Source organism: Periplaneta americana, chromosome 3 (assembly GCF_040183065.1).
Source record: "Periplaneta americana isolate PAMFEO1 chromosome 3, P.americana_PAMFEO1_priV1, whole genome shotgun sequence".
In the NCBI taxonomy this organism is placed as follows: domain Eukaryota; kingdom Metazoa; phylum Arthropoda; class Insecta; order Blattodea; family Blattidae; genus Periplaneta; species Periplaneta americana.
Genome location: NC_091119.1, coordinates 3,580,774 through 3,821,588, shown reverse-complemented (window position 1 = coordinate 3,821,588; position 240,815 = coordinate 3,580,774). Strand labels below are relative to the sequence as shown.

Genomic DNA, 240,815 nt, shown 5'->3' with positions numbered 1-240,815 from the left:
TTCTATAGAAGATCTTAGCTACATAGGAGAGCTGGTTAAAAATGTGACTAGAGATCAGAATAGGTATGTTAAAATTTTCCAGTCCTAGTCACTGTTTACATGGAGGACCTGTTTGTTCTGTCCATTTCTATACAATTGAAAGATAACACCTATCACCAGTACAAGAAAGTCGATATATATCCAGTTTGAACATGACTTCTCCATGTCATGTGCCTTATGTAATCAGGTATTTTACATTAACTCATTAGAGAATTTTATACGCGAAATACTGTTTGTTGAGACAGGAACTTGTATCATCTGTATGAATGGTATTATAGTTCGGTTATTGCAAAAGTTGAAGTTCCTGTGTTATAGGGACATGGTCCATGATACAGTGGAATAAATGTTATGTACTGGTAGCTTTCCTGGGTATATTGAGCATTTATTTGTGCGTGCTATTCCCTCATTACATTTTTTATATATGGGTGAATATTCTGAAATGGGTAAATGTATGTCCTGGCTGATTTAAGGAGTTTCTTGAAAATGTTAACTGATTACTTTTGCGTTTAATTAACTAACTCTCTCATGTTTTAGTTGGAAACAAAATATAAAAGGATTAATTTTAAAATTTATAATTAAAAAATAATTTATAATTAAAAATGTTTCGATTTGATTTTATTTCCTCAGCTAAGATTATAAAAATAAATAGTTCAAATACTTATGAAAGACAGGAATTGTTGTTTGTTTAATTCTGAAAGGATACAACTTTAACATAAAGTTTGTCCCCAAAAATTTCGTAACGCCGGTCCCTCGAAATAAAAGAGCTACACAAAAGACAGTTTTGCTTCATGTGGTAAATTTTAACGGTTGGTAGTGATGAGAGGTTAACATGGCGCCAGTTGAAAAACTTTTCGTCCATTATCGTAATTTATTTTATTGGAAAATACAAAAATCATCACTGATGACTGAATGTTATGTTTTCTATTGGTAACACTGGTCCCAGGTGGCATTAAATATAGTTTGTATATACAAAACTTTCGTAGTATATGCAAAACATTACAATGTTTGTCGACTAAAAAATCTAACCTCCATGATATTTTTAACGATTTATTTTGTCAGAACTGTTGCGGAAATTATACTAATTTGTTACAACCGTCCCTGTAACATCGGTCCCTTTATTGTGGGATGAGGTTTCATTTAACATAAAATTATTAAATACTAGTGTATAAAGGAACTTCGAATATTATTTCATGTGATTGTTTATAGGAAAGAAAAAGAAGTCTGATGATGAAAGTAGGAAATATGAAAGGGAGAAGATACATAGGCAGAGGGCAAATGAAGGGTACACGGGAATAACGATCAAGGTCCACTTTAGAAAGTTTCGAGAAAAATGAATTTTAAAGTTTAAGCACCTAATACTTTGTTATGTGTATATTTAATAGAAACTGACGTAGTGGAATGTCAAGAACGATTATTTCTTATTACTAGCTAGACCACATGATAGTACTTCCTTTCCACTATAAGATGGCATTATTAACTCAATTTCGATTTTTGATGGACCTTGATCGTTTTTCCCGTGTACCCTTCAAATATGACTGAAGAGGAGTTGCAGAAAAAAAGGGACCATGGCAAAGAATATAAAAAAAAAGAAAGAAAATAGCAGATATGACTGATCGTGAAAATAGAAATATTCGAAGACAAGTGAAATCTGAAGTACAGAAGTTTAGAAGATACCTTAAACAATGGGCTGTAAGGGAAAGATAACAACAATCCCTTGGCTTCTTTTAAAATTAGAAAATCTCACATAAAATTTTTTTAAAGCTTAACTGATACCAGAATCTTCAATAATAGGAGGAAATGTAACCAATGTGAGGAAAAAAGTACACAATTTAATATAATATATTTTTTCCAGTTTTGTTATTCATATTTGCCCATTTCAGAATATTCACCCATATAGCATGCGCTATTGCTATTGTTTTGTAATGAAATCCTGGGTTCCCCCCTCTTGGCCCACGTCTGTGGTAACTGTAACATGTCATGAATACAGCACACTGATTATTCTTACAGAAAACCTATTTTTTTCTTTATGCTTTACCCAAATTATTGTATGCATGAAAACATATGAACATTTGTGATATAATAATAAGATATCCTTTTAAACTTAGGAAAATTATATATTCCTTAAAATGTTATATTTGAGTTTTCTGGAAATGTTCTTTTAAATATGTTGGTTGTGTATATTATTTTATCTCACACACTAATGTGAAATGTGTGTTTAAATTACTATTTCTATTTACTAAAAGTTATCTAAGAAATGACTGATTAGAATTTTAATTAAACCTAATTATTAATGTTTTATATAAGCAATGTACCTTCGGTTTATTATAAATTGATTTCCACTGTTTCAGTCTGGTGCTGCTGTTACAATAATTCGTAGAATGAATATTGTTCATTTCCGATCTAATAAGATAAAAATTATTATTTGAAAACGAAACTCTTTCCTCTTTCCAACGAAATAACGAATATAATAATCCATTTTGAATCTTGCGTACACTACTTTTAACACTTGAATAAAATTAATTGATTAACTAGTGGACTTACTCGTGTTAATTATGTAAGATTTGTCCGGCTTACAAACGCAAAAACACGCAAAACACAATAAATACATCACACTAACATATGAAAACAAAAGCACACATAAGATCGCATCTTCCTTCAGAAAGCAGAAATATAACATAGCATACAGAACAGAAAACACACTACAAAGACATCTCAACACCCAAAAAACAAAAAAATAAATACGACCACACAGGTGTATACAAACTCTCACATGTAATAGTTGCGATAAGTTCTACATAGGACAGACAGGCAGATCATTCCAAACACGCTACAAAGAACACATTAAAGCAATAACCAGAGGACACAATACATCTACATATGCCGATCACATAACCAATGCTAACTATACATACAATAACATAAATGCGGACATAGAAATCCTACACATACAACCCAAGAACCAAAAACTCAATACACTAGAACAATACGAAATATACAGACACACTAAAACACACCCCGATCAATTTCAGTACACACACACTATTTGACTCCACTCTTCAACACCTTTCAACACTCAAACGTACCCACATAACAGGCAGAGAAGTTCGAGATGATGCTGTGATCTAGTAGGCTCTGAAGATGGTGCGTGAAGCACTGAAACAGCTGTAAGCCGCACAAATCTTACATAATTAACACGAGTAAGTCCACTAGTTAATCAATTAAGAATATAATAAATTGAAGGTCTTGCGATGTGAGAAGAAAATATTGCTGTTAATTCCTCAGGTCGAAATTACAGCTGCCTATTAACTTTTGTGTAAGACTGCATTATTACAATATATAAACGGTAGGTTCGTTGTAAACAAACCCAGCTTGGGAATTTAATAATTACATTGTACGAGGGAGGAAATCTCAAAAGAATTAAATGCTTGGCAATATTGCGAGAAAAAACATGAATTATGCATGATAAATTGAAATGTCTTTTATGATTTAAAAGTTACAAGAGTTGAAATGTCCTGCGGACATATTCTTGTTTTGAAAGGACGACTGTGACACTGATACAAAGACATACTAAGTGGACTGTCGTCATTTTGGTGAGTTGGAACTATTGTACAATTTCATGATGTATCTCAGAAGCTTTAGACAAAAGCTACTTTTTGAATGTACAATAAGATGTTAAGTGCTCGTTGAAATGTGGAGCATAATGCAACAATTGCTTTAGTCATTAACAATGCAAGGAGTTTATAACTATGTATATAATATATTGTTTTGCTATGTATTAAGGTTTTAAGTTTCTTTTTATAATACATTATAAGTTCAAGATTAAATTTTAAAATATCAGAATGAGATGAGAGTATTTTCCAAGTATTTGCAAATTTTAAGAGAAGTATTAATGTAATATGTATGTTTGTGTCGTTAACAACAATTGCCATGTTTCGTTTATATATGAATCAACGTATGTGTACAGTGATTCATTGTTCAGCGTTTTTATTTTCTTCAAGATGAAGCTTTATCATCAATTTGTGTGTTTGTATGCATGAACATGCAAAACAACAATGGTGTGTTCATGTTCTGCCCTGAAAGATGACATTAAAATGACATTTTAATAGCATATAACTCAATCCTGTTGTTTATTGAACTAATTTTACTTTCTTCAGATATACATCCCTTACAAGGCCAGCCTTACGAGAACAGTGTTATTGTTTAGAAAGTATTCAAGATTAAGTTACGCAGACTATCAGTAGCACCTGACAGAAAGGAGTAAATGACGAAATATGAGGAAGGGGTTCATTTGTATCAGCGTTTTTCAGCATGTGGCACATTAAAGGTGAAATTTAAAATCTTGCAGCACACTCATAAAATCTAAGCCAGTAGTTCCCAACCAGGGTTTTAGATAAATGTTGTTGTTGTTTTCTAATGCCAGGCGTTTGACAATAAAGTCATTTGACCTCTTGCAATCCAATATTTTTCAAAGATATTATCATGGCCAGCCACTGAAGCACAGATTTTGAGGTGTTCTGAATCCATTTCTTGGTTTGAGTTGCACAATGGGCAGTTAGGGGACTGATATATCCCAATTCTAAGTGAAAATGGCAAGTTGTAGTCGATTTAAGTGAACACCATATTTTAACGTTTTGGTGGCTACTTCATTCACACACAACCCCCAGAATGTCTGGAGGACCACACCTGCTGTTGGTCGACAGGTCCATTGGACCTAGCTGGGAGATCTTGTTGATCACCAGCTTTCCCTCCTTAAGCCACTGGAGGACGATTTTAGTGCCTTAGCAGGTCAGCACTAGGAACAGAAAAGTAGAAAGAGGAGGAAGGAAAGGGGTCGAAGAAAGTAAGAGTTCAGTCAGAGGACTGGATAGGAAAGGGTAAAGAGGGAATTAGGTATTGAATAGAGGAAAATTATACCAAATTCAGTCGATAACTCATCAAGCTGACCAGTGCTAATTGATGAGTAGCCCCTCCCTTTAGTTCAGCTCGTAAAATCATGCTTACTAACAGCTGCACCACGGGAAGGTAGGGATGGGACATTGGGTATTTGTCCAGGTTGGTTCCTTAAAGCCTTCAATGGGAAGGATTAATGGCTCTCCCCCCTGTATCCGACAGATACCCTTTTGCAGCCAATGATAAATGTATATGCATTAATATATATAAAAAATTAAATATTTTCAATTTTATGTGCATTATATTTTAATCAACAAAGAAGGGAAGTGATATTGCGATGAATGGTGAAAGGGCAGCTGGGCGAAAAGGGTTGAGAAGCAGCAAAACAAAATTCACATTATTCACAAATAGAACTAACACACTTTTTCTTATTTTATTTGATATTATTGATAGGAATCTTAAGTTTAAAAATGCAAAATTATTACAATGCAATATTTATGCAGTCCCACGCCATGGCGTCGCGGTCTAAGGCATCCCGCCTAGGACTCGCGTTACAGAATGCGCGCTGGTTCGAGTCCTCATGGGGGAAGAAATTTTCTCATGAAATTTCGGCCAGTGTATGGGACTGGTGCCCACTCAGCATCGTGATGCACTTGGGGAGCTACGATAGGTAGCGAAATCCAGTTGCGAAAGCCAGCTGTAACGGCTGGGGGGATCATCATGCTAACCACACGATACCTCCATTCTGGTTGGATGATCGTCCACCTTTGCTTCGGCATGTGGGCGTGAGGCCAGCAGCCGGCTAGCCGGTCTAGGCCCTTCACGGGCTGTAGCACCACGGATTAATATTTATGCATGTTTTCTTAATTTGTTATTTATGAAATATGAAAACATACAATATTACTACATATTTTGCCGAAGTATTTAATGTACGATATATATATATATTTTTTTCCATGAAGATAAGTAAAATACGATATTTTTAAGTTTGGTAACATTACTGATCTGACAACCCTAGCTGTGAGTCAGTTATTCTCTTCTCTGCTGCTCGCACACCTACACTGTTTTCACTGAATGCTGACTTGTGCTGCGTTCGCTGAAAGTTGCTTTTTTACCTCTCTTTCCAGTTTTACTTTTCCAATTTTCCTATGAAACCTTTACTATTTTCTCGGATCATTCACGGCACACCGGTTGAAAATGGCTGTTATATAATGAAATTATGAATAAAATCTTCATTGTTTGGTACACTTTTTTAACACTTGTATAATCACTGATTAACAATGACTTCATTACTGTGTTAATGTTATAAAAATTCTGGCTGACTAGTTTCGAGGTGGTGTCCTTCATTGTCTGAAGCCTAGTGAGGTCTAGTGCTATCTTCTAGTTTTTTTTTTTTCCCCCAGAAAATAGCGCTAGACCTCACTAGGTGGCTTTGGACAGTGAAGGACACCACCTCGAAACTAGTCGGCCAGTATTTTTATAACATTAACACAGTAAAGGCTTCACAATGAAAATTAAACATAACCGTAACGTAAACACAGAAGTTTACGCCCAGGCTACCAAATGGGATCATTCACAATGATTCACATAAACATTACCGTAAGACGTTAACATGAATGTTTGCAAACTCCAAACTTTCATGCTTATCCTTACGTGATTTGCAAACAGAACACAATCGTGGAGCGCTGAAGTATACGACAGAATATGAGGAAATGGTGTCGTTATGTTTCCATGGTTACCAAGTATGTTTGCTGTTATGTTTATGTCCCTATTGTGAATGATGTATGACTTCTTGATTTTACCGTAACGTTAAATTCGCAATGAAAATTGAACATAACATAAGCGTTAACTTAAAAATGTAAACGTTATGGTAAAATTACGAACATTCACGATGGGAACATAAACATAACAGCAAAGATACTTGGTAACCATGGAAACATAACAACGACGCCATTTCCTCATATTCTGTTGTATACATCAGCGCTCCACGATTGTGTTCTGTTTGCAAATCACGTAAGCGTTGGTTTACTTAGCCATTTGCTTTTCAGATGCAGCAGAGTTGGATAGTTATTCCAGTTATATTGGCAGAGTTGGTTGAATTTGTGAGACATCTGCTCCTTCGTAAAATGGACGAACAACTATAACTGATCATGAAAGAGCCCAGCAGTATTCCATTGAGCGACTCTATGCTTCAGATGCTAAGACAGTTTATTGTAAATACTGTAGGTGCCGCATTGGAGAATAAAGTATTTTCAGAATGTTGTTTGCAAGTATTGTGGACACCAACAAACAATGTTGACAGTGTACGTGTTTTATCACAGTATGGTGGTGTTGTTTCAGGAGACTACTTAATTTGAAGGAGGAAAACGCTGAACTGTTGACAATGTTATCTTTTGAGAAATGAAAAGTAGAATGCACAAAGTTTCCTTTGGAAAAAATAGATGCTAATTTTGATGAAAATAGATGCTAATTTCAGAAGAAATAGATGTTAATTTTGAGAAAAATAGATGCTAATTTTGATGAAAATAGATGCTAAAAATTCAGGTCCCTAGTTATTAGTCATGTAAACAATTGAAATATAAAATAATACTGTACATATATTAAACATCTTCCTCGAAAATACTTACTCCTACTTGAAAAAAAATAAAGTCCATTCTACATTCTTTGCTCAATAACTTTCTGGTTAAAATTGAAAATGTTCATGATAAAGCCTTTTTTCACCGAAAGAATTGCTAATACCAAAAACTTTCTTGTTCCATGGTATTGTATAGATTGCTTTATGTTTAAATTTGGAGTGGATCGTCGTAAAGTTTTGATTTCCAAATTCTCTGTTAAATGCAAACTGAAGGCTTTAAAAGCAAACTGGACACTAAATTCATGTTGAAAATGTATTAGTTAAGTCACTATCGACTTTATATACACAGCACTGGCTAACAGCACTGTTCACCCGTCATCATCATCAGAATTGCAAGCACACTGCAACTAGCATTCGCAATATAGATTTTAACTGTTCGAGTAGCCACAGCACAAAACATACAAGGTACAGTTTGCATTACAATGTTTTATTATCTGTAGTCTTTAAATTAAGGAAAAGTTTAATACATGGGTTGGATAAAAAGTAATGGCAACAGTTCGATATTTCTGACATGGCTTTATTCACAGGGGTACAACATTTACGTACCTTCTATATAGTCACCGCCCTTATTTATCACCTTTTTCCAAATGTTTGGAAGGCGTCGTACACCATCAGCGCGTCCATCTTTGTTGATGTTCCGTATTGACCGCCCTATAGCACGGATAAGTTCATCTCTGGTATTGTACCGGGTCCCTCGCAGTGGTTCTTTCACTTTGGTGAAAAGATCGTAATCGCATGGATCATATCGGGTGAGTACGGAGGATGTTCCAGAATCTCCCATTGCCAGCGCCGCAAGAGGTCCTTGACAGCAGCAGCGGTGTGAGTCCTTGCATTGTCATGAAGAATGATGGGGTTCTGTACCCCCAAGTGTCGTCGTTTTCTCCTGAGGGCTGGACGAAGGTGGTGCTGCAGGAACCTGCAGTAGTAGTCTGCATTTACCGTCTGCCTTGGAGGTACAGCGTGGTGCAGTATTACCCCATCAATGTCATACGCCACAGTGAACATCACCTTCACAGCACTTCCAACAAGGCCTTCCCGAAACACTTTAACCCATCGTGCAACTGTGCGATATGGCAACGCTGCATCGCCACATGCTTCACGCAGTCCCTGAAAACATTCTTGTGCACTAAGACCTCGTGCCACTTCAATTTTGATCCAGGAACGTTGCTCTAGTTTTGTAAGGATGGTGTTAGGGCGCTCGCACTATCCCTATGAAAGTGAACGTTCTACACACTGCAGTAGATTGACAGAGTACTGTCGCCGCTGGCTGCACTAACTCATCTAACAGTCCTTGTTCATGTCCACACAGCTGGCAGCTCTCGAACGCACCATCGTCACGTGACAGCAGTGTTGCCATTACTTTTTATCCAACCTATGTATTTTATTAGCAATCAATATTTCATCAGCATTTTTCATGAGCAGTTGTTTTAATATGGGCACCATGTTTGGCAGTTCTATCACCCACCTGTCTATGGTTAATGAATCCACTGTAACTAGCCAGGAGAACTATCATGGCAGATTCATGGACCATTCTCCAATCCATCAACTGCCGTGATAGTCTAGCTACAGATGATGGATTCAGCATTTCTTCTACATCTGATGAAATGGGTATAGAGCCATTATTCGATCTGCAGAGCTTTTTTATAAAAGCAGGTGAAGGGTTAGAATTTAGTAGGAGAAGTTAAATATGAACATCGCTACTGTACTGTGGCTTTAACCTAGAAAATCGAATGCTAATGCACTGGAGTGCAATTACTGTGTTGCCACGTCTGGTGAAATCATCATTAAGGATGGTGAAAACTATGTTATGTCGACCACTAATCGAAAGTAAGTGACAACACTGGAGACACCGGAGAGAAATTCAGCAATCTGATAATGACGAGTTGGGACTTAGCGGCTGGGTGAAAGGTCGGCCAGATGATGCCAGTAATGGTTCGCATATTTTCCACGTCGTCAGAAGTTTTGGTGCATCAGTGCCTCTTGCAACCAGATATCACCTCTAAATATTGGAAAGCAAGGAGGAAAATTACTTTATTGTTAAACACAGAGCATTACATACTTTCTCAGCTAATTCTGAAAATTAACTTGCAAGGTACTTCAGTTTGTATAAAAATGAGTAGAAAGATTTTCATATCTACCTAATCTAACTAATCTATACACACACATACCCATAAAAGATCAGTGGCGTATACTGGTTAAAGGGTTTGGGCTACCGCTGACCCTATTATTACACAAAATATATCTAACAATTACTTTAATTTTAATTACTATGGTAAAACTAATAATACAAAATTATTACATTATGTTATATTATAAACTTTTTCTTTTGTAATTTCCTTGGGCTACCGCCGGTAGCCCGCAAAATACGCCCCTGTAAAAGATACACTACAGATACTAGAACAAATGCTCAAAAACAACAACACACCACAAGAACGAACCAAAGAAATCATCCACACCACAGACATCATCACAAAACAAAACTACTTCACATACAATAACAAATATTACACACAAACCGAAGGCCTACCCATGGGATCACCGATTTCCAGCATACTAGCAGAAATATTCTTACACCACATAGAACAGACATACATACTAAACAAAGACAACAACAAACACGCGGACATCATATATTGGCACAGATACGTAGATGACATACTAATACTATACAAAAGAAACAAAAGACAGATCCAAAACCTGCATCAACACATAAACAAAATACACCCAAAGCTTACATATTAGAAATTGAAAACAACAAATCCATAAATTTTCTAGACATCACAATAACAAAAGTAGACAACAAACGCACATTCAAAGTCTACAGAAAACCAACAACAACAACAACACACATACACAACACAAACAAGCTGCATTCCGAACAATGGTACACAGACTACTCAACATACCAATGAACCAACAGGATTACAACGAAGAACTAGACACAATCAAATACATAGCACAAGAAAACGGATACAACCCTAACATAGTAGACAACATAATACGTAAGACAAAACAAAACCACAAAAAACAGAATACAACACAAACACAAGAACACAAAAAATACATCACACTAACATACGAAAACAAAAACACACACAAAATTGCAACTGCATTCAAGAAATTAAACTACAACATCGCATACAGACCAAATAACACTCTACAAAAACATCTCAACACACAACACAAACAAACAAATACAACCACACAGACGTATACAAACTCAAATGTAACACCTGCAATAACTTCTACATAGGACAAACAGGCAGATCACTTCAAACATGTTACAAAGAACACATCACAGCCATAACAAAATTACAAAACACCTCCACATATGCAGAACACATCACAAATGCCAACCACACCTACAGAGACATCAACACAGACATGGAAATACTGCACATCCAACCAAAAAGCCAGAAACTCAACACACTAGAACAATATGAAATATACAGACACACGAAAACACACCCCAACGAAATTCTCAACACACAACTCAATTTCAAAACACATACACTCTTTGACTCTACACTACGAACGCACCCACACAGGAAACAAGAGGCGCCAAGACCAACAACGACCAGTTCCGAAGATGACCGAAAATAGGTCGAAACATGTTAACAAGGTACGTTAAAATTTAACACAAGAAAGTTCATATCATACATATTCCGAAGTGATACAGTGTTAAAAGTTGTGTGATCAAGTTGTATAAATAATTATGGTAATTGCAATAAATTCATTGTTAAAGTATCCTTTTCGAGAGGGAAAGATATTGAAATACAGGCACACTAAAACACACCCTAATCAAATTCTCAACACACAGATCAATTTCAGAACACACACACTATTTGAGATGACGCCGAGACACAGAAGGCTGTGAGGATGGTGTCAAGTAACACCGAAACAGCTGTAAGCCGCACATGCTTACATAATTTACACGAGTAAGATCGCCATTTAATCAATTATTTATATTGAAAGGAATGAATTAAGACAGACCTACGCCATCACTGACAATTTTTCAGAAAGATAATCTTAAAACGCGCACTTTCAATGCATCCTGGTGTGAGCAACATAAATGAGTCATGCTTGTTGCTGTCAAAAAAAAAAGAGAGAGAGAGAGAGACGGAGAAAGAGAACAGTGTTGCCTAATGACAGCTTCAGCAATCTGAAAAATATTTCCAGGGAAATTTCAACACATGCTTCTTCAGCTGAGCATAATATGCGTTGCTTTATAAAAATTAAACAGTTACTGAAACAACTATTCATTTGGTGAGTGACATATTATTTTTCATTAATAATAATAATAATAATAATAATAATAATAATAATAATAATGTCAATCATACTAAAATATCATCAATAATAAACATTTTGCATGGAAGGTAGCCTACTTACACTAGTTACAACAGGCCTGCACAAACGGTGCTCATTGAGCATGGCCGTTCCTTCGGAGCGGAAGAGTCGTCTAACAGCTCACCGGAGAGGTACGTCAGAATGATGTAGGCCTGCTATAGGTAAAAGATAGTCCACGCAGCTTTCTTGTATAGTGTGTATTATCATTACAGTAGCTATATCACTTTACCTATCTACGGCTACATAATGGAGGAATCTAAAAGACGGAAAAGTGATCATCAGGCAAATTCTTTCAATATTGCATGAGAAAATGCTTATTTTTTCATAGCAGCTGGAGTCAATACTTATCTGCCACAAGAGTTTGAAAGAAAGAGGAAAACATAATATAATGCGTCATTACTAGTCCACACATACAGATACGGTGGTTTTGTTGGTGAAGATCGCAGTAAAAAGGTTCAGGAGTTCAAAGTTGCATTATTAGGCCTACATGAGGTAGGGTACATTAGAATTTATTAATCTTCAACAATTTAAATATCTCTCTTCAGGGAAAAGACCAGCTCATTGTTGATATGTTGAATAAATTACGGGATTTCAGTCGTAAACTTACACTTTTCGTAAGTCAGTTTCGGGAAAGTAATATGGTTCATTTTCCAACGATAAAAGCTGCTCGTTATGAAGCCATGTTAAACGATTATGTGCAAATATTAATTGAAATTCAAAATGAATTTAATTCTAGGTTCCAAGATCTTATCTTAGTTGGAAAGAAGTTTAAAGTTATCATAATAAATTTCTTCAACACCAGTTGAAACAGTGTCATATGATTTACAGCTTGAACTTATTGATCTTCAATGTGACCTAAGGGCTAAGACTGTTTGAATAATACTGCTAGCCTGGTTGAGTTTTACAAGACTACACCTCAGCAATAATATCCACGACTACACAGGCTGGCTGTAAAAATGATTGCTATGTTTGGCTCAACATTTATATTTTGAGTAACTGTTTTCTATTATCAACTTTAATAAAGGCAGGCATCGAAACATCTGTAACTGATGTTTCATTGCGATCAATACTGTTCCTTTCAGCTGCCAATAGCATAAAACTCCGTTTTGATGTACTGATAAATAAAAATATAACAGAATGATATTGTATATTCAAGTAGCTATAGAATTTCTATTATTTCTGTAAAATAAATCTTTTCGGAAAACGTATTATGTGTCCTTTCTCGTATTAAATTTTACATTACTTCATTAACATGTTTCAGCCTGTTATTGGCCATCTTCAGAACCTCTACAGGAAACACAAACAAAAGGCGCCAAGACCAGCAACAACCAGTTCTGAAGATGGCCAATAACAGGCTGAAACATGTTAATGAGGTAATGTAAAATTTAACACGAGGAAGGACACATAATACGTTTTCCGAAGTGATATAGTGTTAAAAGTTGTGTAATCAAGATGTATAAATCTTATGTGTATATTTTGTACGAGATCACCCCTTCTCCCAGAGCATAGCCAATATCTGCATTCCACTCGCCAGCTGTGAGCCAACTGGGAGGGAGCAAACCTTGTGCAGGCCTGATCTAGTTCAAGCAGTGTCCAATAAATTACTAAATATGTGGTAGAAATTCTCTTCATGTTATATCTACGTTACATCTTTAGTTTATTTATTTATTTATTCACGAACATTTGAGAAGTAAGAATAAGTTTGAGTTATATGTTTTTGGAGGAGGCACCGAATGACTAGTGTGTGCTTTCCGAGCTAGAAAACCTCATTGGAAATTCATATAGTGGTTAATGATTGTATTGGAATAGATTTTAGTGAGCTACCCCTGCTTTCTCTGTCATCATTTTACCAATCCTCATCATCCCTCTCATCTTGGGCTTAAAGCTACACATTTTGTATACAGGTACCAGTATATGTAGGTACCTAGTTGATAAGAGAGATCACATTTTATTATAACTGTGGGAATAAGTAATAGTACGGTATCTAATGCCAAGGCACTTTAATATTCTCAATTCGCCTTCTATAGGAATAGGTAAGATTACTGAAATGTACTGTAAATTAAATGAAGCACCAGTAGGTATGTTACTAAGAATAGGATTTATTTCCATTACCGGTATTCTCTGTACGCGCCAGAAAATTGTATAAGTATTGTTACTTGGAGTATGTACCAGTATCCTCAGGCTGTGGCACAAGCCTTCGAGCCTCTCCTCCATAAAAAAAAATGTACGAGTAGTATAAGCTAACAATAATTAGCTTCATGTGCATTAGAAATTGTTTTTCAGTTTCATTATAACATTCTTCCAATTTTACAATGAAAAGACAGCAAGATTTGACACTTCTGTGCATGTCGACTACTCTATAGGTACATTGTAATTATTATAATTTGTGAATGTTTAATAGTTTTATATGCAAACTTTAAAAAACCTGTGTTTAATCGCAGATACATTTCTTCTCCTACTCCGTTTTGAAAGTGAAAACCTCTTTATAGAAACATTAACACCCATTCTTTTCAACTTTACAAAGAGCACTGCTTTTCATCCTAAACTTCAGGGGTTTTGTGTAGGGCCTAATAATTATTGTATTCTTTAGCAACTCTGCTTGTCGCACCGCAGTTTATTTTGAATTCGTTTTTCCTTATCCCGAATTTATTTTTGATTTCATTAGCTTGAATACAGTGAAATCTTGGTCCATATTCATGGCGTACATTATAATTACAGAATCTTGTTAAACTTGACAAGATATAATTCCCGGGTTATTGTTTGTACGGTTAAATAGCATTGAAATGGGACACAGCATAATTCTACCAGAGTGTACGTTGATCCTGATGGTTCTAGTATGGCGGCTTATTGTTTGAGTGTACAATTTTTATAGAACGATTTCGCTGATAGAATAGGACAATTTATACTTCAATGTTTTTGTTCCTGTCGTTTTATACAATTTTATTTGTGTTTCTACATTTTAATGAAAATGTTAACTCTTTATACAACTTCTTACTGAAATCTTTCGCTTTCTTTTTGTGTGCACAGCGATCGTCATAAACCTCCATAAAGTGCATTATGGGAGTGAAATTCTACTAATTTCTAACATGGCAGCGTTGTAAGTGGAATTACGGCGCTTGAAATTAAAACAATAATACAGTTCTTTTACAACAATTACCGGCTTGGAAGTACATAATGCATGAATTTGAATGAAACAGTAATTTATTAAATCGTGTCTATCAATGCTGAAACGATATCTTTGTTTAACCAAGACGAATCAGACAGTCCGCTGTTGCGCGAACGTATGGCAGACTCCGATTGAGATAACGACGATCATGGGAAAGTGTCGAAAGTCGAAAGTGCTGTTTTTACATTGTGGCTCCCGGAAATGGGAACACGCTTATGTATGTATTGATGCAATAAAACATACGTAAGTTTGCATAATTGAGAGGGAACACTTTGTATATGGTCGTATGTGTAGCCTAGATTCTACGCCTAAACGTACCAATAGCAAACGGGTCGATGTTTTTTCACGAACACGCCTAAAATACCGTACTTATCCATTATTTCGATAAAAACCGCATACTTTTCGTTTCCGTTTGTCAATAGAAAATTCAGTTATTGTTGCATTGTGTTGTAGCCAAGTAGAATCTCGTTACAGAATGTGCTTACAAGTGACAATGGAAAGAAGATTGCAGTTATTAACACATTTCAGGTAATTGCTTTTGTTTCGGTTATACATCTATATAAACAGACGATGCGAGAACTAAAGACACAATGTCAAAGTGTTAAGTAATGTACATCAAGAAAGAACCAGGGAGCATGGAAGCAACATTCCAACCTCCACCTGTATCCTCCAGTGCTAGTTTGGATGGACCGCAAAGTCCACGTTCCGTGTGTTTTGTGTGTGGTAATGTGGGACATCCCGAACAGTATTGGTTACGGGTTAAGCCCAGTTCAAGCCCAACTGGGGGACCGAGTGAAGCATATTTCCCGTTTTTGGAATCCCACGAACCTCCAGCTGGATACAGACTTGAAACAAATTCCACACCTGCAGCTGTGCGGGCGTGCTACCTGTGTTACTCCCTCCTGATGCAGCAATGGGACTGCTATGAACGAGATGCAACTCCACATCCTAGGTATGAATACATGACATTTTGTGTGGATTCAGAGTTGCTGCACGTTAGGTAAACTAAAGAATATCCATCATATCTATACTACTGTTAAGTCAAGAATTCTGTCAAATAGGGGACTCATAAAGGCGTTCCAAATCTGTAAATATAAATGCGAAATAGCCTTAGCGATTGTACATGTTAACATCTCTTACCGGTAGCCTGTTTACTTTTATGACATCTATTGTTGCATCCTTTAGAATGTAAGAAATGTATTTACAGACTCATTAAACTCAAATTTTATGACACTGTAAACTAGAGCGCCGAATTTTTGGACGAGAAAAAAAGTAATAAGGAGTTTCTCTGTGGCTGTTATAGGCCAGGCTAATTCTTATTTAGGCCTAAGTAAGTACTAATGTTTCATTGATCATATTTAAGTGAGACTGTATCTATCTTCTGGGGGAACAATTCAATACCTAAACTCTGTGACTTAACTGAATATGTGAAGATACCAAACTGGAGACATTGAAATGACATTTCCAAATAAAAAATCAGTTTATGTACGTCGCTGTGAAGCCACAAAAATACGCCTTGTTAGATTTTTTTTAATTGACTTGAGAAATCCAATACTGCTTATTGACTTTGGACATTTGTTAATATGTGCTGCTCAAGTATGCCGAGCAGCATCTTAATGATGCTATGACTGTACTATGCGACTGTCGAAATGTTATGTGATTCGTGTTCATGTCACAGTGTTGTCACTTCTTACTACATAACTTCAAATCTAGCATTAGTATACAAAATCGCCATCATATTTTGAGATGAGTCGCCGATTATGGTTTGATAATGGAATCTGTGAAGCTAATTATGTAGGCTATTAACTCCTGAAAAAGATTACCGTAATATAATATAGCATTTGTAGGCCTATACCTGTAGGTGTTATGATCGTTTGCTTTCGTTAGGTAACTTATATGGACTTACGTACAGTGATTAGGCTAATATAAATCGCGACCTTCAACGTGTTCATTAGTCTATGGTCATTATTTTTTATATTTTTGTGTGTCACATTAGTTTGCCGTTTGTTTTTACAAATAATTAAAATAGTGCAAATCTAATCTTTCAGGTAAAGCTTTCTGTAAAGCAGATTTGAATAATTACAAGGGAAAAATTGTTCCGGGGCCGGGTATCGATCCCGGGACCTCTGGTTGAACGTACCAGCGCTCTGCCAACTGAGCTACCTGGGAACTCCACCCGACACCGTCTCAACTTTTCCCTTTATATCCACACAACTCGCGTGGGCTGACGAAATGCCAGAGACCCACATCGAGTGCACACAAACTCTGTGTGACTTGAAATTGTGGTTTTCTGTTAACGTACGTGAAATTATTCAAATCTGCTTTACAGGAAGCTTCACCTGAAAGATTAGATTTGCATAATATATACGCCACTGTGTACGTTAACAGAAAACCACAATTCCAAGTCACACAGATTTTGTGTGCACTCGATGTGGGTCTCTGGCGTTTTGTCAGCCCACGCGAGTTGTGTGGATATAAAGGGAAAAGTTGAGACGGTGTCGGGTGGAGTTCCCGGGTAGCTCAGTTGGCAGAGCGCTGGCGTTCAACCAGAGGTCCCGGGATCGATACCCGGCCCCAGAACAATTTTTCCCTTGAAATTATTCAATTAAAATAGTAATTCTACAACTGGGCCTAAGTAGCCTTTGTCTGTTCGGTACCGTATTCTAATTAGCATCGTTATTATGCTTTCTTGGTATGGTAAGAGTTGCTCTCTCAACCTAATTTAAGATTGTTCATTTTCATACGATTACTTACTTACCGGGTACTGACTGGCTTTTAAGGAACCCGGAGGTTCATTGCCGCCCTCACATAAGCCCACCATTGGTCCCTATCCTGAGCAAGATTAATCCATTCTCTATCATCATATCCCACCTCCCTCAAATCCATTTTAATATTATCTTCCCATCTATGTCTCGGCCTCCCTAAAGGTCTTTTTCCCTCCGGCCTCCCAACTAACACTCTATATGCATTTCTGGATTCGCCCATACGTACTACATGCCCTGCCCATCTCATACGTCTGGATTTAATGTTCCTAATTATGTCAGGTGAAGAATAAAATGCGTGCAGTTCTGTGTTTGTAACTTTCTCCATTCTCCTGTAACTTCATCCCTCTTAGCCCCAAATATTTTCCTAAGCACCTTATTCTCAAACACCCTTAATCTCTGTTCCTCTCTCAAAGTGAGAGTCCAAGTTTCACAACCATAAAGAAGAACCGGTAATATAACTGTTTTATAAATTCTAACTTTCAGATTTTTTGACAGCAGACTGGATGATAAAAGCTTCTCAACCGAATAATAACAGGCATTTCCCATGTTTATTCTGTGTTTAATTTCCTCCCGAGTATCATTTATATTTGTTACTGTTGCTCACAGATATTTGAACTTCTCCACCTCTCCAAAAGATAAATTTCCAATTTTTATATTTCCATTTCGTACAATATTCTCGTCACGAGACATAATCATGTAACTTACTTTGTCTTTTCGGGATTTACTTCCAAACCTATCTCTTTACTTCCTTACAGTAAAATTCCCGTGTTTTCCCTAATCGTTTGTAGATTTTCTCCTAACATATTCACGTCATCTGCATAGACAAGCAGCTGATGTAATCCATTCAATTCCAAACCCTCTTTGTTATCCTGGACTTTCCTAATGGCTTACGATTAGTTTTCATAAACTGTAGGCTAGCCTGCATTAAACCTAAACCTTCATTATTTCTGTCTTGTTAACAACCCTCTTTGTAATTTTTTGTGTGTGTTAGACATACGCGCTTACGCATGGTGTGCACTACTTGTTACTTGCTTTGTAGTAAGCTAATTACAAGCTTTATAAGGTTTGCACAGAGGTTGCCACGCATTGAGCCACTTGTGTCACTTCGGGAAGTAACTTTAAGTTTACTCTCTTTATAATGGAAACTAGAGACTAGAATATAATTAGTAGCTGCTACAAATCTGGCCCCAATTTTTCGTAGTTTCTGTCAGTATTTAGATTTCTCTCTGCTTCTAAGACTTCTAAGAGGTGTAGAATTTTTTGCACGCATTGATTATAAGAATTATTACCAAATAACTTTAATGAAGAGAGTTTCTTTCACCACTTCTTACTGAAGTCGTTTTGAAAACATTCTTGAGGGACACTAGTTACCTATCGTCCATTTAGCTTGAGGTTGTTCCTTATCATCTCATGCAGTAAGTTATGATTGCCAAGATTTTGGTTTTAAATAGTAAATAATATAGGCTATATTCAAATAGCTGATGTTCTGCATAGTCCTTATGGTAGCTGGGCTGTTTCGTTATATTCATTCATAGTTTCCTTCTGCCCAAGGGCAGGTCTTTCGCTGCAAACCCAGCATTCTCCAATGTTTCCTATTTTCTGCCTTCTTCTTAGTCTCTGCATACGATCCACATATCTTAATGTCGTTTCTGATCTGATACCTATCTTCTTCTGCCGAAATCTGTTCACCATTCCTTCCAGTTCGTTTATACAGAGGGGTCCAAAAATGTACTCACTGTTTGCAAGTCCATATCTCGTGACATACCGTAAACTGGGGTTACTTTGAACACAGAGGAAACTTTGAACATTTTTTCAGAAAATCATATTTAGGTTTCTGCATGCTGCACTCGTTATAGATGGAGGTAAATCATCATAAAATCATTCTCATACCAAATTTACCTCCATCTATAACAAGTGCAGCATGTAGAAACCTAAATATGATTTTCTGAAAAAATGTTCAAAGTTTCCTCTGTGTTCAAAGTAACCCCAGTTTACGGTATTTGACTTGACGTGATCATTTTTGGCACAGACAGGGTTATGTTCGAAATGACCACCACAACTTTATACAATGCCCATGACACCGAACTGTGGCTGTTAGTGTATCTGGCATAATGGCAGCACATGACTCTTCTATTGTTGCTGGTCTTTGTTGATACACGTCATTCTTGATGGTCCCCCAGAGGTAGAAGTCCAGAGGTGTCAAATCAGGGAACCAAGGTGGATACTCAACAGCACCTCTTCGGTCCACCCACCGTCCGGGTAGAGTTCTGTTGAGGTACGACCTCACATCTCGATGGTAGTGAGGCGGTGCTCCGTCTTGTTGCATGTAAACGAGTTCATCACCATACAGGTGTTAGATGAAAGGCAAAATCCTTGTCTGAAGCATATCAAGATATGCCTGACCAGTTACGGTACTCTCGAAGAAGAAGAAAGCACCAATCAAACCTCGCACTGATGCACCATACCACACAGAAACCCCCAGTAGATTCACTGCTCTGTCCACATGAGCATGAGGATTTTCAGGAGCCCAGTAGACACAATTGTGGTGGTCCACAGTAGGCTTACCGTTAAGTTTGAAGATGTAAATTATGTTTTCAAAATGTGTACACTTTCATACACTGAATATGTATGTATGTATGTATGTATTTATTTACACTGCAAGTGGGCAAGCACCGGTGGCAGTGGTATACACAATATAAACAATACACAATAAAATGATAAACAATACACAATACAGTTATACAATACACAATACAATTATGCAATACACAATACAATTATGCAATACACAATACAATCAGAATATACAATACAGTTTAACACAATAATTACAATTAATAATAAAACATAAAATAACCTAATTTTACAATACAACCTACATATGTATAATAATAATAATAATAATAATAATAATAATAATAATAATAATAATAATGTTTTATTTTCGCTGGCAGAGTTAAGGCCATAAGGCCTTCTCTTCCACTCAACCAGCCTTAATCAATACAATACATATTTATATTAAAAATATTTACACTACACTTAAAAGGTTCTCCAGGAATATTCTTCAGTTTTAACGACTAGTAGACTACATACTTATTTAAATTTAGATAAACCTATAAGGTAAAGTAGTAACTTAATTTATGAGCTAATTTAATTCAATTATAATTAATTTAATATTTGAGATAGCTAGTAAAATGATAAAAATTAATTTAATATAAGCTTACTAGGACTATGTTACAGGGAGAATAAAAATATATATATATATATAAATCTAAAATATATTTCTATAATGAGAATATTAATGTAATTGCCATTAGAGGTTTTGTAAATCTATTTAGAGAAATTAATGATGATAATAATAAGAATGGACAGATGTTAGTTTCATTATAAGCAACAAATATTAATCAGCATTTAATCTGTTAAGTAAGAATTTATGTAATTTTGACCTAAATGAAGTTATTGTCCAACAACCCCTTACATCACTCAGTAGCAAGTTCCAATTTCTAGCAACTGTAACTGTATAAGATGAAGAATATAAAGATTTCTCGTGGTGAGGTATAATGAGTAAATTGTTCTGATGAGATCTTGTACTTAGCTGATGATATGCGGATAAATTTTGGAAACGAGAAGCCAAATAGATTGGGGTAGCGGTGCGCAGAATTTGAAATAAGAGAACAAGAGAATGCAGGGCTCGTCGATCGCTTAGCCTTAGCCAAGACAGAGTTTGGAAAGACGGGGAAACATGATCATACTTACGAATATTACAAATGTAACGGACGCACGCATTATGCACACGCTGTAGCCTGCTGCTCAAATTTGCATTGAGGTTACTTAATATAATATCGCAGTAGTCAAAGTGTGGCATCACGAGTGTTTGTACAAGGATTAATTTTAATTTATCGGGAAGAAAGTGCTTCAGTCGCTTTAATGAGTGAATAATAGAAATTTCTTTTCTTTTTTTTCTTTTTTTTCTTTTTTTTTATAGGCCCTACATAAGTTTCAATAGTCTTTCACTTTACTCTCATCTCACTCACTGTAGTGGCACTATGACGCATTTCACTGACACGTTAGGACACATTTCACTGACACTCTATAACACGTTTCACTGACACTATAGAACACATTTCATTGACACTATAAAATATCACTGATCGGAACTATTCACTGCACTGTAAAACCATAACTTCACTGACTCACCTCGCTTCACTGATACAACAGTTCAAATAAGACAAATAATTACACCCTTATGCATACTTATAAACAGAACTACATTTAAGCTAAACATTTCTAGCCTAAGGCCCTCTTACACGCTATTTTTAAATAATTTACAATTCAAACCAAGGGAGTAACTCGTCAGGCTAAATAAAATACATGTCACCTTAAAAAAATTAAATGTTAAATGTCACCTTAATTTTAATTTGCACTTTATACACAACTTTTTAAGTTCTTCTTGAATCTCCTTAAGGAAGGACAGCCCTCAACCATTGCACAATACAACTGCATTTATTCTTAGCTGACTCACTGTTTAGTATTTTTTTTTTCTGTATGGAACTGGGCGACCAGGAAATTTATGTCTAAGTTTTCCCATGTTCTGTGACATGATTTCTTTTTCCGTCTGTACGTTTTCAAAATATATACATGTCCACGCACTGAATATTTAACCATAGCAAAACACAACGTAACGGAAGAGAAGGAACTCAACTTGTTCTTAGCTAACACATGAAGCGATTGCAGGCCCCTGCAGATGCAAGCAATGAGGATCTGCTGCTGATCGGCCGACAGAAACATTGGAAATGTTTGCTGGGATTCATTGTACTTATCAACCACAATTTGAGGGAGGAACATCAGCAACTCATCTACAAAAAATTTCTGTTCTTCAAAACTCAGCCTTAAGATTATGCCTAGGAGTGCCAAAAACCACATCAACTGTTGCCCTAGAAATTGAATGTAATATTCAACCAATCAAACACTATATATATTACAAAAGGATCTAAAAATACATTTAAAATTGCAAGCCTCATCCTGATCTCAGATGTTCTTCAAGCTGTCAGATGATATCCTGTGTAATTTCTATAAAATAAAAAAAGAAGAAATACCAATCTATATCCCAAACACACTCATTGCTAAAACTCCAGTTGTGAACGAAATTCCTCCATGGAAATGGGAGATTCCAGAACATAGCATACAAATTCCAGGAAATCATTCCAAAAATGATTCTCCATACATTCTTAAGTTAGATGCCATGGAACTACTCTGCAGCACATATAAGGATGACATTCAAATTTATACAGATGGATTTCTAAATCCTAATAATGGGACATCAGGAGCAGGATATTATATTCCAAAATATCAAGAAAGTTATTTCATACCATGTTCATCCTCCAGTTTTGACACTGAATTGCTAGCTATTGATGCTGCTCTTCAGTGTGTTACTCAAATTTCTGAAAAATCTATTTGCATACTTACCGACTCCATAATTAAATATGTACCAAACCTATATGGACATAGAATTATTCCAATTCAGAAACAACTAAGTAAACTAAAAGAACTCCAAAAGGAAATAACATTTCAATGGATACCTAGTCATTGTGGTATACCTGGAAACGAGAAAGTCGATAATATTGCAAAACAGGCAACATATTTGCAACCAAGACCTCTTCAAGTGATATCTCTGTCCAGTGCTTTTGCTTCAGTAAAGTCTCATTTTACAAACCTATGGATCAACAATTGGCTCTGACAAAGGAAAAATTTTACAGTCTGTACAAAAGAAACCAAATGACCTGGAAATGTACAAAAACTCGCCCAGACATGTTCAAACATTTTTAACAAGAGCCAGAACAGGTCACATTGTCACTCAATTGTACCTACACCGATTTCACATTTCTGATAATCCTACTTGTCTGTGGTGTAATAATCATGATGAAGATCTGGAACACATTCTTCTATACTGTCCATCCATAAACCACAAAAGAAGTAAATTAAAATCATCAGTACCAGTTGCAGAAGACACAGCCCTGCAGTATATATTGACTACACCCCAACTCTGGCTACTAGCAACAGGCATCTATAATGAACACCGATCAAAATACCCCTCATTTCTCGTGAAAAACAACAACTGAATAGACTACAGTGGACTTTGTTGTCAGCAAACAGCTGGATACATTAAGAAGATTGGTTGATCAATCAATCTTCTTAATGTATCCAGCTGTTTGCTGACAACAAAGTCCACTGTAGTCTATTCAGTTGTTGTTTTTCACGAGAAATGAGGGGTATTTTGATCGGTGTTCATTATAGATGCCTGTTGCTAGTAGCCAGAGTTGGGGTGTAGTCAATATATTGATTGATCAACCACAATTTGTGTAATGTCCCATTAGATTACGTTGTTAGGCCAGGCGAACTGTCACTTGTTTTGTTGTGTGTGAATTGCCTTAGGAGGTAGGCTACTTTATTATCATCAGGAATAAGTTACTTTTACTATACTTTGGGCAATGTGTGTTCAGTTTGATTGAGTGAATGCATTTGTGACGTCTTCAGATCAATATAATTTTTAAAGTTCTCCCTTACTGTAAGTCATACTAGCCTATATCCATTGTAAAAGTTAACAGCATGCTTGTAAATACAAGAAGTACGGAATGGAGTGTTCTTTCCAGCTGCATGTCTCTGGCATATAACCTCCAACTTAAGCCGATCAATTTTGAAAACTTCATGTTCGAAGATAACATCTTCAACTATATGAATTTTGGTTGTACTTTTCCTTGCAGCATGAAGTTTCTGATAGTCTCCAAGAGTTTGAGATGTAGGCTATCTATATTTTATACATTTGTTCAAGTTGTTATTGAAATTCCCTTGGAGTGGTATCCAGCTTTGCAGCTTCTTCCTGTGTCACATTTTGTAGTGCTTTCGATCATCATAAATTGTATTTTGTTTGTTGTGTCTGCAGTTATTGTTTGGATTTAGACTCTGAGTTCATTATAGCAGAGAAGTTATTCTTTTTAAATCTAATTTTAAGTTCATAAAATGTATTCATGCTTTTCTTTTTGTGGTTGGGGCTTTGACCATGATCAGAAGTTCCTTCGTGACATAATATCTTTCTTTATCTTGCAAGGAGCTCTCATATCTCCTGTATTCTTCTGTATAGCTAACTCCTGAGATCATTTTGCAGCTTCATTACTTTGGTTTCATACATTGAGTTGACGTGTTTAATATTTGCATTTTGAATCTCGGTCCTAACTAGAATTTTGCTTTCTCTTTTTCTCCCAATGATTGGAATATTGTTTAGTCAACTGTCCGCAGACAGGTTTGAAATTCACAAGTGATACCAACTACTTATGAGGCAACTAAGCCAGAGATAATGGGATAGAGTGGCCAGTTTCTTTCCCCCTCCATTGTAAATATTGCTGAATAGCTACATATATCGTCGCCCTGGTTGGCAAGTTGGTATAGCGCTGGCCTTCTATGCCCAAGGTTGCGGGTTCGATCCCGGGCCAGGTCGATGGCATTTAAGTGTGCTTAAATGTGACAGGCTCATGTCAGTAGATTTACTGGCATGTAAAAGAACTCCTGCGGGACAAAATTCCGGCACATCCGGCGACGCTGATATAACCTCTGCAGTTGCGAGCGTCGTTAAATAAAGCATAACATTTCGCTACATATATCAGACTTCAAATGTGTACAAACAATTGTTCTTCCTCTGACTCATATCGTCAAGTGAGATGTACTGCCTGATAATAGATGTACGTATCAGCCAGAACCTCAAGCAGAGATATGACTGGAATACCAGTAACTAATTTGAGAGATAATTCAATATAAAGTTCACTTAGCAATTGTAGTTCAAATATTTCTGATCTTTGTGTCATCATTTTTATTCATAAAATATATATAAAAATTTGTTGCGCAACAGCCATAGAGGAGCAAGACCAGCAGCTGACTGCTGACCTCTGCCTCAGCAGAGGTGATCATCCAACCAATATGGGGGTATGTTTGGTTGGCATGATGATCCCCAGCTGTCATAGCTGGCTTTTGAAACTGGGCTTCACTACTTATTATAATTCTACAAATTCATGGCGATATTGGGTGGACACCTATCCCATACATTGACCGAAATTTAATGAGAAAAATTTTTTCCCTCTCGAGGTCTTGAACCATTGCTTATTCTGTATCACTAGCCTAAGATATGTCGCTTTTACCATGGAACTCATCTTCGATATACTGTGTGCAGTTCTGCAGCTTCTGAAGATTGATCCTTGTTAGAGATGTATGTATGTATGTATTTATTAACACTACAATTGGGTATACACCCGGTGGCAGTGATACATAATATACAATAATTACAATTATATGAAATAAAATAAAATAAACCTAAATGAAATAAAATAAAATAAACGTAAATCTATAAATAGCAGATGCAATAAACCTAGGACTATAATTAAAAACTACTCTATAATAACGCCTACGATAAGCAAAAGTAAATCTAACTTATAAGTACTTCTATTTCACCCATCTATTACCAATTTAAGTAATTACAATTCACCTTAATTAATTACATACCAACTTAATTACATATCATCTTATTTAATTACATATCACCCTAATTTATTTACATATCAACTAAATTACATATCATCTTAATTAATTACATATCAACTTAATTAATTATATATCAACTCAGTTACATGACACAACTTAATTACACTGCACCTCCAATTACATTTTCAATCTAATCTTCTCAACCTTTCCTTAAGTGTATTGATTTTAAGAGGACCACCCTGAAAGATTGCCGCAGGTAAGCTGTTCCAGTCTACTATTGTGCAGTTAACAAAGGAAAATTTTGCCACGTCCGTTCTTTGTTTTCTACATTTAAACTTCCTAATATGATCAGCCCATATCGGTCCATGCTTTGTGTCCCATTTGTGCCTTAAACAATGCGGTGAGTCTGGTTTTTCGTCACCTTGATTTGAGAAGTTCCCACCCTAAGTCTTTTACTGTCTCCTCACCATGTCCCTTCCCATTTTGACATATTTTGCTGCCTTGCATTGGACCTTTTCTATTGAATCGATGCTGCCATATACACAATCTTCATGTATAATTTTTGAGCGTGGATTGTGTCCAAACTTGTAGGAACATAGCACAGCACTTAGCATGTGATGCAAATGTTAACTTACGAAATAAAATGCACGTCTAATTAATAAGTCGAATTAATACATACTTGTTCACCATATAAACTACTGCAGCCATCTTCTGTATTGTGATACATTAGGTTTGTTTCAGCAGCAGTTTCCAACTGTCATGGGACTGTCACATCGACTTTAGTATTAGTAGTATTAGTATTTATTTATTTAACCTGGTAGAGATAAGGCCGTCAGGCCTTCTCTGCCCCTCTACCAGGAGATTCCAACTGTACTATTCATGCAGCGATAACTTCAAACTCTTTACTACTTGTTTGTGTCAGGCATTTTTGCAGCATATCAAACCATCACCAAACCATTTCCTGATGGTCAGAAAAGTTTGCGGATCACATGCAACCCAATCTTAAATCACATTGACGCATGTGCATTAAGATACTTGTGCTTTACTTTTATTCATTGGACTTGCACACATGTACTTTTTGCATTAATATTTTATGTTTCCATGCTTATCTATATTTGGATGTTAAAATATACCCTGAAATTTAATCTATGTCTTTAATATACGAAATTAGTAAATTATTTTACATCAGATGAGTGTTGGTGCAGGGATGGTTTGAAATTAATTTCAAACCATTCATTGCTGATCATGCACAATAGTTGAGGTTGGAGCAGTTTTCAAACAGTTGTCAAACAATAATAAAATCGCTGCAGAAACAAACCTATTTGCATAAAGTTTGAGTTGACATGTTGAAGTACTTTCAAAATTCGAATAATTTCGCATTGGATGCAGTATTTAAATTATGAGGCTTGGGGATTTAAAAAATAAGCTCTCTTCTTTTCAGTGCACCCATGGGGATGTAAGGTAATCTGGCTGATTGAAAATTTTTGCTCACTATCATGTCCTAAAAACATATTTCTGAGTTGTCATAGATGAAAGGTCACATGAGCAATTACTCAATCCTATAAAAGCCATGCCGATTTGCTTCTAAGTTTGTCATTCATTAAATGTATCAGTCAAAATTTTTGATTTCAGAAAAGGAGAATGACCCTGCAATTTGTGTTTTATGAACAGTAGATCAAAATTCTGTCGTTATATTGTAACTACATTGGAATTTTATGAGTCAAAAATGGGGTTTTCAAGCTCCAAATTCCATATTTTGTGTACCTATTCACTCAACCACATACTGCCAATTAGATTTCATCAGCAAAGAATAGCCTGTTAAATTACAGCTTGAGTTTACTATCATGAACTGACTGCAAAATATCCACTCTTAGAACCTATATTGTTGATCTGGATTGTCTGGTGTAATTTGCTGCGTGGAATTTTGTATGGCTTGAGGTCACATTATTGAGCTGGCTTACCTGGTATATATTGTTGCATTGATTTTATGACTTGATAACCAACTGTACTGAATGTTATATGGTTTAGTTAGTTTGAGATTGCATTATTGATCTGGGATGACTGGTGTATGTTGTTGCACTGAATGTTATATGGTTTAGTTAGTTTGAGATTGCATTATTGATCTGGGATGACTGGTGTATGTTGTTGCACTGAATGTTATATGGTTTAGTTAGTTTGAGATTGCATTATTGATCTGGGATGACTGGTGTATGTTGTTGCACTGAATGTTATATGGTTTAGTTAGTTTGAGATTGCATTATTGATCTGGGTTGCACTGAATGTTATATGGTTTAGTTAGTTTGAGATTGCATTATTGATCTGGGTTGCACTGAATGTTATATGGTTTAGTTAGTTTGAGATTGCATTATTGATCTGGGTTGCACTGAATGTTATATGGTTTAAGTTTAGTTAGTTTGAGATTGCATTATTGATCTGGGTTGCACTGAATGTTATATGGTTTAGTTAGTTTGAGATTGCATTATTGATCTGGGTTGCACTGAATGTTATATGGTTTAAGTTTAGTTAGTTTGAGATTGCATTATTGATCTGGGTTGCACTGAATGTTACAAACACAGCTCATCATTATCCTATTCACATTAGGCTATTAATAATATTTACTAAATTACAAATTTTACACAGTATTCCTTAAATAGAAATTTTCTAGAGCTTTTTTAGAATAAAAGTAAGTGAATTCAATCTTTTATGTATTTTAGATGAATGGAAGGAGCAAACTGCACTTAATGAACGACTTTCACAAAACTTCAAAGGTTATTACTAATGTTATATGATGACAAAGTAGATGTGAAGTTGCAATTTAAAATGTCCATGGTGTTTAATGTGGTGCGACATTTTTGGGTGTCACAAATGCAGAATCATTAATTATTTCAGAGCTGTATATCCTCAGGAGAGGGAAGAAAAGGTAAACACATAAGTTGGATCCGTTACCAAGAAGTTAATTTCCTTGATTGTAGAACTGATGTAGCTCTGAAATATTGAATTTTTTATATATCTGTGACACACATCTCTATAAGTTACCATAAGGACTATGCTTGCCATCAAATATCTAGTTGTGCTTTATTTAGTACTGTCAATTATGATTTATTATTGAGACAATACAACAGGGTTGCAGATAAAGGAAATGCAACTGTCGTACCAACTTATGAAAAAGTCGTACTTCAGCATAAAGTTGTCATAGATTCATAATTTTACTATTTTTATAGATAATGCGCACAAATATTATTTCACTTAACACCCAAAAAAATGGTTCATAAGCAAATAAATATATAATAATATATGTCCACAATAACTTTAGCATTCAAATTACCATTTCTTCATCGACACTGTCATCCTGGTAAAGCACGTACGATGACGCTTGGTCAGAAACAACATTATTTTATTGAAAGCCAGCAGAAACTCTGTTTAGCTGGTGTGATGGTAGATATTTAATATCAATCAATGCGGCAGCTGATGATTACATCAAATTAATCCGCCTGCAGTCGATTCAAACCTGACACCGCTATAATGTCGGCGTGTTTAGACTTCTTAATCCTACTGCGGTACTATTTCATTGATAAAATACTTTAATTTTTGAACATACAGTGTAGTTAGCAGATCTCTGAAGTCTTATTAGTTTGATATAACCGCACCACAGTCTACTATATACAGTCACGAAGCTTGAGTTTTGAGGGTGCTAGAAACAATAGACTGTGCGGGCAATATTTTGCATTGCCTGTAATGAGGCGATATTAGCGATCCTAACGGTGAGCAACTATCTAATGTATGCATATTTAATACGTATTGAGCTTCGTGACTGTATATACTAGACTGTGACCGTACCGTACATGAAACCTGAGTTACTTGCATGTCAAGTATAATCACCATATTCATTTTCAAAGCTTATTTTATCCCTTTAAAGCATGTTTCTTTCATATTTATCAGTGACATACTGAATGAAGAAAAGTTGTCTAGAAAAGGGAGGAGTTAACCGTTAATTTTATTTTAATTATAGACCAACATTTTAACTTCCAAAATAATTTTTTCCCTTCAGTGAAATAGTCGTACAAAATTGCGTACGACATAGAGTTCGGTCGTACCTCGTACAATTAGTTAAAATAATCGAATGCATACGACTATAGTCGTATGTATGGCAACCCTGCAATACAAATACCTTCAATAATGTGAAAGTGACATAAGTTACTTACTTGAAAATAGCACTCTAAACACATATTCATAACTTCAGTCAGAAGATAGGCCTATTGTACTGCTAATGCATCTTGTTAACTTAGTGTGCACAAAAATATATTGCATTTCTGAGAAGCAAAGAGAAATGAAATATGAATTGCTTTCTACATGGAAAATTGGGACTAGTGATATATTTGAGATTCAATTCCTGCAACATTTTGAATCCTTATGAGAAGACTTTCGAAATGTTATACCACAGTCTGCTATATACAGTCACGAAGCTTGAGTTTTGAGGGTGCTAGAAACAATAGACTGTGACGGTACTATTTTGCATTGCCTGCAGTGAGGCGATATTAGCGATCCTAGTGGTGAGAAACTATCTAATGTTTGCATATTTACTACGTATTAAGCTTCGCAACTGTATATACTAGACTGTGGTTATACTTCATTATTGAAAGTGTTTTCCTTCCTTTCTTCTACCCTTAATTTTTAATTTCACTCAAAAAAAATTTTATTTTTTTTTTTATTTTTATGTCATCCGAAAGTTTGAACTTTCTAGTTTTAAAAAAATATATCAGTTGTGTCTCTATGATGTTTAGTTAATTAATTAGTTAAGTTTTTATTGATCGGAAACACCCTTTCTTTAAACCAGAAATGCAGTTCTGCAAGTGCCAATCCATCACATTCTGTCACTTTTATATATTTTTCGTGTAGTAATTCAAATTTGGCGATAGGATTTGACTGCATTATTTTTCATAGTCAGAAAGCTGTGTGTTTGGTTTTACAATTTTTCATACCCTCAGGATGTAGATGATTTTTCTCCAGATTCAATTTTACAGCAGTTTACAACACTAATGTTAACACAAAGGGCATTTAGAATTCGGATACTTTCATCATTTTTCCACCAAAATGTAGCTAACTGGCAAACTACAAACAGTGTCCTACTGCTTAGGAAACTTAATTTAAAACTTCAACATCTTAAATTTTTATGTTTGAAATAAAAAAAAAATACATTTTTTTCTTAATGGGATAAGATAGAGAAAGATTGTTTTCACAGTTTATTCTGTGAATTTTTAGGAAGAAGGCAGTGAAATAAGTTTTGTTGTAAAATGAAAACTTTGGGCCAAGAACTAAAACAATTTTCAGTTTTCACTTTAAAAAATTACCCCCTAACCCCCCAAAATATTTGAGAGACTTATTTTGTGTGAAAATTCTTAATTTTGTGTCAAGTAATCAGAGAAAAAAAAGTTTAAAAAAATTGGAAAAAAAAAAAATTGCAAATTTTTCTCGTACCTTAACATGATTCTTGGGTTGTGTTCTGATTAATTTCACAGAAATTAAGGAAAAAGTGTTGGAACCCAAGAATCTGTGGCAGAACATCCATGAAAATATATTTATAACAACTGTCATTTTCTGAGTTAAAAGCAATTTTGTTAAAAACAATTGCGAAACTTATAAAACCTGTCAATTTGTAAATATATGCATATGTCTTGGCTCCTTTCCAAATTTGCAAAGACTTCTGTTCGTCTGTTATGTCAGTGTTAGTATATGCCAGAATTTGAACTTACCTGCAGAAGATAGTCTTTTCGTTTTAATGCCAGATCTCTGTTTATGTTCTGTGGGGCTGTATTGAGCAGACCGAATGCCCAAGAATCCCCATGACTAGACTCTGGATGTCCATATATTTATTTTGCTTGAGAAATAGGCAGGAAAAATACAGTTATTGTGCTTGAAATAGACATTAAAATAGGTATTTAAAATAAGGAATCTAATAAAATATTGTAGCCTATTTTTAAAGTAGTATTTGTTATATTTATATACATTACAAATTCATTCCTTACCTCACTGATTGCACGTCACTACAAGTTTCTTCAAGTTTCCTGCACTTTAATTTAGATTCTGTCAGCATGATTATTTTCAACACTAAAATGATTGAAAATGTTCCTACCAAGTCCACAGAGCTGGAGGAGTATTTAGAGAAACTATTATGGAAGGACTTAAATGTCGGTCACAGTTGAACTCTCCCCTTGCGTTGTCATGATGTGCACATATATCGCCTTTTCGTCTCATATTTCAGACATTGTTTCTTCAACTATGTTCATAGTTGCAGTCAATGTTTTCCCCTTCTCCTCCCCCACCACCTTTTCAAGTTTTGTGGTTACTTTTGGCAAAGTAGCATATTTGCTGCTACGAATGAAAGATTTTTACTAAGGTTTTGTTAATGTGAGTTTTTTTTCACTTCGCAAAATTGAAGCTGTTTCATTCTTCAACAAAACAATCCATCAATTCGCATATTTGTTTAAAATGTGGGCATAATACTCTGTGCAGCTTCCCAGAATATTTAAATTCTTGAAAAAAAAAAAAACTTTCATATTCTAGATTAAGCTTTCAATATCATAAAACAAGCTACGAACTTCTCTGCAATCCACGTGCATTTCAGCAATAGAAGCATTCTTGGAAAAATAATTTGTCTTCTTCGTGCATACTGTGTTGGTAACAAAAAGCAAGACATTGTCATGTTGTGTACCATTGGGACAAAACAGTTTTAGTGTTTATAAACAACTACAAAATTGTTAGACCATTTGGTCTTCTTTTAACAGACCGATAATATGATGTAGTAGTCATTGCACATTTCCATTGTTCCCATGACAACATTAGAAATGTAATGCTGCACGACATGTGGTTTGATCATTAGAAACCCACATTATTTTTCAACTAAGCTCATAAAAGATCTTGTGAATAATTTCTTTATAGCTCATATTAACACAGTTATCACATCACTTTGCTCTCTTTCAAGGAATAGGCTATCACTACTATTTAGTAAGATTTGAAACTCGATAACATTCTGAAAAATGTTGACAATACTTCTTTGCTTCGTGGCTCGATATGCAGAGGAGCACTTTAAGAAAAATAGAGAGGATGGAGGGGGGGGGGGGTTGCGTGTTTTTTTTTTTTTTTTTTTTTTTTTTTTTTTTTTTTTTTTGGCTGTGTGGTTGAGAGTGACATGAACTCTGATCTCTGCACATCGTACAGTATTGGCTAAAATCATGTGAGGTAATAAAGAGTGAAGAAAGAAAATAATGTCTGAATTTCAAAATTTTCTATTAAATTTTTTGTTAAGTTGAATATCTCTTCAAGTAAAAAAAGACTACTACCTTTGAGATCTGGGTAGTGATGGTGTAAATTTGATGGTTAACAGTAGGCTTCATGATGACATGTAGCCTGTCGTGAAGACTAGCCTTGTTGAAAACATTTCTGACTAATCACTTCAATGTGGAGTTGCAAAACTTCACTGATATGATGGACAACTCATTACAAAGGTCGAATAATTGAAGAAGTACGTTGCTGATAGTATTTGTGAATTTGTGATGATAAATTAATGTATGTATGTGAAATGTTATTTTATCCATTTACATCAAATACCAATCAGCTAAAGATTCTGAACATACCTTGTAACAGTGTTAATTCATAAGCGAGAATTTTGTATTTTGAAGCCTGTTTTCACAGCAGCGTCATATGGTGGAGAGTAAGAATCTGGACTAGTTTTTGTATACATATTTGTTGCAAATTCTTCTGTATGCAGACTTAATGATTTTCAATGTTTGTTTGCAGGCGCCTTTATTGGCTGAAGCGCTGTGACAATGGTCCGTTCACAGGTGCAGAAATGGTTCTTCAGGGCGAATATGCTGCCCAAGTTCTCGGTTTAAATGCTGCAGACAACACTCACAGGTCAGACTGCTAAACTATTTTAATTATAGTGTGCGAGTTTTTATAGCAAAAATAATTTTTCATTACTGTATTATTAGCTCTTTCCATGAACTTTCTTTGAGGGTGCCAACCTGTATGGGTAACATTTTAAAACATAAGAACATAAAATCTCATTACAGAGCCTATTTAGAAAATTTGAGTATTTAATTTTATTGAATGGAATGAAAATATTGTTATTTTTTAACGTCATGTTCTTAAAATTTATCGTCACTAACCCAGTAATTTCTCAATGAAAGTACACTAAAGCTCTACATTATTCTCTTTCTCAAGACATTGCCCATAATAACACACTTAGCACCAAAATTATTCGACGAAAGAGTAATGGAACGGAGAAAAATTCTCTCCAGCACCGGGATTTGAACCTGGGTTTTCAGCTCTACGTGCTGATGCTTTATCCACTAAGCCATACCGGATACCCATCCCGGTGTCGGACAGAATCATCTCAGTTTAAGTTCCAACTCTTGGGTTCCCTCTCATGGCCGCCCTCTGCACTACGTCATTGGAACTTAAACTGAGACGATTCTGTCCGACACCGGGTTGGGTATCCGGTGTGGCTTAGTGGATAAAGCATCAGCACGTAGAGCTGAAAACCCAGGTTCAAATCCCGGTGCTGGAGAGAATTTTTCTCCGTTCCATTACTCTTTCATTGTATAATTACGCAGAATATGTGCATGGAAATATCATATGTACTTCAGTACATTAAAATAATATATAAAATATATACCAAAATTATTATCACTAGGCTTACCATGTCATGACGACGATTATTATTATTATTATTATTATTATTATTATTATTATCATCATCATCATCATTATTATTATTATTATTAATATTATTGTTAATATTATTATTATTATTATTATTATTATTATTATTATTATTGTTAATGGTAGTAAGCATGTAAACCTGCCCCATCACAGTTCAAGTGTGTAATAACAAATTCCAATTTTATCGATCGTAGTAAATGTGTGAAGACCCACTCCCATTTACAAGGAGACCATCCCACTTTGATGTCAAGAAGATTCGGGTTGGGAAAATTTTGGGTGAAAGTAATGCCAAATCCATAATACGTGTCTCGGCTTTTTTCCATATGGGCCTGGGTTCAAGAGAAAAAAAATGGAAAAACAACAAAATTAACACAAGTCAAGGGACATGCACGTAGAAATAATCCCCACTTCTTTTCAGGAATGATATTGGATTAGAAGAGTTTGTTAAACACTCAGGTGTTGTATCTATATGTAATATTACATTCTGGGAGAGATTATATTTTGTTATATACGATTTATTCTGAAATTCTTTTTCTTTTTTTGGTTTTAATTCTATGAGTAGGCCTAGTAACAGGAATAATATTACGTCATGCATTGAAGGGAACCTGTGGCCAGACCTTTGTCACGTGAAGATGCTGTCAGTCGACCAGGTGTGTCTCCTCGGCTGCTCACATCTGCTCCTGCACCTGCTCCTCCACCGTCTACTGTTGCTATGAGCATTGAAGATTCCCGAGGCTCAGAAGCAGCGCTAGATCTACGTCATGGAGGTGCGAGGGAGTCCCCAGCACCCACGTCAACAGGTATAGACTGAGACTATTGCTTAAAATTTTACACATTTTACAGCATCAGCAGCATTTAAATACATCCCAAAAACACATCTGAGAGATGTATGTGATTGACGCTGCATGGGCGAACTCACATTTTGAAGGGTCGGCATTATCTTGCTCAGTAAAGGTACGGTCACACGTCGCTACTTTTGCTGCGCAACTTTTGTACTGCAGCTGCAAAAGTTGCGTGTCGTGTTCACACGTAAGCCAGAAGTAGCGCGCTGCACGCTACTTTTCGTGCTGCGCAATCCGAGTGCAGCAAAAGTTGCAACTGGAGGTTGCGAGTCTGTTCACACACAAGGTGCTACTTTTGCAGCCGCAGTTATGCTGCAGGTTTCCATCTCCGTGTTGACTTCTCAATATACATTTTGTGGTTATGTTCGCATTATTAAGAAACTCATGCGAAAGCTTACTTATCTATTATTTGCTTTTCTGTCGTATCTAGTATTCAGAAATTGACATTATTTTTACTATAAAGCTTTTAAAAACGCCTATATACTTAAATGATAACCAACAGTATATTCACGTAATCAATGTTGGCAACCCTCCTGTTTGGAACTATACTACAGAAAATTTAGAAAATGAATTATATCGTCAGCAATTATGCTCAGACTGTGTTGTGTATTTAATAACTGTTACAAATAATTTATTTTCATCACATTTAACATTAAAACATATCCAAACAATAAAAGTATCATTGGCACATTTGAGTGGCAACACTGGTTGCAACCGCAGCATAAGTTTCAACAAAACTGATATCAAAAATGCTGTGGCTGCAACCCCGAGAACCCTGTTCACACGTCGCTACTTGTAAGCTGAGCGCAGCATGGAAAAGTAGCGGGCAGCAGGTTCGGCAGCTGCTACTTTTCGGGTTGCACCGTTGTTCACACGTCGTAGTACAAGAGTTGCGCAGTTTTTTGTACTGCAGTGCTGCAAAAGTAGCGACGTGTGACCGTACCTTAACACTTCATGTACCATGCTTCCATACATGTGAGTGTGTAAATTACATTACCTGCAAGTAGACTTGTGTGACAGTCAGTGTATGCAAGTCGTAAAACGAGAACATTGTGTCCCTCTGTCATCATTGAGGTGGAGAGAGGACAAGTAGATCGAAGCTTAAGATGAGGTGATGTGAGATTGTGATGAAGAAAACTGTATTTATTTATTTACAAAAAGCTACATGTTTTCCACTGGTTCTGTGGATAGGGGAAACATGATTGTCTGATATAAATTTGTAATTTTGAAACTTGTGGAGAGAAGTTACACTATAGTGAGGTAGGATTTGTGTGAATGGGAATGCCTGAATAGTTTAGCATTAAGTTTGTCTTGAGGGTACTGCATGTGGATAGGAGAACAAGGAGAACCTGGGTTTGAAGTTCTCGCAATCAAGGAATCGAACAAACCTAGATTTGAACAAGCTCCATGGGCATCAAGGGATCGAACTAGTGTACTGTAGCTTTGCGACTTTTCGATGCCAGGAGTGGGGAAATGGGTAAACTCTGTTGTCAAGAGATCAACATATTTAGTTCATGGCTTTTCGACAGCATAGGGGTTCGAAGGAAGAACTGGGGCGAACAAGCCGGGTTGAATGTGGGGAGTTGAAATCAGGAGTGCTACGGGGTGCATGGTATTGCATAAAGGCTGACATTGTGAGGTGATGTATAGTCCAGGTCAGCTTACTTCATACCCTAAGGGTGAAACCTAACCATTTTTCCCCCATTACTACATATGCTAGTGGATTGTGGTGATTTTCTAGTTTGTAGGGTGAATTTTCTTTTGCCAACTTCGTTTCGAGTTTCGATACTGACAAATACTACAAATGGTAGTGATTTTGTAACTGGTATGTTGGCAGCTAAGACAAATATCGACAATATTTGTCGGTACTGGAGTTCCATGAAATTAAAATTGTACTAGATTTCTGAGCCTGTTTCTGGAAGCTAGTGAAATACTAATAATTAATTAATACCAGTATTAATATTAATAGACTACATAATATTTATTTTATGTGTTGTGTTGTGATTATAATTCAAGACTATAAGTCAGGTAACTTTTCGGAGTTAGTACTAATAATTTCATGTGGTCAAACAAAATACATTTTTAGGTTAAGTTTCGTGAGTCAATTGTTTAGTCAAACCAATGAATTTCGTAATGCCAGACAAAATACTTGAAATGTTGATCCCTTTCTCGTATAGTTTGCCTACGAAAATACGTTACAAATTATTTAATTATTTAGAATAACCTTCCAACATAAAGTACGGTAAATAAATAAGTAATTTAGTGCTAAGGATCGTGTGATATCTGGTAACAGTTGGCAACACTGACAAGACGCCAATATTTGCTGTTTGGGAACTGTTCTTATGTGACCCTCAGTATAAGTGCTTTCAGAGGGTGGACGACATTGAATTTTCGGTCTGGTGGCCAGCCTTTTATTTGCCCCAGCTGGGCTGCATCACTACGTGAGTAGTGATGTTACTCGGATGCAAAGATTGAGGGTGACGCTTCCAAGCATGAGAAAGCTGGTCGCCTTCATTGCCTTGGCCATTGAGGGAGCCAAAATGTGATCCAGATGGCAATGAAGTTAAGGTGGTAGAGGGGGAAACAGCTGACTGCTGCCATTCTTGAACCAAATGAGTTTTATAACGTGATTATTAGGGAATTCAAGGAACACAACAATATCAAATATAGAGTTGTCAGCTAATGCTTAGTAATAAAGCCATTAACTGTCTTGCTTTCCAAAATTATTTCACTGAAGATGATTCTGATCCATTTCTTCTTCAAGATGCACAATTGACAAAGTGGTGAAGAAATGATTCCAGTTTTGTTAAAGTGTTTTGACAACAGCCATGCCTTGTGAGTAATCGAAAGGATGCTACTGCAGTTTTCCATGGATACTCAGGAATTTTATTTTATTATACATTGAGACACTTCCATCTTTTATTATTTGAACTTTTGTGGAAATGGTATGATACTATATCTTCATATTTGTAGTAAAAAATATAACCATTTTAATGTAGGCACCATATTTTTATCACTTACACGCAACCCCCACACCTGCCATTGGTTAGTGTGTCAATGTATCTGACTGGGGGGATTGTCAGACAACTTCCCCTCTTTGCCACTTAGAGCATGCTTATGCATGCCATGGCAGGTCAGTTTTCTTCTATCTTTGATGGAACAGTTATACTGTACTGCTGTGAGTTGCACCATGGGAAGGAGAGAATGAGAATTGAGTAGGGGAGGTTATGGAAAGCACTTCACTACTCCTTGCACTACTTAGACTTCAACAAACAAAATTTGATAACATAATCCCAAGGAAAAAAATGGAACTCTCTGCATCAAAATCCACAGTTGATTCCTGATTTACCACGAAAATCGTCTGTAGCTGCATTTAGATTGGCAACAGGCCATGATTGTTTGGCCAAACACCTGCATAGAATTAGAATATATCAGTCCCCTAACTGCCCATTGTGCAACTCAAACCAAGAAATGGATTTGGAACATCTCAAAATCTGTGCTTCAGTGGCTAGTCATGATAATATCTTTGAAAAATATTGGAGTGCAAGAGGTCAAACGACTTTATTGTCAAATGCCTGGCATTAGAAAACAACAACAACTCCTTGCAACCCACACCGAGAGATATGAACACTACCAACTGGCATAAAAATTGACTATCACAACAGCCCGCAATATGCAACCATTTCTGAATGGAAGTTTTAAACAAAACATCTAGGGAGGGAGTAAAGTGTAATAAAAACAAGGACTGCACTGAATCACGTTTTCTTGGTGGTATAGTTTGTAATTTTCGTGATAAAGGGGTTTTATTTTGCTGCAATTGGCGTATTTTTTGCAATCCAACATATTTCGTGACTTTAGTCACCGAATTATGATAAATATAAGTGCCTAAAATGCAGAATACTGCTGAAAATGACGTTCAGAATGTTTTTGCGTTTATCATTCTTACAAAAAAATCACACCCCTAGTTATTGCCATATCTGAAAAATCAGTTACGGTGCCTATGGCATCTGAGTAACATTTAGGGAAGCTCACAAGTTTCTACTTTTAAATACCTGATAGCAGAGCCATCTGCACTCATGGAACATTGGCTGTTTCGATAATGCTGCTTGTGGTACTGTTTGGTTTAATGTTAAAGTTTTTTTATATGCTGTAAACTTAGTGTGACGTAGAACTCTATGTTGCATTTTAGAAAAGATGTACTTTTTTGTTGTTTTTCATTCAAGAAACATATCGTCCTCAGCTAGTGAGTGGCGTAGCGTCATTGTAAGCTAAAAAGCTTAGCTTCCCTAGTTAATAATAATTTCATAATAAACCTGCAGTTTATGGAGGAAATGATTTATTAATTTTAATAGAATTTATATTTACGTGTTAAATATTGTGATGCGGCAGCTCAGGATGATTTGTGATGCAGCAGTAAACAAGAAGCCTGCACACACCAGCTTCCAAGCAGTCTGGTTTCTTCTGTGTAATCCACCCCGCAGATTTTTCATCCCTTTCTAACTAAACTACCCTAGTCGCAAGGCTCGCAAGAAGCTAGCTTTAACATTTAAAATAAGTAGTTTCCGAGTTATCCCTTTTCGTCAGTTGTGTTCAGTTGAAGTGTTAGTGTGCATTGTGGCTGATATAATAAATAATGAGCGAAATAACAGTTCCTGACACTAATTTACTTGAATTTTTTAGGACAATTGTATTATCAAGACTGACTTACGAACAAAAGTGTGATCTAAAAACAAATGACCGACTCCCTTGCTGTCAATGAAGGACACAACCAAAAGACAGACGCATACTTACGTAATGATACTAATATTGTGATTTCAGGGAGTGAGCTAATGTTATATGTATACGTGTCTATTTGTTAAGAGATATGTGTAAACGGTGAAATCATTTTATTACGTATCATTTGAGTTCATGCCTTATTGGTGTTACTTACGAGGTTCCAACCAATCTTCGACTGCTGACTTGAAATTGACTACTATTTATTTTAAGACTGTATTTTTGTAATACGTTTTCTCATATTGCATGAAAGACAACTTGAGTTAGCTTCCCCTGCCTAAATTTCATGCTACGCCACTGCAGCTAGTTTTCATTCGCAATACTTGGGTTAGAGCCAAGCACAGCAACCATTAGACCACCAAATAGCGAGTTGACATTGTTAATCACACTTCTGATGATTAACATTACGAAACCTTATCTGAAATCTATTCACATGAGGCAATTGTAAAATTTGGATGTTTCAATTTTTATCAACGAACTTCAAATTATCACATACACAGTAGATAAGTAGATAACGTAGATTAATTGTAAGATTTTTTATATGGTTGTGTCTGTGATAAAATAACTAGTAATTTCTAGTGAAGCTAATCAATATTTTTACGAGAATTTCCTTTTATTGAATTATTCTTCTGCTTATGTTAAACACAAAAAATAAGCTTCTAATATGTAAGCAATAAAACGTGTAACAGGACATGTTCCCATTGTAGTGAAGTGCTGCTTTCATTATGGAGCTTGGGTGCTGGTTCGATTCCTGCTTGAGCTGATTACCTGTTTTTTTCCCGAGGTTTTCCTCAGTAAAGAAAATGTCAGGTAATCACATAGTGAATCTTCGACTTGATCTTGCCAAATACCATTTCGCTATCATCAATTCTATTGATGCTAAAAATAACCAAATAGTTGATACAGCATCATTATATAACCAACTAAAAATCAGTTTGGAATGATTTTTTAAATTTTTTCTCTGATTACAGTAAAGTGCTGTATCTTGGCTAGTGTGTAGTGTGTAACTTGGATATACATGATGTTGCTTTCTTTTTGTTTGTACTTTCTCGTGGGATTTATTCTAATCCCGTATTAGCTTTTTTTATGGCACTAGATAGGCAATGGGACAATTCATGGTTTTGAAGTCCAGTACTGTGCCATACCTCTGCCTAAGAAATTGCAAGAATATATAATAAAAATAAGTCAGAGGAACAATGCTTGATTATTTTAGTATTACACGATCATTATCAAGTCTGCAAAGTGGATTAGTGCAGCTGTAATGCAGTGGACATATGTTCCTTTTCAAAAATTAGTCTACTCATACTCTTGTGTATGTCGTCAAAAGTTTTGAATTATTCTGTATACATCCTGTAGCCAAGTAATATGTGTTATATATTCTGTTATCCATGTAGAAAGCTCAGACTTATTAATGTTATTATTTGTATATATTTTTTTAATAACACAATTATGAATGAGAAGTATTATTTGTTAGTAATTGATTAACTAGCGGATTTACTCGTGTTAATTATGTAAGTCTGTGCGGCTTACAGCTGTTTCGGTGCTTCATCACACCATCCTCAGAGCCTACTAGATCTCAGCGTCATCTCTAACTTCTGTGCCTGTTGTGTGGGTGCGTTTGGTTGTTGAAAAGTGTTGGAAAGTGGAGTCAAATAGTGTGTGTACTGAAATTGATCTGTGTGTTGAGAATTTGATCGGGGTGTGTTTTAGTGTGTTTGTATATTTCGTATTGTTCTAGTGTGTTGAGTTTTTGGTTCTTGGGTTGTATGTGTAGGATTTCCATGTCCGCATTTATGTTATTGTATGTGTGGTTAGCATTGGTTATGTGATCGGCGTATGTAGATGTATTGTGTCCTCTGGTTATTGCTTTAATGTGTTCTTTGTAGCGTGTTTGGAATGATCTGCCTGTCTGTCCAATGTAGAACTTGTCACAACTATTACATGTGAGTTTGTATACACCTGTGTGGTTGTATTTATTTGTTTGTGTTGTTTGTGTGTTGAGATGTCTTTGTAGTGTGTTTTCTGTTCTGTATGCTATGTTATATTTCTGCTTTCTGAAGGAAGATGCGATCTTATGTGTGCTTTTGTTTTCATATGTTAGTGTGATGTATTTCTTGTGTTTGTGTTTTGTTTTGCGTGTTTTTGTGTTTGTTAAGTTTCTGTTTTGTCTTCCTTATGATGTTGTCTATTATGTTTGGATTGTAACCATTTTCTTGTGCTATGTATTTGATTGTGTTCACTTCTTCATTGTAGTGTTGTTGGCTCATGGGTATGTTGAGTAATCTGTGTACCATTGTCCTGAATGCAGCATGTTTGTGTTGTGTGGGGTGATTAGATGTGTTGTGTATGTGTGTGATGGTGGTGGTTGGTATTCTGTATATTTTGAAGGTGTGTTTGTTGTCAGTTTTTGTTATGGTGATGTCTAGGAAATTTATGGAGTTGTTGTGAAGCACCGAAACAGCTGTAAGCCTCACAGACTTACAAAATTAACACGAGTAAGTCCGCTAGTTAATCAATTACTTATATTCAAGTGTTAAAAGTAGTGTACGCAAGATTCAAAATGTATTATTTGTTATTGAAAAATATTAATATGATATGACAATTAATAATTAGATTTTAAAATACTGATAATGTGGAGGCATGAAAGGAAGTTATTCTCTTTTTGTCGAGCTTATTTTTGAAAAGGAAGCAAGTCTGTTTAGACCGTCCATATGCGGAATTACTTAATGTTGTATTATTTTCAGGTGGCTATCCTGCAAGTGGTAGTGGCAGCAGTGTGACAGGAGCCGATATCTTGGATCTGAGCATGCCAGACAAGAACTCTGTGACTGAAGTGTGCTACGTATGCGGCGATGAATACAAGCGTGGCTCTCTAAGTCACATCGCAGCTAAACCCCTTCCTACCCCTCAGTCATCTACATCCCCACCCCCTTTCTTCCCTTCTCTTATGCTTCATCCACGACCTGGACGATCGCGTCCCATGGATTCAGCTGGACGGGTTAGTTAATACTTTATTTAACGAATTTGGAACTAAAACTACTTTGAGACGATCAGTCGAATGACCAATCATAAAAAAAGGTTACTAAGCACGATGATCTCTAATGATAATATATAGGTCATTCGAAAATCAGTGTAAGCTTGTAGCATGAGATGGAGTGGTGTCTGATATGTAAGTTGTTTATCTCTGTATGCAGTGATTGTAATAATAATAATATTTAACTGCAACTCCCTAAGGAAATACGACCAAAGATGCTTCATGGAAGTCAAAAGGAGGATAGCAATTCAAAGGAACCTTTTAATAGAAAAAGGAGTATCTTCCGCGACCTCTGGAAAAAGAACTAAGGAAGAGACTAGTGAAGTGCTTTGTATGGAGTGTGGGATTTTTTTTTTCTTGCTGTTATTTATACTCGCTTTAACATCGCGAGTTAATCTTTGGTTGAAATCCGAAGGCCTGTGTACTATTGTTGAGACTGGTTCTATTGTTGTGAACTAGATGGCAGCTGTATATGTATTACTGATTTGTTATGAATATTATAAATAAAATAGCATGCCAGAGCCATACTGTAAAAAGAGGTCAGTTGCCAGGGAATGTGTCTTGCTAGCTTTTGAATGTAAGCAACACATGTCCTAAATTTCTCCTCACCTTAGCTGAAGAAACTACTTCCTGAAATTTATTGGTTTAGGTTGCCATGGTAATTACTGTGGTGCCAAATTTCGACTATCTCTACATTTTGTGTTTCATAGCCCATGAGAAACCAGTAACATTGTAATTTCTGTGCAATAGAACCCCTATTTAACGTTTTTCTGGAGACAAAATAATTAACCTTAAATGTGGGCTGAAACTAAGTAGGGGTTTCCTATTTTTGTTTCAAACATTTTGAATACTTATGCAAAACTTCACTTTACTTGCAAGAAAGCTATAATTAGTAAGTTATGGATAATACAATACAAGAAATGGAAAACATTAAAGGGAAGCTGGGTGCCAATCAAGTCATCTTCTCGCCATCTTGGATGTCTTCACATTTGGATTTTTTTTTCCCGGTTGCAAATTATATTAACTTTTTTCGCGAAAGAAAGCATTTTCCTTTTCGCGATTGTTGTTTTCTACTAATATGTATTGTAATGGTGAAAATAATTCAATACTGTAGTCTACTGTTTGGGATGAATTACATGGATTTACTGTTTTCATATCGATATATGTTTTATTACAGGTCCAGGCATGCAAAGCTTGTCAGCGTCACTTGCTGCAGCAGTGGAATAACTACACAGCCCAAGGAGTACCTCACGGAGAACGTAATTATGTTCTAAGAAAGAGACCTGCTCCCGCTCTTGACACTTCGACATTCATCTGCTATACATGTGCTCTTGAATATCCTTCATCATCAATTCGACTGCTGTACTGTTGTCCAAACCCAGAGAAGGAACCGTATTTTCCTAATATTGGCACACTACAACGACCTCCAGGAGCTGCTCCTATTTCTGCACAGGGATATGTTCAGGTATGAGTTACCTTAAGTACAATGGGTATCATAAAATTGCCAGCAAATATTGATAGCCAAGTTGCAAGTATAAAATAAACTAGCAGCATTAAGAAAAATATTAATAAAATAAACTAGCAGCATTTCTCACAAAATAAATGCATAGAAACATGCAGCTACCTCATAAATACTTGCAGTAAAAATTTCATCCAGATTGATTAATATTTGGCATAAGAAAGTTGTGTTGAATCAACAAAAATGAACACAGAAAAATAGATTTGAAAATAAAATGAATATTTATGTAAATTAATATTCTCCTCCGCTACATTCATCTAGTAACTTCAGGGAGCCAACAAAAAGTTACTAGATTTGTAATCAGAAATTTTAAAAAAGAATTCTTCGATGAAAAACAATTTTGACAGCTCTTTAAATTCCACGCCTCCTTCCAGCCTTAATTTAAAAAGTGTAAACATACGAGTATTTGTAATCAGAATTGAGCTGAATCCTTTTGGGGTATGGAAATATAAATTTTGAAGTGAAATAGGTAAAAAAATTTGGAAAAATTTTCATGATTTTCAGTGGAGTCTTCCTTTAAGGGTAGCATTACAATTAACAACACATTGTTTTTTTTGAAACATAATGAAGTAATCAGCATAGAAAAGTGTTGCAGAAACTTCTATGAAATATTACCGAATTCTTCATTTAGTGACAGAATTACAATTTACGAATTAATGAAGAACTTGAGTTTAGTTAGGAAACCAAAATGACGTGACGTAACTGAGGAAAAGTTGCATGAAGTTGGTGCTCAGAGATGAGATAGGCCTGTTAAATCTTAAACTTTCACTGTTTCCTGGACAATAGGACATTGTGTCCCCAATATGGTTCGAAAGGGATGTACTGTAGTAGACAGTATTTTTAACACAAAGATTGCAAGAATGCATGGTTCGCCCACAATTTGTTTTTGTCCCTCATCTCGACGGTCTGGTAACAAAAGTGAAGAGTGGAAGGAGGAGGAGGAGGCGGAGAATGAGGGCACTGACATGGACCACCCCTGATTGAAACAGATTGTTGTTGTTGTTTTCTAATGCCAGGCATTTGACAGTGAAGTCATTTGACCTCTTGCACTCCAATATTTTTCAAAGATATTATCATGGTCAGCCACTGAAGCACAGATTTTGAGGTGTTCCGAATCCATTTCTTGGTTTGAGTTGCACAATGGGCAGTTAGGGGACATATATTCCAATTCTATGCAGGTGTTAGGCCAAACAATCATGGCCTGTTGCCAATCTAAATGCAGCTACAGACGATTTACGTGGTAAATCGGGAATCAACTGTAGATTTTTATGCAGAGAGTTCCATTTTTTCCCTTGAGATTGTGTTATCAAATTTTGTTTGTTGAAGTCTAAGTATGTAGATTTAATAAATCTCTTCACAGAGTAATACGTAGATTTAGTAACAGGTCTGTAAGTAGCAGTGCTGCCCTTCTTTGCTAAAGCATCCGCATTCTCGTTTCCCAGGATTCCACAATGGGATGGTATCCATTGGAATACAATTCTTTTATTGAGTGATATTAATTGAGAGAGCATTTTAGTTATTTCTGCTGTTTGAGATGAAGGTGTGTGTTTAGAGACTATTGATAGAATAGCTGCTTTGGAGTCTGACAATATAACTGCATTCCTAAATTTATTGATGTGGCATAGAAGATTCCTGAGACTTTCCCTTATTGCAATGATTTCTCCATGAAAACTTGTTGTTCCATACCCAAGAGATCTATAAAGTGAGAAGAGACAGCACGTAACACCTGCACCGGCACCTTGTTCTCTGGAGATCAAGGATCCGTCAGTGTATAAATGAAGCCAGTTTTGTGGAGGGTACCTAATATTAATCGTCTCTAAAGAGAATTGTTTCAGTATTTCAGTATTTACTTCTGATTTCAGTATTTCTTCTGTTAAATTTAGATTATATTCTATATTTAATAGAGTTAAAGGGTTTGGTTTAATTTGTAAGTTTTCTTTTAAATTGTAAACTCTCATTATAATCTATAGTTTTCCCTTAAAACCTTCATTTTTTATCTTAGCCAAATTCCAGGAAGTTGCCTCCTCTCTCTGAGATTTGCAGGGAGTCATTGAAACTAGGTGACAAATTTTCAAAAAGTTGTGGTGCGAGTACTATTTAAATGTCATTTTCTTTTAATTTTATGTCATTTTCCCATTATTTTAAGAGGATTTTATTGATCATCAACATCTACCCCTACTCATAATTGTATCTGTTTGTTGAAGGTTTGTTCAATCTGCTTCAAGACGATACCTCAGAAACATCAAGTATTCAGTGGAGGTGGGAGTTACAACCATCACGGAGACGACGGCGATGCAGCTCGGAGACAAGGTCTCTCCCCTCGTCCCGCTACTGTGAAGTCGCCAGCTAGTGCAAGTGGTAGTGACATACGTTTCAGGCCTTACGAATTAGGGGGCAGCAATAAAAATTCAAGTGCTGGTGGAGCTCCTCCCATAACAGCAAAGCGGAAGTTTTCCATTGGAGGTACAGGAGACGCAGGATCAGTACGTAGCAGCAGTGTGGGGAATATAACGTCTGTGTCTCCTGGACCAATTATGTTGGAGCAAAACGGTAGCGGGCAGACATCTAGCAACTCAGGTGGTGGCAGCCAGCAGAATTATCGTTGCTACATTTGTGCAGGTAAGATTTGTTGAAGGTATCTGTGTATTTTTTGAGAGACATGTTAACAGCTTAGAATTTTTGGTAAAAAAGTAGTCACATCTCTTTATAACAGTACTAGTGGTTTGTGCAGCAAATGTTGCAAACTAAGTTCATTAGACGTTCAAATAAACATTTTTCAGATTTATTTTCAATGAAGAATACCAGACATTCTGAAAGTTATTAGCTTCCATAATAATGAAAGATACTCTCTCTCGAGCCAATACTGAAGAGAATCACGCATATAAATATCTACACCACACCACCATTAAATATATGAAAAAGACCCAACCCCACTTGATTAATAACTATAAAAATATTTAATTTTTAATAATATTATTATCTTACGTAAGTTTTATAGCTTTCAGTAACATATACTATACAGTATATAGCCGCCACTCAGTAAAATATACAAATCAAAATCTAATTTAAGTTATTCTCTACGTCTACTTATATAACCCCAAAACGTTTCACTTTCATATCATCAATATAGCATTAATATGACGTATAATTAATGAAAAAAGTCACATCATGGCATTAACTACAATAATATTTCATTTCTAATGGTAATAATGTCATCAAACCATCTCAAGTTTTGTAGTTTTTAATATCCAATACACAGCTGTACCCAGAAAATGACACACCACAGAATCGAACCTGTAAATTATTTTTAGTAAGTTAATTTTTTAATAACCAATTTAATTTGAGCTCTAAATATGTCAGCATTCTTGCAGATCATGGCCTTCGTGTAATATTGTTTACTGTAGTGTGTGTTTTGTTTTATTCTGAAATGCAATTAGCTAGTTCTCAAAACTGACGACAGATGGATTTTGGAAAATAGGAAAATTATATTGAAAAATTGACATTTCACTGAAAACTACTATTTTTCTGAAAAACTTTGAGTTCCAAGCTTCAAAATGAGGGGTCATTTATTAAAATGCGGTCAGCCGTTTTCCCGTAATTTCCATTACCAATTCAAATTATTATTTATTTTTTTTTTTTTATCCAATGCCACCAGGTGGTCTTTTCGACATTTCTGGTCTTCTCTCCTGGCCGTGGCTTAATTGTAACCCACTTCTGAGGTTGGGGCGCCTGGAAGGCGGAGTTACATTATCCCGATGAAGTGATAGGATGATTATGATAATGTGGTGCCAGGAGAGGTCTTAAATCTAAACTTAACCTAAATTCCAGACCATGGACGAACACAGGAATAATCCCCTTTAAGGAAAAATTCCTGTGCTCTAACCGGGAATCGAACCCGGGACCTCATGAACTATAGCCAGAAGCTCTGACCACTAGACCATGAGGCTGGTCAGTTCAAATTATAGATTCACGAGGATACTATGCTGGAGACTTGGATTCATACAGGGTGTATCAGAAATACGGCTATGCGTTTGATTGCATTGTATGATGACAGTATTGTTGTTACAGGAAATATGACATTACTGTTGGAAAGGCAATTCTTCAAATTAAACAAGTCACTTTATTGCCTCAAGCTGTTCACCATTCACATACAAACATATTTGACAACGGTTTGAGAAGTCAGTAATTGATTTATGATACATGTCCATTAGAATAGCATGAATTTCTTCCTGAATTGCTATTTTCAGCATGTCAGCGTCTTGTGATTTCCGGACATAAACCTTCTCCTTCAAATAACCCCACAACACAACCAATAGTCGCAGGCTCTGAGATCAAGGGAACGTGGCTGGCCATTCTGTTGGTCCCCTTCTTCCCACCCGCTTTACGTCACTGGCACAGCAGTTTTATTAAGGATATCACAATACTGATCAGCATTAACAGTCTCATCCAAGATTCACATTCCTAACAATCCTTCCCATCCAATCATAGCCCAAACTGTGACTAAGTTTTTCGCATCTTAAATGTGTCTCTTCATTAATTCTGTGGCCGGGGGAAAAAGGTCTTTAGTAAAAATTTTATACTTTTCAGGAAAGCAGTAGAAAGATTGAAATTGGTGTCAATTATAGAGTTCTTTTACTTGAGAGGTTTTTCTTGGATATTATTTGTTTACATTTCTTCTAAAATAGGTAATGTTGCTCATTTAACAATTTCCTTGATTATTTCCAAAAATAGCCGCACTTAAGCCCTTTAAAGACTACAAGCCAAGCTGAGTAGAAGGGACTATTTAAACATAAGACCTTTTTCATGTCAAAATAAATGAGAAATGTAAATTATTAGGAATGCAAAATGGGTCTTAAACAATATAGGATTGTTTACCTGGTGCTTAAAGTTTTAAAAGGAAAGGGCATCAGTATGTGATAAAATGGCTAAAATACAAGTTAGACCTTTTTAATAGGGAAGCATGGAAAGTAAACATGTGATGTTTGTAAGGAATAAAGTATTAAATATTCTTAAGTCCTTTATTCTGTGTGTGCTCGATTCAAAAAGTACTTAGGACATTTGGTAACGCTCTATAAATCCAGTCAGGAGTCTTATTTGACTTTAGCCGTTTTACCAGATTGTAGAGAATTGATTCCGCTCTCAGAATGTATAAAAACCTCATTTTCACAAAAAATTGACTTAAGACCTTTTTCATCCCGGCCACAGAATTTGAGGAGTCTCTCTAGCATAATAATAACAATTGTGTCGATTAACGTGTCCATTCACAGCTTCATCAGAAAAGTGCCATTTTCTTAACCTATGTTAGTCGTTGGCACATTCCCTAACAACAAATTCACACAATTCCATCCACCTATCAGGATCCTTGTTAAGTTAATGGACACGAATTGGTTTGAAGGGAGAGCACTTCTCACGAAACACACTGGCATGTCTGATACCAGCTCACGTGCAGTTTGGCAGGTCGATTTTTGTGGGCTAGCATCGAACGCTTCCACAATCCTTCCCGTTGTTGTTGCATCCGTGCTACTGCGAGGCCTTACAGGAGTTTCTCCTTTCTGGATACTTCCCGTCTCCACTTAACCCACAGTCGACGACTGCAATGCTACGTTAAAATCACATCTCGCCAGTCTTGTGACCTCACGATCATTACTGTACGTTGTTGTCCATGCTGCAACTGTAATTTGTTGTTTAGCACTGAGCTCAGCATTGTTGTGCTGCGGTATTGTTGTTATTTGAAGAATTGCCTTTCCAACAGTAATGTCATATTTCCTGCAACGATAATACCACAGTCTAATATATACAGTCACGAAGCTTTAGTTTGTGAGGGTACTAGAAACAATAGTTCGTATAGATCAGTTTCTGTCATATGCGTTTCCAATTCACTGCGGGCTAAAGCAGGGAGATGCACTATCACCTTTACTTTTTAACTTCGCTCTAGAGTATGCCATTAGGAAAGTCCAGGATAACAGGGAGGGTTTGGAATTGAACGGGTTACATCAGCTGCTTGTCTATATGGATGACGTGAATATGTTAGGAGAAAATCCTCAAACGATTAGGGAAAACACGGGAATTTTACTGGAAGCAAGTAAAGAAATAGGTTTGGAAGTAAATCCCGAAAAGACAAAGTATATGATTATGTCTCGTGACCAGAATATTGTACTAAATGGAAATATAAAAATTGGAAATTTATCTTTTAAAGAGATGGAGAAGTTCAGATATCTTGGAGCAACAGTAACAAATATAAATGAAACAGAATAAATATGGGAAATGCGTGTTATTATTCGGTTGAGAAGTTTTTATCATCCAGTCTGCTGTCAAAAAATCTGAAAGTTAGAATTTATAAAACAGTTATATTACCGGTTGTTCTGTATGGTTGTGAAACTTGGACTCTCACTTTGAGAGAGGAACATACATTAAGGGTGTTTGAGAATAAGGTGCTTAGGAAAATATTTGGGGCTAAGAGGGATGAAGTTACAGGAGAATGGAGAAAGTTACACAACACAGAACTGCACGCATTGTATTCTTCACCTGACATAATTAGGAACATTAAATCCAGACGTTTGAGATGGGCAGGGCATGTAGCACGTATGGGCGAATCCAGAAATGTGTGTAGAGTGTTAGTTGAGAGGCCGGAGGGAAAAAGACCTTTAGGGAGGCCGAGAGGTAGATGGGAAGATAATATTAAAATGGATTTGAGGGAGGTGGGGTATGATGATAGAGACTGGATTAATCTTTGTCAGGATAGGGACCAATGGCGGGCTTATGTGAGGGCGGCAATGAACCTCCAGATTCCTTAAAAGCCAGTAAGTAAGTACTAGAAACAATAGACTGTGCAGGTACTATTTCGCATTGTCTGTAATGAGGCGATAGTAGCGATCCTAGTGGTTAGCAACTATCTATGGATGCATATTTAGTACATATTGAGCTTCGTGACTGTATATACTAGACTGTGACAGTACTGTCATCACACATGCAATCAAACATATAGCCGTATTTGTGATACACCCCATATATGCGAGTCCAAGTGAAATCTCATTGGACAAAAGGTCATGGGTACTGCTCCCTTCATGGTTCTGGTTTGATAAATGTAAACTTCGTCCATGTCAATTTTCATAGAAAACTATACAAAAATTAATGAGTCATCATTTGAAAACAAAAGCACAAAAATGGTTGTTTTACTCGAAACTAGCTCTGGTTTTGTGTATCACATTACCTTCAGTTGAAAACTTTTCAAATAAAGATATCTAAATGATTCTTTTTTAAACTTACCATAACCCTAGCTATTACAGAAATGGAGTGGGTGGGGGGAGACCTTAAATTGCACAAGTTTACACTTCGAATTCAAGAGATTGGTCAGAACTCCTTATTTTGAGAAAATATACTCTTACACACTTTCTTTTTCGTGGACATAAATACTTTAATATCTAAGTGCTTGCTTTCTATACAGAATAGTATTCATCCAAGAGGACTGTAAAATCGTCTGAAGAGGTTCCATCTACATTTACACAATAGCATTCATTAACAGTGTGTTATTTACGACATCAATTGTGAAGAGAATTATACTCTTCAGAAAAAATCATTGTAAGTGTTCCAATAGGCAATATAACATGTTCCTTGCATTAATAATTGTGTTGCACTTTGTCGCCACCGTTACGATCATGATCTTATCTTTCCTGGAGGCAACGAAAAGACATTTGAATATTTTTTGGAAGGACCAGCCTCATGGTCTAGTGGTCAGAGCTTCTGGCTATAGTTCATGAGGTCCCAGGTTCGATTCCCGGTTAGAGCACAGGAATTTTTCCTTAAAGGGGATTATTCCTGTGTTCGTCCATGGTCTGGAATTTAGGTTAAGTTTAGATTTAAGACCTCTCCTGGCACCACATTATCATAATCATCCTATCACATCATCGGGGTAATGTAACTCCGCCTTCCAGGCGCCCCAACCTCAGAAGTGGGTTACAACTAAGCCACAGCCAGGAGAGAAGACCAGAAATGTCGAAAGACAACCTGGTGGCATTGGATTAAAAAAAAAAATATTTTTTGGAAGTAAACCAACAATAATTGTTCGCTGTTTTACTTTCACTAACTGATAAAAGACACATTTACTATTTGTTGAAGTGGGGGATCATATGTTTGTATTTGTTTTAGTGTGCATGCAGATATGAGAACAATGATGTAAATTTTCTATGCAGGAAGATTTTCCTCATACGCTTTATATGAATAATTTTAGAGAATAAGAAGATCGTTGTTTACAGTATTTGTGTAAATATTGAATGATAAAACACACATGTTAGGTCAATATTAATGTATTTGTGTAAACATTGAATTATACATTTTTTCACATAATTAAGTAGAAGTGAAGAATAATTTGATGAATCATCAATTGAGGGGTTTGCCGGAAAAAGGGCGTATACGTCAATATGGTGAATTGAGATACAGGCAATCTAAGATTTTAAAACGCACTTGAATAAAATGTTGTACAGATAGTGAACAAAATTATACGTTAAATTAAAAATCTTAGCATGTATAAATGTTTTGTAGCATTTAGGCAATTTATATTATTAAATTTCCTTATATTTGTACCATATAAAACTTCGGTCTACACGCCCTTTATCCATATAATGATTTGCTTAGGGGATTTAATGTAGATTTCAGATTTAAATTTCACACGGAATTGAAACAAAGATACATTTTATGACATTTATTATCTACTTCTAAAGTAATTTACATTATTTCAGATATACTGAGTAGACATTAAGTACGCAAAGCAAAATCTCTGAATATAACAGAAAAAGAAAATCTCCATTTTGTGTGAACATAAATAAATAAAATGTATTCTTTGTATAATCCTGATAACAATAAGCCCAAAAATCTGAATATTGTAACAAATCTCTTCATAGAACATAAAATATTTCCGTCTGAATCTACGAGTTTCATAAGTTTGTTTACTCTTAAAGTAAGGACAGTAATGATCATAAAAAGCAGTCAAAGGAAACAACTGGACTCACTAAATTGAACTATATATTTGCTTAATCTCTACCGAGAGAAAACTCACACAGTACAGTATGCGGTAACGCGCAACTCTAGCTCTACTTGTAGACTGGCTGACTAAATCGCGCACGCACACAGCCCTGTCCTGCAGGTATGTACAGTACAATCAAAACTAAATTTCGCTACTATAATTATTCACTACATTTTAAACTGTTTTCCCGAAGAAAGGCGTAGAGGTCTATCCGCCTTTCTTCCGGCAAACCCCTCAATTATTGTTTAGTGATCATTCAGAATACAGCAGACTTCCGTTTAGAAGTCATCTGTCATATTCATCACTATTTCTCATTCCAACAGGAAATCATTATACGAGTAGAGGATTTGCAATTTTTTTTTATTTACTTAACTGAAATGATCATTTCTGTAACTGTGTTGAAGTTATTAAACACTTGTGAATTTGCAAAGGGAAGGACATCTGTTAGATCAGTGGTCTTCACCTGTGGGTTGCAACTCAGTAGTACAGCAGGTCAGCAAAGGTTTTTTTAATCGGATCATGGCATCTTTATCTATAAAAAATAAAGTGTTGTACAATAGACGTATACAAGGATGATGACTAACATATAATTCACTACTCAAAAAAAGTTATACTGAGGAGAGATATAACAGACTATTGTATTAATAAATTTGTTACTTCAGCAGTAGTCAGAAAAATAGTTCCATGATAGGCCTATTGCTTTGCTGTGATAGCAAATATCTCTTGATTTAAAGAAAAGTAAATCTTGACATCGTGGATGTCACTGTAACCTCTTTGCTTACCAAGACCTCTTCAAGTGCTTTTGCTTCAGTGAAGTCTCATTTTACAAACCTATGGATCAACAATTGGCTCTCTTCTGACAAAGGAAAAATTTTACAGTCTGTACAAAAGAAACCAAAATGACCTGGAAATGTACAAAAACTTGCCCAGACATGTTCAAACATTTTTAACAAGAACCAGAACAGGTCACATTGTCACTCAATTGTACCTACACCGATTTCACATTTCTGATAATCCTACTTGTCTGTGGTGTAATAATCATGATGAAGATCTGGAACACATTCTTCTACACTGTCCATCCATAACCACAAAAGAAGTAAATTAAAATCATCAGTACCAGTTGCAGAAGACACAGCCCTGCAGTATATATTGACTACACCCCAACTCTGGCTACTAGCAACAGGCATCTATAATGAACACCGATCAAAATACCCCTCATTTCTCGTGAAAAACAACAACTGAATAGACTACAGTGGACTTTATGTTGTCAGCAAACAGCTGGATACATTAAGAAGATTGATTGTAACCTCTTTGCTTGTTGCATCAGAACATCAGTTGGCTTGTAGAAAAGGGACGATGGTATGTTTTCACTTTAATTGGAAATTCAGTTAGAAACCTGGTTCTAGTGACACTAGTCGTAAATTTAATGTGATCTCGTGTTTTCATCCTGTGTACTTATTATTTCTTACAAATTATAAATCTATGTAATTTTAATGACATGAAATAACATAGCAAACAACATAAAACTTCAGTTGTGAGAAAATGTGATGAAATAATTTCTCAAGACCTAAAACCCAGAAAGGAAGCCATAGCTATTTTCAGGTTGAACACAGGATGTGATTGCCTTGCATCACATACTTGCAAGATTGAAATTTACAACACAGAAGAATGTCCACTGTGCAAGATAGCAGGATCGTCAATGACAAAGAACATTGCTTCAGTGCACTAAACTTAAGAAAGAAGCGCAGGAGTGCAGAAATCTGAGTCTCTTTGACTTCCAGTGTTGAATATGCCGATACGTCACATGTTTTCTGGGAATGAGATGTCTCCATTATCATGCTTGTAGACTGTTCTGTAGCATAAAAATGGCACTGTAAAATGATTGGTCTATGTTTATTCGAACTAAATTAATATTTTAACATAGTAACTCGTGAATTTATGTCAATTTATATCTTGCTTTGCAGTAAACTTGGTTTTAATTTTGTTGTTTTGCAGGTCTTTTCTCAAGAGCACACATGAAATGGCTATCAACAAGTCCAGAAGGAATGAATTCCCATGCAATGCACTTTCCCTGCTTACGCAACATTGCCTGTACATCAGAAAATGCGTGTATGGATTCCCATGGACGTGTCTTAGCATGTTCGCGGTGTGTTAGTCACCTTGCCCAGCAATGGGATAGCCTTGAAGCTGAACGAGTTCCTCTAGAGCGCAGAAGGTAATAAATAGACATCAGAGTAACTGTTCATAATGTGATATTCTCTATTAACCCCGTACCGCATGGGACACCCCGGTTTAATATTCAAATAACTTAAGTAGTTCTTTCTTTCTCAACTGATGTCACATATGGTTAAATCCAATTCTTGACCGTGTGCCATATCTGTCCCAGTATGCAATTTGAAATTTTTTTTTTTTATTCAATGCAGTGGCACTTGACTAGAGTCATTGGCTGAATTTGAAATATTATATGCTTATATTTATAAACTAGCCATACCCGTGCGCTCCGCTGCACCCATTAGTAATTACATAATTGATCCAGGGAACATTCGTGCTTGATAGAAGGATAAATCGTTTAATATGTTACTTAATTTAAATTGTATTTAAATAATTAAAATGCGATCATTTTGGTCCAGATACCACTCGTTTGGTGCAGTGACAATTCCTTTAACATGTTTCTTAATTGTTATTACATGCAACCATAGTTTAATGAAGATTGACATCATTTAGATTTAATGTGTACATAAACATTATTTTAAGAAATACAGGAAACGAATATTCAGAATAGCCTATCAAGTTTTCTGTGCATAAGAAGCTATTTTAATCGTACCTGTTCTCGATTCACTCAGAAGTTACTGTAATAACATTATAGCATTATGTCCATTTAGAGAAACTACACTTTCCAATGGTGAAATAATAATTAATTATATAAATCGGTTAATTTAGCTTTTGATATTCATACAAACACAGAAACATTCTCGGTAGGCTATATTTCATAGCTTTCGATTGTTGTTGTCCAAGGCCCCTTATAGACGAAGTCATTTGTGTTTTATTTCATTACACGGCCTTAGATGGCAGTTAAATTATAAATATCAGCCCTATCAAAATTATTCAAAGAATAAAACTTATTGGAAATCATTTTTAAAGAAACTTTTGTTATGTAACATTTTTGACAAAAGTCAATAATAAGCGAGATATTTCGATTTATTTAATTCAGGCCCCCTTATAACCCCCCTTTTAAATAACGTATTTTGAATGTCATATAGCCTAAAATCTAAGTTACAACGAACTTAATTTATATTCCAATTTTCATCGAAATCAGTTCACCCATTATCATGTGAAAAGGTAACAAACTTACAGACAGACAGACAGACAGACAGACATACAAACAAAAATTTCAAAACAGCGATTTTCGGTTTCAGGATGGTTAATTATACATGTTAACACCAGTTATTTTTGGAAAATCGAAAATTACCAGAAAAATTTTGGCTACAGATTTATTATTAGTATAGATTATATGAATATAAAACTGGTATGTGCCATATCTGTCCCAGAATGCGGTAAGGGGTTAAGTATGTTGTTGTTTTCTAATGCCAGGCATTTGACGAAGTAATTTGACCTCTTGCACTCCAGTATTTTTCAAAGATATTATTATGGTCAGCCACTGAAGCACAGATTTTGAGGTGTTCCCTTCCGTGAAACATTTTAGAAATCCACCAAAATGAACTAATAAGCAACGGATACTACATTTTATTACACAAATGTAGGTGATTGAGTAGTTCTAAATTTGCCACTTACACCTAGATTTCTAAGGGGAAAATAAGTCTTAACGTGGTTTTCTCAAAAAGGAAGTAAATCTGGAAGTATGCAACTTGTAAATGAACTGTTACTGAGAATTTATGGATAATCATTTCTATTCCGTCACAGAATTCAATTCAGCTCTGCTAGTTATTGTTCTCACTTATCGGCTGATGATGGGTGAAGAATTCTATCCTATATGTGGCCCTTTCAGAAATGAAATTTCAACTCTGTCAGACTAGTAGAATTTCAGGAAGTTCTTCCTTGACCTGTCTGGAGGCCTTGAAAACCAACTATAGTGAGGGTCACATAAGAACAGTTCCTAAACAGCAAATATTGCTGTCTTGTCAGTGTTGCCAACTGTTACCAGATATCACACGATCCTACATACTAAATGACGTATTTACTTACCGTACTTTATGTTGGAACGTTATTCTAAATAATTCAATAATTTGTAACATATTTTCATAGGCAAACTATATGGAAAAGGGATCAACATGTCAAGTATTTTGTCTGACAATATGAAATTCATTGGTTTGACTAAACAATTGATTCACGAGACCTAACCTAAAAATGTATTTTGTTTGACCACGTGAAATCATTAGTACCAACTCCGAAAACTTACCTGACCTATAGTCTTGAATTATAACCACAACGCAACACATAAAATAACTATTATGTATTAATATTAATACTGATATTAATTATTATTAGTATGTTCAAATTTCACTAGCTTCCAGTAACAGGCTCAGAAATCTAGTACAGTTTTAATTTCATGGAACTCCATTACCGACAAATATTGTCGATAATTGCCTCAGCTGCCAACATACCAATTACAAAATCACTACCATTTGTAGTATTTGTTAGTATCGCAATTCAAAACGAAGTTGGCAAAAGAAAATTCAACCTGCAAACTAGAAAATCACCACAATCCACTAGCAATATGTAGTAGTGGGGGAAAAATGGTTAGGTTTCACCCTTGTGGTATGAAGTAAGCTGACCCGGACTATACATTTCAGTTCGTTCTTTTATTCACCCCTCTTTCTCCTTCCCAAAAGCCAAAAACACAAGAATGAACAGTTACGTTTGATATTCAGGCTATGTGTGGCTACATTATTAGCTAAATGACTCCAGTTACGATCTTAGCAAATTCATGTTGAATTTATGCTGGGTGAAAATAATGATGATGATGGGAAAAAACATTTCCCTATGGTACATTTACTTTCTCATCATTGTATTAATTATAATTATATAATGAATAATTGCTCATTGTTAGCTCATTGCTAAACTATGAACTAGTAAATCTTGTTTCCCCAGCACCTAGTGATTGCAAGATTTCTAAGAGGTTTGTGTTGTTATTAGGTATGATGTTCCGAGTCCGAGTGTTGGTGGTTCTTCTGTAGCAATATCCTGTTGGAATGGAGATGCAGCACAGCCAGGAATAGCGAGATCGATAACTCCACCAAATGTGGGACTTGCTGCAGTACCTGAACGCTCTGCAACAGGCAGTTCTATCTACTGTTTCCTTTGTGGACTTCATTCTGACTTGACGTTAGCTCGCGTTCTCTATGGGAGGCCACAGGTAAGATATATGTATACAGTGCATAAGAATGTCTGAAAAATGCTACACGAACTATACATGTTCATCAGAAAAAGAATTCAATTGAAAAGGGGTGTTTCACTATGTACTGTATTGCTTCTAATCCTATACCTTACGATTTTGGATATGTATTTATATTAACTTTTTTCATTATGTTTATATGAAGAACCTCTGCCATATTTTTGGAGCAGTTTGTGGACACTCATATATGATTGAAAACGAGGGATTTGGTTGTCCCTCCACTCCCAATGCTGATGAGTTTTGATTCATTTGCGCCATTTTTTCGAATAGAGACCTAGTATGTCTTACTGATTAAATTTCCAACTTCTTTACCGTGTTAATATTTAAGATTTACCTTACTTGGCTAGTTTCGAAGTGAACACACCCCACACAACAATAAACCAGAAGATAGGGCGGGATCTCACACTAGGTTTCGGACAAGGAAGCACAAGGCTTCGAAACTAGTCAAGCAAGGTAAATACTAAATATTAGCATGTAAAGAAGTTGGAAATTTAATCAGTGATATATAAGTGTCAACAATGTATATAGTATATCTTAGCTTTAATCCGAATCACGCAAGTGAAGTGGGTGGGCATTGGATACACATATCTTAGCTTTGCTGCTTTTTTCTGTCTAGTTTTTGAAACTGTAGGAGATGGTCTTTGTTTTTAACTTTTGGTGTATCTAGCTGTTGATTTCTGTGGGGTTTGCTTAGTATTTGGCAAGTCTATATACCATTGGACAGGAATCCAGTGTAGCAGTGTTGTAGTGTTGTAAGGAGCTTGATGATTGATTGTCATGTATTTATGATGTTTAGGCCTACTTAGAATGGCTTCGATTGAGGCTACGGAATCTGTTAATAAGACAAGTTGTTTTTTAATATTTGGCTTGCAGAAAATATTTTGCTGTAATTTCTCCGTCAAAAATATTTGCGTATGTTCGTAAGGCTATGTATTGGAGGACAGTTGTTGGTATACTCCTGCATCTGCTTTTTGTTTGGTACTTAATAGCGAGCCATTCATTGTGTGGGTAACATTAAGATTTGCTGATTGGTTCCAGTAAAAGTATGTGGTTCTCAATTGATTGGAATTGTAAGGACTTCGTTAATTAACACGCAAATTGTGCTCTTTCTCTTGTGTTGTACGAAGTTTTTTCTGCCGATTGCTTGAATCCAATATGGGTTTTCAGGGAGTTTTCACGTGTTGTTGTATAAAACCGTTTTAAGTTAAACTAGTTACAAATAACTAAACTAAATCAGTTCTGATATATCTGAGGTCCCAGAGGGAGAAAGGAAGATGGAGCTTAGTGAAGGTTTTATGAGTAGTGTGGATAACCTGTATTTAATTATTAAAAAAAAAATAATTGCGAAATGTATGAATTCCTGTTGTACGTAAAAGCAGATATGTTATTAGTCTCTTATGAATGTCCACAACTGTTATGTTCTGTTTTACACTTTCATTTCATTGTATAGATTGATTTAATTTGATAGCACATAAATAATATTTTTATTTATTTGTTTATTCTGGTAAGGCGATGAGGCCTTCTCTTCCACACTACCAGAAGTGAAATACAAAATTTTTACTCACATGTATGAAATATTGTATTGTGGTATTACAGCTTACACATTTAGGAAACCAAAATCCTTGAATCATGTCATGGACTGTGTTGAAATTGTGATATAAATTTTTGTTTTATTAAATGTTGTGCAATGCTTATAAGGTTTGTTTCTATTTTATTTTCTCCAGGGCCGGAATGCACCTTTTTTCCCCGCATTGTTGCGACATGTGTCACCCCCCAATGCAGAGCAGCTACGCGAAGATGGCTCGGCCTTGGTCTGCACGTTCTGCTACCATTCTTTGCTCGCTCAGTGGCGTCATTACGAGCAGCTGCAAGGCAGTGGAGCTGGGACGCCAGCAGATAAACGGAAATATAACACACACGACTACTGTTGCTATGTGTGTGGTATTACAACTTACCGGATACGTGTTCGTGCACTTCCTGTCAAGGTAACAACTTTGTTTTTGTATGTAATTCCATACCATAGTTGAGTTTGATTATTGCTTATAAATAGGTATGTAGGAAAGAAGGATTTAAGGGGAATTATTTTAAATACATTTTACTTGGCCGACAAAGTAGTTGTTGTTGTTGTTTTCTAATCCCAGGCGTTTGACAATAAAGTCATTTGACCTCTTGCACTCCAATATTTTTCAAAGATATTATCATGGCCAGCCACTGAAGCACAGATTTTGAGGTGTTCCGAATCCATTTCTTGGTTTGAGCTGCACAATGGGCAGTTAGGGGACAAAATGGCAAGTTGTAGCCGATTTAAGTGAACACCATATTTTAAAGTTTTGGTGGCTACTTCATTCACACACAACTCCCAGAATGTCTGGAGGACCACACCTGCTGTTGGTCGACGGGTCCATTGGACCTAGCTGGGAGATCTTGTTGATCACCAGCTTTCCCTCCTTAAGCCACTGGAGGACGATTTTAGTGCCATAGCAGGTCAGCACTAGGAACAGAAAAGTAGAAAGAGGAGGAAGGAAAGGGAAATGAACCCCTAGGCCTCGAATGCTCTAATGCCGTCGGGGTCGAAGAAAGTAAGAGTTCAGTCAGAGGAATGGATAGGAAAGGGTAAAGAGTGAATTAGGTATTGGATAGAGGAAAATTATACCAAATTCAGTTGATAACTCATCAAGCTGACCAGTGCTAATTGATGAGTAGCCCCTCCCTTTAGTTCAGCTTGTAAAATTATGCTTACTAACAGCTGCACCACGGGAAGGTAGGGATGGGACATTGGGTATTTGTCCAGGTTGGTTCCTTAAAGCCTTCAATGGGAAGGATTAATGTCTCTCCCCCCTGTATCCGACAGATACTCTTTTGCAGCCTGGCCGACAAAGTATGAACATTATTTTATAGGGTATAAAAAAATATTTCCAGCAATAGTTCAAAGATTACTTGACTGCCGTTTAGTATAAGTAGGGCTAGGATTTTGCTGAAATTGCATCTTTTTTCTAGTAAGCCAGAAATATTGCTGCTTCAGTATTTATATGTTATGTGACAAACTGAGTGTTTTAAAACATATTTGTTAGGACATTTTTTTTTGCATTTTTTACCTCGTACAACTCATAAGAGCATTTTTTGTTTTAATCAGCCATTTTTGGGGTATTTTCTTTTAATTTTGGCCATAAATGTTAATGTAAAATTTTATTTATTTCCTTTGATATTTTCTCTACATATTGTTTAATTATTACCCATTATTTTGTATAATATTTTAATCGTTTTTCTATACAAATATTGTCATTTTAACGTAGTACACCCCAAGTAATGGATCAGCCAACCACCCCTTCAATATAGACTCCTCTACACCTGCTAGTTCCGATAAGAGTGGCCTTGTGGTGGACTATATGGAATTACATCAGGTAAAATAATTAATTAAAGTGTACTACTTAGAAAAATTATGTAAAATTAAATAAACTTAAATGTTGGTACATAACACATAACAGAAAGAGCCACACAAGCAATAAGAGTGATGCATGACGTAAAAAATATCAAATCTCTGACCCCAGAAACAGCAATGGCACTGTTTAAAACCAAAATATTGCCAATACTAACATATGGCATTGAAATAATTGGAGAGCATCTAACAATGGGTAACCTAGAAACACTAGAAGGAGTAAAGGCAACCTACTTAAAGAAGGCGATGGGAGTCTCCAAGTACACACGCTCGAGATTTGTATATTTACTCGCAAGGGAGACCTTCCTTACTGAAGACCTAAGGACAAACATGATGCTGCCCAAGACGAACGCTTCGGAACGACTATTGTCGACACTAAGAGAGAAAAGAGAAGCCAGCCCAATAGGAGCCATTATAGACCGAGAATGGACGAAGGAAAACTTTGAACTCAGGCATAAGACTGGCAGGCCACGGATTCCATCACCTTATCTGCAAGACAAGAACATACCACGACCGAGTGACTCATGCGTGTGTGTATTGTGTGGCAAGAAATGTGAACGCTGTCATATTGAACTATGCGCCAAAAGAACAGAATCAATAAGCGAGTACGCAAAAACAAGAGTAAATTAAATGCAATCTAAATGGCCATTTGGCTGCAATAAATATATTATTAAATGTTGGTACTAGAATTTAATTTAATTACTAGTCTAAATATTAATATTCCTACTAAGCCAATTATGTAAGATCAATTTTTAGGGCATTTTAAGGACATTTTTGAAAGATTTTTAGTTCGTAAATGCATTGTTTTTAGGACATTTTTTCATGATTTATAGGTCATCAAAATCCTAGCCCTAATTATAAGTTTCTGTGGAAACTGTTTTTATTTAAGATAGGTTAATGCAGTATTTAATTTAGAATTTCGTCAACAAAGCAATTAAAGATACTGCCTCATAAGTTTTTTTATTGGGTTATTTTACGACGCTGTATCAACATCTAGGTTATTTAGCGTCTGAATGATATGAAGGTGACAATGCCGGTGAAGTGAGTTCGGGGTCCAGCACCGAAAGTTACCCAGCATTTGCTCGTATTGGGTTGAGGGAAAACCCCGGAAAAAACCTCAACCAGGTAACTTGCCACAACCGGGATTCGAACCCGGGCCACCTGGTTTCGCAGCCAGACGCGCTGACCATTACTCCACAGGTGTGGACGCCTCATAAGTAGTGTCGGGTTTGTTGTAGCGTATTGTGACAAGAAATGAATCCAATCTTCAAAGTAAATTCTATTACGTTCTGTTGTCTTGAGCCACCTTTCAAAGGGGTTTGTTATCCTGTGACAGTACCAGTTTCTGGTTTTTGATGCAAAACATTCTGTGATATCTATTTCAGTAGCTTCCAAGTTTTGGAAATTTCTTCCACGCAAGAAGTAATCTCAGGGCTATTAGCAGTTCGATTCCTCCCAGTTCTTGGATTTTTTCCGTTGTGGTTCAAGTGGTATGGGATCTCACATTGTTCTGTTACCGGAGAACTCTATTTCACTTAATAATACCGGAACTTCATGAACTTGTTCTAGCTGTTGAGAATAAAGATACATATAGATTGCATGTTCGTGAGTTACATCTTCAAAATTCCATCAGACACACAACATTACTTTGGGGTCGAACCAGGTTTGATTGTTTGGCGGACTGACAGGGATCAAGTCACTGTTTTGAGGTGTCAGGCTTGCGATAACATTTTTCATCACATGTGACAATTCTCCTGATAAATCTATCGTCCATGGGATTAGCGATAAGCTGATGACAATACCTACTCTGTATTGAGCCTGTTCAGGTGTCAATACATGAGGTTCAGATCTACAACTTCTGTCTTAATGTGGCAAAGTATTGTATAATTTTCCCATACTTAAATCATTGTGTGAAAGACAAGTTCGGGGATAAGTATTTAAGACAAATTCGTCAGTCCTCCAAAATCATGTGGTACATGGCATTGATATTTTTAGAGTGGTCCCAGAAATAGGCCTTTCAACACAGTGTTGTTCTTTGATCTCCATTCTTCCTCTCTTAAATTCTGCAACCCAATTTTTATAGTGATATAGAAAGGACAAATCCATGATATCCACATAAATTTTCTTTTCAGACATTCTATAGAAATATTGTTGTAAAATTGTACTAGAATTTGTGCTGCAGTTTATAATATTGACTTAATTCTTAATGTATCTCTCTGCAACAGGTAAAAATAAAGCTGTCTCATTAACATCTAACGAAATTAATGGAATGCCACAAAAGTCACTTGAAATGAAAATTATGTCTGATTTTGATATAGTAAAATGAACTGCTGCTGTTCAATAATATATTATGCATTGAGTTTCAGAATCTGAAAATTCCTGTCATCGTAGTTAATACCAGGTACTGATAAATTCAGGATACTACAGGGTATCCACGTGAAACCTTTAGAACTTCAGATGTAAATAAATTATTGAGACACGATATTTGGATGCGATTTTCTGCATGTTAAACAGAAACTGTCAAAGTTTTTATGAGAATTTTGTTGGATTGCCAAAGTGCGTTTTTTGATTGCAGGTGTGAATTTTGGTGAAATCTGACAGTGAAGGAGGTGTAGACACCTCAGGAGATGGCACAGTATGTATCCTGGTTTATCGAGACACAATCAGTAAGTTCATTCGCAGTGCCGCCAGGGAATTGAACTTGCCACGTTGGACTGTCCACAAAGTCCTTTACAGCAATCTGAGGCTGTACGCATACAAAGTTCAGCTAGTGCAAGCTCTTCAGCCAGATAATCGTCGACATGCTGGCTAGAATTGACGCCGAGGAAAGATTCCTTCAGGGACAAATGCACCTTGAACACATAAAATGTTCTCCACACTTGTGCTTTGCCGCCCACTGCCCTTTTGCCAGAGCACACTCCCAGTCTCTTTAAATTTTCGGTGGCACTCCCGGATTGTTGGCCGTGATGGCAGTTCTCTTCCATATTGGGTCTGGATGTGATGTTGCACCTGTGTATCTGATCGTGTCTCGATAAATCAGGATACACATTGGGGCATTTCCTGAGGTGTCCACACTCCTTCACTGTCAGATTGTACCAAAATTCACACCTGCAACCAAAAAACTCGTTTCAACAATTCAACAAAATTCCCATATAAACTTGGACAGTTTCTGATTAACATACAGAAAACCGCATCCAGATATGGTCCCTCAATAATTTGTTATTTACATCTGAAGTTCTAAAGTTTTCATGTAAACACCTTGTATATTGAGTATTTAAACATCATTACTGTGCTCCAACCACGAGAAAGTCTCTGCCGGCTGAGACGAAAGGGAGTAATGCTGTGAATGAATGTTGATGTCATAAGATATCATAAGGTCACACACGTGGGTACTCATATCTCTATTGGCTCGCTGTCACAGCACAAACAATAACATTGATACACACATGTTTATACTACCCTAGATACAAAATTAAATCACTGTTAATCTCCTGGTCGTTTAATCTCTCCATACAGGAAATAACAAATGCAGGAGAGCGCATGGTTTTTAAACGGACGTTATAACGATAATATTATCTATCTACTTTGCTCCAATACATGTCGCAATAGTAAGCACATTCCTTTCTCAGTTGATCTCCTGGTTGGAGAACAGTATATATTTTGTGTGGTGTACACATCAGTTAAGTGAACTGTATTAAGAGTAATTATATTGTGAAATTTGTGACACTGTTACATAGATTTCTTCCAATAAAATTAACTTTTAGTATGTCATGTGAAGTATGTCAGTTGATAAAATTATAAATAAATATATAAATAAACGAATAAATAAATAAATAAAGAAACAAACCAATGGACGGATAGACATATATCTGTATATGCGTGCGTGCAAGCGTGAAACCATTTCAGAAATGGACACCAGATCTAATTTCACCAGAACAGATGATGGTCCGAATCCCTGGTCGTAGTGATGATGATATAGATATATTCTTAGTGTTAAAAGGTCCTTTTTTTGGGGTAAACCATTACGAATACATTTTACTTTTAGATGAGTTGTGGCATTATTTGAAACAGTTCGTGAGAGTAAACTGTTTGCACTTATTTACAGGACTTCCCATTTTTAAAATATCATCGCCAACCCGAAAGTAGTTTATTGTTGGAGAATGGAGACTTTGCAGTAGTTTGTTTGGATTGTTATGAAACCTTACGTACACAATCCTTAGAGTATGAACGATGGGGCCTTCCTGTTGAGAAACGGGAATATAACTGGATCACTCAACCTCCTCCTCCAGAAGACTCACCTGATGCAACAGTGGCAAGATTGCCATCTGGAGAACGGTCAGAGAAACTAGTAAGATCATTTTTCTTCTTGCTTAAAATTGTAGTAGATGTTTGGCATTTTCGAAGTAAGTTACCAGTGCAGTTAAATTTCTAAGAGCAGTTAAGTAACTGACAGTTAACAGAAATCGGATATAAGTACAAGTAACATAAATACATATATCGAAAAAAACATAAAACCACTTATACATCGTGTAAGTAAAGAGTGGTGCAAATTAGTTTTTGTAATTTTACTCTTGATTATCCAGACTAATCATCGGACAAATAATGCACATAGATAACTGAAGATACAGATAATGCTGTTTTCGTTTTTACTGAAGGGCAAACCTTTTTATGTACAGGGTATACAGTATTGTGTTTGAAAATGCAATATGTCAAACATCTAACACATTCAGTTATCATTTCTAACAATACACTATGCTATATAAAATGATAAAATTCTTATACTGGGTGTTCAGATCAAATGTGTGTCATGGCTCGCTGTATGCCATCATGTGGCTAGCCGATGAGCCTACAGAATTCAATCTTCCTACACTTCTGCAGAAGTGTATTACTTATGTGCCAGAGAAGTTGCCTAGCAAGTATGGCGTTCATTCAGAAGAGTACTTACTGATACGTACGGTAACGCCGGTAGTGGTAGGAATGTGAACTGTTTCGAAACATGTACTGAGATGAGTTTTTTTCTTACTGTCGGGATATGGCGAGAGGGTTAAGACGATTACTAACGTATTTGTTGACATTAACTTCGGCGGTCAACATGGACACGGAGCATTTGATTTGTATTGTGGAATGTTGCCGTACGCAACCGATGATAACAAATACCCTGCGTACGACTTGCCGGCGCAAAACACAGTTCGAAAGAGGTTATGGTAGCACACAGACCGTACAGACTGCCATCTGTTGCTACGACATTCAAGTTATACCGTACACGTTCTCAAGTTCAGATTGAAGAACGCCTTGATTAAAAGACAACTTCTCTGACACAAAAGCTGAAACTCACTTCAAATCACTGACTCATCAACAGTGATGTCATGACACATTTTGAAATGAACACCCAGTACAAGTATGAATGTTGTTGTTGTTGTTGTGAAATTCAAGTACAACCCAACTTTGTTTTCAGTTGAATCTAGATCTCAGTATACTGTGTGGCACATAATTTTAACGGAGATCTTTAATGACATTCATGTATAAAAAATTAGCACTATTTAAGTGTAACATGCTATTTTATGTGGTATGGGCTTGTAGAAATATTTAAGCAATACCAGTTTTACTCATGAAAAATATCTGCAGTGAACCCTTCATATTTTGAGACATTTTAACAATATTTTTCTTTTAACATTGTTCTTCCCTTTAACAATTTAGGTACCACCAGTTATACCAGCCCGTCCTACACGAAAGACTGGCTCCCCAAAAATTCCTGATGCCAAGAAGCAAACACCTCCTGTCAGCAAAACACAGTCGCCACGGAACAATGTTGGGGAGAAGCCAGAGCAAGGTAGGAAGTTCTATTTCGTAATTGTCGGCTATCACTGGAGTTAATTTGTCAATACAAATTTCATAGAGGAAAGCAGGTGAAAAGATGTCAGCTTTTTTTTTTTCAAGAAATGACTTCTAAAAGGAAACATGAATGTTGTTTGTTTGCAAAGAACACAGTTTCATTTCCTGTTACCATGTTTTAATGTACATGATGATTTGTTTTTTTCCATTTCTTCCAGCAAATGGTGAAAATTAGGCATTACCAGTTACATTAAAACATCCTTATTCTTATATTTTACCCATATTTGATTAGTTACTGATTATTAGGGCTGAAAAAAGTATTGGTTATAGGTTACGCTGCATCACACACACAGCTCTGTGTTTGTCTGCACACACAACTACTTACTGTAGCGGCTGTTTGTACAGTGCGCTCTGTATGAATGAACTTGTAATAGAATCACAGTCTACTATATACAGTCACGATGTTTGGGATGATTTTTTGCAAATCTCGCAATAGTTGCTAGCTGCTTGGAGCGCTGTGAGTACTAGGAACAATAGACTGTGCCACAGCCATCGTGATCTAATACAGGCCGTAAGGCAGACCATGTAACTCACTTAACCCAATCACGAAGGGCGGCGTTTCAACCATATAAATTAGTTGGAATGCATAAACAGTAACATATGTTTCTCTAAAATGTAGTGTAATTCCATTAATAAAATTTAAAACAATGATTATGAGACACTTCAGACATAATTCCTTGCGAGTTAAGGTGTAATATTATTTTTGCTGTGAAAATTACGTTGTTCGTATGTGTAATACCTGCCTTTATTTCGATTAAATATTGCGAAATTCTTGTACGGTACATTCATTTATGCACGATTCAATAATTTTCAGTTGCACCGCACGAATATTTAGATATGTTGAAATTATAGGTTATGTTTACTGTACCAGTTGCCCCTTTCTGACTAAATTTAGTGATCTCCAATGCCTTGCCATTCATATGGAAATTATAGGTTATGTTTACTATATTTAACTTAAATTCCTAAATTCGCAATCATACATTATAATTAAGCATAATGTTATGTATGATACCCCGGACATTCAATTTGTCTGTATTTTAATACTACAATTGAGTACTGAATTATTGTATTTATCTACCACCTAAGAGATGAAGTAACACAATTGTACGTACACTAATTTCATAGCAGTGGTATGGTAAATGTTTTGTCTAAAATTAAGGAAGGTAGATGTGCTAAATTAAAATCACAATATAAATTCGTTTTTATTGAACCTCAAAATAGCTTCCATTCTAAACTTGAAATGTTGACGCGAACAGATTATGTTAACATGTAAAATTCTCTTCACATTAAAATAACACAGTTTCGTAATTATTTCTGCAACATATTATGCAACAAGAAGTAAACGGAACTTATGGACACATTACACTAAATAAAACTTAGCAATGATAAGCAATAAAGTTATAATATAATATTTCACTGAGCTCCATACACTGAAATAGAAAACCCGAACAAACATTACGGTCTGGTCTAGATCGAAAAGGCATTGACTGTGCCGTATTTCGCATTTTTGTGAAAAGCTATGTAAACTGTGAAATGTTCGTTATCGGTTGTAATAACTGTAAATGGCTAAAATACAATAATTTGAATAATAATATGGGAAAGGAGACGTTTGTAGTACTGTAAATTGTAAGAAAAATAGGTTAGCGTTATCCTTCTTCCGAAAGATCCAGGAAGGTGAGTTTATAGAATATAATATATATTTTATGAAAATAATATATAAACCGTATGTATTTCACATTTCAATAGTGGAAGGAAGGTGTTAATTTTTCAAAAGAACACGATATCGAAAGTACAATACATTTTATGGTCTGCTAGGGAAAGAGTCTGTGATGAGGTGATAGTAGCGATCCTGGTGGTAAGCAACTATCTATTGATGTATATTTCAACTGTTTATGTTTGCATATTTAGTAAGTATTGAGCTTCGTGACTGTACATACTAGACTGTGATAGAATTTCCATTTGCAGGATTATTTATGTTTCAAATTAATTAACTCGGAACAAATATTACATTTAATATCATTGTCAATTAAGTCAAACACAATTTTTCCAAGTTCTGAATTCAGTCCTCTTATTGTCTGTTCTTTGTTGGATTTTTGTTTCGGCGTTCTGATACAATCTCACGTCATTCAAGCAAGTCTACTATTGAGGAGAGTCGGATGTTCACTCTCTCTGCTCCTTCAGACAGTAGAGACACCCGGCAACGCGATGCATTTTGTGAACAATGTATATAGAAATTATTTACTACCCTGATACCAGTACTTTTCTTCAGTCCTACTGATTATGAATAAGAGTGAAATTTAGGCAACAGATGCATGTGTTATACAGAATATTGTTGGTATTATTCCATAACTGTTGCTGCGTTGTCAAACTTGAAAGTTTTAAGATTAAACTTTTTTTTTTCTGTTTTCTTCTGCATATAATTTTTTCTAAACATTTTATTCATTTTTCACCATTGCTGTTACTTAAAAATAAAAATAAATATAAGAAGGAAGTAGTGAAGTAAACATTATTCTTAGCTTTATATATTTGTGTCAGAATGCATATTAATTTAATGAACACAGTTGGAAATTTTTTTTTTTTATTTTTTAATTTTTTAATTTTTTTTTTTTTTTTGAAGGGGAAAGAGATAAATACTTAGGAAGTGTCATTGCAACATGATATGCTATGGAAGCAGACGCTCATTCATTTATTTTATTCCATAGATTTTACATGACCAATGAAGCTTTGAGATGTGGAACAAGTCAAAATTTTGCAATATTACAATTACCATTTTTAGAGATTTTTACAGTTTTACAATTTAGTAATTTTCTACAATTTTGTGCAATTTTTTATAATATTTTGGCGAGATGTAGTGAGATGAGGTGAGGTCCGAGGATTCGCCAAAAGATTACCCGGCATTTGCCTTTTGGTTGGGGAAAACCTCGGAAAAACCCAACCAGGTAATCAAATCAAAGGGGTTGATGCCGAGGACTCGCCATAGACCATCCGGCTGCAGTCCCACGGCTGGGGAAAACCTCAGAAGAAACCATTAAATGAGATCAAAGGGGGATCCAACCCAAGCCCGAACGCAGCTCCGGATCAGCAGTTCCTAATTTGAACCCTTAAATGATGCTATTGTTTGTAACAAACATGTTGTGACACATGAAATTGCATTATGATTAATGTGTGATGCATATCGTGCATTCTGTGATGATGGAAGTAGAATCAGAAGGTGTTCTGATGTCTTCATATTTTTCCTGTAGAAGATTTATTAGCCTAATAATAATTCGTTAAGAAAGTTTGCTACTTTTGTGTTAGGATTGCAGGTACTACAAATTCAATTTTGTATGATAAACAAGAACCCATTATGCTGTCATCGATGGGTTAACTTTTGAATTTGTTATGTTTATACAAAATACTGTGCCCAGTAAATTAGTGAACATTCGATGAACATGATGGTGGTTGTTAGGGCCACATATTTTAACTGATAGAGTGCATTGTGACTATCAGAAAGGTTTTATTTAGTGTCTTAAAAACAGATGAGAGTAGCTGCAGATTTTTATCTTTTGTTTTTGTTGATGTTAACGCAAGTGGAAATACATAGGTAGTTTCTTCTGTTTAGAGAACTTACTTTCTTAGAACAGGCTTATAAACGGAACAAGAATTTACAAAGTAATGTTTTTCTGTATTCTTGACATCTTTTTCTGAAAGAACTGTTCTGTAGAAGATTCATTCCTTCTGAATACAACACTTATGAACAGTTGAAGTCTGTGAAGTTTCTTTTTCTCGAATAAGACGTAAAGATTAAGAATTTTGCATAAAACAGGAATCAGTATTATAATAATTCGCTCCAAAAGCTAGAAATAAAATAGCTACTACATAGACAGTTTAAAGAGAAAAAAATGAAATTATGTTATATTTAATGATGTTCACAACTACCGAGGTTATACGAGAATTGCAGTGTGCCAGAATTTTGTTCCACAGGAGTTCTTTTACATGCCAGTAAATCTACTGACATGAGCCTGTCGCATTTAAGCACACTTAAATCCCATTGACCTTGGCCAGAATTGGACCCTTAACCTTGAGCACAGAAGGCCAGCACTCTACTGACTGCGCCACCCATGCTGACGACAGACAATTTAAAGACTATATACAAAATAGCACTTCTGATTGAGGTTCTGGCTGATATGTACATCTACTATCAGGCAGTACATCTCACTTGACGATATGTGTCAGAGGAAGAACAATTGTTGGTATACATCTGAAGTCTGATTAGTGTAATAAGTAGCTAGCCAGTGTTGTATGCAATGGAGGGGGAAAGAAACTGGCCACCCTATCCCATTATCCCCTGGCTTAGTTGCCTCATGACTGATGCTTTATTAGTGTCACGAGGTTCAGACCTGTCTTTGGACAGTTGATTGACAACAATAAACACATACAAAATAGAAACTCTAACAATGGAATAACGTAAATAGAAGCAGAAGGCAAGAACTTCCTTCCTTTTATTAAATGAAAAAAGCAATAACAGAATTTAGAATGTAAACAGGCCACATCTGTTTGCCACACCATTTGCCTAATAAATTACAGCAAATGTAAGACTCAAACTTTTGTCATGAATGCAGACCATCTATTGGAAGTTTAACTAAGGAAAAAACAAACATTAAAGGACATCACAAGTTTAGACTTGGAAGCAAGAAGGAAAATGATGTGAAAGTCAAGATATGAATAATAATATGGGTTATGTCTGTGTCTGTGTGGCCTGTTAATATGACAGCTGACAACCTTCTCACAATCCGCGTAATATTTTTTTCACTTTTGTTCTTAATAAGTATTTCTTTTATGCATGAGTATTTGAAATCCATTTCCTGGGAAGCAACAGAAATGGATAAATTGAGGTTAAGGAACATAGTGTGTATAATGTATTTGGTCCTTTTTTTCTGTTAGTTCCAGTGCTTTGTCCTTGTCCTTAAAAGTATGTGCTCATTTCAGGAATTCCTCTCTAAAGAGGAGAGTTATATAACTAATATATTCCATTTTGAATCTTGCGTACATTACTTTTAACGCTTGAATATAATTAATTGATTAACTAGTGGACTTGTGTTAATTATGTAAGATTTGTGCGGCTTACAGCTGTTTCAGTGCTTCACGCACCATCCTCAGAGCCTACTAGATCACGGCGTCATCTCGAACTTCTCTTCCTGTTATGTGGGTGTGTTTGATTTTTGAAAGGTGTTGAAGAGTGGAGTCAAATAGTGTGTGTGTACTGACCACCCCATACAACACAAACATGCTGCATTCAGGACAATGGTACACAGATTACTCAACATACCCATGAGCCAACAACACTACAATGAAGAAGTGAACACAATCAAATACATAGCACAAGAAAACGGTTACAATCCAAACATAATAGACAACATCATAAGGACGACAAAACAAAAACTTAACAAACACAAAAACACGCAAAACAAAACACAAACACAAGAAATACATCACACTAACATATGAAAAAAAAAGCACACATAAGATCGCATATTCATTCAGAAAACAGAAATACAACATAGCATACAGAACAGAAAACACACTACAAAGATATTTCAACACACAAACAACACAAACAAATAAATACGACCACACAGGTGTATACAAACTCACATGCAATAGTTGCGATAAGTTCTACATAGGACAGACAGGCAGATCATTCCAAACACGCTACAAAGAACACATTAAAGCAATAACCAGAGGACACAATACATCTACATACGCCGATCACATAACCAATACTAACCATACATACAATAACATAAATACAGACATGGAAATCCTACACATACAACCCAAGAACCAAAAACTCAACACACTAGAACAATATGAAATATACAAACACACTAAAACACACCCTGATCAAATTCTCAACACACAGATCAATTTCAGTACATACACACTATTTGACTCCACTCTTCAACACCTTTCAACAATCAAACACACCCACATAACAGGCAGAGAAGTTCGAGATGACACCATGATCTAGTAGGCTCTGAGGATGGTGTGTGAAGCACTGAAACAGCTGTAAGCCGCACAAATCTTACATAATTAACACGAGTAAGTCCGCTAGTTAATCAATTAACTAATATATGTGTTATTTGTACTGGAGATTTATTTTTTTCTTAATTTGATGTATTTTAGAGAGAGCTTTCCTGAGATTTAAAATCAACTCTGACGTTTCTTAGGCCCTAATTGCTAAATAGAAGTCTGATAAATTTTTCATAATGAATAATAACATCCTTTTTTAGTTCATATTCAAACTACTGAAAAGTGGAAAGACTGTAAAAAAATATTTAATGAGTCATCCTCAGTGCTTTCAAAGTATGAGGGTTCATTACTGGCTGATGACTATGGATTTTGAGGCCCCATGAAGCATAGATTCGATCATCCAACGGTACATAAATGTTGATTCCTGGCCATCCAAGTCATTTAATATATATCAGTGGCGTAGCATGAAATTTTGAGCAGGGGAAGCTAACTCAAGTTGTCTTTCATGCAATATGAGAAAACGTATTACAAAAATACAGTCTTAAAATAAATAGTAGTCAATTTCAAGTCAGCAGTCAAAGATTGGTTGGAACATCGTAAGTAACACCAATAAGGCATGATCTCAAATGATACATAGTAAAATATGATTTCACGGTTTACACATATCTCTAACAAATAGATACGTATACGCATAACATTAGCTCACTCCCTGTCATACTTAGAGAAATCACAATATTAGTATCATTACGTCTGTCTTTTGGTTGTGTCCTTCATTGACAGCAAGGGAGTCGGTCATTTGTTTTTTAAATCACACTTTTGTTCGTAAGTCAGTCTTGATAATACAAATTGTCCTAAAAATTCAAGTAAATTAGTGTCAGGAACTGTTATTTCACTCATTATTTATTATATCAGCCACAATGCACACTAACACTTCAACTGAACACAACTGACGAATAGGGATAACTCGGAAACTACTTATTTTAAATGTTAAAGCTAGCTTCTTGCGAGCCTTGCGACTAGGGTAGTTTAAAAGGGCTGGAAAATCTGCGGGGTGGATTACACAGAAGAAACCGGTCTGCTTGGAAGCTGCTGTGTGCAGGCTTCTTGTTTGCTGCTGCATCACAAATCATGCTGAGCTGCCGCATCACAATATTTAACGCGTAAATATAAGTTCTATTAAAATTAATAAATAATTTTCTCCATAAACTGCAGGTTTATTATGAAATTATTATTAACTGGGGACGCTAAGCTTTTTAGCTTACATTGACGCTACGCCACTGATATATATACAGGGTGGAAGTGAAATAACCTTGCAGTTGGAAAGGGACAGTAGGATACACGTAAATGAATAGAAAACCTATATTACATTTTATGATTAAATGCACGGTTAATTAGAAAATTAAGTTGGAAGTTTCAGTAGCCCGGCAACATCGCCGCTAACACACACTACTCGTGATACAGATGTAAGAAGATAACGAACTCGGTGAGTCTTGTGGGTGAGCTGCTCTCTGCCAAGACGTTGCCACTTGCTCGCATCGTCCAGTGGCTTGAATTTAGAGGTTTTTAAAATTAAATTTACACAAAAACCGTGCACGCTATTCAAATGCACCAGAAGAATAAATTATTCTTTATTAGATTTCGTATCGGTATGGATAAGAATCACGACCCGGCTCGCAATAGCTACCGAATAAGAGGTTGTTAAACATTTTGGAAAAAACATTTTTTCTGAAAAAAAAAAAACTGTGAACTTTCCACCAATATGATATTTTTTTTTTTTTGTTACATACCTCACTCTGGAAATCTGCAAGGCTATATCACTTCCATCCTGTATGTACAGACGTGGACAAATTATTAACAAAATGGACGATTTTTATGATAATTCTGTTTACAAAATTTGACTTTTCAATTGAGACTACATTTGACAATTTTGGATATTTCCATCATTACAGTAGACAGAAATATGCAAAAATGTCAACTGTAGTTTAAATTGAAGAGTCAAGTTTTGTAAAAATATATAATAAGTCTTCAATTTTGCTAATAATTTGTAAATTAGCAAAATTGTCAACTGCATTGAAGAGTCAAATTTTGTTAAAATATAAAACAAAAATCTTCAGTTTTGCTAATAATTTCGAAATATCCAAAATGTCAATTGTAGTACAAATTGAAGAATCGAATTTTGTAAAAATATACAACATAAACCTTCAGTTTTGCTAATAATTTGTAAATATGCAAAAATATCAACTGTAGTCCAAATTGAGGAGTTAAATTTTGAAAAATATACAATACAAATCTTCAATTTTGCTAATAATTTGGAAATACACAAAAATGTGAACTGTAGTCTAAATTGAAGAATCATATTTTGTAAAAATATATAATAAAAATCTTCAATTTTGCTAATAATTTGTCCACGTCTGTACATATAATGATGTAACACCGAAACATGGAGTAGGCCATAAGGAGAAACCAAGGAGAGAAGTTCGATCTGGTGTTATGGATGGAGCCTCGGCATAGCTCAGTGGTAGAGCATTCAGTGCGTGGAGTTGAAAGTCCTGGGTTCGAGTCTCGGTGCCAGCGTGAATTTTTCCCTGTTAATAAATCTGAGTAACAGGTTTCACCCCAGTGCAATAATGATTTGGAAATATCAAGTGGAGAAGAGTGATGTCTCTCTCAGCCAGGGCAGATATTCAGCTGATTACTGTAGTGCAAATTGAAGAGCTAGTGATACAGTTGTCAAGTGCTTGGTGTTGAAAGCCAGTTAATATTAATTTTAGTTATAGAGATGTACCTTTAACACTTCGTTAATAATTTTGTTACTTCAGTTTGTTTGTATTTTTGCCTTATAAAGACTTGTTGTTGTTACATCATACTTCTATCCAAAATATTGAGGTTCACATTTCCAGAAGGATGATGTGAAATTTATGAGAGAGCTCTTCTTGTAGTTTCGTTCCTTCTGCTATCATTCCATTAATTATTGTCTTACTATCACTGCCACTGACCTTGTTTGCCAGTGGTCATATCTGACCACCTACTTAGCCTAACGCAGATAATTTTATACTGCAAGGTGTCTAATCAAAACAACTCCAATAGATTCTATGAGATTCCTCACTAATATTAACAGCATCAAAAGACAATAGAAGAAAAAGCACTGATTCAATATGACAAACTTATCAGATTACCAGGAAACAATTGGCATTCATACAGTCCTCTCTGTAGATTGAAAACTCAAAAAAGTTTCATATCCATGGTTCAAGAATTAAAACAGAAAATCAATGTCCCTAATTTAAAAGAAAGCCTACAAATTAAACCAAACCCTTTAACTGTATTAAATATAGAATATAATCTAAATTTAACAGAAGAAATACTGAAATCAGAAGTAAACACTGAAATAATGAAACAATTGTCTTTAGAGACAATTAATATTAGGTACCCTCCACAAAACTGGCTTCATTTATACACCGGCGGATCCTTGATCTCCAGAGAACAAGGTGCCGGTGCAGGTGTTACGTGCTGTCTCTTCTCACTTTATAGATCTCTTGGGTATGGAACAACAAGTTTTGATGGAGAAATCATTGCAATAAGTGAAAGTCTCAGGAATCTTCTATGCCACATCAATAAATTTAAGAATGCAGTTATATTGTTAGACTCCAAAGCAGCTATTCTATCAATAGTCTCTAAATACACACCTTCATCTCAAACAGCAGAAATACTGTAACTAAAATGCTCTCTCAATTAATATAACTCAATAAAAGAATTGTATTCCAATGCATACCATCCCATTGTGGAATCTTGGGAAACGAGAATGCGGATTCTTTAGCAAAGAAGGGCAGCACTGCTACTTACAGACCTGTTACGAAATCTACGTATTACTCTGTGAAGAGATTTATTAAATCTACATACTTAGACTTCAACAAACAAAATTTGATAACACAATCTCAAGGGGAAAAAATGGAACTCTCTGCATCATAATCCACAGTTAATTCCCGATTTACCACGAAAATCGTCTGTAGCTGCATTTAGATTGGCAACAGGCCATGATTGTTTGGCCAAACACCTGCATAGAATTAGAATATATCAGTCCCCTAACTGCCCATTGTGCAACTCAGACCAAGAAATGGATTCGGAACACCTCAAAATCTGTGCTTCAGTGGCTGACCATGATAATATCTTTGAAAAATATTGGAGTGCAAGAGGTCAAATGACTTTATTGTCAAACGCCTGGCATTAGAAAACAACAACAACACCTGCAAGGTGTCTACTGGTAACGAAAGTAACGGAAAAGTAACTAATTTCAAGCTATTGATAACTAAAGTAACGAATTTAAAGGACTCGAATGGTCATGGGTACGAAGTGTAATGTTGGTGCCACTGCCTGAGCTGTGGTGCTTAGTAGTAAGCGATCACATGTGAGTGTCATCCAATCTAGAAGGCTATGTGTCCATTGAGCTGAAGATCAGAGAACGTAAGACGCAAGTTGATGACAGATCGTAAGGTGACTGAAATGTGACTAATGTTTTTTTCTTTGTGCTTATGCGTGCGTAATTATTAAGTTGTAACTAAAAAGTAACTAATTATTAATTTACGTTTTCGCTGGACTCTCTGTACTGCCTCAACTGTTGAACTTAAGTATATTTATTGTTTAATCCATCTTTTCTTTGTCAGTATTATATTTCATGATTTATGGTAAATATTTATAACTAGTCCCTTGTATCTCTTTCTTAATTTGGTTATGTGTAAACTGTTTTCTAACGAATTTTATCTTAACCTGAATATAAATTATAATCAGGGAACGGATTTATATGGACTAAAAATATATGAAATATGTAAATATATATGTAGTTATTTTTACCAAAATATGGAATTAAATATGGATTTTTACCAAAATATGGAATTAAATATGGACTTAAAATTATAAAAAAATGACTATGTACGTTAAATATTGGTACATTTTAATCAAACTAAACAAAAAATATAATGGACGTACCTTATCTTCCAATGTAGTTTCAACAAAACACAATTTTTATTGTCTGTTACCATAACAATAGGTTACAAACATTTCTTTCAAGTGCTGAAAAGTGAATCTTCTTCTATTGTCTCTGAGGATAGATTTATACTGACTAAAAGAGCGTTCGACGTCACAAGAAGTAACTGGTACATAATTCAATTTCACAATGTCTGCTGGGGATAAGTCCAAGTTAATCTTCACTGTTGATTCACCACTCATCACAGCAACAACCTTTTGTAGTTCTTCATATCCAGGGTTTTTTGAAAGTACAGTGTCCACCTTAGCTCTTACTGCATCTGCAACTTTACCTCTACCACGATTCAGTTGTTCCACAGTACTATTTATAATTTCAAAACTTTCAGATAGTGAAAGGTGCCTATTTTGGAGACTTTTGAGCGTTTTTATGATGCATGAAAATGTATGCTGAATGTGAGCTAAGTCATTCTTCACACTTATGTCACAGGTAACTGTTTTCGCAGTATCAATTGAGACTGCATCTTCAGAGTCCAATGCAAGGAGAACATTGTTAATAGAGTCTATATGTTCGGCATAATATTCAACTGCTTCTAGCCATGTACCCCATCTAGTTAAAATTGGCTTTGGTGGCAATGGAATTTCAGGGTACATTTCTTTCAACACGTTAACTCTACTGGGAGCTTTGAGAAATACTTTTTTCACTGATGAAATCAACAAATCTACTTTAGGGAAATTGTCTCTGACCACTTCTGCCACACGATGAAATGCATGCGCCACACAAGTAAAATGAGTCAATTTAGGATATACAACAGATAATGCTTGTCCAGCTTTGACCATATAAGGGGCAGCATCGCTAATAAAGAATAACACATTATCGTACATAATACCCTTTGGCCACAGGATACCCATAGCTTCGTTGAACAGTTTAACTATAGTTTTGTTATTGCACTTTTCTAGAACATCACAATGTAAAAGAATTCGTTCAGAATATTGTTCACTTAACAAACCGATAACTACATTACCAACAAGTCTACCTTCTTTGTCGGGAGTCTCATCAATGGAAACCCAAATTGAACTATCTTTAATTTCATCTCTTATCTTCTGTATTGTCTCATCGTAGATGGATGGAGCATACGTCTTCCTAAGTGTTGACTCATCCGGGATTGTATGTTGAGTATATTTTTCAAGGAATTCCCTGAAGACCTTATTCTTTAGTTTGTAGAGAGGAATATCAGCAGAGATGAGAGAACGGCACAGGTCGATGTTAAACTCAGATCTTACATTCGATGTTGTTGGTTGTGTTAAAAACAATTGTCTCTGCTTGGAATTTAGTTGTTTGTTGGCCTGATGTTTACTAGTTGTAATGTGTTGTTGCACCAGGAACTTTTGTGTAGATGATACTGCACACTGACACAAATTACAAAATAATATTTTATTGTCAGTTGATAAACCATCTTCTTTAAATTCTGAAATGTAACTTGTTAGTTTTGATTTTAAATTGACTGAATGACGTACTTTTGGCATATTTACCGTCTTTATAGTATGATTTACAAAACTGAACCTATGTGTACTCTGACTGGCATTTAACTGTTGAGCTGCACAACTGAAGTCTGTTAAAAATTTTAAATTAAATTAATACAGTTTTGTAACTTACTTTCCCATTGTTGATAGGACTGCTAATTTTCAAATAACTCTGATGTTAAAGGGATTACTGAACATGTGTTTAAATCTCTATTGTTGAAATGTATTTTTAAAAGTTAATGGAATTTTGTTTTGTTTTATTGTTAAACCTAATAAAATATGGACTGTTTTATATGAAATATGGAAAATATATGGAAATTAACGAAAATATGTACTAAACTCTAAAATATGGAAAAATATGGAAAATAAAAGTAGGATTTTTCAACCCTACACATTGTGAAACATAAAGATAATGCAAAATATAAATTATATTAGCTTTATAAGTAAATATGTATTTACATATAAATCCTTTCCCTGATTATAATATATATTATACATAGGCCTACCTCTGACTGATATTATCAGGCAGTACATCTCACTTGACGCTATGTCAGGGGAAGAACAATAATTGTTTGTATACATCTGAAATCTGATTAATGTAGTATGTAGCTAGTCAGCGATGTATGCAATGGAGGGGGAAAGGGAACTGGCCACCCTACCCATTATCTCCTGACCTAGTTGCCTCATAAGTGGTGCGATATTGGTATCACTTGTGAGGTTCGGACCTGTCTTCGGAGAGTTGATTAAACAACAATATATATTACGTTATATATCTCAAATGGGGGCAAAGGCTAATTGGGATTTCCTGGTGTCTGATCGGGTAAAAAAACCTGATAGAACTGATTTTAATCCTTGCGGCGAATTTCGGTGAAGTCTGGAGGATAGGAATGGCAAAGGAAGCTTTTAATAGGAAAAGGAGCTGCATCTGCGGACCTCTGGAAAAATAAGGAAGAGACTAGTGGAGTTCTTTGTGTGGAGTGTGCCATTGTATGGGGGCAGAAACATGGGCATTACGACAAAGTGAAGAGAAACAAATAGAAGCATTTGAAATGTGGATATGGAGAAGAATGGAGCATGTGAAGTGGACAGACAGAATAAGAAATGAAGCTGTGTTGAAAAGAGTGGGTGAAGAAAGAATAATGCTGAAACTGATTAGGAAGAGGAAAAGGAATTGGTTGGGTCTCTGGCTGAGAAGAAACTGCATACTGAAGGATGCACTGGAAGGAATGGTGAACTGGAGAAGAGTTTGGGTCAGAAGAAGATATCAGATGATAGATGACATTAAGATATGTGGATCATATGCGGAGACTAAGAGAAGGCAGAAAATAGGAAAGATTGGAGGAAGATGGGTTTGCAGTGAAGGACCTGCTCATGGACAGAACATTTACGTATGTATGTATGTCTCAAATATTAATCAAGTTTAAATAAATTAATAATTGCTTGGCTAGAGACATAATTAGTATTAATTTCTGAATATTGCATTTATTTTGACAATTCTTTCATCAAAATTTGATTTGCTGGCTAAGGATGTTCGGAAGAGAGGAATATGTTCTCTGTCAAGGAATTAAAAGAAATGAACTTGAACACTAAGTGTGAGCTTCCAGTTTTCTTTGGGAATTATTGTTTGAACACATTAACTTTACATTTTAAGAAATTCCTTTATTGAAACAGTTGTGTGAGTAATATTAATAATACTGTATTTTGTTCATTGCGCGGTGTATTTGTACATGCAAATGTAGGACTTCTGCAAAATAGCACTTTCCAGTTTCGAATTGTGTAGATGTGATATTTGTAAATCAAAGTCGTAACAATTTTTTTGGACATTGAACTGTACCAATGATTAACATGCTCGTGGAGTCATCTGTGCCAAAGTTACTAGAAAACATGCAGGCATACACAAATGATTACTTCTGAAGTTGTTTCTTTCACAAACCTTAAAATCTATTTCATGTACTTTCTGCAAGTGAACATCATGTGTGAAAATGCATTTTCTTCGTATCACAATTGCTTCATAATGGTGAATGTGTCTTGTTTGAAAATGCAGATAAGACACATCAGTTTTTTTTTAGCTAAATGTAAATTTACTTGTGTCAGTACCCAATCTTCGGATTTATTATTTCATTATATTACCGGAGTAAATAGTACATTATTCAACGAGCCTATAATGATAGTAATTAAGAAGCGAGTATGGATGTATATGAAACGAGTGCAAGCGAGTTTCATAATTTTCATACGAGCTTCTTAATTACCATTATAGGCGAGTTTCATATGACTTTTTATGCTCGACCATATTTCTAACTTGAAATTATTCAGATGTATACATTTTATTTGTATCTGACAAGATCGGAAGTGACCTTGTTCTAGGTCGTGAATTGTGAGATGTGCGCAGATGCGAAAGTATTGATTTTTTCCGAGGAACAATAATGTCATTGACCTTGATGTAATCCTGTTAAACTTGATATAACCTTGATTATTGAATTCGACATTGAAAAACGAGATGATAAATTGAATTTATTTGAATATTATTTACAATTAACGCTAATTATTATAGTAACAGAACATAACCTTCTGCGACAGTATTGGATTTCCAGCCTCCGTGACTTTTCACTAATTCTCTTTCGATTGCATATCCGAGAATAATCGATACTTGCGATTTTATAACGGTACAAAGCTGACTTGTCATTGGCTGAACACCTGTAAGCTGAGTTGTCATTGGCTGAAAACCTGTACTTTAATGAGTAAGTGTACTTTAATGACGTGCATTAAAGGACTGCTACCAGGTGTGTAATTACTACATTTCGGCATGGTCGAGCATAAAATAAATTAGTGCATACTGTGAAGGTAATAGTTATACTGTTGTCAGTCTGGCTGGCAGTAATATTTCGAAGATCTTAAGAATTTCGTGATTATTTTGTTCAGAAGAGTGATATTATTTCTTTAGGACTAATAAATTGTGAGTAATGCTGCATTTCTGTAAAACTGTCAGATTGTATCTCCTGTGAAGCAGAAACAGGTCAAGAGGCCTAATCCTGACAGTACGTGATGTTAAATTGTGATCAGCATGTTCATTCTTTATTTACCCAGCCCTAACTTCCAAAATGAAACCCACTGCAATAATATTTTGAATATTTTACACTGTTCAAAATGGCATTGAAAATGAAAATATATTACAATGTAATGAACTACTGAGAAACATTCTTGCTTCAAATTTGTAGAACCCTGAAATTTAACCTGTGCATTATCAATGTGTGGTGTGCACATAAATGCTCCAGTGGCATAGTATACATTCTTTTCATTCAGTAGAATTGTTCCGATATGTTACTCATAAATATGACAGATAAGTGCCTTGCCATTGACACTGCCCAATCACATGTGCACATTTTATTGAATGTTTCTGCTGGTCAGAATGACTAAGTGTAGTCTTTTGTTGATTAGATAATTTTATTTTGAAGTTATAGTTGACATGAAAGAACTACAATTAGTAAGTTGTCTTCTTATCTTTAGGGTATCTACCTCATTTGGTTTGAGCCTTAAGTTTCACGTTTCAGCACCCCATCCTTAACCTCCAGCTATTACTATACATATAGATCATCATCATCATCCTTCACGAATTAGGCCTCTGTAGCCCCATCTAGCAGTCTTCTTAAAGGTCTTCCTGGTCGACGATGTCCTCTAGGTTTATACTGCATCATAATTTTTGAGATTCTTGAATTTTCCATTCTTCTTACATGATCTAGCCAATTGAATTTGTATCTGTTGATTTTTTCTTCTACTCACTCTACTTCTAATTGTTCTAAAATTTCTTTGTTCCTTTTTCGGTCTAAAAGAGTATATCTTGCTGTCCTCCTAAAAAATTTCATTTCCGTTGCTTTGATTCTGTTCATGTCTTTTTTCTTTAATGACCAAATCTCGCTTCCGTATAAAAGGGAAGGTAATGCTAGTGTATTATATATTTTTATTCTTGTAGATTTTTGTACTAATTTAGCTTTTAATGTATTGTTTATTATTCCTAGAATTTGTGTAAATTTGGTAATTTTCTTGTTCACATTTTTTTCATTTTGATAAGATATTTCAAAACCCAGATAATTGAAATTTTGTACTTGTTCGAAGCATTGGTTATTGTGTATTATCTTACTTCTGACTGGGTCTTGTCCTAAAAATGCCATTACTTTTGATTTTTGTGCTGAAATTTCCATCCCAAAATCTTTTAATATTTTATTTAATGTATATAATCCTCTTTGTAAATTATCCTCTGAATTGGAAATTATGGCTTGATCATCGGCATAGAGTAAGGTATTTAATGTTAGAGCACTGGTTATTTTGATTCCTGATGTGTAGATTTGGTTCCATTTTAAAATAATTTCATTTATATAAATATTAAATAAAGTTGGTGATAGTTATACATATAGATGCATTGATCAAAACTGTACATATGAATCACTTCACTAGCAAGAAGAATTCCTGAATGTTGTTAGACTAATGAGAAATGTAACATTAAGTTTCACAGACCTATAACACAATTAATTTATGCCATAATTTTTAAACATATGCATTTTTTTTAATTATATTTTCATGTATCCTGGTCATTCTTCATAATTTGTACTGTATGTTTGGGATCTTTAATTTTTCTAGCATTAATCATTGAAAACATGGAAGTGTAGAGGTTGTTTTATTTTTGCATCACATTTTAACACTCTTCTTCAAGATTAAGTTCAATTAAGCAGTGGTTACAAATCGTCTTTGACAATACAGATTTGTTGTATGGATTTAATTTCTTTTATTATCGTCTCCTTTGAGTTCAGGAATTCGAAGAGTAAAATAAATTCATGCATATTTTTTTATATTATTTACGTTAAATTCAGATTTAAATGTTTTGGTGGGAATATGTCTTTGTTCGAGATGCATTTTATAATAAAATCTAATGTTTTTGTGTAACACGAAGTTAGAGACGTCTCTGCTAGAACTACACATGCGAAAACAAGAAAAATAAAAAAAAGCACTCTTGCATTATAGTGCCACTCAGATCACTAGAAATCGTGGTCGGAGGCACATAGTTCAGTAATATTAATACTTGCAAATGGCTTTTAGAGAACCCGGAGGTTCATTGCCGCCCTCACAAAAACCCACCATCGTTTCCTATCCTGAGCAAGATTAATCCAGTCCCTAGCATCATATCCCACCTTGCTTAAATCAATTTTAATATTATCCTTCCAACTAACACTATACACATTTCTGGATTCACCAGTAATATTAATGTAATACGAATTTTGTAATAACTGTAACAAAAACTTAGGCTAATGTGCAACAATTAATAACAAATGAAATTAACAAAATAAACATGACTTGGGAAGAAGTGTGTTAAATATTAACTTTTTCTTTTAAATATTTTATTATTGAAACTTGTTACTTCAGGGTTCTTTTTAACAAGAGAATGAAATAGTTCAGTACCGAAACTTAAGCTGTGTTTTAGACCAGCTATAGTAAAACATTTGGGTTCAATTAATGGATTTGTCCGATTTCTTCTTGTGCCATATATGTGTATATTTAACTTTGAAGCTGGAGTAGTGATTTTTGTAAATATATCCTAATAAAAAATATTTATAAATTTAGTAAAAATTGAATATCTTAAATATTGAAAAAATTAAATTACATGGATATTCAGTAGGTTTTGAAGGAGATTCGAGTGTTGAATAATTTCCACTATCATTTTTATCTTTGTTAACAAAAGTCTGTTGTATGTAAAAATATGCTATAATCGAGGAATTGTTATTCTGTGTGACTTTTTGAAGTTGCATTACATGCTTACCAAACCAGTGACAGTAGGCAATACCATTGTGTGCTGCAAAGGACTCGAAATTACAGAAAACGTAATTTAAGATAGTGTTGTTACCAGGAAAAATATTGTGTATGAATACATGATAAAAGAAGGTTTCCAGAATTTTAGACATGATGGTTTTAAGAATCTCTACAATTTTTTTTAATAAGGAAATGGAGACACGATGTGTTCCACCTAGCACTTAAATGGTCACCATAAGAAACATTATACAATTATTTAATTTTAATTATAGTGTTAACCATTTATCTTCATTTCTTTTGCTTCTCAGGTTAATTTTTATTTTTTCTTTATATGAAGTGGAGTGTGAGAAAACATTGTGTTGCTGTAAAAAAATCGACTTTGAGAAATGTTCATGTAAATACACATAATCAGAATCACAGGTATTGAAATAATCTATACTAATAATAAATCTGTAGCCGAAATTTTTCTGGTAATTTTCGATTTTCCAAAAATAATTGGTCCTAACATTTATATAATTAACCATCCTGAAACCGAAAATCGCTTTTTTGAAATTTTTGTTTGTATGTCTGTTTGTCTGGATGTTTGTTACCTTTTCACGTGATAATGGTTGAACCGATTTATATGAAAATTGGAATATAAATTAAGTTCGTTGTAACTTAGATTTTAGGCTATATGGCATTCAAAATACTTTATTTAAAAGGGTGGTTATAAGGGGGCCTGAATTAAATAAATCGAAATATCTCGCTAATTATTGACTTTTGTGAAAAATGTTACATAACAAAAGTTTCTTTAAAAATGATTTCTGATAAGTTTTATTCTTGGAATAATTTTGATAGAGCTTATATTTAATGAGATAAATGAGTTTTAAAATTACAATAACGCCATCTAAGGCACTGTACTGAAATAAAAACAAATGACTTCGTCGATAAGGGGCTCTTGGAGAACAACAATCGAAAGCTATTAAACATAGCCTAAGAGAATTTTTCAGTGTTTGTATGAAGTAATATCGGAAGCTAATTAATTGTTTAATTATTATTTCACCGTTGGAAAGTGTAGTTTCTCTAGATGGACATAATTCTACAATGTTATTACAGTAACTTCTGAAACATACAGCAAGTAATATAAAGTATACACATTAAATTAAATAATATGTCAATATTCATTAAACTATGGTTGCATGTAATAACAATTAAGAAACATGTTAAAGGAATTGTCATTGCACCAAATGAGTGCTCTCTGGGCCAAAATGACCGCAATTTAATTATTTAATACAATTTAAATTAATTAACATATTAAACGATTTATCCTTCTATCAAACACGAATGTTCCCTGGATCAAACGTCCTATTTTAATTATGTAATTACTTTATATTTATTTCTAACAGGTGCAGTGGAGCGCACGGGTACGGCTAGTACAGTATATTACGATACAAGGTTGGGAAATGCTTTTTACAAAATCGAGGAGAAGTTTCAAAAACGAGTAGAGCGAGTTTTTCAGTTTCCGAGATTTTGTAACGCACTTCACAAACGTTTAGGCCTATTGTACAACATTTTTTGCACGATCATATTTTTCAAATTACAAATACAATAATATATTTTGCATTGAAAATTTAGAGCAATATTATTCCAAAGCCTTCGCAAAACTGCACTGTAATGGTAACTAAGTAACAATAAGTGCACTGTAATGGGTCTATTTCATTATAGTTTTATGTTATGAAGAATTGTTTCCCTAGCAACAAGTTTCTGTGTGGGAATTCTAACTTTCAAGGCCTAACAACAATAGCTTTGTTAATTACGTAAAGAAAATACACGTACACTACTTTCAACAGAGAACAAATCCAGATCATCTTCCATGTCGTCAGAGCAATCACAGACGTTTTTCATTATAGAAGGGTTGAACAATAATCTTCGGTTTCCCATCCTTATTTTTTCGATACTTGGAATCTCCACGAAATACTCTCTTGAAGGGAAAAGGAGTGCCCTAGTTTAATATAAGAAGGGGAAATCACACGAGGAAAATAAATTTTGAAAAAAATGTTCTAGAAGTCTTGGCAGAGAGAAATTACGAGGTAAATTGGTAAGACAAGATGGTATTTTTGCGAGGAGAGCTGAGTGTTACGTCATGAGCTTACTTCTGTGTTACCGTTGAACAAACCCAAGCAGAATTTGAACCAACGGTAGAGCAAAATTATATGTGATTGATTACTAGATATCAGATGTTCAGGCAAATGCCTATTTTTTGTCCTGGGCCTAAAAACTTAAAAAATATTTATATGCAACATGTAATTTGGAGAAGTTGTATACTGCCTAAAAAATCAGGGTTACCAGATTTTAAATATACCGAAGAGGGACATCTTTTATCCATCATATAATCCAGCACTTACTTTTGTCTTAAAAAAAAAAACAGAATACAAATTATCCCTCTACGTATGTGCAGTCAGTGACTAATATGAATAGCAGTTTTAATAAAAGTCACATTGTAGGTACAGGTTTTCAAGTACAAACAATATTTATCTTGCTGTAAGTTACATCACATTTCTCTGGCGTCTTTCTGAAGGGCTTGTGGCAATAATATGTTTATGCAAAATTATGAACTTAATGGTTTAATAGCAGTTCTGTCTCATAGTTTTCCCCAGCTGTTTACTATTAACAATAAAGCACAAATTCCAAAAGATGGATCGCATGTGACAAAATATTTAATTTTCCGTGTTTATTAATTGATTACAATGACATAAAATTTATTGATATCTAAATTGACATTTTATTTTTTGCCTTGGCATACTACTGCTCAAAACCCATCATTTAACATACAGTACACATTTACAGAGTTTATATAGGCCCTATATATTTATCACTGGGGTTTAGCATTTTCAACAAGCTTTTTTCCATTCTCTATGCCAAGCATTTCTGATGAACGTTTAGAAATATCATATTCACCACTGAATTCCCTGCTACAAACCTTACACTTGCCAATATATTCGTTTTTTCCAGTGTTAAAAAACAAAAATTTTAAATGTAATTTAATTATTTAGGCCTAGAAGAAAATAGTTACTAGGCAACCATAAGATCATAAAAAGTGATGTTAATTTTCTAAAGGAGGGACTTTTTGTGTCCCGCCTCGAATCGAAGCGGGACTCGGGATTTTATGAAAATAGGGACATGTCCCGCCAAATCGGTACAGCTGGCAAACCTGCTAAAAATACCTATTTGACCGTTAGTGCCTATTTCTGTACTACTTTGCTTTAAAGTGCCTGTTTTAGATATTTTTCTGCTTTATATTTAATTGTTATTTAATTTTCTCTCAGTTTATGGTCAATTTGTGCTAAATTTCTCGCATAGAGGAAACATAGACGCAGCACCACAAGATGTGAAACTTTGCAATATTTCAAGTTAAAATATGCACCTGTGTATCAGTGGATGTCGAATGTTATTTTTTTTGCATATAAAATGGTTTTAAACAGCGAGAGGCATGGCTCATTTTGAAATATTATTATTCTTGTAATTCATTGCCATGTCAATTATAACAGACAGAACGAACAGAATGAATCTATTCAACAGAAAGTGGAGTTGATTTTATCTCATTGTCGTGTTAATATTTGCAGTTTCTTATATTTTTAGTCATGAAGGTAACTGATCCAAAGGTTTAACAATGTTTATTTTGATTCTTCAGTGCCCATTTTGTTACTATAAATGCCTATTTTGTAAGTGCCTATTTTTGACGCCTAAAATACACAGTTGTAGTGCCTAAACATGCAAAGTCCTAGTGATTACAATATACAAAGTGCTTATGTGAAAATTTTTATATCTGCTGAAATCATACAGTTTATAATCAAAAGCCAGGCACCATTTGATGACAAAAATGCCTTGCGCGTGCAGTTCAAAAAGTTATTTTGTCCTGGGATGCACTGTAAATGATTAATTTCATTCAAAAAGTTATTTTATTTTGTCCTGGGATGCACAGTAAATGATTAGGGATGCACTGTAAATGATTAATTTGATTCAAAAAGTTATTTTATTTTGTCCTGGGATGCACTGTAAATGATTAATTTGATTCAAAAAGTTATTTTATTTTGTCCTGGGATGCACTGTAAATGATTAATTTGATTCAAAAAGTTATTTTGACCTGGGATGCACTGTAAATGATTAATTTGATTCAAAAAGTTATTTTATTTTGTCCTGGGATGCACTGTAAATGATTAATTTGATTCAAAAAGTTATTTTGACCTGGGATGCACTGTAAATGATTAATTTGATTCAAAAAGTTATTTTATTTTGTCCTGGGATGCACTGTAAATGATTAATTTGATTCAAAAAGTTATTTTGACCTGGGATGCACTGTAAATGATTAATTTGATTCAAAAAGTTATTTTATTTTGTCCAGGGATGCACTGTAAATGATTAGGGATGCACTGTAAATGATTAATTTGATTCAAAAAGTTATTTTGACCTGGGATGCACTGTAAATGATTAATTTCATTCAAAAAGTTTGATTAATTTCATTCAAAAAATTATTTTGACCTGGGATGCACTGTAAATGATTAATTTCATTCAAAAAGTTATTTTATTTTGTCCTGGGATGCACAGTAAATGATTAGGGATGCACTGTAAATGATTAATTTGATTCAAAAAGTTATTTTATTTTGTCCTGGGATGCACTGTAAATGATTAATTTCATTCAAAAAGTTATTTTATTTTGTCCTGGGATGCACTGTAAATGATTAATTTCATTCAAAAAGTTATTTTATTTTGTCCTGGGATGCACTGTAAATGATTAATTTGATTCAAAAAGTTATTTTGATTTGGGATGCACTGTAAATGATTAATTTGATTCAAAAAGTTATTTTATTTTGTCCTGAGATGCACTGTAAACAGTGACGTCGCCAGGATCAGAGCAAGGGGGGTGCGGATGGGGTGCGAGCTGTAAAAATGTGGTACATAAAAATCCAAAATGTTCCCTCATGCACTTGCGTGCATACTATACATCTGTTTAATAATAATAATAATAATAATAATAATAATAATAATAATAATAATTTATTAAAACAAACAATTTCTTGGATGTGAAAAAACTACGTCCCTTAGTGTATCGTAATGGATGTGATGAACAATAATAATAATAATAATAATAATAATAATAATAATAATAATAATAATAATAATAATAATACCAATAATAATAATATTATTATTATTATTATTGGTATTATTATTATTATTATTATTATTATTATTATTATTATTATTATTATTATTGTTCATCACATCTATTACGATACACTAAGGGACGTAGTTTTTTCACATCCAAGAAATTGTTTGTTTTTGTTCTTCAAAATAATTTATGCCTAGTATTTTTTTTAATAAATTGCCCTTTGGGGTGCGGAAAGGGGTGCTCCGATTTTTTATGGGGTCCCTTTCGCACCCCCCTAGCGATGTCCCAGACTGTAAATGATTAATTTGATTTCCGTGTGACATAAATGATGGTTAAAGGAAAACTACAAATAGGAACATAGCGATAGCAAGGTAAAAAAATGGACTGTTACGAAGCTTGTAAAATATATATGCAGTATTATTGCGAGTGTCGCCGATGTTTTACGTAACATTTGTGATTTTCAGATTTTGAATATGGTATGTTTTCTACAGAGGTGTGAAAATTATTAAAATAATCTTAATTTTAAAGGTTTTTTTAATAGTTCCTTCACAAATATTCATTGAATTGATGAATATTGGTATATAATATTACTATACTGATGTAGGATATATTTACTACTAACAATGCCGGAAAGCATTGTTGTACATTGGTATTTTTCTTATTTTACAATTGTTATGGGAATTCAGAAATTATTATATTATGTTGGCGGAATTGGAAACATCAAAAATTAATTTAGAAATGCTTTAAACAAATTGTTCTTTGCGTTTACATTGTTGTGAAGTTCAAATGAACGTATACATCTGTTTTGTGCATATAATTTTTTATGTTTCCAATTCCGCCAACATAATATAATAATTTCTGAATTCCCATAACAATTGTAAAATAAGAAAAATACCAATGTACAACAATGCTTTCCGGCATTGTTAGTAGTAAATATATCCTACATCAGTATAGTAATATTATATACCAATATTCATCAATTCAATTAATATTTGTGAAGGAACTATTAAAAAACCTTTAAAATTAAGATTTCTAATAATTTTCACACCTCTGTAGTTCTCGTTATCTATTCACGCAACGAGAGTTTGCCGTTACGATACAGCTGCCCCTTGTGTTCAAGAGCAGTTAATCCAGTGTTTACTTTGCCTTATTTATACATTGAGGACATTTTGCCACCCTCCCTCTTCCGCTCAGGGAGGGAGCATTGCTGTTTTACAGTTGCTGTTATTCCCACGAGCATCAATTCTTTCTTTCATGATGGGAGTTGGTATAATTTCACTTGAGTTGGTAGGATTGTTTTGTGGTGACGCGCGTGAGCGATGATCGATATCAGGGTAGGTGGAGAAAGAGCGAATAGTGGGTGGGTCAAGTAACCCCCTCCACCCTTCACTTGACCTGACCACAACGCGCCGCAGCCTCCTGAAATCCGCTTTCGTAGAGTCAAACCCCGAACGTGACCGAAGTCCGTTTGTTGTGCTCTTTGAAAACGCCGTTTGCTGATCGAACATATCGGTTGTTGTCAATAGCAGAATTTTTCTTTTAACGTATTTCAGTAATATTATGAAACATGATGATTAAACATAGTAATAAAACAGTATTGTTTGCCTTCGGATCTGACCTTTATAATGAAAATGACCATCGAACATTACACTGTGGTAATTCAATTTAGATTAACCTCTCTAAAGAACATGTAGAATAAGATGAAGAGGTAGGCAGATTGATTGCTTGGTAGTTTCGAATGGTTTTATTGCTATCCATTTGAAGATTTACTTATCGTCATATTTAAAATCGCTTGCCTTCATTGTTTTCATACAATCATTTATCATTAAAAATACGGGTAGCATTATTGTACTTAACTGTAGAATTGCAATACAGATGTGGACAAATTATTAACAAAATGGACGATTTTTATGATAATTCTGTTTACAAAATTTGACTTTTCAATTTAGACTACATTTGACAATTTTGGATATTTCCATCATTACAGTAGACAGAAATATGCAAAAATGTCAACTGTAGTTTAAATTGAAGAGTCAAGTTTTGTAAAAATATATAATAAAAGTCTTCAATTTTGCTAATAATTTGTAAATTAGCAAAATTGTCAACTGCATTGAAGAGTCAAATTTTGTAAAAATATGAAACAAAAATCTTCAGTTTTGCTAATAATTTTGAAATATCCAAAATGTCAACTGTAGTACAAATTGAAGAATCGAATTTTGTAAAAATATACAACAAAAACCTTCAGTTTTGCTAATAATTTGTAAATATGCAAAAATATCAACTGTAGTCCAAATTGAGGAGTTAAATTTTGAAAAATATTCAATACAAATCTTCAATTTTGCTAATAATTTGGAAATACACAAAAATATCAACTGTAGTCTAAATTGAAGAATCATATTTTGTAAAAATATATAATAAAAATCTTAAATTTTGCTAATAATTTGTCCACGTCTGTAGATTAGAACGGTAGCTTTTTGTGCGTGTACATAATGGAAGTAAAATTTAGGCGGTAAATGCAAATGTACAGTATTTCATTCTACAAGTTTTATAACAATTCATATTTAACCTTTGATAATTCATGAAAGTATTGTTCGTGGTATGTACTATATCCGTTCAATTAGTGTAGGGTATTTATATTGAGAAATTTATATTTATCTAAATGAGGGATTGGAAAGCAATGGTGGATCATTAATGTTTAGGTGAGGGGTTTGGACTTTTTCCATTGTTGGTTGTCACAATCAAAAATTAAGACACAACGTTTCGAAGGATGGTTCTCCCTTCGTCTTCAGTGGAAGGAAGGCTTTTTCTTTTCTCTCCTTCCTTCCACCTGAGGAAGAAGGGAGAACCACCCTTCGAAACGTTGTGTCTTAATTTTTTATTGTGACAACCAGCAATGGAAAAAGTCCAAACCCCTCACCTAAACAAATTTATATTTAGTTGTAGAAACATGTGGCTATCCTCGAGTCTTATAAATTAATACCATGCATCGAAACTACCTGTGGCTTGATACGTTATATTTTAAAGTAAATTGTTCTGCTACACCGTACAGAAAACGTGATTGACAAACGACTCGTTTTAAAATAATAACGTAGGTAGTAAAATGGAAGCCGCCGTCTAGATATCATACAGCTCGGCCTATAAGGGAATTTACTTCCAATTCGAAGTGCACACAGTAGCTGCGATATTGCCCGCCTACCTCTTGAATACGAATTTCCACCCCTCTGACACTTTTCCCCACCAGTCTTCATTCTCTACTCGTTCTCCTTTCTCGATTACACTTGACTTCACACAGCCAAGCAAAGCCCAAGGATACTGTGTTGCTTAGCAACTCCTGCACAACCCCCAATGGATAATGCGATTTGAAGGAAGCTGCTGTTTCAGATATAGAACATTGCTAGTAGAAAATATTTGTTTGTATTGAATTATTTTATAGTCTGAAGCTAAATTAATGCAGTTAATCCTGAAAAAACTACTCGCTGTTCATAGTTTCCCTTCAGTCGTTTGTCGGTAGAGATGGCCGATATTTTTTCACAGATAAACCTGTGACTGATGACGCGAAATATCTGTGACAAAATATCGCCATCGAAATCTGCTCCGTATTTAGTACTCTGTGACTGATATTTTCTCCTCTACTTCGTAGGTTTGCGCGTGCACATGATACAATAACAGCAATCTGACTTTAGTTTCTCCATCTTATTATAAATGATGTAGTTATTACACGATTTAAATAACAACACCATTGGTTACCAGTACTTAATCTTGTGTAAAATCCTGTCTGAACAACTGTTTTTGTTTGTAATTATTTTCCAATGTTTTTCCGAATACTTATGTTTCATTCATTTTTATTCTCTGACTCAATATTATAATGTTAATGCACGACTTAAAATAATTTATCCATTATATTATATACAATAAAAAGGATCAATTTTTAAAACTAGGATAATCATATAACCTCAATTTCTCCATACCCAACTACATTTAAAAATGATCAACTGGTTCAATATTTATAATATAACCTCTTGGTACATGAGGTTAACTTTTGACATGTTACTGTTCAGTTAGGTGAGTATTTATTTATTAATGGTACATGTACGTAATTTCTTTGTTGCATTTTCCCCATATAAATCACTGATGAGTGGTGTGTATAGAGAAATCGTATTCATATTTCACTGCTCTTCAATATTTCCTGCTAATTTTTTATCGTTGTAATTCATGCTACCTATCGATAAAAAAATATCGGTGTGACAAAATCACCGATAAAAGTCACAGATATTTAATTGTCACAGTCACAGTTGTCACAGATACTTGAAAATATCGTTTAAGCTCATCTCTATTTGTCGGTTCGGCCGACTTGGGCGCCAGCCTCACGGCAATTGTCGACCGCAGATCGCTTTTCGCTTGTTAATGTCTCAGCTTGTGTTGGTGTCTGTACGAGTAGGAAGGAAGATGCTGTGTTGTGGAAATATTACTTTCTTGAATAAACGAATTTTTAGGTAGCACTACCTCCCCTCCAATACCTGCGCGGCGGATACTATAAATTAAATGAAATAATGAATGACGGCATCCAAATGCAATATGCTGTGCTTGGAAGGTAATCAAGCCTTCCCCCCTCCATGCCAGACAAGGACAGGAAGAAACAAGCACGGGCCAGTTATCCCCTCTTCCCCCCCGACCCGTTGCTATTCCTCTTTCCGTCTTAGGCCTCCACATCCCTTCCTTCCTCACTCGCTACCCTCTTTTAATTTCCCGTCCTCCTCTGGCAATGCTCTCTCAGTCCTTGTCTCGGCATTGATTTTCCTGGCGAATGTGGCAACAGCGCTGACTGGAAGCTGCAACACAGACTAATAGGGAAGATATCGGTATTTACAACCCAACTTACACTTCCCCAGGTTTTTTTTTAATGTACCATATTTACTGCCGCTTCCTGCAGTATCCATGCAGGCAGAGGAGTTACGTATGTGCCATAAAAATCTCAATTGTTTGGGTGTAGTGGCAAGTCTCATTACGTGCTTAATCCCACTTTGTAACTTTATTAGATTGCATAGCTCTCATGAAGTCAACGTTTCTTCTGGAATTCCAGTCTCCATAGCACTACGGATGCAGTGCGGTATCGTGGCTAGTTATTTTGATTTCGTAATGTTGGCATTATGAGTCGTACCGCGTTGACAAATCGACAAACTTCTTTCAACTGCAGTCAGCGAGAGACCGTCAGGGTAGGTGGAAGTGTTGCGTGATTTTTTTGCGCCTAGCTCGATGGTATTGTTTATTTACGTGGGCAGGGAGTGGTCGTTATAATATGTCACTGTAAACAAAGAACTACTCGAACAGCCCGTGTGTTATTACTAGTGTGAAAATAGATACGCCACCGGAAGAGATCTGTAATAATGGAGTTATATTTATGAAAGAACGAAGTGGAAACCGTGCGATGCGAAGTGTATTTGCTGCTGTTTCTGCCGGAAAAAGCAACTCTCCGGCGTAGAGGTGTCTTTTTAGTAGCTCATCGATCCGTCCGAACCAGCGACCTGCCAACCGTGACGCATAATAAGCGAAGCGCCCGCTGGTGGTGGGGGTCGTGACTGAAAAAGCATGAAGTCAGCCTATAATCGCCTGTAATCTAGCTCATGCGTTCAGCGTTCACTTGCGGTTAGCATAATGGAGATAATTTTTATTTAAACGTGTGTTACGTTCTTGAAACAAATATCGAACATATACTGCAGTGACCGATAGCTTCGTTTTGTTGATATAAGTGGCTGAGTTAATTCGCTATTATAAGCCATAAACTGTAGAATTGTGCAGGAAGAGTTTATTGATATGTGGTGTCCAAAGACTAGTGAACAATAGCAATAGAAATCACCTCGGTATACGAGGAAAGGTTGGACATATCAGAAACCTGTTTGCGTTTTGACATTTGTCAGATAAAATGTTGGCTATACGTGTTCGCTTGTCAGTGAGAGGCGGGGATATCTCAAGGAACTCGTACTGTGTTGGCGAGTGATATTAATGGTGTGAACTAAACCACGGCGAGGGCACGGGCTCGAAGCTCTCCGGGGATGGAGTACCGGGGTCCTGCACCTCCTCACCCCTTGCTCCAGCATCCCCCTTCACATGCGACAATGTTCTTTTATCCAGGTGAGTTAATTGACCTTGTAATATTGCGAGGTGAAATGTGCGTAGTGCTTACCCCGCATTACTGTAACGTGATATCGTTCAAATGGTATCTTTTTCGAGTTGTGTGATGATACGAAATGTTCCATAAACCGTGTTACGTGAAAATATGTTACTTACGTATTTACAAGAGAACGATATGCATTTTATTGCCTGCATATATTGCCATTATGTTTTCCAAGGAAATCAATTTCAATAGTTGTGATTGTCTAATACGTCATCCATTCTTCTTAGTAACTGTTTGAATGCATTTAGTTGTCATATATTTATTTTGCTGTAATAGTATTGATGCATGATGTTAGGGCCTAGTAGTTGAATGTGATAGATACCTGTACCCTAAAGTTGACATTTTGGTTATTCATAGAACTTAATTTTTAATGTAGGCTATAGTCGGGAAATTAGTGAGTGTGTGTGTGTGTGTGTGTGTGAGAGAGAGAGAGAGAGAGATAGTGTGTACTCCCCCCCCCCCCCAACATGTGGAAGGTGAAACTAGCGCTGAGGTAGTTCCGGTGATTTCGGAAGTAAAAATCATTAAATTTATAAGGATTTTTTTGTGGAATGCAGTTAACCGTATATGCACGGGATAACAAGAGTCTAAACTAATCAAACCTAATCTGTCTCAAATTCGTATATGCAAGGTATATAAACGGAGTACGAAGGGAACTACCTCAGCGCTAGTTTAGCCTAAAGAAGAAAAATGTTAAGATTAGTATTTGGAATTAAGTCCTCTAACCCAATTATTGTATCTAATTATTGTCTTTGAAATTAAATTATGAGAGTGAGAAAATTAAATTATGTAAGAATATGTAAATGTTAAAATAAAAAAAAAAAGCAGTGAAGACACATACGTTGCTTTATATAAATGTAGGCCTATATTGTATCGGTATCATGATACTTTTATTTGGGTTACAAAAACATCTTCAGGTATGAGAAACCTGTTTTACACCACATATCAAATTTTAAAACATAGCGTGGGCCTAACATATTATAAACCACTTTCTTGTATGTTCGTTCGTTTTATTCCAAAATCCTGGCAATGTATATGTAAATATGGTTAGTACTTCATAAGTTTCAGAAGTATAAAAAAAATTGAATAGAAATGATAAATTCCAATGATGGGATCATGTATGTATATATATATATATATATATATATATATATATATATATATATATATATGGTTATTACTTCATATGTTTCAGAAGTATAAAAAAATTGAATAGAAAATATAAATTCCAATGATGGGATCATTGATCTGTTACGTCCTCACTTATGTGAGAATTATTAACAAACATTAGACATTCATAAGTACCGGGATTCTATGACTGACATTTGAGACAACAGGACAAACACAAGTTACACACACACACACACACACACACACACACACACACACACACACACACACATTGATCCAGTGGGAGGGAGATAAAATAGGCTAAAATTTTCTTTCCAGTATCAAACCCGAGTACGTTGAAGGTGTAGCTTGAAACGCTATCATTCTGCACGACGAAGGATTTGAACAGAGATATTCTCTTTTAATTTAACACGTAGGCTAGAACATAATTTTGTGAAAGAATATGACATTGTGAACTTTAAGAAATTGTTTCTGCTGGCTTGAGCAAAAGTGATTTACCTGTGTATATGGAATAGGAGATTTGCTCATTATTTTATTTTGATAATGTACTCTTAAACTATAGATAATTCTTTACGAAGAGTAGGCCTAACCTATTCACAACATCATGTTAAAAGCACTTTCCTCCACGTAATGTTAAAATTAAGAACATGATGCTTACTTACTGTAAATAGTTCTAACGTAATCTATTTGAACCTGTTGAAGCCTTCATGTTTTTACCCCAGTAGTACACCGTTGTATACAAACTGAGCTTCATATCTTACAAAGATCTTTTTACCACGTACGTCAGCAGCCATCTGGGTTTTCTCGTCTCCACTGACTCGTCCAGTGTTCTATGAAATCTGCCCCCCCCCCCCTCTTTTAAACATACACGATACACACCTTTACTGAAGTAATTTCGAAAGATTTATAAGAGGATTCCAGATTAAGAAAAATGCATTGGGCATATGCGGCTATTTCATCAAATGACCAGTTGCCATGGAAACGCCTACCTACCATAAAGCTAAACATTATAGGCTACATACTAGGCAAGGCCTATAAAACCAATGCTTTTTTCTTAACTTGAATCCTCTATATAGCCATCTTACAGTCCATAGGTTATTTTATAACATTTGCTTAGACACATAAATGGATTGTAGACCTATTTGCTAGAAGTCAAAGTTGCAGTTACCGCTGCAAATGCTGAAGCTGTGAATGGTAGCTCGTCGTGATATTTTGTTTTTACCAAAAAATACTTACTTACTGGCTTTTAAGGAACCCGGAGGTTCATTGCCGCCATCACTTAAGCCCGCCATTGGTCCCTATCCTGAGCAAGAAAAAAAAATGTAATATATTTATTTATCTCTTTGCTTCACGAGAAAATGCATTAATACAAGATAACGAAATTATTTGACTTTCTCATGTTACACGGCGAAAGTGTTGTGTTGCTAAAATAATATTTTTTTTTTAGATTTCTGCGGAATACATCATATTATATTCCTAGCCCTTCTACTTTTTTTTCTCCTCACCCCGTAACTGTTGGATGGCTGTTCATATTCAGTAGTCAATTTATCCTGCGAGTTTACTGTATATGTAAATTAGGATGTTAGAATTTTGAATTGAAAATCAGTAATTAAATTGCTTTATTTGAAGGAGTAAGCTGAATAGAGCTTAGAGTGATTAATTTGATCAGGGTTTACCGTAACTATTTTCTTCTCTACATACTCGCGCATAAAAGGTTCCCAAAAGTTTTCTAGTTCATTTAGGCTATTTATTTATTTTTATTTTATTTTATTTTATTTTATTGAGCTTCCTCAAATTAGAGGCTGCCATTAGACAAAGCATACAAAACAATACAAGAACAAATAGGTGATGAAAGATAACAGAGTAAGAAAAAAGTAAACAAGTACGCAAACAAAGAAACAATGGGAATTTACAGAATAAAAAAAAGTTACAAGTAAAGAAGCAATGAAAGCTAAGAGGAAGAAAAATGATAATGTTGCGTTGGTTTTTTCAGTACACTGAATTAGAGTCCATATAGGTGGTTTCGTAAAAGTTTGACTGACTCTCTAATTATGAGGAGGGCCAGTTCATTCAGAAACGATTTGTGCAGTCCTAGGGTCTTACAGAATTGAGAAGAGAAGTTAGGTATCGTTCCTCTTGCTCCAAACATCAATCCCGTAACACTGATATCGTGAAGCTGGTATTTATCTTTATAATACGGGATGGTTGGAACGTAGATTGCTCGTTTCTCCTCATGTACGTCTTCTGGCTGTCCTTTATACGTTTCAAACCTGATGGTGGGGTCGATTATCATACCCTTAGACAGGGATTTGCTAATGGCGATCATGTCAATTCGTCTGTTATTGCCATGTTGGCAGTTCCGTGGACTTCATAGACGGTGTATTTTAGTTTTCTAAGGGCATTTGCCAATTTAGTTCTAATTGCATGGTGCCTATGTATACGCAATGTTTCGCCATAAGGGCAGGCTCCCAGGACATGTCCAAGGGTTTCTATCTCACTGAGGCATCGCCTGCAGTGGTTGTCCTGAGACGTACCGGGTATGGCTCTTACAGCTCTTACGTTGGCAGTCGTCTTGATAGCCTCCTTCCATTCACCGCTAGTCATTCCATCGGGCTTAGTTATCCATTTGTTAGAGGTAGTGAATTCACTGTACAGAATAACGCCTTTTCCCTTTTGAGGTAAGTTGCACCATGCGTTGTACTCTCGCTGACGTAATTCGGTCCTAATTTTTCTGGTGTTCATTACTCCTCTCGTAGAAGTTAGGTGTGCAGTCCATCGATTTGAAGGTTGTTCAAACAATGTTTAGCTTTCTCCATTAGATATCTAGTGTAGAAATGTATAGGCTACCTCAAATTGATATCTTACATCATTAGTTGTAGAGTACCTATACTTCGTTCCATAATGTCTGACAGGTGACGTAAATTGTGCCGGCAGAGAGACAGAGAAGTGTAATTACTAATTGCTGTTGAACCAATGACAGGGGTCTCATTACGCGCTTACCTTGAAGTTAGGCGGTATGAAGCGTTCTACGTCCTCCCACCTCCAAGACAAGTGTGGAATAAGACTTCTGCCATTGGTTGAATAGCAGTGTATTATTCGTTTCCCTCCCTCCCTCTGCCTGCACTATTTTCATTGCGTGTCAGACATTATGGAACGAAGTACATACAACTTACGTTTTAATAATTTTATTATTGAAAGTTTGTCATTTACATAAGAGTATGGTGATAACTTCAAGAATAGTTCGTTACATTCCTTATGTGCTGTCATTTCACGTATTGGTAAAATAACAAGGCAATAGTTATTACGTAAATAGTACAAAGAGAACGTGTGCAATTTATGTGGCACTGTTACTATAAAAGTTACATGCAGTGTACATGTGACTATTTCTAATCTCATTTCAGCTCAAGTGGATGGTAAGATGTGAAGCTGACAAGCAAACGTTCTGATGGGGGCAGATAGAAAAGTTAAATAGGTATGTTTCTTCCACCATGTTAATAACGTCAAAAGAAGTGCTTGTACAAATTTTGGCCACTCGACCGCAATTACGAGGGCCGTAAAAAATAAGTTTGCCAGGAGACGTTAACGGAAAAAAAACACAATTTCATAGGACAAATTTATTGGAATAGACACAGCAATTATTGAGCTATTTTTCAAGATATTTTCCATCGGAATTGAGACATTTCTCATATCATGGGATCGACAGAGAGAGGTGCAGACGCAGTCAAACGCTGGTTCCGATCTGAGGCGGCTGACTTCTACGACACAAAAATTGATCCCATGGTATGACAAATGTCTCAATTCCAGTGGGGGATATGTTGACAAATAGCGCAACAATTCCTGTAGGCCTATCTCTTTCAATAAATATTTCTATGCAATTGTGCTTTTTTTCTATAAACGGTCCCAGGGAAAATCACTTTCTGGACGGCCTTGTAATTGGGGTCGAGTGGCCAAAATTTGTATAAACACTTCTTGTGGCATTATTAACATGGTGGAAGAAAAATATTTAACTTTTTTTCTGCCCCCATCAGAACGTTTGCTTGTGAGTTGTTGTGTGTCGATGATGGGAAATTAGTGGGATGGTGTCGAGGAAAACGGGAGTGCCTCCAAAAAAACCTTAGTTATTTTTTTCTCTTCCCCCCTCCCCCCCATCATTACGTTTATTCAAGATTTGAACCGTGTTTATTGGCATGGAAAGTTTATGCTCTTGTTCTTAGCTCAACAATTTGAAATTCACAAACACGTGTCATTTTTACTGTGATTTGCCTATCAGATTAGCAGTAGTAGTTGCCCTTCCTTCCCAAACTTACTCTCACCCCCCCCCCCCCTACCAATCTCCACACACTGCTGCTGCTAGAAATTGCTAATGCAGTGAAATAATATACATTAGTTTGTTCTTTCAGCACTTCCATTTGCGAATGGAGCAGATAATAGTTTTGTGCTTACTATTATCTTCCGTTTAACCAATTCTGCAGAATTTCAGAAACATAATGGGCCCTATATACTCACTTATGGCTTTTAAGGAATCCGGAGGTTCATTGCCGCTCTCACATAAGTCCGCCATTGGTCCCTAGCCTGTGCAAGATTAAGGTATATGTATACCCACAAAACGCAAAAGATGAAAAATTAGAATTTTCAAAATATAACTATTTTAATAGAGAATTTTCTCCTCTTTAATTTCATATAAGAATTTTCGATTTATGCCTTATGGTTTTTCAGATAAGTTACATTTTCCAAAATGCTGCGTCATCAGCCACGGTCACTTACTTTTCGAGTGCATTACTTTTGGAGTGATCTTCGTCGCAGTCAATCCCCTCGTCCAGCATTGCTTGTAAAATAAACTTCTTTCTAGTCCCGAAATAGATGCATAGATATCTGGGCATGATCATTAGATTGAAAAAACTTTTTTACATAAAGAAGTAATTTATAATCTTTTACTGTTAGTCATAAAACTGTAAATTTGTGTGTCAGTGATGTTGTACGTCATTTTAATAAGAGTCCAAAAGTAGAAATTACAATTCTGAGGAGAATGAGCATAAACCCTGTGACAAGCACCATCGCAGGATTTGTTGCATCAATGGAAATAGGGACAAAAATGCCAAAAAAAACATTCAACACCTGAAGTTAAAACAAGGCGGAGTTATTTGAGAGGCAGAAAGAAGCTGAAACAGGACCGACATGAAGCTGCTTAAGGGGTGACATATGATGATGGAGTCTTCTAGGCTCTGAAAGTTTGTGGTTCATTTCCTGTAAATAGTAATTTTAGAATATTTAATTCTTTTAAACATAATATCTCAGCCAAATATGGCGATACCAAGAAGATATTGGTGTCATTTTGAAGCTTGAAATGTCCCCCAGTGGCTGACAATGAGTAAAATAACATTAATGTAGTTAATAATTATCTATGGATTGTTGCATGATTTATGCAACATAAAACATTATTGTAAGTTACATATATGATAATATTTAATTAATGTAAATAAAAATAAAAAATAGCTCTATGTCAGGCACTAAAGAATAGTTTTAGCTATGAAACAGTGAAAAAAAACTGTGGCTCTATCTTAAAAACTGCATGAGCTACCATGTTTCAAGTTGCATGTCAAAATTATAAACAAAACAATTTTTATAAACAATTTAGACATAATTTCAAGGGATCTGTTCACTTCATTCTCTTTCTGGTACCATTCCCAATTGTATAAAATTTTTACAGCAAAATTATGCAAAACAAAATTTTTTGTATGTAAAGATATACATATACCTTAATCCAGTCTCTATCATAATATTCCTCAAATCCATTTTAATATCCTCCCATCTACGTTTTAGTCTCCCACAAATGTAATGGGCCCTATATACACATATACAGAAAAATAATTATGCTAGGAAATTGAAGTAAAAATGTTTAATTTGTGCCTTCGGATTGTGAAATGGAAGAACAAATAATCTGCATGTAAGAAAATAGAACAGATATTACCACACTCACTACTGTGGGAAATTGTATTCATTCACAGAACTAAATGCCAGAATTTATGTACCGTAGCATATTTTGCTATCATTGCTTATGGTTTAAATTTAATATCCATATGAATTGCCATTAACTGAAACTCGATAACGTTGCTGTTGCATAACAGATTAATTACGATTGAAGCAATCAGTAATATTAGACTATTGATTGTGTTTTTAAATTATTCAAGTACATACACTAGTCATAATGGAAGCTCTTGTTAGTAAAATAACTAAATGGCGTGCTACTGATTAATACTGTGAACTTGAATAGGACATAATACTGCCGATTATAAGTTTGAGACATTTTTAGTAATTTAAATTCGAAGATGTTTCAGAGAGTAGGTAGCCTGCAGTTTTACCAGAATCTGAAAATGCAAATGAAATATTTTGTCTGATTATCAAAATTTCGTATGTATCAAGTACGCCATTGTAGGGAGGAGAGGAGGTTTAATGTACTGTACATTTCATACATCAGCACGTGAAATCGGATAACATATAGAAAGGAATTTACCTGCACAGTTTTGTAATAAAAAGGTTGTTAATCTTCAGTTTCAATAAAAATTATGAAATAATGTTCATAGTTATATCAAACTCATAAAATTAACCCAGTTCTTTAAATGAAAGCGAGTTCAAAATATAGAATGAATATAGGAAAACAAATTTAGGTGGTTAACTTTGTTTTATTAACTTTAATGAATTCTTCCTAGTCTTATATTTGCACTGAACTCCTAGGCTTGACCAAAAACGAATAAAAATAAAAACATAGGCTGTACGAGATCACTCTCTAGAATTTTGTATATTTATAATTGCATTGTATTATATTTTTGTGGCAATAAAAAATACATAAATTTGGAAGTATGTATGAAGGCAGGAATACAGAACTATACACCAAACAGATAGTTGAATAATTGCCATAGAAAGAAGAACAAGTCTCACATACATTGTATCGAAAAATCTGATTAAATGTCATTGAGAAAAGACAAAATATATGTAACAATAGAGTTTAAATACGTTAAATTTGTGAAGTATAATTACTTAAAAATTTAAATTATGTTTTATGTAACGACGCTCGCAACTACCGAGGTTATGCCGGAATTTTGTCCCTCAGGAGTTCTTTTACATGCCAGTAAATCTGCTGACATGAGCCCGTCGCATTTAAGCACACTTAAATGCCATTGACCTGGGCTGGAATCGAACCCTCAACCTCGGGCACAGAAGACCAGCGCTATACTAGCTACGCCACATCATAATGATAATTTAATATATTTTTGTTCGTATGAGTGAATTTTAAGGCGGCCGGGTAGCTCAGTTGGTAGAGCAGCTGGCTACGGACTGGAAGGTCCGGGGTTCGATCCCAGGTGGTGACAGGATTTTTTCTCGTTGCCAAACTTTCAGAACGGCCCCGAGGTTCACTCAGCCTCCTATAAAATTGAGAACCTGGTCTTTCCCGGGGGTAAAAGGCGGCCAGAGCGTGGTGCCGACCACACCACCTCATTCTAGTGGCAAGGTCATGGAAAGCATGGGGCTCTACCTCCATGTCCCCCAAGTGCCTTCATGGCATGTTACGGGGATACCTTTACTTTACCTTTTATGAGTGAATTTTAAAGCACTTCTTTTTCTTTTCCCCATTTGCATCTGCTCTATATCTTTGCTTTTGTGCATTAAGATAATCGTAAACAGCCTGAACTTGGTGTTGATTCATTTGTGTGACAATCACAGAAACATTTTTCGCCAGCCTTTGACCTGCGATATTTGCTAAAATACATCAAGAATTTGCACAGACACACTTCCTTTAGAAGTACGAACATGGCTATGCTGTATGATACCATTCCCTGAAGTTAAGTTGTGGTCATACAGAACAGAACTGAGGGCTGCAATTGAGCAATTGCTGTTGATACAAATGTAATAAAATGGTAACAATGATGTGATAGAAAAGATTTCGTAGTACGACCATAATTTGCCCGAGGGAGATCATGAAAACCACAACAACTTCTGTTAAGTATAGTCTTTGTCAGAACAAGACATAAAGTGGTTGTTTCTCAAGTGCAGGTAGGAACATTTTACTGCTGGCCTCCATATTTGGTGCCAACCTTGTTGGTGTATGTTAATGTTGCTAACATGCTTATGTAAGTGGTTTTAACAAGTGAAGACAGACTCTCTTAAACCATCATGGACAAAAATCCACGTACAAACGATCAAACGAAAGGAATTGAATCAGTTGGCCTTAAGTTTTGTTGTGAAATACTAATACCAAGGCCTAGTATGTACAGTCACGAAGCTCAATACGTAATAAATATGCATCCATAGACAGTTGCTAACCACTAGGATCGCTAATATCGCCTCATTACGGACAATGCGAAATAGTACCGGCACAGTCTAGTGTTTCTAGCACCCTCACAACTCAAGCTTCGTGACTGCATATACTAGACTGTGCTAATATTTTACAGCTGCATCTTCAGTTGTTTGTAAACAAGACAGAACGCACATTAGTCCTACATTAACCTTTGAGACACTCTATGTATCCGTATTCTCTATTATTTCAATTATACAACAATTTATAACTGTACTATGTACGCATATAAGCCATGTTTTAAAGCAGTTAAACTAGCCCTAATCGAAGCATCCCATATATGAAAATAATTCACCATTAGAATTGCGTGGCAGCTGAAAAGAGTAAAGGCCCATTCACAATGAAAATTAAACATAACCGCAACATAAACACAGAAGTTTGCGCCCAGGCTACCAAATGGGATCATTCGCAATGATTCACATAAGCATTGACATAAACATTACCGTAAGACGTTAACATGAAAGTTTGCAAACTCCAAACTTTCATGCTTATGCTTACGTGATTTGCAAACAGAACACAATCGTGGAGTGCTGAAGTATACGACAGAATATGAGGAAATGGCGTCGTTGTTATGTTTCCACGGTTACCAAGTATCTTTGCGGTTATGTTCCCATCGTGAATGCTCTTGATTTTACCGTAGCGTTTACATTTTTAAGTTAACGCTTACGTTATGTTTAATTTTCATTGTGAACGAGCCTTAATGTGTAATGTGTTATTATTTCGTGCGTCGACATACTTCAGTTCAGCCCTTGTCATAACATGGTAGCGTACAAAATGAAGTCCACACCTGTGGAGTAACGGTTAGCGCGTCTGGCCGCGAAACCAGGTGGCCCGGGTTCGATTCCCGGTCGGGGCAAGTTACCTGGTTGAGTTTTTTTTTTTTTTTTTTTTTTTTTTTTTTTTTTTTTTTTTTTCCCCCCTCAACCCAATGTGAGCAAATGCTGGGTGCTGGACCCTGGACTCATTTCACCGGCATTATCACCTTCACCTCATTCAGACGCTAAATAACGTACGATGTTGATAAAGCGTCGTAAAATAACCTACTAAAAATACAAAATAAGCCACCGTAGTACATACTCGTATAAGAGGTGAAGGAGTGTTTGTTATTTTGAGTGAAATTGAATAAAGAGTGTACTTCTGTCACTTGCGACAGTGATGTGTTTCACCAATTGTTATTGGTAGTAATAAGGCAATTTCCACGTCAAAGATTAGAAAGATTACTGCAATCAAAAAGAATCGTAGTTTTATGTAATGTTTGTAGATACTTACTTACTTTTAAGGAACCCGGAGGTTCATTGCCGCCCTCACATAAGCCTGCCATCGGTCCCTATCCTGAGCAAGACTAATCCAGTCTCTATCATCATATCCCACCTCTCTCAAATCCATTTTAATATTATCTTCCCATCTACATCTCGGCCTCCCCAAAGGTCCTTTTCCCTCCGGCCTCCCAACTAACACTCTATATGCATTTCTGGATTCGCCCATACGTGCTACATGCCCTGCCCATCTCAAACGTGTGGATTTAATGTTCCTAATTATGTCAGCTGAAGAATACAATGCATGCAGTTCTGCGTTGTGTAACTTTCTCCATTCTCCTGTAACTTCATCCCTCTTAGCCCCAAATATTTTCCTAAGCATCTTATTCTCAAACACCCTTAACCTATGTTCCTTTTTCAAAGTGAGAGTCCAAGTTTCACAACCATACAGAACAACCGGTAATATAACTGTTTTATAAATTCTAACTTTCAGATTTTTTGACAGCAGACTGGATGATAAAAGCTTCTCAACCGAATAATAACAGGCATTTCCCATATTTATTCTGTGTTTAATTTCCTCCCGAGTATCATTTATATTTGTTGCTCTCAGATATTTGAACTTCTCCACATCTTCAAAGGATAAATTTCCAATTTTTATATTTCCATTTCGTACAATATTCTGGTCACGAGACATAATCATATATTTTGTCTTTTCGGGGTTTACTTTCAAACCTAGCTCTTTACTTGCTTCCAGTAAAATTCCCGTGTTTGTAGATAAGTTGATTAAACAAAATAATGTGGAAGTAATTTCATAGATACGTTAGCCCTCATTGTCCACTTTGATAAGAATTCACAGGTCAGCAGTCTATGAAGACTCGAATCGGCTCTCATTCTGTAAGTTTGTCGAAGACATGACTCCTTAGACTACGCAGATACGGCGCGTGAAGTACAGTTAGTATCACCAGTTAGTTTTAAATCCCATTTCACACATTCCATCTTCTACCGACATCAAAATACAGCATCTCTGTTCATTAATTTGTGACTAGTCCGTGATTACCATGGACGTAATTCTTCACTGAAAATTACGCAAAACGTTCTCTTCCTTGGCCAGGAAATCTCAATTTCCGTTGACAGAAATTATATTCTTGATTGGTTCCTTGACACAATATGCTTATCTGATATCATCGTTTCATAATGATAAATCTATATTAATAATAAACCTGTAGCCAAAATTTTTCTGATAATTTTCGATTTTCCAAAAATAATTGGCGTTAACATATATAATTAACCACCCTGAAACCGAAAACAGCTTTTTTGAAATTTTTGTTTGTATGTATGCCTGTCGTGAAACTTGGACTCTCACTCTGAGAGAGGAACATAGGTTAAGGGTGTTTGAGAATAAGGTGCTTAGGAAAATATTTGGGGCTAAGCGGAATGAAGTTACAGGAGAATGGAGAAAGTTACACAACGCAGAGCTGCACGCATTGTATTCTTCACCTGACATAATTAGGAACTTGAAATCCAGACGTTTGAGATGGGCAGGGCATGTAGCACGTATGGGCGAATCCAGAAATGCATATAGAGTGTTAGTTGGGAGACCGGAGGGAAAAAGACCTTTAGGGAGGCCGAGACGTAGATGGGAGGATAACATTAAAATGGATTTGAGGGAGGTGGGGTATGATGATAGAGACTGGCTTAATCTTGCACAGGATAGGGACCGATGGCGGGCTTATGTGAGGGCGGCAATGAACCTTCGGGTTCCTTAAAAGCCATTTGTAAGTAAGTAAGTATGTATGCCTGTCTGTCTGTCTGTATGTTTGTTACCTTTTCACGCGATAATGGCTGAACCGATTTGTATGAAAATTGGAATAGAAATTAAGTTCGTTGTAAGTTAGATCTTAGGCTATATGGCATTCAAAATACTTTATTTAAAAGGGGCGTTATAAGGGGGCTTGAATTAAATAAATCGAAATATCTCCCTTATTATCAATTTTCATGAAAAATGTTACATAACAAAAGTTTCTTTAAAAATAATTTCCGGTAAGTTTTATTCTATACAAAATTTTGATAGGACTGATATTTAATGAGATAAATGAGTTAGTCCACACCTGTGGAGTAGCGGTTAGCGCGTCTCGCCGCGAAACCAGGTGGCCCGGGTTCGATTCCCGGTCGGGGCAAGTTACCTGGTTGAGGTTTTTTCCGGGGTTTTCTCTCAACCCAATATGAGCAAATGCTGGGTAACTTTCGGTGCTGGATCCCGGACTCATTTCACCGGCATTATCACCATCATCTCATTCAGACGCTAAATAACCTAAGATGTTGATAAAGCGTCGTAAAATAATCTAGTAAAAAAAAAAAAAAAAAAAGATAAATGGGTTAAGATTACACTAACAACGCCATCTAAGGCGCTGTGCTGAAATAAAAACAAATGACTTCATCTATAAGGGGCCTTGGACAACAACAATCGAAAGCTATGAAACATAGCCTACAGAGAATTTTTCTGTGTTTGTATGAAGTAATATCGGAAGCTAATTGTTTAATTATTATTTCACCATTGGAAAGTGTAGTTTCTCTAGATGGACATAATTCTACAATGTTATTACAGTAACTTCTGAAACATATAGCAAGTAATATAAAGTATATACACATTAAAACTAAATGGATATCTCAATCTTCATTAAACTATGGTTGCATGTAATAACAATTAAGAAACATGTTAAAGGAATTGTCATTGCACCAAACGATTGCTCTCTGGACCAAAATGACCGCAATTTAATTATTTAAATACAATTTAAATTAAGTAACATATTAAACGATTTATCCTTCTATCAAACACGAATGTTCCCTGGATCAAACATCCTATTTTAATTATGTAATTACTTTATATTTATTTCTAACGGGTGCAGCGGAGCGCACGGGTACGGCTAGTAAGGAAAATAAATCAGTATGTATTGTATTTGAAGATGTCTGAATTTTGTAGCGGTGGAGGAAGAAAACTAAATTAAACTGGGCATATAACTGTTATGCTTTTGACATGTATAATATACCTACCATTTGACTGTAGTCTCTGTCATGGTAGAGGTAGACAGTAGTATATAGAATTGCTTGCTATGGAACGAAATCTGGAATTGCGACCTAGAAGAAATACGCAGTTAAGAACTCACTCTGTAATAGACGATATGAATTTGTGTGAACAGTTTTCCGTAGTTATTGCATAATTGTCTAAAAGATTTTTTTTTCTTCGCGACGAGTTTTACCTCAGATATATTTAGAAAACTGATACGAAATTATCTTGCAGAAAACCCTTTAAAATGGTGCGATAATTACAATCGTTCCTCAACCGACACCTTTATAATCAGCATTTTAAAGCCACAAACTCGCTTTTCCTTTGGTATGTGTAGTTACGGATATAACCAACTAGTGGCTTCTGCAGCAAATGCTGCAAATCAAGTTCATTAGACGTTCAAATATAAATTCGTCGGATTTATTTTCAATGAAAAATACCAGATATTTTGAAAGTCATTTGCTTCCATAATAATGAAACATACTCCCTCTGAATGGTTTTTATACCAAATACTTTTTCTTGAACTTATGTAACCTATGTACCTTGAGTTTCAACGCCAAAACGCAAGTAACAATGTCAGGGCGATCAATGGGATTATCATATGGGAGCAAAGCAGTAGCTATTTCAGGTCATTGTGGACTGTTAAAGTCAGATTTGCTATGCTTTCGAACAATAGACATAGCATTTTGGTATAGCTGCTGCAGGTAGAGCTTGAAATGTAGAGGGTAAAATCATTTTATCCTGCTAAGAGATCTTGCTGAAATGATCGAGAGACTACAAAATTTTGTAGGCCTCTTATTTTATCAGTAATACCGTATTTCCTTAGGAACTCTAATTTTTGCGCTCTCTCGAGCCAATACTGAAGAGAATGACGCATATAAGTATCTACACCACACCGCCATTAAGTGTATGAAAATGAAAAAGACCCAACCCCACTTGATTAATAACTATAAAATATTTGATTTTTAATAACAATATTATCATCATACGCAAGTTTTGTAGTTATATATATATATATATATATATATATATATATATATATATATATATATATATAGCTGCCACTCAGTAAATTATAGAAATGAAGATCTAATTTAACACATTCTCTATATCTACTTATATAACCCCACAACGTTTCACTTTCATATCATCAGTATAGCATTAATATGTATAATTAATGAAAAATAGTCACATCATGGCATTAACTATAATGAAATTTCAATTCTAATGGTAATAATGTCATCAAACCACCTCAAGTTTTGTAGATTTCAATATCCAATACACAGCTGTATTCAGAAAATTGCATACCGCAGAATCAAGCCTGTAAATTAATTTGTAAGCCTTGACGTTTTTAATAACCAATTGAATTTGAACTCTAAATATGTCAGCAATCCTGCAGGTCATGGCCTTCGTGTAATAGCTGTTGTTTATTGTAGTGCGTGTTTGTTTTATTCTGAAATCACGGCCGTGCTGAAATGCAATGAGTTCTCAAAACTGAAGAAAGATGGATTTTGGAAAATAGGAAAATAATGTAGGAAAAAAGATTTTTTCATTGAAAACTACTATTTTTCTGAAAAACTTTGGGTTCCGAGCTTCAAAATGAGGGGTCATTTATTAAAATCCGTTCAGCCGTTTTCCCGTAATTTCTATTACCAATTCAAATTATCTATATATATAATTTGAACTGGTAATGGAAATTACGGGGAAACGGCTGAACGAATTTTAATAAATGGCCCTTCATTTTGAAGCTTGGAACCCAAAGTTTTTCGGAAAAATAGTAGTTTTCAGTGAAATGTCGATTTTCCTACATAATTTTCCTGTTTTCCAAAATCCATCTTTTGTCAGTTTTGAGAACTAGCTAATTGCATTCACGGCCGACTTGATGTTCCCTTCGCTTTAGCGAAGCTAGCATCAAGTCGGCCGTGTAGCATTTCAGAATAAAACAAAACACACACTACAGTAAACAATATTACACGAAGGCCATGATCTGCAAGAATGCTGATATGTTTAGAGCTCAAATTAAATTGGTTATTAAAAACTTAACTTACTAAAAATAATTTACAGGTTCGATTCTGTGGTGTGTAATTTTATAGGTACAGCTGTATATTGGATATTAAAAACTACAAAACTTGAGGTGGTTTGATGACATTATTACCATTAGAAATGAAATATTATTGTAGTTAATGCCATGATGTCACTATTTTTCATTAATTATACATATTAATGCTATATTGATAATATGAAAGTGAAACATTTTGGAGTTATATAAGTAGATGTAGAGAATAACTTAAATTAGATTTTGATTTCTATATTTTACTGAGTGGCGGCTATATAGTATATGTTACTGAAAGCTATAAAACTTACGTAAGATAATATTATTAAAAATCAAATATTTTTATAGTTATTAATCAAGTGGGGTTGGGTCTTTTCCATATATTTATTGGCGGTGTGGTGTAGATATTTATATGCGTGGTTCTCTTCAGTATTGGCTCGAGAGAGAGTATCTTTCATTATTATGGAAGCAAATAAGTTTCAGAATGTCTGGTATTCTTCATTGAAAATAAATCTGAAAAATGTTTATTTGAACGTCTAAGGAACTTAGTTTGCAGCATTTGCTGCACAAGTCACTAGTATATATAGATTTGTGAATTATAGAAATGTTGTTGATGCTAGATTCTTACACCATGTTCATTTATTGTGAAGTAAGTCGGTTTTCATTGCTACAGTAGATAAAGACACAATGCAGGCATTAACCAGAACTTCTGTCCGTTTTGCAGGCTTGTTATTGTAACAACTGGAGTGAAAGTGCAGTATCTAGGCCTACTCTTATCTAAGAAATTCGCAGTGTAAAGATACAGAGCTGAATAATTGTGAGCTTAATTTACTAGTCCGATAATATCACTATCAGATAGATACTAGCGTGTATGTTTATGCAATATAGCTTGAAATAATTTCTTATCAACGGTCGTTTTTCATTCGTCACGACAAACTTAACATAAAATTATTGTGGTTACATGATTTACATTTCCTCATAGTATTGATTTATAGATAGGCTAATGAAGGTGATATTCTGAACACGGAAACTTTTGAACGCGTTCAGTGTTACGTAGTGAAGAACATAAAGGTGATGGTACTTAATAAGCTTCAATATTTACATTTTGAAACTGAGATAGAGTATGCATTTTGTGTAGTTTAGAAAGATTTCATGTCTACTGCTTATTTACAAAAGCGTATGAAAATGACAGATGGACCATACAACTGTACTGTTTTGCTGGTCGTCAAGCTGTAATATGAACAAAATATGAAGTCCAGGATGCAGTTTATGTACTGGATAATCTACAGAAAAATCCAAAGTAATGACCATCTTAACCACAAAGCCCATGGAATCAAATTATGCTGTAATAAATAAAATAACGAATAAACTAATAGTTGTAGAGACTTGGAATATTTAGGACCCACAAGAAAAAAATATAGAAGAGAAATTGACCACAGTTATCTCCTGCACATTGCAGTGAAATGTAAGCAAGAACGCGGAAGCATATCAGAAATAGTAATATGCGTTACAAGAGCGGTATGTTGAAGTTTTCATGTTCGAGGAAAAGTTTGAAAAAGCGAAACGTAGTTGAGCCTTTTTAATTTCCGAGAATTGAAAACATACCGCTCGTGTATCGTACATTATTTTGTGCGAAGATCGTTTATTACATACCTGAAAGAGGAATTTCTAATTAGTTGCAATGAAATCTCCATCTTGGTTTCTGTTCAATGACGGCAATTTTGGAAAACAAAAATACCTATCTTCAACATTGTTGCTTTAAAATGTTTTCTGTGTTTACTATACTCCAGCAGGCCGTGATATACGTCTGTCTTTTTTTCCCCCCAGTCTATAAATGCGAACTTAAAACAAACGGTAAGGTTATGTAATGATTTATTTTTCATTTTAATATTTTAACAATATTATTTATATAACATATTGCAGTAATAACATCGGCAAGTTTAGTTTTACCGGTCAAGGAGATGTTTAGAAATGGAAAATATCTTTGACATCTAATTCTGCACGGCTTCCTTAATGTTACTTGCATCACGAATGTAGTAACTTTAGTGGAGTTGTAGAGTTTACTTAAGTTTTGCAAATAATTAAAAACAATAATTAACAGTGCAATTTAGGTGAAATTGCAGTGGTAAGTTTCCAATTTATAATTATTACTATATTGAACGTCTCTAAAAATAATATGTTAAAAGCCTAAAGCAGTAAAAGCAATAGGTCACTTAAGCGGTAAGAAGAGGGAAATTGTTATGTGTGTTAGGTTGGGAATACTGAATGTGGAATTTTAGACTTTCCGCGGTTTGTTTTTGTGCGGAAACCAAGCAAATACGCACGATCTCGCACAAAAATATTTTGTTTCCATAAAAAGATTGCTTTGTAAATAAAGGGTTGACGTATCTGAACTTGTCAGTCTATCTTAATTGCAATTACGGGTTAAGTTTTGTTGCGTATCTACAGCAACAGACCAAAAGTAATGTCCATAAATTGAATGTTTAATGTTATGCAACAGAACTATTAACTCCAATTATTTTAATGTGGTTGAGAATTTTCTTAGTTCAAATAACTCGATTAAATTGCAGTTGAAGTTACAGGTCTAGAAATTAGACGAATAGCAAATGTTTACGAAGAAAGTGATCGTGGCTACTTGTGCTAATGATTTGATTTTCTTCACATTTAGGAACGATAAGTTGACGTTTGTGGCCCTCTACTTAAGCTTACAATTTGAGAGACGTTCTTTTCCTTCTTATCGTTGCCTACAAAACAGTCCTGGTGTAAACTTGACCTATCATACGGGTACTGAAGGTTAAAAGGTTCTGATATAACGGAAACATTTGACACTACATAATTGTGTTAAATACGGAGATACACTTCCATACTCCCAGTGGATTTCTATGACCCCATAAAAAATTGGAAATACGGACTCGTAACTTATGCGATGCCCTCCGTGGCTACATAATCGTAAGCTCTGAAGTTTTCCATATCAATTTACAACTTCGTAGGAGTTTGGAGGACTTGTCTTGTCGTTCTTTTTGTTCCTGGATTGAGAAACTTATCTTAAATGTTCTCGTCTAAGAAGCTACTGTGTTCCTCATGTGGTCTACTGCAGTACTGTAGTATTTCGTAGTACTTCGTTTCCGTAGCATGCTTAAAAACGAACGTCGTTAGTTGATGCTTTTCGGTGTCATGTCGCCCGAATTATCGTCATACTTGCTGATGTAGAACATTGTCTGCATTTTAATATTGTGAATTTTATTAGTTACAACAATGTAATTTATTCGTCACAACAATAATTCCTTTCTACAATTCACCTTAAACGCTCTCGTCAACAATTGGATCTTCACTCACACAGTATTCGTTATAGCACTCCACCGACGACAATGACAATTGACTTGGACTATTACGCACAACAATGAACTGTTAATCTTAACTAATATTTACAAAGCACTATTTGCAAATCAGAACTACCAGTTCTCAGTTCACAGTTCTTGTATCTCAGTCACTCGAGTTCACGTTATCTCGAACCACAGACCTTCAGAGACAGTTCACTGTACTCGAACTCGGGTCCCTCCAACTGCGGTCCACTGCACTCGAACTCAGGTCCCTCCAACTGCGGTCCACTGCACTCGAACTCAGGCCTTCGGATGCTGACGCAGATGCGGACGCACACTCGAGTCGAACTCCGGCTGGCTTGCTTGCTCTGGCTTTCTCACTGACTGAATAACTGAAAACTCTAAAACTCTAGTTCGCTGGCGCCTGCTCTTTTATAGCAAAATCATAGTTGCGAGAACCTTCTACAGGTGTGTAGAGAATTATCTCGATATCTCTACATCGACAGACGTCTGGAATAGTCGAGAAGGTCGTTCCACATTCACTGCGTTAAGTAGCAGCTGCGCGCGCAGACTCGCTCCACTCTCTCGCCGTGTTGGCCCTTGCCGCGCGCCATTACAAAGTGCTTCGCGCGATCTTCTCTCTTGCGGGACGCCGGTCGCGAGCCCGAATCCCACGTCGCTGTCACAATATTTTGAAGGAACTGTTTTTTGTTTTTAATTAATAGTCATCATCATCATCATCATCATCTTCAAACAAGTATTAGGCCTCTCAAATGGCCTGTTGCGTCTCCTCACAATTGATCTCGCCATCTCTTTCTAGGTCTTCCCAGTGATCTTCCTCTAGGCATATACTGTAGAGCAGCTTTTGTTATGCGTGTTTCAGGCATTCGGTCTACATGTTGTATCCAGTTAGTTCTATAATTGTTAATTGTCTCGATTAAACTTTCCATTTTTAACTCCTTCCTTATATCTTCATTTCTCTTCTTATCTATCAAGGTGTAACCTGCCACATATCTTAAGAACTTAATTTCGCTGGCTACAATTCTGCGTTCTTGATCTTTTCTTAATGTCCAACTCTCACTGCCATAAAGGAATGCTGGTAGAACCATAATTTTGTAAAATTGTAATAAAGTTTCCTTCCTCACTGTTCTGCCCAATGTTCGTCGTAGAGTTCCGCAAAAATGATTAAAAACATTGATTTTAGTTTCAATCTCTGAGTTTGCCTTGTAAGTCACATTGCAGCCTAAATATTTAAATGTATTTACTTGTTGTACAATTATATTATTTAATTCAATTTTCACCCGCAATGGTTGTGATCCTACAAATGCCATAGTTTTTGTTTTTCTGCTGAGATTTTCATATTAAAATCACTGGCTACTTTATTCAATATGAAAATAGCTTTCTGTAGTTCATTTTCACTGCCACTAATTATCACTTGATCGTCTGCATAAAATAATGTTGTAAAATTTAGCTTATTAATGGTAAAATGTTCAATCTTCGTCATCCATATTTGTATGATTTCGTCCAGGTATATATTAAACATAGTGGGTGAGAGGGGACACCCTTGTCGCACTCCCTGATTTATTTCTACCATTTCGCTTGTACCGTTCGGTATTCTAATCATTATTTTATTGTTTTTGTAAAGGCTCTGTGTAGCACTAATTAGTTGAGATGGGATTCCACGATTCATCAGTACTTTCCATAGTATGTTACGATCAACTTTATCAAAAGCCTTTTCGTAGTCTATAAAGGCAAAATATGTAGGGAGATTGAATTCTCGTCGCTTTTCAATTAGTTGTGTGATGATAAATATACAATCTGCACATGACCTTCCTTTCCTGAATCCATGTCGATTCTCCGAGAATTTATTAATAGTAATAAATTTATTTGCAAAATTTTGGGTGCAAATTGAGCAGTTATTATGTACTTCTCTGGTATTTTTCACGAATCTATGAATTTTAATATTATCTTTACTTTGAAATATTTGTACGAACGGCATAAATAATATAAATTGAGAATTTTCACTTGTTTCTTGAAATAAATACATACATACATACATACATACATACATACATACATACATACATACATACATACAGGGTGTTTCCGAGGTGGTGTTACAAACTTTCAGGGATGATGGCGAAGGGCACATGTATCAATTTGAGATAAGGAACCATGGTCCGGAAATGACTCAGTCGAAAGTTATAAGCAAAAATAGTTGTGTGGAAATGGAATTATTGTAATTTGGCAACACGTGCCCTCCTTCCCTTAACCTTTGGAACAGTCGTGGGAAGATGGTATGGGCCGGATGTCTCCTACGTGGGTACTTGTACCGATACAATAAGTAGACAACGTAAACAACGTCAGATGAATACAGTATGTGTAAGATGTACAGATATACATAAATAAGGTGTACAGAGGAATAAAATTATTTCATTTCCACACAACTATTTTTGCTTGTAACTTTCGACTCGGTCATTTCCGGACCAGGGGTCCTTATCTCAAATTGATACATGTGCCCTTCGCCATCATCCCTGAAAGTTTGTAATACCACCTCGGAAACACCCTGTGTGTGTGTGTGTGTGTGTGTGTGTGTGTGTGTATACACACATTGTTTTTTATTTTTATGGAATATATTATTTTGACATTTTCATGGTCCATATTATTTTTAAAATATAAATAACTATAATGGTGGAGCGAAGATTATATTTTATGTAAAGATGTGAAAAACACAAGGATGCAAATTTTCTTATATACGAGTATGTATACTTTTTGATTTATCACGAAGAATAAATTTAAATTCCGATCTTTCGGAAAACGAGCGACAAAGAGTAAATTCAAAGGACAGTGAAGTGACGTGTGCAAAAGTTTAAAAAATGGTATTTTTTTTTTTTTACTCATAAAGACAAGACGTTCCTCCCCCTCCCCCTTTTTCTCTTGGACGGAGGAGGGACCCGAAGGCTTGCACCGCAGCCTGAGGCTTATTGTGCTTACCACTCCTATTCTGTGAATGATTGGGTAGCCGAACGACCGCTCTCTTGTACAAGTACAGCACGCCGCACCGTGAACTGAACCTGGGCTATGGTATGGATGATGATGATGATGATGATGATGATGATGATGATGATGATGATGATGATATGTAAATTAATGATGGCGAAACGAGTCCGAGGTCCAACGCCGAAAGTTACTCAGCAATTCTACTTCAGTTGGTTGAGAAGAGAACCCCAACCAAGTAACTTGTTCCAACCAGGATTTGAACCCGGGCCCGCTCGTTTTGGCCAGACGTGCTAACCATTACACCACAGCGGTGGACTCGCGCTTCCCTTAAGTGCAGATTGGCACGCGGAGAAACTTTTGTGACTAGGGTACAGAGTGACGCTGTGGCTACACCTACGACGCAACTATAACAGTGGACAAACGTCCATGCCCCAGAGGCCCATTCACAATGAAAATTAAACATAACCGTAACATAAACACAGAAGTTTGCGCCCAGGCTACCAAATGGGATCATTCACAATGATTCACATAAGCATTGACATAAACATTACTGTAAGACGTTAACATGAAAGTTTGCAAACTCCAAACTTTCATGCTTATGCTTACGTGATTTGCAAACAGAACACAATCGTGGAGCGCTGAAGTATACGCACAGTTTAGTATATACAGTCGCGAAGCTCAATACGTAGTAAATATGCAAACATTAGATAGTTGCTCACCACTAGGATCGCTAATATCGCCTCATTACAGGCAATGCACAATAGTACCGTCAGTCTATTGTTTCTAGCACCCTCAAAACTCAAGCTTCGTGACATTATATAGTAGACTGTGGGAAATGGCGTCGTTGTTATGTTTCCATGGTTACCAAGTATGTTTGCTGTTATGTTTATGTTCCCATCGTGAATGTTGGTATGACTTCTTGATTTTACCGCAACGTTTATATTCTTAAGTTAACGCTTACGTTATGTTTAGTTTTCATTGTGAATGAGAAGACTATTGCATTCCAGATTTATTTATAACAGAGTTAGCAATGATTAGGATTTCTTGTATGGAAACTTTCGAAGATGTCTCTTCGACTTTGTTGGGATTCTAAAGTAGGAGCATCACGTAACAGCTGTGGTGATGCAATGATAGCATTACCTTTCAGCCAATGGATGTCTTTAGGTTTTTCGTCCCTCTGTCGATTACGCATCAGCGTTAAACATTTGCAGTGTAATTGCCTGAAGTTTCCGGTAATGTGAATGTGAGCACGTGTGAAGGCCATTTTTTGGAGTAAGACAAGCTGTGTATGAGCAGGTCTAGCAAAGGGACACTTCGTGTGAATAATCGAATTCAGGTGTGCTGGATTGGTGATCATAAGTGTCACACCAAGCCACAACATGACAGTGGCGCCACACAAATATATGACATTCATGAAACAAAGCTGCTTGTAATGGCGATATAAGAATATAGTCAATAAAACGCATATAAATATCCACGAAAGTTTATTTAAATGTAAGTTATAAATATGAAATTGCAGTGAATAGCATAGACATTATGGCAATGGATTTAATTCATACTTTGTGTTCTTTCTACCGAGTTTTTATATTTAAAACATATTGTCATCTTGTTAAAAAAACTCTTCTGAATTTCTTTGAAATTTGCCTAGAACTAAAGAACATGGTGAATATATAATGGTACTACTTCAAAATTAAATTACGGCCAAGAGGTGGATATTAATTACGTAATTTTACGTTGAACTTATTACATTACTAGCTATACCCGTGCGCTCCGCTGCACTTGTTAGAAATAAATATAAAGTAATTATATAATTAAAATAGGACATCTGGTCCAGGGAACTTCCGTCTTTGATAGAAGGATAAATCGTTTAATATGTCACTTAATTTAAATTGTATTTAAATAATTAAAATGCGATCATTTTGGTCCAGAGATCACTCATTTAGTGCAATGATAATTCCTTTAACATATTTCTTAGTTGTTATTACATGCAAATAATTAAAATATGATCATTTGGTTCAGAGAACATCCGTTTTTGGTGCAATTTGATCCCATCAAAATTTTGCTTGGAATGAAACGTATCGGAAATTATTTTTAAAGAAACTTTTGTTATGCAACAATTTTCACAAAAATCAATAATAGGCGACATATTTCGGTTTATTTAATTCAGACCCCCTTATAACCCCCCTTTTAAATAAAGTATTTTGAATGCCATATAGCCTAAAATCAAACTTACAACGAACTTAATTTATATTCCAATTTTTATCGAAATCCGTTCAGCCATTATCGCGTGAAAAGATAACAAACATCCAGACAGATAGACAGACAGACATACAAACAAAAATTAAAAAAAAAAAGCGATTTTCCTTTTCAGGATGGTTAATTATACATGTTAACACCAATTTTTTTGGAAAATCGAAAATTACCGAAAAAATTTTGGCTACAGATTTATTATTAGTATAACTTAGATATTATTTCTTTTGTCAGTAGCTACAAAGTGATTCACATTATGCAAGCTATCCATTTGAGTATGATGTGTGTCTTGTGAATTGAGGTCATGTTACATGTTAATGAACACCGGTTTACAGAACTCATGCTAATTGTATGGATACAAGTTTTGTCTTCTGCTCACATATTGCAGAGATGAAAAATAGCAGGGTTATTAAATTCATGTGTGCACAGTTACGAATTTTCTTTCCATAATTATTACCTTGAAAATAATTTTGCATTTGTAACAAATCTTAGGTTAGGTTAGGTTAGGACAAATATAAATGATACTCGGGAGGAAATTAAACACAGAATAAATATGGGAAATGCCTGTTATTATTTGGTTGAGAAGTTTTTATCATCCAGTCTGCTGTCAAAGAATCTGAAAGTTAGAATTTATAAAACAGTTATATTACCGGTTGTTCTTTATGGTTGTGAGACTTGGACTCTCACTTTGAGAGAGGAACATAGGTTAAAGTTGTTTGAGAATAAGGTTCTTAGGAAAATATTTGGGGCTAAGAGGGATGAAGTTACAGGAGAATGGAGAAAGTTACACAACACAGAACTGCACGCATTGTAACCTTCACCTGACATAATTAGGAACATTAAATCCAAACGTTTGAGATGGGCAGGGCATGTAGCACGTATGGGCGAATCCAGAAATGCATATAGAGTGTTAGTTGGGAGACCGGAGGGAAAAAGACCTGTAGGGAGGCGGAGACGTAGATGGGAAGACAATATTAAAATGGATTTGAGGGAGGTGAGATATGATGATAGAGAATGGATTAATCTTGCTCAGGATAGGGATCAATGGCGGGCTTATTGAGGGCGGCAATGAACCTCCGGGTTCCTTAAAAGCCAGTAAGTAAGCAAATCTTAGAGCTTCGAGGTATAAAATTACGCCTTTTATTTTTGAAATTGGGAATTTTTTTTAGCAAGCAATTAAGTAGCTACAGAATCAAACAAAATATGAATACATGTAAAAGATTAGACCATGTATGACTTGAGGCTTTCCCGGCGTTTGATGTAGAATAACTCTTCTCGGGTTCTCAGCCAGGTGAGTTGGAGATTAGCTTCCAAGCTTTCGACGGCTAGCTCTGCCATCTTCTTCGTCCCTGAAGAAGATGGCAGAGCTATCCGTCGAAAGCTTGGAAGCTAATCTCCAACTCACCTGGCTGAGAACCCGAGAAGAGTTATTCTAAGATTAGACCACGTCGTAATTTTAAACGAAAATAACTTCTACATGTATATTGCATATTGATATGCAACTGGCATTGTGTTATTTATATATGGCCTGTCACTGATTATTACTATATTCTTAGTGGTACTGAAATCAGGAAGTTACAGTTTTTTGACGTCCGAGAAGAGCATGAGAATACCGCATCATATACCAAGAAATGGTTGTGCTTTAAGAAAATAAAACTTGGAGTGTGATGTTGGCTAGATTAATACATACCTAGGCCTACATATATCATGCTGTAGATGTAGAGTCTTAACATTGAAGAGCAGTTCTTTTTTAAATCTTGCGTACACTACTTTTAACACTTAAATATAAGTAATCGATTAATTAGCGGACTTACTCGTGTTAATTATGTAAGTCTGTGCGGCTTACAGCTGTTTCGGTGCTTCATCACACCATCCTCAGAGCCTACTAGATCTCGGCGTCATCTCTAACTTCTGTGCCTGTTGTGTGGGTGCGTTTGATTGTTGAAAAGTGGAGTCAAATAGTGTGTGTGTACTGAAATTGATCTGTGTGTTGAGAATTTGATCGGGGTGTGTTTTAGTGTGTTTGTATATTTCGTATTGTTCTAGTGTGTTGAGTTTTTGGTTCTTGGGTTGTATGTGTAGGATTTCCATGTCCGCATTTATGTTATTGTATGTATGGTTAGCATTGGTTATGTGATCGGCGTGTATACAAACTCACATGTAATAGTTGCGACACGTTCTACATTGGACAGACAGGCAGATCATTCCAAATACGCTACAAAGAACACATTAAAGCAATAACCAGAACACAATACATCTACACATGCCGATCACATAACCAATGCTAACCATACATACAATAACATAAATACGGACATGGAAATCCTACACATACAACCCAAGAACCAAAAACTCAACACACTAAAACACACCCCGATCAAATTCTTAACACACAGATCAATTTCAGTACACACACACTATTTGACTCCACTTTTCAACAATCAAACGCACCCACACAACAAGCAGAGAAGTACGAGATGACGCCGAGATCTAGTAGGCTCTGAGGATGGTGTAATGAAGCACCGAAACAGCTGTAAGCCGCACAGACTTACATAATTAACACGAGTAAGTCCGCTAGTTAATCAAGCAATTCTTTATGTGTCCATCTGGATTAACTGGGATAAGATACGCTACACTTAACTTGAGTGATTAGCAGTGTGTTTTGAGTAATTTGCCCATTATCAGGATTAGTATGAAGCCATTTTATTAGATTTGAAGCTTTCACGGTGATTGTGTTCAGGAAAAGAGTTTTGGGTTTTCCACTGTGAGTTAAGATTAATAGCCTACGGCTGGATTCTTTATACCTAGACAATTCGTACTGGACTCAAGGCCCTCCGAAAAACCTTTATGTTAGGACAACTGACGTAGATTTTCGTCATTTGTATTACAGAGGTAAAATGTATTAGGTAACATAGTTGGATACTGTTCAAGCTCTTTATGTACACATCACACGAATTGAATGTCTGAAGTGACGCGTGCACACACACACACACATACGTTGGCTGGTGTGAGATCCGTACGGTCAAGGTTGGCGGTTCTCATACCAAAAACTTCATTTGCTGTGAAGCAGCAGCTACTCCACTGAAGAACAGATGGCCACCGAATACAAACGGGGGAAACTCAAGTGGCACACTGCACTGAATGGGTTGCGGCATGAACATACAATGTGAAGTACTTCGAAGTGGAGTAAGCAGAGATTAAAGTGAACCCATGGGAGTAAGTGCTGGCTGGCTGACTTTTAATGCATACGGTAAACTTATTGTCTTCAGTCAGTTTTCAAATGTTAGGTAGCCTATCTGTTGCAGGTAGTAGTGTACATAAGTGAAAGTCTCAGGAATTTTCTATTTCACATCAATAAATTTAAGAATGCAGTTATATTGTCAGACTCCAAAGCAGCTATTCTATCAATAGTCTCTAGACACACACCTTCATCTCAAACAGCAGAAATAACTAAAATGCTCTCTCAACTAATAACACTCAATAAAAGAATTGTATTTCAATGGATACCATCCCATTGTGGAATCCTGGGAAAGGAGAATGCGGATGCTTTAGCAAAGAAGGGCAGCACTGCTACTTACAGACCTGTTACTAAGTCTACATATTTACTCTGTGAAAAGATTTATTAAATCTACATACTGTGCTCCAACCACGAGAAAGTCTCTGCCGGATGAGACGAAGAGGGGTAATGCTGTGAATGAATGTTTATGTCGTAAGATGAAATAAGGTCACACACGTGGGTACCCTTATCTCTATTGGCTAGCTCTCACAGCACAAACCATAACATTGATACAGAAATATTGATATTACCCTAGTTACAAAATTAGATCACAGTTAATCTCCTGGTCTTTTAATCTCTTCATACAGGAAACAACATATGCAAGAGAGCGCATGGTTTTTAAACTGGCGTTATAACGGTAATATTATTTATCTACTTCGTTCCAATAGATGACGCAATAGTAAGCACATTCCTTTCACGGTTAATATCCTGGTTGGAGAACAGTACTTAGACTTCAACAAACAAAATTTGATAACAAAATCTCAAGGGAAAAAAATGGAACTCTCTGCATCAAAATCTACAGTTAATTCCCGATTTACCACGAAAATCGTCTGTAGCTGCATTTCGATTGGCAACAGGCCATGATTGGCCAAACACCTGCAAAGAATTGGAATATATCAGTCCCCTAACTGCCATTGTGCAACTCAAACCAAGAAATGGATTCGGAACACCTCAAAATCTGTGCTTCAGTGGCTGACCATGATAATATCTTTGAAAAATATTGGAGTGCAAGAGGTCAAATGACTTCATTGTCAAACGCCTGGCATTAGAAAACAACAACATATTTTGTTTAGTTTAGGCGTCTTGTGTTTATTCTAGCAATTGGTTCATACTTACAGCTTATATGTAGTTTCTTTGGTTGTTGAGAGAACCTCGTTACTTACATTCTCTATTATACGTGAGATATTAAAGTACTTCAAACAGTGTTCTTTTATGCTACCATGCAAGTTAAAAATGATTAGTTCTGCAGAGTTGTCGGTAGAGTACCATGATCTAGTGGTTACCATATAATTATGCTACTGGGTCCTGGATTCGTCTGTTCAGACTCCGCCGAGAGCGATGGATTTTTAAAGTGGGTGCTATTCATAGACATTTCGCTAGCCCACGCTACGAGCGTGCTATACTAGCCCCGGCTATCGACTGGTTAATTGTACAGGATTCATATCATATCATATCGCTAACACTGGTTTATGAATACGAAAAACGTTAGTTCGCTGATCATCCACCGGAAGCCCGCGCTAAGAATGTCTATGAATATAATAATAATAATAATAATAATAATAATAATAATAATGATTTATTTTAGCTGGCAGAGTTACGGCCGTAAGGCCTTCTCTTCCACTCAACCAGCAAAAAGTGTATATAAATATGCATGAACTTACAAAAAATTCAACAATTTGATTAAGTGAGAGTTACATGTATACAAGAGTTATTTACGAATTAAACAACAAAATACTATGAACTATTAATTAGACACCGAAATAAACTGTATAGCAGAATTAAGCTAAAATACATAGAATGTTAATATAGTTCAAATAATATTAGATAATAGAAAGAGATTATTATGAGACAATTTTGAAAATACAGCACTGTCAGGATGATGTCTAAAGAATGAAGTAACACTGTAGTCATTGATAGTTTAAATCAGTAAGATTGGAGTGAAATGCTAATAAGGTTATCTTTTAAGCTGTTTTTAAAGGTGTTTATTGTCTTGCAGCCCCTAATACTTTGTGACAAGGAATTCCATTGATACTGTAAAAGATGATGAATAACAAGATGTTCTATGAAGAGGTATACTTAGCGTGCCACAGATAAGTGATCTGGTATTTACGTCGTGGTTAGAATACGGTCCTATATCTTTACCGCGACTTCATTGGAAAGGAAAATCAAGCTGAAGACCTGTGTTTATATTGAAACCACATAAAACAACTATGTCCCTGAACAAGATGGCTACATACAAAATAACCGGTCATTCCCATTGTATGTTCGTGCCCACGTCAGAATTAAATTCTCGAAGTAGCATGGTTTCTATGTGTGTGGGTTTGTATCATTTTTTCACGTGTAATTTGTCCATTCATCCATCTGTTCTGGAATGAATAAATGAATGAATAAATAAATAAATAAATACTGTAAATAGTATTCTGCCCAAGGGCAGATCTTTCACTGCAAACTCAGCTTTCCTATTTTATACCTTCCTCTTTGTTTCCTTATAGTGGAGGTATAATCTCGCGATAATATTGGTCATAATTATCGCACGAATATGACTCTTTCCACTCACTTCTTATATTATCCTACAATATTTAAAAACGTAAATGTTAGTTTTCATTTACATAAGATCCACGATTGCGAAATTGTGTTGCAGGAAAAGACGAACTTTATATTGTCGTCCAGTCCACCTTTCAGCACGACGTCACAAAAGAAACAAATAATATTAATTGTTACCGTAACAGACGTATTCTGTAGGACCAACAAATTAATCTTTACGTAAATAAATAGTCACCAAAATTATTCCCAAAATCAGAGTGAAAAAGTAGTTACACATCTCTTTATTGTAAAGAAAGCTGATTCTAGAACGACATTATAGCGGAGTCAAAACACTACTTAAACTGAATCGGAGACAGGGTTGCCAGATAAAGGAAACATAACCGTCGTACCAACTTATGAAAAATGTCGTACTTCAGCATAAAATTGTCGTACATTTATCACCTTACTATTTTTATAGCTAGAGTGTACAAACATATTTCACAATACATTAAAAAAAGTGATTCATAGGCCTATTTATAATTATAGCAGCAAATTTTTGTTCAAATGAATATTACTAATTATTTTTCACATCCACAATGACATTATTTTAACATTCAAACAAATCACTATTTCTTTATCAACACTGTCAACTCCGTAAAGCATGCACGATGACGCTTGGTCAGAAACAACATCATTATACTGAAAGTCAGCAGAAACTTGTCTTTGGCCAGCGCGACGGAGATATTTAGGCTAATATTAATCAATGCTTCAGCTGTTAATAATTACACCAAATTAATCCACTTCCAGTCCACTCAAATCCGACACCGCTATAATATCGGTGCGTTTGGACTTCTTAATCCCACTGCGGTACTATTCCATTGATAAAAGACGTCCGTACCGAATATATAAGGAAGATAGCAGATCTCTGAACCTCTCAGTACAATGAAACCTAGAGCTGAATATGACCAATTATGACTAGCATGGCAAGCGTAGTCATTATATCGATTTAACATCTTTTATACCTTTAAAGCGTGTTTTTTTTTTTCATGTTAGTCAAAGACATATTGAATGAAGAAAATTTGTCGGAAAAGTGACGAATTAACCTTTGATTTTATTTTAATTACAGATCAACAAAATTCCAAGATAATTTTGTTCCTTCATTAAAATAGTCGTACGACATACAGTTCGGTCGTACCTCGTAGAATTAGTCAAAATAGTCGTGTGCGTACGACTATAGTCGTACGTCTGGCAACCCTGATCGGAGAAAACCTTAAGAATCAGTGGTGACATTGATGATAAAATGATACATTATGCAATGTTTTTACATAAATTATTGCAGAAATTATCTCTGATCGAGGTTCTAGCTGATAAGTATATCTGTTATCAGGCGGTACATCTCACTTGACGATGTGAGAGGAAGAATAATAATTATTGTATGTTAACATCTGCAGTCTGATTAGTGTGACATGTAGCTAGTCAGCGATGTATGCAATGGAGGGGGAAAGGAACTGGCCACTCTACCCCATTATCTCCTGGCTTAATTGTCTTGGTGTCACGAGGTCCAAACCTGTCTTCGGACGGTTGATGAACAATACAAAAGTGCCCCGTTTCTCACGTTAATGCGCGAATAATTTTGTAAAGGTAAAACCATTACCAGAGGGTGTCAGGAGGTTAAGAGTCCCGCCTTTATCAGCATTGATAGCAGTATGGATGTTGATCCTACGTGCCCGTCTACTTTACCTCCAAGGCCATAGAGCGGCCGGAGCTATTAGATTAATCGAGAAAATTCATGACCCAATCGGGAATCGAACCCATGACTTTCCGGCTTTGCAGACATAACGTGGCACTACTTGACATCCGTAAATAAATTATCGCGTTATCGTAATAAGAAAGATAGATGTCAACTAGCATTCTAGACATGTAATATAATTTTATGGCCGGTCGTGTTTTTTAACAGCCTTGCCGATGTTGTTGGTAGGCCTTGTAAGTTAAACTTAAAACACATGTAAATAAATCAAATCAACTTTTATTTATTTACTTAAAAGTAACGAAATATCAGCGTCGCGCACCAAGAAAATAGCAATGTCTTATTATACCTGTATTATTCCTCAATTAATTTATTGAAGTGGAGATTTGTAAGAAAACAGGAATTAATGTAGATAGACGACTTCCGGTTGTTGCTCTGAGCGCCATTCGTGGAGTCGTGGCTGAACGCGAAAACATCCATGGAGTAAAATACGTATTTAAGCATATCGATATGCAATTTATTTACTCTAATGTATAATTAATGTGTCACCTACAAATATTTTCTGTATACTATTTATATTGTTGTATGGCTAATTTATTTCATTACAACATTTTCACAATCGCCGCTGAATAATAACAAATGAATAACACCTATCGACAAATAACAAACTAAAATGTTAGCGTCAAAAAACAAACTGTTTATTTAAATTCAAAATGATTAATAATAATTTGTTTTTTTTTTATTAAGATCGCCCAAAAATAGTATGCAATACAAGTATTAGGTGCATAACAGAATCTCGGAAATAGAGAAGACGAGACGAATTTTCCTAGATTCTGTTATAATGCACTGACCACGCTTGTATCGCAAATTTGTCCGTTGATACCTTTTCCTACTATTTTCAATTTTAAACATTTTGTAAGAGAAGAAGCAAAACAAGCCATGGGCATAAACTAAACGTTATTTCTAATGTAAGATGTTTAATTTTTGTTTTCACAGAATAGGATATACATCGTTTGGGGTAAATATATATGCCAATATTGGATCAGTGGTAGAATGTGAATGCAAAAGAGGGAGTAAATGGAAATATATCCTACAACTATTTAGTTCAATATAAATTTAAGACTGGAGTGTCCTAATCTTTTTGTTTTTCGTTTATTCTTTACTTTAAAATCGTAAAATTGCAGATAGTTGCTGTATGTATTTCGAGTTCCGATTAGAGATGAGCTTAAACGATATTTTAAAGTATCTGTGACAACTGTGACTGTGACAATTAAATATCTGTGACTTTTATCGGTGATTTTGTCACACCGATATTTTATATCGATACGTAGCATGAATTACACCGATATTTTGTCACACCGATAAAAATTAGCAGGAAATATTGAAGAGCAGTGAAATATGAATACGATTTCTCTATACACACCACTCATCAGTGATTTATATGGGAAAATCCAACAAAGAAATTATGTACATGTACCATTAACAAATAAATTCTTACCTAACTGAACAGTAACATGTCAAAAGTTAACCTCATGTACCAAGAGGTTATGTTATAGATATTGAACCAGTTGATCATTTTTAAATGTAGTTGGGTATGGAGAAATTGAGGTTATATGATTATTATCCTAATCGTTTTAAAAATTGATTCTTTTTATTGTATATAATATAATGGATAAAATATTTTAAGTCGTGCATTAAAATTATAATATTTAGTCATAGAATAATGAAACGTAAATATTCGGAAAAACATTGGAAAATAATTACAAAACAAAACAGTTGTTCAGACAGGATTTTACACAAGATTAAGTACTGGTAACCAATGGTGTTGTTATTTAAATCGTGTAATAACTACGTCATTTATAATAAGATGGAGAAACTAAAGCCAGATTGCTGTTATTGTATCATGCGCACGCGCAAACCTACGACGTAGAGGAGAAAATATCAGTCACAGAGTACTGAATACGGAGCAGATTTCGATGGCGATATTTTGTCACATATTTCGCTTCATCAGTCACAGGTTTATCTGTGACAAAATATCGGTTTGTGAAATATCGGCCATCTCTAGTTCCGATGTTCCTGGCGGGATTTATTCCAAATTCATATTTGAATGTGAACTTTTATATGCGTTCCTAATTTGATACATTGTTCTCCTTTGACGTAGAGTCAGCACAACGGACAAACATCAATGCCATAGGCGGGATTCGAATTCACGATAGTTGCTTAACATGCAGCAGTCCAGTTGCGCCTTAGCCATTGCGTAAACCCGTCTGACGTCACTGGTGTATAAAGTGAAGTATGTGGATTTAGATTACTCTTCATTTTTTACCTTAATCTGTGTACATGACGCAAGTCCTTGAGGCGTAGGAACAAGGTGTGATCAATACTCTGTGTGTTTTAATTGCTGGACAATGGCGTGGGAATTGTGATGTTCCGCAGCCTTGACTTGTGTGAAGCTGGCAGCCAGGCTGGAGCGTGCGGCAGCGGCAGCTGTGAATTGATCAGCTAGGGTCAGATCTCGGGTCAGGTCGGGGTTAGCGGGTAGCCACGGGTCACCCGCACAATCAATCAGTTACAAGCAAAGCGTATACTGAAGGAGGAGATATTGCGGGATCATTTGTCAGGAAGTCTCGAGTCACGCTCTGATGAACCGGCACTTTGTTAAAGGAAAGCATGAGGAATATGTTACACTGCGTCATGCTGCAGAATAATGCCGTTGAAATTCTGTTTCTGTATTATTTTGTAAACTTCTGACTTTGACTGTGAATTGATTTAGAATATTTTGTTTGCCTCAGTTTCTAACCCTAGCTACTTAGCTTCTCGTTTTCAACATTTGTCCTCATATCACGAAATAGATACTCGCTCACACCGTATCACACTCTCCATTCCTAAACACAGAACATCCTTCTACTCTTCATCTTTCACCGTCTCTGCAGCTCATCTCTGGAACTCTCTACCACAACATGTCAGAGACTGTCGGACATTGCCTAGTTTAAAAAATAAACTAAAATTGCACTTTTTCAATTCACATTCCTTTCAGTTATAAGCCCTTTTCTCTGCGATAGTTTTGTAAAAATATAGGCTATATATTTCGTTCCTTCCTTTCCCCTTTTTTCTCTCATTATCAGCCGACGAATTTATTATCATAGCCTTTTTATTGTGAATTTGATTTAATATTCGTATTTCTTTTCTTATTTATTATTATTTTATTACATTCCATTTTGTTATATTCTACCTTACGTTTTCCATATTAACCATTTGTACTAAATTAGTTGCTTTTACTATATTCCAATGTATTTTACTTTCTTTTTTCTTTTATTATATCATTTTCATGTTGTTTAGAGTCGATTTTATTACGCTATTATTATTATTATTATTATTATTATTATTATTTTTTTTGTAATATTGTTAGTATTCTGTTCTTTAACTTTTTGTTAAATTTTAACTGCTTGTATACTTTGTGACCTGGTAGAGTGTAATAGAAGGCCCTATGGCCTTAACTCTGCCAGTATAAATAAAGAATTATTATTATTATTATTATTATTATTATTATTATTATTATTATTATTACTATTACTGTCATCGTTTCCCAAGATTTTCAGGTTTATATGATTCAAATGTTTTCCTGTATATTCTTTCTGCTGTCATACATTACGTGTGAGAACTATTTTTTTTTTTCCATGTTGTATCTTTCATACACTACTTTTAACACTTGAATATAAATAATTGATTAAATGGCGATCTTACTCAGGCAGCGAAGTTGAGATAGCGCCGAGATCTACAGGCTATTCCATATGAAATCGATCAGTAAAAAACCTCGCATTTTTTATACTCTAATTTTTTCCCTATTTATACAAGGTGCCGAGGGGGGTGCATTTTCAAAAATATACTATCGAAAGTCAAACGGTTTTCGTATTATAGAGCGACAAATTTAGCGTAGGCCTATTTTATAAAAACAAGCCTCTTTCAGCGCTCAAAACTCTGGAACCATTTACTGCAGAACATTGAACGGGAGCTTATTTTGAAGCTGACATTTGGTAGGTTATGTTAAGAAGTAATCCTTATTTTTATTGTACACAGAGAGACAGATAATCTGATTTTACTTACTTTTAGGCTTTTTGGCCATTTGTAAAAATGTAAAAAATATTGAGAAAAAACCTTGCATTATTAAGAGGGATTCGGCATTGTTTGCTTAGTGGCTCGGCAATAAGTTTCGAGGGTATTAAATAGATTATTTTCTCACTCCTAGACTTGAACGGCGCAGTACCGCACGCACTGGCCGAGAGCTGAAGATAAGCGAGCGTTGGGCGTCATTTTACTCCTGTGTTTATGAAAACCTGTGATAAAGCTAGCACAGCCATGACTGCTAGACGACACATCACGTGTTTGTCTCCTGGCCTTGCTTGTCTCGGCTAGCTCCCGTCTCACAGCTGGTTAGTTCACGCGCGTACTATTTATTTTCTTTATTTGATATTTTCAATACTTCCTTATCAACATACCATCAGTAAAAAATATGTGTTTATTTGTACTTTCAATGCGGAATCTAACTATATATTTTTAAAATATTTTTCCTAGCCAAAGGCGTCTTGATGAGTAAAAATCTAAATTTCTCCATTTCTATAAAAAGTAATAAAATCTGTTTACATGTCAATATAAACTTTAACTTCTCAGCATCAAAATAAAGCATGATTTTGATCATTGGGTGAAAGGGTTTCGGAGCTACAACAGTTTAAAGTTACTAATTTTATGAAAATACGATAAATTTAAATATTTCTAATTTAAACACTATGAAGTTCTGATGCCTCAAACTTTCCACAAAGCATTGTATCACAGTTCTCTACGTACAAAAAAGTTTCATTGTACTTAGAAATTGTAAGGTCAATTTTCTCTATATTTCGGTCGATTTGAGATGGGATAGCTCGTATATTCTTTCTGCTGTCATACATTACGTGTGAGAACTATTTTTTTTCTTGTCTAATTCACTTTTCGATCTTCTTTTAGGCCTATGTTAATTCTTCTATTTTATCATACAATCTTCGATTGCTCAAACCTTTTTCTAGTGCTTGCAGTGTTTTATTTTCTTCTCGCCATATGCCCGTGTTTTGCTCGCGCACAGCAGTAGAGGTATAACACGTAAACTAATGCCGTGTCTCAGAGCCGAAGTCCATACTACACACTAGTGACTAGCAACTAGGTGACATGTAAACTGTACACTAGGGAGCTTTGGACATGTATGCTTGAAACATGGCCTTCTTTATAGACTATTTTTCTAAAAACCATGACATCACGGTGCAGCACTGAATTAAGAAGGCAGTGTCCTAATGCAGTTTCATTACGAATTATGTGGAAAATATGAGGGCTTAATATATTACAATAATGTTTAAAACATTGTACAGAAGGTACTAACAATGTCAGTGTTCAAAGTTAACGTGTTATTCTACATTACTAGTGGCTTGTGCAGCAAATGCTGCAAACTAAGTTCATTAGACGTTCAAATAAACATTTTTCAGATTTATTTTCAATGAAGAATACCAGACATTCGGAAAGTTATTTGCTTCCATAACAATGAAAGATACTCTCTCTCGAGCCAATACTGAAGAGAACCACGCATATAAATATCTACACCACACCGCCATTAAATATATGAAAAAGACCCAACTCCACTTGATTAATAACTATAAAAATATTTAATTTTTAGTAATATCATTATCTTACGTAAGTTTTATAGCTTTCAGTAACATATACTATATAGCCGCCACTCAGTAAAATATAGAAATCAAAATCTAATTTAAGTTATTCTCTATATCTACTTATGTAACCCCAAAACGTTTCACTTTCATATCATCAATACAGCATTAATATGTATAATTAATGAAAAATAGTCACATCATGGCATTAACTACAATAATATTTCATTTCTAATGGTAATAATGTCATCAAACCACCTCAAGTTTTGTAGTTTTTAATATCCAATACACAGCTGTACCCAGAAAATTACACACCGCAGAATCGAACCTGTAAATTATTTTTAGTAAGTTAAGTTTTTTTAATAACAAATTTAATTTGAGCTCTAAACATGTCAGCATTCTTGCTTCTCCTCTACAAATTAGTGAAGGGACTATCAAGTCGGCCGTGAATGCTATTAGCTAGTTCTCAAAACTGACGACAGATGGATTTTGGAAAATAGGAAAATTGTGTAAAAATTGACATATCACTGAAAACTACTATTTTCCCGAAAAACTTTGAATTCCAAGCTTCAAAATGAGGGGTTATTTATTAACATCCGCCCAGCCGTTTTCCCGTAATTTCCATTACCAGTTCAAATTATACATATAGATATTTACATTATTTCACTTCCAAAGCATTTTCAGCTTTCATAACCCCCATTGCTGATGAGGTATCCATGTTTGTTTAGTGAACAAGTCAACAATGAAGCAAGCATTTTCGTTTACTAACTTCTACGGACTTGATTGCTATGCACTATGTAGCTTTGGATCGTAACTTCTGACGTCACATCCGGCTATTTAGTCAACAATCTAGTTCACTTCAGCTGAAAATGTAGCTTTGAGACACGGCGTGAGTGTATGTTTGCTTAAAATTCTTGGTTTCAGTCTCAAAATATTATTTTATCGTGTATAAGGAGGACTTTCCCCTGTTGACAATTTATTGACGAGATCATTGTTTTGTTTGAATCACCATTATTCTTACGTTCATTTGATTTATAAAGATTTGTCCCTTATTCAGTTTTTCTTACTGTTCGTAGAATGTGTTGAGTGAAGTTGCCCAAGCATTTAGTTTAATTGCGTACGAATGTATTAGATGCGTAATCTGTGTACTGGTCTTAGTTTAATTTTGCTGTTTTCCATTTTGTATTTGTCTGTTGGTTTTCACAAAGCATTAGCGTATACTTCTCAGCCTTTTAATAGCACTGACCAAGCTATTACGTGCTCAAGGTTTCCGCTTTAAAGGATCGCGTTTAGCCTACTTGCTGGCTTGTAGATAAGATATTAGTGTAGCAATGCTTGTTTGCCGACTTTTTATGAAGTTACACTGCATGCTTAGTTGTGAAAATTTGTCGTACATCACTCTCCATGATAATTTCACACGTGCGTGATCTATTGTAATATGCTGCTATATTGACATTTATTAAATTCTCTAGGGAAAACATGTTTGTGACTTAAGTTTTTACTACTATTACCAATAATAATAATAATAATAATAATAATAATAATAATAATAATAATAATAATAGCACAGAGGCAGTACAGCATCTTGGAATGAAACTTATCAAAATTCTAATAGTGCTATTAACATTATTATAGAATGGCTGGATGCTCACATACTTTCTTTGAACGTTTCTAAAACAAAATTAATACCATTTTCATTAACATCACATGACCTTGAGCAACTAAGCATGAATAATAATAGAAGTATAACAATACATGATTGTAACCTACCTACTTGCTCATGTAACGCTTTGCGTATATCCTCACAAGTTAAATATTTAGGCAATTTAAAATGGGACAAGCATATCTCCTTCCTGTGTAACAGATTGCGTAAAACAATCCACAAATTTTCCATTCTACGCTCTTATTTACCTGTTTATGTTCTGCGTACTGTGTACTTAGCTCTGTTTCAATCAATAATTCAGTATGGTATTTTAGGTTGGGGAGGAATGGCAAAATCGACTCTCCTTCCTTTAAATTTGCTCCAAAAAAGAATTATCAAAATTTGTCTATATAAACCTTTTGATTACCCAACAAAATTAATTTTTCAGGAATTTGGTGTATCAAATCTAGAACAAATTTATAAACAAATATTGCTGATTTTCTTCCATAAAAACAACAATACATTTAAATTTGATCCTCATGAATACCATACGAGACAAAATTACAGTTTATTTCTAAATACTCCTAAATGCCACACAACTGCTGGATTAAAACACAGCAGAAATTTTGGACCCAAAATATATAATGCATTAATTAGAGCTTACCCTGAGCTAAGTAGCTACACTTAACACACACAGATTTAAGAAACAAATCAGATTAATTATTTAATTGTTTAAGCTAATTGAGTTAAAAATTGATACTCTAATATTTATGTATTTTTGTATTTTGTATTTGTATATAGACCCTATTAGTACATGCAGTATTATTTTACCATTTATTAATGTTATTGTGCTCAATGAACTCTCGTAATTTTGTGATATATTTTGTATAACTGATCTGAACTGTGCCCGAGCACGAGCTTCTGCTCTTTCGGGCTGCAATGCCTAATGTAGCTCGAGTGTATAGTATGAAATAAATAAATTAAAAAAAAAATAATATAAAAAAACACACATATATGAACCGTAAATAATGCCTTTGATTTCAGGGGTTATTTTTTTTTTTTTTAGATATTTCAAACAGTAATAATAGAACAAGTGCATAATAATCCTATACTTATACAGAGAATATATTCTGATTAGCTGTAGAATTCTTTAGCTTATTGAAAATACACGCAATTGTTTTTCCTTCCGTTACTGATAGATAAGTGATTATGACAGACATTTCATGTTTATGCTTGAATATAAAATTCCATATAATGTGCAATATCCAGATTATTGCATTCTGTGAGAGATTAATAATAATAATAATAATAATAATAATAATAATAATAATAATAATAATAATGGTAGTGTAATTATAGTCTAACTGTAAATTGTAATATTATAGATATATTAATTTGTCCTACAGAATGTATCTGTAATATTGACACTTAGTATTTTAGAAGGAAAAATCGCTCCGGCGCCGGAGATCGAACCCGGGTCCTGAGCTACGCCGAATTTTTCTCCTAAAATACTAAGTGTCAATATTACAGATAAATTCTGTAGGACAAATTAATATATCTATAATATTCTCTCAGTTAGAAGTGCATAATAACTGCGGATTCCCGGCCAACAAGTCACTCAGCTGAGTGCGCTCCTAGTATAATGGCAGTTGACATTGGATACACGTCAACATATATATGTGCCTAACTTGGAGTCAGGCCACAAAGGGAAACATTGAAGGAGGAAAGTACGGTCCGGTGCTGTGGATTGAAATCGGCGTAGCTCAGTGGTCAGAGCGCTTGGTACGTAGAACCAAGGACTCGGGTTCGATCCCCGGCGCCGGAGCGAATTTTTCTCCTAAAATACTAAGTGTAAATTGTAAGATTTGTTTTAACCTTCATTACTTTCAGAAATTCCATTGTAAATTGGAAAAAGAAACTAGATCTAAGTTGGTTAGAATTAAGGGACGGCCATACAAATCATCACGGAAATGCAATAACTGTTGCGAATAAGTAAAAGAGAAATGTCTGTGTCTGAAGTGACTTCACAAAAATTTATTGATATGTGAAAACAGCACCTTGTGGATAGTTACTATAAAACGGTTACAGTCAATGCCTAATATTGCGGCTGAAATAATAATATAGAAAGGACTGGACCTAATAAAGTTGCTTGGTGTAGTCGTACTATCCTGCCCGTTGAATCCGAGGTTCAAACCCGGCCAAGAGCGATAAAACCCTTAGGTTGGCGTCCTCTGGGATGGAAATGAAGCTGTGAGTCCGGTATTGTAAATTTACGACCGAGGACTCGGGGCACGGCCATTTGCCGCTCACATTGGATTTCGGTGCTGAATAACCTCGGAAGTGAAGTTACTGCAACCACCACCACATAGACCACAGTTGGGCATCGTGCCTCACTTGAGAATTAGTGCCTCACTGACCTTCACAGAGCTTATCTGAGTGACATCATCTTCACAGTCCCCGTTCCTCCCTCACGCAGCTCCTAGGCGTGGGCAGGTTCTATATCAGTTTCATAAGCAATATCAGTGGTGGCATAATGGCATTATCAAAGCAGTGTGTACGCGTTAGAAAACGATTATTTCATGAGAAATGGGAGGAAGAGTTTTTTTGCTGTTTAGGAGGGGAGAACATACGATGTATGTTATGCTCGAAAATCCTATTAGGGATTAATAAATTTAATATACAACGACATTACTCCTTATGTCATAAAGAACATGCTGAATTAGAAGGTAAGACAAATTAAATGTTATTTTTCGTACTATTACGAAGAAAATTTATGGTCTTAACATTTGCATAGTAAATACGACATTATACCTTAAACACGCTGCATTAAAAGGTAGCCTACGAGGAATTAAATGTTGTTTGTACGTATTATTTATCAAATTTATAAAAATATATATCAAATGTGCGTAGAAAACGAAATATGATTTTCTGAAATTATGTTACGTCGAGAACGTGCAAATCTATTAAGTAATCTTGAGAAACGTCAGAATATTCAAGAAAATAAACGTAGACAACGTGATGGAATATTATTGGCTAGTTACGCAATTTCTCGCCTGTGACTTAAATCAATTCAGCGACGGAGAAACAGTAAAGAGGTTTATGATTAAAGCTGCCGAATTAATTTGCCAAATTGAATAAAAGTTTTCGAGTCTCTCACGTTAACCAAGCGCTTTCCTAATAATTCGCCACTGACGGCCTTAGCGATTACGATAAGGTGACGCAGGTCACAGCAGTTTATATTTCCCATCCTACTCTGCAGTCTCCTCTCCTAGTAAACAAACTATTTCAAATCGAGTGCCTCACGTAACCGAAAACTGTGCCCATGTATGACATAGACACACCTGAAACTGTTGGGACAGGACGTAGCAGACTACCAGAGTGACATCAGTATTTACAGCGATAAAATGTAGCACACAAGGAAAAGCGGAAGAAAAATACTCATCGGCACTAAAGGAGATAAAGAAGCAGAGTAAACTTCCATGTATAAAAAGTACAGTCCGTACTGTGCGCTACTTACATCATTCGCTGATTCACACAATCATTCACAGATAACAGCATTGAAGCTGATATACCAAAGCACAATGTAGGACGTTTTTTTTTTAACAGAACAGAATCGGAAGTCACCTTTTCCGGCATTGCCAACCCGGTCGCAAATGACAGCTGCAAAAAAATTATTACGTACATTCTGCGTTTCTCTCTACGCCTCGCGAAAAGAATTCCCCGTGACCTGCAGAATGTTTCTATACTGCAATTTTACACAATGTATTCTGAAGACAGATTCCAAGTTGTATTATTGTGATGGTTCATCACTTGAATATCAAAATAAAAGAGTGAGTAATGAAGGACAGTACACCACAGTTAGGTAAAGATACCGACATTGAAGTTGACTTTCTCTTCTTTCGCAACCAAATCAAATCGTCCTCTGTGCATATCCAGCAGTAGAATTATTTTATCAACAGTAATCTCACTAGAGGTTTTGATTTATCTAGAGAAAATCAAAACTCGAGTGGGATTTAATTGACTATTACACGATTAGAAGAAAGTAGGCTATATAAAGATTAGAAGTAACAAAGTGTACAATAAAATATTAATTGGCTTACGAAAATACAACTGTCTTCAAATGTATTATTGTACCATCTCAACATTACGCTAGATGGCAGTAGTGTTTTATGATGATGTTTTCTTGTTACCGGTATCAGTTGTGCCAACTATGGAATCATCATTGAACTCTGTGGCCTGTTACTAGTTAAGAAGGCTTTGTTGATTCAGTTTCATTTTTATTAAGACAGTTGCATTCCACTTCAATTATCCGAATCCCTGTAATCAACGTCACTTGACAGATGATTTTCAATAAATCTTAATATTAAACAATCTCTGATACGTGACTATCCATAATATCATATAGCAGAAGCTATAACATAACCTAACTAATATACACAAGTGTTAGAAAAGTTTTATTTAACGACGATGACATAAAAAATAAACATGAATAATTTTAAAAGGAATAATTATTGAATGTACAATTTTCAAATTTGAATGTGGTTGGTGGTTCAATTGATGTTATATTGGACGTGTGCGTAATAGAAGTGGAACTCGTTGATTTAGGCCTACATGGTGTATTCAACTTGTTCAGGATTTCCGAATGGTGCTCTTCATTTATTTGTAAATCGGATTTCAGAAGATGCATGGGTATGATCAGTGATTTTTTATTAATTCTTGTTCTTGAATGCCAATGCGAGTCATATTTGAAACTGCTGTGCATCGACTGGAGTGATTTGTAATTATATATATTTTTGACGTCCAGACCAGCGCAGTTTCAAATGTTGGCAAACAAAGAAACAAATGCTAGGGACGCGATAAAATTAAACAAATGCTAGGGACGCGATAAAATTGTGCGATAAGCAGCCATGATTGGTTGAAATACGTCCTTTCGTACCGTTTTATTGGTCAAAAGTAGTATGACGTAGTAAGAGTTTAATAGTCATCGTAAATGAAGCGCCTGTAATGTATGCTCGTTTCGACAATTGAATCGGTTATTTTTTAAATTCCTTTAAGTCAAGAATTGTAAATTTGTGGGAAAACGGAAAAAAGTAAGTAAAGTAGGATGTATTTGTAAAACTTTTTGCTTCTAAAAGTTAAATGTTCAGTGAAAAAGACACGGAAGCGTGTTGTTAACTTGTATAGAATAATAAATTTGCTGCTAGACAAGTTAAAAAGTTCATGACTTGCAGAATATTTTGTTATATCAAGAAAACCAATAAATTTACGTAGACTATTTATAAAGTGACATGCGTGTTGTTTGCTTAGTCGTATGTTCAAGTATGCAAAATGTTATCCTAACATTTAAGTTGCTAACTAATTGCAATTTCCTCTTCACTAGGTAAATATCCATGGAATATTATCAAATTCTGCATTTTCTTTACAATTTATTGGAAGATATCACAATGACTGATCTTGTAATGGTGGTGGTGGTGATGATGATATGAGCCCAAATAATAATAATAATAATAATAATAATAATAATAATAATAATTCTTTATTTATACTAGCAGAGTTAAGGCCATAGGGCCTTCTCTTACACTCTACCAATTTAAAATTTAACAAAAAGTTAAAGAACAGAATACTAACATATACTTACTTACTTACTGGCTTTTAAGGAACCCGTGGATTCATTGCCGCCCTCACATAAGCCCGCCATTGGTCCGTATCCTGAGCAAGATTAATCCAGTCTCTACCATCATATCCTACCTCCCTCAAATCCATTTTAATATTATCTTCCCATCTACGTCTCGGCCTCAGAATACTAACATATTACAAAAAATAATAATAGCATAATAAAATCGACAGTAAACGACATGCAAATAATACCATAATAGAAAAAAGAAAGTAAAATACATTGGAATATAGTGAAAGCAACTCATTTAGTACAAATGGTTAATATGGAAAAACTTAAGGAAGAATATATCAAAATGGAATGTAATAAAATAATAATGAAAAGAACATAAATACGAAAATTAAATAAAATTCACGATAAAAAGGCTATGATAATAAATTCATTGGCTGATAAAGAGAACAAAAAGGGAAAAGGAAGGAAAGAAATGTATAGCCTATATTTTTACAAAACTATCGCAGAGAAAAGGGCTTATAACTGAAAGGAATCTAATTCAAAAAGTGCAGTTTTAATTTAAATAATCTCTGAAGACAAGAGTCTCAAGTATTATAGGAGATGGCTCATCTTTTCTCCAGACCTAATCTTGTTGTACAAATGAGTGATCTTTTCCCTTTTTCTTTTTAACGGGTTCGCTAATTGAGACAGGGAGATCAAAACCCACTAACTCCAATTTTTTTTTTTTTACAAAATTGAGTTATGGGCTGGATGGTGCTTTTTAGTTTGTCCCGTATGCGTGGAAGGCAAGAATACGACAATTTCGACATTCATCTGCATTCTGGAGGCTGTTTTAAAACTCGTGGAAGTCAGAACTCCACTTACTCCATGGAATAAGAGAGTTTTTGCATTCCAAGCTTAATTTCCCGGTAGGTGGCAACACTGTCGCTCAACCAGCTGAGTAAAGTGATATGGTATTCAGAATCTCACAAAAATGTTTGAAATCCATGTAAGTAAGACTATTAAAGGCACAATATGGAATCGATTTAACTTCCAGAAACCCAATACAGATGTATCATTCCCCAGTCAACTAAAGTACAAAGCATTGCCATTGAAAGAAGAAAGCAAAAGAACTTGCAAAATTTAATGGTTTATTTCTGAGTAAAGTAGGATGTATTATCAAACTCTATTTTTGGACAGTAGGCTAATAATCTAGATGCACAGGAAGAACATGAGAGTGGGAGAAAATACAGAATCTGTAACATGAATCAGACTGTGTGAACATTTTAATATTGTTTGTGGTTTTATTTGTGTATCTTGATGTGCTTTATGGTAATTTGTGACTTTGTCTCGTTTATTTTAAATTTAAAAAAATGTAGCAATGTTAATCTTAATAATAAACTTCCATTTTTTCCTATATTCCAATGTTTCATTAAGGAATTATGTTTTTTTTTTCATATTTATTCACTTTTCTTAATTCATACACTGTGGAAGTCAGAAAACCCGTAACTCCAGCAGTGTTTATTTCAAATTGTAACTTAAGATAATGTAAAAATTTAGGTTTTGATAAAGAATGTAATTTTACACAATATTAATAGGTAAATGTATAATATTTAAAGTTAGTAAGACAGATGATAAGTTTTTTCTCTCTCCTGTAAAATTTGGTTTATTGGAATTATAGGGAGTTTTTGTTTTCCCTGTCTCAATTATTATATCACTGTCGCCCGCATAGTATAAACAATCAAAACGAGTACTGTAACAAATTGCTTCAGTTTTAGTGACTTGCATGTTATCAACTGCAGATTACAGGGGACGCGCTCCAGCTGTGAAACGTGGTTACGTTGAGAAAACGAGTTTCAAAACCAAAGCAGCTCTGTATAGGCCTAATATGTGTTGTCTTCACAGCCATTCTACATACCAGACTTAGCTTATAGTGTTTCATCGTAGGATGGTGCGTCTAGAGTACGACTTTAGTTTTTTCACATAAAACGAAAATGACAAAATGAGTGACCGGGGGTTTTAAAACTAATCGATTCAATTATGGGTCAGGGAATACCGTTCCGAATAGTAAAGGTTCTGGAACAATCCCATGAGTTCCGGTTGAAAAATATGTACTTGCGTGTTCATATTACATGTTTAGGCAGTATGAAGAATGGGAGTATAATAATAATAATAATAATAATAATAATAATAATAATTCTTTGGTGCAGTAAAGCACTATGTTCTTACAGAAATACAGTAACAAAATATTGTTGGTAGGTACAGTAAAGGCTCATTCACAGTGAAAATTAAACATAACGTAAGCGTTAACTTAACGTTACAGTAAAATCAAAAAGTCATACCATCATTCACGATGGGAACATAAACATAACAGCAAACATACTTGGTAACCATGGAAACATAACAACGACGCCATTTCCTCATATTCTGTCGTATACTTCAGCGCTCCACGATTGTGTTCTGTTTGCAAATCACGTAAGCATATTTCATGTAAACGTCTTAAGGCTCATTCACAATGAAATTTAAACATAACGTAAACATTAACATAAGCACATAAACATATGCCACAAACTTAAGTAGCCAAGGCCCATTCACAATGAAAATTAAACATAACGTAAACATAACACGTGTGTGGAAACAAACATACCGAATCAACAAAACTACAGAATCTATTACATAAAAATGGAGAATTGCACAATGACTGACGATGTAGCTATTCAATTTATGTTTCTGATAACTACAATGGCATCAGTATATTTATTTATTTATTTATTTATTTAACCTGGTAGAGATAAGGCCATCAGGCCTTCTCTTCCCCTCTACCAGGGATTACAACTACAATATAAAGAATACAATTATAATTATAATTAGAATTAATATTGAATTTACAAATACAATAAAAATCAAAGTACTAAAAGAATTAACAGACTAATAAAAGCTAGACATTGTAAAAATTAAGAAGAGAGAATTTTTTTTTATATAGCTTTCAATACTTGAAATCAAAGAAAGGGAGATGTAAAATAATCAACTTTTCGTCATATGATTCCATGTTGCGCGCCTAGCTATCATCACGGCCAATAGATCAAAATATTGCCTGTAGGCAAAGCCCATGAGATGTTAAACAAAAAGTGAAAACACGCTTTCCGCTTGTGTACTGTTTCCAAATCGCATAAACATAAGCATGAAAGTTTGGAGTTTGCAAACTTTCATGTTAACGTCTTATGATTAAGATTAAGTTTATGCTTATGTAATTCATTGTGAATGCTTTCATTAAATAACATGGACACAAGGTTTTATGCTTACGTTATGTTTATGTTTAATTTTCATTGTGAATGGGCCTTAAAGGCCCATTCACAATGGAAATTAAACATAACCGTAACATAAACACAGAAGTTTGCGCCCAGGCTACCAAATGGGATCATTCACAATGATTCACATAAGCATTGACATAAACATTACCATAAGACGTTAACATGAAAGTTTGCAAACTCCAAACTTTCATGCTTATGCTTACGTGATTTGCAAACAGAACACAATCGTGGAGCGCTGAAGTATACGACAGAATATGAGGAAATGGTGTCGTTATGTTTCCATGGTTACCAAGTATGTTTGCTGTTATGTTTATGTTCCCATCGTGAATGATGGTATGACTTCTTGATTTTACCGTAACGTTTATATTCTTTATGCTCGACCATGCCGAAATGTAGTAATTATACACCTGGTAGCAGTCCTTTAATGCATGTGATTAAAGTACACCTACTCATTAAAGTACAGGTGTTCAGCCAATGACAAGTCAGCTTTGTACCGTTATAAAACCGCAAGTATCGATTATTCTCGGATATGCAATCGAAAGAGAATTAGCGAAAAGTCACGGAGACTGGAAATCCAATACTGTCGCAGAAGGTTATGTTCTGTTGCTATAATAATTAGCATTAATTGTAAATAATATTCAAATAAATTCAATTTGTCATCTCGTTTTTCAATCTCGAATTCAATAATGAAGGTTATATCAAGTTTAACGGGATTGCATCAAGGTCAATGACATTATTGTTCCTCGGAAAAAATCAATACTTTCGCATCTGCGCACATCTCACAATTCACGACCTAGAACAAGGTCACTTCCGATCTTGTCAGATACAAATAAAATGTATACATCTGAATAATTTCAAGTTATAAATATGGTCGAGCATAAAAAGTCGTATGAAACTTGCCTATAATGGTAATTAAGACGCTCGTATGAATATTATGAAACTCGCTTGCGCTCGTTTCATAAACATCCATACTTGCGTCTTAATTACTATCATTATAGGTTCGTTGCATAATGTACTATAAGTTAACGCTTACGTTATGTTTAATTTTAATTGTGAATGAACCTTAATTCAGTCCGAACTATGCAGGTATAGACAGTTTATATTACTTGATAACCATGGAAACATAGCAATTCGCATAAATTCGTGTAAACTAGTTCTTCTTGCATTACAAGCTCTTTTAATATGTTCTACTATTTGGTATAACGGTCGGCATTTGGAAAGCGGTAATGGTTCATAAGATAAATACCGCTGAGTGGAAACTTGAAAAATTATGGACAATCGCCTGTACATAATATCGGTCTTTCACACCTGCTGGTGCCTCATCCTTTCAAAAAGAAACTCGAGTTTCTGCTATATCACCAGGCAGAAAATATGCAATATCGTTTATAGAAAAGTATAGCTATAGATGTTAACAAAAATACAAGTTTTTATTTTGATCCATTTCCGTAACGACTAGAGTTAGGTAAATTTTACGAAGTAATTTAAGCTTAATTTTTTTTTTAATTGGAAACTTTGGTCTGTAGGTTAAGTTCTTGTCTGCAGGTATGTACTTGAAGCATAATATGTTTTAAAAGGCTTTTTAATTTTAAACTAATATCCTTCAAAGATATATAACGATTAAATTTCTTTTAGCCTTGCGTAACCAATAATTTCTCTAACAATATTCACTCTGAAGACGTAGGCCTAATGACGTTATCATTTCGTGTAAGGAATAAAATGGCGAAAAAATCGTCTGTTCGGTTTTTTTTAAGCAAATCACCTTTTTGTCTTGTCCCTTTTTAGACTTGTGAATTTCATAGTGAATATAACCTTATTATGTGTAAGTCCTGGCTGAGGATAGTGAATATGAACAAAATAGAATAGGCTGTGAGAAATCTCTATACACGGAATGTAAAAATCACTTTTTCAGTTCAGAGACGCTTCAAAATATAAAAGAAAGCATCTATATATATAATTTGAACTGGTAATGGAAATTACTGGAAAACGGCTGAACGGATTTTAATAAATGACCCCGCATTTTGAAGCTTGGAACTCAAAGTTTTTCAGAAAAATAGTAGTTTTCAGTAAAATGTCAGTTTTTCAACATAATTTTCCTATTTTCCAAAATCCATCTCTCGTCAGTTTTGAGAACTAGCTAATTGCATTTCAGAATAAAACAAAAAAGACACAATATAGTAAACAAAATTACACGAAGGCCATGATCTGCAAGAATGCTGACATATTTAGAGCTCAAATTAAATTGGTTATTAAAAACTTAACTTACTAAAAATAATTTACAGGTTTGATTCTGTGCTGTGTAATTTTCTGGGTACAGCTGTGTATTTGATATTAAAAACTACAAAACCTGAGGTGGTTTGATGACATTATTACCATTAGAAATTAAATATTATTGTAGTTAATGCCATAATGTTACTATTTTTAATTAATTATACATATTAATGCTATATTGATAATATGAAAGTGAAATGTTTTGGGGTCATATAAGTAGATGTAGAGAATAACTTAAATTAGATTTTGATTTCTATATTTTACTGAGTGGCGGCTATATAGTATATATATTATATGTTAAAGCTATAAAACGTACGTAAGATAATATTATTAAAATTCAAATATTAGCTGTGCGAGGAGCAAGGGTCGCATTCCCAGACATACATCACTCAATGATATCATTAAAAGATCTCCGACTTCTTGTGGCATCCCGTCTCTTTTGGAACCACCAGGTATTAGTCGCGCAGATGGTAAACGACCCGATGGTCTGACCTTAATTCCATGGTCTAGAGGAAAATCTTTAATTTGGGACCCCACTTGCGTTGACACTCTAGCTCCATCTCACTTGCCGAATACCTCCAGACACGCAGCATCTGCTGCTGAATTAGCCGTGAAGAAGAAAGTCAATAAATATGCTGATCTTTTAGACAATTATATCTTTGTCCCCTTTGCTGTGGAGACCTTCGGTCCTTGGAGTCATGATGCTAAAGTTTTGGTATCTCAAATCGGCCAAATTTTGATCTCCATTACTGGTGATCGCCGTTGCACTACTTATTTGCGTCAACGCTTAAGTATTGCTATTCAACGTGGAAATGCAATGAGCGTTTTGGGTACTCTTCCGGAGTCCAGCCCTTTGGACGAACTTTTTCTCCTGTAAAAATTTTTTATCTCTATGTAAATGTTTATATTTAGTGTAATTGTAACGGTGAAAATATTGTTAATCCAATAATTTTTTATTTATTTATTTTTTTTTTCATAAGTGTATATTATTTTTGGGAGTGTTTTTGTAAGTAATTTTATGAGGTTGTTATTGATATGCTGTTAAATTATTTGTAATGATATTTCATTATATAACATATTCCAATTATTGAAATTAATTACAAAAATGATAAATTTGCTTTCAATATTATTATAGTTATTAATCAAGTGGGGTTGGGTCTTTTTCATGTATTTAATGGCGGTGTGGTGTAGATATTTAGGCCTGTATGCGTTGTTCCTTTTAGTATTGGCTCGAGAGAGAGTATCTTTCATTATTACGGAAGCAAATAACTTTCAGAATGTCTGGTATTCTTCATTGAAAATAAATCTGAAAAATGTTTATTTGAACATCTAATGAACTTAGTTTGCAGCATTTGCTGCACAAGCCACTAGTTTATATATATATATATATATATATATATATATATATATATATATATATATATATATATATATATATATTTCGGTATCGCGATACGAATTTCATGTTTCTTAAGACGATGAAAAAATAATTTGTACGTGAAAAAGTGAAAGCATTAATTCAGAGTTTGAGATGATTCCCAGTACAAGTAACTGCAGCTATCCAAGTCTGGAGTATCCGTAGATTTTTTTGCGGCGCCGGTTGGCTGGAATGCTCCATAATATTTGACTAGTTCTGCAAGAATGATTTCTGTAGTAGCAGCCAGCGGTCGTGACTCTTGTCATGGCTTGTTGTGCCTCAAGAATATACAAACGTTTTTTATTTTTTTTTATCGCACGTTGAAGATGAAGAGCAACATGATTATTAGATCCCAGTCATCTGTTTTCAGCATCTCTGTTATTTGCGAGGGACACGTAACAACTTACATGACCCTATATCTTGGAACCATAGGGGTCACGAACGTGGGCGCATCCGAGATTGTCGGGGCACATGAGTCTGGACTGGTTTCAGAATTGGTGGCGTGCACAGTGCACATCGGTCTGTAGTTGCCAAGAAACTACATATGTTATGCTCCTTAATTTCTGTGTACACGAGAAAGAGCACGGATTTTGACAGAAGTCCGATTTATAATATTATACATATTAAATTGATGCCTGGTAAAGGCGAAGGTGTGCTCTTCTTGATTGCCATAAAGAAGCGGATAGGAGAGCAAGAAGGCAGAGCTTCATTGTTTTATGATCTCGAAATTAGAATGAATTAGGGGTAGTCAGCACCTGTTCTCAGTTTGACAGTGCCGCCTCTTTCAGCGTGGTCACTAATAACCTCATGATTAAAAGAGATTGGCATGATGGCCAGACATGGAGGATAGAACGATTGTTAAAAATCAATACTAATAATACATGGAAAAGAAAGCTAAGTGGCAGACTTGATCAGTGACTACATGAGCTATGAAAATAGCAAATGCCTCGTGAAAAGGTTAAGCTTCGTTGAAAGGCAGCCGTGGCACCTAATAATTTCAACAATATGAATTATTCCGAATTCTTTTCAGCACTAAAAGTGTTTTATCTAAAACATATTATTAATTTTTTTATTCCTTCCATATTAACGAAAAGTTTTATACCGGGACATAACATCAGTACATACATACATACATACATACATACAGTCCACACCTGTGGAGTAACGGTCAGCGCGTCTGGCTGCGAAACTAGGTGGCCCGGGTTCGATTCCCGGTCGGGACAAGTTACCTGGTTGAGGTTTTTTCCAGGGTTTTCCCTCAACCCAATGTGAGCAAATGCTGGGTAACTTTCGGTGTTGGACCCCGGACTCATTTCACCGGCATTATCACCATCTCATTCAGACGCTAAATAACCTAAGATGTTGATAAAGCGTCGTAAAATAACCTACTAAAATAAAAAAATACATACATACATGTTCTGCCCAAGGGCAGGTCTTTCACTGCAAATCCATCATTGTTCAATCTTTCCCTATTTTCTGCCTTCCTCGTAGTCTCCGCATATGATCCACATATCTTGTCTATCGTCTTTGATATCTTGTTCTGCCTCGAACTCTTCTTCAGTTCACCATTCCTTCCAGTGCATCCTTCAGTAGGCAGTTTCTTCTCAGCCAGTGACCAACCAATTCCTTTTTCTCTTTCTGATCGGTTTCAGCATCATTCTTTCTTCACCCACTCTATCCAACACAGCTTCATTTCTTATTCTGTCTGTCCACTTCACACTCTCCATTCTTCTCCATATCCACATTTCAAATGCTTCTAGTCGTTTCTCTTCACTTCGTCGTAATGTCTATGTTTCTGTCCCCATACAGTGCCACACTCCACACAAAGCACTTCACTAGTCTCTTCCGTTAGTTCTTTTTCCTGAGGTCCGCAGAAGATGCTCCTTTTTTTGTTATTAAAAGCTTCCTTTGCCATTGCTGTCCTCCTTTTGACTTCCTGGCAGCAGCTCATTTTACTGCTTGTAGTACACCCCAAGCATTTGAAGCTGTCCACTTGCTCTACTGCCTCATTTAAAATTCGCAAGTTTACCTTTTTTTTTTCTTGCGACAACCATGGCTTCGTCTTTTTTGCATTTATCTTCATGTTTCATAGTATTATTATTTTGATACTGTTATATAAGAGCGTGATTATATTATTGTTACCAGTAGAACCGCGATTATTCGTCACCCTATCAACCGATTGGCGGATTATCCGACCGTCTCTACCTTTTTTTCTTTATTTGGTTTTGTTATGGAAATATATGAAGTACTACTTTTCGTTATATTAGTACGTATTTTTTTTGTAGAGAGTATTATTACATGTCTTTACACTTACATAGTTTGGTTTATTCAACTTCTATATAAAATGTATTCCACAATATCAAAAGAAAACGTGTTGTGCTAAGTATAGACAAAAATGCAAATAACTGAGCAGTTTGGAAAAAGAGAAACTGTGGCTCATTTCGCACCAGAATACGAAAAATGGTGTTACAACTATGCGCGATTAATAAAAAATATCAAGGATAAAGTCTATAAAGTATGTAAATCTATAATATGAGACCTCTACTATTGCTATCTTTTTGCTGACAACCAGACTTGCCCCTTCAACTTCTGATCCACTACCTTGCATGTTAAACATAAGACCACGGAGAAAATTACGACGTACAAATATCACAGTCTACTATATACAGTCGCGAAGCTTGAGGTGTTTTTTTTGCAAATCTCGTGATAAAACGCTCCAAGCGGTTAGCAACTAGAAATAATAGACTGTCCATGGTCGACTTTGGACTGTGTCGTATTTCTATCGAGTGCTAGCTCGTTGCGTATTTCACATTGATGCTTGTGACATGTTCGTTATTGGTTGTAATGAAAATGTTAATGGCTAAAATATAATAATTGGAATAATAATATGGGACATACTTTTTTTTTCAGAGGATATATTTTTAATTATAGCTATTAATTTTGTTATTATTTTTATGTGTTATTTTACTAAAGACGTAGAAAAATTAAGTTTGTTTTAATGAAATGTATTGATCACGTTTTATTTTCAATTCTGGTGGGATTATTATTGCTTAGGCCTATTTTTTTCAAAGGATGTTTTTAACTATAGCTGTTAATTTTGTTGTTATTTTTATTTGTTGCTTTACTAGAGACGTAGAAAAAGTCCGTTACAATAAAATTTATTGATCACGTTTTATTTCCAATTCTGGTGTGATTATTATTGCTTAACCTCATCCCACTTTGTTAACTACGTAAGCCTACACTACAAGTACCGGTACACGTAAGTTACTCCATTAATTCGTATTTCCATTATTATTGTTGTAAAGGGAAATGCAAATTAATATTTATTGTTTCATAGTTAATTATCGCTATAATCTTGAATGAGTGAAGCTATTATAGTAAATTTCAGTTCGTTTTGCACAAACAAAAATTATATTACTTATTTCTTGCAGGTATCTTCGAGTTTATGGTGGAATTTAATATACTTCATTAAAATAATAAATTAACTTTATGCATTTAATATTTCAATAATGGAAGGAAGGTGTTAATTTTTCCAAAAGAACACGACAACGAAAGTGTAACATATTTTGTCGTCTGCTAGGAGAGAGATCTGCAATGATAAGGCGATAGTAGCGATCCTAGTGGTGGGCAACTACCCATGTTTGCATTTTACTACATATTGAGCTTCGCGACTGTATATAGTAGACTGTGATATTATTCCCTTAATTTACGAAATCATTTTATGACGCTGATTATCCGATTTTTTCGATTAACCGTTCAGTCCACCCCCTTCATTACCACGGATAATGGAGGTTCTACTGTATCATCATCATGTATATACATGCATAGATGTCATTGTATAATTAAGTTTAAACTACTGAAGTAAGGAAAATATGTAAATTACAACTTAATGACTGGCCAGAACCGGAGAGTTTTCCTGCTCCTTACTTGTCACTTTGAACTGTCCTTGTCCCAGTGACGCATTGATGACGAAAGGTACGAGTTACGAAACATTTACTGTTGCACTGGTAGACTCTTATTTCCTCGTCAGTAACACTGCCCAGATGCCGTGGTTGCTGCTGTGTACATTCTTGAGGGCTGTCTTCATTGTTTTGTTTTTTAACGCTAGACTAATGAACGGCTATTCTTCTCAGTTATCGCCCACCGCTTTGTGTCGGATGGCCGGCTGAATGTATCGCTGCCAGATTACCGTTATGAAAGTGGCGTATAAACATTGACCTGTAATTGGAAGTGTATATTATAAGGGGGAAAAATCCTCTTTAATGCATTTGCACTGTAACGCTTGAATTTGGGTTACGTAATTATTTAAGTTTAGGAAGAATGCTGATTGTTGTTTCTTCCCATTAGTCATATTGTAACTAGAAATAGAGTAAGATTGTACAAAATGCTGATTTTATTTTCCTTCTGGGAAATCCTGACACAAAGATGTGGTTTGCATTGTCAGTGATGATAATTACGAAACTAGTAAGAATTGAAATTATGATTTCAGGAGCTTAATTCCTTAGTATTAAATTTTAATAAAGTGCTCAGTACATAGACAATCGAGGACTGTATGTTTATCAAATTGAAATACAGCAGAGGTCTGAATCGGAAATTTTCGCTCGAGCGCCAAGTAGTTCATAGCATAATCCGATAGGTAGCGCACATGCGTGATGGATAAATTGTCACGAGCGATAAATCCTCGAACGGTATAAGCCGAGCGTTAGACATTCGTTCTTGTTACAGTGATGAACTGTGTAGTAACATCATAGATGTTTATCATTTCAAAACTTTGCAGTGTTTAACTAACCTCTCCATAGTACAACTACAAAACTTGCTTTAAAATGTAATATAAATGTTGTAGGTATATGCCCCCCCCCCCCCACACACACAGGAGTGATTTTGTTTTTGCCACATCTGATAGATGTTATTGGATGTAAATGTAATTATTATAAACGGAGAACACAATCACGATAATGCAAGAACTGTATCAAGTTTTCTAATAATTAGTGTATCAATCTTTGCGTCTGTAACAGTTGTGCAGCATGATTATTCGTTTTATTATATTTTCTGTGACGTTATCTCTGTACTAATATTGTTATTAATCTACTGCAATATCAATAATATTTTGTAAAACGTTTCTACATTGTCGCAGTATATAGGTGGAACACTATGTATGGACCTATCATATTATATATGTGGTAAATCAAATACTGAATAATTATTAATTAGCAATAATAATTGTATATCGAAGTTTTTCATACTATTTTATTTATAACTTCATGTTCCTGTTTTGGTATGTTCCATTAAACGTTTGTCATAAACGCAGAAAATAAAGCCTTATTTTTACCGTGTGAGCAAAACATATGTGTATCTTATCTGTCGCCTTCCATACAAGATAAGACATGTCGGTGAGATGACCTTGTACTGTGCTTCTATTTATTACGAGCGTATCAGGACCGATCGTATCTCACTCGAGGGTGCGACACTCGACCGAGTTCAAGCGAGCGATTTAACTCCAATGCAGCACTCTGAAATACAGAAAGCAAAACCAACATATAGAAGGATTAAGTTAAGACAAGCGCTGGAAGAAGAAACAATACAAAATTAACCAACTATATATTTGTAATTAGTCGTTCTTGGTAGTCATCTAATAGTTCAGTGTTGTTAGTGGATCTGGGGTTTTCAATTCAGAATCAACCGAGAACAATGGATTTTAAAAGCGACATGATTTTTTTGCATAGCTTCATTCGGAAGAAAACTAATGCTAGAAGGTCCTTGTCGTAAATTTTGGTATGTAATAGCACCCTGCCCCGTAAGTTTAATTAATTTACTTAAAATTCGTTTATAATAATCTATCATGCTGCATTGATTCTGTCAATAGATTGTCTCTTCTGCTTCACACTGTGTCCTTTGAGCTGAGAACTGGTAAGGAGAAGTATAATTGTCTTTTCATCATAGTTCTGTATCTGTTCTGTGAATGCAGGCTTAAGGTACGTTTTCCTCCGAGCGACTGCCGCGACTCTAGAAAATACAAAGAAATAGGGTAAACTGTATAGTGATTGACCACTTAAGCTAATGAATAATAAAACAATGAAATAGCGGAAAACAGTGGTAACTTATTGAGAGAATTTTAAAGGCATTGGGTCAAGTGAAGATTCAGAAACAAATCAAAATCAATAAACAAAAGAAAAAATAAAATTTTAATGCAAAGATAAATTAAATAAACACAACAAGTCCACTTTTACAGTTATTGACCGTCTACTGCACAGTTATTGACCACACGCTTATTAGTGATTGACCGTCTACTGCACAGTTATTGAATACTCATTTATTAGTGATTGAACAACACATTTTCACAATTTTCACTTTTTTCTTGTCTGTTTCGTTTCTCTTCTTCTGATCTTTCTCATTAAGAACTATTCGCCACCGGCGTAGCTCTGTTGGCAAAGGTGTTTGCCTGCCGATCCGAAGTTTCGTTCGGGCGCGGGTTCAATTCCAGCTTGGGCTGATTACCTGGTTGGGTTTTTCCGAGGTTTTGCCCAACCGTAAGGCAAATTTCAGGTAATCTATGACGAATCCTCGGCCTCATCTCGCCAAATACCATCTCGCTATCATCAATCCCATCGACGCTAAATAACCTCATAGTTGATACAGTGTCGTTAAATAACCAAGTTAAAAAAATAAGAAAAGAACTCTTCTCGCTGCCTTTTCTTTCATTTCTTATTCGCTTCCTTCCTTCTCTTGCCTCTTCTTCCATTTTTCTCTTTTGTGCCTTATCAGAAGCAAGTGTGTGTCATTTCTCTGATGTTATTACAAATGGCTTCACCCAGCACTGGACGAGGACCAAAGAACACTTTTCCTTCAACGGGATATTTGCTTCTGGACGCTAAGGTTGCTTTTAGGACACCAAACTTCTTGGCAGCTTCGTTTAAATCAAATCCACTGCGGACAGGTTCTGTAGCGTTTCGTAAAGCTTCCCCTGTATAATGCACTTTACCTGGCATAGGCATTATAATATAGTATCAGTCCTGTAAAAATCCCCATCATTTAACCGATAACATATATAGAATTGGAGCAAATTGGTCATTATTCTAACAAATAATTTATGAACGACCAATCACTGTAGTTTGCGGCCATTCACTTTATAGTGATTGACCACGGGGCATTTTTATGTCATATAAAAACTTTAACAAAATAATATTCTGTGGACGGAAACCTTATACCTTTTCTCACACTGTGAGTGTAAAAACGAGCACCAGAATTTATGTATCCTTTGCAGAATAAATAAATTATTGCGTGCATTATTCTTAGCAATTTCTCTAGTTACTTACACTTGTTTACGTTCAGTTGCATTTCCAATCGATTTCAGTCCTCTCAGACAACAGACACTAACTCAGTGGGATGAACAGCGACAACTAACCACAAATAAGGGTTGCTACTAGAGGTATATGCAGCAAAAAGTGAAATCACGATCGTGATTTATTCACAATATACTTGAAAAAAGGAACCGGTCAATCACCGTATACTGGTCAATAACTACCTAGTTTACCCTAGTGCTCAACGATTATTGTTGCACGATCATCGTTTAACGATCATCGCAATAGTCGTACCGAGGAAAACGTACCTTTAGACCTCCTGTTTCTCTCCGGCAGCCTTTTCAGACCCGAAATCCGTGGAGTTATCTCACCTGCTTGCATGTTGCTCGTCCCTCCCATCCCGACTGCCTTGTTGTAGAACAAACGGTGAAGTTCATTACGTAACTGCTGTTATGTCTTCGTCCAGATGTTTTCCCGCCGAACGTCACTCTGTACTTACAAGATTGTGGGATCGGTTCCAGGGTCAGATTAATTTGTTCATGTCCTTCCAAATCACCAATGAATTTTTTTTACTAAGCTGCCCAGGGTATTCTTCAGAGTAGCGAAATTACATGAAATTTGTGTTTAAAAAGAACTATTTGATATTTCTGAATATTCTCACCACTTGTATCTCTCTTGTGCTTTTTAAAGAATATCCACTTCAAAATTTCATTTGAACTTGAATTTATCACTAGCCCATTCAGCTCACTTGGTATATAAATTCTGAGGTTTTTTCGTAGTTTTCTTTTAACGACACTGAAGTCATGGTCTGAAGGTAGGCAAGAATTGGAAAATAATGTGTTGTAGTTATGGATTCGACTCTTCTTTGCATTTAGCGTAACTATAACACAAGATGCATGGTGTAGTCCAGTCATCAGATTCTTAATTCAAGGCTAGTAACATCTTCTATATATATAATTTGAACTGGTAATGGAAATTACGGGAAAACGGCTGAAGGGATTTTAATAAATGACCCCTCATTCTGAAGCTTGGAATCCAACGTTTTTCAGAAAAATAGTAGTTTTCGGTGAAATGTCAATTTTTCAACATAATTTTCCTATTTTATAAAATCCATCTGCCGTCACTAATTGCATTTCAGAATAAAACAAAACACACACTACAGTAAATAATATTACACGAAGGCCATGATCTGCAAGAATGCTGACATATTTAGAGCTCAAATTAAATTGGTTATTAAAAACTTAACTTACTAAAAATAATTTACAGGTTCGATTCTGTGGTGTGTAATTTTCTGGGTACAGCTGTGTATTGGATATTAAAAACTACAAAACTGGAGGTGGTTTGATGACTTTATTACCATTAGAAATGAAATATTATTGCGGTTAATGCCATGATGTGACTATTTTTCATTAATTATACATATTAATGCTATATTGATGATATGAAAGTGAAACGTTTTGGGATTATATAAGTAGATGTAGAGAATAACTTAAATTAGATTTTGATTTCTATATTTTACTGAGTGGCGGCTATATAGTATATGTTACTGAAAGCTATAAAACTTACGTAAGATAATGATATTACTAAAAATTAAATATTTTTATAGTTATTAATCAAGTGGAGTTGGGTCTTTTTCATATATTTAATGGCGGTGTGGTGTAGATATTTATATGCGTGGTTCTCTTCAGTATTGGCTCGAGAGAGAGTATCTTTCATTATTATGGAAGCAAATAAGTTTCAGAATGTCTGGTATTCTTCATTGAAAATAAATCTGAAAAATGTGTATTTGAACGTCTAATGAACTTAGTTTGCAACATTTGCTGCATAAGCCACTAGTTAAATTTAATACAGAAGTACCTAGTTACTCCAAAAAGCTTTATGAACTCTTGTAACTAAATTGAGAAAATCCTCACGTCTAGTACTTGAGTTTCTTAAATATTAAGCAAAACGCATGAGAAAGTATGTGCCACCTTCGTGACTGGTTTTTTTAATAAAAAATCTTACGAGATAGGTATCCTTAAAAGTCTTCGATCTGTAGAGAGATACTGTGTATCCGCATAGCGGGAAACCTGGTATATGATGAGGAACGTAGTGCGAACTAGGTTTCTTTTGTTTCCAAGTCCCCCCCCCCCTTTTTGTGTGTGTGCCGTAAACATCCGGCTTTACGTTGTAAAGGAGCTGTGCCAAGATCTTTATTACTCCTTCAAAAGTTACCTGGTTTCAACCCGCAAAGTCCACACCTGTGGAGTAACGGCTAGCGCGTCTGGCCGCGAAACCAGGTGGCCCGGGTTCGATTCCCGGTCAGGGCAAGTTACCTGGTTGAGGTTTTTTCCGGGGTTTTCCGTCAACCCAATATGAGCAAATGCTGGGTAACTTTCGGTGCTGGACCCCGGACTCATTTCACCAGCATTATCACCATCTCATTCAGACGCTAAATAACCTAAGCTATTGATAAAGCGTCGTAAAATAACCTACTAAAATAATAAAAAAAATCAACCCGCGAATATCGGATGGAGTGACAAGTACTGTGCTCCAACCACGAGAAAGTCTCCGCCGGATGAGACGAAGGGGGGTAATGCTGTGAATGAATGTTGATGTCATAAGGTCACACAGTGGATACTCATCTCTATTGGCTAGCTCTCACAGCACAAACCATAGCATTGATACAGACATATTGATACTACCCTAGTTACAAAATTAGATCGCGGTTAATCTCCTGGTCTTTTAATCTCTTCATACAGGAAATAACATATGCAGGAGAGCGCATGGTTTTTAAACTGGCGTTATAACGATAATTTTATGTATCTACTTCGTTCCAATAGATGAGGCAATAGTAAGCACATTCCTTTCACGGTTGATCTTCTGGTTGGAGAACAGTATGGGAACCATTAGCTTGGTTAGGTTGGATTTTTATTAGACGTCACTAATTGGATGGTCGGAGCTTTGGTTTGAGAATGGGGAAAGTGTGTATCTTTACTCCGTTACGTCCACGTGGGCATGCTCCGCCCAATAATCTACTGTCAGGCTGTCTAGTGACGTAGGATGATGTTAAAATGTAACCTCCCTGGAGGACTTCAACAGAGGGAGATTAGTTGCATTGATTTGCACTCGGATTCTCCTTAACTTGCCCGTTTATCTGTTTTGCAACTTGACATCACCTCGCGGGTAATTCTGTGGCTTCGTACATATACTTACATCAGCGTTGGTCACGCAGAGACTGAATAATTTATAAGGCTCGTGCAGTCCGCTTTGAACGGCGCACAATAAATATGCAATACTGGGAATTGCTTTTCGTTTTACATGATTATGCGATTGAAGTAAGTCGAAAATTAATCTTAAAGAAAGCTTAGTTTTTTAGTCGTTGAGTTTCACTTCTCTTTGGACAGTGAAATCACTAGATAATTCCATGACGCTGTCTCACATCTTATACTGTGGTCTTTATTACGAATTCTTTTCTACTTTCTCGTTTATGCAGTAAGTAGACAAAGTTTGGTTGTACTGGAAAATAATCTGTATCATGTTCTTTTACGGTAATGCACGTTCTCAACGTCCTTAATAATTAAAAAGTGGTTTTTGATTCGTCTATAGACAACTTTTTTTTTAGCTATTTACCAGTTTGTAGCCTATTTCTATTCAGTACCTATGAGGTATTCTTCCAGAATAATGGACACGTAATAAAACATGTAATCCGAAAAGAAGTTGCATTTGTACTTAAATTAAATAAAGCAACGATTATTCATAGTTAGCTCTGATGGTTTCCTTGTTATTCCATAAAATAATACCAAATAGCTGGTCTAGACTTTTTTCATTTGAGTATACAGATTCTAGTTCCAAGGTGGCGTGAGGCAGTTGAAAGGGACGGGGATTTTGTGGAAAAGTGATATTTGTTTCTAAAGGATATATCTATATTCTTTAAAAATAGCAAAGCTGTAGAATAAAGTTTCAATTTAAAAACTGTGATTTTGTTTTGTAGTGACCCTCGTATTTGGAAAAAGGAATATGTATGTATGTATGTATACATATTCGTGTCAAAAAGTGGTGCACTTGACAGAACAATTGTCGTCGATAGCAATAGGTTATAACTTATAAATTATGAATTTTCTGGGGCTAGTGAAATGGCTATGGCCATGGCGTAAGTTTTCTCAGAGTACGTGGTTCTTCGCAGTTTTACGTTTATTTCTTTATTTGCGTATTTCATTATCAATTTTAAATGACATTATTATTATTATTATTATTATTATTATTATTATTATTATTGTGTTACAGACGTATTAGTTTCTTAACACAGGTCATGTAGAGCTATTGTGATAAAAAAGTCAATCTTTTACTTTAATTTTTCTATCAAAGCTTATACAAATTTGAAAAAAAAAAAAAAAAAAAAGTAATGTGCTACTTTAAACATTTAAGCTTGGTTGGAATCGGTTGAAATCACATTAAAATTGATTAAGATGTCCACATCTGTGGAGTAAGGGTTAGCGCGTCTGGCCGCGAAACCAGGTGGCCCGGGTTCGAGTCCCGGTCGGGACAAGTTAGCTGGTTGAGGTTTTTTTCCGGGGTTTTCCCTCAACTCAATATGAGCAAATGCTGGGTAACTTTCGGTGCTGGATTCCGGATTCATTTCACCGGCATTATCACCTTCAGCTTATTCAGACGCTAAATAACCTAAGATGTTGATAAAGCGTCGTAAAATAACCTACTAAAATAATAAAAAAAAAACAAATTGACTAAGATCCCATATCACATAACAGATTGATCATCATGGCATTAGACATTAGCTAGTATTGCGAGACTTCCATACTAAACAAAGGACTGTTGCTGTCCTCAGATTCTTTTTCCTTCTCACACGTCTGATAGAAGACAAATTGCTATTTCTCTGCCAGTAATCGAAAACCTAAAACTATGCTTCCTCAGGGTTTGTAGCTAGATACGCTATAATCCAGCCACAGCGCAGAATTAAAAATTATTAGTCTAAAGAGTCTATTTGTAGCTATAATTTCTTAAAACTCCGCAAAATATGCATATTTTCAGATTTCCGGGTGGCTTGGGTATTTTTACATACATACATTTTATATAAAAAACATAGAAGCTGTAAATCAGTTGTGTGAATTGAGAGAGTAAAAAATGACATCACTTAGGTACACGCTAATTTCTTCTGCATACAAAACAATTGACAGTCTTCAGAAATAGCGCCTTACGTTGCCAGAAAGTTTAGACATTGCGGAAAAGAGATTAGATTGAGTTGCGCTGTGCAAAAGAGACAATGACCGAAAAATAAACTGTACGCCATATGGCAGACTGCGAAGAGAGCTGCTGGGTTGTGTTAAATCGAGCAGATATGTGCTATAAGCACTGCCTGCTGGATCGCATCCTATGGCTGCATAAAATGCCTGCTCACTTTGCCGCTATGTGGATATTATCCCTAAAATACACGCATATACTGATAACGTTAATAGCGATGTGCATTATCACCTAACTGAGCAGCCAGTGTAAGCAGCCATAAGTTGCAATCCAGCAGGCAGTGGTTTTAAGGCATGCTTAAATCAATTCAAGTGACATGAAACGAAGTTTCAGCCAGTAAGTAGGTCTACTGTACATCAGTGCTAAGAGACCATAGGAGAAATTCAATTTGTCAAAATCTAAAGCAGTTGATTATACCTCTCCTTGACTGTAATTAAAGATGCAGAAGATAGGCTGAAAGGAGCAAGGAGAAATTCTCAGAACATTTCATCACAATATGCCAGAAAAAAGTGGTCGTAAGTCATTTGCAGAAAGCGACGTCTGTGTTGAAGGGGCAGATGAACTCTGGGCTAAGTGCAAGGGTCTTTCTTTTTAAGTTTTCCCCAGTTAAGGCTGGTTCACAAGAAAACCGGAAACGAGAATCGGAACGAAAACGAACACGGTAAAATTGTTAAAATGTGTACACTTAAATGTGAGCATTCACAATTAACGAAAAGCTTACCGGAGCCCGGGATCAGGAACGGAGAGTTGGCCATGTTTCAACTTTGGCGTTCACGTTTTCGATCACAGCCCACTAGATTCATTCTATTGCCATCTAAAAGCTATTTTGTCGTCGTATATTTTGTAGCAAGGAGACCGTGACATAACCTGTGCAATATTTTGTTATTTGTTGAGATTCTAATATTGAGTGTTGAGGAAAATCCTCACGTTTACGATAAGCGGCGCGTCTCGTATAAAGATGAGAAAATGAAAGAGAATACGTGGCTTTCAATAGCTGCATCTTTGAACACCGATCGGAAGCGAATCATATTTTATTACTGTATTGGTTGTATTACACACTACATATTCGTGCTTCAATTCAGTAACTACTGTTGTGTTCATTTTTGTTCTATTCTTCTCTAATTATTTTACGTTATGGTAGACTTAAAGTAGGTTGTGATAATAAAGATGCATGGGCATATTTATAGTACCGTACCTAATGAAATGTTTCAGTTGAAATTTCGAAGTTGGTTAACCTGTGTTTATGTTGGCTGCCTTGTACTCATGAGAGAACGCCATTGGTCAATTATACACAAATAACATCAGAATGCGTAATATCGACTTTACATATCGTTATTGACATGCATATCGATATGCATAGTCGTCTCCGTTCTCGGTTTATTGTGAATCAACAATTTTCATATTCACGTCCTCTGGTTCTCGTTCCCGGTTTATTGTGAACCAGCCTTTACATCCTGTGATGTTGAACGTCCATTTTCAGCACATAGGCTTGTGTTAACTGAAAATAGAAGTTCGTTTACGAAAGAAAACCTGGGATTGGGGACTTTCAGTTTATTGTCATTTAAACTGCGGTAAAAGTAGTTGAACACAAGTGAAATCACTCGTATTTTTTATTTATCCGAATTTTTCTAAGTAAAAGTATGATCTAGAAGTTACCTGAATCTCCCATTAAGAGTGCACTAAAGCGTTTCATAGCTTATTATTTTATTTTAATGCATATTTTGACAGTTTTTAGTGCATATATATCCTCGGCTTAGTTATATGGTAGCCCTAATGTTGGTTCCAGAAATGACTTGATAACGGGAGTTTATTGCGATGTGGAACGGAGCGCGTATGAAATGCAAGGCAGACGCTGATAAGTAGGACTAGGATTTTGATGAAATTGCATCTTTTTTCTAGTAAGCCAGAAACATAGCCGCTTTAGTATTTATATGTGATAAACCGAGTGTTTTAAGACATATTTGTTACGGCATTTTTTTTTTTTTTTTTGCATTTTTTGCCTGTTTCAACTCATAAGAGCATCTTTTGTTTTATTCGGACATTTTTGAGGCATTTTCATTTAATTTTGGCCATAAATCCCCATTATTTTTTTACTTGGTTATTTAACGACGCTGTATCAACTACGAGGTTATTTAGTGTCGATGGAATTGGTGATAGCGATATGATATTTGGCGAGATGAGGCCGAGGATTCGCCATAGATTAACTGACATTTGTCTTATAGTTGGGGAAAAACCTCGGAAAAACCCAACCAGTTAATCAGCCCAAGCGGGAGTCGAACCCGCGACAGAGTGAAGCTCCGAATCGGCAGGCAAGCGCCTTAACCGATCAAGCTACGCCGATGGCTAATACCCATTATTTTGTATAATATTTTAATCGTTTTTCTACACAAATATTGCCGTTTTAACGTAATACACTCCAATCACTCCTTCAATATAGACTCCTCTATACCTGCTAATTCCAGGTAAGAGTGGCCTTGTGGTGAGCTACATGAAAATTACATCTTACATCCTTACTGGCTTTTAAAGAACCCGGAGGTTCATTGCCACCCTCACATAAGCCCGCCATTGGTCTCTATTCTGAGCAAGATTAATCCATTCTCTATCATCATATCCCACCTCCCTCAAATCCATTTTAATATTATCTTCCCACCTACGTCTCGGCCTCCCTAAAGGTGAAAATTACATCAGGTAAAATAATTAATTAAAGTGTACAACTTAGAAAAAAATATGTAAAATTAAATAAATTTAAATGTTGGTACTTCTCGTAGAATTTAATTTAATTACTAGTCTAAATATTAAGTAGTACAAAACCTCTTTTCCTACCAAGCCAATTATGTAAGAAGAATTTTTAGGGCATTTTAAGGGCATTTTTGAAAGATTTTTAGGTCATGAATGTATTGTTTTAGAACATTTTTTCATGATTTATAAGTCATCAAAACCCTAGCCCTACTGATAAGCTACCGGCGAATGCCGCGCGAGCTACGGAGTGGAGTCCCGCAGTACAATAATCTCCCTGTAGTAGCTTACATAGGCGGAGAGAAAATCGTTTCCTTGGGAGCGAAGCAAAACCATAGAATCCCGATATAACGTAATTATGGGGGACGTCATTTATCTCCTTCCCCCGTTATAGCTTGACTTTGGTACAGTATATCGGAATATGATCATTTAATAAAGGCATTGTAAAATAAAGTAAAATTGTAACAAAATATACAGACTTTTTTCCTTTTGTATGGAGAAGAGACTCGAAGGCTTGCACTGCAGCCCGGGGCTTATTGTGCTTACCACTCCTATTCTGAGAATGGTTGGGTAGCCGAATGGCCGCGCTCTTGTACAAGTACAGCACGCCACACCACGAACTTAACCCAGGCTATTGTATGGATGATGGCGAACTGAGTCCGAGGTCTAACTCCGAAAATTACTCAGCAATTCTCCTTCAACCAGGATTTGAACCTGGGCCGCTCGTTCCATGGCCAGACGTGCTAGCCATGACTCCACAACGGTGGACCAATTTTACATTTACTTTATCTGTTTATTTGAAAAGCATGATACCATATGAAATGTGAATTCTAATTATTTTATTTAATCTCGTCTTTAAGTTTACATATTATACCGGGATCACTTTTCTTTTTTTCTGCATGGTTGTGCAGTATGTTATTCATATTTCTCCAAGTGGCTGTTTGAACACCTGCAGAGTCTAACATATCAGTACAGGCTGTTACGAAAAACATTACAGTGCTTCAGTTCCTCAAATGAGGTTTAGAAATTCTTATACATTCAGAAATTTAAAATAAATATTATAGTTCAGACACATGGTTTGAAGACATTAATTCGTCAATTTAAGCACGGAAACTTATTCATAAACAAAAGCAAGAAAAATCTATTGAATTCAATATTTTCTAACGTTAATAGAAAAAAAGTGCCCCCCCCCCAATAACTTCGTCTATGCTGTAGTATGAACACGTTATGTGTTGGAAATGCCTGTAGGTTATGTACATTAAATTAATATGACTCTGACAAAACGTTTAATTAAATTTTGTTGCCTTCTTACAATGTAGACCTGCACAGACTGTAGTAGGTTGTCAGATGTCAGTTTTTGTTTCATTGTGCACGAAACGTAAGAAAATTATTAGAGTGTAAAAATAATATTTTTGTTTCACCGGAAAGGGGAATTTTACACATTTCTTGTCTGCCTGTCTCCACAGAATGCTTCATTTCGAACGGTTGGTTAACTTTACAAATAGTTTGTTTCCTTTCTAACCCATTGTAATGTGTGTCATCGTGGGATCTAGCTCGAGCATAAGTTTCAATTTTCATGATTGTATTGGTTGTCGTTTGATTATACTGTGCATTGCGCCGTTGTAGATAATATGATAATGGCAGCTCCGACTTGTACTACAACTACAAAATACGTATGTAAAATGATGTTTTGGTTAGACGATTTACATACATTTGATTGTGCATCTAAATATAGTAAAACTTAACATTCGGAATTTGCAATAATTCGGGCTGTGGACCACACGATTGTGGATTCAGATAGCAGCAAATAATTGATGCAGTAAGTACTACCATTCCAATTGCATGAAGTTCCAATACAGACTTTTGCATTTTTATGACACGTTGTACCTATATCTGTTCAATGCGACTTTGAATGTTGTATTTGTAATCTATTTAATCATACTTTACTTTGACAACGTTTTGTTTCTGTATTAAATATACTGTACAGTATTTCAGATAATCTAGTTTTTATATAACCGTTAAGTTACATGCATACACTGTTACATCCATCGTTATTGTATTGTATTGTATTGTATTTATTTACATTCCATGGTATTCATACATCGCTTCACAGCTAGAATATGGAACAAGTCAAAAAATTTAATACAATTATAAAGTCTTAATTTATAGTCACAGTCTAGATGAAATATATACAGAAGAGATTTACAATATAGTCTACTAGTACAACACAAAGTTTTAGTATCAATTGCATGAAGTATTATTGAATGTCATGAATTCGCCTACAGAATAGAAGGCGTGAGAAATTAGGTACTTGTTTAATTTGGCCCTAAATAATCTTATGTTTTGAGTTTCATTTTTTATATCGATAGGGAGGCTATTAAAAATGTTTACTGCCATATAACGCACTCTTTTTTGATAGCACGATAGACTTGCCGATGGAGTATGAAAGTCATTTTTTGACGTGTATTTATGCTATGAACTGTTGAATTAGTTACAAAGTTTTCACGATTACATACGGGGAAGATTATTAATGAAAAGATATACTGACAAGCCATGGGCATTATTTGTAGTTTTTTTTAAATAGTCCTACATGATTCCCTAGATTTGGCACCTACCATTATTCTAATTACTCTTTTTTGTAATAGAAATATACTGTTACTATATGTGGAATTTCCCCAGAATATTATTCCAAAACTCATTACCGAGTGCAAGTAGGCAAAGTATATTGTTTTTAAGGTATTGATATTTACTATCTTTTGTATAGATCTAATAGCAAAACAAGCTGAATTTAGTTTGGGGGTAATTTCTTTAATATGATTTTTCCAATTTAACACATTATCGATTTTTAAGCCAAGCAATTTGGTTCTTGTTGTTTCTAATAGGGATATATTGTTAATTATTGCGCTAGAAATTTGCGAGGTTGAATTTGGACAGGATTTAAATTGAATTGTGTTAGTTTTGTTACAATTTAATACCAATTTATTGACTGAGAACCAGTCACATATTTTGAAGAGAATTTCCTCTGTTGAAGATTGGAACGTGTTGGAGTTATTGGCTGTAATTACTATACTTGTGTCATCTGCAAATAATATGGGCTGACCTACATCTTTTATTAGGGGGCAAGATCATTTATAAACACTAGAAAAAGTAGGGGACCTAATATTGATCCTTGAGGAATTCCATTATTAATAGTTCCCCATGTCGATGCAGATTTCATAGTTGTATTGATTTCAACTTTCTGTTCCCTATCTATGAGATATGAGTGAAACCATTGGTGTGCAACACCTTTAATTCCATAATAATCTAATTTATCTAGCAGCATTTTATGATTTATACAGTCAAATGCTTTGGATAAATCACAGAAAATCCCTCCAACTTGTAATTTTTTATTAACTGTCTCCAGAATTTTGTCAGTTAAACTAAATGTTGCATTTTCTGTGTCTTTATTTTTCCTAAATCCAAATTGTTCTGGGACTAAAATATTGTATCTTTATAGATGATGATATAATCTTTTATACATTACTTTTTCAAAGATTTATAGCTTCAGGGAACTATTTTATAAGACATTCGGGCTTTCTTTAATTCGGAGCAGATCTTGCACCATTAGTCCAAAATGAGGAGAATTTGCTACACATTTGAACAAAAAAGAGAACATTTTATACAAATATTTTCTCATTTATATAAAAAGCTTTTTCATGATTTTCTTGTTCAAAGTCAGATTTATTAAGAAAGTGGCCTTCCTGCATTAAAGACTCTGGAGTATATATAGGTGTATTACTGTATATTCAATTAATGTAGTACTTGATACTAAAGTCTGTCCATCGAAATGCATATTTTAGTGTTTGTTTTGTTTATTTTTCCATTATCTAGCAGTAATGTGCAATTTAGCTGATGGATTTGGTGGATTTGCCATTTGGCCTAATTACAACTCAAATGCAGTTTTTCAGGGCGTTCAATTTGCTTTAGGCAGGGTCTTGTGTGAGTAGAACAAAGGAGGGTCGATGTTAACCCAACACACACACGCACACACACACACACACACACACGGTGTCAGTTTTACCGCGCTGCCACTTCAGACTGATCAATGTTTGGGATGTCTATTCGCACATGCTCCATCCGTGTAATTCCAGCTTCCAGACGCATATTCATGTCCGTCACGCATTCTCGTTAATTGTCAGAAACGGTACCAAGAAGCACAAGCAAGTTCATTACATACGTTTTACGATATTATGTGTGGGTGTCTTATTTGACCTCCTGAGGTTAGCATAGTATGCCAAGAGGGACACTAGGATTGAGTTTTGAAATGTTTACAATTTTAATCCGATTTATTTCATTTTTTCAGTTAGCGCGTCTGGCCGCGAAACCAGGTGGCCCGGGTTCGATTTCCGGTCGGGATAAGTTACCTGGGTGAGGTTTTTTCCGGGGTTTTCCCTCAACCTATATGAGCAAATTTTGGGTAACTTCCGGTGCTGGACCCCGGACTCATTTCACCGGCATTGTCACCTTCATCTCATTCAGACGCTAAATAACCTAAGATGTTGATAAAGCGTCGTAAATAACCTACTAAAAAATAAAACATTTCATTTTTTTAGCCGTTTGTTAGCTGTATTAAGAATAAGGTGTGCACAAGTTGTCAGCTTAATGGGACTGTTAGTTAATTTTATTTTAATTATGCAAATTAGTCGTAAATGTTCCATGCGCATTATATTTAAATACAGCAAGTTCCATTTTTTTTCATTAGGACCGTGATTCACGGGCAGTATTTTAAAGTTGAGAAGTCCATGGTATCTAGGCTAGTTTAGGCACAATAAAATGAGATACTTAGCCTATTTATTTGTATTTTTGAGTTACGTAATGATTTTAGCTCCAAATTTCCAGAATACTTAACATAATATCTCAACGTTATATCTCAGATAATATTATATGCATGGCCAACACGTACGAATATTTTCATTGAGTTTGATGAAAACTGCGTGCGCATGAAGCATTTTGAACTTCAGAAATGTAGTTTCGAGAAAAGAGATACAGTACAAGGCAGGCCTATATAAAAATCGCCTCTGGACCTCAAAGAAAACGTAGAGGCAAAAACCCTCTTACTGTCAACAACCGAAAATTTATTATTATTAATTTTTTTACTTTTTTATGTAAATTCTTAGTTCTGTTGTCCCTTAAAAAATCAATATACCGGCCATTTCAGGGACGATACAATGAAATTGAAACACGAGATTCATCCAACAGCTTTGAAAATTATTAACAGAAATCTCACTAGAGGTTTTGATTTATGTAGAGCAGCGTTTCTCAAACTATGGTCCACGGACCACCTGTGGTCCTCGAGGTCTGCCCTTGTGGTCCTTAAAAAAAGACAGAAGAAAAAATAAAATTCGAACGAACTGCGTATCACACTATAGCTTAAAATATCAGAGTTTGGAAATGACACATGGCAATCGCCTTTCACTTTTTCTCCCAGTACTGACATTTTATGAAATTTATTACCCAACCCGTCTATCGACTTCCCACTCTACTTTCAGCAACAAAAGAGGGATTTAAAGCACTATGTACATGGTGTTTCTCGACATCTTTTCCCTGCACATCTGGCGCCGCACTTGTAACCCAGCCAGGGACCACCTGAATTCATAACAGAGGACAAAAGTACCGAACTTTAATTCAATTTTAAAATATATGTATACTGGTATTAAAATATGCTACGAAAATGATAAATTTGCTTTCGAAGGGAACAAGAGTTAGGTGGTCCGCGGAACTGTTCTGACTTTAAAAAGTGGTCCCCACTTCAAAAAAGTTTGAGAAACGCTGATGTAGAGAAAATCAAAACTCGAGTGGGATTTAATTGACTATTACACGATTAGAAGAAATGTATAAAGATTAGAAAAAAATACAGTACTCTAATACACTGAAATATTAATTGACTTAATGTAAGCTTCACCAAAACGTCTGAAGGAAGCCGTCATTTTGAATTGACTACCCATGCGGTAAACAAATGACGATCGAAAAGCATATTTTATAGTACCGTAAAAAATTTGCAGTTTGAAATACTGGCAGACAAAGAAACAAATACTAGAGAAGAGATAAAAACAAACAAATGCTAGGGAAGTGATAAAAATAAATGCTGTGGAAGTGATAAAAATAAACAAATGCTAGGGAAGTGATAAAATTGTAGCGATAAACAGCCATGATTGGTTGAAACACGCCATTTCGTACCGTTTTATTGGTTAAAAGTAAAAGTGTAATAGTCTACATAATTATTTTACTATTTTATTGAAGCAACGACCAGAAGAAATCATAAAGCAATCTTCTTAGTTTAATATACTGGGAGGAGAAAAAAAATCCACATTCATTGGAAACTAACACGTTTTGCTTCCGTCGGCACCCATTTGCGCAGCTACATGTTTGGCGTGGTGCTTAGTCATCAGGAAGAACTGAAATTACACGGCATGATTCACATCGACATCCGGCTGTTCGCTGTACCTACCGGACACATCCTAGAATTGACTTCTTTCTTATTACTGATCTCTTTAAGTATCATCACTGGGACATCATTGATGACGATTGATTTGGCACGCAGGTGTTGATATGGCACGCAAACACATTCTCCGTGTCTTGGCACACGTCTCTCGTCTCTCAGTGTACACAATAGCTCACAGCTTAACATGTTCCCCGCACGTGCAGGGTAGCTCCGGATGTGGCAACTGCAAGATAGACACTCCAGCGTGCTTTGTGTCGAGGTGTCACCGCTCTAGTGCGGATATTTATGCAGAAACGAATATGGACAAAACTTTGCCACATGTGCATTCTAAACAGGAAATTGCAGTGGGATAGAGATCACACCATTAAATTTACTTTATTCTTGCTGTTGCAGCTTGTAAATTTTTATAAACTTTAATAATTTCTTCTTGGCCTTTTTGAAAAATTCGCAATATAGAATCGATTAAAATTATCACTAAACATGAAGTAATCATTTATCAACAGTAATCTCACTAGACGTTTTGATTTATCTAGAGAAAATCAAAACTCGAGTGGGATTTAATTGACTATTACACGATTAGAAGAAAGTATATAAAGATTAGAAGTAACGAAGTACTCCAATACAATAAAATATTAATTGACTTACGAAAATACAACTGTCTTCAAATGTATTATTGTACTATCTCAACATTACAAATATTACGCTAGATGCATGCTAGATGACAGTAGTGAGTTATGAATTTTCGTCGAGAAGTTCTCGATCTATTAAACACGATGGCAATGTTACTAGTCAAGAAGGCTTTGTTGATTCAGTTTCATTTTTATTAAAATGCAGCATTCCACTTCAATTATCCGAATCCCAATAATCAACGTCACTTGACAGATGATTTTCAATAAATCTTAATATTAAACAATCTCTGATACGTGACTATCCATAATATCATATAGCAGAAGCTATAACATAACCTAACTAATATACTGTACACAAGTGTTAGAAAAGTTTTAATTAACGACGATGATATAAAAAATAAACATGAATAATTTTAAAAGGAATAATTATTGAATGTACAATTTTCAAATTTGAATGTGGTTGATGGTTCAATTGATGTTATATTGGACGTGTGCGTAATAGAAGTGGAACTCGTTGATTTAGGCCTACATGGTGTATTCAACTTATTCAGGATTTACCGAATGGTGCTCTTCATTTATTTGTAAATCGGATTTCAGAAGATGCATAGGTATGATCAGTGATTTTTATTAATAATATATATATTTTGACGTCGACCAGCGCAGTTTCAAATGTTGGCAAAAAAAGAAACAAATGCTAGGGACGCGATAAAATTAAACAAATGCTAGGGACGCGACAAAAATTGTGCGATAAGCAGCCATGATTGATTGAAATACGTCCTTTCGTACCGTTTTATTGGTCAAAAGTAGTATGACGTAGTAAAAGTGTAATAGTCAAACAACAAACTCTTTTGTTCATTTATAACCAACGTCCAAGACTAAATATCAATACCCTTAGTAGGCTATATTATCGACTAGATTTTCACAAGTTGTTTCTCCTCTCCTCTTATAAGGGTAGCACAGAATTTCCCTTTGCAGAACATTAAGACGAAGTAACAGCTTCCTATGGGATGTACATACCATCATATCCCACCTCCCTCAAATCCATTTTAATATTATCTTCCCATGTACGTCTCGGCCTCCCCAAAGGTCTTTTCCCCTCCGGCCTCCCAACTAACACTCTATATGCATTTCTGGATTCGCCCATACGTGCTACATGCCCTGCCCATCTCTGTCTGGATTTAATGCTCCTAATTACGTCAGATGAAGAATACAATGCGTGCAGTTCTGTGTTGTGTAACTTTCTCCATTCTCCTGTAACTTCATCCCTCTTAGCCCCAGATATTTTCCTAAGCACCTTATTCTCAAACGCTCTTAACCTATGTTCCTCTCTCAAAGTGAGAGTCCAAGTTTCACAACCATAAAGAACAACCGGTGATATAACTGTTTTATAAATTCTAACTTTCAGATTTTTTGACAGCAGACTGGATGATAAAAGCTTCTCAACCGAATAATAACAGGCATTTCCCATATTTATTCTGTGTTTAATTTCCTCCCGAGTATCATTTATATTTGTTACTGTTGCTCCCAGGTATTTGAATTTTTCCACCTCTTCAAAGGATGAATTTCCAATTTTTATATTTCCATTTCGTACAATCTTCTCGTCACGAGACATAATCATATACTTTGTCAACGGCAATTTTAAAATTTTAGTGTAAAATCCCGCGGCACAGTCATATAATTCTAAACCAGTGGCTCCTAACTAGGTTGGAATTTTCTTCAATAAAACGTGTAAAATGCGGTCCAAAGTGAAATTGGGCTGAAAAGGTCGCAGTTGTTTTTTTTTTTTTTCCCTCGGAGTTCTGCCGTTTTCCCATGCTAGGTATCTGTATCATTCCGTCAACATCTCTTCATTCCACAGCATTCCTCGGACGCCATGTAGTCAGGGTGATTTAGGACTGCTTCATTGTGAAGGGCGTGGAAATGACAAGTTAGAAAGCCGCGCTTGTAATGTCCCTTCCTTATTTAGTACCTACGGGGTCTTTCGTCACCCAATGAAGATCGTCAGCCATTCACTCCACCTTCATGAATGTGAATTCCGCACGTCTGGCACTCCGCCTGGTCAGGGCGCGTGTGGAAAGTGTCTGTATAATGTCAACCACACCAAGTGAAATGCTTTATTTTTGTGTGAGGCTATAAACAACGAAATAGAGATGAGTGTGTGGCGTAGCTTGAGGACACACCTATTAAAGCTTACAGCAGAAGCAAGTAAAACGTGGTTATTGGCTTAGTGTTATACAGATTTCGAGTTTAATCATTTTCAGGCTTCAAGATCTAAATATTTTGTCTTCTTCGTTCTATTGTGAGGAAATGCTGTTACTGAGCCACAGTGGTGACCAGTTCATTTCTGTCTTCATGCCATAATTTAATTTCACCCCATTTAATTCCACTTCACACAACATCCCTGTATTCCTCATCTTTCACTGTTGCTACCTCTCGTCACTGGAACTCTCTGCCGCCTGAAGTCAAGGGCTGCCGAACATTGAAATCTTTCAAATCCAAGTTAGAAAATTATCTTATGACGAGTTGCCAAACTGACTTACTATTATGACAAGTGTTGTATTGCATGTTTCCACGTATTCACATTTTTTTATGTTCTAGTGATATTTAACTTATTTTACATTTTTGTTTTCATATTTTCCGATAATGGTATATCTATAATGTGATAAGTTGAGCTATATATAATCATAATTTTCCTTACTGTCTGTACCTAAAAATATTGTATTCATTGTATGCTTTGTACTGCACTATTTTATTACTATTATTATTATTATTACTATTCTTATTTTTATCATTATTATTATTATTATTATTATTATTATTATATCAATAATTGTCTTATTTTTTTATACTTTGTATGTCTCATTTATTTTGACCTGCTGTTCACATTTTATTATGCTTTTTTCTTTCTTTCTGTATGTTATATATTATGACTGATTTCTACTTACTTGTTGTTTACATTTTATTATTATTATCTTATTCAGTTTTGTGTGTAAAATTGTAGTGTACTTTGTAAATTTGTAGTGTTTTTTGTAACGCAGTTTTACTCCTGGTTGAGTGTTAGAGAAGGCCGTACGGCCTTAACTCTGCCAGGTTAAATAAATCATTATTATTATTATTATTATTATTATTATTATTATTATTATTATTATTACAATTAAGAATGTTGCTCTAGACCAGCGATGTCGAGTCAAGTACGTTGGAGTTAGCGAATACGGCGATGACTTAAAGTGACAAGTGTGTTAATTTTGTCTTTAAAAATCTGGAAAGAAAGGCTATGCATAGAGCTGGACTTGAAACAGATACTTGTATTTAGTCTTCCTTTGGCCCACTTGCGCCAAGCGCGCGCACATGTACGTATATGGGGCGTGTAAAAAGTTACTTACGATTTCTGTTCATTCAAGCATAGCTTACTCCGTGTAAAAGGATTAGTATTATATTATTATTTTGTGAAGCTGTCGTTGAGTGTAAGTAGAATTACTGTCTATGGTTATGGTTCGTTTCAGGTAACCATGGTGGCACGGGAATGGAATGTGATCCGTGTGCTATTTACAGCGTGAGTATAAATGATTTCCCTGATTACGAAAATTATTTGTGGACAAACGATTGAACGTAAAAAAAAATTAAATATACGAGTGTATGGAGAAACTCTTCAAGTTTTTAAACATACCTTATAGGTGCTCGATATGGGCTTCACTTGTGTCCCTGTAGACATCAAGCCGATAGTCCAATTCGTCCCACACACGGCTAAGTGTATCCATATCGATTGCAGCGATGGCGTTGATGATGCGGGCGCGTAACTCTGGCAGATTTTCCGGTAATGGAGGTACAAAAACAGAGTCTTTAACATACCCCCACAGGTAGAAGTCACACGGTGTTAAGTCAGGGGAACGTGGAGGCCAGGACAAGAGATGCATGTCGTCTTTGTCGTTGCACTTTCCAAGTCCAAGGTGTACGGCCTTTTCTTTTTTCTCGAACCCACCGTGTCAGGACATGTTAGAAGATGGCTAATGCCATAGCTGGAGAGTGATAGTGCTGATTTCATATAGCAACAAAATGGCGCTTCACCTCACTTCCACAACGAAGTCCGGATATTCCTGAACGACCGATTGCCAAACAGATGGATTGGTCGCGCGAGGAGAGGCGACATGCAGCTCTTGTCCTGGCATCCACGTTCCCCTGACTTAACACCGTGTGACTTCTACCTGTGGGGGTGACTCTGTTTTTGTACCTCCATTACCGGGAAATCTTTCAGAGCTATGCTCCTACATCATCAACAACATCGTTGCAATTGATATGGATACACTTAACTGTGTGTGGGATGAATTGAATTGTCAGCTTGATGTCCGCAGGGTCACAAGGGAAGCCCATATCGAGCACCTATAAGTATGTTAAAAAACTTGGAGAGTTTCTTCATATACTGCTATATATAAAATTTTTCTACGTTCAATCGTTTGTCCATAAATAATTTTCATAATCAGGGAAATCATTTATACTCACTCTGTATTTCTGTAGTGCTGACTAAACTTTGTGTTACCGAAGGCAAAGAACTAATTTCGTCACTATGTCTATATATTATGTTTTAGCACATAATCACACATTTTCTACACGTTTGGCATCCTTGAAATACAGTCGTCAGCAAAAGTGTTACTACTCATGCATTTATCAAAAAGCTTCTCGGGAACTTAATTTCACTTGAATTTTGTTCCACCAGTTCCGAGCTAGATGAAAACTTTATTACAGCTTTGGGCCAAACGCGGGACACGTCGTCATGCTTACCGTGACTATCTTAGAGTGCGTAGAACAATAGAGGGACTTGCTGGATATGTTATCACAAGGGACACATTCCTGTTCACAATAGAAGACAAGTCTCTACTTTCTATCGAGCAGTAACGGTTAGCGCGTTTGGCCGCGAAACCAGGTAGCCCGGGTTCTATTCCCGGATGGGCCAAGTTACCTGGTTGAGGTTTTTTCTGGGGTTTTCCTTCAACCCAATATGAGCAAATGCTCATTTCACCGGCATGATCACCTTCATCTCATTCAGACGCTAAATAACCTAAGATGTTGATAAAGCGTCGTAAAATAATCTACTAAAACAAACAAAATCTATCGATCATCGGACGCAGTTCCTATACTTTCTTATAATGTTATACAGGGTGTTTCCGAGGTGGTGTTACAAACTTTCAGGGATGATTGCGAAGGGTACATGTATCAATTTGAGATATGGAATCCTGGTCCGGAAATGACCGAGCCGAAAGCAAAAATAGTTGTGTGGAAATGAAATAATTTTATTCCTCTGTACACCTTATTTGTGTGTATTTATCTGTACATCTTACACATGCTGTATTCATCTGACGTTGTTTACTTTGCCTACTTACAGTATTCCATTCAGTGCGCTGTCTGAGGGGTGGGGACAGGAAACTACACTAAAGCAATGCAGATAGCGTAATGTGTAACGGACATGGTCGGTCCTGATATGCACGTCTGTAGACAGCAGTGTATGTGTACAAGTTGCAGTGTCCAATCGATCAGCCCTAGTGAAATGGAGGAGTACACGAGAGTGGAATAAGCAGATCTGATTTTCGAATGCGGATGAGCCAATGGGAACAGTAGACAAGCTCACAGATTGTATCGGGCAAGTACCCACGTAGGAGACTTCCGGTCCATACCATCTTTCCACGACTGTTCCAAGGTTAAGGGAAGGAGGGCATGTGGTGCCAAATTACTGTTCCATTTCCACACAACTATTTTTGCTTATAACTTTCGACTCAGTCATTTCCGGACCATGGTTCCTTATCTCAAATTGATACATGTGCTGTTCCCCATCATCCCTGAAAGTTTGTAACACCACCTCGGAAACACCCTATATATTAGACAATACAGTGTGCACACATGATTTCAAGATAGATTTAATCATGTTTTCCTTTCCTCTCCATATTTCATTTAATTACTTGGGAAGCTTAGAGAAGACGCTCTGTCTGGTAGAATGAATGAATGAATGAATGAATGAATGAATGAAAGCAAAATGGAGGAGAAACAATGAAAAGGTGCACGATCACGCGTGCTTGCTAGGAAATTAGGGGCTGTGATGAATTTATGCGAGCTCCAAGCCGGTTGGTCCGGCCTTGTCTCACTTCATTTTTTTTTCGTTGAATTCTGAAAGGGGGAAGCTGAAAATAAATGTAACTTAGTAGATACCACATAAACCCGAGTCACACGGGGATAGTTTACAGGAGTCAAGTGCTTGAAGCCTCTGAACTTGATGCTATATTTGTGATCACACGGCGACATTAAACTTGAAACCATGCTTGAAAAAAAGCGCGCGCTGAATGCTGTATTCGCAGCGGTGTTTGATTTCTTGTATTCTGTTATAGTTAATAAAAATCAATAGTGAACTGGCATTTTTAGTTTGGTGAACTGAAGTTGCCACCAGCACATATTCAAGCATGCGTGCAGCTAATTGTATTGTATGAATTACAAAATATTCTTGAAAAAAAAAAAGGAAAAGAGAACATGGGTTAAGAAATGGATTCTTAGAAGAATTATGCACGGTGCATCTAATACCTTGTTGAAAGAATTAGCTGAAGAAGGTCCTGCAGAATACAGGAAACATCTCAGAATGAGTCCTGTTTTAAGGGTTTTTGTCTTTTTTCGAACAACTTCTACGTCTATGTTTTGGAAACCTTGTTCCATGAGTTCACTGACTAGTTTCTGGAATAATAATTCCCGCTTGTTTTTATTCAGGTATTCTTCATCACGTATATTCCATACAAGTTTATACTTCTCATACACTTATGATATCGTTGGAATTCCACTTAGGGGCGCTTATTATTAATAATTATTAATTTACTTCGACAGTAGGCTTAAAACTACAAACTTTCTACTTGCCAAGTTGCTACAAGTTCGCATTCACATGCGGGAAGTGGTGGAGTCAAGTTGGTCACGTCACGGGAAAGTGGACACAAAAGTTGACGGATTGTCAACTCGAATTCTGCTTGACCGCCAAGTCACAACTTGACTGTCTCGACCATATCACACGGGGAAAGTTGAAGGAAAGTCGACTTGCTCCAAGCACTTGACTCCTGTAAACTATCCCCGTGTGAATTAGCCTATAGCAGGCGTCTTAAGGCCAACGCATAAAAGCTGTCGCAGAGAGCGAGTGTAGATACCGTAGTCAGCTGAAGAGATAAGCGCCATACCCGAAGATAGCCGATCGCTGATTAATTTTACAAGCATGAGCGAGCTAAGTTGTAACTGTCGCGGGAGAAATGCCACAAAGCTGCACTTTTGACTTGTACTCTCACAATATACGGTTGTTTTCGGAAGGAATTTCTTAAGTAGTTTGCAATAATAATAATAATAATAATAATAATACATTTATTTTCTAATTATATACCACCAATGAGTAAAAAGAAGACATCTGAAGCATGAAGAACCATACATGTTACGTAATTATTTAAGCACAAGGAACTGGCCACCTTACTCCATTATTTCCTGGCCTAGTTGACTCATAAGTGGTGCCTTGTTGGTATCACTTGTGAGGTTCAGACCTGTCTTCGGACAGTTGACCAAACAATAACGATATTTCATTTCTAGTAAAGGTTTTTGGTATCGCTCTTTTTTTAAGTTTATACTATATTTAATAAAATAAAATAAAATTCAATTAAATAATAGTAATAAAATTACAATTAAACTTGTTGGTTGTTAAAGTGAGTATTCTTACGTTACGCTAATATTAATATATTAATTACAATAATAGTTAAATAATATATTTCGTAATGTTTTCAATAATTAAAAATAACCTAAACATCTTAGAAATTCACAAGCAATTATTTTAAATTAGAATTATTCAAATCTTAAATCTGGTCTGAAATTCTTTTCTCAAGTCCTCCAGTATTTCATTATATTTGTTACACTGGTCTCGATTCAAATCAGGTAACAATTTTAGATTAATAAAGTGGTTTCCCACTGAAACTTGCGTTTCCCACAATTTCTCTTTCCCTATGAAAGCTTTTATTTCCTCATACATTTGCGGTAATAAGAACATTCTTTCCTCGAAGATGGACACAATGACTGACTGTTACATCGTAGCGGTTGCAGATGTCTATTCAAACGTCGCGGTCAATGACGTCATCCGGAGATACACGAACTGGTCCTGCATCTTGTTCCACTCTTACATTGAAAAAGAGAAAGAGGAGGAAGTGCTCTGAGAAGGCCCTATTGAGACGTCTGGCCTATACGAAAGAAAATTGTTGCAGAGCACGTTCGGGAACAAGACTGAACAGCAGCAGGGAGGGTAGGGTCGACGAAGAAATTAAAGCAGAGCGAGCGATGAGAGTGGGACGTCACTATCTTCGCTACACAAGGAACTATCAAAGAAGTACCCGAGCTGCACCGATTTGCGAAAGCCAGAATTTCAAGTATGACTTTACGAAGTTTTCTTGGGCTGTCCATATAAATATACGTCGAAGGAGACCACGATCACATCCCTCTGACTATTTGTCTAGGTTTCCATTATAATTCTTCATACTGCATGAGCATTACGTATGTGACTCCGAGATGTTTAATGTGCTTGTGCGAGTACAATAATTTGCTCGCCGCTCCGACGAATACGCCAGGTACAGTACAGCGGCCTTGTGTGCACTCTGCCTTCCCCCTCATCATCCTCTACTAAGCCTTGCAGCTTTCTGTGATCTTTTAAGTCGGCCTGCTTTGAGCAATTGACAGTGTTGCCAGGTTGAGCGATTTATCCCTCGGCGTAGGGATTTTTTGGTCGAAAAGGGATTGAGGGATTTTTTGACAGAATGACACAAAATGTAAGGATTTTCACACCTTTCCAATTTTTCCATTTTTTTAAATATTTTTCAAAATATTTTTATTTTTCAGATATGAAATGAGTTTCTTAATTTTTATTAAAATTACATAAAAGTGATTTAACACTGAAAACTCTATTAATGCTTAATATATGATTTGTCAACAATGGGTTGTTATAACATATAATTTTAATTCAAAGAGTTGAGTGATTCAGATAGAGACGACCAATGAGATTTATGTTTTTCTTTTTTAATTTTACTCCTTGTTGGCTGCCATTTACCATCGTCGTTTACGTCCTCCCGCTTTATATTCAAATTGATTCAGTACTTCAGTAGACAGTAGATAGTTGCGAACACGAGTACGTTAGGAATAGATTGTAGTTTCAGATCTTGTGTTAACAGCCGGGAAAACGTACATATTGTACATTATGACCATAGTTTTAAGTTGATATTTTTTAAGTGTGTGTTCATTTTCTTACTTCAAATTACTGATATTTTTAAGCGTGTATTTATTTTATTGGTCTAAACGTGTGTTCATTTTATTGTTACAATGAGTGATCCACAAGAAGGACCGTCCACGCCGAAAAAAAAAAACGTGAAATCAGATAAGAGTTATCTAAAAGTGAGAAATCTTGGCGGAAACAATCATGGCTGGAGGAACCTCACTTTGAAGGTTGGTTGGCTAAATCTAATGATCCCTATAAAGTAAAATGTTTGTGTTGCAAAAACGAACTAGCCTATCCGCCGGTAAGAGTGAATTAGAAATACACAGCTCCACGCCATTTTCTTGTTCTAATTTATTATTTTAATTCAATTTTAAAATTTGTATTTTGGAGTTTAGACCATACCACCCCAAGAGGGATTTTTTCTAAATATGAGGGATTTTTCAGCCCATCTGAGGGATTTTCTTTCGTAAAAATCTGGCAACACTGGCAATTGAGTACTGACTGCATAGACACCGCTTTAATTTTGATGTAGAAGCAAAGCTGCTGATAATTTTATCCACTGCCGTCGCTTTCATCCGCATCTAATACACTTCTGTAGGAATTTTTATTACCACTGGATGCCATTAAATTCCCAATGTCAGTAATAAAGAGAATAATATTTAATTAAAGAAATATCACTTCTCTAGTATTTGTTTCTTTGTTTGCCAGCATTTCAAATTGCAAATTTTTACGGTACTATAAAATATGCTTTGCGATCGTCATCGTATGAAACGTTATATCTCAGATAATATTATATGCATGGCCAACACGTACGAATATTTTCATTGAGTTTGATGAAAACTGCGTGCGCATGGAGCATTTTGAACTTCAGAAATGTAGTTTCGAGAAAAAGACAAATTTGTCTGGTATTCTTCATTGAAAATAAATCTGAAAAATGTTTATTTGAACGTCTAATGAACTTAGTTTGCAGCACAAGCCACTAGTAGTTTATAAATTGTAGGAAAATACGAAAATACATTATTTTGTACGTCTTGAGATCTTAATAATCCAAAAATGGGAAAATGATTGCATGGCACCATTTAAATAAAAAAAAAACTCGTGGCACACGTTTTATAAATGGAGAATATAGTTTTTGAAAACATGTTCAAAATATTCATTTTGTCACCCCCCCCCCATAACTCTACTATATAGGGTTCCTTTATACAATTAAAAATAGGAAAACTACAAGCGAGTTCCAAACCTTTGTTGAGACTAGAGAGTGTAATTTTGTCAGTTGTCACCGCTGTGATCAGACATGAATCATTCGTCGGACAAACGGACAAACCTGTAGCACATATATTTACAATAATGCGAACCCATCTAAAAATAGCATGCAGCATTTGAATGAAATCGATATGCTGTCGAAAGTCATTTCGTGCGAATGGGATGATCATAATAAGCACTTAACTGGAATACAGAAGCGCCGATACTAACGACCTGGGATCAGCATCGTTCTCCTTTATGTACTTCATAAAAGCCCTCTTAACGAGAAAGAGGGTGTCTACACCAAACAGCACGTCCGATAGTAGGTCACAGCCTTCGTAAGGCGTTTCACTTTTGTATACCAAACGAATTCGCGACAGCCACGATAAGGACGTCAGCGTAAGCTTTGAGATAAGACCTGTCCATAAAATTGTTATTTGAGGTCATTTAATAGCGTAACTACACGGTTGGTAATCAAATTAAAGAGACTTTGTTGCGAGAAATTGTTTGCCAATACGTAAACCAACAGAGCAAACGTAAGATCTGATTCTTATACCCAGACGTGTGTTCGTGGCAATACATTTTTCGCAACCTACAGCTCATAAGACTGCAGATCACAGTTCATTACCATTCCACGGAATTTGATTTATTTCCTTATTTATTGTACAGATTTTGGGTTCGCTACACAAAGGCTAGACTGCTCTGTGAATTATCCATCCAATATATAATTTTCCCCTCTTTTATTCATATCCATTGTTGTTTTTTTGGGTTATTTTACGACGCTGTATCAACATCTAGGTTACTCGTATTTAGCATCTGAATGATATGAAGGTGATAATGCCGGTGAAATGAGTCCGGGGTCCAGCACCGAAAGTTACCCAGCATTTGCTCGTATTGGATTGAGGGAAAACCTCGGAAAAAACCTCAACCAGGTAACTTGCCCCGACCGGGATTCGAACCTGGGCCACCTGGTTTCGCAGCCAGACGCGCTGACCATTACTCCACAGGTGTGGACCCCTTGTTGTTAGGCTTCGTTTTAATTTTGTCCACAACGAAACATTTACTTCAAATTGTTATCAACTGTATTAGTGCACTGAAAACCTAAACGTTCACTGATAGTTGTAGATATGTCTCGAGAAATTTTGCTTTTATTTACAATGAATTATATAGGGTAACTTAGGGTCTGTTGGATACTTTGAACTTTAACGTGTTACCTCGCCACTTGAGGGCAACATTCTGCTAGAAGTCAATGACGGAAGTAGCCACGAGATCAGATAAGTGCTGTGAAACTGGTATTGTAACAGCAGCATATCTCTCAACGCAGGGTTTCTCACCTAATTTACTTTCGTGCGGCCCACTGGTCTAGATGTAGTATAGTTGACGCCATCGATTTAGGCAGATGGATTTTATTAATCAGAACTCCAGAGCGAGTTGCTCTTAGCTACAAGGTCGGTCGTTATCTTCGTCGCAAGCAAACTGCAGCTGGGATAGGTGAGACAAAAGAGTAAACATACATTCCTGATTATCCTAGTGGACTCGGATGGACAGTCATCTCCAAAAACAATGCAATATAACCACTTTTATACAACTGCAGTAATCTGTGTTACGTAGTTGATAATGGGAGCGTCTTAATAAATAAAGATTTAAATCGGTGAACGGCGGATGCGACAGGTGTACGAATTATGACGGTATAAAAAAATTCATCCATCAAGCTCGACAACTATCAGGCTCAGACTGTAAAACACAAGAAACGAATCGACGGCTTTTCTCGTGACCTATTAGGCCTCTCATTCCTTGTACAGTAAACACATGCTACGCGTGATGTAAATCATTAAATTAAGCTCTCATATTCATCTGCTTCCATTAAGACATGAGGTTTCTTGCTTGGTTTATCGAATTACCACAGGTTATTAATTGAGAAAAATTCGATCCCGGGCCGGGTATCGAACTCTTGACTCCTAGTTACACAAACTAGGATCTCTAACCACTGAGCTACGCCGAGACTCAATCCACAGTATCGGATCGAATCTCGTAAATTATCGAATTACGTATTTTCTTATTTCAGCATACTATTCTTTCGGTTATTTATCCAACGTGTCGATTCCTGTCGCTTCCGCAACGTATTCTCGTACTTCATGAATGTTTGTTATTAATGAAGACAATTCCACACAACTCATATCTATTTTTCGCCTGTCGCTTCATGAAGTAATGAACATTTGCAATAATTTCTTGGTTCTGGTTATGCAATGCTTTTTTCCTCTTAATTTAGAAAATGCAGGAGGCGAATGGAAGTAATTTACGGCACTCCCATGAATCGGACTGTACTGCGGTGTGTTTATTAATTAGTCTAATAATGACGATACGAGAGGCGAGTGTGAACATATAAACGACAGCCAGCCTTATAGCAATTCATTCTTGCAGTTCTCACAAAACATTGGCTCGCCTACTGGAAATGTCATTGAGGTCATCTGCCAAAATCGTGCCTCCGACTAATAAAACATGTGATGTGAAATGTGGTATCCGTGTAGTAAGAAAATTTAATTATATTTTATGTAATGCAAAATAGTCATTTGTTTAAATTTTCGCAGGAATTTTAAAAATAATATTTATTATTATTATTATTATTATTATTATTATTATTATTATTATTATTATTATTATTATTATGTTCGCGATCTTCTATTTATTGTTCTGTGAACCTCTAGACTGCCGCGGCCATCCCATTTGAGAATAACTGTAAGTTACAGGCGGATATACATACCCAAAAAGAAACGAGCGAAGAGCTCTCATTACAAGATATGCTGCTGTTGCAGTACCAATTTCATAGTACTGCTTTCTTCAAAGATATTAATTTTAGGACCCATGTTTTTGTATATTTTTTTCATGTTTTGATAAATACTATCTCCTCTCAAAACATTAGATATTTTCTTAACACCCTGTATAGGCAGAGTAGGAAATTGCTCACGGTAGCACAGTTCATTGTGGACACTGATCGAATTATTTGTGACTTGCGTGATACACGAATAAGCCTCTGCTGTGATTTCGCTAGCGACAAGTATATTAATTGTTCGATACATTTTTGAGTGATTTTTCATGAAAACCAAGTCTTGCTAAATCACTTTTCCTTAGACGTCGATTATACGGAACGTCACGGACCGATAATGTTGTGTCAAAATATTGTATTTTATTTATGGTAACGTTCACATACATTTACAGGCGATGCCAAGGGCCATCAACAAAACAGACGGTTTGTGATTCTCGAGAAGAATACTTTGGCTTGACGTTCCCTATACTTAACTCTGTGTTTAGTTAAAATATCATAGTTATTAAAGTCAGAACGTACGGGCTATTCCATATGAAATCGATCAGTAAAAAACCTCGCATTTTTTAATACTCTAATTTTTTCCCTATTTATACAAGGTGCTGAGGAGAGTGCATTTTCAAAAATATACTATCGAAAGTCAAACGGTTTTCGTACTATTGAGCGACAAATTTAGCGTATTTTATAAAAACAAGCCTCTTTCAGCGCTCAGAACTCTGGAACCATTTACTTCAGAACATTGAACGAGAGCTCATTTTGAAGCTGACATTTGGTAGGTTATGTTAAGAAGTAATCCTTATTTTTATTGTACACAGAGAGACAGATAATCTGATTTTACTTACTTTTAGGCTTTTTGCCAATTTCTAAAAATGTAAAAAAATATTGAGAAAAAACCTTGCATTATTAAGAGAGATTCGGCATTGTTTGCTTAGTGTCACGGCAATAAGTTTCGAGGGTATTAAATAATTTATTTTCAAACGCCTAGACTTGAACGGCGCAGTACCGCACGCACTGGCCGAGAGCTGAAGATAAACGAACATTGGGCGTCATTTTACTCCTGTCTTTATGAAAACCTGTGATAAAGCTAGCCCAGCTATACGCTACTAGACGGAACATCACGTGTTTGTCTCCTGGCCTTGCTTGTCTCGGCTAGCTCCCGCCTCACAGTCAGCTGGTTAGTTCACGCGCGTACTATTTATTTTCTTTATTTGATATTTTCAATACTTTCTTATCAACGGTGCACCAGTAAAAAATGTGTTTATTTGTACTTTCAATGCGGAATCTAACCATATATTTTAAAAATATTTTTTTCGTGGACAAAGGCGTCTTAATGAAGAAAAATCTAAATTTCTCCATTTCCACAAAAAGTAAGAAAAACTGTTTACATGTCAATATAAACTTTAATTTCTCAGCATCAAAATAAACCATGATTTTGATCATTGGATGAAAGGGTTTCGGAGCCACAACAGTTTAAAGTTGCTAATTTTATGAAAATACGATAAATTTAAATATTTTAAATTTAAACGCTGTGAATTTCTGATGCCTCAAACTTTGCACAAAGCATTGTATTTAGAAATTGTAAGGTCAATTTTCTCTATATTTCGGTCGATTTGAGATGGAATAGCTCGTATTATGATGAAATGTTGACACAGCAAGTGTGCTAATATGAAGAAGTCTTTAATATAGGACCGGCATTCATAAAGACAAGATATGGACAAAAATAGGCAGAGAATTAAATACAAAAGGAATGTATGATTTTCTTGAAGTAAACATCTAGCGTACGGTGCCTATTTTCTTTTGGTTGCGAGCAGTTTATTCCTCATCCAAAATTAGTGCAATCCTTCCTGCCTACCTACTGAATTTTGGCCTGGTAGCAAACACGTTAATCGCTGAACGTGTCTGATGTACGTATAGTGTGAATTGATGGTAAAAGTCACGTAACGGTGCTCATCCGTGACATGACGATGTTCCGCATAATGTGAATCCAGCAAAAAGTATTTTATCACTCATTTAACGCTCTATCTCATCTGCGAGGTTATATGGTGTCAGTGGAATTGGTGAAAGCGAGGTGAGACCGAAGATTTCTCAAGGATTACCTGATATTCTCCTTGCACTAAAAAAAACTTCGAAAACAACGCGGATACAGTATTAACCCTAGTCAAATTTCAATGAAGTTGGGTAAAGTTCCATCTGAACTCATCTATATATATATAATTTGAACTGGTAATGGAAATTACGGGAAAACGGCTGAACGGATTTTAATAAATGACACCTCATTTTGAAGCTTGAAACCCAAAGTTTTTAAGAAAAATAGCAGTTTTCAGTGAAATGTCAATTTTCCTATTTTCCAAAATCCATCTGTCGTCAGTTTTGAGAAATATAGCTTTTCAGAATAAAACAAAACACAAACACACTACAATAAACAATAGGCTATTACACGAAGGCCATGATCTGCAGGATTGCTGCGCTGACATATTTAGAGCTCAAATTCAATTGGTTATTAAAATCTTCAAGACTTGCTAAAAATAATTCACAGGCATGATTCTGCGGTGTATAATTTTCTGAGTACAACTGTGTATTGGACATTAAAATGTACAAAATTTGAGGTGGTTTGATGACATTATTACCATTAGAAATGAAATATTATTATAGTTAATGCTATCATGTGACTATTTTTCATTAATTATACATTTAGTACTATATTGATGATATGAAAGTGAAACGTTTTGGGGTTATGTAAGCAGATGTAGAGAATATCTTAAATTATATCTTCATTTCTATAATTTACTGAGTGGCGGCTATATATATATATATATATATATATATATATATATATATATATATATATATATATAACTACAAAAATTACGAAAGATAATAATATTGTTATTAAAAATCAAATATTTTTATAGTTATTAATCAAGTGGGGTTGGGTCTTTTTCATATACTTAATGGCGGTGTGGTGTAGATAGTTATATGCGTGATTCTCTTCAGTATTGGCTCGAGAGAGCGCAAAAATTACAGTTCCTAAGGAAAACCAAACGGTATTACTTACTGATAAAATAAGAAGCCTACAAAATTATATACTCTCCCGATAATTTCAGCAAGATCTCTTAGCAAGATAAAATGATTTTACCCTCTACATTTCAGTCTCTACATGCAATATCTATACCAAGATGCTATGTCTATTGTTCGAAAGTATAGCAAACCTGACATTTTTTAAACTTTAACCTACAATCCACAATGACCTGAAAGCTATTGCTTTACTCCCACGTGAAAAACCCACTGATCGTCCTGACATTGTTACTTGCGTTTTCGCGCTGAAACTCAAAAACTGAAGGTGGATAGGTTCAAGAAAAAGTATTTGGCATAAAAAAAACATTCAGAGGAAGTATGTTTCATTATTACGGAAGCAAATAACTTTCAAAATATCTGGTATTCTTCATTCAAAATACTGTATATCTGAAAAAATTTTATTTGAACAACTAATGAACTTAGTTTGCAGCATTTGCTGCACAAGCCACTAGTCTATATATATAATTTGAAGTGGTAATGGAAATTACGGGAAAACGGCTGAACGGATTTTAATGAGTGACCCCTCATTTTCATGCCTGGCATCCAAAGTTTTTCGGAAAAGTAGTAGTTTTCAGTGAAATGTCAATTTTCCTACATAATTTTTCTATTTTCCGAAATCCATCTGTTGTCAGTTTTGAGAACTAATTTTATTGAATCACGGCCGACTTGATTGAATTTCAGAACAAAACGCACATTACAATAAAGAATAGGCTATTACACGAAGGCCATGACCTGCAGGATTGCCGACATATTTAGAGCTCAATTCAATTTGTTATTAAAAACTGATTCTGCAGTGTATAATTTTCTGAGTACAGCTGTGTATTGGATATTCAAATCTACGAAACTTGAGGTGGTTTGATGACATTATTACCATTAGAAATTAAATATTATTATAGTTAATATCATGATGCGTCTGTTCTTCATTAATTGTACATAATATTGATGCTATATTGATGACATGAAAGTGAAACGTTTTGAGGTTATGTAAGTAAATGTAGAGAATATCTTAATTTAGATCTTCATTTCTATAATTTACTGAGTGACTGCTATATATAACTACAGAACTTAAGTAAGATAATAATATTGTTATTAAAAATCAAATATTTTTATACTTATTAAACCAGTGGGGCTAGGTCTTTTTCATATACTTAATGGCGGTGTAGTGTAGATATTGATATGTTTCATTGTCTTCAGTATTGGCTCGAGAGAGCGCAAAAATTACAGTTCAAAAGGTAGCCTATTACTTAATGATAAAATAAGAGGCCTAGAAAATTTTGTAGTCTCCAGATCATTTCAGCAAGATCTCTTAGTAGGATAAAATGATTTTACCCTCTACATTTCAAGTTCTACATGCAGCAGCTATACGAAACTGCTATTGTTCGAAAGCTTAGCAAACCTGACATTTTTTTTTAATTTTGCCTACAATCCACAATGATCTGAAATAGCTACTGCTATCGTCCTGGCATTGATACTTTCGTTTTTGCGTTGAAACTCAAAAACTGAAGTTGGATAGGTTCAAGAAAAAAGTATTTAGCCTACAAAAATCCATTCAGAGGGAGTATGTTTCACTATTATGGAAGCAAATAACTATCTTATTGGGTTATTTTACGACGCTTTATCAACATCAAGGTTATTTAGCGTCTGAATGATATGAAGGTGATAATGCCGGTGAAATGAGTCCGGAGTCCAGCACCGAAAGTTACCCAGCATTGCTCGTATTGGGTTGAGGGAAAACCCCGGAAAAAACCTCAACCAGGTAACTTGCCCCGACCGGGTTTCGAACCCGGGCCACCTAGTTTCGCAGCCAGACGCGCTGACCGTTACTCCATAGGTGTGGACTAAATATCTATCAAAAAGACAAGTATTCTTCATTGAAAATAAATCTGTAAAAGTTTTATTTGAACGTCTAACGAACTTAGTTTGCAGCAGCGTTTGCTGCACAAGCCACTAGTTTAATAGAACATGAAGTGTATAGTCTGTATCCCTCTTTGTCTTGCGAATTGGTGCTGTCGCGACGGGCGAGTAAACAAGGTTCAGCGGGTTTTGGTCGCAGCTGTACGGCAGGCAGGCAGGCAGGCAGGCCTCTCGCTGAGTTGTGGCTGCCGATGCGGTCTGGGGAGAAGCAAATTGCGGCTGGCTGACCCCGAGGTTGAAGGGATCAGTTTCCCTCTCCATCTCTTGGTTCACTCGAATGACCCAGTCTTGACCCCGTGCTGGAAACTCCGTTCCTGACCTACATTGACCTTTCGCCTGGCAGAACAGCCGTTGCCAAGAGACTTCATACGACGCCACCTGCACAGTCGAGAGAGAGAGGGCTGGCTGGCTATTGTGAAATGTGATCTGGAATGCACGCACGCGTTTTACTGCTGGGGTACAGTCCACTGCACGTTCTGGATTTTGGAAGTCTCTGTGAGCGTTGATTTAGTAACGACAGAAAATCCCTTTGCTAAGTTGAAGTGATACCAGCGAATAGGGATTATAAAGAATGGACACTGAGCGAATTTTCCTGTGTTTTGTTTCTCTGTGCGCCAGCGTTTAGTTCCACTTTCAAGCGCTAGAGGTTAGTGTAATCGAGCATACGCTAAGATAATAATTGAGAATAGAGTTGAGACCAAAGAGTTTGTAATATATAACTAGAGACACCAACGGCGCTAGTTTCGCGTACAAAATTGAACCGCTGTTCGGCCGCCATTAAAGGGAGTTGATGCTTCGCCGGGAGTGCGAGCAGTTCATGCCTCTTGAGGAGTACGAATAAATATAAGTACACTTGAAGGGAAATAATAAGAAAATGGTGAAATACTGCGCCGCAAATAATTGTTCGAACATAGCTACTATTGTAGGATGCTCAGGAAACATGCATATCTTAATATTTGGAAGAAGTTCCAAATGCAGTTCCTCCTTTGAATATGTTTACAGAATGTCGGAATATTTCTTGGATAAAGTTTTTCCAGAAACAAATTAATCAGGTTTATAAGGTTGGCTTCAAAAATGTATGTAAGGGTTAGGTGCCATCATATTACAGTGGATTATAATAGCAGAGTGCATAAGAAAATCCTCAGACTATATCTGTCTGAAACAGTTTTGTTTCACAATAAATGAATTAATCATGTAATTTCCGTATTGTACAGTATGTATTTCTAGTTTTTGGTTGTATTAAATGCAAAGAAATTAGTGAAAATACAGCTGATGGTCTAGCTAGGCCTATTATTACCACTACTACTAGGCCTACTATTACCACTACTACTAGGTCTATTATTACCACTACTACTAACTAGGTCTCACTACTACTACGCCTACTAATACCACCAAAACTAGGCCTACTATTACCACTACTACTAGGCCTATTATTACCACTAATAATAGGCTTAGTATTATTACTACCACAAAACTAGGCCTATTACTACCACTAATACTAGGCCTACTATTACCACTACTACTAGGCCTACTATTACCACTACTACTAACTAGGTCTCACTACTACTAGGCCTACTAATACCACCAAAACTAGGCCTACTATTACCACTACTACTAGGCCTATTATTGCCACTAATACTAGGCCTACTATTACCACTATTACTAGGCCTATTATTACCACTACAACTAAGCCTACTATTACCACTACTACTAGGCCTACTAATACTACCAAAACTAGGCCTACTATTACCATTAGTACTAGGCCTATTACCACTACTACTTACTAGGACTATTATTACCACTACTACTAGGCCTACTATTACCAGTTACGACTACTACTAGGCCTAGTGTTACCACTACTACTAGGCCTAGTGTTACCAGTTACCACTACTACTAGGCCTATTATTACCACTACTACTATGCCTATTATTACCACTAATAATAGGCCTAGTATTACTACTACTACTAGGCCTATTATTACCACAAAACTAGGCCTATTACTACCACTACTACTAGGCCTACTATTACCACTACTACTAGGTCTATTATTACCACTACTACTAATTAGGTCTCACTACTACTAGGCCTACTAATACCACCAAAACTAGGCCTACTATTACCACTACTACTAGGCCTATTATTACCACTAATACTAGGCCTACTATTACCACTATTACTAGGCCTATTATTACCACTACAACTAGGCTTACTATTGCCACTTCTACTAGGCCTACTAATACTACCAAAACTAGGCCTACTATTACCATTAGTACTAGGCCTATTACCACTACTACTTACTAGGACTATTATTACCACTACTACTAGGCCTACTATTACCAGTTACCACTACTACTAGGCCTAGTGTTACCAGTACTCCTAGGCCTACTATTACCGCTACTAATTGTATTAAAAAGTCTGTACTGACCTCTAACTTGGTATAGTCATCAACTGTCAATTACACAATAAATAGATTGTTTTATGATAAAATTTATTCTCATTATATTTTAAATCAGTTTCCAGAATTTTTATGATCTCATATTTCACCACTAAATATTTTCTAAGCACCATATAGGCTACCTTCCTCTTCCTTTGCATGAAAGGACTGAAATATAGATCATTTTAAATATTACAGTAAATATCCATTATTATGTCCTTAAAACAATACTAGTAATACTGAAAATTACTGTTGACATTGCCATTATTCAATATTTCACATACTTATCCCGAGTGTATATGGGTGATTCAATTTATTTTTTAGAATGTCGCCAAAGTTGAATCATTATAATATTTTAATAAATATAGCGCTCCTCTGCATTCATGTTTATTTCATCACGACTCATCCTTTGTAAAAGATGTTTAAAACAGTGTCTATCATCAGGCTACATCAATGTATTGTGGTACTGTTTTCGATTTTCGCGCCGCAAACACTCCCTTTAATGGGGGATGCTAGCCGATTCAATTTGTGACATTTTTCTTGCCTGCCACTCACGTGTATGTGTCTCTAGTAAGTATTACAAACTCTTTGGTTGAGACACAGGATCCAAACATCGCCTACCTTATTGCATAATCCAGTAACGCTTTGCTTCAAATAAATTCAAGTTAACAGCTTTTCCTTATTTCTCAGTGACAAACTAGTTGTAATAATAATATTTTATATTTCACATGTAATACATTATATTATAAAATAATATAATACATTATAAAATAAGTATCGAATTCGTTTAATATTTGTATATAATATAATATAGGTATATGGTTTTACTTCTCGTAAGAGTTTTGTTTTTCCATTTTCAGCGCTATCAAATCATTACATATTTTAATTGTTGTTGGGGTCAACGTCTCAACTCTCATTATAAAGGAACTCTAGAGTCTAGACATTACAATTAATGACCTATTTATTATTTTATGGATCCAATTTATTCTATTTCAGTACATAATGTACCTAGATGTATTAATTATATGTGTTATATTTCCGCTGTGACGACTGCTAGCTGGTGTGATGTCAGCGCCAACTCTAGGGAGAAAAGCAGAATCTCACGCTTTATTGAAGGTCATTGAAATCAGTCCGGCTACATCAAAGGTACCGACGCGAAGTGTCCATTCTTTATAATCCCTATTCGCTGGTGATACCGAACACTTGAGATGTTTTGTCCAGTATTCATTGATAATGGGTGGTAAGAATAAACATGACCATATGGTATATACTGGACTTTTTTTTTTAGTAAATGCTCTTGTTAGTAAGAATAAAAACATTTTAGTACCTACTCATTTTTGATTACATACTCATAACATGAAAGCATAGTAGAATATACTCACGCGTCCATCTTGTACAGAGTATATACTCATGCTTGATAAAAATGAAAGCTATTATATTCTCATATTTATAAGTTCGTTCTCATGTTATTCTAAAAATTAAATTAAAAGAAAATAGCATAATTTATGAACGATGTAGTACCTCATGGAAAAATATAGAAAAAAGACGTGAACTCCAGAAGTCTTTAACGCTTCACAAAAGTGAAAGTGAAAAAGGTTAAACACGTATTTGTTATTCATAAAAAAATACATAACATATAAAAATATGAATGACTGTCAAATTATAAGGTTAGATTGTATTTTTAAATATAATTAACAATTACAGTTTATTTTGTAAAATTTGAGTTGCAAAATGCAATTACTTGTAACTTTAAATTATATATATATATATATATATATATATATATATATATATATATATATATATATATAATAACCAGACATCGGATTCTAGGGCAAATGCCTATTTTGTTTCTTTAGGAGAAAAGTAAAAATAATTATTAATATTTGTGTTTCATGGAAATTGAAAGGTATTCAAAGAGTTTTATAGTGTCCTAAAATGCCCTAAAACGGTTATTAGAGCCTAATTTGTTAATATTCGCCTAAAAATGCCTAACTCACTGCAAAGTTTTGCATTTTACTCTTACTTTTTATAATTTATACATGCATTCACTGCGAAATTTAAGGCATTTAAAAAGTGGAAAGTTTGCTTCACACCGGCCATGAAACCATTGATAAAGGAAACAAAATGTTTTGAATCTCACGACACTCGCAATAGATTTCACCGAATTTAACATGTTTGGAGGCATAAATGCCGACAAAGAACCAACCTTAGTTTTGAAGCAGGCAACAATCACAACATGTGCTGCTACCGATTCAGAGATATACTATACTATAAAAATGACTGTTTTCGGTCTGAAACCGATTAGCTGTACTGCCCTTCAGAGTGTGATAAAATCACAATTTTTGGAGAAAGAGTGTTTTTGAAATATTTATGAAAAGTCGTAAAACTGCGAATTAGTAGGGTAAACCGTTACAAAATATTTAAAAGAATGGCCCTCCTAGTGTTAACACTACCAGGAAATGCAACAATAAGTGGAACTTTGTATTTTTGCGCCTGCTTTCAAAATGATTCTCAGTGATAAAAGGCAAAGGTTAACTGTGGAGAATTTAGAAAAAAAATTCTGGTGGTGTACTGTGCAGATAATTATAATAAAGTCTGAGCATGGAACTGAATTTCAATAACTTAAAATGAGTAATCTTGATATCAATAATCATTATTTCATTAGTTTCAATATATTAAATTTGTGCAGCTCTGTTTATAAATATAATATAGTATTCTTTTTTAATGTTTAAACATACTTTTTTGTGCGTATTTTAGTGTATAACTAAAAATTTCAGTGAAAGAAATAAGTATGATACCTTGATGTGCCTAAAATGCCTATTTTCATTAAAATAGAGCCTAATTTTACAAATTTTGAGCTTATTTTAGGCGCCTAAAACTGCAATTTTTAGTGCCTAAAAATCCGATGTCTATAACTGCTTCATAATAAAAAATACAATTAGCATAGCTGGAATTCTAGAACTGGGTAGTAATCTCTATCCAACATCCCATAATGACGATTTCCCAGTACTATTTTCTTGTTCCCTGTTTTATTAACGCCACTTATCTGATTCATTTTCTCTTTCATGTTTATTTATTTAGTATATTTATTTATTTAATGAACTCATTTTATTTTATTTATATATTTTATTGATTTAATTAATTTATTTAATTATTTATTTCCTTATTGATTTATTTAATACGTGTATTTATTTTAATTAATTAATTAAATTTGTTTATTTAATTATTATACAGCACGCCGATAGCATGTGAAAGTCTATAAAAAACTGAGCATCACGGTGCGATGTGGTCAAAGAGGATAGTTACACGAGTATGTACTAAGTTTTAAACGATCAAGAAGGCTGTAGAGATGAGTATATATTCGCGTTAGGTAGAATGTCTTTATTCTTACGGAAATGAGTATGTTCTAGTGGTTACGAGTATATAATCACACGAAGTGTTCACACTCATAAGTATAAACCTTGAGAAAGTACTTAAGCTTTATTCTTACTACCCACTCTTTACGCCTTATCTGCAGGTACGAGGGTTTGATTCTGATGGATTTTAGGAAGAAAAATCCTTAACGCTGTTTTATCAGGTGAGGATAAAGCCGCCGACTCAGCGTGGTAAATTTACCAGAGTTCCTTTGTTAATGGATAGAAATAAAATACCCTGTCCAGGCCAGGTCCGTCATTACTCTGTTCTCATGGATGCCACCTCGGTAATGACTGCTCGAGAAGAGTGGAATCATGTCGTCATAATCTTGCTGGTCATCACGTGTCCTAGTGCAACGATGTACCAATATTGGTCCCCTTCATGCCAGCAGTCTGCATAAATTAGGAAAATTTCTTTTTAGAATTAAAATTGGATGGGAAGAGAAAGTCAAAGCTCTAACGGAGATGGAATTATAAATGTTGAATAGTCGGACACGATAGGGAACTACGAAAAGTAGTCAATGAAGTTAACAGAATAATTTTAAGAGATTGAGTATAGAAGTTAAAAAGCTAAACTAAGAGTTTTAAATACAAGAGCTATACTTATTATTAGTTTATTATTATTATTATTATTATTATTATTATTATTATTATTATTATTATTATTATTATTGTGGTTGTGAAACTTGGACTCTCACTTTGAGAGAGGAACATAGGTTAAGGGTGTTTGAGAATAAGGTGCTTAGGAAAATATTTGGGGCTAAGAGGGATGAAGTTACAGGAGAATGGAGAAAGTTACACAACACAGAACTGCATGCATTGTATTCTTCACCTGACATAATTAGGAACATTAAATCCAGACGTTTGAGATGGGCGGGCATGTAGCACGTATGGGCGAATCCAGAAATGCATATAGAGTGTTAGTTGGGAGGCCAGAGAGAAAAAGACCTTTAGGGAAGCCGAGACGTAGATGGGAAGATAATATTAAAATGGATTTGAGGGAGGTGAGATATGATAATAGAGAATGGATTAATCTTGCTCAGGATAGGGACCAATGGCGGGCTTATGTGAGGGCGGCAATGAACCTCCGGGTTCCTTAAAAGCCAGTAAGTATTATTATTATTATTATTATTATTATTATTATTATTATTATTATTATTATTATTATTAGGATGTACAGAGGATACTTATAGGTTCAATATGTATTAGTTCTTGTAATGTTTGTATAGAGAGTGATGGCTGATTAAGAACTGGATCACATATAATCCGCCATGACGTGAACAAAGATTGATGAAATAAATAAATAAATAAATAAATAATAGTACATTATGCAACGAGCCTATAATGATAGTAATTAAGAAGCGAGTATGGATGTTATGAAACTCGCTTGCGCTCGTTTCATAAACATCCATACTCGCTTCTTAATTACCATTATAGGCGAGTTTCACACGACTTTTTATGCTCGACCATATTTCTATCTTGAAATTATTCAGATGTATACATTTTATTTGTATCTGACAAGATCGGAAGTGACCTTGTTCTAGGTCGTGAATTGTGAGATGTGCGCAGACGCGAAAGTATTGATTTTTTCCGAGGAACAATAATGTCATTGACCTTGGTGTAATCCCTTTAAACTTGGTATAACCTTGATTATTGAATTCGACATTGAAAAACGAGATGACAAATTGAATTTATTTGAATATTATTTACAATTAACGCTAATTATTATAGTAACAGAACATAACCTTCTGCGACAGTATTGGATTTCCAGCCTCCGTGACTTTTCGCTAATTCTCTTTCGATTGCATACCCGAGAATAATCGATACTTGCGGTTTTATAACGGTACAAAGCTGACTTGTCATTGGCTGAACACCTGTACTTTAATGAGTAGCATTGCCTGAACACCTGTATTTTAATGAGTAGGTGTACTTTAATGACATGCATTAAAGGACTGCTACCAGGTGTATAATTACTACATTTCGGCATGGTCGAGCATAATAGTACATTATGCAACGAGCCTGTAATGAAGGTAATTAAGAAGCGAGTATGGATATTTATGGAACGAGCGCAAGCGAGTTTCATAATTTTCATACGAGCTTCTTAATTACCATTATAGGCGAGTTTCATACGACTTTTTATGCTCGACCATATTTCTAACTTGACATTATTAATTTTATTTGTATCTCACCTTGACCAATGTCCCGTATGTTGTGAGATGTGCGCAGACGCGAAAGTTTTGATTTTTTCCGAGGAACAGATGTCCACATTGACCTTGCTAGGCCATAAGAACCTACAGAGATAACACTGAAATTAAATTAGACATTGAAAAACGAGATGACAAATTGAATTTATTTGAATATTATTTGCAATTAACGCTAATTATTATAGTAACAGAACATAACCTTCTGCGACAGTATTAGATTTCCAGCCTCCGTGACTTTTCGCTAATTCTCTTTCGATTGCATACCCGAGAATAATCGATACTTGTGGTTTTATAACGGTACAAAGCTGACTTGTCATTGGCTGAACAGGTGTAAGCTGACTTGTCATTGGCTGAACACCTGTACTTTAATGAGTAGGTGTACTTTAATGAGGTGCATTAAAGGACTGCCACCAGGTGTATAATTACTACATTTCGGCATGGTCGAGCATAAAATAAATAAATAAACGACGTACCAATATAAAACGGGCATCAACTGAAAAACATCAATGACTTCGTTGCAAATCCACGAGAAACCATTTATATAGAGAGTTCGCTTCTGGTCTGGGCCGAGAGAACGGGCCGAATTATTGCAGCTGGGTGATTACACATCATTTATGAGTGGTTGTTGCTATACAGTTTGTTTCATATTTAACGAGTACGTCTTAAGTGTGTGCACTTTCATCATATTCCGTTTTTCGTTGCATAAACACTAGTAGTTGAATAGTACTTGGTAATGTAGAAGTACAGAGTCTATGTGACCTTTCTCATATGTACATATACATATAAAAGTTGAATATGGCTAGGTAATGCAATGTATGCTCTTTACATTTAGCTTACATACAGTATTTACCCACGCACTCTTCTTCTGATAAAGTGTGCATAATGGGAGACACACACGTGCACGATTAAGCAAAATATCTTAATTAGAATGTCTGGCAGCAGATGTTTGCGGGGCTCTTTATTTGTCTCTTCCTCGGTTTTAACTTTGCGTCTTCAGTACTGATTATATTTGTTACAAGTTTTGCGTATATGGCAGTTTCTACTTGTTAGTTTTAATTAGATATTTTGTAATAATAATTTGCACACGTGTTTTGAAATGCATTTGTTCGCAGAAAGAAAAGGTTTGAATTCATTGCTCTTTCGGATCCATTTTGTTTACCCCATCCCTGGAAGCAATAGGTTGGCTTAAACTAGATAAGAAAAGAAATTTACATTCACTTCTCTTTCTCTTCGAAATCTTGAACTCTTCTATTCTTTCGTACCTGTCGTCTCGCTTCACTTACCTTTCTTCCCACCACAATCTGAACACACGCTCTCGTCATGAAACAATACTAACAATACCATCCCATCGCACCTCCTCATACTCATCCTCTTTCACAATAGCCCTGCCAAGACTCTGGAATTCGTTGCCTGCTAGCATCAGGGACTGTCGAAATAAAATTGAATTCAAACGCAAACTTACTAGGCACTTGGTCAGTAATTGATTTCTTGTAGATAGTTTCCTTAATCTATCACAAAATATTTCAATATCCGATAATTTCATCACTATACAATTTTGTTATTCTAGGTTTAATTTGTTTAATATAAAATATTCTTTGTTTTTCTATGATAAATTATCTAGCTTTCATTAGTCAGGTAATCTTTTGGTACTATGATTTCTATTGTAATTGTAAATCTAATACTAATTGTAATTTTATTCTTCATATTATAGTTGGAATCTCCTGGTAGAGGGTCAGAGAAGGCCTGACGGCCTTATCTCTACCAGGTTAAATAAATAAATACTACTAAATACTACTACTATGTATGACAATAAGCTACTCAAGCAGGTATTTGAAATAATATGTCGTTTAGATACATGTTTTTTGGAATTGTACATATTTTATATTTATAAACTAAAAGAAAAAATTGGTGTTATGAAGGTTACACACTTTCTCGTACGTTTATGCGTTTCACAACATGGTGGGAATGATTTTTACTGTGTGTAGTTCACTTTATTGAAGCGCTGTCAAAAGACATGCATGAATTAAATCATCTACTATATACCCAGATAAGAAGGTAGACGTAGCCAACTGCAAAATGTGTTGTATACAGCCATTCCTAGTAGCGTGTTAAAAGCTGGCTGTTACACACTAGATTAGAGTAACTTTCGCAAACAAGGATCGGATTAAAACACACACCAGGCCACGTACATAATTCTTTGATGATGGTATCACTAATGGAAAAGGCATTGATTTCGTATTTACTGAGCTACTCAAGTAGGCTAATGAGAAGGCAGTTCACTGAAGTACCAGTATGTACAGTAGAACCTCTGTTATCCGTGGTAATAAAGGGGGTGGAGTGAACGGTTAATCGAAAAAATCGGATAATCCGTACCGTAAAAAGTTTTCATAAACTAAGTACATAATATTTTCGTAATTTTCTCCACGGTCTTTTCTTTTAATATGCTAGATCAGAAGTTCAATAATTTGAGTCTTTTTTTTTTTTACAATTCATGTTTGATTTTCCGATAAATCAGTTATTAAAGCATTATTTATTGTACTTATGTCTGGTTTTCAATTACGGGTTTTTAATGGCTAAGAAAACTCCTTATGACAACTGTCTGTGGAAAGATAGGAATAGTAGAGTCTCATGTTGTAGATTTACAAATTTTATACAGTTTATACAGGGATATCATTTTATTTTTACTAACATTTTTAATATTAACCTGGCTATACCTTTGGATCAACGCCGTTTGATACCCCCCCCCCTTCCACGACTGGAGTTCGATGATACTGTCGTAATTTACAAACAAATCACTTTACTAGGTATAGGAGGGAAGAAAAGTAGTTCATCCATTTACGTAAACTAGGAAATATCGCGATTTTGAGTTTGATCATTTTCATTAGGTTTTTGTTTAATCAAAATACAGTACAGTATTAACAATGAGTGTTTTTACTCTCGAACTGAGCTGTCCATGTGGACGTATTCATTATGCAGTGTATATTATACTGTGTACAGCACATTAGCGTACAATATAGAGAATGAAGTTAAATTGAAAAATAATCATGATATGGATATTTAAACACATTTTTTAAAATGGTGGCCGTTCATTTCGATACAGGCTTCAGTTCTAATGTGCATATTATCGCACTATAGACTATTGTACCTAATTCCAATTACCAGTTTCGTCCTTCGTACTAGTAACTCATGTTGAAATAATTCCGTACCTACTCTATAAAAGAGTACCTTACGTACTGTAAATTCAATCTTCACTTCTACCCGACCCGAAAAGATAAAATTACTCAGACATACTATCTACTGTCCGTCCAAGTGGTTATGTCGTAGGGTCGTAGAAAGGGATGAAGTCACGTGACAGTTAATTACTTAACGAGGCCCTTTTATTTAAGTTATTTAAAACAATTGTATAATATTACGTAAACGTCCAATTCCTAACAGAAATTAATGTTCTCAGAAAAGAGCTAAGACAGCCCAGCCACTAGCTTTAACAGAAAGGCGAATATAAGCAGGTGGGGGAAACCGGGATGCGACGTAGACAAATGGACGACAGTACCTATGCGAAAATGATTCAATATTGAAAGCTCTTTCGTCACTGGATAACGCGAACATATTTGTGGAACGTACTGTTTACGCTGAACATAAAGCTACTATGGCTGTATATGCGGTCTTGGATCTGCGTGGAGAACGGTTGAACTTCATTAGTAGAAGGGGTGGGAGTGAAGTACATTCAAAAACTCAGGTACAATAAAAATTGAAGTAAAAATAAAATGATGTCCCTGTATTTTATTTTTCATTAGCCTAAATCGCTCACAGTTGAAATTCATATCTCGTACTGTGATGTGAGATGAACCTCATTTTCTCTTTTCCCAAATCACTCAATTACTTGCACTTTTTTTCCGTAGTACAACATGTTTTCTTTTGACACTTGTAGAAGACGTTTTGCCTAGAAGTTAAACAGTACGGCCACTCGAAGAGTAGGCCATAATTCGTAAGGGTAAAGGTTTATAAAAAACACTGTGTAGAAAAATGTCGTACTAATATAATGTACAGTACTTCATATTTTTTTCTGCGAGCGAGAAAGACAGTCAGATAATCCACCAATCGGTTAATAGGGTGACGATAATCGGGGTTTTACTGTACACATATTCGGAAGAGCCACTGATTGAAGACACAGATGTTCGGTAATTTTAATGAGTACAATTATGTTTGTTCATGTGCTGAATTACCTGGCATTGCAGCATCTTACCATGAATACAGTTTTCAGTTTACCTTTATGTGATCTTTGTTGTTGTAATGTAGCCGCTGCTTGTCACATCAGAAGCGGCAACAAAATATTCTTTGGGGTATAAGGGTATTAGACACACAGACGTACTTAGATTGGTGTTAAAAAGTGTGTGTCTAATGCCTACCCACTTCACTTGCGTGATTCGGGTTCCACAGGATGGCAGGACTGTGCCCATTTTCAAGTTGCACACCACTTCGGCGGGCCACGTTATGCATGATGTGTATCTATGGATAGTTATGTCGTGTACTAGGGTGAGTGTATGTGTAAATGTTCGTGTAAGTTTAGTGTAGGGAATGGGCGAGGATGCTGAAGATGAGGAAGGGAAAAGGAGAAACCCGGTGCCGGCACATAGCCTACTCCTGTCGAATAGCACCAAAGGGGCCTCCAGGCTTAACGTCCCCATCCGACTGACGAAAAAGTTACTTCATCTGAAACAACCCAAAAGTTTCCTTGAATCGGACAAAGAAAATGATGCGGTACAGTGGTAAATGGAAGTTTTAGTTTTCTGTACTGAATTAGATCGCGATATTAGTTCTGGTTGTTTATTGTTTGCGAGAGTCGCCCTATGTAGCGTAGTCGGTATAGCACTGGCCGTCTGTGTTCGAGGTTGCGGGTTCGATTCCGGCCTAGGTCGATGGCATTTAAGTGTACTTAAATGCTACAGACTCACCTGCGACGCTGATATAACCTCGGCAGTTGCGAGCGTCGTTAAATAAACCATAATTTTTAAATTTGTTTGCGAGAGAACGTGACTCGAACATTTTGTTTCTTTCTTACAGTTCCCAACAGCATAGAAAGGAGTTATAAATTAGTGTGTATTTATAGTGTAATTTATTTTCATTTATTGGTCACTATCGAAAGGAATGTAATCAGCACAATTACGCTTATGTTTTAAATCTAGCCTAGATATGATATAAATAATAATTCTTAATTTTTAAGATATTCTGAGGAAAAGATCGTTTGAAATGTAAGTGTAGAATTAACAGTCTAAATGTATATCTGCCACAGGCGGTAGCGCGTTTGCCTGCTGATCCAGAGTTGCGCTCGGGCTGATACCTGGTTGGGTTTTTTCCGAGGTTTTCCCCAACCGTAAGGCAAATGTTAGGTAATCTACGGCGAATCCTCGGCCTCATCTCGCTATCACCAATTCCATCGACGCTAAATAATCCAGTAGTTAATACAGCGTCGTTAAATAACCAAGTAAGAAAGATTATATCTAAAGAAAACTTAGAATCCTTGTATAATATGAATATTTAGTTTCAGTCAGTGACTTTACTATTAATATATGTAAGGTGCAATTCCTTACATTACATGATTTAATATTGTACGAACGTTTTCGTCGGTTTCATACCAACATCATCAGATACAACATTCTATATAGCAATATCATCATTGCTGGGTAACTTTCGGTGCTGGACCTCGGACTCATTTCACCGGCATTATCACCTTCATCTCATTCAGACGCTAAATAACCTAAGATGTTGATAAAGCCTCGTAAAACAACCTACTAAAAAAATATCATCACTAACAGGTACATATGTCTCTACAAACCAAAATACAATATATATTAATAAGCAACAATATGATAAAAACATGATAAAAACCAACATAATTAGGACATAAATGTGTCTTTCTTGTGTGACTACACCCTATTGTCAAATGATTAAAAAGCACACGTGTGATTACAATACTTGTACAAATATGTTTGCAGGTCTTCACTGATAAAATAATAAAAAATAAAATGAAATCTGTATACTATATTGTATGAAGAGATGCATTACAGTCTTTGAACTATGTTAACTGATTTGTTCGTGCCCGTATTCTTGTTTCATCATCACTGCACGTTTTTTCTCCTTCTAAATGTATGTACGTCATAATATATAGACTGAAGTTGTGCCTTGAGTCTAATTATTCACAGTTGTTATGGATATAATTTGTATCCGACGATATATTTCAATATTAGGTTGTCATATGATGTTGATTTGCGGCATAAACGTTCATACAATATTAAATCATGTAATGTAAGGACTCGCACCTTACATATAATAATAGTAAAGTCATTGACTGAAAATAAATATTCGTATTATATATCATAGACTTTTCTGAAAATTAATCAAAATGAATTGCAAAATATTAGAATCCTTGGACAATACAGTAGCGTGCAAATTAATCCGAACAACGTAATTACTTATGCAAAAACACTCAAACGGGATAAAAAAAGGATCTAAGACATACCTCAGTAATCTATGTGGCCTCCCTTGTTCCTAATAACAGCTCTGAGACGATTTGGCATGGATTCCATTAATTTCCCACAAATATTCTTCATTTCTTCATCGCGAAACCATACACCAATGAGGGCAGAAATCATCTTCTCCTTTGTAGAACAATCCATTTTTTGCATTCTTTTTTTGCAAATTGACCACAAGTTCTCAATGGGGTTGATGTAGGGTGACTTGCCTGGCCAGGGGAGTACCTGAATATTCTTCTTGTTGAAGAATTCTGTAGTTTTTCGAGACATATGGCATGGTGCCAGGTCTTGTTGGAACATACCTCTGCCATCCGGAAATGATTTTTCCAGCTGGGGTACGATTCTGGTTTCCAATTCATCATTCCCTTGATAGGTATTAATGCTCCAGGCCCTTCATGTGTAAAACAACCCCAAAACATTACTTTAGGGGGGTATTTGGGTGCTTGTTGGAGATGAGCTGCTGTTACTTTTTCGGATCCTTTCCATACGTAAGAAACACGGTGGCCGTGGACCTCGAAATGAGACTCATCGGAAAAAAGTACATTCTTCCAGTCATTCACTGTCCAGTGTTGATGTAATTTTGCCCACATTAAGCGTTATTTGCACATAACAGGGGTTAGCAGTTGCTTCTTAATAGCCTTACGAGCCCTTTGTCCAGCTTCCAAAAGCCTACGCCGCACTGTTGTGACGTGAATATTCGCCCCAGTGGTAGCCATTAACTCGCGGGTTAATTCGACAGCAGTTAGTCTAGGATTTAATTTACTTTTCCTGACAATTAAACGATCATCTGCAGGTGAAGTCTTCCTTTTCCGGCCACAGTTTCCTTTTTTTCTGGGGTGTGATGGACCCAGTCTCCCTGTATCATTTTATGATAGAATTAACAGTAGCCAAACCGATGTGACATTCTGCAGCAATTTGCCTCTGTGTCATAGAAGAATGCTCTGCTAATGTTATAATTTTAGACCGTTTTCGTGGAGTTGTATCCATTTGTGAAGACGACAGAATGTACACAGGATTGCAGTATTAAGTCTTCAACACAACTGAAATGCTTATAAGTACAAAACGACAGGCAAAAAGTCACATATTATAAAAAAAATAATGACAGACCTTCAACAATGGAATTACACGTACTACAGATGTCAATTAAAGCGGTATGAGCAGCTGTGAGGCCAACAATGACAGAAAATGTAAAAATGTGAGGCCAACAATGACAGAAAATGTAAAAATATGTTGTGTTCGGATTAATTTGCACTCTACTGTAATTGCACCAAAGTTCTGGTCTAATCATATCCTAATTTTGACAGCAAAGAGATATGAACATGAATGACTCCATAACTTTCGGAGAGAAATGCAATCAGAATCATCATTTATAAAGAATATTGAATTGAAATTTCTCGTAGGTAAAAGAAAGAGTGATTGTCCTTCTGTGTGACCTGTGTATTCTCTTTGTGTTGCAGGTGTCCCACCTGGTACGAAACCTCCGCCTGGAGGCCATCTCCTGCCGTCAGTTACCCCTCAGAATAAGCACCGCCACTCAGGAGCGCCTCCCCTGCCTGGGGGACACACAGTGCCAGGTCCAGGTCCCGGGGTTGTTGGAGTGCCGCCTAAGCAGCCCCCGTCGAGTAGTGGATCATTTGCAGCAGCGCTCCGGAATCTGGCCAAGCAGGCCGTGCCGCCTGCGGAACGTGACACTGAAGGAGAAGCACCTCCAGCTCCACGTCAGGTGTCCCCCAAACGGGGACCACCACCTCTAGTCCGCGGAGCTTCGCCTCCTCCTACTGCCGGTCAAGATACTCGCAAAGTAGGCCATTTTGATAATATTGTGTCGGTTCGCATTAATATTCCCCAGTTACAATACCGAACATCTAATTTTTGATGATTGAAATCATGCCTGTTTAAATCCCGAAAAGTCAAAGTATATGATTATGTCTCGTGACGAGAATTTTGTACGAAATGGAAATATAAAAATTGGAAATTTATCCTTTGAAGAGGTGGAGAAGTTCAAATATCTTGGAGCAACAGTAACAAATATAAATGACACTCGGGAGGAAATTAAACACAGAATAAATAAGGGAAATGTCTGTTATTATTCGGTTGAGAAGCTTTTATCATCCAGTCTGCTGTCAAAAAATCTGAAAGTTAGAATTTATAAAACAGTTATATTACCGGTTGTTCTTTATGGTTGTGAAACTTGGACTCTCACTTTGAGAGAGGAACAGAGAGTAGGGGTGTTTGAGAATAAGGTGCTTAGGAAAATATTTGGGGCTAAGAGGGCTGAAGTTACAGGAGAATGGAGAAAGTTACACAACACAGAACTGCATGCATTGTATTCTTCACCTGACATAATTAGGAACATTAAATCCAGACGTTTTGAGATGGGCAGGGCATGTAGCACGTATGGGCGAATCCAGAAATGCATATATAGTGTTAGGTTGGGAGGCCAGAGGGAAAAAGACTTCTAGGGAGGCCGAGACGTAGATGGGAATATAATATTAAAATGGATTTGAGGGAGGTGGGATATGATGGTAGAGACTGGATTAATCTTGCTCAGGATAGGGACCAATGGCGGGCTTATGTGAGGGCGGCAATGAACCTCCAGGTTCCTTAAAAGCCAGTAAGTAAGTAAGATAGCATGCCTATTTGTTTTCCATTTATAATTAAGGTGCCGTGATAAAAAGAAAATATGTTTCTTGATTTTGACAGAAGTTTGGATCTCCTGCTTTCATTGTTAACTCTAAACCTGGATTATGGCATGATATCTGCTTACGCAGTCTTTAAAAGTCAAATATTGGTATTGGTTAGGTAATAACAGTATCTTAAAGAAATATATCACCTGTAATCAATGTAAAGTGGTTACCAAGCTTATCATTAGATCCAAGGTTAAAAAGTGAAATCCTTAGCATATTTTCCTTCAGAAGTGAAGTAAACTCGGAAGTCTCATATTATAGATTTACACCACTTAAATAGTAATATACGTTACAAGAGCAGTATGTTGAAGTTTTCATGTTCGAGGAAAAGTTTGAAAAACCGAAACGTAGTTGAGGTTTTTTAATTTCCGAGAATTGAAAGAAAACATACCGCTCGTGTATCGTACATTATTTTGTGCGAAGATCGTTTATTACATACCTGAAAGAGGAATTTCTAATTAGTTGCAATGAAATAACCATCTTGGTTCTGTTCAGTGACGGCAAATTTGCAAAACAAAAATATCTGTCTTCAACATTGTTGCTTTAAAATGTTTTCTGTGTTTACTATACTCCAGCAGGCCGTGGTATACGTCTGTCTTTTTTTCCCCCCAGTGTATGATGAGTCTGGAATCTTGTTGATTTTTTCACGGCTTCCTTAATGTTACTTGCATCACGAATGCAGTAACTTTAGTGGAGTGTAGAGTTTACTTAATTTTTGCAAATATTTAAAAACAATAATTAACAGTGCAATTTAGGTGAAATTGCAGTGGTAAGTTTCCAATTTATAATTATTACTATATTGAACGTCTCTAAAAATAATATGCTAAAGCCTAGAGCAGTAAAATCAATATGTCACTTAAGCGATAAGAAGAGGGGAAATTATTATGTGTGTTAGGTTGGGAATACTGAATGTGGAATTTTAGACTTTCCGCGGATTGGTTTTGTGCAGAAACCAAGCAAATACGCACGATCTCGCACAAAATATATTTCTTGATTTTGACAGAAGTTTGGATCTCCTGGATTATGGCATGACATTTGCTTACGCAGTCTTTACAAGTCAAATATTGGTATCGGTTAGGTAATAACAGTATCTTAAAGAAATATATCACCTGTAATCATTGTAAAGTGCTTACCAAGCTTATCATTAGATCCAAGGTTAAAAAGTGAAATCCTTAGCATATTTTCCTTCAGAAGTGAAGTAAACTCGGATGTCTCATATTATAGATTTACAGCACTTAAAAGAATATTTTGTCAGAGTGAGAGGGTCTCTAGTAAAAATTTACTGACCATATTGTGGACTGGCATGAATTGAAGGGCTGGTGGAAGAAGGACCTATCTCGCTTTTTTAAACCTCTGAGAGAAAAGACTCTTCTTCCACTAAGGAGGCAAGCATTAAGTCAATAGAAAAAATAACAAGGTTAAGCATATTTCACAAAAACATAATGAAGAAATAAAAAAATTCGTGAGCGAGCACAACTAGGTGATGCCTGCAAAATTAATAAATGAAAATAATTTATATGGAAGAAGGGATGGGCCCTTCTTCATAAATGGTCTTTAGTAATACAGACGTGGACAAATTATTAGACTAAATTAATTATATGTGCAACGAAGCTGTATTTATCGGTAGAAATAATGAACATAAATGTATTTTGCACAGATATAATGAAGAGAAAATTGAGTATTGAGGTTATTAATATTTTGTGAACATTCCCTTACTCTTTATTAACACGTTGATTTTGTCAGGGATGCTGGAAACCAAAGTTTGACACTTTCTTTGAATATCAGTATCATTTAGCCAGATTTAAGACAGTGCTTAAATGAGTCCATGTTTTGTTGTAAGCCTCTTTTTATTCACTTCCTTCTTTAGTATAGATCACAGATTTTCAATTTCGTTCATGTCCGGTCTTCTTGCAGGCCATGGGAGAATATCTTCTGCAGTATATAATTAAAACACCAATAGCACCGACATAGCCAGAAAAAAATATACTTAACCACTGGAAAAATATACCAGAAGATGTAAACAATCATATTTACAACAATAGAGACTCTGTGAATTATACTGATAGTTGATATGACGAATTATATTATGTTTCCAAGAAAACGTTTTAGTCTAATAATTTGTCCACGTCTGTATGTTAGAAAAAATTCCTGTTCAGAGTAATAATTATTTCTTGTAATGTAATTGATTTAATTTCACCCATTTTTAAATTTTGTTAACTTCATTCATAGGCCATGAAGTAACTAAATTTTCAGATGGGTGTTACAGTAATTTCTAGCACACTAACACAAGTTCATACCGATTTCCTTGTTATGCTAGTGGAAGAGAGTAAAGACATTGCGATGATGGCTCTGGATTCAAGGGAAGCTTAGTCCTCGGTCATCTAGAAGGCAGCTTTCATTTGTTCTACTCTCACCCGAATTTGAAATGCCCATGGTTTCATGATATGGATCTACAGATCACTGACGAAATCATTTGAGAATTATTGTGACATGTGACATAGTATTGTGTGCATTTTTAACAATATTAAGAATACGTGATCTGTTAGTGGTGACCCGTAATTACAAAACTCACTACTACCACTAGATGGCTTTTAAGTTGTATTACTGGAATTGGCAGAACATTTCAATGATTCCCTTCCAAAATTCAGTGAAGATCAGTCTGTAACTTGTTAAAACAAGCGTGCAAAAAACTTTCGAAACACAGAATCATCTACAAATCACACAGACCATGACCTGCTTTTGAGATGCAGTGGATCAGGTACCTAAGAAAATGGTGCTGTAGATTTTTTGGCGGACGTCTAAATATTCTGTGCTTATTTGCAAGGCTGTTTGTTGGGAAAGTTTTGAGGTAAATTTGTTGTCTTCATGTGATTCCTTGGAATGAAGTGAACTGTGTCAAATGTAGGGAAACTTTCTGCAGCAATATAGCAATGGCCTTGTCACAGTACATGTCATTATTGTGGTTGTAATCACCAGCCTAAACAATTTGTGAGCGAGATAATACAGGTGCAATCTGTAGATAAGGAGTTACATGACTTACTGGTAGCTGAATGTGAGTGGAAAAGTAAAGGCTGGTTCACAATAAACCGGAACGAGAACCAGAGTGAAAACGAGAAGCAGAGGACGTGAATATGAAAATTTTTGATTCACAATAAACCGAGAATGTAGACGACTATGCATATCGATATGCATGTCAATAACGATATGTAAAGTCGATATTACGCATTCTGATGTTAGTTGTGTATAATTGACCAATGGCGTTCTCTCATGAGTACAAGGCAGCCAACATAAACATAGGTTAACCAACTTCAAAATTTCAGCGGTACTATAAATATGCCCATGCATCTTTATTATCACAAACTATTTTAAGTCTACCATAACGGAAAAATAATTAGAGAAGAAACATTTGTAATAGAACAAAAATGAACACAACAGTAGTTATTGAATTGAAGCGTGAATATGTAGTGTGTAATACAACCAATACAGTAATAAAATATGATTCACTTACGATCGGTGTTCAAAGATGCAGCTTTTGAAAGCCACGTATTCTCCTTCATTTTCTCATCTTTATACGAGGCGCGCCGCTTATCATAAACGTGAGGATTTTCCTCAACACTCAATATTAGAATCTCATCAAATAAAACTTGCTGCATGATGCACAGTACAGAACAAAATAATGCATAGGTTATGTCACGGTCTTCTTGCTACAAAATATACGACGACAAAATAGCTTTTAGATGGCAATAGAATGAATCTAGTGGGCTGTGATCGGAAACGTGAACGCCAAAGTTGAAACTTGGCCAACTCTCCGTTCCCGATCCTGGGCTCCGGCAAGCTTTTCGTTAATTGTGAATGCTCACATTCAAATGTACACATTTTAACAGTTTTACCGTTTTCGTTTTCGTTCCGATTCTCGTTTCCTGTTTATTGTGAACAGCCTTAATATTCACTCAAAGTATAGTCAAATATTAAAACTAAGTACTTTGTTCCCTGTCCTCATGTAATTATTTGGTGTGTAGGAACGTGGAGCCTCTGCACATGAGCAGCCTGTGACGTCACGAGGTGGAGCGTCATCTCGTCCTCCAGATGAAGGCCCGATGTACGCAGGAACTAGCGGTCGCAGCAGTGCAGGAGGCTCCGTACCTGCTTCTTCTGAAATCCGTGGTTTCCAGCCCTACCGACCTGAAGATTCTGCTCACAGAATTGGTCAGCACCCCCCTGCTCCGGCCCCCTTTGGCCTGGATCCGGCAGCTGCAGCAGCATACAATCCGTACCACCACGGCCTATACCCTTCACCACATCTGCAGCATGCATACAGGCAAATGACAGATTTCTCTATATCACATTTTTCTTCCTCCCCCCCCCCCTTCTTGTTTTCTTCTACCCTTCACTTTATTTTTTTCCCCCTCTTTCTTCATATATTTTCCTTCATTGTTTTTCTTTGTTTCTCTCTCTTTAGTTTTTTTTTTTTTACTTTCCTATTATCCATTCCACCTCTGTGTAGTAACGGTTAGCATGTCTGACTATAAAACGAGCGGTCCCAGGTTCAAATCCTGGTTGAGGTTTTCCCCCCAGCCCTTTAAGAGCAAATGCTTGGTAACTTTCGATGCTGGACCCTGGACTCATTTCACTGACATTACCACTCAGATGCTAGATAACCATTACTGTTGATAAAGCATTGTAAAATGAAACAACTTAAAAAAACTACTATCCATCTTACCATTGTTCTTGATTTTTCTTAACATTCTCTTATATTTATTCTCTATTTATTTTCTTTCTTGCCTCTTTCCTGTCTTTTTTTATTTTTCTTGTTACACGGTCTGTACCTGATCACCAGGCTTCGAGACTTCGGACCCGATAGAGCTGTTCAGTGGGAAATCCGCATAACGGCCTACTGAGTATAGTGGTAAAGCGTACAGTGGGTGGGGGTACTGTAGAATGAATGCCAACAAATACGCAAAGGAAAACGCTCTGGATTTGAAGGTTCTGACGAATAATTTGGTTTTCATACAAACTGTGTCTGAAACTATTACACGGTTAGAAAAGTCAGAGCAAGAGATGCCGGTAGCCCTCAAATTAGTTGAGGAAATGACACAGAGAATTAATGAGGCATCAAGTACACCGGTTACTGAACGTGTAAAACAGAAGTGGAAATCAATTTTATGTAAAAATAACGGATATGGAACATTGTGTATTATGAACAGCAAATTAGTGGACATAGAGTCACCAGAGAATAAAGAACTGTCTCTTAGAGACTGCAATGATGTTATTAGGTTTTTTCGTTTTGTTCCTATCACGTCATGCGATGTAGAGCGCAGCTTTTCGCAGTACAAACTGTGTTTGGCAGATCAACGAAAAAGATTTACGTTTGAGACACTGAGAATGTATCTTGTAGTACATTGCAATTCGGTACTGCAACTGCACTTCCTAAAGACGACCAACAGGATAAATGAAGAAATTAAAATTGCTACATGCTTATTTCCACTATTAACACTGTGTGTAATTAAACACAGATGCTTATAAAAGACAGGAGAATAAATGCTTTTCACATTCTTTTGACATTGTCATTGTGTAATGTATATTTACTTTCAGAATGTACAATGTGTGTTTCCCCATACTACCGTACTCTACTCTAAACAGCAATGTTGTTACCTCAACACATCTCTACCTTTGACTACCTGCAGTGAGTCAACAACCTATAGTACATGCACAGTAAACTTATTGTAGCCTATCGGGTCCCAAGTCTCGAAGCCTGCTGATCACATGCATATAAATACACTCTTGAAGTATCATGAAGATGATAGTGATGAAATATTTCATCCTCCAGATATTCTTTCATAATGAATTTATATTACGCTCATAGAAATACTTGCATGGATAACCGAATATTCAGTTTCCAGTATCATTGCATTAAAATGCTTTTAAGAGGAGCACTTGTGTGTGAATGATAGGTCAGACTAAATTCACTTGGAACAATGTCTGAGTGCTGAATTAAAGTGATTAAAGTTCCAGTCAGTTCCAAAACATAAGTATACAGTTTATGGGAAAGTATTTGCTTCTTAACTTGTTTATATATGTAAAAGTATGATCTCAGTTCTGTTTTATTTAATTCTTTCTTACACATTTATTTATATTGTAGGTTGGAAGAGCAGTTATATCTAGAGAGGATGCTTAGGCCGCCTCTGTTTCCTCCAATACCTCCTTCATATCCTCTGTATGGGCTGAGGTACTCTCCAGATATGTTAACTACGCCAATGGGCCTCATTCCTCCATCAATGCACGAAAGGTAAGTTCTTCTGAGTGTCAACTTGAACATGATACGAGGAAGTAATTATCATCTATCTTATTATTACATTGACTTGCTGCTTACTGAAAGAGGTTTCAAGCAATATGTTTAAAAAATTCACTATTATGTAAAAATAAAAGTACAGAAACTTGATTTTGCTCTTAGTTGTATCTTAAGTAAAGTTTACCTGTTTGAAATGTGCAGCATTTTAAGCTGCATCTTAAGATTGTTACAACGTGTTCATAATATGTGCGTCCGTTTCGTCTGCAATATTCGTCGGGCTGATCACGTAACACCTTCCCTCGAAATGTTGTCCTGGCTCTGTCTAGAAGATCGTAGGAAAATCCACTGTCTTTCCCTTCTCTTTCACATATTGCATTTCTCCACTCCTGTCTATCTTGCGTCTCGTTTTCAAAATTTATCCACCCATCATAACCTAGACACACGATCACAACACTCCTCAATATTATCCATTCCCTCCCACCGAACATCCTCATATTCATCTTCTTTCACTGTGGCTGTTCCTCGGCTTTGGAATTCCCTACCGAGTAATGTCAGGGACTGTCAGACATCAAACCAATTTAAGAATAGGCTAACGAAATATTTTTCTAACAATTCTTGTTAACAATAATAGCTCTTGTCCACACCTGTGGAGTAACGGTCAGCACGTCTGGCTGCGAAACCAGGTGGCCCGGGTTTGAATCCTGGTCGGGGCAAGTTACCTGGTTGAGGTTTTTTTCTGGGGTTTTCCCTCAACCCAATACGAGCAAATGCTGGGTAACTTTCGGTGCTGGACCCCGGACTCATTTCACTGACATTATCACCTTCATATCATTTAGACGCTAAATAACCTAGATGTTGATACAGCATCGTAAAGTAACCCAATAAAATAAAAAATAAAAAAATAATAGCTGTTTCAGGTTTCTCAATGTTTAATGGTTATATATATCACAGATAAATATCTGAATTATCTCATTATTATTATTATTATTATTATTATTATTATTATCATCATCATCATCATCATCATCATCATCATCATCATCATCATCATCACTATTTCTTACCAATGTTTATTATTGTCACACTAACATTACTTATCCAACTTTCATTATTTACTTTCATGTTGTTTTATGGTCTAGATATTAATGTAATAACTATGTAACCAATTGTATTCAATTAGAATTAGAGTCTGGCTGGGCGGAAGAGAAGGCCTACTGGCCTTAGCTGTGCCAGATTAAATAAATAAATTATTATTATTATTATTATTTGAACTCTCTCTCTCTCCCCTTTTCCTCCTCTTTTATTTGTTTCATTCTGAATGTTTTAATATTTTTAGTTCATGCATTACAATTTGTAATCCAGCTCCAGTTGTTATAGAAGTTACCTGTTCATCTGAATGTAGTATTGGTTTCAGAATTCTTGTTGAAGTCAACTGAATATCATGTTCTACTTTTGCTTTGCGGTTTTATTAATTTTTCATGCGACTCATAATTTCTTAGTACAGCAATGGTAAATTCGGATTATAAGATAGTACTGATAAGTGAAATAGTAATTCAAACTTCACAAATTGTCTTTAAAGAGAATATTCTATGTCCTTTGTAATTTGTTCATGTGATGCTGACTGCATAATGCATGTTTCGATTATTTAAATGGTAATATGGATGTTGATTGGTGACATTTTTAAGAGTTAGAGCAATATAATGACAGCCAATTATCTATCAGTTTCAAATATATTTATACAAAGGTTGTTTTCTCAAATAATCTTGAAGAGGATTCTAATGAAAACACTTATGTGAAATACAAACTTATTGCAGAAGAATCTGAATGTGAGAAGTATACATATTAAATTTGATTTCATAAATAAATACGTAAGATGAAAACTTATCGATTAAGAACTTACTGCAAATAGTAGTAATTTATGGCCCGGTTTCTTCAACCTTTGTTAAATTATAACAGTGTGTTATTCTATTTTAACTGTAAACTTAACAGCTGAAGCATTTCTTCAACTACTGTTAGTAGTAACAGGCTGTTAAAAACCTATGTTAATTTAACTGCCCAATTTCATGCCGTTAAATCATTTAACTCTCTGTTAGCATAGAAGTATCCAATATGGCTGGTGTGTTAGATGCTGAACTTATATATCTGCATTATTTAGAAAATGATATCCATGAATACATAAACAGAGGGGATGATTTCTGTGATTTGACAGACCAGAAGTTCATACAAAGGTAAAGGCTATTTTCTGCCAAGCCTCACTTTTCGCTTTCAACTTAGATCCGTTTGTTTGTTTATTCTCATTAATTGGTTTATACTGCGAAATAATTTCCAGCAGAAGGCTTCTCTAGAACAAAGAGAAATTAGTCCCACGATTTATTTTTGTTCCAGTGTTTTCCATTTCACAACAGCAATACCAATAAGGCACTCCACGCTATTGTGATACAGACGTGGAAAGAAGCAGAAATCAAACCTGACAGAATAAAAAGACTTCTATCCTCTCTGAATCAAATAATGGAAACAAGCGAGAATCGCAATTGTCAGAGTTCAGAAAACAGAAGTGAGCCTATAGTTGGTTATAGGTTATGGTTAAACTCTAGAATCTCTGGTCCTAACAGAGAATAGACAAACAGAATGTTAAAATGTGAAATGTAAAGTTGAAGAAACGCAATATTTTTAACAGCAATTCATACTTTTAACTTACGGTTAGTTAACGCTATGTTAGGTGCATTTTAACAAAGGTTGAAGAAACCAGGGCTATTTGTATTAAATTATTTACAGATGAAGTGTTCATATGTTTCTGGTCTTAAAATCTGGCAATCCTGGATCTGAGCTTGATAGAGACAGAGTTATTGTAACGTAGGTGATGAAATTAAGACATATGTTGGGCAGTTTATTTTAGAACATTTCTTTCTTTGCCTTAGATGAAAACAGCACTGATTTATCTGATGTGTTAACTTTATGTCGCCCTGCATGTGCCATACAGATTGAAGCTGGAGGAAGAGCACAGGGCTCGGGAAACCCAGAGGCTTAGGGATGAAGAAAAGGAGCGTGAGCAAGAGAGAGAGCGCGAGAGAGAGAGGGAACGAGAGAGAGAAAAAGAAAGAAGGGAAAAATCACGGCGGAGTCCACGTGCGTCACCAAGTCACCATCAGGAACCGCCAGGTGAGGGCCATTGTTCTTCTTACTTTCAGAAGATGACGATGACGAAGATGCCTGATGGCCTTAACTACACCAGAATGAATAAATAAATGTTTGAACTCTTCTTTAATTTCACTAATGACGTAAAATGGGTTGGTGGAGCCTCACCACGGTTCCGTTTGTGCGTGTTTGTTCCAGCTAGGAAGGCGCCCATAGGGGGAGCACGAGATCGAGCCTGCAGTGATCCACCACGAGGTCCCCCTCCTCTGATTGCACCAGGCTCTATCCCTACCCCCACCGCCGTTACCCTTCCACCACCACTACACCCCATTCCTCCAAACCAGAATCAGCCCGAAGCTGACCTCCTACCTCCACATGCAGGAAAAAACCTGCCGCCCTCCTCACATCTAAGACTGCACCCTCACACCCCTCCGTCTCACCCTCTGGTTCCTCACCATCCCCATACACCGCCTTCCCATCATCATCCCCACACTCCTCCTGGACCGCATCACCACCACCCGCACACGCCACCCGGCTCCCATGCCTTGGTGCCCCCGCCACACCACCCACACACTCCGCCATCCCATCCGCTGGCACATCACCCACATACACCCCCTGCACCCCATTCTCTGACACCGCACACTCCAACACCCCCGTCAGTCCACCCTTCCACCACGCCCCCCACCTCCTTATACCACCATACTTCTAGTCAGCAGCATGCCTCTCCGGCGGCGACATCTGTACAACGTACAAATAGTGGCAATTCGACGCCAGGACGATCCTCCGCAAGCAGCAAGGACACACCTGGGGTTGTTACCACACCTGCCTCCTCTGGATTTGTACGTCCTTTCGAGGACAACTTCCCTCAGCAGCACGGCAGCAATAGACGTTCACCAATAATACCCCCCATGCCACCTAGCTCTCACTCGAATCCTTCTCCAGGGGACAGCAACTCCATTACCAAGCTACATCACCCACAACAACCACCGTACCACCCTAGTGGCGCACAGGATGCTGGTGGACGGAGTGCAATGCCACATCAACACAGAGGACCGCCCCCAAGTGTACAGTCAGTGAAAGAAAACAGTGGGAGTGTTAATAAACTAGCAGCAGTAGCAGTGAATCCGAGCGAGAACATTTCGGTGTCAACAGTCCGCAAGCATTCCTCAACGTCCCCGTCACGCGGAGGCAGTGCCGGCTGTGGGCAGATGGAGGTCAGCTGTCATCCGCAGACCATGGCACCGTCCCCAACAACGATGAGCTCGTCAGATCACATTACATCATCACAGCAACAGCAGCCACCCCCTCCAACATTTCAGCAACCTATAATGAGTCAGATGTTGGCATTGCCTTCACCCACCTCAAATCGAATGTCTCCAAATAGCATCCCACACCAACCGTCTCCATATCACCCGCAGCCTGCACAGTCCAGTCTGAACCATCATCAACCACCCCAGCACCATCCTTATGTACATACCGCAGTCCCGAGTCACCAGAACCATATCCAGGCCCAGCCAGCGTCGTTACTTAACCAGCCACAACAGCAGATCAGTGCTCCACATCAACATCTGCCTGCCTCCTCAGCCAGCTCCATCCAGTCGTCGCATCAGTCTGTGCAGCTGGTGCAGACAACTGCACAGCCGCCACCCCCACCTGTGTCCTCCCAGCAGACAAACAGTGCTGTAGCGTACCAAACATGTTTAAACACGTCTCCAGGAAGTATGAACAGGGAACAGTCATTGCCCCCAGTGTCAAGCCACCAGGGCTCTTTGCACATACTGAACTCTTCACCTGGTCAGCACCAAGGCTCTGTCACTCCGCTACACCAAGCAAATCAGCATCATGGAGCGATACTCCCAGCGAATTCAAGTCTGCAGCATCAGACAACACAGAACACGAGTGGTCATCATCCACCTAGCCAACTTCAAGGGTCTTCCCAACCGATCATGAGCTCTGTGCCATCGTCAAGCAGTGCAATAACAAACCAATCCTCAACAGTATTAGCGCCAGCAAGTGGAAATGGACCTGTAGTGTCTGTGCCGGCAGCCGTTCTCAATGTGCCAGATGCGGCTAAAGTTTTAGCAGCTGTTTCCACGAACAAGGAAGGAACAACCAGCATGTCTGTCTGGGACTACCACTACCTCAGTCGCAGTATCACTAACCATCGTGTAAGTAATTAAAATATCAAGTAGCAGTATCGGGTTTTATTTTTAACATATTAAAACAATTTATTACATAAAAGATCATGATAAATAATACTTTAATTGAACGTGTTAATTCCTTTAACTATTTAGGTTATAACCTCTCTTACATCACTGATGAAGATATGTCAAACAAAATATCTAAATTTATAAAAATCACTGGCGTCATTAACGCCGTCTTCAAATCCTCCCATGTTCAGAAACATACAAGGCTAAAGGTATATAAAACACTAGCTCGACCGGTCCTCACTTATGGTAGCGAGGCATGGACAATCAGAAAAGCTGATGAGCACAGGCTGACAACAGCTGAAATGAGGTTCATGCGACGAACAGCAGGATGCTCTTTGCTGGAACACCGTAAAAATGTGGACATATTGCAGGAACTAAAAATGGATCCTATAGTTAATTTTGTTCAGCAATATCGACTACAGTGGAAAAAACATGTCGAAAGGATGGATCGCACTAGATGGCCTAAACAGATTCTTACTTATGTACCAAGAGGAAAGAGGAAATTGGGAAGACCACGAAAGCGCTGGCATGAGACCGTAACAGATCCTGTAGGGTCTAATACGTGAGGGATATGATGATGATGTTTACATAAAAACCTTCATTGACTCTCACAGTCTTTGTTTAATCACTTTAATATATGAATAATATAGAATAAATCAAGTGTTGTTCACATATTAAACAAAGATTGTGGCAGTCATTGAAGGGTTTCATATAATAAATTATTTTATGCTCGACCATGCCAACATGTAGTAATTATACACCTGCTAGCAGCCCCTTAATGCATGTCATTAAAGTACACCTACTCATTAAAATACAGGTGTTCAGCCAATGCTACTCATTAAAGTACAGGTGTTCAGCCAATGACAAGTCAGCTTTGTACCGTTATAAAACCGCAAGTATCGATTATTCTCGGATATGCAATCGAAAGAGAATTAGCGAAAAGTCACGGAGGCTGGAAATCCAATACTGTCGCAGAAGGTTATGTTCTGTTACTATAATAATTAGCATTAATTGTAAATAATATTCAAATAAATTCAATTTGTCATTTCGTTTTTCAATTCTAAATCATTTTCCAAGTTATATGAGACTAACGTTCATTCTTATTCTGTGCCAAAGTCAATGACATTCGGCCTCGGAAAAAATCAATACTTTCGCGTCTGCGCACATCTCACAATTCAGGTCGGTTCCACTCCTCACATAACCATAACTTATGAATAATTTCAAGTTAGAAATATGGTCGAGCATAAAAAGTCGTATGAAACTTGCCTATAATGGTAATTAAGACGCTCGTATGAAAATTATGAAACTCGCTTGCGCTCGTTTCATAAACAAACATACTCGCGTCTTAATTACTACCATTATAGGCTCGTTGCATAATGTACTATATACACATGACTTGTCGGTTCAATATGTTCTCAAAACTTTAACATTTTTATCAGATTTGATACTTTGAAATTACAAAAGAAATATGAAAGTCGACCTAATTTTAATTAGAGGAATTTATCCTTAATACATATAAATTCATATCTTAATAGGCATACACCGATAGTCAGCTGTATATTAAAATGGAATTTCAAGACTCAGTAATTTTTTCTTACAAAAAATTTAGCTTTGAAATGTTACTCATGAAAAATAGGAAAAGTGTTAGACCGAGCATATTTTAGAGGAATATATAATTTATTTACTGTTCAAAAATATATATTTCGTATTATTTGATAATTGTTTTACTATAATTTTTTGAAGGGAATAAGAAAGAAAGAAAAAAAGAAATGACTTTTATAGTATTAGCTATTATTTAATAATATATAAATATACAGATCTACTGTAACTGCTACCATATATTCAAGTTTCGTAAGAAAGTAATTTCCTAAATGACGTCCGATTCATTTGTTTTATGTGCAGAGTATATTTTCACTTACCCTTACTTTCTTCTTAAAAATAATATCTTCATAAAACTGAGAAGCAACGTTATATTTATATAAAAAACTTAATAATCTCAGACAATTAGAGAGGGACTAGCAATAAAGGAAGTTCTGATAGTGATAGTGAAAAGTTCTGTCACTTCTTCGTTCCTTCTTAATTGCTTAAGATATCATGACGTCATAGAAGCTAGCAGTATAAGGAGCAAAAATGGGTATGACAGACAGTGAATTATAGAAAGGAATTTAAATGCAATCTGTTGACCTTTAACGGCAATGTTGTCTGCAGTTGCGAGACAGTTTTTAATGTTATAAAGGGTGTGGCAAAACATTCTCCCTAATTTAAAGTTTAAATAAAAAACAGGTGGATCAAAATAAGGAAAGTTTATTAATATGAATGGTATCTTAACAGTGGGAATTTTTCATTTTTTTAATAACGTGTCTCTCAAGTGGTGTCCGAACTATCAATGCATTGTTGAATGCGACTTCAGAAATTCTGCATCACTCTAAGTTAGCATTTCTTGAGGAATAAGACCAATTTCTTCCTGTAATGCATTTCTCAGGTCTGGCAATGTCCTCGGCCGATGTTTGAACACCTCAGCCTTAAGATGCCCACATAGAAAAAAAATCTCAGGGTGCAAGGTCTGGTGATCGTGCTTCATCACTAAAAAGGACCACAGCATCTTCAGCATCTGCATTACACATTTTCACTTATTGGGATGCGTGAATCATCAAAATTTCCGATATTGAAGTGGACAGAACCCTCGTGAACTTCATGAAAAACCTCTACATAACGACCGTGTTACTGCATGGTGCGCAGTTGCAAGAGTCGGGATACTTGGTCCTTACTTTTTTGAAGAGGATGGTGCTACTGTGACAGTGAACTCTCAGCGGTACACTTTTATGATCAACAATTTTTTGGCACCAAGACTCAATGCGCTGCAGATTGACCAGGCATGGTTTCAGCAGGACGGAGCCACCTCTCACACAGTTCAGATTTCTCTCCAAGTCCTGAGACAGATGTTTCACGTGGCGACATCCCCTGGCCAGCACGATCACCAGACCTTGCACCTGCTATGTTTTTCTCTGGGGGCATCTTAAGGCAGAGGTGTTCAAACATCGGCCGAGGACTTTGCCAGACCTAAGAAATGCAATACAGGAAGAAATTGGTCTTATTCCTCAATAAATGCTAGTTAGAGTGAGGCAGAATTTCCGAAGTCGCATTCAACAATGCATTGATAGTGAAGGACACCACTTGAGAGACATGTTATTCAAAAAATGAAAAATTCCCACTGTTAAGATACCATTCATTTGTAAATTTTTATACTGAACAACAATGTAATTTTATTATCTCAACAATAACTCTTCACTTTCTACAATTCAATTTCACTCCCATCAACAATGGGATTTGCTCTCCACACAGTAACACAGTATTCGTTAGTGCACTCCACAGACGACAATGACAATTTACTTGGACTATTACGAACAACAATGAACTGTTAATCTTATCTAATAATCACAAAGCACTATTTACAATACAGAACTGTCAGTTCTCAGTTCACAGCTCGTTTGCCTTGGCTAGTTCTTCTAGCTCAGTCACTCGCGTTCACAGAATCTCGAACCCCAGACCTTCAGAGACGATCCGCTGAACTTCGAACTCAGGTCCCCCAACTGCGGTCCACTGCACTCGAACTCCGGGCTTCAGGCTCCACAGTTACGGACACAACTCAAGTCGTGCTCCGGTCTCGAAGCTGGCTTCACTGCTACACAAGACTAACTTTCTTGCTCTCCACTGACGTTAACAACACTGCCTTACTGACTGACTGACCCGCGTTCATTTGCGCGTTGGCTTTTATAACCAAACTATAGTTTCTGGAGAGTTCGCGAAAGATTCCACTCTCGAATCATCCGGATATCTCTCCTCTCTGCCGCAGTCGCTCTTTCCCCTTTCTCCCCACCATAGCTCATGCCACAGGAAGCAGATGTGCGCGCAACCTCCGCGCCGGCCGACCTTGCACTTCCTTCTGCTGGTCGTGAGTTCGAATCTCACGTCGCTGTCGCAATATTAATAATGTTTCCTTATTTTGATCCATCTGTTTTTTATTTAAACTTTAAATTAGGGAGAATGTTTTGCCACACCCTTTACTATAATGTCAGTAAATTAAAATTGAATAATGACACTGTTCATGTCATTTGTCAACTTTGTACAACTGATTTCTGTTGTTTGGCAACTGGATTTTTTCTTCAGATTTTTACTGGATGTCCTATCACATAATTTCAAGCCAGAATTTTTAGTCCCATCTAATAATTAAAGAGTGTCTACTGTAATGTAATTATAATTGAATTAGGATAGACACCATGCAGTAAATATATCTTATTACAGCTTGTAATGAAACTCATTCTGTGTTCTTGATTTATACTGTGAAAGACATTATCTGAGTAGAGTCATGAAAGCATCGAGTACATAATTACGGTTTTATTTTAGTAATCATTTGTAGAACAGATACAGTTTCCTTAATCTGAATATTAAGGGAACACTCCACTGAAAATCACAGCTTTTTGAGAGCATGTTTGCTATGTAAGGGGCAAGTCCCAAGTGTTTTTGACTTCTGATTTTTTTAATCTTTTTGTATATATTTATTTGTTTATCCATGACCATAACGAAAAACATGCCTTTACTAAATACTTTTGCGTTTGTAAAGTAGGCTTTTATTCAACATTACTTTATTCCACTAGTGAGATAAAGACTTTACCTCACAGTTTGTACTTTATCTCACAGTTCATTAGTATTTTCCTAGTACCCGGGCACGCACGTATACTTTTCCATTCAACTATTACTTAAGAAGTTAATATATTAGTTACTAGATGTCACTACCTCTACTTCTTTATTACCATTTCTTAAATATACATACACTCAATGTCCTTCTCTTTTCTCTATCTACTACATTGTAATTTGTGCATTGCATTCATATCTAATGTGTGTTTTTTTTTTTTTAATTTCTAATAATTTACTTTTTGGGAGGCGAGGAGACTTGAACCTACGAAGTTGGGTTTATAGGATTTTATAACAACATATAACAACACGCGTTAGTCAACTGAGCTAAACAGACACGATGATTAATTACGTTTTAATATTCCTCTTAAGTTTACAGAAGTAAAATGTGAAATTATTTTAATCACATTAGTCCTGTGAACACTTCTAAATAATCCCTGAAACTTCAAAAAGACGAAAATACACGTTTAAAATGAAAAAAAAATTATATATTAAAATTATATAATTAATTATAATTTGTTATTTATCTAATGCGTTAGATACCATTCTTCACTAATCATGGCCTCCTACATCATGACCTACCTAGTACACATATCGATTCTAAAATTCATGCCATGATATGTGATTATATGAGGAATTATTTTCAACATATTTTCTTTTATAAAGCATAATTTTTCGTTATGGTCATGGATAAAATTACGTATGGTACTTGTGAGCGTGATCTTTATTGCGCTCGTGTAATTTAAATCTTTCCACTTGGGCAATAAAGATGCACTTACCTCACAAGTACCATAAATAACTATTATTTGTTTTACATTCACAAGACATAGAAAAACATTTCTATGCATTCATTTTATTAAATATCTCATTTATTCACTTTCAAAAAAGTTTTTGAAATTTTGAAAATGTAATTTTTTTTATAATTCATGAAAAAAAAATTAATAAAATAAACTAGTAACATTCTTACCAAATAAATGCATAGAAATATGTACAATATTGCAAATAAATCTGGGTTCTAACTAGAGGCAACATTTAAAAGGGCATGGGAATAATATTTCATTGTTTTACTTTTTTCAAGTGAAGCAGATGCTTAGGCCTCAAGAGTTTCTATTTGGAAAATGAACGAGTTTACTTGATTTCTTACTTCAGAGTGAGTCCGACTGCAGCACGACGCTGGTCAGCAAACTTGACCTGGCAGAACAGCGACGCAAAGCACGTATCAATTGTAGCAGCAGCAACAATAACAACAATGTAGGCTCAGATTCAGATGGAGAAGATGGAGGTACAGGCCCGGATCCTGTGGTCGCCATCTGGATAACTAAAGGCCCACCTGCACAACTGGATGCTCCACCAGGGAAACTCAGGTTCTTGCGATTGTTTGGCCTAACAACAATTGCTGTGAGAAATGGTGAGTAATCCGTCTGCAGGATCATGGAAATGAATAACATTTTTACTTCATAGTTTAAGTAGAAGTTGAGTGAACTTCATTTATTATGTCCGCAAGAAGTGTGTAATTCAGATTAGCAAATCCGAAAAGAATAACATTTCTCTCGGTGTTTTTCTTCTTCTTTTAGATAATATCTGTGGCCGGGAGGAAAAAGGTCTTAAGTAAAAATTTTACACTTTTCAGGAATGCAGTAGAAAGATTGAAATTGATGTCAATTATAGAGTTTTTTTTTAATTAAGAGGCTTTTCCTGGTTATTATTTGTTTATATTTCTTCTAAAATAGATAATGTTGCTCATTTAACAATTTTCTTGATTATTTCCAAAAATAGCCGCACTTAAGCCCTTTTAAGACTAGAAGCCAGACTGAGTAGAAGGGACTATTTAACATAAGACCTTTTTCATGTCAAAATAAATGAGAAATGTAAATTATTAGGAATGCAAAATGGGTCTTAAACAATATAGGATTGTTTACCCTGGTGCTTAAAGTTTTAAAAGGAAAGGGCATCAGTATGTGATAAAATGGCTAAAATACAAGTTGGACCTTTTTAATAGGGAAGCATGGAAAGTAAACATGTGATGTTTGTAAGGAATAAAGTATTAAATATTCTTAAGTCCTTTATTCTGTGTGTGCTCGATTCAAAAAGTACTTAGGACATTTGGTAACGCTCTATAAATCCAGTCAGGAGCCTTATTTGACTTTAGACGTTTTACCAGATTGTAGAGAATTGTTTCCGCTTTCAGAATATATAAAAATCTCATTTTTACAAAAAATTGACTTAAGACCTTTTTCCTCCCAGCCACAGATATAATGCCTCTGTGAGACAAACGAATTTGTTTCATATTCATTAATGTCTAGCTAACCTTTCTTTTTCTTTAATAGAATTTAAGATATAATTACAGCAGAAAATCAAGTGTCTCATAGAAGAGGTTTATGTCTTCAAGCAATTACCAGCGTTAGTATGCATATTAGTTTATACTTTTTTAACGTATATCTGTGATATATCTAAATTTTAAATAATGGTAATTTTATATCGCATGAGTATTTAGTGTTTTTACTTGAAGTAAAATTCTGTAACTTTTAGAATTACCTTTCTTCACATTCAGCATTAAAAATACAGCTTGTAGTTGAAACTTGTTATTGCTATTGGCAGCTTCGTCACTACAAAGATGATGACATCACTATTCAGTGTGCGTGTAATTGCATAACTTCCAGGCTAATGGTAGAGTTCTAAAACTTGAAAAATTTTTGTCACACTACTCCCCTTATATAACTTGTTTCAACCGTTTCATTATACTTTGTGAAGTCAACGAACTTCTTGCTTATTTTTCTAGAAAGAATAATAACGAAATGAAACAAGTACTCCATACTTATATACAGAAAACTCCTATGCAGATACAGTAAAACCTCGATAAGACGCGCCCGCTTATTACGCTATTCTGTATAATACGCTTTTTTTGTCTGGTCCCTCCACAGTTCACATATAACGCCTTTATAAAATACCCCGTTTGTTGCGCTCAAGTCCCGCATAATACGCTGATTTTGTGGAATATTTTCGATGTAATTTTCAGCAATTTACTGTAACAGCAATGAAACATCTTGGTCATTGAACTCACTGGTGCCATTAACCTGAAAAGTATTGGTATTCGACCCTTTACCTGCGATTTAAACCTTCATACTTCATACCTTAGTATACCCCACCCTATTGTTACGTTCTCTTATTCGACTCTTTACCTGCGTGGTTAAAGCCTACATACAGTTACAATACCTCACCCTCTTGCTAACCCTCTCTCTCAAACAGCATTCCTCACTCGGCCATAATAAAATTCTGGAAATTTTTGCTGGACAGTTTGTTGTCCTTTAGTGTATTGAAGTGTCTGTGAATGTGATTACAATGAGTATTAAACAAAAGGCGCTTTCTGTGTCGAAAAAATTGGAAATCTTACGAAAGTACGATGAGAACAGTACTCTTACTCAGAAACAACTCTCTGATTCATTAGGAATCCCATCATCGACATTAAGAACGGTAATAAAAAATCACGACTCAATCACTACAGCTGTGATGTCGGGCGGATGTAATCACAGGAAACTGAAGTGTGGTAAACATGAGGACTTGGAGAACACGCACACGGCAAACAACTATAAATTACTTTTTTCCGAAAGAATTAAGTACAGTATATATTGTAAATATCTTTGACGTACAGTACAGTAATTACATAATGGAGTAATACTGTATTGCCTTTCATGAATCATGTATTTCAATAAAGAAAAATCCTAATAGATACTGTATATAAGTCAAAATTAGTATACCCGCCTAATACACGGTTTACACCCAGTCCCTTGAACAGCGTCTTATCGGGGTTTCGCTGTAGTAATGTAGAGCTAAGTGATAAGGGATGGAGTGGTGGGATCCTCCTGCGTAGGGCAGCATGCACGGACTTGTCCATATGCCGACATCCGACCACTTGTCACCCGTCTGCCAACAGATTTTGTTAGGTAGAGGTTGGAATGGGACCGGTCTGCATAGGAACTCTCTGTATATTGTTAGTTATACAGACTATTACACTTTTACTACGTCACACTACTTTCGACCAATAAAACGGTACGAAAGGACGTCTTTCAACCAATCATGGCCGCTTATCGCACAATTTTATCGCGTCCCTAGCATTTGTTTAATTTTATCGCGTCCCTAGCATTTGTTTATTTTTATCACTACCCTAGCATTTGTTTCTTTGTTAGCCAACATTTCAAACTGCACTTGTCTGGCCGTCAAAAAACAGAAAATTACAAACCACTCCAGTCGATGCACAGCACTTTCAAATATGACTCGCATTTTGGCATTCAAGAACAAGAATTAATAAAGATCACTGGTCATATATGAAGAGCACCATTCAGAAATCCTGAATGAGTTGAGGGATACACCATGTACACCAACGAGTTCACTTCTTTTACGCACACGTCCAATATAACATCAACTGAACCACCAAAACATTCAGATTTGAAAATTGTACTTTCAATAATTGTTTCTTTTAAAATTATCCATGTTTATGTTTTATTTCATCATCGTTAATTGAAACGTTTCTTGTTTATTTCATCATCCCTAATTAAAACTTTTCTAACACTTGTTTATATTATTTAGGTTATGTTTGTTATAGCTTCTGCTATATATTATGGATAGTCATGTTACAGAGATTGTTTAATACTAAGATTTATTGAAAATCGTCTGTCAAGTGACGTTGATTACTGGGATCCGGATGATTGAAATGGAATGCAAATGTTTTAATAAAAATAAAACTGAATCAACAAAGCCTTCTTGACTAGTAACAGTCCACAGAGTTCAATGATGATTTCATAGTTGGCACAACTGATACCGGTAACAAGAAAACATCATAAAACACTACTGCCATCTAGCGTAATGTTGAGATGGTACAATAATACATTTGAAGACAGTTGTATTTTCGTAAGCCAATTAATATTTTATTGTACACTTTGTTACTTCTAATCTTTATATAGCCTACTTTCTTCTAATCGTGTAATAGTCAATTAAATTCCACTCGAGTTTTGATTTTCTCTAGATAAAATCAAAACCTCTAGTGAGATTACTGTTGATAAAATTTAGTAACAATAAGAGCCATAACCATAATTAGACCAGTTTTGTAACTCGGAATAAAGTGTGTGTGAATGGTACAAACCATTTTGTAGAACTCAATAAATACTAAATCAATTGAATTTTCAAATTACAAAATCTTTTTTAAGCTGAAAAATAACATGTTGGCAATTGAAAGCAAAATAGCTTTGTTGAATCCTACTTAAAATCAATTGCACATACGAAAGTGAAATTTGTAATTGTTGCCTAATGGTGATGAGACTTAATTAGCTTGCGCCATTCTTTCTGTTGCTTCCCAATACAGACCTAATTTGTGTTCTTGTGTGGGCTGTAAATTATTATTAGAATCCTGCATTAAAGCCAAGGAGGGAGTTTCTCCATCCCTCTGAAAAAGTTATTCTCCTCCAGAAGTAATTCTAATGAAGTGTGATTATGAACGTATGAAGCTACAAGTCTTCAGTTCTTTCCTTTCATTATCTTAACATCTTTCGTAATTCACATTGCACTTTAATAGCAGCAAATTTTTTACTTGTAAGTAGATGTAGCAGAGTTTTTTAAAATACAGTAGAACTTGGTTATAGCGACCTTGTTTTGTGTGACACTTCGCCTATAACGTCAAATATTCTGTAGTCCCAACTAATTCCCCATAAGACATACGCTTTTCTACCTTGCTTAATACGACAAACGCATATGCGTCTACCTCGCATATAACGTCATTTTCAACCTCAGTTTGGAATAAGATTTTCTAAGAACCAAAGTATTTTAAGAAATATTTTGTTGAAATCTGGCCCTGACAAATTCTTTACAGTCTCCTTCTGTCATAGACCTCTGGAATGCAGGCGGATTCCCCACCTCATTGTAACCTGCCCAAATTCATGCGGTATTAGGTCAGTTTCGATAAGAAGTTTTCACTAAGTGCACGCATTTTAACGCAGTATGGCCACTAAAAGAAGTGACTGACGCTTTAGAAATCATTCGAATTGTGAACATGTTCTATGAAGCTAGGGAAGGGAGCAGTGAAATTCCAACTGAAATTATGAACATAGAACGTAATTTAGCCCTAGAAAGTGTGTATTGGGCAAGCAGAAGACAACAGAGTAAAATGACTGATTACTTCACTTCTAAGTAAAGTAGTTTGGTGAGTACTGAACAAACTGTTTTAATACAGAATATTGTTTTTATAATTATAGGCCTACGTGTATTTTATTATGTTCATTGTAGGCTTAAAAGTCAATACAAAAATCTAAAATAAGTCTAATTAAGTTTGTTATTTTTCATTTTCCACCTACTAGATTGATAATGTGAATCTCGGTTAATACGACACTCGTTTATAACAACATAATTTTTAAGGTCCCTTGGATGTCGTTATAACCAACTGCTGTAAATACTGAATGAAAAGCACAATCAGCTGAAATTAAAAATAGAAATACAGCATAGGAACTAGATGTAAACAAAATTGAGGATTAATTCTAATCTACGTTGTAGACAACACATCTTGATGGATTTGCTTGCTGTTTGAAAACAGTACAATTTTGTATGCACTCTTTCTTCATTTTGCTCTACAGCTATAACCCATAGTCATTTCCTTCCTGTGGATTCATTTTTCCCTCTCCCTTCTTCCCTTCAGAGGGAAATGTCTGAATTTGACACTGGTTTGGAAAGGGACAAAACATTTTTGTGTAAGTGAACCTAATTTAAAATGATAGTGATTCTGAAATTGTTGTAATGTACTGATTGAAATATAAGATAAGCAAAAGTTGTTTTAATTGAATTTCACAGAGTATGAACTGCGAAAGTTGGAGCGTTGTCGAGCAAGGAGTCCATCACTTCCACTACAGTACGAGGAACTTCCATCAGATGGAAACTCTAGTCCTCCACTGCCACTTGATTTGCCTCAACCACGAGGAAATCCTGATGTACTCTGCAGATTGCCGGACTTCAAAGGAAAGCAACGGTTTCTTAGAAATCTAGGATTAGAATCCACTTCTAAGAAGGATAGAGAAGGTATTGAAATGTGTCAAATAGAAATGTATTGGTTATTCTTGTAGTGACTTCTGTAGTTACAGTAATTTTGAAGAATTTTCATATGACGAAAAAGGATTTACATTATTTATTATTAAAATTCCCTACAATATTGTAGGTTGCCTAATCTGACATAACATGATGTAATGTAAAGAAAAGTAGGGCTATTCGAACAACTTTGTGCATGAGGGGGAAAAATACATAGAACCACTGTTTTGAAGTAGTGGTCAGCAAAACTAGTAGGCCTGTGATCAAATTTGCTTTTATTGTGTCGAGGTTTTCCCTCAACACAATAAAAGCAAATAAATGCTGGGTAACTTTCAGTGCTGGGCCGGGTTCATTTTGTCATTGTCACTTCTTCATCTATTCTGTCTATTTCCATGTTCATGTCATCCTGCCATATGGACCTTAACCCCATAACAGGATTCTTCATCATAACTGGGCAGGGGGGAAGCAGTAACATGAGTTTTCTATTTAAATTATAAATGCGAGTAATTTTGTAACTGCTGCTTTCTATTTTAAATAATTGCATTTTATAATGAAGCCGTCATTTTAGGAAGGGCACAAGGTCATGGCTCTCATTTCCAAAACTGTATAATTTACGTCGTGTAATTTATTTTCTATGAAAACAGTTTGTTGCTTTTCTTATCTCTCATACATTCTACTCAGTCTTTTAAGAATAATGGTGTAATAACTGAACGTGAGGTAGCTTCTGTCTTTACATGAATTTGGCTTTGTCATTTATTTTAAATAAATGTGATATCAGTATATTATTGAGAATGAATGTGTATTTCTATGCCATTCTTTGATGATATTCACAATCACATACTGTACTATTAAAAATGACGAATTAACATCTTCAAAAGATCATCACAGATACGGTACTACATATGGTTGTCACTGAACACGGAGCAAATGTTACCTGATATTGTGTACTTTCATGTTTTCAAAGGTTTTTTTGTACTATGGTCGTGTCACTGTTATTTACGGTGTGACTCCTCCCCTTTACTTACGTCTTAGGAAGTGAAGGCTCTATAAAGTCCAGTTGGTAGTATCGTTCGCCATTTTTGTTCTTTCATTGCCGAGCTACCAGATGAGGAATCTATTTGCTTCACCGTTAAACATTATCATGTCGTAGCTCCTATGATAATAAATCAAACGCACTGTAATTGAGCGACAAATAACGTCGTCGTGTGATTTCTGTGAACACCAACGAAAGAGCCAAAATGGCAGGCGATTATATTAAGTATTTATCGAGCCTTAGGAAATTCATTACATCATCAATAGCGAATGACAAGACGCACATGTTTAAATGTATCTGACCTGCAACATGATTGGCTGCCGGAAATAAGAGCGACGGGACTATAATACCGCACACATATTGACATGTATTTATTTGCGTCTTTGTCTACTTTTTGGTGGTTATGATGAAGGATCCTGTTCTGAGGTTCAGACACCCCGTTAGGTCGGATTCTGTTAGCCCCTTATGATAGGATGATGTGAGAATGGAAGCAGGCAGGATGGATGAAGATGAAGGTGAAATGAACCCAGGGTCCGGTGTCGACAGTTATCCAGCATTTGCTCTTAATGGGTTGAGGGAAAGCCCCAGAAAAAACCTCAACCAGGCAATTTGTCCCAACCAGGATTCAATCCCGGGCCCACAGTTTTACAATTAGACTCACTGACCTTACTCCAAAGCGGTGGGCTTTTTCATAGTCTTATGCTGTCATTAAATTTTCACGTTGTACAAATGTAATTGTCTTCTTCTCGTAGACGGTGAAACCATATGGCAGAATGTGTTAGCAGAGAGATTACGTCGAAACTCCGTTAATCCTGTGGTAGTGTATTGCAGTCAGACCCTCAATCCTAATCTTAGGGTTGGCAGCACTGAAGAGACTGTCACAGACAGTAGCAGCTGTAGCAATAGTCCTCCGAGCTTGACAACTACTGGTGACAAGAAGTTAATCTGCACTATGGTAAATATGTTGAAGGCTTATTTATTTAAGTTACTCAAATTCAGTGATAAGATATGATGAAAACAATGCCAGTATGGAATTAAATTGTAATTACATTCACAACTAAAAATTCTGTAGGTTGGACCTACTGCTGCCACCATCACCACCATGTTCCCCCTCTCTTTTACCGACACTAGGCTTCCAGAACAGTTTCGGTCCAACGTCCACGTCACTCCCAACCCCTTTTGTTCAACATAATTTATCAGATCTTTTGTATGTCCTCCTGAATTTCTTCTTGATCCACCTTTCCTCCGACAATTTTATGATACATTTTACTCACTTGTTTTTACACTGTCTGACTTCCAAGCATTTCCATGTCCAACGTCTCCAAATATCTTATTCACAATTTCCATCTTCATGGCACAGTCTTTGTTAACCTTTTTCCCCTGGAGAAACTCGTGAAATAATTTTCAGGTTTCGCAGAACTGTTGCACAGAAATTAAATCTATAATTTACAGTATATTACGGAGCTGAGCAAGTAGTAGATCTAACTGGATTGTAATTTATTATCCCATCATTCTACAAAGGGTGTAACAGATATTTTTCTTACGGAGTTTGTTCGTACTGATAAGATATGATGAGAACAATGCCAGTATGAAATTAAATTGTAATTACATTCACAACTAAAAATTCTGTAGGTTGGACCTACTGCTACCACCATCACCACCATGTTCCCCCTCTCTTTTACTGACACTAGGCTTCCAGAACAGTTTCAGTCATTCCTCCTTCCTCCCTGTCAACGTCCACGTCACTCCCAACCCCTTTTGTTCAACATAATTTATCAGATCTTTTCTATGTCCTGAATTTCTTCTTGATCCACCTTTCCTCCGACAATTTTATGATACATTTTACTCGTTTTTACACTGTCTGACTTCCAAGCATTTCCATGTCCAACGTCTCCAAATATCTTATTCACAATTTCCATCTTCATGGCACAGTCTTTGTTAACCTTTTTCCCCTGGAGAAACTCGTGAAATAATTTTCAGGTTTCGCAGAACTGTTGCACAGAAATTAAATCTATAATTTACAGTATATTACGGAGCTGAGCTAGTAGTAGATCTAACTGGATTGTAATTTATTATCCCATCATTCTACCAAGGGTGTAACAGATATTTTTCTTACGGAGTTTATGTTTGTAATTAAATACTGTAACATCACTTGTTTTGAGTAATTTTTGTAAACACCATTTTTAATATTATTTCGATTTGTTTTGTCTCCTGCTGCCTCATTTCTAAAACAATATCCAAAGTCTTTCTAAAAGTATGAAAGTGCAGAGTCATGATTATGGCAGAAAAAATTGTATTTGCGACTGGGTAATTCTTATTTCAGGTGACTGAAACACATAGTGGGAGATCGCGGTTGCTTGCAGGTGGGATAAAAAGATCTCTTAGTCCAACAACAACACCAGAGAAGTCGTTACTTGTACTTCCTCCAAGTGGACAGAATGGAACACGGCCAGGCCTTGTCCATCAGTTCGCCACGTTACATCAGAATGGAGTAAAAAGGTTTGCGGTCGATTTGGATGGAACAGACGCTTCTGTGGACCAGATGGATCAGCAGGATGACGATGACAGGCCAGTGAGATGGCCAGGCTTGGAAGGCGTTATGGAGGCCTATCACAAGTATGCCCAAGGCAAGTAATGAGATTATCGTATTATCATATTTTTCGACCTTATCAATTAGTCTTGTCTTTGGTGGTATAGTGGTTTCCATCCTTACCTCTGGACCAATGACGTCCACAAACCCAGGTGAGTACGATGATTTTTCGAAAGAAAACATTTAAAGCATAGTTTGTGGAGAATTTCTTTTTCAAAACTTGCTGTCTCCTGGAGTTTATGTAGTGTAATTCGCACTAGTACAGTGGCAGCATACTGATCCAGTGTGTTTACGCCCACTCTAAAATGTGAACATGGAATGCTGGGATGACATTTGTTCAGTTCTGACTTTCCGTTGAAAAATCTTTTTCTTTATAATCTTAATCAACATATAGTAGGGAAGTAAGTGTTCCAAATAAGAATACTATTAAATATTTCTAGTAACTAGTATTAAAGTTGACTTTCCCTAAAAACAAATAGCTGTTTGTAATTTCTTCTTCTCCTCCTCCTCCCCCTTCTTCTCCACCTACTCCTCCTTTTTCTTCTCCTCTTTCTTCTCCATCTCCTCCACCTCCACCTACTTCTCCTTCTCCACCTACTCCTTCTTCTCCTCCTTCTCCACCTACTCATCCTCCTCCTCCTTCTCCACCTACTCCTTATCCTCCTCCTTCTCCACCTACTCCTTCTCCTCCTCCATCTCCCCCTCAAACTCCTCCTTCTCCACATACCCCTCCTCCTCCTCCTCCTTCACCACCTACTCCTTCTCCTTCTTCTCCACCTCCTCCTCCTTCTCCACCTACTCCTTCTCCTTCTCCATCTCCTCCTTCTCCCTCTCCTCCTCCACATACTCATCCTTCTCCACCTACTCCTCCTTCTTCTCCACCTCCTCCTTCTCCTCCTCCTCCTCCTTCTTCTCCACCTACTCCTCCACCTCCTTCTCCACCACCTCCTCCTCCTTCTCCACCTACTCCTTCTCCTCCTCCTTCACCTATTCCTCCTCCTTCTCATCCTTCTCCACCTCCTCCTCCTTCACCTACTCCTTCTTCACCTACTCCTCCTTCTCCACCTACTCCTTCTCCACCTACTCCTCCGTCTTCTCTTTCTTCTCCTCCTCCTTCTCCACCTACTCCTTCTCCATCTACTCCTCCGTCTTCTTTTTCTTCTCCTCCTCCTCCATCTCCTCCTCCACCTACTCCTCTTTCTCTTTCTCCTTCTTCTCCACCTACTCCTACTTCTCTTTCTCTTCTCCTCCTCCATCTCCACCTACTCCTCCATCTCCTCCTCCTTCTCCACCTACTCCTCCTCCTCCTTCACCTACTTCTCCTCCTCCACCTACACCTCCTTCTCTTTCTTCTCCTTCTCCACCTACTCCTCCTCCACCTCCTTCTCCACCTACTCCTCCTCCTTCTCTTTCTTCTCCTCCTCCTCCACCTACTCCTCCTCCTCCACTTCCTTCTCCACCTACACCTTCTCCTTCTCTTTCTTCTCCTTCTTCTCCTTCTCCACCTACTCCACCTCCTTCTCCACCTACTCCTCCTCCTTCACCTACTTCTCCTCCTTCTCCACCTACTCCTCCTTCTCTTTCTTCTTCTCCTTCTCCACCTCCTCCTTCTCCACCTACTCCTTCTCCTCCTCCTTCACCTACTTCTCCTTCTCCACCTACACCTTCTCCTTCTCTTTCTTCTCCTTCTTCTCCTCCTTCTCCACCTACTCCTACTCCTCCACCTCCTTCTCCACCTACTCCTCCTCCTTCTCTTTCTTCTCCTCCTCCTCCACCTACTCCTCCTCCTCCACCTCCTTCTCCACCTACACCTTCTCCTTCTCTTTCTTCTCCTCCTCCACCTACTCCTCCTCCTTCTCCACCTATTCCTCCTCCTCCTTCTCCATCTACTCATTCTCCACCTACTCAACCTCATTCTTCTCCATCTACTCCTCCTCCTTATTCTCCACCTACTCCTCCTCCTTCTCCATCTACTCCTCCTTATTCTCCATCTACTCCTCCTTATTCTCCATCTACTCCTCCTCCTTCTTCTTCTTCTCCTCCTCTTTCTTCTTCTCCTCCTCCTTCTTCCTCTTCCTCCTTCTCCTCCTCCTCCAATGGGCCTCCTGTTGAGGTCTCCCAGTCCATGGGGAATCTGGCATCCATTACAGGTGTGGGATATTGTATTCCTTCCCCTTTCTTGGATCAAGCTTTCTGCATTTGAAGAGTTGTTGCTCGTTCATTCAGTCCTGCCTGTTGCATAATTGTTTGTAATATTAATGAACATATTAGACATAATAAAGAAATAACTGTACCAAATAAGATTAATTAAATATTTCTAGTAATTAATATGAAAGTTTGAAGTTTTCTATAATGATATGTATATTAGTTGTCGGCCTGGGTAGTGTAGTTGGTATAGCTAGCACTGGCCTTCTGTGCTCGAGGTTGCAGGTTCGATCCCGGCCCATGTTGATGGCATTTAAGTGTGTTTAAGTGCAACAGGTTCATGTTAGTAGATTTACGGGCATGTGAAAGAACTCCTGCGGGACAAAATTCTGGCACACCAGCAATGCTGATATATTAGTTAGCATCATTGCTAAAATTCTGTGAGAAATAGATGTATGATGATTTGATATATTTTGACTTATATTTCTTCTGCCGTATGATATCGAAACAATTGGCAGTTTTATCTGCTGGGCACTTTCCCCTCGTGATATTTCTGCTCGTAACTTTCCATCTGCGCAACTTACTATCTTTATTGAAAAAATTTCCTTTGTGGTGAGTGTTACCTCTGAATAATCGTGAGTATTAATTAATTCTGTGGAAGCGGAAGAGCTGCCGGCTAGTGAATTTGCTGCATGCATTATGTCAGTTTCTGAATATGGTATTTAAAACTAATTGCTTGTTCTCCTATGCTTAAAATGGGACTTTGTTACAGAGCAAGCTTTGGAACGTACTGTGCTTATGGAGCAATGTTCACGTTTGTGCCGTACCCTTGCCGAGAAACGTCGTGAAGCTGACATCCTGGACCGTCGGCTACGAGAGTTGGTAACGACGAAGAGCCTACAAGATTATGAGCGCCATCGGACACAAGCGGCTCTAGACAACCTGAATTCGTGCTTGCGGCGGCTGAGGTAGCATCAACAACAGCCAGGCTGAGAGACGCTGCAGCACGGTGCTAGATGTGTGACTGCCAGCTTCTGTTGAAAATGCCGAAAAACAGTTCCAGTCTGCGTTGGCCAAGTTACGACAAATATATTTACAAAAACATGACAGTGTCTGATACAAAATTGTTCCACCCTTAAGAGAGACCTGAAAGCTAGATGTTTGCGTTATTTCGATTTCCTGTCTTAGTCTGACAGAAGTTTTTTAACAATTAATACAAATATTCAGATTCTTGAGCCTTCATTGGTCAAATATTCCATATGAAATTGATGGTGATGGTTGTGAGACTCTAATTTGTTTTCATGTACTGTTTCTGAGACACAGTATAGTAATTTGACAGATGTCAGTTTCAGAAAAATTCTTATTTGATTTTATCTTCTATACTGTATTATATTTCAAAAGATGAAGATGTATTGCAATTTAAGTTGTCTGCTTACATGAATATGTAAGGTAACGATTTTTTAACATATTACAGATTTAGCTCATTTGCATAACTTCAACAGGACATAAGATAGGTTTACCTAAAATGCAATATTCATTGTCCATATGCATAAAGTTGAATTAAACGGAGTGGTAAGTTTTGGAATTTTCTCCCACTTTCAGAAGTGAATGGGCAGTTCATTGGTACTGGGAACGTTTGGGTTTGTGTCCTTCCTCTGTGTAACATCCGAAATAGTTCAGAACAACGGTAGTTGTGAAGTACTGAACTATTCTACACTTGTTTTTCTTACAAATTTGTTGAATTGTATATTAATAATCCGTGGCGCTACAGCCCATGAAGGGCCTAGACCGACCAGCCGGCTGCTGGCCTCACGCCCACATGTCGAAGCAGAGGTGGACGATCATCCAACCAGAATGGAGGTATCGTGTGGTTAGCACGATGATCCCCCCCAGCCGTTATAGCTGGCATTCGCAACTGGATTTCGCTACCTATCGTAGCTCCCCAAGTGCATCACGATGCTGGGTGGGCACTGGTCCCATACACTGGCCGAAATTTCATGAGAAAATTTCTTCCCCCATGAGGACTCGAACCAGCGCGCATTCCGTAACGCGAGTCCTAGGCAGTATGCCTTAGACCGTGACGCCACGGCGCGGGACGAATTGTATATTACAGTATTATTAAGTTATTTTGCTGACACGTTTCTTATTTTCTTAGGAAAGTTACTACATGTGGTTTCTTATGGACCAAGAATTACAGAATCATTACAATTATTACGTGAAGCTCTGACATTAATTACTTTTTCGTCAATTTCTGAGTAGAGAAAGCCTTTCCTGAACCACTTTGAGGCTAATAATACAACTGAGTTAGTTTTTCAGAGACTTCAATGTAATAGGATACAGTGATTCAAACTGTAGTAGTACGAAAATTCAGTTGATGTAATTGTCAGTAATTTCATTTCATACCATGTAACATCTGTTGTTCTGAACTAGCAACTCGACCCGGCATATTTCCAGAAGCTCAAGCAGCTAAATCGGTATTACCATTACCATCACCATCAGTTGCACACAAATTGGAAGCAATCGCTAGAACATTCCATATACTGGCAGAGGTAGCATTTGTCTGAAGGGTTTCAAAGTAGTTTCATACCACTTTTTTTACTTAAATATGCATATGTTCAAATAGATGCGAGCATCGGATAATTCATTCGTGAGAGGATTAATGAGAGCTTTGATGACATTGAGTAGTTCATGGATATTTTTATACTCCGTGTCGTTTAACTAATATGTGGACTGACTACCTTTGAGGCATACTCGTGCATAAGCTCTCACTTTTGTATGATAACTGTCAGATACTCTCTACAATCCCGTATGTCTTCCATCAAATGGAAGTGAGTAGGATATTGCTTTCAATTACATACTGTTATTGTACATAGATTGCTGAATATAATTTTATGGGATTTCACTGCCCTTAAGGATACGCCATGTGTGTGTAGAATATGGGGCCCTCGTTACAGTCATAAATTGTTAATACGTTTTACTGAGGAGATCAGTAGCGTGACTCTGTCACAGTGTCAGTGTGTCCTTTTACATCTCGTACTTTGTAATTGATATTATGCAGTGAAACCTGTTCAAGACGGAAGTGACATGGTCCTAATTTTTTTTCCGTTGTGGACAGGTTTCCGTATTATTCAGGTGTTACATATAATGGAATAT

At 35.9% G+C, this 240,815-nt stretch overlaps 1 protein-coding gene across 1 annotated transcript; it reads left to right on the top strand.

Annotated features, from left to right (window-relative positions):
- The first annotated feature begins 14,918 nt into the window (after nt 1-14,918).
- On the top strand, nt 14,919-238,779 carry LOC138695761 (uncharacterized). Its single transcript, XM_069819941.1, has 21 exons — nt 14,919-16,032; nt 34,166-34,282; nt 35,693-35,892; nt 43,452-43,705; nt 44,919-45,206; nt 47,465-47,879; nt 56,275-56,494; nt 59,434-59,653; nt 61,417-61,677; nt 67,234-67,476; nt 68,826-68,958; nt 207,277-207,620; nt 212,526-212,824; nt 214,646-214,792; nt 217,776-217,954; nt 218,129-220,098; nt 225,982-226,240; nt 231,664-231,888; nt 233,680-233,882; nt 235,251-235,554; nt 238,435-238,779. Exons 1-21 carry the CDS (start codon nt 15,689-15,691, stop codon nt 238,632-238,634), a joined length of 6,825 nt encoding a protein of 2,274 aa, XP_069676042.1. The 5' UTR covers nt 14,919-15,688; the 3' UTR covers nt 238,635-238,779.
- Nucleotides 238,780-240,815: the final 2,036 nt, after the last annotated feature.

What these genes read in the sequence shown, in the direction of transcription:
- LOC138695761 (XM_069819941.1), top strand. Translation starts at nt 15,689, where the DNA reads ATGTACATCAAGAAAGAACCAGGGAGCATGGAAGCAACATTCCAACCT. An exon ending in CATCTGCAGCATGCATACAG is followed by an intron (nt 212,825 to 214,645) that starts GCAAATGACAGA and finishes TTTATATTGTAG; the next exon opens with GTTGGAAGAGCAGTTATATC. An exon ending in TCACCATCAGGAACCGCCAG is followed by an intron (nt 217,955 to 218,128) that starts GTGAGGGCCATT and finishes TGTTTGTTCCAG; the next exon opens with CTAGGAAGGCGCCCATAGGG.